We start from the raw sequence: 288,358 nt of genomic DNA, 5'->3' as shown, positions 1-288,358 counted from the left end.
CCTCATAGAGTTATTATGAAGATTACATAAATTAATGACTAACATTTAACCCAGAGTTTGGCTCAGTAAATGTTAGGTTTTATTACCAAAGGACCACAGTGCCTCTTCTCAGTCCCCTTACCTCTGGTTTCACCCTCTGTGGGTTTACTTACCCTCGGTCAGCCTTTGCCTAGAAGCAGATGATCCTCCTGAAATATAATCAGAAGCTCGGTAGTGGTCTAACACTACGTCGCAGGGCCTACATCCTTCCCCTCACTTCATGTATTTGCATGGGCATTTTACCAACTCACGTCATCACCAGAAGAAGGATAAGTACAGCACAATATACTATTGGCAATTTCAGGGATCCGCTGGGCGTCTTGGAATGTACCCCCAGCAGATAAGGGGGGGTGGACCACTGCAATTTCCATCTCTAGTTGCTTTTGCCTTTATAGACATGGCCTGTAAATATTCTAAACATCGCAGAGACGGTCCTAGCAGCGAACAAATGGTCTCTCTGAGTAAAACACAGTTAATGCAACCTGTGATTTTACCACTTGGAAAAGAAGCCAGCTAATGGTTTACCATATTTGTTTCCTAGGGCTGCCAACACAATGCACCACAAAGTGGGAGCCTTGAATGAAACCCCAGAAACTCATTCTCACATAGTGGTGAAGGCCAGAAGTCCAAAATCAAGGTGTCAGTAGAGTGGGTTCCTTGTGGAGGCTCTGAGGGACAATATATTCCATGTCTCTCCCAGCTTTTGACGGTTGCTGGCCATCTTGGCATTCCATGGTCTGTGGACGTCCTTTAGTCTCTGCCTCCATCATTAAATGACCTTTCCCTCTATGTCTCTGTGTCTCAAATTTCACTCTTCTTTTTCTTACAATGACCCCAGTCATTGGATTTGGGAACTACCCTAAATCCAGGATGATCTCATCTTGAGATCCTTAACTTAATTCCATCTGCCCAGACCCCATGTCCCAGTACATTCACATTCATAGGTACTGGGAGGTTAGGATTCAGGCATATGTTTTGGGGAGACACTATTTAGCCCACTACAATTATTTGAAGTTCTTCAAACAAAAGCCTTTTCCACTACTTTGTTGCAGGAGCCAAACGACATCAGAGAAAGTATTGCTCATTTTCTATACATCTTTGGAAGCTGTTACAAAACATTTAAGAAGTGTGGGTTGTATGAGAAGTTTAAGTTTCTTTGAAATCTGGAGTCATGTTAAGTCTTGGAAGAAGATGGTGGCAAACTTAATTTCAAAGTTCCAATGAATGATTCTGCCATGGGCAGAATAAGGCCCCCACCCCACCCAATGCCTATGCCCTAATCTCTGGAACCTCTAAATATGTTTACCTTGCATGAGAAAGGGAATTACAATGGCAGATGGGATTCCTAATCTGCTAACTTTCAAATAGGAAAATTGGGATGCCTGGGTGGCACAGTCAGTTAAGCCACTGCCTTCAGCTCAGGTCATGATCCCAGGGTCCTGGGATCGAGTTCAGCATCGGGCTCCTTGCTCAGTGGGGAGCCTGCTTCTCTCTCTGCCTCTGCCTGCCTCTCTGCCTGCTTGTGTGCTGTCTCTCTCTCTCTCTGACAAATAAATCAATAAATAAAATCTTTTTAAAAAATCAAATAGGAAAATTATTCTGGATTATGTGGGTGGTCTCAGTGTAATCACAAGAGTCCTGAAGGGTGGAAGAGTGGGTCTTCATGATGCCATGTGGAAGAACTTGGCCCACTGTCACTGACTTTGAAGGTGGAGGAAGGGGCCATAATCCAAGGAAAGATGGCAGCTTCAAGAAGATGGAAAAGGCAAGAAAACAGAGTCTCACATTCAAAGGCACCAAAAAGAAATGCAACCCAGACAACATCTTAGCCTAGTAAGACTCAGGTTGGGCTTCTACCCTCCAGAATGATAAGATAATAAATGTGTTCCAAGCCACTAAATGTGTAGTAATTTGTTATGAAGCAATAAGAGAAGAATGCAGAAACACTCTTAAGAAACACAGATGTGCTTCCTACTTAAACTCTACTAAAATGTTGGAAGAAGAAGTGGGCATGAATGCACAAGAACAAGTACAGAGAAGAGGAAAATAGAGTAACATGGTTTTTGAAACTAGAAAGCAAATGGACAGGTGGTACCTGACCTCATTGTCCTGAGAAATCTGCATCATAAGCCATTGTGAAGACCAGAAGCAGCCCAGTTTATCATGCAGAGCTCTCAAAATGCCCAGAAATTGGTGGCATCAGGTATATCCAAAAGCAGGGGGTAAAGCAGAAGTTAAAAACAGAAGAACTGGTGAAAATCTTTTCAAGGAGCAGTTAGAGCCCCAGAGCTTGTCTCCTTCCTTGATCATCAGCATGGCAACTGCTCCTCTCAGTCCCAGCAGAAGACAGGAGGTTCTGTCCCCACAGAGGGAATAACACACAGTCTCTAGAACAGTACACATGGCATCGAGCCATACTCATTGAATGGAATTGAGTTTAATTGAAAATGAATTGAATTAAATTGTACTAGTAGTAGAAAATGTATGTTACATATCATTTACCCATTAAATAACCAAGGTACAAAGATGAATGACTAAGACACAGTGCCTTTCCACAAGGAGCTCTGGTATGGGGCATAGACCATTCCGCAGGCCATTACAATCCAGAGTGGGAAGGGCTATGCTGGGGGTGAACCTGTGACACTCTCAAAGGACTGAGGAAGGTAGCCTCTCTCCTTGTGGCTGGGACAGATGGTGCCTTCCCAGATACTGAGATGCCTAACTCGATCACTAATCAACCTTTTCTATGGGCCAATAGCACAGTATACAAAGAACAATGTTTTGCTATGGGAAAACCATGACATGAAGTAATGAGGGTTCTTTTATGGAATTCATTCTGTGGCCCCAGCCAAAGGTATCACTATAAAGCCATGGATCTCCAAGTTTGATGGAATGAAGGGCCACGTGGGTATAGAACAGAATGGCAAGAACTTTAACTACATTATTTCTAATCCTGCCATATAGGAATTAAAATCCTCATTTAGCAGATTAGAATACTAAGCCTCAGAGTTTGAATGACTTGCCCAAGATAATCTATCCAGGACTTCCAAGTCAGTCTGTTCTCAAAGTCCACACTGCCCTGGGGAGTCAGGTACCGGAGGAGTGGCTCAGGAGCCATGTCCATTCACTGAGCCTGGGCTCGAGTGTGGCCTGAAAGTAAAGCCATCTGCCCTGTGATGTAACCTTAGCACTCTAGATTAATTGTGCTTGAGATGATAGAAGGTGTTAAGTTGTACACCTTAGTTTATGACACACCTACACAGGGGTCTATGCAAAGCCCCTTTCTCTTTATATTTACTTTGTTCCCTTTGCTCATTCATTCGACAACTATTTAGAGTATCTACAATGGGTTAGGCACTGTTTTATCCTACTGGGAATAAAACAGGCCAAGCCTTTGCCCTGACAAGGTTTATGCGAGTCGTGGAAATTGACAAGTAGGTTAACAATAAATATAAGGCAACTGGTGAATAAATGTTATGAAAAGAAAGAATAATTTAAAAAAAGAAAGAAAGAAAACAAGAAGCAGAAGAGTAACATGATCTGACTAATGTTTTAAAAAAGATATTCTGGCTGCTGTGTAGACAGTGTGTTGTAGAGAAACAAGGAGGTAATAAGCCAAGGGACCCATGAGGAGTGGTGGTGGCTTCAGCTAGGCTGCCTGGAGCCCTCTGAGGTGGGAAGAGTCAGTCAATTCTAGAAGAAGGTTGAGTCAACATGATTTCTAGAGATTGGGTGAGAGGTGTGAAAGAAAAAGTAAAGGGCCCTCTCAGAGGCTGAGAAAAATGGGTCCCCTGAGGATAGCCACCTCCGAATCCCTGAAACCTGTGAATGTCACCTCACATGGCAAAGGAGGGCAGGGGGAATGGTATCTGCAGATGAGATTAAGGAGTTTACAATGGAGAGATTAAATCCCAGATCATCTGGCTGGACCCTAACCGTAAACACACGTATCCTTATGAGATGTACGGAGGAGGAGGTACTCGGACCATGGAGCAGAGACACTGGAGGATGCTGGCCTTCAACACTGGCGTGATGCAGCCACAAGCCAAGGAGTGCCAGCAGCCACCAGAAGCTGGAAGAGGCTAAGTGGATTCTCCCCCAGAAGAGCTGGACCCCTGCTTCCAGCACAGTGATACTGATTTTAGATATCTGGCCTCCCAAATGGTGAGAGTATACAGGGATGTTCCCCATACCACCCAGTTTGTATGACTTGGTTCTAGTAGCCACAGGAAACTAACACGGAACCCCCTCTAACTTCCCTCCCCACACCAGACATCTGCTCTAATGTGCTGAACATATGGCCTGATACAAGCATGTATACTTTTAAAGTGTGGATTGTCATGTTGAAGGGTGTGTGTGGTTTGGACTAATGTAATTTATGTTATGCTGTAGGTCTTACTCTTTCTCCTCTTCTGTCCTCAACTCTATATGGAACGTCTTTCTACACTCTTGTGTGCATGCATGCCTGGTTTGTCGTGTCCCTCTGCTGCAGAATGTCTGCAGCTTGCCTCCTCCGGGAAGCCCTCCCCCATTCTCATAGAGATAGACATCTCCGTTGCTCCCAGCTCACTGCTGTCAAACTATGACAGTTTCAAAACTTGCTTCATCAAGAGGCAGATCATTGCTGATGTGATCTTTCTAGGACTAGGTGAAAAGAACAAATCTTGTAGTTGGACCCAAATTGTGAGAGGATAAATAGAACACTCCGTGTTTGAGTGACGTGTATGATTCTTGAGTTCCCTTGGTGCAAGCTTTCCTCACAGGTCCTTCTGCCCTGGCCTTCCCTCTCCCCAAGTGATCTCCAGAAACTGAAAGGCTTAACAATTCCAGCTGCCTTGCTCGACACATTGGAATGGAAGTTGGCAGCTGCTTTCCCTCCAGCCCTCTCTGGGAAATCCACCCCACTACACGTTCCCAGCCTGCCCTGGCTTTCCAAGCCGTAATGTTCAATACCAAGTGACAAGTGCCACGTTCAAGACATTAGTGTGGAGATGCAATGCAAGCCTGGGAGGGGCAGAAACAGCCTCCTGGGAGGAAAAGAAGCCAAAGCTGTTTAGCTAGAAGAAATGTGGATGGGATGGGCTTAGCTGGCTCCAAGTCTATAAACAATAAGGCTATGTAACTGTGCTTCTACTGAGTTGAGGGACAGATGCAGTGTCCTGAGCTGATAAGAAACACCTGGCTCAGGAGGACTCTTTACCGAGTGAGGTTAGAGGCAACAATCACGTGGCCTCAAAACAGTTAGATGTGGACTCAAATGAACTCTGTCAAAGCAAACAGTTGATCTGGAAGGAACCCTAATGATTTATGTTAGTTCTGTCTTGAGTTTGCTTTAGAATCTGAGCTAAGCCCCTTTGCTTTGGTCTCCTCATCTGTCCAGAGAAGGGTCTAAAAGCTGTGGCTGCACAAAATTGACTCAAAATACATGATAGGACAAAATGTAAGAGCAAAAATTACAAAAATCCAAGAAGAAAACCTTTATGACCTCGAATTAGACAAGGATTTCTCAGATATAACACCAAAAGTACGATCCATTAAAAAAAAAAAAAAAAAAAAACCCTGATAGATTGGCCTTCTCCAAAATTTAAAAAAAAAAAAAAACTTCTGCTCTTCAAAAGATACTATTAATAAAATTAAAATAGAAGCTGAAGACTGAAAGAAAATATTTACAAGTCATATAACTAATCATGTGTATAGCCGATAACTGGTGAATGAGCTATCACCGTTCATATCACCACTAAAATGGCCATAACCAAGAAGTCTGACGATACTGGTGGGAATGCAAACCTTGCTTGGTTACCCACCATGGACCCTGGGAAGGAGCCCGCTTTGGGCAGCCTAAAAACCCCGTGCTTTCCTATCCTCAAGTACTGTGTTTTCTGGCACATGATCCCAAGGAGTGTGGTGCTATTTCAGATGACATCAGCAGACAATCGGGAAGGCCAAGGACACAGCCACAGTTACCTGAAGGTTACATGCTTGCCCACCATGCCTACTGAGAACAGGGTGTAGTGGAGCAGAGCCAGGACCAGGGTCAGAGGAGAGGAGCTTAGGGTGTAACATTTAAGGAAGCACTCATTTCCAGTTGTCAACTCTGCACTCACATGGCCCAGAGAACTAGGGCCTCCTTAAGAGCGAGCCCGTGAGGGCACCACCTTTCCAAGGCAGGCCTTCTCCAGATTGTGCAAATGTCAGGGAACCCCTGAAGGGTTGTCTCCTTCGGTGTTTTACCCTAGACCCCTCATTTGTCTAGAGAGCCAAGTCCACTTACTGAAGCTAGAGCACCAGCTCTGTGGTCAATGAGCCCCACAACCTGGGGCAACTCTGCATCCCCACTTTTCTGCCTCTTCTGGTTCTGTGATTCCCCGGGCGACTTTGCTTCTCTCGGCAATAAAGCAAAACAATTATGGCAGTAAGCGTTACCTTGATCTAATAGATGCCTGCTTAAATCCCCTATCTTCACAGAAACATCCCCTGACCTGTAGGCCACTATCATGTTATATTAGCAATTTGTTCCTTTTATTCAGAGCAATTATCACAATTTATAACATTGCTTTATTTTACTGCTTTGTACGAGTCAGGATAGTTTAGATTATGGTGCAATAATACCCGTCCCACACCCCCCCCCCCGCCGCCAAAAATAAATCTCAGGAGCCTAAACCAACAAAGATTTCTTGCTTTTTCATTCCACACATACATTCAGAGACAGCTGGGGGGCTCGGCTCAGGGTTCCCACTGATGGGGCGGCCACCATATGGACACGTTGCCGGTCATCGTGTCAGAGGGCTGAGAGCCCCAGGGAGACTCCCATGAACTGCCCAGCCCAGAAAGGATACACATCACTTCTAATCAGGACTCTGGCCAGAACCAGTCACTGTCCCCAGCCCCCCCACAAGGGGCCCTGCCACAGCACTCACAACATGTGCCCCGAAGGCAGAAAGCTGCAGAGGTTTGATGAGCAGTTCTAATGACGTTTGCATTATTTATTTGGTTTTGTCTGAATCCTCTGACCAGAATGGTCCAGAAGGGCAAGATGGTCTGTCTTATTCATCATTTCATCCCCAGTTGCTGTTGTGTTCACCATCTGTTGATGAACTGAATGGTCCTGATGGTTTAGGTTCTGATGGTGACCAAGACTGCTGGGTAGATGAATGTGAACTCCCAGCAAACTGCTTGGAACCTGGAGAACCATGTTAGCCACACTCCCCTGAAAAGCGAAGATTATTCTAACTGCTGCCTTCCACAATTTTCTCCTTGAGAAAAGGAGAAACTAACCGCAGAGGCAAACCAACAAGAATATCTGGGAGTTTGAGAGCATAGTTCATAGCCATGAACTCTAACCTGACATCTCTTTGTAATTTTATTCTGTATCTTAAAAGCTCGTGTGAATTTTGTATTTTGCTTCATATTATATCCATGGTCATAAAAAAGGTTTTAAAACCTTGAACTGGGGGAACTGAGTGCTTTGCAGACACATGTCATGCTTATTTCATTGTTTCGAGGCCCCCCGACAGCTCACCGTCATCCCCAGATGGTGTGCCCCCCCAGTCAGAGAACACAGCTCTAAGCCTCCTTAGGTGGCTGCTGGGGCCTTGAGGCTTAAGCTTAAAACATTCAGAACATCTTCCACATTTTGTTGCTTTTCTGCAGTGCCTTTTCCTCTTATGGGGATTTGTAATGAATAGTGCATATGGGGATTTGCCTTCGTCTAACAAAATGAGGAAAAGAGTATTAGAGACCTCATTTTCTTTCCCATGGGTTGGTGGACAAAATTCTTTGAAACCAGTGTTTCTCAACCTTTTTTTCCAGTACCCACACTAAGAAATACGTCTTCTCAAACTTCACGAAATGGATTGTGTGAGAAACCCCATGCAGGCTGGTGGCCCTGTTCCCCAGCTGCCCAGGGTATTGCCTTCTTCCCTGAAGAATTACTCTGGGCCGAGCAGGGACTGACTTTCCAGAGGTTACACATCTCTGTTCCTCAGAGGGGTCCACAGTCAATGACTGTCTGATATGGGGGTTCAGGAGGCTCCCTGCTTGTCTCAGGCAGCCCCAACTCCGGTACAATTCAACCGATGAGATCAGGCGTGAGAGCACACCCTTTCTTAGCTCTCTTGCCCTACAGCTCCCTCCCCGCCCACCCACCCCCACCCCCCCTTTTTGAGAGCAGTCTCTAAAGACATCACAGGCATCCATATTGTTTTCTGGAGCTCTGCTTCCAAGGAACCCGAGTTAAGACAATACCCAACACACACACACACGCACACACACACACACACACACCCCACCCCTACATACACAGACCCCTGAAATAAAATTGCAACAACACTAAACTTCTCGTGACCTGCTCTGATACTTGATACACTGTTCTGTTTGATTTGTTTCATTTACTCTTTTGTGATCCTTTCACTGGATTTCCTTTTTTTTTTTTTCCAATTTATTTATTTTCAGAAAAACAGTATTCATTATTTTTTCACCACACCCAGTGCTCCATGCAAGCTGTGCCCTCTATAATACCCACCACCTGGTACCCCAACCTCCCACCCCCCCGCCACTTCAAACCCCTCAGATTATTTTTCAGAGTCCATAGTCTCTCATGGTTCATCTCCCCTTCCAAGTTACCCAAAAGCCCATACCCTCCCCAATGTCCATAACCCTACCCCCCTTCTCCCAACCCCCCTTCCCCCAGCAACCCACAGTTTGTTTCGTGAGATTAAGAGTCACTTATGGTTTGTCTCCCTCCCTATCCCATCTTGTTTCATGGATTCTTCTCCTACCCACTTAAGCCCCCATGTTGCATCACCACTTCCTCATATCAGGGAGATCATATGATAGTTGTCTTTCTCCGCTTGACTTATTTCGCTAAGCATGATACGCTCTAGTTCCATCCATGTTGTCGCAAATGGCAAGATTTCGTTTCTTTTGATGGCTGCATAGTATTCCATTGTGTATATATACCACATCTTCTTGATCCATTCATCTGTTGATGGACATCTAGGTTCTTTCCATAGTTTGGCTATTGTGGACATTGCTGCTATAAACATTCGGGTGCACGTTGAAAATAGAACTGCCCTTCACTGGATTTCCTAATCCACTAATAGGTCACAGCCCTGAAGTCTGAAATACACAACCCTCAGCCTTTCCAAGATAACCTTCCAGAGCCTGGAGTTTAGTACCTGGGCAGGTTAAGGAGAAGGGGAAGCAGAGGGCATCTGTTCCCGTGTGCAGAGCACTGAGAGTTTAGAGGCTCAGGAAGCTGATTCTAATAGGGCTGAGCATCTCAGGGGAGCAGATGTGTCCGCTGCCTTCCAACCATGGACCTACTCCATGCTCTCCAGGCCGGTTTTCCTTCCTGGCAGGAATGCACATACTCAGGGCTTCAGGAGGAAATGTGGGTTCCAAGGAAATAAACCAGATTTTGACCTCACACCAATGCACAGAGATGGACATGTAAGAACATTTATTTTGGCATTGTCTGTGATGGCCAAGATCAAAGCATTGCAAATGGCCATCCCCTAAATGAACTGCACTGTGTTGTGTCCATTAATAATAACGTAGGTATCTAAGCACGAACGTTTTCCACTAAGTGGAAAACTCAACGGTCCCTCAGTTCACCAATTTAATTCCATTTTTGTTTTTTAAAAATTAGTATGTGTATATGTGTAAAAATATAGAAAAATAGACTCAAAACTATCTGCAGGGGCATGATAATGGAAGGCTTTTACTTAGTCATATATTTCCGCAGCATTTGAACATTTTCCCACAAGTATAATTTACTTTTGAAATGGGGGGAAAGCAATCATTTTTCACTTTAAAACAGCAACACACAAAAGGAAGCTATTTATAAGGTGGTAGCCTCTGTCCTTTGAAGTCCCAATAGCAGTCCTTCAGCAGGTGATGTGTGCTTTCAAGAGCCTGTGATAGAATGCGTTTCTAGAAGTTCATGTTCTGAGACAACATCTCAACATAGAGAATGTATGTATAAACCACAGAGAGGCTCGGAAACTGGATCAATGTCCCTGTGCCCCAGAAACAGAAGAGAAATCTCCCATCAGGGAGCAAGACTGAGGCCAGGGCCCCGGGCTCGCTCGGGTTCGGGAAGCAGGTACAGGTGGCGGATTTTGGCTCGGGAGTTGGGAGGAGGTGAGAGTGACCTTAGTGATGGGTGTGGGCACTGGAGGCCCGTTCCCCAGCTGGTGAGAGGACCCTGGAAAAAGCTGTCTTCCTGGGTAAAAAAAAAAAAAAAAAAAAAAAAAAAAAAAAAGCTGTCTTCCTGGAGTTGTTTTTCCATTTTCGCTTTTTAAATCAGGGGTTTTAAAAATCAATCAATCAATCAATCAATCAGGGGTTTGTTACTCTGGCTACATTTTAAAACACCTGGGGATTTAAAAAAAAAATTCCATGGCCCTGGAAATTCTAATTTAATTTTAAAATTCTCTCTCTCTCTTCCTTTCTTAAAGTCTCCTTTGGACATTCTAATCCACACCCAAGATTGAAACCTCACTGAAACTTGGGGCCTAGGTAGGGCTCAGAAGGTCGGACACAACCTCTGTCTGGCCACTCAGCCGAGCAAGCGGCCAGCTTGGAGGTCAGATCTGGGATTTCCCCATTCTGACCTCAGAGGGGGCATTTCTATCCATGGAATAGAGGCCCTGGGAGGAGGCCTTAAATAGCTGGTCAGGGTGGGATGAAGACAGACAGACAGGAAAGAAATGTCTACGCATCATTAAAGGGATGGATCCATGCTATATGTGCTATATTCGCAGAACAGAATCAGACAGAACAGTGAAATTTCATCACCCAGCATTAGCATGGCACCCACATTGCAGTGAGTTATAAAAGCAACTTGCAGTATAGCACGTACATTATGATATCATTTATTTAAATTTTAAATTATAGGAAACAGGGAGTGTATTTCTTATGGCTAAATCCATATACACTAAAACTATAAAAATATTCATAAGAATTAAACACACTGACTTGAGGACTGGGGTTGCCTTTGGAGAGGAATCGAAGCGGGGCACACAGGGGGCAGCAGACTCAAACCTGGAGGACCCCAAAGGCATCACGCTGCATATAAGAAGCCAGTATTAGAAGGTCACATCCTTATGATTCCATTTCTTTGTTTTAAAAAAGAATTTTATTTATTTATTTATTTGAGAGAGAGTGAGAGAGAGCAGTAGCAGGGGGAGAGGGAGAAGCAGGCTCCCTGCTGAGCCAGGAGCCCAATGCAGGACTCAGTCCCAGGACCCTGAGATCATGACCTGAGCTGAAGGCAGACGCTTAACTGACTGAGCCACCCAGGCGCCTCTTACGATTCCACTGACAACTGGAGAAAAGAGTGGTGGAGAACAGATGAGGGGCCACCAGGGGCCCCGGGACGGTGTGGTTATAAAGGGAAGTTTGGGGGGCGGTGGGGCTCTTATGTGTCCTCACCATGGTGACTGTACTGTCACCCTATAATGTAATGAAATGCATAGGGCTGAAATTCACAATGATAGTGGAATAGTGGTTTCCATTCCAGAGGGGCTGGGGGGAGGAGAGAATGGGAATCTCCATGTAATGGGGAGGGAATTTCAGTTTGGGAAGTTGAAGAAATTTCTGTGGTTGGATGGTGGCCATGGTTGCTCAACCATGGGAAAGTATTTAATGCCCCTGAACTGTACACTTCAAAATGGTTAGAATGGCAAATTTTTGTTACGTATACTTTGCTACAATTTTAAAAAAAGAAATTAAAAAAAAAATTCACAGGACTGTGTATCAGATGAAGAAAAAAAGCCTTTTTTATCGACTTTTATTGCATGGTAATTAAAAATACCCTAAAAGTCTGAAGCAAATACTGCAACATGTTAAGATTTATTAAAGCTACTTGATATATACATTCATGTCTGTTACTGAATTTTCTTCACTTTTCTGCATGTTAAATATATCCTTCTAAGTTTGTGATAGTTTCAGGTCAAATCAAATTTTTAGGGCTGCAGGGAGCTTTTAAGTAATTCCCTGCACAGTCCTTCCCTAAACAGAGAGAAACTGAGTTTTCACAACTAAAACTCCTGACTCCCAAGCCACTGTTTCACCCATGCTGATTATTTGGAATTGAAGTTTCTTTCTTTTTTTTTTTTTTAAGATTTTATTTATTTATTTGACAGACAGAGATCACAAGTAGGCAGAGAAGCAGGCAGATAGAGAGGAGGAAGCAGGCCCCCTGCTGAGCAGAGAGCCCAATGCGGGACTCGATCCCAGGACCCTGAGATCATGACCTGAGCCAAAGGCAGCGGCATAACCCACTGAGCCACCCAGGCGCTCGGAATTGAAGATTCTAACTGATAACAAAATTATGCTTCCTGAATTTTGAAGAGCTCAAGAAATGCAAAAACACACAGAGTGGGCTCAGCTTCCCCTATTCCACAGGAAACAATCACTACATAATCAGAACATCGAACTAAGTACTCTCAAGAACAGAACTAAAATTTAATCAGTAGCTTTTCTCAAAAAAAAATTGTTACAATGATTTTAAAACAAAAAAGTTGCAGAAAGTGTGCCAATTTTACACGGAGGTATTCAAACTGATCTCATAAAGCATATGAACTTGTTTTATCTCAGCTTCGCATCTTCCTGTCTTTGTTCTCACCCCGCTTTCCTCCTCTCTAAATACAACTTCATACTGAATAGCTTCTGTGACCACCTCTCACCCACGTATAGAGTCAGAGTGGCTCAAATTAGAACAGACTTTCTTTAGCACGTAGTACTCTGCAAAACTCTCGGCCAGAAAAACAATCCTCGGCCATTGCATCTGCAAGGTTCTCGCTGCAAGCAACCGAATTGACTCCAAAAGCCAGGAAAACCAGACCTGCACAGGGCAGAATGTGAGGGAGGAAGACCAGCCAGGAACTCCCTGTCCCCACAATGGGAAAACTCTGCTTGAAACACCACCTTTGGTACCATTGCCACTAGCAGGATTCTAACGTTGTCAGCACCATCCCCAAGAATTTCCCAGATGATGGGATGTCTTCTATGAATCATTCCATCCAAACTGAAGACTCCAGGTGTGGGCATCCAGTTAGCTGAGCCTGGGTCCCCCCATGCCCCCCAAAACATTCTCTAACTGTGCTCTTTTTCCCAGGACAGAGACCAGATCTGATGCCCTTGAACGGGACAACTGGCAGGTATTAGGTAGCTCTCTTGGACTCAGAAAAATTGGAAAGAAAAACCAGAGAGGCAAAGCAGCAGGAAATGCAACCAGAAAGCCAAACCAAGTTTGTTGGGGTCATTTTAGAAGCTGCCATTAGGCTAGCAAAGATGATCCAGTGAAAAGCCAGTCCTGTCCACCGTGGCTATAATGACCTTACACTACCTACCAAACCTCCAGCAGCAGTGCACTTTTCCAGTCTCGTCCCCCATGACCCTGCAATCTCACTTTCACACATTTTTTTTTTTTTAGGATTTTATTTATTTATTTGACAGACAGAGATCACAAGTAGGCAGAGAGGCAGGCAGAGACAGAGAAGGGGGAAGCAGTCTCCCTGCTGAGCAGAGAGCCCAATCTGGGGCTCAATCCCAGGACCCTGAGATCATGACCTGAGCCGAAGGCAGAGGCTTTAACCCATGGAGTCACCCAGACACCCCTCACTTTCACAAATCTTGATCTGGTGTAGTCCTCATTGATTCCCAGACACACCATGTCCCTCATGCCTCTGAGCCTTCCCCACAACCTAAAATGCCCTTCCCTCCCCTGGTGCCTTTATATCAGCCTGATGAACTCCTACACACACTTCAAAACCCTGTTAGATATCACCTGTGTGAAGCCTTTCCCTATTTTCGAAGTATACAGTGTGCCCATAGCACCCAGGTGATATCACTAGTCTAGCCCTGATAGTGTTATTTTTAAATTATCTGTTTTCCTGTCTGTCTTCTCCAGTGGACTGTTACCTTGCAGAGGGCAAGGTCTGTGTCTAATTAATCTCAGTTAGTTAATTAACTGGGTTACTCTAATTAACCTAAAGGGCAGGGTCTGGTTATTTGCCTCCATGCAAAGTACAACGCCTGGCACATTTGCATGTTTAATAAATGCTGAATAAATAACTTAAGTAATTAATGACGACCCAGAAACCTGGAAAGTATCTCATGGTGCCACTTAAAGGATTCCTCTCTTTTGAGGCAGGGTCTACTGAAATCTGATCAATCTTTTCCTTAAACCTGAGATGCCTTCCGGCAGACATTTCAGTACTACATCTCTTACATAGGGAGAAATGTTTTTTATGCCTAATGTAAAATCCTTTCTAGTGGGGGGCCTGGCTGGCTCAGTGGGTTAAAACCTCTGTCTTCGGCTCAAGTCATGATCTCAGGATCCTGGGATGGAGCCCCACATCGGGCTCTCTGCTCAGTGGGGAGCCTGCTCCCCCCTCTCTCTGCCTGTCTCTGTGCCTACTTGTGATCTCTGACTGTCAAATAAATAAATAAGATCTTTAAACAAAAAAAATCCTTTCTAGTGCATTTTACTAATTCTTGAGTCTTCCAACTCATGGGAAGAGAAAAACTCTTTACCATCACTCATACAACAACATTAATATATACTTTTGTAGAGATACCCACATTGGGCTAGCCCACAAAGCCTTCTTTATTTGTCTGCTAGGGCTGCCATAACCAAATCCCCCAGTCAGGGTGGCTAAAACAACAGAAGTTTATTTCCTCACAGCTCTGGAGGCTGCAAGTTCAAGATCAGGATGTTGTGAGGGTTGGTTTCCTCAGAAGCCTCTCTCCTTGTTTGCAGACGGGCCTATGGCCCCTTCCAGCTGCCTCTTCATGTGGTCTGCACTCATGTGACCCTGGTGTCTCTCTCCGGGTGTCCTAATCTCCACTTCTCATAAGTAGATAAATCAGATTGGATTAGGGACCACTCTAATACTTTTACTTTAACTTAATTACCTCCTGAAAAAACCTATCTCCAAATACAGTCCCATTCTGAGATTCTAGAAATTAAGGCTTTGACATAGGAAATGAAGTAGAAGAGGAGACACAGGTCATCCCAGAACACCTTCACCACAAGCATTTGGTCTCAGACAGTGAAACCAGAGGAAAGCTGGCTGGTGGGGAGCTGCTGTGGTGCCCCTCCCTAATACATTCTTACATCCACTCTCATTCCACAATATTAAATGAGAGCCATTTATATAATGACATCATCTACATAAACCAACAGAGTCATCTTTCCAAAATGCATGTCTGCTTATGTCTCCCTTCACAAAAACTCCTGAAGGTTTCCCATGCCCGTAGGAAAATTCCAGAATCCTAGCGCGGTATTTAAGGCATTTCAAAATCTGGATTCTGTTCACCTCCATAGCTTCAATTCTGTCATATCTGTTTTGTTCCCAAGTCCAGTGGCTGACCCCCAAACAAGTTATGCTGAGTTATTTCTCACTATATGAACCCAGGAGAAAATGTATTTATTCAACAAATACTTAATTATCATCTCCTTTCTGGAGATGTGCTAGACCCTAGGGCAAATAAAAAAATCACACCCTCAAAGATCTCCTAATATGGAGGAAATATCAGACAAATAAACGAAAATCATAATACAACTGATAGGCAACTTAGTCTAGGTATACGCAAAAATGTGCCAGGAGTTCAGAGGAGAAGGAACTTCTTAAATTTATAGAGCATTAATTCCTTCAGTGAAATAACACACCCACCTCCAAAATTAGACATAGGAGAAGGCCAATTTATGGCACAACCTATATGCTGTGCTAATATGCTACTGAAATACATCAGAAATGTGGTTCCAGTTATTAAGAATGAGGTAAGTGACATCTTACATAACCAAAGAATAGAAATTGGTTACACACTCACCAGAGTATGCAGGGACCTCAGGTGGAAATTTGAATCCCTCCTTGATGCCATGAATTCATCTCTGGGGTGTTTTTCAAAACGCACATGTGAAAGTCACATGGGACAACCACTGTATGAGCTAGTCCACCAAGCCTGAGATAGTCTAGTTTATTGCCTGGATTTAGCAGCCACAGTCTGCTGATTTACTCAAATAAATCATGCAATTTGTAGTAAGGGTTATTTTATTTATGTTTAAAACCTTCTAGCTTGGTTGTCAAGAAGCTACCTACTCTAGAATGCTGCAAAAAACAAACAAACAAGCAAAACCCCAAAACTGAAGAGAGAACAAGAACAGGTATTGGTAAGCAACCCAAGTAATACAGATTGAAAACCTCTCCTTTAAGACTACTTAGAGATGCTGGGGGCAACAGAATGCCTCTTTGGTTGCAAGGCATAACTGAGTTCACAATCACAAAAGGGAATTCCCAAGGGATTATAATAAAAAGAGAACATAATAGAAAAGAGGATGCCATGAGCTGACTGAGCAGCTACCCAGTTGGATGAGGTAGTATTGATTACAGTTTCCAGAGTTCCAGTTTTCACGCCCATGAGGAAGCAGGGAATCCTTGAGTCCACCTGTGGGGTGGGGGATGGGGAGTGGTGGGAGGAGGACACCCTCCTCCTCCTCCCATAAAGCCAGGACTCTCAAAGGGTGGCACCTTCAGAGAAAGGTAGAAAAATAATAATGTGCCCACTGGCACATAGATCAATGAAGTATGTCTCTACTCATGTTCTGGGTATGGAAAAATATTAATTCTGATGGGGCATTAATCAATTCATTGCCTCTCAGTTACAAATTCTCTTTTCAGTACCTGGTCCATGTTCATGAACTGGATGCCTTAAACATATCTCTTTGTGGGAGGAGCAAGACGGTGGAGGAGTACGAAACCTAATATCATCGGTTCCCAGGAGTACAGCTACTTACCAAACCATTCTGAACACCTACAAACTCAACAGGGGATCGAAGAGGAGAAGAGCAGCAATTCTAGGAACAGAAAAACGACCACTTTCTGGAAGGTAGGACGTGCAGAGAAGTGAAGATAGACCACAGGGGGAGGGCCCAGCTCCTGGGAGGCAGTACAGCAGCGGAGCACAAAAATCCAAACGTTTAGAAGTCTGCTCCACTGAAGGACATTGCTCCAGAGGCTAAGCAGGGGGTGGAACATTTGCGGGGACAGTGTAGTCTCAGGACCCATGGGGTCACAAAAAGACCAGGGGTGCCTGAGTGCAGCAGAGCTCCCAAGTATCAAGCAGGGAATCCGGCAGAGATGGAGCCAAGCAGTGGGCTCTCGGCATGGGGTTAACTTAAGCCATTAGGCGAGGCACAGCCAGGCCACTACTCTTCAAGCAGGAACCCCACCAGTGGCAGATCCGGGGAGACTCACCTTTTTCCTCTGGGGGGAGTGGCAGAAGAACATGATGCAGGAATCAGCTGGGTTTGGAGACTCCAAATAGGGCTATGCGCCAGAGAAAGAAAGTCACTCTGGGTGACTCAGAGCATGGCCAGAGACAAGGGAGACAGGAGGGATTGACTGCTTTTCTCTGAGGGCATACTGTGGAGTGGGGCCCTGAGCTCTCGGCTCCTTCTGCCAGAGACTGGGAGGCTGCCATTTTCATTCCTGTCCTCCAGAACAGTACAGAAAGCAGTCAGGGAACAAAAGCTCCCAGAGCAAATCTGAGCAGATTACTTAGCCTGGCCCCTGGCAAGGGCGGTGCAATTCCACCTTGGGCAAAGACATTTGAGAATCACAGCAATAGGCCTCTCCTCCAGAAGATTATCAAGAACATCCAGCCCAGACCAAGCTCACTGATCAAGGAGAACAGCGGAATTCCAGAGGAGGGGAAAACAATGCATAGAATTCATGTTTTTTTCCCCATGATCCTTTAGTCTTTCAAGGTTAAACTTTTTTTTTTCAATTTATTTATTTTCAGAAAAACATTATTCATTATTTTTTCACCACAACCAGTGCTCCATGCAAGCCGTGCCCTCTATAATACCCACCACCTTGTACCCCACCCTCCCACCCCCCTGCCACTTCAAACCCCTCAGATTGTTTTTCAGAGTCCATAGTCTCTCATGGTTCACCTCCCCTTCCAATTTACCCAAATTCCCTACTCCTCTCTAACGCCCTTTGTCCTCCATGCTATTTGTTATGCTCCACAAATAAGTGAAACCATATGATAATTGACTCTCTCTGCTTGACTTATTTCACTCAGGTTAAACATTTTTTATTTTATTTTTTTCTTATTCTATTTTTAAAACTTTCCCTCTTTCCTATTTTAACATTTTTTAATTATTTTGTCTTAGCAATACCTTTTTAAAAATATTTTTAGGGGCGCCTGGGTGGCTCAGTGGGTTAAGCCTCTGCCTTCGGCTCAGGTCATGATCCCAGGGTCCTGGGATCGAGCCCCGCGTCGGGCTCTCTGCTTGGCAGGGAGTCTGCTTTCTCCTCTCTCTCTCTCTGCCTGCCTCTCTGCCTGCTTTTTTTTTAAATTTTCATTATTATAGTCATATTCTATCCCTTCTTTTTATGTACCCTTATTTTTATATATATGTAAGTTTTTCTTTCTTTAAAATTTTGGGATACAGTTTCTTCTTCTTCTTCTTTTTTTAAGATTTTATTTATTTGACACAGAGAGTGATCACAAGTAGGCAGAGAGGCAGAGAGAGAGGGAGAAGCAGGCTTCCTGCTGAGTAGAGAGCCTGATGTGGGCCTCAATCCCAGATCATGACCTGAGCTGAAGACAGAGGCTTAGCCCACTGAGCCACCCAGGTGCCCTGGGATACACTTTCTTCTAACAGATCAAAATACACCCCAAACCAAGTGTGTGGCTCTGTTCTATTCACCAGTCATATATATTATACATAGACATAGACATAGGCATATACTTATACATATAGATAGATAGATAGATAGATAGATATAATCTTTTCCTCCCCCTCTTCTTCCTCCCCAACCCCCCCCCCCATTTTGGGTCTCTTCTGGTTTGGTTGGTGTATATTTTTCTGGGGTCATTGCCACCCTTTTAGCATTCTGTTCTTTCATTCATCTATTATTATCTGGATAAAATGACAAGGCAGAAAAACTCACCTCAAAAAAAAAAAAAAAAAAAACAAGAGGCAGTACCGATGGCTAGGGACCTAATCAATACTAACATTAGTAACATGTCAGATCTAGAGTTCAGAATGACAATTATCAAGGCGCTAGCTGGGCTTGAAAAAAGCATGAAAGATATTAGAGCATCCCTTTCTGGAGAAATAAAAGAACTAAAATCTAAGCAATTTGAAATTTAAAAAGCTATTAATGAGGTACAATAAAAAATGGAGTCTCTTACTGCAAGGATAAATGAGGCAGAAGAGAGAATTAGTGATATAGAAGACCAAATGATGGAGAATAAAGAAGCTGAGAAAGAGACAAACAACTACTGGACCACGAGGGGAGAATTAGAGAGATAAGTGATACCATAAGATGAAATGATATTAGAATAATTGGGATCCCAGTAGAAGAACAAAGGGGTGGGAGCAGAAGGTATATTGGAGCAAATTGTAGCAGAGAATTTCCCTAATTTGGTGAAGGGAACAAGCATCAAAATCTAGGAGGCACAGAGAATCCCCCCTCAAAATCAATAAAAATAGGTCAACACCCTGTCATCTAATAGTGAAACTTTAAAGTTTCAGTGACAAAGAGAAAATCCTGAAAACAGCTCAGGACAAGAACTTTGTAACATACGGTGGTAGAAATATTAGATTGGCAGCAGACCTATCCACAGAGACCTGGCAGGCCAGAAAGGACTGGTGTGATATATTCAGAGCACTAAATGAGAAAAACATGCAGACAAGAATACTATATCCAGCTAGGCTGTTATCGAAAATAGAAGGAGAGATAAAAAGCTTCCAGGACAAACAAAAACTAAAATAATTTGCAAACACCAAACCAGCCCTACAGGAAGTATTGAAAGGGTCCTCTAAGACAAGAACAAGCCTAAAAGTAACAGATAAGAAAGGAACAGAGACAATATACAGTAACAGTCACCTTACAGGCAATACAAAGGCTCTAAATTCATATCTTTCAATAGTTACCCTGAATGTAAATGGGCTATATGCCCCAATTAAAAGACAAGGGGTATCAGAATGGATAGAAAAGCAAGACACATCCATACGCTGTCTGTAAGAACCTCTTTTTAGACCCAAAGTCACCTCCAGATGTAAGGGGGTGGAAAACAATTTACCATGCTAATGGACATCAAAAGAAAGTTGGGGTGGTGATCCTTATATCAGATAAATTAGATTTTAAGCCAAAGACTATAATAAGAGATGAGGAAGGACACTATATCATATTTAAAGGGTCTGTCCAATAAGAAGATCTAACAATTTTAAATATCTATGCTCCTAACATGGAAGCAACCAATTACATAAGCCAATTAATAACAAAATCAAAGAAACACATTGACAATAATACAATAATAGTGGGGATAAATAAAAGTAGGGATAAGTAAAAGGGGACTTTAACAGATCTTCTAAGATCATCTAAGCAAAAGATCAACAAGGAAATAAAGGCTTTAAATGACACACTGGACCAGATGGACATCACAGATATATTCAGAACATTCTTCTCAAGTGCACATGGAACATTCTCCAGAATAGATCACGTCCTGAGTCACAAATCAGGTCTCAGATGGACCAAAAGATTGGGATCATTCCCTGCTTATTTTCAGACCACAGTGCTTTGAAACTAGAACTCAAACACAAGAGGAAAATTGGAAAGAATTTATACGTGGAAGCTAAAGAGCATCCTACTAGAGAATGAATGGGTCAATCAGGAAATTAAAGAAGAATTTTAAAAATTCATGGAAACAAATGAAAATGAAAGCACAACTATTCAAAATCCTTGGGACACAGCCACGGTGGTCCTGAGAGGAAAGTATATAGCAATACAAGCCTTTCTCAAGAAAAAAGAAAGGTCTCAAATACACAACCTAACCCTACACCTAAAGGAGCTGTAGAAAGAACAACAAAGAAAGTTTAAATCCAGAGAGAAGACAAATAATAAAGACCAGAGCAGAAATCAATGAAATAGAAATCAAAAGAACAGTAGAACAAATCAACAAAACTAGGAGCTGGCTCTTTGAAAGAAATAATGAGACTGATAAACCCCTGGCCAGACTTATCAAAAAGAAAAGAGAAAGGACCCATATTCATAAAATCATGAATGAAACAGAGATCACAACCAAGAGAAAGAAATACAACAATTATAAGAACATATTATGAGCAACTATACACCAGCAAAATTTTTTTAAAGATTTTTTATTTATTTATTTGACAGGTAGAGATTACAAGTAGGCTGAGAGGCAGGCAGAGAGAGAGGAGGAAGCAGGCTCCCTGCTGAGCAGAGAGCCCGATGCGGGGCTCGATCCCAGGACCCTGGGATCACGACCTGAGCCGAAGGCAGAGGCTTTAACCCACTGAGCCACCCAGGCGACCCTACACCAGCAAATTTGACAATCTATAAGAAATGGATGAATTTCTAAAGACACATAAACTACCAAAATTGAACTTGGAAGAAATAGAAAACCTGAACAGACCCATAACCAGTAAGGAGATTGAAGCAGTCATCACAAATCTCCCAAAAGGCAAGAGCCCAGAGCCAGATGGCTTCTCAGGGGAATTCTATCAAACATTTAAAGAAAAATTAATACCTATTCTCCTGAAACTGTTCAAGAAAAAAAACTGTTCCAAGTTTGGAAAGCTTCCAAACTTATTTGATGAGGCCAGCATTACTTTGATCCGAAAACCAGAGAAAGACCCCATCAAAAAGGAGAATTATAGACCATTATCCTTGATGAACACAGATGCAAAAATTCTCACCAAAATACTAGCCAATAGGACCCAATAGTACATAAAAAGGATTATTCACTGCAACCAAGTGGGATTTATTCCTGGGCTGCAAGGTTGGTTCAACATCCACAAATCAATCATTGTGATACAACACATTAATAAAAGAAAGAACAAGAACCATATGATACTTTCAGTAGATACTGAAAAAGCATTTGACAAAGTACAGTACCCTTTCTTGATCAAAACTCTTCACAGTGTAGGCATAGAGGGTACATAACTCAATATCATCAAAGCCATCTATGAAAAGTCCACAGCAAATATCATTCTCAATGGGGAAAGACTGAGAGCTTTTCCCCTAGGGTCAGGACCACAGCAGGGCTGTCCACTATCACCACTACTATTCAACATAGTATTAGAAGTTCTAGCCTCAGCAATCTGACAACAAAAAGAAATAAAAGGCATCTGAATTGGCAAAGAAGAAGTCAAACTCTCACTCTTTGCAGATGATGTGATACTATATATGGCAAACCCAAAAGACTCCACTCCAGAACTGCTAGAACTCATACAGGAATTCGGTAAAGTGTCAGGATATAAAATCAATGTACAGAAATCAGTTGCATTTCTATACACCAACAGCAAGGCAGAAAAGAGAGAAATTAAGGAGTTGATCCCATTTACAATTGCACCCCAAACGACAAGATAACTAGGAATAAACCTAACCAAAGAGGCAAAGAATCTGCACTCAGAAAACTATAAAGTACTCATGAAAGAAATTGAGGAAGACACAAAGAAATGGAAAAATGTTCCATGCTCATAGATTGTAAGAACAAATATTGTGAAAATATCTATGCTGCCTAAAGCAATCTACACATTTAATGCAATCCCTATCAAAATACCATCAATTTTTTTCAAAGAAATGGAACAAATAATCCTGAAATTTATATGGAACCAGAAAAGACCCCAAAGAGTTGTTGAAAAAGAAAACCAAAGTTGACAACATCACAATTCCAGACTTCATGCTCTATTACAAAGCTGTGATCATCAAGACAGTATGGTACTTGCACAAAAACAGACACATAGATCAATGCAACAAAACAGAGAGCCCAGAAATGAACCCTCAACTCTATGGTCAACTAATCTTCAACAAAGCAGGAAAGAATGTCCAGTGGAAAAAGACAGTCTCTTCAACAAATGGTGCTGGGAAAATTGGACAGCCATATGCAGAAAAATGAAACTGGACCACACACAAAAATAGACTCCAAATGGATGAAAGACCTCAATGTGAGAAAGGAATCTATCAAAATCCTTGAGGAGAACACAGGCAGGAACCTCTCCAACCTCAGCTGCAGCGACTTCTTCCCAGAAACATCACCAAAGGCAAGGGAAGCAAGGGCAAAGATGAACTCCTGGGACTTCATCAAGATCAAAAGCTTTTGCACAGCAAAGGAAACAGTCAACAAAACCAAAGGACAACCAACAGAATGGGAGAAGATATTTGCAAACAACATATCAGATAAAGGGCTAGTATCCAATATCTATCAATAACTTATCAAACTCAACACCCAAAGAACAAATAATCCAATCAAGAAATAGGCAGACGATATGAACAGACATTTCTTCAAAGAAGACATCCAAATGGCCAAGAGACACATGAAAAAGTGTTCAACATCACTTGGCATCAGGGAAATACAAATCAAAACCACAATGAGATACCACCTCCCACCAGTCAGAATGGCTAAAATTAACAAGTCAGAAAACGACAGATATTGGCAAGGATGCAGAGAAAGGGGAACCCTCTTACACTGTTAGTGGGAATGCAAGCTGGTGCAGCCGCTCTGGAAAACAGTATGGAGGTTCCTCAAAAAGTTGAAGATAGAGTCACCTTATGACCCAGCAATCACACTACTGGGTATTAACCCTCAAGGTACAAATTTAGTGATCCAAAGGGGCACATGCACCCCAATGTTTATAGCAGCAATGTCCACAACAGCGAAACTATGGAAAGAGCCTAGATGTCTATCAACAGATGAATGGATAAAGAAGATGTAGTGTACATATATACATAATGGAATACTATGCAGCTATCAAAAAATGAAATCTTGCCATTTGCAATGATGTGGATGGAACTAGAGGGCATTATGTTAAGTGAAATAAGTCAATCAGAGAAAGACAAGTATATGATCTCTCTGATATGAGGAATTTGAGAGGCAGAGCCGGGGGGTGCTGTGGGGTCAAAGGAGGGAAAATATGAAACAAGATGGGACCAGGGAGATAGAAAAACCATAAGAGACTCTTAGTCTCAGGAAACAAATTGAGGGTTGCTGGGGGTTGGAGAGAGGGATAGGGTGTCTGGGTTATGGACATTGGGGAGGGTATGTGCTATGGTGAGTGCTGTGAACTGTGTAAGGCTGATGATCCACAGACCTGTACCCCTAAAGCAAATAATACATTATATGTTAATTAAAAAACAAAACATTTCTCTTTGCAGTAAGTATGATACTGAGCTTTGTCAGTAGAGGGCGCTGGAGGGACATTGTTTGGTGTGTACTGTGACTATGTGGGATATCTAGTGGTGTACTGCACAGTCCCTCAGGACCTCAGTGGCCCAGCCTAGGCCTGGTGACCACTTTTCCTGTCTCTCCTAATACAGATACTATGTGCTCTGGACATCATGCCCACAATGACAACTCGAATCCCTATGTGCACCCACATAACAGTCTTGGCATACCTGTACCCCCAAAGTTGTTTCCTGCCTGCCAAGCAAGTGTGGACCCGCTCAAGTCTGGGCAGCTGAGTAAGCTTCTCTGCCTTCCTGTGAGCTTAATTCAGTGAGTAAAGTCTGAAGCCCAGCCTTGGGAAGGGCCCCCATTCTAAGTTCCTCCTTCTTTTTAGCATTCTCTTATATATTTTCAGTTACACTTCCCTCATAGCTTCATAACCCCTTATGTTAAACTCAATTTTAATTTAAATTATGGCATGGCTTCTGTCTCCTAAACAGATACAGACTACCACAACAGAGAAATCAAATCCCTGGCCTATGCCTTATTAAGGATTCAAGATGACCATACACAAACCTCCAGATGAAATAGTTCCTCAGCCTGGTTTGCATAGCATTCTCATAGAGTACAATGAACATGAATTCACAATCCAAAATTTCAAAAACTCACAAAAATGTAATCTTTCTTGAGGAAGTGTTATCAAATATAATTATTATGGGCTCTAGAACTAAAATAACTTTTGGTAATAAAGCAATCTAAAAAGATTACTTATGTATGCTTAAAAGTAAATTGGCAACTTAGATGAAATTACTTTAAATGTAAATGGACTAAACAATTCAACTGAAAGACAAAGATTGTGAAAACTTTATTTCCTGATTTGGGTGGTGTTACATGGATATGTTTATGCCATAAATATTTTTTTAAGATTTTTTATTTATTTATTCGACAGGCAGAGAGAGAGAGGAGGAAGCAGGCTCCCCGCTCAGCAGAGAGCCTGATGCGGAGCTCAATCCCAGGACCCTGGGATCATGACCTGAGCTGAAGGCAGAGGCTTTAACCCAATGAGCCACCCAGGAGCCCCCATAAATATTTTTTTATACAGCTACACATTCATTATTTTTTAAAAGATTTTATTTATTTACTTGACAGAGAGAGAGAAAGAGAGAGATACGGAACACAAGCAGTCTTCCCACCAAGCAGGGAGCCTGATGAGGCGCTCAATCCCAGGACCCTGGGATCATGACCTGAGCCAAAGGCAACTGTTTAAAGACTGAGCCACCCAGATGCCCCTACACTTTCATGATTATACACTTTTCTAAATGTATCATCCATTTCTTATGTATGTTTATAAAAATATATATACTTCTACATAATTTGTAGGTCAAAGAAATTAGAACTATTTTAAGAAATATAGATTAAATATAGATTAAAAATTTAGGAAATATAGACAAAGCAGTATTTCTAGAAAAGAAATTCATGATTTTAAATAGCTTAATTAATTAAAAAAAAGAGTCAGTAAACTAAGAAATTAGACAAAATAGAACAAATTCAAAGAACACAGAAGGAAGGAGATCATAAGGTCAGGAAAAACATGCCTGAGAAATTGCAAACATTAATTATGTTAGTTTTTCCCTGCCCATCTGTGAAAGTAGGACACCTGAACATTGAAACTGCTTTTGCCCTAAGGGCTTTTGTTGATCTCAACAAACTTGAACTTCAGCTTGGGTAACTTCATGGAGTAAGGAAAAAAAGACGAAGAAAAAGAAATTGCTCAGGGTTTTCTTTGATACTGGAAATCTAATAGGACACCCTCTTCCATATCAAGCTGGTCCCAAAAAACAACACTCTCTGGGTGAAGAAACCAGAAGTCTGTCCCTAACCCAACTCCAGCAGCATGACCATATAAAGGTGACCTGTGTGCTGACTGCAGTGGTGTTCAACTTACCTCTTTGGTTCCTTCTTTTCCTTAAATTCTGGCCTGATAGTTGTTATAATTTTGTCAGTTCTTTAACACTTTTACTAGATTTTAAAATATAGCCTAGAAAGAATCTCTATATATAGTTTAGACAGCATTTAGGTATATTTATCACAAGGAAGGCTTGAATTATTTAGCCCAGCGTTATCAGAAACCAAACCTATATGTGGCATAAGTATAAAAATCTGTGTAGGAGTTATAGACACCAACTTAAGGGTTATAGTTACCTCTGGAGTGGAAAGGAGGAAATGATATGGAGATAGGCCTTTAGTTTTATTTGAGATGTTCTATATCTTTAAAGAGAAAAAGATCTGGGAGCACCTGGGTGGCTCAGTGGGTTAAGCCTCTGCCTTTGGCTCAGGTCATGATCTCGGGGTCCTGGGATTGAGCTCCGCATTAGACTCTCTGCTCAGCGGGGAGCCTGCTTCCCTCTTTCTCTCTCTGCCTGCCTCTCTGCCTACTTGTGATCTCTCTCTCTCTGTGTCAAATAAATAAATAAAATCTATTTAAAAAATTTTAAAAATTAGAAAAAAAGGGAAAAGATCTGAAGCAAATTTGCAAAATATTGACATCTCTTAAATCCTGGCATTAGGAGATGACAGACATTGATGAGTTGTTTGCCCAATATCCATTCTTTCTTTCTTTCTTTCTTTCTTTCTTTCTTTCTTTCTTTCTTATTAATGGAAGCCTAATTCTGATGAGGCTGGCAGTGTCCGTTTTCCAAAGCCACTTGTGGCCTGGAATGGCCATATGACAACAGTTCTGACTAAAGAGAGGTGTGCAGAAGTCCCAGAGAGGGAGTTCCTGAGGCAGCAAAACAAGATCAACAGCACTCTGTGTATGGAGAGGCTCCTTTTCTGTCTTCTTTCTGCCTGAAATAAACCGGGGGTAGCGGCAGCAACTATCTTCACAACGTGAAGGAAGGGTGGAAGCCAAGGGTGGAGAAGGCTGGAAGCCAAGGGTGGAGAAGCAGCAAGAGGGAAGGGTGGTTCTTGAAGGAATCTTTAAGATTCCATATTGGCTTTGACCTACCTCCAAAGTTCTTGTCAGGGTAGAAAGATAAACATGTCTGAGCCACTCTTTTTCATTTTTCTGTTACAAGCTCCTGAACCTAGTCCTATGTAATAAATTTGGTACATGGATTTTTAAATTTCCTTTATACGGAAATGTCTCATAATTTATTTTAAAATTTCAAAATGGTAACAGAAAGGACAGGAAGCTAGAAACAGTTATAGCACATGAGTGTTGGCTCTCTGCTCCGTTTAGACTGGCCGAAGGGAATGAATGCCTGTACCATGCCATCCCTTCTATTTCTGAAAAGTCTCTTATGCAGAATCTTTGTCTATTTCCAAGTTTGCAAAAGAAACCAAGGTGGAGAGGTGTTCAGTTCTGCTGTATCGAATAACGTCTACGGTTCTGAACCCTAGTGGGGATGGAGACTGTCTTCTTGTCCACTTGATACTACAAGTCTAGCCAATGTCGCTGACGTCACTTACTGTAATGTTGCTCAACAGCCTGTAACCCTTGGTCATATTGGGTCATAAGGGCAATCATGTTAGGGTGGTTAGCAAACAGAAAATAACTCAGTGGTCTCTGCAGGAAGAGACTGCCTAGGAAGGAAGTTTCCACAACTCAAGAGCTGGCAGAGGAAACCAAGCAGGGAGGAAGCATATATAGACATCTTCAAAGATGTCAGTGGCAGGCACCGCTCAGAGCCCTTGGCGGATCATCGATTGACTAAGTGACTCCAATCATTTATCTCTTCTTTGTGACATGCCAGTCCAAATTCAAAGGCACGCAAGCGTGTGCGTGTGCGTGTGTATGTGTATGTGTGTGTGTGTATAAGAGAAAGAGACCAGAGATAGAGACGGGGACTTGGAGGGGGGCCTTAATAACTAAGCATAAGCCTTAGGCCTTCTTATCCGCTACCAGGATTGGGACTTGAATCTGACACACAAGCCTTTAGATTCTGCAAGGATCAGCCCCGCTGATGTATCATCTCCCTGTACAGACTGCAGAGAGCTGCTGCTCTGAGGGGACCCGGGGCCGCTGTGAGGAAGGGGTGTGGGGGCCCGGTGGCTAAAGCAATGATGACTGCCTGCTGCCAAGGGACCCGTGCGGAAGGAAGGAACAGTACCCTGTGGCTCCCCTCGCTGCTATGTTCCTACAGTACGGAGGGACACAAATACTGCTGGTGCACAATCCTGTTAGGGCAGATACTGCTGAATGTTCCAAATGTTCCAGCCAAGTGAATACACAGGGATTATTATAAAGGATATTGCTCAAAGCATGGACTTGCTAGATAATATAAACAGAAAGGAACAAAATTTAAACTTACTTTTAAGAAGGCTTTTAAACTATTGTCATGTGGGGGGCCTGGGTGGCTCAGTGAGTTAAGCATCTGCCTTCCGCTCAGGTCATGATCCCAGGGTCCTGGGATAGAATCCAGCACTGGGCTCCCTGCTCAGTGGGGAGCCTGCTTCTCCTTCTCCCCCTCCTTGTGTGCCTTTTCTCTCTCTCACTCTTTCTCTCAAATACATAAATAAGATCTTTTAAAAAATTAAAAAAAAAAAAAACTATTGCCATGTGAGTAGCCCATTGCCTCAGTGAATACAGTGATTAATGTTCCAAAAACTTAAATATCATTCCAACAGGGTGTTCCCTTGTAACATCATTTATTCCAATAAGTAAAATATTTTAAATAAATATGTAGACAATGACCCCTTCCATACAATAAGCTAAACCTACTTTTGAAAATCTTTGGAAATTACTTTCTGAAAGTGTGAAATATATTTTGTCATCTTTTTGAAGTTTATTAACTAAATGGCAGTGGTCATATGACAACTTAGAGCTTATCTTGACATTTCTATTTTGTTTTCATCTGCTTTTTTTGCTAAGCAGCTAAAACCAGTGAACAATAAAACAGAGCATATTTAAATTTTAAGTTTGAAAAACCTGTTCTTGTTTGAGGTTCAGAATAATGCACGAACACACACACGTTTAATCTCCTCTTCCTCCAGAGACTACGTGAAGATGACACTAAAGGAGTAAGAAGGTCAAAGTCAACAACAATGTAGCCTGTCAGGAGGGCCCATGGGTGGAGGTGAGATTTCGGCACATATATGCAGGACGAAAGTGGATAGATTTCTGTTTTGGGAGCACAGTGGGTTGAATATTCTGAAGGGTGCTGCTGCTAAAGACTAAGTTCCACGGGGCGCCTGGGTGGCTCAGTGTCCTGGGATCGAGCCCCGCATCGGGCTCTCTGCTCGGCAGGGAGCCTGCTTCCCCCTCGTTCTCTCTCCCTGCTTCTCTGCCTACTTGTGATCTCTGTCTGTGAAATAGATAAATAAAATCTTAAAAACAAAAAACTAAATTACATAAATGACAACAAATGTGATTTCAAATGCATTGCTCAGATTACAAGTGAAGGAAGTCTCTAAAAGAAGAATAGAGGGAAAAGAGAGAAAGGGGGACAGAAAGAAGCAAAAGAAAAATGATTAAGTAAGCCAGATCCAAGGGAGGAAGCAGCGACCAGAACAACATAACTTCATCCTTCGTGCCCTATATGTGCCTATAAAACCACCTAGATATGGAATTTTCCCTAATAAAAGGAACAGGACATGCAGGAAAGCTAGGATGGGAGAAAACAGTCCACTACTGTACATAAAAAACTTACTGCGACAGAGTAATGAAAGTAAAAAAAAAAATACATACATAAGTGCGACTACCACTTTTGTTTTCTAAAGAAAAAATATTATCATAATCCTAGACAGAGCGTTTCAGCTTGCTTGCTGTGGGGAAAGGTCGCTTCGGAGTCCTGGACAGGAGGTAGAAGGAAGAGCAACGTTCTGAGGCTGAAATGTTGCGACAGCCGAGATGGAGGCTTCCGGCTCATGGTCTGTCTTTCTTTCTTTTGCTCTAGCTTAAAATAGAAACCCTACCTTTGTTGTTTCCCAGTTTTTTTCTTTCGTAAAGAAGCTGCACAGGCATCTCGATGTGACCTTACAGAGTTCCAGCCTTCTGCTCTGAGCGCTGTACCGTCCACTCCAATGCTCGCCAACGCTTCCCACTCCCAGTTAGCACAGATGACAACTGGGACGTGTCCCTCTCTCCTTGCCTTTATTTTTGTCACAGTGCCGTGTCTGAGAGAATGCAACGTGGACTCCTTATTTCTTGGATATCACAGGTTTACTTTTTTTTTTTAATTATAATTCCAAGCTGCCCCTCAGTACTTTCAGGATTTTTTGTTCTTGCTGTTCACTCCTTGGATTCGTAGATCCAGAATGTTTACTTGTGTTTGGAATGGCTGTCTTAAATATTTATATTGAAAAGAATACACAAGCTTTGGAGAACAGTGCAATATATACTTGCAGGTTATATAAATAAATCGAGGAAAGAGAGAGAGCTTGAAGGGTGCGTACGTGCAGGGTGTGTGTGTGTGTGTGTGTGTGTGTGTGCACGCACGCTGAATCACCTTCCACGAGACACTACTTCAGCACTCTTCTGTAGGTTGGATCAAGCCCCTTAAATGACAGTCTCGGGACAGCATTCCAAAAGGTCAAAAGCAGAAGCTGAAAGGCCCATAGAGGCCTGGCCTTAGGCTTTGCAAAATGTCACTTCTGCCTTATGCTACTGGACAAAGGAAGTCCCAGGGCCAACCCAGACTCAAGGGGTGGGGAAATGGATTCTGCCTCTGGACGGAAGGGGCTGTGAAGTCACATTGCAAAGGAGTGACCCTGACAGGATAGGAGGGACTTGTGATCACTCTGCTAGTGTCTGCCCAGAATTATTTACATTTCTCTCACATGAAGAAGAAACAGATACAGAACTTTAAAATTGACTGTCTGTGGGAAGGAGAACAGTGGGTGAGGCAGAGTGGGGACAGGGGCTTTTTCATTCTAGGCCCTTCCAGACTACTCTCTTCAAAGACACGCATGTTCTATAAAAATAAATGTTTCTACTGTTATAGAAGGTTCAAATCCCTTGCTTTGAACAGAAAAACTGGAAAGAAAGTTTCTCCTATCCTCACCTAATAAATGATGAACAGTATTTACTGAGCATGGATTCTAAGAACTGTAAGATTCTTAAACGACTCAGACCCAACTCTTCAGTTTTATTCGACTTCCTAAGGATTCAATTAAAAATCTGACCGTGTGTATGAAAAATGTTCCTTAAACTGTAAATGTTTTATAACGCACTATACATTATCCATTGCGACTGTTTCCGTGTCGTGCCCAGCACTGTATTAAGCTGTGCAGAGGCCACGAGAGGACCAGAAAATAAGGTTCCTGCCAGCATAGAATTAACAGTCTACGTGAGGAGACAAGTTGACACCCACAAACCAATTATAGTACATTTGCGAGACTGTAAGGGCCCGTGCAGACAGGGACAATTACTCTTTGTTCACTGCAGCCTCATCAGGACCCCACATATAATAAGACCTTGATAAATATGCGTTAATGGAGGGATGGATCAATTACCTGGCAGCGCATAATTCAGACCCTGATCACAGGGCCGGCCGTGAGTGCTGGAAGTGTCTGAGAAGCAGGGATCAGAGGAGCTGCTTGTACTCGGTCTAGGTACCGAGGCTGGGCTTTATGTCTGACTCGGATATGACCAAGTCACCACGCCGCAAGAGGGGAAGATAGATATTGAAGCCTGGGGAAGAGCCCCAAAAAGGAAACACTCGGAGAGGAGAAGGAGGTCAAACCAGCCTGGATGGAAGCAGGGAAGTGGGAAGAGGGCTGTAAGGTCTCCCGGAGCAACCCTCTTCTGCCACTGTGACGGCTGGGCAGACAGGAAGCAGGGCTGGGAGGAATGAACAGGATGGGCTAGCAACGGACAGGAAGCACTGGGGGCACCTGAGAGGAAGGGAGGGAACAGACCCCACTGCTGGCAGGCCACAGGAGAGCCCCAGTCATGAACACCTCTGCCTCTCCCCATAGAAGAATCCTGCCTTTTCCTCCATACTGAAATCGACAGGGAAAGGCGAACTGGACATTCTCCCACTCACCAGGACATCAGTGCCCCTTACATGGGGAAAGATCCCAGTTATTTAATTTTTTTAAAGATTTTATTTACTTATTTGAAAGAGAGAGGAGCACAGGGGAGAAGCAGGCTTCCCGCTGAGCAGGGAGTCCAATGCAGGACTCGATCCTAGGATCTTGAGATCATGACCTGAGCCGAAGGAAGCAGCTCTATGACTGAGCTACCCAGGTGTCCCAACACCAGTATTTTAATAGCCAAGAGTCTTGGAGCATCCCGGAATAATGGAAAGTCAGGGCTCTGAGCTCAGGCACACCTGGGTTCCCATCCTGGTTCCAGCGGCCATCAGTCCCTGCCTCACAGGTTGAGAGAAGGAAATAGAAGGTCCTCCTGTAAAGCTCTCAGAGGACTCCACGAGTATTGTCAGAGCCCCGGCTGTGAGACCAGGGAGGCTGGAGGGAGGTGCTGGGGCCTTGAAAATGAGCAGAATTGAGATATGCAGAGACAGCAAGCCAAGGGCATCCAGGTGAGAGCAAGAAGGAAGCCCCAGCTTGACTGGCTGTGGGGGTGCAAGGGAGCTACCTCTGGAAAGGCAGACAGTTGGGAGTCGAGAAGGGTTTGAGCAGGGAAGTGACTGGGTGAGAAGTGGGACGTGGGCCTAGTGCAGGGAGCCCGTGGGGCGCAGGCCCAGCTGCTGGAGAGGGTGGGAGTGGGGGTGCCTTTCAGAAAGATCCACTCTGACACATTCTGGGAAAGACCTAGAGTTGAGATGTAATTCTGATTCTTAGGACCTTATCTCTTTCACAACCAGCTTCAAAGGGGAGAAGGCTGGGTGACCAGAGAGGAGATAAAAAGGCACGTTAATGATTGGAGAGGCAATATGGTTCAGGAAAACATCGATAGGCCTGGTCTAATCATTTACAGAGAAAGCGTCTGCCACAAATGAGCAGCAGGCAGACCTGGTCTGGCTTGGGGTGACATGAAGAATGGATTGCTCCCTCAACCTCCCTCAAATTTCTTTAGGGTCCCGTTGTCCTAGTAGCGCTACCCTTTCCCTCAATGGCCCAGACCAAATGGCCACATCCGAATACACTATGGCTCCATGTACAGCGTGGTATAGACGTTTGAATCCGCACAGGTCTTACATCCCAGCGGAGCCCTATGGGCTGTGACTTACATGGGTCCCTTGAGACCTCTAGGGAAACCGAGATAAGGATGAATCCTTCAGTGGTGGACTTCCTCCAGGGAGCCTCAGTCTCTTCCTTCAGGGCAAAAAAAGGGAAATCAGCCCAAACTCTGACCTCAGCTGACTGCTGAGCACACCCTGAGAAACTCACGTGTTTCCCTTTCAAGTTGACCCTAAAATCCACAGTTGCTTTGGCTCCTAATACGAAGCTATGTTGCAATCTGTGAGAACATCTAAACTTACGATCAACTCAGAGTCAGGTGCTAGGGTGAATGCTCCAGAGACTTGCAGGTGTTTACAGCCCAAACTGTTCTTTTCTGAAAAAAAATGACACGAAGGGTTGACACCGGTGAAGCGTTTCCAAAATGAAACCTGATTCGGTACATTTTTCCTGATGTGAAACGTCAGGGAGACCGAAAGCTATGCAAGAAGGTCCAAATACATAGCCAAGTAAAATGCGACATGATTATTTTTTAAAGATTTTATTTATTTATTTGACAGAGAGAGATCACAGTGGGAGAGAGGAAGGGAAGAGATCACAGAGAGAGAGGAAGGGAAGCAGGCCCCCTGCTGAGCAGAGAGCCCGATGCGGGACTCGATCCCAGGACCCTGAGATCATGACCTGTGCCGAAGGCAGTGGCTTAACCCACTGAACCACCCAGGCGCCCCAAAATGAGACATGATTTTAAGCAACTGACAGACTGAAAGAAAGAAAAACCATCTGACCTTGACATTACTGTGCCTTCTTCCCTTTCCAGGAGCCCTTAGTCCTGACACTGGACCCGCCAGGAGGACAGTGTGATCCCAGTGTACTGTCCCTGCCTGTGGTGGGCAATGATTAATTGATCAAAATAACACATGTGCATTTTCTAACTCTTCCAATCAACCATAGAGAAAGCAGGGAAGCCTTTATTACAACTGCAGAGCCGAACGGAGCATCTGAACGTTGACAACGTAAAAGCAAAGGTGTAGCTGACAAAGGGGTCTAGACTAATTCAGAGGGTTGGCTAGCATCCTCCCTGAAAATGAAATTACTGAGGAGGAATCCAAAGCAATCACATCAACATGAAATGCCCAAATCCTACATTTGGTAAATTTGGCAGATTTGTTATTCATCAAACCGCATTTTAGAGAATTGGGCTGCTTCTTACAGAAGATAAGAGATGAAAGAGAGTGACCTTGTCTTTCATACAGGGACGTAAATTACTGACTGAAGGTGAAGAGAACAAAAAATAGAGGTTCAAGCATAGTATTTAAAGCTAAAAATATCACCAATGAGGAATTTTTAGAAAATAACGGAACTGTCAAGCTTTAGGACAAGAAGAGGTAGGGGAAGTACAGAGTCATGTGACCTAAGTCTGCATCTAGTTTTGCTTTTTTATGATTTTACTTATGTATTTGAGAGAGAGAGAAAGAGCACACAAGCGGGGGAAGGGCCTAGAGATGGAGAAGCGGACTCCCCGCAGAGCTGGGAGCCTGACTTGGGGCTCGAACCCAGGACCCTGAGATCATGACCTGAGCTGAAGGCAGATGCCTTCTGAAGGCAGAAGGCAGGTGCCCCCCAGGCACCCCACACAGCATACGTTCTTAACAAAGAGTCAACAGAATGTTCTAAAGCTGAGGGAATTAAGAAACCGTGATCAAAGCTTATTGTTTTTGGAATATACCACAGGAGAATGGGACTAGGTGTGGGACATGTAGGCAAGGAGAGTGTTGCTTGGCATTTTAAGCTCGCTTTCTATTTTGTTTTTTACCAGGTACTTCAGCGTGTCAATTACATGTTTAGGGGTGGTGTGTGTGTGTTCTTCACAGGCAAGGACCACACCTGATCATCTTTCTCTTCAAGGTTTACCCTTGTGGTTGACACAATAGCAGTATAATGACAACGACAATAGGAAAACTGTCTGTGTGTTCAGTGCCTACCGTACCCCAGAGGCTGAGCCAACTGCTTCACAAAATTGTGGTTATTCCTTACACATCCCTGCAAGGCAAACATTCTGTCCTTCCAATGAAGAAGTAGATGGGAAGGAGTTCAAAAAGAAGAGAGAAAGGATTACCCAAGGACACACGACTGCTTAATGGCAGGGTCTGAACCCATGCCCTAAAATCCAGCAGGATTTAAATTTAAGTCTGTCTCTAAGACCCGGGGATTCTTACTGGATTGTTTTTTAAACTAAACCAGTGTTTGAAGGAATAACTGTGAATAAATGACCGTGAAGAAGTGAATACCTACAACACTTAAAGTGAAGTTAGTTATGTTGTTCGTGCCTCATTTTATCACGTATCACTACCCAGATCCAAAAAAGCTTTAGAATCATAAACTGACTGAACCTGAAATAACTGGAAGAAACTCTTGTAAAGCCATAAATAAGGCCTGGTAGAAGCCAGAGGGAAAATTTAGATTCTTTAAAGTAAGTGGAGAGATTTTGTCCAGTAATGGAACAAATTGAAATAATCCAGGCTGAAAGAACACTGGGTAGTAAATACATATTGAATCAACCTCAACACTTTCAGCTTTCTGTTCTAAAACATCATTTTCATGCAGATTTAAATGACTTGGACATTAGGCCTTAATGCAAAATTAGACTCGGTGGCTGCGACTTTGAACCCAAAGAAAGGTCGTCTGGAGGCAATGCGAGAGTGGGTCTGGCCTCCGGTTCCCCGTGCCTGTTTGATCACTTATTCTATCAGTGAAAAAGGTTGAGGGCACCCCCCCTCATATATGTGTCTACATATTGTATTCTGATACACTAGATTAAGATACACAGGATAGCGGTGCCTGGGTGGCTCAGTGGATTAAAGCCTCTGCCTTCGGCTCAGGTCATGATCCTGGAGTCCTGGGATCGAGCCCCACATCGGGCTCTCTGCTCAGGGGGAGCCTGCTTTCCCTCCCATCTCTTTCTGCCTGCCTTTCTGCCTACTTGTGATCTCTGTCTGTCAGATAAATGAATAAAATCTTTAAAAAAAAAGATACACAGTATAGTACATACACAAAAAATAGGAAACTTAAAAGGAGGAAATAAATATTGCATATTAAACAGAAGTTCTAGGGGCACCTGGGTGGCTCAGTGGGTTAAAGCCTCTGCCTTCTGCTCAGGTCATGATCCCAGGGTTCTGGGATCGAGCCCCACATCAGGCTCTCTGCTCAGTGGGGAGCCTGCTTCCCCCCACCCCCAGCCTGCTTCTCTGCCTACTTGTGATATCTGTCAAGTAAAAAAAAAAAAAACAACAACCAAAAAACAGAAGTTCTATTGTTTCTTCTTACTCTCCAATGGGTAGTCTTGCACAACCCAACTACATCCCACCTAAAACTATCCTGGTCTAGGGGCGCCTGGGTGGCTCTGTCCATTGAGCCCGGGACGTTTTTAGTTTTTGTGTTTTTTTTTTTAAAGATTTTATTTATTTACTTGACAGAGAGATAAAGAGGACAAGGATGGGACTCTTGATCTCGGCTCAGGTCTTGTTCTCACGGTCATGAATTTGAGCCCTGTGTAGGGCTCCCTGCCAGGCAAGGAGCCTACTTAAAAAAAAAATTAAATTAAAAAAAAAATACTGGTCTGTAGGGTAGATTATCACATACTGAGTAAGCAGTCATGGAGAATAAACAGTCTATAGAAAGAAAACAAAAGTATTATTAGAGTTGACATTTATTAAGGACTTACCTTGTGCTAGGCGCTGTTCTAGGCTGTTTGTATTAACTCATTTAATCTTTACAACTGTCCTACGGGCAGGTGTGTTCTTAATCTCCATTCTACAAGAGACAAGATTGAGGCCCTGAAAGATTAAATGATTTACCTGAGGTCACACAGCTGGTAAGGGTTGGAGCTAAATGGCCTTTTAAAAATAAACATTTAATTTTAAGATAATGTTTGTTTTACAGAAAAGTTGCAAAGACAGCCTGGAGAACTCCCCTCCACCAGTCACCCAGCCTCCTGGCGCTGATGTCTCCTCTCTCCATGGTCCACCCGCATAGCCGAGAAGGCAACATCAGCACATTGCTATTAACGAAACCCCAGGCTTACGTGGGGTTCACCAGAGCTCTCACCAATGTCCTCCTTCTGTTCCAGGACCAAATCTAGAGTTTCCCATTGCATCTAATTGTCCTGTCTCTCTAGTCTCCTCCGGTCTTTGACGGTTTCTCAGTCTTTCCTTGTGCTTTTATGACATTAACATCTACAAGAATCACCAGGCAGGCATTTTGTAGAATGTACCTCAATCTGGCTTTGGTTGCTGTGTTCCTTGCCATTGGCCTGGAGTTACGAGTTTTTGGAAAGAAGACCACAAAGATGAGATGTCCTCATCACATCATGTCACGGGCACAGGATATCGACATGACATCCCCACTGATGCTACCCCTCATCATGTGATTAAGGGGGTGTTTTTCAGGTTTCTCCACTGTATAAAGTTACCATTTTTTCCACTATACTCTGTTGTTGGCAGCAAGTCAATAAGCCTGACCCACCCTGGGGAGGGGCAGGAGATTAAGTTCCACATTCTAGAATGAGGAGTAGCTACCTCTACGTATATTATTTAGAATTCTTCTGTAAGGAAAATTTGTCTCTTCACCCACATTATTTATTTAGCCAATCATTTAGTTACATCAATATGGACTCACATATATCTATGTTATAGTTGGGGTTATACCGCAGCACTCTGCTAATTATGCTGTTGTTTAAACTGTTCCAGCGTTAGCTACTGGGTACTCGGCCAGGTTGGCAGCTGTGTCTCTTTGACGTACCCTCCATCCATGCGGTTGGGTTTATTGTTTGTTTTGCCTTAGCTCTTTCTTATTCTCTGGCACTATAAGCCACTTCAAACTCAACTTGTATATTTCTTGCACTAATCCTAGAATTAGCCATTTCTCCAGGGACCCCTGGTTTATTTCATTGGAAAAAAGATATTAGAAACCAAAATCTGGGTGCCTGGTGTGCTCCCTACTACCAGCATGCTTCTGGGTCCTCTTAGTGATCAGAGCAAGGATATACACTTATGTACTCTAACTCATGTACACACACATCTCAACAATTGTTTCTGTGTCTGTCTACCTGTCCGTCTATCTATCTACCTACCAAACGTGAGTTCATCTTGATGGCTTTCCACTCTAATCCAGTACCCCAGAGGTTGTTCTAGCTTCTCTCTCCTGCTTATCTGTAACTTCCTTCTCTAACAATGAGAAACCAGGCTCTCAGGATCTGTCATCAGTTACTTCCATGTTCAGTCCTGGTCTACAGATAAAGCAGTTGGAGAACAGCTACCCTATACCCCTGTGAGAAACAACTTGAGTAAGAGGAGTACAGCATTTTGTGTACTTCTCTTGCCCTTAGTCTGATAACTTTTCCCAGAGTTACTTACGTCAGCTCCTTTGGTCCCCGCCCACTTCAGTGCTACTATATCATCATTTTGCATTCGTCAGGGTTCTGCTGAAGAAATAGAGTCACAGTAGGATATGGAGGTGGATACACACACGGTGTTCCTTTGCTTGTAGATGACTCTCCTATCCCTGAGTCCGCACATCATCATCCCCTATGTGTGTCGTGAGTCTCAATTTTCCCCTTTATAAAGACACAGTCATACTGGATTAGGGCCCACCCTAGACACCTCATCTTAACTTGATCATCTGCAAAGATCCTGTTTCTAAGACAGGGCACGTAACAGCGTCTGTGGTGAAGACCCCAACATCTTTTGGGGAGCACAATTCAACCCATAACTCCAGGCACATCTGAAATCCATAGGGCAGACCATCGGGAAGGGCAAGCTGGAAACTCTCAGGCAGGGCCCGAGATGCTTATCCACAGACAGAATTTCTCTTACTCAGCGAAGCCTTAACTCTGCTCTAAGATGCTACCTCTGATTGAACTAGGCTCATCCAGATTACTTCAGATAATCCTCCTCATTTAAAGTAAACGGATTATGGGGCACTTGGGTGGGTCAGTCGGTTAAGCATCCAATTCTTGATGTCAGCCTAGATCTTGATCTCAGGGTTCTGAAATAGAGCCCCCGCGTGGAGCCTGCTTAAGATGGCCTCTCCCCCTCTCCCTCTGCTCCTCCACACCTCTAAAAATAAATAAATAAAATATACTGATTATGGATTTGAATCCCATCTACAGAATACCTTTACAACCACATCTGGCTTAGTGTTTGATGGAATAAGTAGGGACGATGGCCCAACGAACTTGACAATGGCACACTGTGATGCATTTAGATGCATTTGCCATAGTCTGCATTCCACAGGATGCCCTTTGAGGTTAGAGAAGACCCAAACAAAACCCAGGAACCGCTGTAACTATGAATTCAGGAGGAGTTACATTTTATACTTCTTACTTTATACATGCTGGCACAGAAAGGGACGATATTTATTTGTAAGAAAGGGCTACAAGATCATTTCCTTAAAATAGCAGCAAAGACAAGGAGGAGAGTCTTGCAACAGCAGAAGGAGCTCCAAATGCACAGTTGCTTGCGTGCAGCTCTACTGTGCAGATGCGACGGAGGCTGACATCAAGAAACAGGTAAAAATTTCAGCCAAGAATCAGCAACCGTGTGCTGGAAATCTGTCCTGTCTACTCCAAGTTGCCCACACAACCTACCCCCATACCCACTCTTCCCCTTCCCAACACACAGAGGGGGCCTAATGCTTTACCCTCCATAGGGTCCACAGTTACAGTTCAAAGACCACTGGGAGCAAGGGTGACTCGCATCAACCCCAGACGCCCTTGGGCATCTTTGGGAAATCCTCTCCTGAGGATTTTCTAGCCAGAATCTCAGACCCCTCCACAGGGCGGAATTAAACTTTCCCCTCCCCTGCTGAAGGAGGTAGCCCGGAGTCAAGGATGTTACAATGTGAGGCTAATTACTGTAGCCTTTTAATATTCTCTTCTCTGAGGTCCTCCCGGGAAGGATAAAATAAAACCCTGCATAATAATAGGTGAAATGAACGGCGGACTGGGAACCTTCCCTGGCTGTGCGACCTTGGACAAAGTAGTTGACCCAGACCAGCAATCTCATTAACACAAAGGGAAAGAGAGGGAGAGAAAAGGCCCCTTTCTTCTCCTGGCCAGGGTGAGGAGGATCAGGCTGGAGCTGTGGACTGTCACAAAGGACTTGTCTGGAAAAGAGACCCAGGGAGGCTGCACTGCCTTGTGGGCGACATAGTGCCGCGTTCTCCAGCCTGGGGTCCTCCCTTATATTGCCCCACAATTTTTGTTCAGCTAACAGGCTTGGTTTTATTTGCCCGACAGCTTTTGTTTTGTTTCGTTCTCATCATGAACTACATCACATACACAGGAATGTAGAAAAGCTTCTGTATGGTTTGGAAACCAACAGTAACATGAACACCTGCATATTCGCCCTTCAGGAAGAGAAATAAAACCTTACCAAACCTTCAGATCCCCGAGTGCCTCCTTCAGGGCAACTGCTGGAGCTAACCTTCCGAGCCTGATTTTTGCGCCAAGGGCCTCCCTTGCCTTCTCTTATCACCCATGAATATAACCTCTAAAAATAGATTAATTTTGTTTTTGACATTTATATCAATACAGTCATACTCTTATGAGTTTCAACTGTGATTCGCTCATGCTTGGTTTTATGTTTCTCAGTCTCCTTCACGCTGCTGAGGGCGGCTGTGTGGGGGTTCACTCATTAGCCCCGATGTGTTACCCGTATTGCTTTGTACCCTGAATCACGGACACCACCGTCCACCCATTCCGCTGTGGGTGGACACCCGGGTTGTTTCCAGTTTGGAACCACTAAGAACACCGCAGCTGTGAGGGGTCTTGTTCTGTGCATCCTGTTTCTTCAGGTAGGAGTAGAGATGCTGGGGCATGGAGCGCGTGGATGATGAGCCTTACTGGGTCTTACTCCGTCTCGCCACACTGTTTTCCAAAGTGCCTGTGCCAGGGGCGCCTGGGTGGCTCAGTGGGTTAAGCCTCTCCCTTCCACTCAGGTCACGATCCCAGGGTCCTGGGATCGAGCCCCACATCGGGCTCTCTGCTTGGCGGGGAGCCTGCTTCCCTTCCTCTCTCTCTCTCTGCCTGCTTGTGATCTCTGTCAAATAAATAAATAAAATCTTTAAAAAAAAAAAAAGTGCCTATGCCAGTTTAGACCCCCACTAGCATCTTATATGATTCCCTCACCTCAACCCCCAGCCAGAAATCAGCAACCCTGTATTTGCTAATTTGGAGGTATAAAATGGTTTTGCATTGTAGTTTTAAGGTGTTTAAGGTGTAGTTCACCAGTCGATAAAGAGCTTGGGCATCTCTTCATACAATTATGAGTTATGTGTGGACTCTTTGTCTGTAAAGGGCCCACTGGTGTCTTCCCCACTGCTCTACTGAGCCATTTGCTTCCTCCTTCTTTTTCCTTTTCTTCCTCTCCTCCTCCTCCTCCTACTTCCTCTTCTTAAGATTTATCTATTTTAGAGAGACAGAGAGTGAGAGTGGCAAGGAGAGGGGGAGGGGAAGGGAGAGAGTAGACTCCCCACTGAGCGGGGAGCCGGACGCGGGTCTCCATCCCATGACCCTGCGATCATGACGTGAGCTGAAATCAAGTCAGACACTTCACCAAATGAGCCACCCAGGCGTCCCTGCTTTGTTCTTATTGCTTCAGAGAGTAGATCTAGATTCTGAAAGTCCCTTGTAGTTATATATTGTAAATCTCTCTCTCAATTTGTATCTTCTGTTTACTCTCTTGAAGTTATCTTCTGAATAAAAAAATGTTTTCCGCTGAACATAGCTGAATTTGCAATGATTTCTCAGAAGTGCGGACCCGTAGTAGGGAGAGTCCCGCTACCTTCTGCTGCTCCTTCAGCCTTATTTGGTCAACACTTGGCCTTTTGACCTTCTACACAAATTTAAGAATCTGCTTGTTTTATCCTACCAAACAAAACCAAACTCCTACTGAAATTTCACTATTCTGTAGATCACAAAGGGAAGAATTTACATTGTTATAATATTGTTTTCCTGTTCCAAATGTAAACATGGTATAGGCCATGGTTTTAGGGCTAAAGATTTTCAGGAAAGTTTTAGAGTTTTATCTATACAGACTTACATCTCTCTTATAAAGGTCCTTCTAAACGCTTTCTACTTTTTGTTGCTAATGTAAATAGTACCTTCTGAAATGATATTTTTCTAACTAATTGCCTCTGGTATATAGAAAGGCAACTGATTTTTTATCAATTTTACGTGCGGTCATCTTGCGAAACTATTAACTCTAGTAATGAAGATATAGATTATTTTTGAACTTCTACAACTGAAAACAGTTTTGTTTCTTCCTCTCCAATTCTTACAGTTTTCATTTCTTTTTCTTGTTTTATTGTCCTAACTATGACCTCCAATACATTGTTGAATAGGAATATTGGAAGTGAGCATTTCTATCTTATCCCTTGAATTTAACCTCTTGACTATTAATAATGACGTTTACTGTAGGTTTTTAAGAGGTCCTTTTTCAGATTAACAAATATCTCTTCTAGTTTGCTTTAATTGTATTCCAAAAGTTTTAAAACAGTATTTTCATCATATTCATTTCTATGTATTTTTAAATTTCCATTATGGTACTTCCTTTGATCTATGAGTTGTTAAAGCATGTTTTTCATTTTCAAACGTAAGGTTCTTTTCTCATTATAATTTTTGTTATTGATTTCTAACTTAATTACATTTGAAATTTATTCATAGAAAATTCCATTTATGCTTAAAAAGAAGCAATAATTTCCAACTGCAGAGTACAATGTTCTCTATATACCCCTTTTATCAAGCTTATTAATGTGATCTTTAAATCTTCTATGTCCTTACTGATATTTATCTGCTAAATCTATGAATTACTGACAGAGACGTGTAAAATCTGCTAGCACAATGGATTGGTCTAGCTTCCCTTGTCATCCAGTCATTTATTTGCTTTATGTATTTGGAGCATAAATAACGCCGATAATGATAGATGATAGATAGATAGGGATAAATAGTCTTATGAGTTTGAAGTTGTTTTATGTGTTTGGGAAATAAAGATTTTACTGCCATGTGGTGACCTCCTTATCATTCATAAAGCTGTTTGCCTTAAAGTCTTTTTTTTTGTCTGATACTAATATATTTTTCCAGCTTTCCTTTGATTAGTATTTGCCTATTATATTTTTCTCCCTCCTTTAACTTCCAATACTTCTACATCCTTATGTTTAAAATGTGTCTCGTGGAAGTAGCATATGCTAGATTATTTTTTATCCAGGCTATACATTTTTGTCTTTTTTCCCAAGTTTTCATTTAAATTCCAGTTAGTTAGTTAACATATAGGACTATATTATTTTCAGGAGTAGAATTTAGTGATTCATTACTTACATAGAACACCCAGCGCTCATTACAAGTGCCCTCCTTAATGCCCACCTCCCGTTTAGCCCATTCTTCACCTACCTTTCCTCAGTTTATTCTCTATAATTAAGTGTCTATTCCCTGGTTGACATCCCTCTCTCTTTTTTCCCCCTTCTCCTATGTTCATTGGTTTTGTTTCTTAAATTCCACATATGAGTGAAATCATATTGTATTTGTCTTTCTCTGACTGACTTATTTCACTTAGCATAATACATTCTAGCTCCATCCATGTCATTGCAACTGGCACGATCTCATTTCTTTTTGATGGCTGAGTATTATTCCACCACACACACACCCCGCCCACATCTTCTTATATCCCATTGTGTGTGTGTATACATATATACACACACACACACCACATCTTCTTTATTCATTCATCAGTTGTTGGATACATGGACTGTTTCAATAATTTGGCCATTGTTGACTCAATTTTTGTCTAACTGGGGAATTTAGTCCTGTTGTATATATCATAATTACTAACATATTTGATTTTATTTCTACTATCTTGCTACATGTTTTACATTTGCTTCACTTTTTATGTTTTCCCACACTCCACTTCTTGTGAACTAAGTGAAGTTTTTATTCATTCATTTATATTTTATTGTTGTTTCCCCTTTGACTTCTATTTATTTGGAAGTTACAATCGCCGCATCTTTTCTTTTTGTGGTTACCCTAAAAATTTTAAGATGCATTTTTCATAATTCTAAAATTAATGTCTTTAACCTCCTCCTCAAAAATTAGTGGTCTTTAGGGGTGCCTGGGTGGCTCAGTTGGTTAAGTGACTGCCTTTGGCTCAGGTCATGATCCTGGAGTCCTGGGATCGAGTCCTACATCAGACTCCCTGCTCAGCAGGAAGTCTGCTTCTCCAGCTGACCTCTCTCCTCTCATGCTCTCTCTCTCTCATTCTCTCTCAAATAAATAAAATCTTTTAAAAAATTAATGATCTTTAATTTTTTTTAAGATTTTATTTATTTGACAGACAGAGATCACAAGTAGGCAGAAAGGCAAGTAGAGAGAGAGGGGGAAGAAGACTTCCTGCAGAGCAGAGAGCCCGATGTGGGGCTTGATCCTAGGACCCTGGGGTCATGACCTGAGCCGAAGGCAGAGGCTTTAACCCACTGAGCCACCCAGGTGCTCCTTTAATTTTATTTTTAAATTCCAATTATTCCCACACTTATTCCAGTGTACATGTTGTTTGACAGTTTACTTCTAATATGTTTTTACCCTGGGAATGTTATATTATTATCATCTTATAGAGTTAAGGTTTGTTCATATTTATTCACATACTTAGCATATATTTGTGTACTATTCCTTCTCATATCTCCCATTGTCCCTCTTGGACCATTTTCTCCCACTGGAAGTATATTGTGTAGAGTTTCATTTAGCAGAGACCTTCTGATGCTGTTTTATTTCTCTTATTTTAAACGTTTTTAATTTGCCCTCCATTTTGAAACAACTATTTGGCTGGATATAGAATTTTTTGTGAACAATTATTTTCTGTCAGCACATTATATCTTCTGGCTTCCATTACAGTAGAGAGAAGTCAGCAATAATGCTGATTGCCATGCTGTTTGTCAAAGACCCATCTTTCCTCTCTGGCTGCTTTCAACGTCACCTTTTCCCCTTTATTCTGTAGTTAATGGGTCTAGGAGTGTGGTTCCTTTCATTCATCCTCCTTTGGATCTGTTGAAAATTAGTGCCTTCCAAGACTTCTTAAAAATTCTTAGTCATTATCTGTTAGAGTGAAATTTTCTCCCCACATCTAACTCAAATTACTCGTTTGGTCTCTCCCTCCTTTTCTAATTTTTGCCCTTTTTTTTTTTTTTTGGTATTTCTTAACTTCTCAAACTTGTATTCATGATACTGTCATTGCTCTGTCTTTGTTATTTCTAACTGTATCTAATTTTCTGGTTATGCCATCATTTGAGGTTTCCATTTCAACCAGTATATTTTTCATATTCAGATAGGAGTTGAATGCTCTGGTTTCTCTTCAGATCATATAAATCGTTCGCCTTTTACAGATAGGAGTTGTATTTGGTTGGTTCTTTTTCAAATCCACTTGCTCCCTGCCCACATTTTCAAGACTCATTTACCTCCCAGAGTTCTTGGTTTCAGTTTGTTTGAGAACTGAGAGGATTATCTTGTTTCCATGTTGGCTTAGAGATGCATTTGTTAAGATTTAAAGAAATACTTTATGCAGTATTTCAGTTGTTTTTGGATGGGAAAATTGTCCTGGCTATCCAAGTCACTCCACTGCAGGAACCAGAAATGATCAAGCTGTTTTATTTTTAGCCAAAGCTAATTTCCAGATCGCTCTGCACCTGTAAACCTGAAACAAATTTGCATGAATGCTCCTTCCCTTTGGAGCTAAAAAGAGTTTCCAAAGAGGATGAGCAGTGCACTTCCCTTAGAAGAAAATTGTGCCAGACTTCCTATTCCAGAGGCTCCCACAATGACACTGCTCACTCAGATTTGAAACTGCTCTGTCCAATCTACTTCCACAAGCTAAGGTTCATCAGGCTAAGGCTGTTTGCCCAGCATACGTGTATTCTGTTCCCTCCGTTTTCACCACCACCCTCTGAGCGTATTGTTCCATTTTACAGAGAAGCAAACTGAGGAGAGCAATGGTTATGAAGTTTGCCCAAAGAACATGGTGGAAGTGGGAAGAAGCTGGGCTCCAGAGCATACGCTCTTTTTTTTTTTTTAAAGATTTTATTTATTTATTTGAGAGAGAGACAGTGAGAGAGAGCATGAGCGAGAAGGTCAGAGAGCGAAGCAGACTCCCCATGGAGCTGGGAGCCTGATGTGGGACTCGATCCCGGGACTCTGGGATCATGACCTGAGCCGAAGGCAGTCGTCCAACCAACTGAGCCACCCAGGCATCCCCAGGGCATATACTCTTAACCTCGCTTCTATGCGGTCTCTGTTAGAAGGTGAGCAGTCAGGGCAAAACAAGCAACCTGAGAATTAGGACCCATACTGGATTGTTCAGGGGAAACTGCTCCTTCTGCATCATGGATTTTCACCAGCACAGCCCATCAGAAGCACCCGGGGGTGTTTTCAAAACGTACTCGGCACCTCCCAACTAGAGATTCCAGTTCCATTGGTTGGGGTGGGGTCTTTTGTCAAGTCTCCCCTGCAGTTCTGGTGGACCCCCCCCCCTTGATCAGAACGACTCCTCTGTGGGTTTTCCAAGGCTCCGCTCTCCCTTTGTTCACATTTTAGAACGCTTTACTAGGTTTTAACTTCCCAGGAAAATAGACATTGGGCAAGAAAGAGAGTTGTCATCTTACCAGTCACCATCTGGATGTCCTTGAGCAATGCACTCCCCCAAATTTGAGTGTCAGTTTCTTCCTGTGTAAAACAAGAGTCTGTTTTAGTGCTAACATTGAAGATTCTCGGTCACTGAATAAGCCCAATCTCTTTTGGATCAGCGCTGTGTAGAAGCGGGTCAGGATTCAGAGAAGGGATGTTCTGGCTTCAGTTAGGCCTGAGGATTACTTATGGGCTTCGTGTATCCCGCACTCCATACGTGTGCATATTTGGAAGACAGGGTCACCCCACGCTGCTGCCGCTTAAGTGATCCTGAACGATCTCCAACACAGAGGACCCGTGCCGAAAGCCCATGCTCTCTCCCTGCTAGTTCAGTGCTTAAGAAAAGCAAGAGCCACAATTTAACTGGGGAAGAGTCACTAAGGGACAAAGTCCTAAAAAAGATAGGGAGGCCCAGACTGAGAATGCCACCCACCTCCACTCTCACATCCCCTTCTGTCGAGGCTGCTGAAGCCATCTGGTCAGAAAGAAGCTGCTTTTAAGGAATTTGGCTTTGTTGGGCCTGCATATACAATTCCAACACAGATGTTCCTTGGCAACCATGCGCCTGACTTCTCTGGACCAGCATGGCAACAAGCCTCCCTCCTGGGCTGGTTCTGGCCCCGAGCTGCTCCAGCTTAGTCCTTCCATTCAGTGCTCCCGGCCGGAGCCCTCCTAGCCCTGCTGGCTGTCGCCCTAAAGGTAACCAAACATTTCACCCACTGGGTTGAGTCGTTCTCAATGCTCCCTACTCTGTGCTTTATAGGGCTTCACCGCTCTGCTTTATCCATGCTCCCTCCCAACCCTCAAGCTGGGGAAGAGTCCCTCCACATGTGGTTAGAAATGTGAAGGTGATATGCTGAGGTTTCTGAGGACCCCAACAGCCATGGGCATTGATTCATAAATCAACCTCGAGTGGGACTCCTCTAAGAGATGACCTGGCTTCCCCACCAGCCCCTGGTCCGTCTCTGGATCACAACCTAAGCCTGGGTCTGTCTCCTAGATGCCCTGACCTCCTGTGGTTGCCTCTGTAACTCCCAGGTGAGGCTTCAGACAGGGCATCCCTTCCTGAGGAGGAGGATTAGGCCTTCATTCTGCTCCCCTCACAGAGGTTCCTTAGAAAGGCCGCTGGGCAGGAGATGGACAGAGAGGACAGTAGTGGAAATAGAGGCCTGGAGCGCCTGGTTCTATACCACAGAAGGTAATGGGTCTAGTGCGCTACCTGGAGTACAGAAGGGCTCACCAGAGGTCCACTATTATTCAAGGCCCGGGCAGGTGGCAGACCTTCCAGACACCGTTGGAAACACTCTGCATATATTCTCTTCAACTCCTAATGCATTTCGTTCAGGCTATGATTATTTTCACCATTTCACAGCTGAAGAAGCAGAAGTTCAGAGGGGTTAAATGATTTGTCCACTATCCCACGGCCAGCAGCACTCATTTCAAACGCAATGGAGGTCCGCATTGGTGGGATCATGGTGAGCGTCGCTGCCTCCCAAAAACAAATGAGTCCGACTCCAGACTCTGGACTCTTTCCACTATTCTAGTCTGTCTTATCTGCCCTACGAGATGGCAAGGTTCTCAATGTATTTGTTACTTAAGACAACTGACAAGATACTTTTTTTAAAGATTCATAAGAGCTGTGAGGGGAAAAGGGCAATCACTCTCATCAATGTGGGTATTGTAATAGAGCATAAAACTATGCTCTGACCTCCCGGAAGCCAGAAGAGAGAAACGAAACAGATGAAATTTGTCTTCCTGGGCCCTCCTTTCCTGATAGCTTCTGCTCCCACATCTCCCCCAACCCCCTCACCCCCCCAACATCTATCTCTATCCTTCTACTGGAAGGACTCTGGGATTCTCGTGCCTGATTCTCATGGAGGGCAACACCTCATGCCCTTCCGTGTCTCTCTTCCCTTAGCCTGCCAGCCTGTGCTCAGTGATTACTTTTTCCTGTGTTTGCTGCTTGCATAAAAATCAGACAGGAGTTCTGTGTGCTAAAGGACTAATCTGGACAGCAAGGGTAATTACAGACAGAGCAGAGTATGGTGAAGTTAGGAGTCTGAAGTTTAGGAAAGAAAGAGCAGTAGGCATGTCTCCAGTGGAGGAAGCATCTTCCCTAAGTGGCAGAGGTAAAAGGGAGAATTCAGAATGGGAGTATCTTTGGGGACCCCCCATACTGTAGCAGGGGCCCTCCTGCCTGCTCCCCCATGGGTTTGGCGTGCCAATCCTCTTAAGAGATCAATACATGGTCAAGCAAATTTCACTAAAGAATTCTGGAAGAACAGACTGCTTCCCTGGACGTGGTATGCATCTCCTACTCTTCTGGTGTGCAGGGCACAGGCAGCTAATGAAATCCTATAGCTAAGGCAAGAGCCGGTCCACCTATTCCTGATTTCTGGAGATGGAAGGTATTTTGAGCATCTGAGAATCCAGATGTGCCACCAAGCATTTTCTGTAAACTGGATGACTATGTCTTCCACTACCATGAACTACTATTTCACAAAGATGCCAGACATTGTGGAGTTTATTGTCCTAGGTTCTTCTGATTGTAAGGAAGAGGATAAGGGCTTCTTGGTAGCAATGTCATCGAATGATGAAGGAGGCAGACTCTCTGGTGTATCACTCAAGGTTCTCTAGAGAAAAAGAGCCAGTTAGAGGCAGGAGATGATGCTGCAGGCTTAGGACTGAGTACCTTCTCTACAAAACTTCAGCTTTTGCTTTGAAGGTCTTCCACTGATTGGGTGAGATCCACCCATATTATTGAGAAGAATCCTCTTAATTTAAAGTCAGCTGATTGTAGATCTTAACCACATTTACGCAATGTCTTCATAGCAAAACTCTGATGTGTATTTGATCACATAATGAGTAGTATAGCCTAGCCAAGGTGACATAAAACTAACCAACACACATCCAGGAACAGGAACCGTCATGGCCTTGTGAGGCCAGGAACAAAGAATGGTTCTGGATCCTCTAGTATCCAGACATTAATGTGATTGAGCCGCTTCCTCGCAATCTCTTCTACTTCCAAATGGCCCATTCTTTTTGTTCGTTCAGGTCAGATTTCCCAGAGAGAAAACATATTGATTCAGGTCATTTGTTTCATCCTTGGCCACATTAAGGTCAAACTGAGGATCGGTTTTCCTGGAGGCAGGTGATCTCCCCATGGCCCAACCACTGTTTGCCCCTGTGCAAAGGCCAGCAAGGTCTCTGTGTCAGGGCATGTCGCTGTGGGCCAAGGAGTTTCAGCTAGGTGAGAATGTGGAGCACCGCAGGCCCCTGATGGCACGCCACCACGCCTTTCCATCTGCTGGATCTTAATCACACACACACTGCTGCACACAACTCACCTGTCCCTCCCCTCTCCCAGCGAGGAGACCACCAAAGATGCCTGTCTAATAGGCAGTGTGTGCAGCGGCCTTGGGGGGAAGCCCCTTACAAAACTGTTCCTGAGCATCAAGGCCGCAATCCCTTGATGAGACTCACTCCTTTCATGTTCCCTCTGCAAACTTTCCTAGGGGTCATTCCTGATCCTTCTGCAAACAAAGGGCAAATGGTGAATGTAACCCCCGCCCATGCATCTAGTACATACAAAGGAAGGAAAACAACATTCTGAAGCTAGCAGTAACTAAAGTAATAGCATCTATCTTTCTTTAAATTAAAAAAAGTGGAGGAGAATATGGTACAATTATCCAATTTTCAGATACTTTAACAGGGAGAGGATAATAAACCTTAAAAATTGGAAGTACCTCCCATGCCCTTAATTTGAGAGTTAGTCCCAAGGCTGTACCTAACATTTGTTGCTCCTTTCCTCCCCCTTCCTCCTTGCCTTTGCTTTTCGCTCAGTGGAGCTGAGTTTAACTTTTGCTCTCAGGAAGTCTTTATGCTGCAAATAATAGAAAATCCAACTCACGGTGGCTTAAATAAATAGGGATTTGTTTTTCTCATATACCAAGATGTAGAAAGCAATTTCTGGAGTTGGTCTAGCAATAATGTCAAGAATCTAGGGGACACATCTCCATTCCACTCTCATCCTCTGCCTTCTGATCACAAGATGCCACTGTGGGCGTCCTGGCCGTGTTCAAGGCAGGAGGACTAGAGAGAGATTGACACCGGCTGCATCCTGACTTCTTATCAGCAGAGCCAAAGCTTTTCTAGAAGCATCCAGCAGGCTGCTCTTTCGGTCTCCTTGGCCAGAACCCCGTCACGCCACCACTCCTAGCCGTGTTGGAGGCTGTGAAACCAAATATCCAGCAAAGAGGGAGAGAAATGTCCTAACAGGCTTACACCAAGTGTGGCTCTTGACTGGTCATGGTGGACTGCCTTGCCTTCTAAGATGAGTAAGAAAGAAGTGGGGAAATGTGCACCTCCTTACATGACAGAGTCACAGTTCTCCACTAGCTTTCATAGCTCCCTCCACCCCATTTTATCATAGCGACTTCTCTGGGTAATCAACACCAAGCCCCTCTGCCAGTACCCTGGACCCCCCAGCCATTAGCAAACCGCCAGTGGCAGACATGGTTCAATAGGTTTTTTTTTTCATGATCCTCAAGGGAAGGATCTCTCCACTGGGTAGCGAAACTTCCAGACCAGCAGATTCCAGCTGCAGTGGGAAAAAAACATCATCAAGGATAAGCATGAGTGGGCCCCTACCTCCACCTGGAGACTCTTGGCTTTTTTCTTTTCTTTCTTTTTTTTTTTTTTCTTCTGGCTGTGGGAGGAGACAGAAGCATATAAAAGAACCAACAATTATTCACAAATTCATAGTTGCTTTTTCTCATATCTTTTCTCAACCAGTCGTTACCAAACAAGTGATCCGAGCGTCTGTGAAATCTTTTTGACCATCAAAAGGGTTCCTTATGCCTGAAGGAAGACAGAGGCCCACTGGTCCAGTGGGATGATGTCCAGGAGCTTTGGGGGGCTAAGACTGGCTCTGCAACTACCTAACCAGCCGTGCGTCTTTGGAGAGACCATGTTTCCCAGCAGGACCCTGACAGCGCTCTGTAAGCTCCGCACGATGGACGAGACAATCACAAAGGTCCCTTTCAGCTAGCAACATTTTCTACTAATTTATCAGGTCTATAATTTATTAAGATTATTAATTTATTAGGATAGTCATTAGAATTATAAATTGGGATCTATTAATTTATCTTGCAATCCTGAAATCTTATTATCTTATTACTTTCAGGGTTGGACACTCTTTCTATTCTCAGTTTGCCTTCATTTCAAAAGACAGACATCTTCTCATGTCCCCTAAAGGGAATGGGCTTTCTCTCCAGATTAACTCTCCAGAATATACTGCAGTGGCAAATAAGAAGACTCTCAGTGGTCCTTGGTCATACTGAATTATTCGCAACTTCGATTTTCAACAATAAGGACGAAAAGAAAGGAAGGAAGGCATTCAGTTCAAAAGTCTTAAATCCCCCCTCCCCAAGAAAAATAAAGCAAATTGAAACTGTCTGGATATTATGGGAGCCTTTCACCTTCTAGGCTAATTGGCCATGGATCAAAAGTAACACGAAGTTCTAACAGAATTCATTAATGCCAAAGTTCATTTAGTCACACTGGATGCAAAAATGGTGGTATACTGTGGTGAAATAAATCTTCATTTAAAAAATAAGTTTCAAGGCTGTTTGAGGATTTTCTTAAAAATCGTTTGAGTTTTTTACATCTTTCTCTCTTATGCATAAATGATTACATGGTATACTACAGGGAACCATGGGGCTAGGAATCAATGAGCGAAAATTGTTGGTGGCACTAGATGCATGGTCCTACCCAAGTCCTTTTATTTCCTTTAGCTTCAAAAGAGAAATGATAATCAGTAACACTAAAGGCTTCGATGAGAATATAATCACACCAGAAAAAATACAGTAATATATGACAAAGTTTTTATAAGGTATAAAATGATAAGATTAAAGATACCTTTGAGTTAATGTGGAAATGATTTAAAAAGAATGTAAGTTGTGATTAATAATTTTGTTTGAAGTTCAAAAGATCCTCTCCATCTGATTTTTTTTATATTTATCAAAGTTCAAAGCAACCGAACCCATATAGACACACACACACACACTCTTTAGTAGAATTTTAGAAATTTGTTTTCATTTACTCAGAAATAAAGAAAAACAAAATATTCTCAATACCCTAATTGTGGTTATTGCTTTACAGGTATATATGTGTCAAACCTTAGCAAAATGTACACTTGAAAATATGTATAGTTTTTTAATATACCAATTACATCTTAATAAAGTTGCAAAAATATTAATTTTAAAAGCTTGTTTAACATGGAAAATTATATTCTGGTTGACTCACTCTCTTGGCTTTCTTTGTCCTGTTTTTCCTTCATTCCTGGAAATGTTCTGGGAGAAAGTAGTCAGCATACATTCCTAGCATTGCGCTCTTTGCAGTCAGAACTTCAAGACTTCCTGCCACCTCTGCAGTCATGATGCAGAAAAGACAGGCCGGGACTTTGCAAGAATCTCTGTCCCTGACAGAAGCCCAACTTGAAGCTCGCAGGTGGGGGTAAACCAGCCACGGCCACTTCCCAGAATTCCACACCCAACTGTCTGCCTTATCCTTCTCTGGGAATTCAGCACTGAAAGGCAGGCTCATCAGCTCATTCTGCAGGGAAATAAATGGAAGAGGAGAGAGAAAGAGAGAGAGGAAAACGAAGAGAAAGAAGGAGAAGAGAGAGAGGAAAAGGAAGAATGGGCAGCTCTAAGCTGTCAGTCCAATGCAAAGCCAGCAAGGAGAGTGTAGTAGCCTTGAGACAGCGGACCGCTACCTCCCAGCATCCTTCCTTCCGCTTCCCCTCACGTCTGCCTGCAGAATACATTCAGGCGAGGCCAGACATGAGGACACATTCTACCAGAAGCCTCTTCACCCAACACAGAGATTTCTAAGCAGACAGACCATGTGAGGTTGAATACAGGAATAGAAGAGATAGGACAGGGCCCCTGGGTGGCTCAGTGGGTTAAGCTGCTGCCTTCGGCTCAGGTCATGGTCTCAGAGTCCTGGGATGGGGTCCTGCATTGGGCTCTCTGCTCAGCGGGGAGCCTGCTTCCCCCGCCCCCGCCCCCACCTGCCTGCTTGTGATCTCTCTCTCTGTGAAGTAAATAAATAAAATCTTTAAAAAAAATCTCTTTAGAAGAGATAGGACGTTAGCAAAATGGCAAAGTCTTGACAAAGATGCTAAGACTAACTCTGCCCAAACCGAATCCTCTCCTGTCAGCAGCGGTTCATGATTAATTCCTTTGTTTTAAGGTTTTGACTTTTATACACGGTAAATTCTTCTGGGACTGCACTGTGCAGATAATATTTTTATTCCCAGCTAGCTTTGATAAGGGTCAGAAATCCCAAGCAGAGGTCCTCAGGATCGCCCGCCCATTGAAACGACCTGATGAGATTTTTTGAACTACTGATGCCCCCTCTCACCTCCACAGACTCTGAGCACATTGGTTTGGGCTTGAGCATGGGGATTGTGTTTTAAGTCCTCCAAATGATTTTAGTGGGCAGCCAAGGTTGAGAAGCACCTCTCTTGGGCAGGGGACCTGCACAGCTGGCTGATAAGCGGGTCCTCTGGGAACCTGGTGAGCATACAGACAGGCAGACCCTCCTCAGACCTTCTGCCTGAGAATCTCAGGGGGTCTGTCATAGCTGATCCACTGTCCCTGGTGTTAAGACCTTCAGGCAAGTACCCGCAGCTGCTGCTGTGCATTCTCACTGCCCCCAGAGCACAAGGCCCAGAGCAGTGCCTCTCCAATGCCCAGCCTGATTACCTGAAGATCCTGTCAAAATATAGCTGCTGAGGAAGGGGTCTGAGACCCTGGGTTTCTAACCAGCTCTCACCCGATGCTCAGGCTGCCAGTCTGTGGACCACATGAAGGAGCAAGGGCCTACAGTCATGGTTTTCAACCCTGGCTACACCCCCAAAATACTGATGTCTGGGAAAGTCTGATTCGATTGACCTGGGGGGCAGCATGGGCCCTGGGATTGTTTTTAAAGTGCTCCAGGTGATTCTCAGATGCAAGCAAGGCGGAGAACGGCAAATAAACCAAAACCAAACACTCTGTGAAAGGCATAGCTGCTTGAGGATTTGGTGATGTTTTATGACAGGAGAAAATATGTTAAAATAAAAGTAGATGTAGTTTCTCTGCAGAGAATGATCTTGAGGAAGAGCCTTGTATTTGACGAAGAGTTGGTAGAAATGCAGACGGAGGCTGGGGGTACAAAGAGAACGTTTACTACAGAAAAAAGAGCACGGAGCTCTGAGGAAAAGTGATTCCTGGAGACTGACGGCACACGCTGAGAAGCGCAGGAGAGAGAGAAAGGCTGCTCTGAGGACGGAACTGGGTAAGACGGAGAAATGTCTACAGAGAAATTTAAGACCATTGTACTGTGCCGAGGGCCATGTAAGCTCCTTCCTCAGTGTTCCGAGACCTTCAGCAAGGGCCTAGTCCAAATACTATTTGGACTCCCCTCTGTGGTAGATTTTGTTTGGTTTTGCCTGGGTCACTACACCTAGAGGGGTTCTCATAACGATCCTATTACTGGGTTTAGAGAAAGTAAATAATGTGCCCCAAGTCTCACAGGCAGAAGCAAAGCAGAAACCTGAGCATGGCTGGAGGAATCAACCCCAAAGCCCAGGCTCTGATTCCCAACCCCCCTCTCCCCCCAAAGAAGAGACTGAGGCCTCCAGCTCAATTTGCGTGAGAAGAGACAAGGCCTCAAGGAAAAGAAAATAAGGGGCAGGATGGAGGAACAAGGCTTCTGCTAAAGGCGGGAAGCTGTCAGCTCAGCACCAGTCTGCCACTCAGACCACACAGGAGTCCTGAGCCCCAGGGACAGAGAGGGGTGGAGGAGAGGAGTCATGAGGTGAAAAATGTAAGAGCTTTTTCTTCAGGCTCCTCTCTGCAGACCCCAAGATGGCGCGCCTCGAGAACGAAGGAACAGTGAAACACAAAGGTAAGCCAGGGGCTCTTCCTGTCTTTTCTGCGGGGTGGGCGGGGGACACTTCCTACTTTGGCAGGAAACGAGACTTCAGGAACTCTGTGGAACACAGCACTCATTCCGTGAAACATGGATTGAGCGCCTACTGCATGCCCAGTGTTGAGGCGTGGGCGACCAGCAGTTCTAGCGCTGCAACGAAGACACTCGCTCCTCCAAAGGTGTGCCGCTCACTAGCTTCTTCTGCCCCATTTACCAAGGGCAGAGGTGCCTCTCTGTAGGTCGTTCTGCCTACCCACACATTGTGAACACCACTCATTTCACCAGCGAAAAATTGTTTCCAACTTTCTTATGCTCTAAAGGTGTCTGGAAGTCAACGACAAGAAGTATCTGTAAGACTGAAACAACCACCCAGCGCAGTGGAAGAAGTTTCTTTCATAGCTCCTCCAGGAATGCGCACAGTGTAATGTAATCCACAAATCAACTAGAGTTCCAAGGTTTATTTCTTCAGTGGCTCTTCAATATAAGTTTACGTATCACGCCAAAGAGCAATTGAGCAAAACAATTCCACAGGGGCCCACGTACCGAGGGCCTGCCCAGAGAGGCAGCCTCATTCAGGACAATGCTAATGGAATAACTCTTAAATTGGGGGGTGGGTGAGGGGTTGCGATTCCCTTCACAAGCCTGAAGAAAAGGCCATGGAATGTCTCCCTGGGAGAAAACAGACATTTTGCACAAACACACAGAATACCGCCGATGACTCCTGTTCCTAGATCCCCTGAACTCCAGTAACAGACATGTTAGGGTCTGTGAGACCTGAATCCTGAACTGAGGATGCCTAGCTTGGAGGACAGGGGGTACAACACATCCTTCAGGGCACCCTTCATAAATGTTTTCTTCCACAGGGCTCTAGAAAAAAAACAAGGCAGCCCTGAGTTTGAGGTAATGTTCTCGACAAGAGGCTGAAGAAGCCGCCATTCTCCAGCGACATCATAAACACAGGGACTCATCATGCCTTCTCTGGTTCATCTAATTTCTGCAGCTGAAATCCCGACCCCTCTCCTCAGTTTACTTCACATCATTTGCTTTTAAAGAGGTATCCTCTTTTCCTTTTTTTTTTTTTTAAAGATTTTATTTATTTATTTGTCAGAGAGAGAGGAGCGAGAGTGAACACAGGCAGACAGAGTGGCAGGCAGAGGCAGAGGGAGAAGCAGGCTCCCTGCCAAGCAAGGAGCCCGAAGTGGGACTCGATCCCAGGATGCTGGGATCATGACCTGAGCTAAAGGCAGCTGCTTAACCAACTGAGCCACCCAGGCATCCCAAAGAGGTATCCTCTTAAATAACCCACCCTAAGATATAAATGACTAAGAGCCCCAACCCCGCCTAGGGATCTTTCCATTTCAAAAAAGTGATTGTGTTTATCTCAATAGTGACATTCCAGAACAAGTGACAAAGGAAAACAATGCCAGAGGGACAAAAGAAGGAAAATAAATAGCGAGCACCTATGACCCACCAGGCACTGCACGTGTTCATTTGATTTTCCCAATGTCATTGTCCACTCTTTACGAAGAAGGAAGCCAGTGCCCCAGAGACAAAATAACTTAATGCCATTGAGCTGGATTCTCAACTTGTGTGTAGACTGCAATCACCTGGGGACCTTCAGAACAGAGGTTGTAGCCTTGGCTTTGGCATTCTTAAAAGACAGTCTGAAAATTCTATGCTGTGGACAGTTTAGGAACCACCATCAGAGAGCAGATGGTGGAGATGTTAACTGCCCCAGTTCTTTCTTTCTTCAGGGCAGATATTCTGTGGGACAACTCCATGTGGTCAACCATGCTGCATAAATCTTGCACTAGTTTTGTATCAGTCGGTATGTAGCTGCCAACTCAAGACCCTGTCCTCCAGCATCACTCCCTTCCCTTGCCCTGGCTCCTGGGTCCCCCCATGCCTACATTTGGAAGGCTCTGCCAAAAAAGTAGTCAAGTAACTTGAAGGTCACTCCTGACAGTTTCTGTGCTCATTTGCCCTTTTACAATACCTTAGTACATGTGAGCAAAGTCAGAAAGAAAATTTGGGGTAGTTTTCTGGGCATTAGTTCCTCAAAGCTGAAAACCCCTACCTCACACCTATTCACCATACTAACACTAGCTGGAAACACTGACAGAAAATTGGGACCTTTGCTCAGTTCTTGCAAGAGACAGTTTCAGGACTTTGAAGCCAAAATATGTTTTGTTCTCCAATGTACCAAATCCATTGTCAGGAGGTCTCCTTGAGTTGACCAGAAAATATGAGATACTAAGAAAGAAAAAAGGCCCAGGAAATGATCTCAGACTTCCCAGCTGACTACCGTTTCCTGTAATACAAACAGCAGTTCAGGCAAATCTGAGGTTTGAGCAAGAAATTCCTGTCCCCATTGGGGCAAAAAGCAGAGCTTTCCATCATTAACCAGAGTAAACCACATGAAATGGGGTAATCAGACAAATGCAAAACAACTAGAAGCCTCCGGCATCTACATACCTGGTCAGAGACAGGAAAAACAGAAAATGAAAACAATACATTTCACTATTAATTCCATCTCTTTCATAATTAACTGCAGAAGAATATAAGTAATGATAAAGATCTTTATCTTTCCTAAGGCACCTCATCTCTCCATGCATCCCCTGCGTTAGTGCCTGTAGAAAGTGTGCCCTTCTTCACTCATTTAACAAACATCAGTAGAATGGCTACTATTTGCCAGGACCTCTGCTAGGAGATAGGGTGGAATGTAAGCCTAGGAAAAACATGATGTTGGCTCTTAGGAAGCCACAATCCAGGAGAAAGACACACAAACAAATTGTTATAATGCACGCTGAGAAAACCTGAAACCAGTGCTTGTGCACGGTACCAGGTGCATGGGAGCTCAGAGCGAGGGGTAATTAGTTTGGCTGACGGATTAAGAAAGAACTCTTGGAGAAGCCCTGTCTGCCATGATACTATAAATGGATGGGTCCAGTTGATCCCTGCTATTTATGCCAACCGTGTCTTTAGATTCTATCAAAGAAGAGAGAGGTACTCCCTGGACACAGTCCTGGATCAAGCACGAATAGGCTCGGAACAAAGGTTGGAGATTTCTTAGGCATCATTGAGGACCCCAAAGAGTACCTGTGAGTATCTTCTGGGTCCTGAAAAATGTCAGACTACGGTATGACCTGGAGATTATATCAGGACTTTTAAGAATTGCCCTTCAGTCAGAAAATGGTAGATTCTTTTACTATGAATCATTCATTTCCCAGAAGCCTCTGATTCCCTGAAATTTTCCTTGGGGCTTCTCAGAGGCATAATGAGCGCTTTCCTATGGCTCCATTTTTGATGATGTTTGCCTCGGCCGTCATTGCAGTAAGGAAAACTGGGCTTAGCCCTTCATATTGAAGATTTGGTTGGGCTTCGTTTGTCACTCCCTCTCCTGCTGTTCCTTTCTATAGGCTGGCTTGGAGTGGTGCTTTCAAATAAAATTTGAAAAGCAACCCCTGACATGCCTAAACAGAGGCTTCAGGGAGAAAACTTGACAACCGTTTGGAAATATAAGTAGAGTCACTGAACACTCTTCCCTAAAGAAAAGCTTTCTTTCAAAGCCCACTGCCTGAGAGGTGAAGGCGTGTCAGGGCAAGAGACGAGAGAATTTGTCCAAAAGTAAATCTAAGAGAAAAAGATTTGAGCAAAATGAGCCAAAATGACCCTTCTTCTTCCCATCCAACAATGCAGGTAGGGGCTTTCCCCATAACCTCAGCTGGTGAGTCCATCATTCTATTTACTGAGCATCTAACACCCCAGGAGCTGGAGGGGGGCAGTCAGAATTTGAAGATGAAAAACAGACAGTCTCTCAAAGGATTACATACTTTATTTACAGACATGTACAGTGGTTTTATTTTTTAAAAATCTTGAAGAGATAGGGAACACGGGCTGACTGTGGACGTGGCCAGTCTCAGTCTCCAGACTGGAATCTATCAAAGTTTTCTTCAATTCTTATGGCCTTTCTTTTCTTGCAACGTTTATATAGTTAAGGTCATCTTGAATATACAATTTGAGGGCTTTTTTTTTTAAGTTTATGTGAGAAAACATGTCCCCTACCATGAAAACATCCTAGTCAATATCGTCTTTAAGTAGGCGCCCTGTATCCCATTGTGTGGGTGTACGATAGAATTCATATACTTCCACAGTATTGGGCGTTTGGGTTGCTTTGGCAATAATAAATAACACAGTGATTAGCATCTGTGCCCATACGTCTTTGTCTGCATTTCTGATTATTTCTCAAGAAGATTCCCAGAAAAGGAATTACTGAGTAAAGAGTATGAATATTTTAAGGCTTTTTCAAGCCCATTGCCAAACCTCTTTCCTGAACGTCGGGAGCCATGCTCTTCTCCCCACACCCTCACCAGCCTCGAGCGGTGCCGTAGTCTTAACCTTGCATGATGCAGCAGGGGGCAAATCGTATTTTATTGTTGTGATTTCCATTTCTGTGATTACTGGTAAAGCTGGATGTTTTCCCATATGCTTGTAAGCCGCTTTTATTTCCTTATCTGTGAACTGTCTGTTTACACTATCTACCTACTTTCCTATATTAATGTTTCAATGTTCTTCTTATCAAAGGAGGAACGCTTTAAAGACTGAGGCTATTAACTCCTTCTCTACCACTTTTGTGATAAATATGTAGTTTTAGTTGGCTTTTAATGCGTTATGGTTTTTTGGTTTGTTTTGGTTTTTTTAGAAAGAGAGTGAAAGCTTGCCAATGGCAAAGGGGAGAAAAGAGGAGAGAAAATCTTAAGCAGGCTCCATGCCCAGTACATAGCCTGACCCAGGGCTTGATCTCACAACCCTGAGATCATGACCTGAGCCAAAATCAAGAGTTGCACGCTTAACTGACTCAGCCACACAGGTACCTCTCGTGTGTGTGTGTGTGTGTGTGTGTGTATGTGTGTTCAACTTGCATTTACCCTATATGCCAGTCTGTTTCATTTCCTTCCCATTCTTCATCGATGCTCCTAAGCCTAGTAACTCAGGGTGGTGCATCCTAGAGCGGCCGCTACGTGAGGGATAGCCCAGACTCTGGAGAGAGATGATAAGGCCAGGAAGTGGGGCTGGCAGAACAGGGCTCTGCTGGGGAGCAGGGAGGACATCTGGCTAAATGTGTGAGAAAACAAACAGGCAACATGAACCAAAGGGAAAATGAGGGTGGAAACATAAACAGAGCCAGGAATGAAGCCTGTTCAGAAATGCATGCCAGGAAGTTCTACACTGTGCTGAAGGGCTGGCTCTCAACCTTTTAGCACCCAAGAGTGAAAAGGTGTGAAAGGGCTTTGGTAAGTCAGAGAAAGACCGTGGGAGAGGGCTGAAAGGTGGCTATGGAAGGAACCAGAGAACAAGAGAGAAAAAGAGGCAGAGTGCCCACGCTAGAGATTTACTAAAACTCAACCATCTTCAGACGAGGATGCTGTGGTATTACAGAATCAGCTCATGGCAAACAAAAACTGCGCCAGCTCTAGATGGTGACGTTTTAGGTTGACTGCAGAGAAGTGCCAAGATTGATAACATCTGACATTTATACAGACTCTGGAAAACACATTGCACAGCAAGGCACACACCTCTGCAAATGGTGTGAAGCTCTCCAGGCACCAAGGTGCCAAGATGACTAGGGTGAGAAGCCTGAAGATCACCATGGCCTATGTGTGTGGGCACAAGATGGACTGAGAGCTGTTGGACCCAACCCAGTTGGCACCATAGGACGAAGCTGCTTCTCTCCACAGAGAAAAGCATTGCTTGGGGGCACCTGGGTGGCTCAGTGGGTTAAAGCCTCTGCCTTTCGGCTCAGGTCATGATCCCAGGGTCCTGGGATCAAGCTCCAGGTCTGGCTCTCTGCTCAGTGGGGAGCCTGCTTCCACCTCTCTCTCTTTGCCTGCCTCTCTGCCTACTAGTGATCTCTGCCTGTCAAATAAATAAATAAAATCTTTTTAAAAAAAAGCATTACTTGGATCTTCAGGTTCAAGTAATGGAATGGTAGGTAGTTTAAGCCATCCTTCTATCAAAGATAATGTAACAGAGAACAACAAAATCATCTATGTAACAAATCCAATGGAATCTACAGATGGTTGCAGGATACAAGATCAATATACAAAAATCCATTTTTTTGGTCTCTATAGACCAGCCATAGACAGGAATTGCAACGATCAGACAAGATAGATTTTAAATGAAAGAGTGCCACAAGGGACAAAGAAGGACATTATATAATGATAAAAGGTCAACCTACCAGTAAGATACACTAATTATAAGTACATATGTATCCAAATCTGATCATCTAAATATATAAAACAAACACGGACAGAAGTGAAGGCAAAACTAGAAAACAGTAATAGTAGGTTGCTTCAGTACTCCAATTTCCATAACAGAGAAATCAGCCAGAGTTTCAACAAAGAAACAGTGGACTTAAGGAGCAACATAGACCAAACAGACCAAACAGAAATATACAGAACTTTCAACCCAACTGTAACAGAATATACATTCTTTTCAAGCACACATGGAACATTCTCCAGAAGAGGTAAAAAAGCAACTCTTAGCAAATTTAAGAAGACTGAAGTCATACAAAGTATCTTCTCTGACCATGATAGAAATTGCAATTAAAAACCCATACCAGGTGTGCCTGGGTGGCTCAGTAGGTTAAGACTCTGCCTTCGGCTCAGGTCATGATCTCGGTGTCCTGGGATTGAGCCCCGCATCAGGCTTTCTGCTCAGTGGGGAGTCTGCTTCGCTCTCTCCCTGTGCCTGCTGCTCTGCCTGCTTGTGCTCTCCCTGTGTCAAATAAAAGAGAAAAAAAAAAAAAACCCATACCACTTACAATATCAAAAAATGAAAAATAGATTAAGCTGAAAAAATGACCCATATACTGAAGCTATTAACTATTGCTGAGATAAACTAAAAACCTAAACAAATGGAGAAATATGTCTGGTTCATAGATAGGAAAGTTCAATATTGTAAGAAGCCAGTTGTCCTCAAATTGATCTACCAATTCAAAAGTATCCCAGTAAGAATCCTGGATGGCAATTTTAAAGAAATTAACAAGCTGGTTCTAAAGGACCAAGAATAAGCAAAACAAATCTGAAACAGAACAAGTTAAATGGCTAATGCTATCTGGTTTCAAAAATTATTACAAAGCCGTAGCAATCAAAACAATTTGGTATTTACATAAAGACAGACTGATCACTGAAACAGAGTAAGATTCACAGATACACCCACACATAGATGGACAACTAATTTTTGACAAAGGTTCAGAGGTAACGTGGTGGAGAAACAATAGTTTTCTGACAAGTCACAATGAGATACCATTTTGCACCTATTCAGATGGCTACTATAAAAAAAAAAAAAAAAACAGACCAAAAAACCAGAAAATAATAAGTGCTGGTGAGGATGTCGAGAAAACGAAAACCTTTGTGCATTGTTGAGGCTAACGTAACATGGTGCAGTTGCCATGTGAAACAGCATGCTATTTCCTCAAAAAATTAAAAATAGAACTACCATATGATTCAGCAATTCCACTTGTGGGTCTGTACCCAAAAGAGCTGAAAGCAAGGTCTCAAGGAGTCATTTGGACACCTGTGTTCACAGCAGCATTAATCACAAGAGCCAAGAGGCAGAAGTATTCCATGTGTCCATCAACAGAAGAATGGATAAACAAAATGTGGCATATACATAGAATATTATCTGGCCTTAAAAAGGAAGGAAATCTTGGAGTGCTTGGGTGGTTCAGTGGGTTAAAGCCTCTGTCTTCTGCTCAGGTCATGGGATCGAGCCCCACATCGGGCTCTCTGCTTCGCGGGGAGCCTGCTTCCTCCTCTCTCTCTGCCTGCCTCCCTGCTTACTTGTGATCTCCCTCTGTCAAATAAATAAATAAATAGTCTTTGGAAAAAAAAAAAAGGAAGGAAATCTTGACACATGCTACAACATGGTGGCTCTTGAAGACATTATGGTGAGTGAAATAGGTCAGTCACAAAGAGAAAATATTATAGAATTCCACTTATATGCGGTACCCAGGATAGTCAACAGTGGGTTGGGGAAGCAGGTGAGAGTCCATTGTGGACATGGGAGCTGGAGATGCCTGCAAGACTCAAGTGTGGAAGCTGGATTAGCAGTTGAAAATTGGGATCCAAAGCTAGGAAGAGTCTTTCAAGCTAGAGATACACCGAAGTGTGGATTTTTAAAATAAGAGGCATGACTGGAAAACTGGGGCAGAGGGGTGGGGTGGGGAGACATAATTGTTTTGAGAAGAATACTGAGCACTGAGGGATTCCTGGAAGTTCAAGTCAAGAAGAGACAAGGTTGGCACTACTGTCCCAGTTTATGAATGACAAAGAGCAGGTTCTGGCAGAGTGGGCAACTTGCCCCAAATCATATCAGTCAGTAAGGGACACGGCACGGATCTGAACCTATGATCCACCTACAGCCACTATCCTCTTCCCCTTAAGAAACAAAACAAAAGGGGCACCTGGGTGGCTCAGTGGGTTAAGACCCTGCCTTCGGCTCAGGTCATGGTCTCAGGGTCCTGGGATCGAGCCCCGCATCGGACTTTCTGCTCAGGGGCGGGGGAGCCTGCACCCTTCTCTCTCTCTGCCTGCTTCTCTGCCTACTTGTGGTCTCTGTCTGTCAAATAAATAAATAAAATCTTAAAAAAAAAAAAAAAAAGAAAAGAGGGAAGCTGAGCCCCAGAAGAATGGCCCCTCATCATAGCCATGGAGGGAGAAACCCAAGCCCCAGTGGGCTCTGAATCCTCCAGGCCTGGCACAATTCCAGGCACAGAGGGTGCAGAGTCTGTGATGGATGAATGAATGAGCGAACGAACAAACGGACGAACAAGCTGGTTCTTCCCTCTCTGGATCCGAATGTGTTTTCTGGAGCCACCGTCCCTCCTGATACAGGAGGCCCGGAGAGGAAGTGAGTAGGCAGCCAAGTCTAGAGAGGAAATAGGAGTACCTATGAGATCTATCCAGGAACAGGAGACTAAGAGAGGATGGAAGGAGCACCCATATCGTGAAGCAGCCCTCCAGCTCCTGCCGTCTCCCTACAAAAGCTTGGGTGTCACAGGCTTAGCCACAACCGCCCCGACAGGCCCCGTGTGGAATAAGCCCGGATTGCTTTCATCTTGTTTAATCCTCCCAAACACCTTTGGAAATAAGTACTTTTATTTTCTCCACTTTACAGATGAGAATATAGAGGCAGGAGGTCAGGGAACCTGACCGGGGTCCCACAGTTTATCAAAGTAACCAAGCTGGATTTTTTTGTTTCTTTTTCCTGCAGTGGTGCTGTTTTAACTTTAAAATACCAGCAATTTGCCCGCATGCTCGGCTCTGCTACAATGTGTTATTTTCAGATCTAGCCATGAACTACAGAATGGTAGAAGTGGAAGGCCTTTGAGATGAATTAGTCCAGGCCAGAGTTGGGGAGACTGAGGGAGGGAGACTGAGCATTCAGGCTGCAAATCCTCCCCTCCCTCTTCCTTCTGCTCCTAAAATAAAACCGAACAAAAGACTGGAAAGTTACTGGATCAGAGCATTCAGCATCTCCCTCCGAACTCCCTGTGATTTTATTATTCAAGATAGCAAGCAGGACCTACATCCTGGAGCAAGAAGCAGCTAAGATCTCCCTGCCAGTGGATGGGAATTTGAAAGTGTGAAAAGGCAGGAGCCTCCCTGTCCCTCCCTCCGGCGGAGGCCCCCCCTCCTCGAACCTGGTCTGGGTCTGGGATTCTAGGAAGCTGCAAAGGGCAAAGGCAGGGCCTGAGGCCTTCCCAGGGTCAGCGCCTGGGAAGAAAGCCCTTCCCATCAGCAAGCCCCCACCTCCCCTCTGCATCCCTAATTGGCATCTTCTGGTGACTTCATTTTTCACTCTTGGCTAAAACGGGCCTCTGATGATTTATTCTATCCTGGGTGTTGACAAGCTCAAGAAGTTGTGTGGGGCCCACTGCCAGGCACTCATGGTGACAAAGCATGACTCACTGCTCCCAGGTCAGCTGGTGGGGGCAGGAGGCAGGGGAAGCAGCTGACGGGGCTCACCACTGCGTCGCTGGGCCTTCTGCCCTCTTGGGAGGCAGCTCCACTCCTGGATGGAAAACAGACACCCCGGAACCCTGTGACGGAGACAGGACAGGCAGCCCACAGGTCTGTCACATCTTAAGGCTGCTTCTCTGTTTCGTCTCCCACCCCCAGTGCCAAATGCTAAACTGCTTTTCAGAGAGAGCTCTAAACGGGAAATAGAAGCCAGCCCTCCTTGAATCCCTTCGATCACAGAACATCAGCGGGGCGGGGCGGGGCGGGGCGTGGAGAAAGCCTTAGAGATCATTGAACTCAATTTTTTCATTCTGTGAGAAAGAATGTGAAGCCCAGGGAGGTCCAGCCTTTGACCAAAGTCCCAAAGTGAGTTAGAGGTGGAGCTGGGACTAGACCCCGGGTGCTTGTTCGAGACTTGTGGCGTCTTGCCAACCAAGATACGATGAGAATTTCACTAGTGCTCCTGAGGGAGAGGAGTCCGACTCTCCCCCAGGAATGGGGCAAGAAGCTCTAATGCCCGAGGCCTGGACTTCGGCTTTGCCCTTGGTTCTTCTTGGGCGTGGCTCTGTGTTTTCCTGACTTATGGGGAACCCCAGCGTCCGTGGGGACTCCAGGCTGAGCACCCCCCCCCCAGGAACAATACTTCATTCACAGGAACGTGCCAACGGCGGATGACCCGCAGACTCTTCCTTGGCTTGGTTGAGACCAAGTTGTCCTTAGAAGAGCCTGTCGCATCAGGTGGCTAAATGACCTTACTTCTCTTTTTCTCTCTCCTGATCTTCTGGGTACACAGTGTATTAGCTCAGGGGAGACTTAAGTTCATGAAACCAGGAAATGCAAAGAGCCCACAAAGTTCCTCTGGTCTGTACTTGCTCCACACAATCCAGAGATCCCCTCCATGATGCCCCAGATGGACACCACCCTCAGCTTGAACACTTCCCAGGATGAACCATTGTTCCTCCCTCATTCCCGGCACCTGTGCTGCTGGACAGACCCAAGCGACAGAGACGGTGGGAGTCAGCCACCCGGTAATGCCCCTTACACTGAGACAGACCGAGCAAGTGACTACCCTTCTCCAGACTACAGCCTGTGTCTTCACTCATGACTTACAGGGACGAGCCCAGACAGACATAACTGTTCTTGATCCTACAAAGATTGAGTGTCTGTTCGGTGGGCTAGTCCAATAGGGATCTCACTCAATTTTCTTTTCCCATCTGATTTCCATGAATTTAAAAGGAAAGAAGAAAGGAAAAAGAAAAGGAAAGTTAAGGAAAGGGAAAGGGAATGGGGAAAGGAAAGGAAAAGAAAAGGAAAAAGAAAAGTTTGCCCACCTTCCCTGGAGAACTTGAGTAAGAAAAAAGAGAAGTAAGAAGAAAGATAACTTTATTTGCTTCTTGGAGGAGTTTGGACCTACCCAAGGGGAGCTTCAAGGGCATTGGTGCTCTCTCTTCCTCTTCCCCTTGCCATTGAAGACAACCAGCACATCCTTGAAAAGTAGTATTGTTGTGCTAAATTCCTTATTTGACATTTCATTCATTTGGAAACCACATGTGAGTTTCATCCAGTCAAAAAAAAAAAAAAAAAATCAATTACTCTATGCCAGGCAGCTTTCCAGGGGATATACTGGTGAATGAAACAAAGCTCCTGACTCCTGGAAGCTTCGTACTCCAGAAGACAAGGCAGAAATACAGTAATAGTTAAATATCACAACATGATAAACATTTTAACAGGAGCTGTTGTGCCCAAGAAGACAAAGCAACATAAGGGGTGAGAGGCCATGCGCCTGTCATTTTGCCTTAAGAGGCTGAGGGCGGGCCTGGGAGGGGATGCTGGAGCAGAGGCTGGAGAAGAGTAAGGGACCCCTCCTCGGGGCTACCTGGAGGAAATGTTCTAAGAGGAAAGAACTGTAAGAACCACAAGAACCCCCTGACCAGCATGCACCTGGAATCAACTAGAATGCATTTCAACTAACGTTTCATAGATAGAAACAACTGTCAAGGCACGTTTTGCCCCTAGCTGAAAAATTCAACGTGACATTACCTGCATTTAGAAGCCGTTAACATCATAACCCGGAGGCGATATCCAGGAGGCGAGAACCATCACTATATGAATGAGGTGAGCGGAACACTCTTCCTCTCGGTGGAAAGCTCCTTCACACACCAACTTCTTTAATAATCACCACAAGCCCACCAGGTGGGTCTTAGCGTTCACAACAGTGTTCCAAATGGGAAAACTGAGGCGGGTGAGTGGTGACTCTGGTCCTGACGTAGGCCATCGGTCTGCAGAAGTGTCCCGTTGCTAAAGAACATTGTCCTGTTTCACTGAAACATGCAGCACTGAAAAAAGTCCAAGAACATCTGGGCTTGTAAATTTGACTTCAAATCAACACCCTAACTGATACTGGAGACCAGTATCTCTGTGGTGCTGTGCTCCCCACCTCTCAGCTCTCCCGCCGGAGGACCTGCCAGGGGGGAGCAGAGCTCCTGACTGTACCAGCAAGCAGCCTGTGGACGTGGGGATGTCAGGGTCACCCCTCCCCAGGCTATGGCTTGGCAGCCAGGTTCAGGGCAGGTCCACCCAACCTACCTGACACAGGCCACCTTTGAGCTCTGGGACTGCTGCCCGCCAGCCTGAGACCCTGTCAGAAACGTACCACAGCCTGAGAATCTACCTAATTCTTCCTTCCCTCTTCCCTCTCACGCTGCCAGACGGGCATTACGGCCTGAAGGCTCTCCCTGCCATCTCCCGAGAACCCCCTCTCCTCCCTCACAGACGTTTCTCCCAGCAAACCTACTGCATGTCCAAGCTCGTCACTCAGCATCTGCGTCCCACAGGATCCACACTGACATTTCTAATCTCAGTACCTTTGTTTTACTTCTACCCAGAAGGATGATATCACCAGTTCATTCTATCTTCGTCTTTCTGGACTTAAAAAAGAAGAGAAAAGAGAAAAGTATTTTGTCAGCTACCAATGTCAGACTTTGGGCCTCATTAGTGGTCCATTTTAGCAAAAACATAAGGGAGATTCTGGAATTTTCCTGGTGTTACCTGAGCTGAGGCTGCGGCCCGAGCTATGCCCACAACCTTTTATCTTAGCAGCTTCCGATCTGCTTTCACAGGTCCTGTCGAAGGTGAGCCCCTCACTGTGTTGTGTCCAGGTTGTGAAAGTCAGCTCAGAGCTAATCAGAGCTCGTAATGCATATTCCAGAGTGTCGAGGTGGTTACAGGAGGTCGCTGGGCGGGCTCTGAACTGGTATGGTCCAAGAGAAACAGAATGTGAGCCTCCTCTGTGATTTAAAATTTTCTAGTAGCCACATTTGAAAAGGAAAAAGAAACAAGATGAATTTTAATAATGTTTTGTTTAACCCAAAGTCATCTAAATTATTATCACACATATAATCCTATTTAAACATTACTGATAAATTATTTACATTTTTGTCACATTAAGTATTTTGTTATTTTTTTAAGTAGGCTCCACAGTATGTGTGGAGCCCAACAGAGGGCTTGAACTCACGACCCCAAGATCAAGACCTGAGCTGAGACCAAGAGTCGGAGACTTAACTGACTGAGTTGCCCAGGCACGCGGCACACGAAGTCTTTAGATGAGGCACATTGCAAGTGTTCACTAAACACACATGCCTGGCGGTTCCCACGTTCGATGGTGCAGAACCAGGTACTTTCGAGTCTGAGGAATAGTATTTGAGTACAGAGCACCGACAAGCTGTTTTTCTTACGGCTCCTCTAAACCAGTTATGGCTCCCCACCCGTTGAGGGACTTCAAAATCATCACCCAAGGGGATTCGTATTCAGAACTTTTTTTTGGGGGGGGCGAGGAAATAGAAAGTATTGTTTTGAAATAAAATATACAAAGAAAAATGGACTGAGTTCTTAGGCATCTATAAGATACCAGCTCGCACAATTATTTCATAAGGATTATTATTTTTTTTAATTTGACAGAGAGAGAGATCACAAGCAGGCAGAGAGAGATGGGGAAGCAGGTTCCCTGCTGAGCAGAGAGCCCGATGTGGTACTCGATCCCAGGACCCTAAGATAACGACCTGAGCCAAAGGCGGAGGCTTAACCCACTGCGCCAGCAGGTGCCCCTCTCACATTTTAGGTAAATCTTTGTAGCTGGAGAAGCCAGGCAACAAATCTAAGAAAGAGGCTGCTTCCTTCTCTCAAAGATGTCTGAGTATAGCAGCCCTCCCAGGTCCCATTTCTTTGGCCCTATCCCCAAAGTAGCCCTCTCCCGCCCACCTCCCAGCAACGTACACCCCCAGGGGAGAACATCAGTCATGTCCTTTACTACTGTAAGAAAATAATGATACCCCAATTTTTAAAAACCAGAATCATACATTTAAAAGCTATGCCACATAAGGCAAGTATTCATTTAAGCGTTCACTTTTTTTTTTAACTTTTCAACTTAATATTTTTCTCTCCATTTTACAGTTTCAGAAAGCTAAGTAACTTGCCTAATGCCACATGACTAATCACTCTATACTCTTTAAAGTTGGCATTGGGAGACCGACATCCTGAACCAAAATTTACAGTGCTGACGGCATCATAAATTGGTTCACTCTTTTCTGAGATTAACTTGGCAATGTTTAACAAGTTATAGATGGTCCGTGCCCTTTTATATAATGATTTTGGAATCTGTTTTAAGGTAATAAATAAAATATGTGTTGATGCACTCACACATCAGCTTGTGCAAAGTTATTTACGACTGAAAACCTGTGATAGTTGAAAATTTTTAAATACCCCAAATTCTTCATTCATTTAGCAAACACTTATTGGGTACCTTCCATGTGTCAGTCACAGGTCTAATGCCAAGGATTCAGCAGTGGAGAAAAACCAAAAGGACAGCAATGATCCCTGTTTTATCATGGGAAAGTTTCATAAACAAAGGCCTTAGGGGTACAAAATAAGAATGGATAATAAGAGCCACATATATAATTTTAAGTACTCTAGCAGCCACATTAGGAGGGTAAAAAGAAACAAGAGAAATTATTCTTAATATATTTCATTTAACTCAATATATCCAAAATATTGTTCTGACATGTAATCAACACAAGAAACTAAGATATTTTGTATTCTGGGGTGCCTGGGTGGGTTAAAGCCTCTGTCTTTGGCTCAGGTCGTGATCCTAGGGTTCTGGGATCAAGCCCTGCATCGGGTTCTCTGCTCAGTGGGGAGCCTGCTTCTCCCTCTCTCTCTGCCTGCCTCTCTGCCTACTTGTGATCTCTGTCAAATAAATAAATAAAATCTTAAAAAAAAGATATTTTGTATTCTTTTTTCATACTGTTTTCAAAATTCAGTGTGCATTTTACACCTAGAGCACATCTCAATTGGAACACCAAAGTTTCTTCAGAAATATTAGATCTATATCTAGGTGTCACAAAATTCACTATCAAAAAATTAGATTCATACTACCAAGGTGTTCAAAATTCACCATTAAAAAATTAGATTCATACAACCAAGGTGTTCCAAACACACTTAAAGATTTCCCAATAATTCAGATGAATATCAAAAATAGTTTTCTTCTAATCTTTGTATATACATTGACCAAAAAAGTTCATTTTTTAGAATTTATTTGACTTCCAGCAAAAGCATTATCATTTCAAAACAATTTCTGTCCAAGTTAGGTAAGCTCATTCACTTCTGGGTTAGCTCAGTCTTACTGACACAAATTCAAAGGGATATTACATAAAATGAAAAAGCAACTCTAAATTTATCAAAATCAACAAAGGATCCTTCAAGTTTTTCTTGTTATATTTTCAGCCAATTTGTATAACCCTATACATAACAATTGAAATCCTCTGCAATTGATTAATATTAGAAAGACATAAAATTATCATCTTTGATTTGGATTATGAAAAATTTCAATTTCAACATAAGTTCTTGTGCCTATCTTGCTAGATCACGAGCTTTTTCTTTGGTTGGAACTTCAAATTTACCTCGTCCATATGCAGTGTAATATCAGCAAGAAAACATAAATCATGCCGCCATTTTGTCTTTGATTATTGACCACTTGGCAACTATTCCTTTCGTTTCAAGAAAAAAATTGCACTTTCTAGCATAGTAATCTCTGTAAAATTTTTCCACATTTCAAATAATGAATATTTGCAAACAGCATTAAATATATTAAATCCATTGTCTTATTTTTTTTCAACAGTTCTGAACACGGGATGATTCATAGCCATTTCCACATGTACACTAAACAAGTTTAAGGGTTTTGTCCACGACACCTTTCTGAGGTCTCCTTTAGAAAACTGAGCTCCCAGATCCTAAGTGACTGCCCCAGCATGTCCCTCCCACTCTGCTGTTGCCATCCGTGACAGAGCACCAAGGAGCATTGTTATTGTAGAAGACGCGACACAGACCTAGTGGAGGACGTGTGGTGAGTAGCAAACAGAATGAACCCTGGAGGTGAACTGAGTGGATTTAAATCCCAGGTCTGCCACTCTCCAGCCCTGCGACCTTGGGAAAGTTTCCTTGGGTGATGACGATGAGTCGGTGTATGTTCATCAGTTGTAACAAACGTACCACTCTGTTGGGGAATGCTGATGGTGGGGGAAGCTGTGCATGTTGGCAGGATAGGGAGTACACGAGAAATCTCTCTACCTCCTTAATCTTGCTGTGAACCAAAATCTGCTTTTAAAAAACTGTCTTTTTAATTTTTTAAAAAGCCATTCAAGTGGTCATTTTTGTGATGGACACTAGGTTATGGCCCCAGATGAGAACAGAAGTCTGAAGTGATGTCTACTCTCAATTTCTTGGCTGAAGTCATAAAAATGATGGCAGAAAGGACCCTTGTGCTGGACTGCTACCATTTGGAGGATGAGACGGGACAAGAGGAGGACAAGAGTGCTGTTTTCTCCTTCAGGGAAATGAGCTTTCAGTCCACCAGAGAGTCAGAGTGGAAGAACTTGAATTACACACTCAACAGAGATTTCCTGCACTGGGCTTTGTGCGACCACCTAATGGATTTCCTAGCGGACCAAGGTGTGGATGATACTTTTTCGGATGAGCTCAGCATGGCCCTGAATCACCAAAACTACATACACAGCTTTTCTCAAAGACCTCAAAGGTTTTTTCAGGAGCCAACAGAGTAGACAAAATACCAAATACCTTGACTTTATGGCAGGCTTTGGCCAGTGAACCAAACATACTCTGAAGCCAGACACATGGGCTTTGAAACGGTTTTCACCCTCATATCAGAGAAAATAATTTAAATTTCATCCTCATGTCAGGGAAAATAAATTGATTTCTGTTGCCTTCTTATTTACTATTTCTTTGCTGCTTTCTCTACAAATCCATTATTTTGGGATTTCTGTATAACACCGTGATGGACAATAACATTGATTTATCTCCCCCGCTACCCCTTCCCTTCCCCCTCCAAAAAGAGTAAGGAATGAAGGGCTTCCTCCCTTCCCGGAAGCAGCTTGGGGGCTAGTTCTCAGTGGTCAGCAGCCCAGGAATTGCCTCAGCTGAGAGAGTCACTTCCCCAAGGTCATGTTGCTTTCCTGATGGATACAGGGTTAGAAACACCCAGCTCTCTTGTCTCAATTCGGGACCTTTCTGAAAGGTCATCCACCTGGAGAGTTGCCCTCGGGGCAACTGTTGCAGCGTCTCTTGATGTTCCAGCTGGGTTTCTCCCACTGCCGAATCCACTCCCTTCCCAAGGACATCCCCAGTCAACTTCCCATGTGCCCAGCTCTCTGAGTCTGCCTCCTGGGGAACCCAGAGATGAGCTGTCCATTTCGAAGGAAAGGAAGTCCCACACAGTATTCATTCAGAGTTCCTGGCTTAGAGAATTCTCAACATAGAGTTCTTTTGATTTTGGCTAATTATTCCTATCTGACACTTCCCACAGAGGAAGAGCTCACTCATCAATACCTCCATATTTATAGAGAGGGGCATATATTTATGAGAAGATAATTATACGTTCCCAGGCATGGTGTTGCTCAACATTACTATAAAAGAAAGTTGAAAGAAGTAGGCAATTCACCAGAACTCTTTTTAGTTTTTGTCAGTCCTGAGGTGAAAAACTGGTTATCACTTTGTTCTTTTAACTCGCATTGACCCAACCAGCTGAGAATGTTCGCAGGGGTTATTAGCCAGGTAAATTCCTCTCGTGTAAATGATCTATTCATACACGTTTGCCCATTTTTCTTTTGGTTTTGCCTGTCTTTTTCGTAATAGCTGGTAATAAATGGTTGGACATATGTTGCTTTCTTAGCTTTCTTTAAGGGTGACTTTCATCACTTTTTTTTTAAAGATTTTATTTATTTGCCAGAGAGAGAGAGAGAGCACAGGCAGGCAGAGTGGCAGGCTAGAGGCAGAGGGAGAAACAGGCTCCCTGCCAAGCAAGGAGCCCGATGTGGGACTCGATCCCAGGACACTGGGATCATGACCTGAGCCAAAGGCAGCCGCTTAACCAACTGAGCCACCCAGGCGTTCCCTTTCATCACTTTTTAAGATAACATTTTATGTGATGGTTTGGGGAAGGTTATTTTCATTTTAGTTCTAAAAATCCATATATGCAGAAGCCTATAAGGAAGAAAATAACTGTCTTAGTCCATTCATGCTTCTGTAACAAAAATATAGGATGGGTGGCTTTTAAACCTCAGAAATGTGTTTCTTGCAGTTCTAGAGGCTGAGAAGTCCAAGATCAAGGCACCCAGGTTCAGTGTCTGATGAGGGCCTGATTTCCTGTTTATAAGGTAGCTATCTTTTTGTTCTGTCATCACAGGGCCAAAGAGGCAAGGGCTCTTTCTGGGGTCCCTTTCATAAGGGCACTAATCCCATTCATAAGAGCTTCACCTCATGACCTTAGTACCTCCCAAAGGCCCCATATCCAAATACCATCACATTGGGGAACAGGTTCCAAAACATGAAATTGGGGGAAAGGAATCAGACCTTTAGTCTCTAGCAGCAGTAATCAGTTAAAATTTCTCCACTTCGAGAAATTACTTTGAAATTTTTCATTTTTTCTTATAATTTTTCCATGCCCAGTTTTCCAAATTGAGATAATGTATTAAACCTCCTACCTAGTTTTGAATTCCTGTTTCTTCCTTTAATATTTAAGCATTTCCCTAGATCATCAAAAGCCTCAATAAACATTTAAATGGCTGCCCAACAGTTTGTCAAATAGATATGCCATCCTTTGGTGTAATCGTTTCAGAAATGGTAGACGTGTGGATCATCTCCAATTTCTCACTACAAATAATACCGTGATGAGCCTAGGCAGAAATATCTGTTTGTATTTCACATTACCTCTTTAAATACATTCTCTAGATGAGAAATGAGTTAAAAGTGAAAGCATATAAGGGCTCTTGTTAGGTATCTCAGTTCATTTTTTGAGGAATCATTTGCAAACCAATGTTTTACACCTGAAGAGAAACACGGCGGTGAAAACATCACATCCAACCTTAGCCCAAGCGCTGGAGGGAGGCCCCGGCCTCCCATCGAGTTCCATCAGGCAGACGTGTATTACACCTGCTGCTCACAGGCGACTCTTTTAGGCCCTAGACGGATGCCAATACGTTGAGCAGGATCTTGCCTGCCATCAAAGAGCAAAGGGTATGGGAGAAAAACGAGCAGTAACTGATTAACCATAACACAAGTAAGGATGAAACAAATCAACAAAATGGTAAGTCAGTGTGGAGGGGGGTATGTGGGGAAACAGTGTAGCCGAGAAGGTAAGTTGTTATATGATGGTCTCATGAACACCCCAGAGGGCACTGGAACCTTCGCAGATTCAATACTGGAAGTACATGAAGGCCCAGTCCAGGATTTGGAAGGTGGATTCAGGATTTTACATAATGATGTAGCTAATGATTTTCACAGCTTTGCTTTTATGATCTGCTAGGGGTCAACACTATGGCTTTCTTGATAGGAGGGGTCCCCCGCATGCAGCCTCCACCTTTTTCCTATAAAGTTGCATCTTCAGGAGCCCACTCTGCATCACGGGCTTAGAGACTGCAATGTGTCTTCAAGGCCAAGACCACTTGTACTCTTTCCTGGTTCAGTCTATGTGCTGCTCAACCCCAGCGGGCTCTGGTGGGTGGAGAAAAACCCTCTGAGCGTGCTTCCTCCCCTGGTCTGAAGCTGACAGGACTCCACACAGCACCCCTGAATCATCTAAAGGCAGTATGATAGATAGCCAGGGAGTCAAATTTCTAAATCTGACCTTTGCTTTCCCCACTTCAACCTGGGCAACCTATTTAACCCCCTCACCTTTCTTTCCTCAACCATAAAACAGAGCTGAGAGGGGTCCTGAAAAGACAGAAAGATAATGGATATGAAAGCGCTTAAAAAAAGGAAACTGACTTTGAAATATCAGCATTTATTATGTTGTGGAAAATCTAAACAAAAGATTTTCTATTCCCTGCTCTCTGAACAAACTTTGACGCCCACGGGGGTGGGAGCCAGGGGTGGTAGTGCATTGATTTATTCTTTGTTAATTTTTAAAAAGCATGCCTTAAAGCGATGTGACCGAAGAGCTCTTTTATGGGCTTTGCTGCAACATGAGAGAGGCAGACTCTGGCCAGCTGAGAACGCATTCTTGTGTGTGCCTAGATTTTTGAAAGTGAAGACGGGACTCTTGTAGACGGCTAAGTGAGAAAGTTTCCTTAGGCTTTAGAAGGGGAGTCCAGGCTCTACCCCACAACCATGCACACCCTGAGCCCTCGGGATTTGCCTTCCACTCCATCATGTACTTCTGCTCTTGAGAAGCAGACTCCAACATGACCAGGGAGCTGTAGCCAGGCTCAAAGGATATTCAGAGAATATTTCAGCTCAAAGGGATCATCAGAGAGGCACCTCCACTTTGTGAGCCTATAAGAAAACCTGCAGAACTGCTGTTTAACCCACTTTTGTTGGGTGGAAAACATATATTTCTTTAAGAGCCTACCCACGACGTGAAGGAAGCCATTACCCCAAATGACGTAGTTAGACACATGGCGAGGCCAACTCAGAGGGGCTACACCTTCATTCAGAGATGCTCAGGGAAGAGACAGAAGTGACTGGACCACACTCTCCAATACATCTACCTACCCCCTCACCAGCCAGCCATCAAACAGCCCTGCAGAGCAGAACTGAGGCATCCCTCCCCACTCACACCCCACTTTCCATCCTCAATGGCACCCCAACGTGGAGAGACGGTCCCTATGCCAGGCTCACAAGGAGAGTTGCTTCCCCTGCTGGTCACCCTTCTGCTTTCCCTGCCTGCCTTCAAAGACCCTCCCCTGTCCCTGGCAACATCCCAAGGCACCTGCCTCTCCAGGGGAAGGCCAGCCCCTCACACCCGATGTCTCCCACGGGCCCTCCCCAGCCACCGGGCAGGGGCACCCCCACCTTTGCTCTCCTTCAGTCTTCCATCTCATCACTGTTTCCTGAGGATCCTCTTTCTACCCTCTGCTCTAAGATCCCCACACCTGCCCGTGCTTGAAAGAGGGTCCGGAGAATTCCCAGGACACTCTAAATATAACTCAGTTCCTGCCCTGTAAATTCTCAGCCCCAGTTGGAAACGTGCAGAGCCTTGCCTTGGCTCCCCACCCTGGAGAAGTGGTATTTTTAGAGGCATTGCAGAGTGGGGAGGGTCAGCCCAAGTGAAAGAACGGGTCTGCTGAACGAAAACTTTGCTTAGATGGAAAATAATCATCTTAAGAGTAAGAGCTGTAATTTCCTGAGGCCCTTCCCTGTTCACACGCATGCTCATAGCCATCATCTCCTCGAGTCCTGAGCATCAACCTGTGAAGAAGAGACCCAGGTGTCCTGGTTCTGCTTTACAAGCAGGAGTGTAAGCTTACCAAGAGCCAGTAAGTAAGTGGCTACAGCAAAACCCCAGACTGGGGACTTGTTGATACTTGAGGTCTCTCCAGCTTCTGGTAATGGAGAGCAAGCACCGGGGAGCAGGGAGGCCGGCTCTGTGCCCCCACCCCCGCCACGGTCTCTGGCTCTGCAGCCAGCTGCCCTGCCCGGCCGCACCCCTCCTCTGCCAGCCGGCAGCAGGTGCCTGGCCCTGATCCCTGGGCTGGGCTGGCTCCTCTGTGGAAGCTGGCAGAGCTAGGGAGGGCCCCTTCCACTCCCTACCTCAGGCACAGCAAGCTTCCAGCACCTTCCCCACCCCAACAAACAGCCTCCTGTGGGCACAAAGATATCCTTTCTACCCCACATGAGCCAGAATATAGGAATCCAGTTTTCAGTCATCTTGCTGTTTTCTCTGCTCTTTCTAGCTCCAAAGCTCTATTCCTTCCCTTAAGAACTTGGTGCTCCTACCAGGAAGAAAATGGCGGGCACTCCTAAAGATTGACACAGGGTCCGCATCAAAGAAGAAGGTCCCTGAGATGTTCAGGACGGGAGGACACTACAGGGCTCTCACAAACATTGGCTCATCTAAGAGCCCCGAGGAATAAATGGAAAAGCTAGTAGTAGTATGGGTATTAGTGTTAGTGATGTGGGAAACAAAGGCAGAAGAAAAATTATTAAATTTCTTTACTACCTACAGCCCACTGACAAGTCCTTGAAACTGGCAGAGTGACATTCCTCTAGGGACTCAACTGCCTCAATGTTAATACTTTGCTAAGGGCAAAAGGCAATCTTAGCCAGACCTTCCAGGATCCTGTAAGTCTGCTTCAACATATAAAAATTCCTCTGGGGGTGCCTGGCTGGCTCAGTGGGTTAAGATTCTGTCTTTGGCTCAGGTCATGATCTGAGGGTCCTGGGATCGAGTCCCGCATCATGCTCTCTGCTCAGCAGGGAGCCTGCTTCCCCCTCTCTCTCTGCCTGCCTCTCTGCCTACTTGTGATCTCTCTCTCTCTATCAAATAAATAAATAAAATCTTAAATAAATAACTATTCCTTTGGAAACTTCCTTTATCTCTAACCCCCAAGATACACGTGGACAGTCATCCCCCAAGCATATGGCCCACCGATATACACCTGAAGCATCTCAAGACTAAGGTTTTATTAGACAGTAATAAATGACCTTTTCTCAACAACAGCTTGCCCCCTCAAGGTCCTGGAAACCTCACTTCCAAAATTCCTTAGAGACTTACACTATCCTGAACCCCCTCCCAACGTGAAAGTATATAATGGGCCACTCCTCATGACCCCGGTGCAGCACTTTCTGTCCATGGGTCCTGGCCCTGTGTTTTAATAAAACCACCTTTTTGCACCAAAGCTGTCTCAAGAATTCTTTCTTGGCAATTGGTTTCAAACCCTCATGTCCTTCCTACATCCTTAGTATCTCTATTCATATTCCTGCCGCTACTACTCTTCATATTAGCATCTGTATTTATATTAGAATCTGTACTCACATTCACATTAGTACTTGCATCCATATTTATATTCTTACTATCATTCACGTTCCTAGTGGTGCCCATACTGGTACCAGTATCAGTATCAGTACTTTACGAGGGGGAATGGTGGATACACGAACAGCTGGAAAGCCCAGAGGTGTCACAGGTTGCCTTCTGTTCTCCGTAAACACTAGAGATGACCTCTGGCAGTAATGACAGGTATAAAGGCTCTAGAATTCTCCTTAACTCTGGACAGGAATGGGGTGATGGTGGTCCTCTTGGAGCTCTGAGAGAAATTACACAAGTTTTAAGCATGAGGGCGGAGCTACGGCAAGGCGGTGGGAGATTATGCTGGAATGAGGACAGGAGGGCAAACTCTGACATTATGAATGACTTCATGGGTTATGATAAGGGACTTGGCCTGTTGTAAAGATGAGGCACCACTGAGAGGCAGAAGGCTCTCTCAAGTCCCAGGACCCAGGCTTGGAACTCTTTCCCTCATCCAACACATCACACACAACCCCTACACACACATACACACACACACACACGCAGTGCCCCCCATACCCTACATAGTCACCCCTAAACACACACACCACACCATACACACACACACACACACACGCAGTGCCCCCCATACCCTACATAGTCACCCCTAAACACACACACACACCATACATACACACACACACACACTCATACACATCACATACCCCCACACACATACTCTCTCTCACATACACACACACACACATCACTTAACCCCCACACAGAGGCCCACATACTCACACACACACACACAGACACATTACATGTACCCTCTATACACACTTCACATACTCACCCAGGCAGATACACCACATACAACACACACAGGTATCACACACCACACACACACACACATGCACACATACCATAAACATCACAAATACATATCATACACACACACACACACACACACACACACACACACACACCAGAGAGCTTCTGACAGTTACTCATGCCCATATGTGGCTTGGTTGCTTTGAGAACCCTCACAGGGTAGAGTCAAGCTTGTTACCTTAGCCAGAGTGAGTTTGAGGCTTGTTCCACAGATGTCAGCCCCAGGGTGACTGGTGATAACTTTGTCAGTCACAGAGAGTCTACACCACCTCAGCACTTCTTTGTGCCCGGAAACCAAAGTATCAACAAGCCTGCTCTTTCTGGTAGCATTCAGCCTCTCGTCACACCCTGAGATACATAGGCTTTTGTGGGGAACAGGCCTCAGTCACCTTCTATCTCAAATGTCCTTGCAGCAAAGGCCAACACCCCACGTCCAATCTTTCCTTCATCTCACATCCTGCTGTGGGAGGACACAGTATGAGATGGCACATCTCTGGGACTTTCCACCACAGGAGGCCAATACAAAGCCATGGGTTTCCTCTTATCATGCTATTTCATGACATAAAAGAAAGCACCCACCCGGAGAGCTAGAGTCTGAAAAATATGCACATTCTCTTACACTAGCATCCCTTTGATCTATAAGAACAGCAGAGGGAGGCACACTCAACTAGACCATAGGGGCTGCATCCTTTTCTGTTAATCATCTTCCTTCCTGCTTTGGGGGCAGTGAGTTTCACATGTGCCTGGAAAACAGGTAAATGTCTGGGCTGGTGGATCATACAACTTCCAGAAGCGTACTGACAGTCAAGGTCAGGCACCAGAGTTAAACCTTTAATATCCAAAATGCAAGCTTCTTGTACTTTTATTTCTCACCACTGGAAAGAACTCTAGACCATTCCAACTGAAAGATAATAGAGAGCTCATCTAACTTCATCATTGCACAGATGAGGAAATTTAGGGATCTATCTACCACAGTGTGCTCCTCTGACCAGCTGTGCCAGAATCACCTGGAGGCACATCCCTTAGGTCCTTCCCCAGATTTGCCGAATCAAGATTTCCAGTGAAAAGGCCTAGGAAGCTGCATTTTAAGCAGACTCTTTAGGAAATCATATACCTGAGAATGTTCTAGAAGTAGCTGGTTATTACAGCTCAGACCATCATGACAACAAATAATAGCGATGACAATAATGAGGGGTGACACATCAGGATAGCCTCAGAGACTCATCTCCTCCCCTATCTGGAGCTTAGCAAGAGCTCGCTCAGTAGGTCTGCATAACCCAAGAGAGAACTCTGTCCCCAGCCACAGAGCTCCCAAGGTTGTCTATTTCCTCAACCAGAAAGCCCACTGATCTGCAGGTGTCCCCTACTCTTCTGTCCCTATAGTGAGGCAAGGTCACTCTTCTGGAGCTCTTTCCATGGTATGAACAGTCTCTCCAGGTCCAGCCCAAACATGTCTCTCATTTTATTGATTCCATAAACATCTATTGAAGGAACTCTGTGCCACACACTGAGCTAGGTACCAGCAATGTGATGGTCAAAAATAATAAATCTGACACCCAAATGTGGGGCTCCACAGAGAAGAGGCTGAGTGTTGCTCCTCTATGCTGCAGATTAGAGATTAGGTGGGAAACGCCTTCAGATTTGGGTAGAAGACTTCCTTCCTTCCAGATAGGAGATAGTAAAGGAAAGAGCTTTTCTTCAGGGTGGCTCTGAAGGGGGACACCAGGTGACAGGCCCCCTAAATGTTCCTCTTGACCTTCTGTGTCTCGTCAGCCTCACATCGGAACTCCACAGCTTAACTGTGACCACTTTCCCGAACTTGGCAGTCACTGAGGAGCCAACTTGTTACAATCTCTTATCAGACGTCTTCCCCAGAGTTGAGGGTGGGTCCACCCCGACTGTGGACCAGCATCAAGCCCTAAGCCTTAGGCAACCTCACAGCAACACACACACACACACACACACACACACACACACACACACACCCTGAATGAACCAGAGCCCGCTGTGGCTGTGCTGACCAAGAGCTCCTGCAGAGTCCTCCAGCCCTCCAATCTTCCTCCTCCCCCAGCCCACGTAGGTTAGTTAGGTTTCTCCCCAGAGTGACTGCTCTGATGGTGTGCCTGGTGAGTGGCCTCTGTCAGTGCCCTTCTCTTGGGTCTAGAGTCCTAACCTTAGGCTGCTGATTGGGGCCTGCTGCCGAGATGACTCTGGCCCCAGCAGACTGCCTGGTTCCCACTGAGGCCCTGGCTAGTGGCCTCACCTACAATGCTGAGCCCACCACTTTCTCACTGTGTTACCTTAAGCGATCTTCATAACCTCTCTAAGCCTCAATTTCTGCATCGGTAACATGAGAAAAATAAGACCTCCCTCTCAGGTTGCCCTGTGGACTAAGGATGACCTTGATGAAAACCAAGCACATCTCCATAGCAGGTACCTAGCACAGGTGCCTCTCTGTCACTCTCTGTGTGCCTTTGGACAAATAACCTATGTGCCCCCAAGGACCCAGTCACTCAGCCAAATACTTGTTGAGCCCCTACCCTGTGCCAGACACTGGAAACATACTATGGAAAGGACAAAACCTGTGTCCTCATGGAACTCCGATCCATAATAAAAGAGAGGAAGGGCCTGTGTTTGTTTGTTAGGGCTGCTGGGACAAGGGCCCACCAACTGGGTTCCTAAACAACAGCAATTTATTACTGCACATTTCTGAAGGCTAGAAGTCCAAGATCAAGGTATCAGCAGGGCTGGTTCCTCCTGAGGGCTGCTCCACGCCGCCTCTCCCCCAACTTCTGGCTGTCTGCTGGCAAGGGTTGATCCTCCTTGCCTTGAGGTTGGCCTGATCTCTCCCTCTATCTTCACACAGTGCTATCCCTGTGTGTGCATGTGTGTGTGTGTGTGTGCATACGCGCGCGCGCGTGTGTGTATGTGTGTGTATGTGTTCTGTCTGTCTCCGTGTCCAAATTTCTCCTTTTTATAAGGACGCCAGTCATTTTGGAATAGAGTCGACCCTAATGACGTAATTTTAACTTGATTACTTCTGTAAAGACTCTTGTTTCCAAGTAAGGTCATATTCTGAGGTATTGGGGGTTAGGACTTCAGTGTGTCTTTCAGGGAGGGGGGAGATGCACTCCCACTCATAACAGTGGCCCTTTCCATGTACTCACTCAGTCCATTTGAGGGCTGAGTTGAACTGATTGCGCCCAGGCCTCCTTCCAGTCCAGTTTAATCTGGAATTGGGTGTACCTAGCATGTTCAGTGCTCTCTGAGACCCATCTCTGTCTCCTCTCTGATCTCAAGAAGGTGAAAGACTTGGACATGGACCTTCCTCTGACTTAGAGGAGAGACCAAAGGATGGGATAGCCGGGGCTCAGGTCATAGTGCCAGCTCCCTTCCCCGGGTCTCTGACTCGGGCCACCTGCCCAACAGGCACGGCATCTGACACCAGCACCCTTACTGGAGGCCTTGGTGGAAGGTTAACATGCTGTGCGTAGCACGGATGGTTCTGCTTTTGCATGGAGTCATCTCATATAAATGGAAGAAACATCTCTTTGTGAAACTGTCTATTTCCTGCAGCTTAAGTTGGAAGAATGCTTACTTATTTGGCCCCAGGGAATCATAAACATCTTGCAGCGTTTGCTAATAGTTTATCCGTAATACCGTTCATTTTTAGTATCTGAAATTACAAAGCGTACCCCTTCCCCCAGGATCTACCTCCAGCTGTTAACAGACGGATGGGCTCAGTTCTCCTTGTTTCAAGCCTCAGAGGACGACGGTGTTGGTTCTGGTTTGTCCCCTTTGAAAAAACACCTCTTGATCTGAAAAAACAGGGGTACCAGCCACCGGTAACAAGCCTCCTCGCAAAACTTCCATAAATGCCCACATAGAAGACCAGTCACCAATTATAAAAGATTTTGTGGTTCCTGAATGCCGGTGAGTGAGCCTGAGTGAACTTGAGATTTGAAATACGGACCCCTGGAGCCCACCCCATACCTCCGGCCTATTCAAAATCAGAATTTTAGTAGTACGAGGAGAGAATCTGCATTTTTAACAAACTCAGAGGAGATGGTGAAGAACAGCTGGGTTTGGAAAGACCTTGTTACAGAACAAGACAATACTCCCACACTCCTTCCTCTGCCTCTCGGGGGCCCCTCCCTCATAGCAAGCCCGCTGCTCTCTGTCCAGGCCACAGGGACCCTCTGGTAAGCTACCCCAGGTTGGCCTGTCCCTGGTATCACCACTGCACGGCCCCTTGACCTGCCTCCTGCTCCCCAGCCCTCATCAGGTCAGTCACCTCTCCCCGGGACCCCACCGCCCCCCGTGTGCCCCTCCACGGTAACACTGGCTAGGCTCCCTGTTAACAGCTCTTCACATGTCTGTTTCCCCAGCTTGGCCATGAACACAAGGAGAATGTGCCTTGCTTCCTGCCCCCCCACCCCCCGCCCAGCTCCTGGCTCACGACGCCCCTGCTACCCGCCTGAAGGACAAACTGAACCCCGTCAAGGCCCTGCGTGACCTCAGCCCTGTCTCTGTCTTCCTGTGCGGGCAGGGTCTCTCACTGCGCACCTGAATTCTCAGTACTGGCCCAGAGTGGTTACTAAGAACGCCCTCCTACTGCTCTGTGTGGCTCCTTCTTGCCCCCGTCATCTGGTTGTATCTCCCAAGCATCGAGCACCAAGCGTGGCATCTTGCAGATCCCCGATGCAACCTGTGGATGGCTGACTGGTAGCGACACGGACGGTGCTGAAGAGAGGACCCAGTTATACAGAAGACCTGGGTGCCCGCAGAGACTTCGCTGTGTAAACCCGAGCTCACCCATTAACGACTGCGGTCCTTGGCCTCCTTATTGGTAACTCTTCCGGTGAGGCAGGCAAGTTAGACAGGGTGAGGAACGGTCTCAGAGCCCCCTGAGGCCGCAGGTGCAGACGCGCCGCGAGTCAGCGCACAGCCTAACCACCATGGCGTGGTCCCATGGGGCGGTGTAAGCACCCCCAGACCCTGCAGAAGGGAGAGGCAGGAAGGGAAGAGGCAGGACGCCTCACTTCAGCCAGCAATCTGGCCATAAGGGATGAGATCAAAAAGCCAGTCACCCTCAGGGAGTCTCGGCTATGCTGAGGAGTTACTGTCACCAAATCCGTGACCCATTGGCCCTCTGTCCAGCACGATGTTGCCTGAGGTACCCTCGTCATCCTCCACCCCTCTGCCCAGGTCAACCGACTGCCAGATCCAAAGAAGCAAACGGTACAGCCCTGCCTCCAGGCCTCGGGACCCCAGGGGCGCTGAGGTCTTTCTCCACATCCTACACGGTGGGAAGGAGTCACCTGCTTCCAGGAGAAAAGGCTGCGGCTGGGAGCTCAGCGGAAATCGCTGCCTGACAGACACTAGGAGCAGATGCTCCGAGATGAGCCAGCCCTGCCCAAACTGCACACAGACGGTGACACTCCTCTCTCAGGACGCAGGGCCGTCTGAGGGAAGCTCCCCGACAGGTCCCTACCAGGACCTTGTCGGGATCCCTGGGAGGACAGCCCTGCCCATCCTCCCCAGAATCTAACAGGTGAGCACATGCGGGCTTCACCAAGCATCCAAATGCCACAGCTCTTCGGGATGAGCACGATGCTAAGTGCTGCTGCTCCAGCCATCCTCCCTTCCGATCTGTCTACCCTTCTTGAGGACCGAGGGAGGAGAGCAAACACCAGGACTGGCAGAGGAGGGGGCCGCCTGTTTGCTGTGATTTCATCAAAGGTCCAGCAAACCCCAAGTGCCACGGGTCGTGCCTGCCTCCTTGCCTAGAATGCCCGCAGACCCCGGTCCCAACATGAGGATTTAGGAATTTCACAATGAGTAGAGAGCCCTTGTTATAATGTCAATATTCTATCTGTGGACGAGAAGGCACTGGGGGTGGTTGGCAGGGGGGAGGTCTCTGCTTAACATTTTCACCTCATTTAAATGATCTGTTCTTTTCCAGAGTCCGTTTTCATTTGCAAAGGGAAAGAAAGCAAGAAAACTCTTCCTCACCTTTCAAGACACGGGTCAAGTGTGTCCTCGACAGAGGTTAGTTTTCTCCCAGAAAGAAAACAGCATCTTAACTTCTCATGGCTTGTTTGCACTGTGCAAGCACGGTTCCTTGTGCTGTCCTCTCGACTGTCTTGCAAGTTAAGCAGGAAAAACAAGCCCCATTTCTCCACTTGACAGCTAAAAAGACAAAACAAAACAAAAACCCTTATAGTCTTTATCATGTTTAAAAGAATCTGATACTTTTGATTTTTATTTTTAGCTGGAAAGTATAAGAGAAGTTTAAGTTTATAAATAGTTGTGGCATGTTTTAGAGAACTTCATTTACTATAATTATACGTTTATTGGATATGAGAGTAATTTAAATGCTTAAGAGAGTTTTGCTTATTAATATTGTAAATATACCCTGCCAGACATTCGAAGTGTCTAAAAAGTAAACATATTAAATATATACATGTGGTTGAAGATGTCCAAGGGAACGTAATTAATTAAGTTTGTAAATGGGACTAATTTTAATCTTTACCCATGAGTTACTTGAAAATCAGTGAACAACTCAAAGTTATTTGTTCTCGATTTTTAACAAGAATCATTAGATGTATCAACAAAATTATTTAAGAGTTGGCTTTAACGGGGTGCCTGGGTGACTCAGTGGGTTAAACCTCTGCCTTTGGCTCAGGTCATGATCTCAGGGTCGTGGGATCGAGTCCCGCATCAGGCTCTCTGCTCAGCGGGGAGCCTGCTTCCTCCTCTTTCTCTCTGCCTAGTTGTGATCTCTGTCTGTTAAATAGATAAATGGAATCTTTTTTAAAAAACATTACTGGCTTTAAATGCATAAAGAAAATTAGTCTTTCATTTCTGAACTTGGCTGTCTAACTGGGCATCTCACACATGTTCCAAGGTCAGTGGCTCAGCTCCCCACAGTGTCCCCATCTCTATCAACGCCAACTCCATTCTTCTGGTTGTGCCAGTAACCAACTCTTCTTTGACTCTTCTCTTTCACTCACTTCAATCCAAGGGAAAATCCTAATGTCTTTACCTTCAAAAGGCAGAATACAACCATGTCTTGGGACCCTGTGCTACACCATGGCTCAAGCCATCGTCCTCTCTGTCCCTGGTTACTATGATCACCTCTCACCAGTCACCGAGCCCCCTCTAACCTATTCTCAACTTAGCAGCCAGGGAGATCCTCTCAAAACAAAGTCAAGTCATGTTGGTCCTCCACTCAAAACCTGAAAGTGAGAGCCAGGGTCTTCCCGTTGGTCCACAGGGCCGGCACAAATGTGTTCCCTTTCCCCTGTGACCACACCTCACCAGAGGCTTCTCTTACTCACCCAGCTCCAGCTTGGTCCACTCTGGGCCTGGCCTCTAGCTGTTTCTATGCCCTGAAGACTCTTCCCTGGATGTCACCATGGGCTCCTCTGGGCTAGGCAGACTAACTGCACCCCCCCGCCAACATCTATGTCCTAATTCTCAAAACCTATGGATATGTTGGATACATGGCAAATGGGAAAAGAAGGCAACAGATGGAGTTTGTGCTAGGGATTGAACTGCGTTACCCCAAAATTCCCTATATTGGAGTGCTGACCCCCAGTGCCTCAGAATGTGACTGTATTTGGAGATGGTATCTTTAAAGAGGTAAAATGAGGTAACTGGTGGGTAGGCTGTAACCCCACATTTTACCCCACTTTACTTCTCAGGTAAAGAAAAGACCCTGTGAAGACATAGGAAGAAGACAGCATCTCCAAAAGAAGGAAAGAAGCATTAGAGGAAATCACCCCTCTAACACCTCGATTTCAAATTTCTAGACTTCAGGACTGGGAGAAAACAAAATTCTGCCATTTTAGTCACTCCTTCTGTGGTTCCTTGTTACGGCAGCCTTCGCCAGCTAATAGAGGTTGCTAATCAACTCATCCTGAGGCAAGATTATCCTGGTGTATCCAGGCTTTATGGTCCAGGGTCCTTCCAAGCCAAGTCTCAGGGATAAATGAGAGTATTCCTGCCCTCAAGCTGCTCCATCTAATGGGAGAGATATAAAGAAACAACGGTCAGATGTGAGAAGAGCTCACATCTGAGCTCACACCAATGGTGTGGTGATTAAGAACAAGAATTCCAGTCTGGGCCGCTCAGGTTCAAATCTGCTTCTACCTCGCCCCAGTCACGTAACCTTGCACACACTGATGTGTGCCATGTCCTCCGCTAAGCTGGAGCTAAAGAAGTGCAGAATCTACAGAGCTCTTGTGAGGAAAGAATGAGACAATGCGTGGAAGGCGCTTGAATAGCACTCAGCCCATGCATGGATAGCTCACTGGCTCTTCAGTTCTCTCAGTTATGGGGCAGTGGAAGCACAAAGAAGGAAGTGACCGAAAGGGACTGACGCCACCCAAAGGAGTTTGGGACGGCTTCTCAGAGGAGGGCTGTGAGGTGAATCCTCTTCCAAGAAGGAAAGAGGGGATGGGCATTCCACATAGAGTGAATAGCCAGGTCCCCGGAGGGTGACAGAGAACCAGTGAATGTTTCCAAGTAAAAGGAGGACATGAAGAGATACGTGCTTCAGAAGAGAATGGATGAAAACGGTGAGAGTCTGAAAGCCGGGAGGGGAGTTATGATGCTGTCAGTCGCTCAGGGTGGAAATGACAGAGGCCTGGAAGGAGGCAGAAGGAAGGCAAGGAATTGCTTCAGAGGTAGAATGGCTGACATTCAAGGAGAAGGGACGGGGAGGGCCAGGACAGAAAGGAAATGTTCATCTTTAGAACCTTCAGGTCTCCTTTCAGCCCTTCTTCCCCAAGGCTAACCAGCCCCTCAGCTGGTAAAATGTGACATTAAATCTCCCCTAAGAGAAGGGACTTCCAGAGCAAACGGGCAGATTCACAAGGTCTCTGGAAGTGAGTCCTGGAGCCAAGAGAGAAAACTAAAGCTGCCCAAACACCGGGAGAAGGTGACGGGAGGTTCTGGAAGCAAAGAAGGCACCTTAAGGTGCCCTGACGTAAGATCCAGGGTCTGTCTTTGGACACTTGCTCAGCCTAGTGAGCATTTGTCAGACATGAATGAAACTCAGTCCTGGCCCAGAGAAAGGAAGTAACTAGTAAGTTGTAAGAAAAAAAGGCCGATAACCCCTAGCCCTATCCCTTGACATTTGTTCTTTGCTCCTCAACAGGCAGGACAGCGGAACACAAATAATCAGGGCACCTGGAGTCAGGCTTTACCCACCAGTGCTTCTTCCTAGCCTAAGCCATCCCGCCAACTCTAAAACTGGAAGAGAATTTGCCCATCACTCAGTCGTGTTATGCATGACAGGGCGTTGTTCTTGTTTGTTTTGTAAATCCAGGTAACAACAAAACCCTAAATATTAAACATGAAACCTTCAGATCTATATTCCCCTGTTGTTGTCCCTGCTGCTGCTGTCTGTCATTGCCCAGTACACAAATCCTAAACATCTGAACATTGCTCCTCCAAGTATAACTGCAGAATTCAAACGAGGTTTCCATCTAGAATTTTCTTTTGTTCTGTTTTTGTTTTTCCATCTAGAATTTTCAGACTTGAGATGCCAAGTCTGAGAGTTCTGAGACCAGGAGAAATAAAGATACGGTGTTTTCTGCAAAGACTGTGACTGCCCAGCCACTGTAAAGACTCGGGATGTGACTGGCAGCGGCTGGTCTGGGACTCTCTGGTCGCATTCGGGAGATGGGGGGGGACCCTGGCTGCCCCCACGGAATCAACTGTTCCATTTCCTGCTACAAACCTCAGCAAATGTTCTTTTCTCAAATTTACCATGCCCTATCTTCTGGGTCCTCTCCTTCCTATGAATGTTTTAAAAACAAACTGAAACAAATAACAAAAAACCAAAAACTCTAGAAATGTATACAGTCCAAAGAGGGGATGGGACATCTACTCTCCTAGTCCGAAGCAGAGCCCCACTGAACCATCAGTCCAGCTCGCTGTTGTTTCTCCCTGCTATTCGGTGATGGTTTTGAACAAACGTGGTCCTCGAACTTAAGGACAAGTCGGCAATCCGCCAGAGCTGACCTCAACCGCCTCGATGCTCAGTGACCTCTGCCCCTGCACACCCGTGTTCCAAGGAGCCAGTTTCCCAGCCCACTAGAGCAGATTCTCATTGCTCTCTTGCCTTCACTTTCTGCTTTCTGTGCCCAAGGAATCACACTTCTTTCCAATCTTTCGAAGGGCTTCATCATTTCCTTTCCCCAAAGACGTTTTCCCCCAAAAGAACCACCAGGCCAACTCTTAAACAAGGATTATAACAATAGCGTCAAGGGGTTTGTCTTAGCTTGGGCTGCCATAACAAAATACCATAGACCGGCTGGCGTAAATAACACACGTTCATTGCTCAGAGTTCTGGAAGTTGGACAGTCCAGGACCAAAGTGCTGGCAGAGTCACTTCTAGGTGAGGCCCTGCCTCCTGGCTTGCAGAGAGCCTCCTTCTTGCTGTGTGTTCACATAGAGGGAGGGAGCTCTGTTCTCTCTTCCACTTCTTATAAAGGCACTAACGCCATCATGGGGGCCCCACCTCCATGACCTCCTCTAAACACAATTACCTCCCAACGGCCCCACCTCCAAGTACCACCACAAGCAAGGGTAGGACTTTGACCTATAGACTTTGGTAGAGACACATTCAATCCACAACAGGATCTGAAATCAAGAAAGTGTGGTTGTCTCCTTCGCTTTAGGGAGGGAGCTCCTTCAATGCTAAAAGGAGGTTTGTTTTCCTCCAAAGCTATATGACTGATTTGCAGAGACCTCCTTCTGCGGAATAAATGCATGGGAAACATACATGTAACACAAGTTAAATTTTCAGCTGGATGAGCTGCTGCACATTTTGGGAAGCTGTATAGTGATAAGGCTCATGGGTCTCAGTTTTCCCAACCCCTACACAGATGACTCTCTCCATTCATGTTAGAGTGTATGTAGTGCAGAATCCTGTGAAGAGGGAGATACACATGACCTCTACTAATGTTTTCCTAGTAGAGTGAATCCCAGCATTGGAAATGATTTGAAGGGGGCGCCTGGGTGGCTCAGTCTGTTAAGCGAGTGCCTTCTGCTTAGGTCATGATCTGGGGGATCCTGGGATTGAGTCCCACACTGGGCTCCCTGCTCAGTGGGGAGCTGCTTCTCCCTCTCCCTCTCCCCTCTTCGTGCTCATGCTAACTGTCTCTCCCATTCTCTCTCTCTCAAATAAATACATTTTTTAAGTCTTTAAAAAAAAAAAAAAGGACGGATATCACTCTCTCCAACCCCCACTCCACGTTTTAATTCCCTCTAATGCCTGCACCAGTGATTACCCAGCTGATCAGAGAGACCTCCAGTGTCAGAGAACTCACTGCTCTCTAGGTACCTTCTTGCTTGCTTGCTTGCTTATTTGCTTGCTTGCTTCGGAAAATACGTACAGATTTTTGACAGGTTATAAGTATAGTGTAGCAGACAAAGCCTGGGCTTTGGTGTTAAACAGACCTCAAAATCCCAGCTTTGCCATTTTCTTTCTGGTTTTAGAGAAATGTTTGAACATTTTTGAACTTTAATGCTGTCATCTGCTAAGAAGAGGGAAGGACAATAATGCCTACTTCCTGGATTCTTCCATGAATGTATTAGATAAAAAAGGGCCCAGAAGAGAATAGGTGTCGGTTAGTGTTAGTTCCTCTCCCATTTCCTCATGACCTTCCCTTTTATCCTTCCGTTCATTTCCTACAATACAGATATCTTGACTGATGATTTAGATTAATATGGAAATACTATAGCCAACATACCATTGATAAAAGCATCACAAAAAGCCATAAAGGAACCATTATGTTGAAAAGGTAGACCCTGGCCCAGCAAGTGGACTCATAAATTCATGATGATAATTAATACCCTCATTTGATTATGAATTATTCAAGGGCATGGATCTGTGTAATACCCCCCATAGAATCTGGTGCAGGTCCTTGTGTGTAGTAGACTCTCAGTAAATGTTTCTAAGTTGAACCTTGTTGTATTTTTTATAAATTTTATTTCAGAAGTTTATAGAGATCAATGCAAAACACAAGTAATATTTGGATGTCTGTTATTTAGGGGAATATCTGCTCCTGGGGACTACTGCCTTAATAACTAGGTATTAATTACTAATCAAACTTCTGTAAAATTTAGCTATTTTCATTATATGCTTAACAGAATTACATTTCTTTTTTTTTCTAGCAAACTGAAATATTTGAAAAGTTTATTCCCAATTACTCCTATATTCCTAGTGCCTAGTACAATGCCAGACAATATTTCATGGGTAGACAGACAGATGGACAAATTGGGTTCCTGAGTTTCTACTTTGAGTATAGTTGCTGAAAAACATAAGAAAAGTAGAATTTAGGATTATACTTAAAGGTCCAGTATATGCATTATTTACTTAACTTAAATATTCACATTTTAATTTAACTTAAATATTCACATTGTAATTTAAGTTTTAATTCTGTAGTCTGCCTAGTTCATTGAGTTATTATATAAAATACGGTCTGAACGTAAGTTACTCCAAAATCATAGAGATAAGTCACTCTCAGGGAATGAATTTGGTATAAATCAACAAATAATGAGCATAACCACTGCAGAAATTACTCTTCCCAAGAGATCATTTGTAAAGGTGTTGCTGTTACCAGCTTAAGAATAACCTAAATACACATAAGGTGCTTAAAATGGGACTTTAGAGGAGCACCTGGGTGGCTCCGTCATGAAGTGTCTTGCCTTTGGCTCAGGTCATGATCTCAGGGTCCTGGGATCAAACCCTGCATCCTGCTCCCTGCTCAGCGGGAAGTCTGCTTCTCTCTCTCCTACTCTCCCTGCTGGTGCTCCCTTTCTCACTGTGTGTCTGTCAAATAAATAAATAAAATCTTTTTTAAAAATGTGACTTAAGAGACTTAATTAGAGAGACAGAAAATGTTAGATGAAGAGATGTGGTCAGCAATCCTTTTCTTCTGTAGCTCCCAGCACTGTGTTATCTTCTTTTATCCATGCGCACAGCCTCCCCTGTGAAACTGTAGGCTCCGAGAGCAAGTTCTTTCTTTTTCACTACAAAAACTCCCCAGTTCCTGTCATAGAACCTGGCACAGAATGCATACTGGGATTTCTAGAAAAGCCTACATGTTCCTTTCTAGACTCTAAACCACTTGGGAAAAAGCCTACTCAGTCATCAAGACACCAGCTTTCTTATTAATAAGAGAGCTGGAAAGCCAAAATAGCTCTTACTGCAATGAGATCCTGGAGAAGGGAGAGTGTGGTCTCCAGGACAGACGCTTACCGCACAGATGAGGCAGTAAGGCTGGGAGGATGAAACATACGCTGTTGGCTGCAGGGACTCAAGGCCTCTTACTATCAAAATCGTGGAGAGTCTGGGATTTTATCCTACTTGCAAGCTAACGAGCGGGCCTGTAACTGTTTCAAGGATGCCAGCAAGAAGCTATGAGACGCCTGGGTCTGAGACGAAGGACTTTATTACAGGAAATGTGATAACCAGAGTGCCAGTATGATATTCATATCGGCGTCCCATGCCCTCCCCCAGACTCCAAGGGGACAATGCAGGTGGCCCCGAGATACACCTGCGTGCAGAGTTGTGTTGCAGGAGAGGAACTTGGAGCTTGGGTGATATAGCAAGTGAAGGCAAACCTGTTCCTTGTGTTTTTTGTCAGGGAGAGTGACCGCCTTTCTCAAGGCTGTTCACTGCACACGCAGCCATGAGCAAGGACCCGATTCACGGCATTCACGGCACACACAGGCCGACCATGTGGAGATGGTCAGGGCGCAGAGCCGACTGCCTCTCCCAACACCAAACGAGGTCCCCCTTCCCACAGGAGCAGAGAGGAGGGTGAGGAGAAGAGAGGGGTGTTATTCCAATACCTCTCTCTCCTGAGAAATGGAGATGCAGCCCCCTTATGGGGGCACTTCCTAGCTTTTGCTTAACTAAACTTACTGGGTTTAATAAGGTCAACAGACTTTGTGGCTGCCCCGCTTTGAGGAAGAAAACAGCCGTTTATCAGATATACCGCTCCCACATTTACTAGGATATGTCCACATCTACTACTATAGTTTCGTATTAATCTTTTGGGACAAATTGTGGGTGGTTCAGATGTTGCCACTGTGATGGTTTGCTTTATGTCAACTGGGCTAGGCTATATGACCCAGTTATTTAATCAAACACTATGTAGGTGTTGCTGCAAAGGTATTTACAAATGTGGTTAACATTCTCAATCAGATGAGTTTAAGTGAAGGCAATTGTCCCCCGGACCCCCATAATAATGTGGGTGGGCCTCATCTAATCAGTTGAAAGACCTTGAGAATAAAACTGAAATTTCCCTGAGGAAGAAATTTTCTCTCAAGTCTCCAACATTACCTTTGCCCAGAGTTGCCAGCCTGCTGGTCTGCCTTTCGGACCTGGAGCCCCCACAATTATGTGAGCAAATTCCTTGAAATATATCCTATTTGGTGTGTTTCCCTGGTGAACCCTGACTGATATCCTCGCATCTCAGATATAGGTCAGAAAAGGATAGTAAATAAGTAAACCTATAGCTTTCCCGCATCCTTGCTCACCACGTAGTCATGCCATTGCTTTTTCGGGGCCTCAGTTCTCTTGATACTGGGAAGATACTAGACCTCAAGAGTCCACAATAAATTAGCATCTTTGCCATACTGTTCATATTTTCTAAACCAAAATATCAGAGCCCATGGCCTGACAGATACAAGTGTACTTACAGGGAAAATTGGAGAGACTATTTGAAACCGGGTCTGTTCCCAAAAATCTAGGACATACCATTGATGTATTTACGTATCATACAGGTTTGCCTCACCAGTCCCCCTGTTCAGATAAATGCTAAATACACCCCCCTGTTGGAAGCCATGGCACGGTTGGAGTTGAGGACCAACCAGGCCCTGACTTGTGTCTCCTTCAAAGTGCGGACACCTTGACAAGGTTAAGGACGGGAAAATTGAGTGCACTGAGAAAGGGTCTGTGCTATGTGTCGTGCACTCGCCTACATGACTTCCCACACACTCTCCCTACAGTAGGGAACAATGAGGCCAGGGTCCTGAGTTCTTAGTTAGTCCTTGTAGCTCTGTACCTCCCATAACCCACTCCCTTGTTGATTGTCTTGCTAATGGCTTTAGCCGAGACTACCTGGCATCACGAGGTTTGCTTGTAGTAAATGTAAACTTGTTATAGAAACTTGTGGTCATCTGACTATGTACTGATCTAATGCTCCTCCTATTCTGGTCTGCCTTATAAACGATTGTAAGATGTGGAATAATTAGCACTGTTAGACATCATCTTCAGTGTCCCTCCTGCCCCCATCTCTTTGTCTCTTAATTTCTTTTCACCATCCCCTTAGTCCTCACGGTTTCCCTGGTCCATTCATTGCGCTGGCCGCGACACCCCCCACAGAGACCAACTTCTGGCACTGCAAGACTGAGGAGCTCCAATTATTCAACAAATATCCACCGAGTACATAACAGACCAGACACCGTCTTGGCATTTCATTTTTTTTTTTCCTTTTAAAGATATTATTTATTCATTTGAAAGGCAGAGATCACAAGTAGGCAGAGAGGCAGGCAGAAAGAGAGGAAGAAACAGGTTCCCTGCTGAGCAGAGAGTCTGATGCGGGGCTTGATCCCAGGACCCTGGGACCATGACCCGAGCTGAAGGCAGAGGCCTTAACCCACTGAGCCACCCACGCGACCCTTGGCATTTCAGATAAAAGACAGAAGATGTAAATGCTCACCAGTAGCTCACTGCTGGGACAGATGGACAAGTAAGGAGGCTATTTAAAACAAGAGCCCTGACAAAGCCAAATCCTGGGTATTCCCTCCGCCCGAGGCTGCACCACCCCACCCCAGAGGCCACCATAAGAAAGCCCCCTTCTGTGCCATTTCATCCCTTTTTAAGTCAACAAAGGCTGTCTGCCATGTCCAAGCTAAACTCATCTCTCCGCAGCCCAGGATTATCTCAGGGGCCCAAGTTCATGGCTCTTGATGACTGGAGGAGAGCTCACAGGGACAAGGGCCACCCTGGTGATAGCCTTCCACCATCAGCCAAGCTCAGGCAGTTCTCATGGTCACCACTGGCTGCCCCGGGCCTCTGGGTCCAGAGCCCCCTCCCTCACATGCAGCTCTGATAAAGACCAGACTAAGAAATATTAACTCCTATATCCACCCCCTACCCTACCCCACTTTAGACCGGCCTCCCCCACAGGCTCATAGCTCTGGATATAGGAAACTGCTTTCCAGAGCGTGAAGGCCAGCACCTGGTCCAGACTCACCGCTCAGAGCCTCAGGTTGAAGGGAAGGAGGGAAGAAGGGACAAAGGACTGAGGTATTACATACGAGAAAATCTAGTGGCAAAGTAAATAAAGGGCTAGCCTGCTGGGGGGAGGAGTCCTGGATTTGAACACCACAGCTCTTCACTTTTCGCACGCCTCTGGGCACGTGACTAAACCTTTCTCACTTGTCCTCGTCTATGACAGTGGGATCCTAAGAGCATCTCATAGCGATAGAGTGAGCTGTCTATAGGGCGCTGAGCACACTGTCCAGCAGACAATTAGCACTCCGTGTATGTTCATGTTACTTTGATAACGATTCTAGCATTGCTTCTGACCCGCAGTTTCCCACCGATCAAATGAAGGGTTAAACCACATGACCCCCACCTCTCTTCAACTCTAATAGTCATGTGACTTAGTAGGGCAGAAATCAGCTCTTCTGACACCAATTCCACACATGACAATGGATAAGGAGAGCAGAAGTGCTGGAGGCCAACTCTGAATTCTGCTCCAAGCAGCCAGGTCAGCTCCAGCACCCACGTTCAGGACCAGACTGGCCCTAGACCTGGCGGAAAGCCTGCCCTCCCCAGCCCCAGGGTGACTTGTGTCTTGCTCCTTGTTACAAAGCTGAGCGAATATTAACTCTCACTGTTCAGCACACCCTGCATTGCTCTTGGTTGTCACATTGTGTCTCCGACTGTCTCTCATGCATCATAGATACTCAGTCACGCACGGTTGCTAAAACCAGCACAGGGTCACATCTCCACTCCCCGCAGGCCTTAGAATGTTTTCAGGACTGCAGATTTCTTAGAGAATTGAACAAAATTTTCACTGAACGACTGGCAGCTTTCATTGGACACCGGACACTGAACAACCAAGGAAAAGAACCTCAAAAGCTCTGTCTGCGAAGAATGTAAATTACTAATGATCAATTTCAATGACTCCCAGTGCGTGAGTCATTCCAGTAATAAAACTGTTTGGGCAAAGACGGAAGGGTTGTGCTCTTAACCTTACACTCCCAGGATTCTGTTATTAAATGTGTCCAGGGCAACAATGGGTTATGGATTCATTTGAGGAATCACCTAATTCCTCAAAACTCTCAGGACTCAAGTGGAATTTACAAGTGGAATCGGAAGATTTGTTGCTCTCTAAAGCTAGTCAGTAGAGCTGAGACACAGGGGCAATGTTTCTCTCATTAAGGAATCTTCCAATACTGGAAAAGTGATAACTCGTTAAGAATTGCACTTGTCTGGGACCAACGGTAGAGCACACCGGTTTTTCTTCCTATTCCACATAATTCTCCTTCTCCAGTGAAAGAAATCTTCCACTTTTTCTAAAAGAGGTAGCTTCGATTTCTTTCCTCCTCCTCCCCAAAAAGAAAATCACAAGTTTAGTAAAAAGTTAAATCGCCATTGCACAAGTTAGTAGTCAGTGGTCCCCACATTGGTTCTTGACCGTCAGTGCTGACTCCGCAGTAGATGGAGAGGTCCTTGGAGCAGAAATCCCAGCGGTAGCTTTCCCTGACTTCTCCCACAGTCCTAGAATGGTGGCTCTCAACCAGATCAATTTTGTCCCTCAGAGGACTTTTGGTAGTGTCTGGACACTTTTTGATTATCGCGACTGGGCTGGGGCAGGTGCCACTGGCCTCAAATGGGTAGAGACCAGGATGTCGCCAAACATCCAATGCACAAGACACTGGCACGCAACAAAGAACTGTCCTGCCTGAATTAGTCAGTGTTCTCCAGAGAAGCAGAATCAATAAATATATAATTTATATTTCTTTATACTATAATTTTTATGCATTTATACTTTATTATTTATTATTATATTTTATTATATTATTTATAAATAAATAAAATATAAGTATATATACTTATAAATAAGTATATTATTTGTTTATATTATTTTATTATTATATTACTTTATTTTATTATTATACAATACTTTTATTTACATATCTATAAATATATATCCATATATGTAGATAGATAGATAGATATGAAGAGACTTATCGTATAGAATTGGCTTACTATAAAGGATTGGCTCATGGTCTTACGGAGCATGGCAAGTCTGAAATCTGCAGAGCTGACGTCCCAGTTCAAGTCTAAAAGTGCCAGCAGGCTGCTACACAACTTGGAAAATCTAACTGATGTACCAGTTCAAAGACCATAATGCAGGATAATTCTCTCTTACTCAGGAACGGGTATGATTTTTCTGTTATTCAGTTCTTCAACTGATTGGATGAGGCCCACCCATTTTAGGTACAGTAATCAGCTTTACTCAAAGTTCACCAGTTTAAATGTTCATCTCATCCTAAAAAACCCTCACAGAAACACCCAGAATAATGTCTGACCAAATATCTGGGCATTCCATGGCCCAGTCAGGTTGACACATAAAATGAACCATCACAATACCCAAAATGTCAGTACGGCTATAGTTGAGAAATCCTGATCAGAATCATTCTTGCCACATAATACATGTTCACAGTTGTTAAGTGATGGAATACAACTGGCCCATGTTCACTAGAGACAAAGGAGAGGTCAAAGTGAGGTGAGATGGTCAGGGGGGTCATGGAAGAGATAGGCTAGGTAGAAACCTGGAAGTGTGGGTGGAACTTGGGTGAGCAGGTAGAACAGAAGACATTCCAGAATGGGAGAAGTTGCATAAGCATGGCACATACAGGAGGTCTCAGAGGACGAGACACCACTGTTTAAAACTCTAAACACTTGAGACCATGAGGCTCTTAGCAGAACAGAACCCAATATCAAATCTGAATGAATGATGTGGTTTTGTTTGTTAAACAACTGAAATTAAGTGTTTTGAAGAAGGAGAGAGGGGGGCGCCTGGGTGGCTCAGTGGGTTAAAACCTCTGCCTTCAGCTCAGGTCATGATCCCAGGGTCCTGGGATCGAGCCCCGCATCAGGCTCTCTGCTCAGCAGGGATCCTGCTTCCTCCTCTCTCTCTGCCTGCCTCTCTGCCTACTTGTGATCTCTGTCTGTCAAATAAATAAATAAAATATTTAAAAAAAAAAAAAAAAAGAAGGAGAGAGGGAAAAATTCATCTTCAGCACCATTCACATAAACAGCACCACAAACTTCTCGTGGCACATTTTACAGATGAAGGAACTGAGTCACAGAGCCATCAGCCATGAAGTTTGGGAGTAGCTTTATAATATGGTATGTTTGCTCCCTTCTATCTTTTGACACACGGTGGGTGTTATGGGGGATGGTCTTATTAACACACAGTATCGGTGGTGTTTCTAGCACAGGCTCCGGAGCCCGACCTCGTGGGCTGAGACTGGCTCCACCACTTAGTAGCTCATGACCTTGGGCAAGGGGCCAAAAGTGTGAATATCAGATTAGTTCATAAATGTAAAGCAGGCAGTACAGGCTCAAACGCATAGAAAATGCTCAATCGGGGGGCGCCTGGGTGGCTCAGTGGGTTAAAGTCTCTGCCTTTGGCTCAGGTCATGATCTCAGGGTCCTGGGATCGAGCCCCGCATCGGGCTCTCTGCTCAGCAGGGAGCCTGCTTCCTCCTCTCTCTCTCTGCCTGTCTCTCTGCCTACTTGTGATCCCGCTCTCTACCAAATAAATAAAATCTTAAAAAAAAAAGAAAACGCTCAATTGGGTTGGCTGTTTAGATTATCATCGTTCTTTTCAATGACAGTTCCTTACTCCAGCTTGTGGGGTTCTAGTGGATTCCCACTCCAACGAACAGAATCAGAGCATCTGGTGGTGGCAAAACCGAGGGCATGAGCATGCCCTTTTCAGGACTTTCCCAACCTTTTCCCACAGGATACTCTCATAGAGACCTCGAAACTAAGTGATTCCTGTGGCACTGTTTGCACTGAAAACATTTTCTCCTGGGGCCTCCTTATTAAACCTGTAGTTTGGACAAGCAAACAATAAAACCAGCCTATGCAGCCTGCTGCTTTGAGTAGCCAGCTGAAGAATGATGCCCCCAGGAGGGTGTGGGGGGGCAGAGGAGGGGAAGGGGTGAGAAGGGAAGAAAAAAGGAGCTTGCACTAGGACAAGCGGCGGTTTCTGAGAACACAGCATCAGACTGCAGTGGGGAGGGACCCTTACCTGGGCCCAGTAATCAGCACCTCTGCTTGGAATTTCCACGTCAAACAAACAAACAAACAAACAAAAATTGTGGGAGGACGGAGAATTTCCCATCAACGTTACCTCCCTAGTTTTTAATGGCTCATCAAATTGGGAAGGACTCAGAGCAGAGCCAGCAAGCTGGTGAGGAGGCTGGAGGCTGTGCCAATGAAAAGGACTGGGGGAGGAGATACTAAGGGGGGCTGTGGTGGCTGCCGTTGAGTAGGTGAAGGGCCAACAGTATGGCTGGGAATGAAACAGGTTATGTGTAGGAGTCAGGTTCCAGAACAACATACTGAGTGCCTTTCTACTACTTAGATTTGTCTAAAAATGCAGCTCACTGTTAAGAGGCAGTGAGCTCCCTGTCATTAGAGTTATACGAGCAGAGGCTGAATGCTCATTTTTGTGGGGATGCGGGAATGATTTCATACCTGAAAGTGACTTCCAATGATATAGTTCTCAAATGTAAAACTTGCATTGCCTATTTGGATGTGAGATCTAGATTACCTGTTTCCTTCACCTTCCTCGAGCTTAACCCAGTCCTGGTGATTGAAAAGTGTCCATCCTCCCAAGGCTAGCTCTTGTTAATTGTCCGTGCCTGCTAGAACCACTAGAACACTGCTAAGCAGGTTTCCAAGACTGTGTAACATGATAGATTGTTAATATCTGCTAAAGACAAAGAAAAGGAACAAAAAAAAAGCTCATGTTTGACCACCGTTGTATATTCAGCAGCTATACTATATAATATGGATAATATTTTTAAAATATTGAAAAATCTAACTTCTCTCAATAAGCAAAAGTTTTCTCTTTCCACCATCATGGTGGGTGGAGCATGAGGTTTATTGCCTCAGGGAAGGGGCGGCAGAATGGATCCACCCAGAACAAAGAGTCCATGGGTAGGTAGCAAAGAAGATAGGACAGGACAGAGAGCCATTTCCAAAAGACAGAAGGGAAAGTAGAGCTCTACCCAGGAGGAAGTGGAGTTCTGGACAAGATGAACCTGGGAAGAAGTAGCTGCCTGAGACCCCACCCTGCCAACTCTGAGCCTTAGCTCAGGTCAGGGGGTGCAAGCAGATAGAAACTCTGAGGGGGGAAAGGAAATGCTGAACTCAGAACAAGACCCACTGCATTTCCATTTGGAATTCCAGGAAAGACCATCCACGCTGCACCGGTGCCACCCTAGAGTGGTCACAGAAGGGACAAATGACAATGTGGGATGTTCAGGGAGAGGACTTGGTGCCCCTGAATGGCTCTGCTTACATGTGTGTGCCGCAAGTTCCCACCGGCCCCTGGCAAGGGACAGAGAAGGATGTGGAGTTGAGAGCAAGGGACCCATCTCAGGTGGCCATTGTGAGAGGCCAAGTGACCCGACAGAGTGGGTGACTGATGCTCAGGGCATCTATATGGCCAGTGAGGTCTGACGCAGGGTTGAGTCAATAAAGGAGAATGACCAAGCCCTGAAGGTGCCAAGACAGCAACCCCGGAGTTACACCACTGTGACATGTCAGTGGTGGACACGCACAAGGGCAGACACCAGGCGAGAAAGACTCCAGGTGGAGGTCAGAGGAAGAGATAGAGAAACACAGCACTAAGACCAGGAACCTCTCTCTCCCAGGCACGAGGATGGAGAAACTTCCCTTGCTCAAAGGCACTGGGGAATGGGGAAGGCAGGGGACACCCTCCGAGAACTCTGGCAATGGCCCTAAACTTTAAATTGATTAATGGCTCCGACGGCCCTTTAAACCCAGCAAAGGCTGAGCCGTGGTGTAAGGCATGGCTGAGATGGAGACGCTTTCTCCAAATCTGAATGGGAGCATCTCAGCACCAGCGCCATCTCCCCGACAAGCACACACCATCCACGCATACGCAGGCGACCACAAGAACCCGATAGGAGCAGCTAGTGCAAAAGGTCTGGAACAAGAGGAAAGAAATGTGAAGGATGAGCTGTGCAGACGCGATGACAGTGTGGTAAGAAGGAAAGAGAAGGAGAAATCCATCTGAAGGATGACAATGACTAGCACTATTCAATGTTGCTCGTGGGACAGGCACTCTGCATCCCCACGGCCCCCAGCGTGACCTGCAGACCTGCAGGGCAGGCATTGTCCAGAACTTCTTAGAAAACCAGAATAGGGGGCGCCTGGGTTGGTGGAGCAGCTGCCGTCCCCTTGGGTCATGATCCCAGGGTCCTGGAATCAAGCCCTGTGTTGGGCTCTCTGCTTGTCGGGGAGCCTGCTTCTCCCTCTTCCTCCTGCTCCCCGTTTATCTTCTCTCTCTCTTTCTCTCTTTTAAATAAATAAATAAATAAATAAATAAAGTAAAATTAAAAAGAAGAAATCCAGAATAGCAGTCTACACCCTAGACCTATAGCATTGTTCTTTTGTCTTTTCCTTTTTTCCAGTTTTATTGATATATAATTGATACAATATTGTGGAAGTTTAAGGTCTACAGTGTGATGATTTCATATACGTATGTGTTATTTATCACATACATATACATATGTACGTGTGTCTACGTGTGCACCACAGTAAGTTAGTAAGCATACTTCACTTCCCATAATTGCCATTTTGCTGCTGTTGTTATGATGAGAACATTTAAGATTTGCCCTCCTAGCAACCTTCAAGTATACGATACAGTATTATTAACCACAGTCACCAAGTTGTACATTATGTCCCCAAATTTATCCCTCTTATAACTGGAAATTTTTACCGTTTACCTAATATCTCCCCATCTTCCCTGTCCCTCAGCCGCCGGCAACCAGCATCTCTTTTCTGTGAGCTCAGCTTTTTTAGATTCCACATTTAAGTGAGATCCTGCAATATTTGTCTTTCTCTGCTTCTGCTTCATATGAACTCAGGAGATGTGTGGGCCCATTGCAGTTTGAGACGTATTACGTTACATGATTTAACATAATCAATTCAACACAACAATTCCGGGAATTAAAGAATCTTCTCCCCATTTCACAAATGAGCAAACTGAGACCCAGCCGAGTTCACATATCCAGTAAGTGGTAGAACCAAGATACCGTCACAAGCAGTGTGACTCTGGAGCTCACCCTCTTCACTACACCAAAAGCTTAGACTCCTCCCCTGGTTGGTTTCTGGTCAAATGTGTGTTTACAGTTGCACTGATGCATGCCTAGAATGTTTAGAATGATCTGTGGACATACAGCAGTGACAAGATTTCCTTTTCCAGTATGTTTTCCAAAGGAAAGCAGTAGATATTCATGATTGAATCCATGTCCAGGTTTCTGCGTGACCAAGGGCCCCCAGTATTTTAAGCTTTTGGGCAATTCATAGCTATCATGTCTAAATCGTTCTGCTTGTTCTAAATTTGCCCTGTATGTGTACCTTTCAAGAATAGTTATTTTAGCTGATAAACCCCCATTTTCAAATGCAAATGTGTTTTGGAATATAACCGTTCAATCACTTCTCCCTCAAAATCATACTACAGCTGAATTACTCCAAAGGAATCCGTAGCGAAGCATGGAACATTTCAAGCATAATCCTGCAGCGCTTTTCATCTAAAAAGGTGACTAACAGCTTGCATAAGCTTATAACCAGACTTAAAGCTTCAAATCCCTGTGGAGTTCGCAAAGGGCATCGAGACAGCAAGCCAAACCTGGGAAACACAAAAATGTCTTTGCATGCTCACTTCTCTACCAGTCAGTCACGAAACCAGTCCGAATCAAAACTGCTGTTACTCATTTCAGTTCCACAACCTCTATTTTCCTGACAGTGAGTCGAAGAGGCACTCCCTCCTCTGTTCAGAAAAATAAGAAACAGCTCCCACCTAACAAATGTTAATTAGGTCATGCAATGTGGTGAGAGGAAGCCCATGCTACCTGACATCCCGTGGGTAATTACAAACAGATGTTTGAAGACATGAATGAGATCTAGTCTGGAACTCCCCAGCTCTTTGACCTTAGGGAGTTCGCTCTGCTCTCCAGGTTCATTTTCCCTGGCCTCAGTGATTTCCTAAGATTCCTTCTAGCTCCGCAGTCTCAAATTTTAAGTCAGACCTTAATTATGTGCTAAGTAAAGTATACTGTATTTCATTTGAAGGATGGCATACTGACAAAGACAGTTAAGAAGATGACAAGGCAGCCTGGAAAGTGCTCATTACATAACATGGAGTACAAAATGTTGTTTATACTTTCTAAAGCTATGGAAGATTCTGTGCACATTTGGACAGAAGCTGGAAGGAAAGAGGGGACAAGGAAAAACAGAGTGAGATCATGGGTGGGTGAAGTTTTCTTGTAGTTTGATTTCCATTTATTTGCTGCTTAAAAAAACAATCATACTTTTAAGGAAGCGTATCTTGATGTTCTATGGAAGAACTGTTTGCCTGATGCTTGGCTGTCACGTTTTCTTAGCTTCCAAGTTGATGGTGGCCACACTGAGCCCTAGTCATTGGGCTAGTCATTGGCTGTGTCAGGAGGGCTCGATATTGTTTCCAAAGTGGTCACATGCCTGTGCCCAGCAGCTAGTCCTTCATCCTCCCAGCCCAAACCTGCAGCCGCAAACTCAGCGCTTGTGTTTCCCTCCACTACCGGCTGGGAGGGAACAGGAATGGAACATAAAGTCCAATCTGATTGCCTCGAGTGGGAAGGGAGCTCCGAGTTTGCTCTGTCCTTCCGCGGAGGTCGTCCGCTTGCAGTATCTGCCTGGTTCACGAAGAAGCCTTTCATAGCCCGCCCTTAATCCACAACAGAGGGCCCCAGCAGTCATGCTGGACGAGATGCCTCTGTTCCCTCCCATGGCAACATCCGATTGGACCAGCCAGCCCTTGACCCAAGATGGCCAAGCAGAGCCTCTCTGCCAGAAATCTGACACTGGAACTAAGAAAGAGTCCGTCTGCTGAGATGGTTAAATCTAAAACATGTATGCATGGATGCTATGGGATAGACATTTCTGATCCTGCACGGAGACTCTAAGAGTAGAGAAAGCCCGTATTGGGTGTGGGGGTGGGATGACTGTGCTCCCTGCTGCAGCCCCTCCCTATGGCATGATGCAGGCTGCCCTCGTTCTGTGAAACAGTCTGATACCTTTTTTTTTTTTTTAAGATTTTATTTATTTATTTGAGAGAGAGAGAGAGAGACAGCGAGAGAGGGAACAGAAGCAGGGGGAGAGGGGGAGGGAGGAGCAGGCTCCCCGCTGAGCAGAGAGCCCGATGCGGGGCTCGATCCCAGGACCCTGCGATCATGACCTGATCCAAAGGCAGAGGCTTAACCCACTGAGCCACCCAGGTGCCCCAATAAATCTTTTTTTTTTTTTTTCATTAATTTGCCAATACAGTTTATCTACAGGAGCTTCCCAGCAAGCCATACAAGTGCTTGTGGGACCTGGCCCTGCCCGGAGTCCCACCTGGTCATGCACTAGCATCCCCACCACACCAGGCCTCAGCTGCTAGTGCCACACACTGGGTCTCACCGGGCTCTGCTGCTACTCTGCCTGAAATGTTCACCAGCCTGCTGAGTGCCCTCCCCAGCCCAAAGGCATAGGCAGGTACAAAGCCCAGCTACAGGGGTCTGCTTGCTTCCTCCCTCAACTTCAGCCTTGCATATGATTAAAGCACTCAGACAGAGTGCCGCCTAGGATGCCGCCTAGGATGCCGGGAGCTGCTCTTTCTACTCCCTGCCAGCCAGAACAGACTCTGAGCCTTCCGAGAGCAGGCCCTCCCAGGGAAGCTAAGGGAGACTCACTGCTGCTGCCTGAGATGTGGCTCTTCTCATTTGATTTTGCTGCATTCTTTATTTATAAGGATCCGGGCATCCAGGTTAAAGGCTGGCTGTACCCAGCATCCCAGCACTTAATGAGGAATCAACAGCATGTGAATAAAGTCGGTCTGGGAAGCTTTTTGAGCTACAGTCACCAGTGAAAGAACAGAGCTTCTCCAAACATGCCTGGGGAGAGGGACACCTCGCCTGCCAGAAGATTTTCCAGAAAGCAGCAAATGTGCACAGCTTTTTTCCTACCTTTTGAAAGGAATGATCAGTAATGACTTAACATTATGTTGTGCATAACGCCGAAGCTCACAGATGTCACCGAACCCAGGTGGTGTCGCCATCCCTGGTTAACAGACAAGGAAACTGGGTGAGCAACTTGCTGAGGTTGTCACAGGGACACAGTGGGCCTCCAGGAACAAAGCTAGTGGCCGGGCTCCAGGGGCTGTCTTCAAAGCCAGTGGTCCTCAGGATGTGTCCCAGGAACCAGCAGTGGCAGCCTCACTTAGGAGGAACCGGTTAGAAATGCAAGATCTTGGGCCCCCAGCCAGACTGACTAAATCACATACTTTGGTGTCAGCAATCTGGGTGTTAACAAGCCCTCCCGTGTACTCTGATGCATGTACTAGACCCTCACGACTCAACGGGGGTCTCAGTCCAGCTGCGTCAGCATCCCTTGGGAGCTGATTGGAAATGCAGGCTCTCAGGCCCTGCCCCCGTGAGTCACAATCTGCATTTTAACATCTTCCGGTGATTTGTTCACACATTAGAGTTTAAGAATTACAAAGCACTGCTCTTCCCTATGAGAAGCAAACAGTTGTCCCTTAATATAGGATCAGAGCTCTCAATTCCAGGGCACATGCTGATTGGGCTCAGAGTAAACAAAGCAGGGCTCCATTTTCTTACCAGTGATTGGCTTAAAAATAGACACGTGACTGGAAGAGATTATGCTGAGTGAAATAAGTCAAGCAGAGAGAGTCAATTATCATATGGTTTCACTTATTTGTGGAGCATAACAAATAGCATGGAGGACAAGGGGTGTTAGAGAGTAGTAGGGAATTTGGGTAAATTGGAAGGGGAGGTGAACCATGAGAGACTATGGACTCTGAAAAACAGTCTGAGGGGTTTGAAGTGGCGGGGGGGTGGGAGGTTGGGGTACCAGGTGGTGGGTATTATAGAGGGCACAGCTTGCATGGAGCACTGGGTGTGGTGAAAAAATAATGAATACTGTTTTTCTGAAAATAAATAAATTGGAAAAAAATAGACACGTGAGCATAATTCTAACCAATGAGACAGGAGAAATGAACATAAGGTTTCCTTGGTATTAAAGAGAAACACCTCACAGTCATTAGGATGGGTACTATCAAGAAGGAAGGAAGGGAAGAGGAAGGAAGGGAAACAAATACTGGCAAGGATGTAGAGAAATTGGAACATGTGGCACTGCTGGTGGGAATGCAGCATGGCACCGTGGAAAACAGTCTGGCAGCTCATCAGAAAATGAAAAGTAGAATTACCATATGATCCAGCCATTCCACTTCTGAATGCAGAGACAAAAGAACTAAAGCAAGGTCCCAAAGAGAGAGTTGCACGCCCAGCTCATAGCAGCCTTGTTCACAATGGCTAAAAGGCAGAAGCAGCCCAAGTAGCCAACGGATGAACAGAGAAACGAAATGTGGCGTATATGCAGAATGGGCTCTTATTAAGCCTTGAAAAGGAAGGAGAGTCTAACACACGCTAAAACGTGGGTGAAAGTTTAGGACATTACAGTTAAGTGAAAGAAGCCCAGTCACCAAAAAATAAATACCAGATGATTCCATTTGCATAAGGTACCTACAGGAGCCCAATTCTTAGAGACAGAAAGTGGAAGGATTCGTGCTGGACACTGGGATGAAGGCAGAATGCAGAGTTACTGGTTAACAGACACAGAGTTTCAGTTTTGCAAGACGGAAAGAGTTCAGGAGACCTGTTGCACAACAATGGGAACAGACCTCACCTCCCAAACCGAATGCTTAAAAATGGTCAAGATGACAAACTGTATGTGACGTGATGTACGTTCTACCGAAATCAAAAATACTTTTTTTAAAAATGAAGCACAAAGAAGAAAACATCTCCTTTTCTGCCTCTAGATATTATCTTGTCTTCCTGCAGTGGCTGGAAGAGCTGCCAAAATTTTGGGACCCTCTGGAGAGAGAAAAAAAGAGATGAGAAAAATAAAATCTTTGGTGATGCCTTTAAGTCACCGCATTAACAAGGCCCCAGATCAGCCTTATCTCCAGGATTCCTATAATGTAAAATATTTTTAATTACTGAAGCGACTTTGAGTATTGTCACTTACGGCCAAAAGCATCTTTACAGATACAAGGTTCTAAGTGCCCAACAAGAGGCAAGCCGCCAATACGGCTCAGGAAGAGGAAAAGGCCTGGCTTTGAAGCTTTTAACTCTGCTGCCACCGCAGTGAACTTGCTGGTGGTGATTATACAGAGACAGTACCCATGTCCTACTTGCTCATAATTTTTTCCTTTTTTACTTCCTTGATTTTGCTGTGCAATATATGTTTTTATAAGTAATCACTAAATTACACTAACCGCTTAGATGGCTCTCGTATCACGAAATACAAGGCATCCATTAAAATGATGCCAAAGGGGGTGACTTATTAATATGAAAAGCATCTTACCTGTGCATGAAGTGGGGGTAAATGCAAGTTACAGAGTGGTAGGATTCCATTTCTTCTGTATGAGCTAGAGAGAAGCAGGCAGGCAAATGACTGATGGATGAATGGATATAAATACACAAATACATGTGAAGAGAGAACAAGAAAGCAAACAAAATATTTACACTGTTATATTTTGGAGTTGGAGATTATAACGATGTCTTATTTTATTCCTTAAAAAAAAAGATTTTATTTATTTGTTTGGGGGAGAGAGAGAGAGAGAGAGCACAAGCAGGGGAGAAGAGTAGAGGGAGAAGCAGGCTTCCTGCTGAGCAGAGAGCCCGATACAGGACTCAATCCCAGGACCCTGGGATCATGACCTGAGCTGAAGGCAGAGGCTTAACTGACTGAGACACCAAGGTGCCCCTATTTTATTCTTCTTCATCTGTATTTTTCTAAATTTTCTTCGATGAACCTAATTTCCAATATTGAAAATAAAGTTCTTTTTCAAACTTTGTGTAATAATTCAATTGCCCCTCGCTAAATGCCCCCAGTTTCCTGTGGTTTGAATAGTTTGTATCATTAGGACTTCCTCATTATTTGTCCCAGTGTCTGCCCATTACACACCCTCTACTCGCATCTATTCTGTACCCTACGATATATTGAAACTTTAGAAATCCAAAGAGGGACACCTGAGAGGTTCAGTGGGTTGAGCCTCTGCCTTCGGCTCAGGTCATGGTCCCAGGGTCCCAGGATCAAGCCCCGCATCGGGCTCTCTGATCAGCAAGGAGCCTGCTTCCCCCTCTTTCTCTGCCTGCCTCTCTGCCCATTTGTGATCTCTGTCTGTCAAATAAATAAATAAACTCTTAAAAAGAAAAAAAAAAAAAGAAATCCAAAGAACTTCACAGTTACCACTGAGCGTAAAGTAGGAGTAAATATTTTCTGAGTGAAACTTCAAAAAAGCTTTCTCATGGGAGAGGTCCAAGAGCTTTGGTGGGAGGAAGCCTACGCCATTCGGCCGTACACAGCCTTTGTTGGCCTGCCTCTTGGCACGGGCATGTTTTCTAAATTGGCAAACACGCTGGAGACCAGAGTTGCACATAAACGAAGTGGGAGTGTTTCTAATAACTAAGAGCTGCTTGATGAAGAAATAGCGTGACTCTGAATCTCTGGACATGTCTCCCCTAAAGGAGGCTGCAGATGGTAGGAACAGGGCCAACTGGGGTCCCTTCTACCCCTACCAAAGTGACATTATTTAGGTTCACCACCTGGTTATTAGATTTGCCAGATGGCAAGCCCGAGTAACTGCTCGGAAAGAGAGTCACCAGCCAATCCACGAGCCTCACACAGCCCGTACGTTAATTTAACATGTGATGCACATACTAGTACATAATATGGGTAATGAGGCATCACAGAGCCGTCCTAAAAGCAGACATCTGGGCTCGTGAGGGACAACCCTGTGCACAGGGGCCCTGGGAAAAAACCGACTGTTTCGTGCAGCAGGGACCGGGAAGAGGTGGGGGTGGGGGAGGCAGGAAGTGGGGTGCGTGCCCATGTGCCTGCTGTCCAGAGGATTCAAACATTTTGCTTCCATCCTTAAGACATTGCTGACTCCTTCCTGGTTCTGAGAGTTGCCCGGTTCTCAGCTTTTCTGTGTTGTTCTTTTCCACTTTGATGAAAAAGTGTGATATTTTTACACCAATGCAGGGAAAAACGGAACTGTGACTAGCGGTGGATTTGAATGCTTTGACAGTTCTAGTCCAACTCTGACAGCGACAATGGCTTTCCTTTAGGAAAAGGTGTGTGTGTGTGTGTGTGTGTGTGTGTGTGTCTGGGGGCGGTGGGGAGAGGAGCTGAGGGGAGGGTTCGCACCCACTGGCTCTCCTCTGGAACAGGCTTGTGGAGGAGAAGCTCCAGCTGGTCCCACTGGTTGCAACCAGAGAGGAAGGCCCAGAAAGAAAAGCTGGCGAAGCCGGCCAGGCCCCAACTGGGCCCTGGCAGCCATGTGGAGGTCTCAGCATTCCTTATCATGGCTCCTGTCCCTCGGGGCTCCCCTAGTCCCAAAGAGCCAACCCAGGTGCTGCCTGCATCACCGACCGTCGCTGGCCGTGGGCGTCCATGCACTTACCAGCAGGTGCTTCCTGGCAGCTCGACACTGGTCGACACTGGCTAACAGGCTCCCGGAATCTCTTTGTATGGTGTCTTCCAATAACACATGAATCTCCAATGACCTCAAAAGGAAAAGTGTAATTAAAAATTAAATTAGAAAACCTTGAATATGTCTGACATGGAGCAGATCAGCAGAAACCAGTGACGAGCTCCACGACTGCTGGGAGAGGAAGACCGAGCCGGAGACGAGCCCTGGACAGACCACCAGGAGGAAAAGGGCCTACACGTGTGATGAGGGAACACATGGGATGGGGAAGGGACGTCAGGGCAGAGGCCATGACCTCCCGGGGGAGGAGAAGGAGGAGGCGAGAGAGCAGTGGTGCTGGGCAGGGGAGCTGTGTCCCGGGGCAGGGACCCCCTTTCCTGGCAGGGCTCCAGCAGACCCTGGGTGGCCATCCGGAAGGCCCCTTCTAGGTTTCTTCCCGGCTCTCAGACTGTATGAGATGCTGACCTATTTTCAAAACCAGTTTTCCTCACTGGCTCATTTTGGGTTCCGACCGAATTGTGACTGTAAATAAGGCCATCTGTGTCTCTCCGCCGGCTCTTCAGAAGCCGAGGACGTTCCACCACTGAAACTTGTGAGCGTCGGGTGGGGTGGTGAAATGCTCTTGTGATCCACTCTCAGGAGCTGTCACCATGTCTGCTGCCATCTAAAGGACATCTTCCTGGCCGTGCTCATATCTCCCATGGCAGCAACAGCCTAGGCAAGCCCTCACCAGGTTTTCTGTCGAACACACAGGGGTAAACCTAAATGCCCAGGGAATTCAACATCCATCACATTTTACAGTAGTGTCTACACCATGGGCACATTCATCTCAGAACCTCGAAAATGCACAATAACCCCGTGAGGCCAGAAGTGCCAGCCTCTCACAGAAAGAGTCAAAGTCTGAGACCGAGGAGGTCTCATACCCCCAGCTTCTGATTCCGGGGCACTACTTGACACCCAACCCCGCTGCTCCCAGCCTAGGGTTTTGCCTTCTCTGTGTCAAGATGTACTTCTCTACCTCTTCTGATCTCGGCTTCACTCTCTCACCATGGACCCTCACGCACCCTCATCCCATTTTATCGACGTTACACTGTTGACGTCTTGGTACTTCCAGGCGATGCTCAGCCGCTCTGGGGCTCGCTATGTTGCCCGGACTACAGTGCCGTCCGTCTCACCCTCCTGATGCTCGTTAGCCCCAAGCACCTGCTCTTCTCCTCTGTCTCACTCCAGTCTAACTCCTTTTGGGGAGCAACCTGAAACAAGTCTTTCTTAAATGCCAACCTGTCAGCTCTCAGTGGTGTTTCTGGCCATTTTGCAGCCAGCATGGTACCGGGCACGGCCAGACCGAAACCCAGGATTGCTTAGCCTCCAAGAATCAGCAGCAAGCAGCCGTCGAGCCCAGCTGGAAGGGGCCAGCTGGGAAGTCGATGGGACCCAGGAGTGGATATAGGAGTCAGAACCACAGGTGAGGAGTCGGAAATGCGAATGATGTCATGGTGGCAAAACTGAGGAAGCAAATAGCGTCCTGGTTTGTTTGAAAGAGGGACGCTTTCAGAGGACCAGGTGTGGCTGTCTCCTTTTGTTCCACAATGTCTTGGGCACCACCTGTCACCGGCCGGATGAAGGATTCGGCAGCCTGGGAGTTCACAGGGGGCCCGCCTGCCTTGGACACAACCCTGTTGATTGGAGCCAAAGCACCTCACACAAGAGTGATAGGTCCAAGCCCACAGATATTCACACCCTAAATCACAGAGAAAGTCAGGATGGGAGAAGATTGACAGCATCCCCGATCAAAACAGACACCTCATCACAGCATATTTAGTGGAAAATACGTGGAAAACAAAAGTTGAATTCTCTAGCTCAGCTGCAGAGCCCAATACATCACTGCCAAGAAGAAAGCGTTTAATAAAATTCTTCTTTAAGTTATATCTAAAGTAGGAGCTCTATGGAGCAACTAGGCAGATGACAAGTAGCCCCACCCCCAAGTTCATGGTGCAATGAGAATAACCTTGATATGGACAAAAAGGCCCAGCACATTGATCCCACAGATACTTACTGAGCACACCTACTACATGCCAGGCTAGGCTCTGTCATTGTACCACAGCTGTCCTTTGAAGTTTCCAAAGCAAGTAAAAATATACGGTCAAGTCTGATCCCCATAAAACCAAGTGATAAAGGTGTTGTTATCCCCACTTTGCAGATGAGTTAAACTGAGGCTCACCAAGTTTAGATGAATGGCCCAAGGTCATACGACTAGTACTTAATAGATAGTTTGGATACATGGCCATGTAAACTTCTTTGCATGGGAAAAGAATCTCAGGGAATACTTGTCCTTCAAGCCCCTGGATGCCTATGGACCCTTTCCTACCTGTGCCAAAACCCGGTCCTTAACCTCTACACCCACTGTCCCTCAGATGACTCCACCTGTAAGGCTTCTTCTATAGGAAGGGTAATGTATCAGCTTCAAGTAACAGAAAAACCAACTAAGAGTGCCATTAACAAGAAAAGCAATTTTATGGGGCACCCACGTGGCTCAGTGGGCTAAGCCTCTGCCTTCGGCTCAGGTCATGGTCTCAGGGTCCTGGGATCGAGCCCCACATCGGGCTCTCTGCTCAGCAGAGAGCCTGCTTCCCCCCACCCCTCTGCCTACTTGTGATCTCTGCTAAATAAATAAATAAAATCTCTTTTAAAAAAAAAAACAATTTTACATAACAGGAGATGCAAAAGTAGGCAATTCCAGATTTGGACTTAGCTCACAATTGTCATAAAAGAAAAAAAATAATGCACTGAAAGAACCAAGATCTTTCCTTCATTCTACTCTACCATGTTTAGGCTCGTCTCCTTGCATCCATACAATGGCTGCTTTGACTCTAATTTCATGTTCTCGCAGGATTTTATCCAAAGGCAGATCTAGGTCACATGACTACCCAGCAGCAAGAATCTGGTATTTGTGTCTTTCATAGGGAGGGAAAGGTACAAGAGGGGGAAGTTGGAAACGGCTACTGGATAGCTAATCAACATTCTCCACTGCTGGTAACTTTCTGATTCCTAATTAGGGTCAGAGCTGAAAACTAATTTTTCCTGAGCTGGAATATGGATTTCTTGACACTACCTGTAAGTTGCTTTATTAGTTTTCTATTGCTGTGTTATAGCTTAATGCAGCTTAAGTCCCGGCAGCTTAACACAATATGCATTTATTTTCTCACAGTTCTATAGGTCAGAAGTCCCGGAAGTTGAATAGGTTCTCTGCTTAAGTACTTGCAAAGCTGAAATCAAGATGTTAGCTAATCTGAGCTCTCATCTGGACCTCTAGGGAAGAATTCACTTCCAAACTCATTCAGATCATTAGTAGAATTAAGCTCCTTGCAGCTGTGGGACTGAGGTCCCATGACCTTGCTGGCCATCCACAAGGATCACTCTCAAGTCCAAAGACCATTCTCCATCCCTGAACAAGGCCCCTTCCATCTTTAATGCCAGCAACGGCACACTGACTCCTTCTCATACTTTAATGTCCTTTCTGCCACCAGCTGAAGAAAATGCTCTGCCTTTAAGAGCCTTAAGTATTAGAGTAAGCACACCCAGATCATCTGCCTTTTGCCATAATCACAGGAGTTAACACCAGAGGGTGATGATCATGGGATCTTAAAACTCTTAAAATTCTTACAATTCCATCTACTTCAGTCACCATTAAAAAAGAAAAAAAATCAGGATTTATTCTTCAAGGTCAAGATAGGGTCACCCTTCCCTGATTCACAATAAGGACAGGAGGACTCCCAATCAAAACAGAGACTCTGCAAGCAAAATATTAAAGAAGAGAATGGCTGCTGGGTGGAAAACCAAGGTGGCTGCTGATTCCATCCACCTTTCTTCTGTGAAACTGAGATATTAAGCCTAACTTAGTTACACAGTGGAGTCCCACCTTGCTGGCGGACATCTTTTTTAAATGAGAACATGGTGCCAGTGTCCCACTGATGGGGACATGGATTCCTGTTTCAATTAACTCCCCCCACCACCACCCCCCTCCTCAGCCTGCCATGTGAACACAGACTCATGAAGAATGCTGACCAACAGGGAGTCTGATGGGGTTTTCATATAACATATTTGGTGTGGCTCAATTTCTCATGTTGACTTCTCACTGGTTTGCATCTATCTATTGGGCAAAAGGGAAGGACAAGAGTTTACGGGAAGATGAGGCCCCTCTCAGAGCTCCCACAGAGCAGCCCACACACTGCCCATAGTGTTGAGAATGGGCGGGCTTTTCCATGTTCTTTTCCATGTCCTTCTAAAGAGAAATCCCACGCCCTCACTTCTGCAGAGATGCCTCATGTCCAGCTCTTTGAATGCACTGTTTTGTTTCCCTGCCTTAAACTTGATTCAGACCTCCTGTGTTTTCTCACTTCGTTTTCCCTGCTTTATGACATCTATGTGGACTTCACCTTCGCTGCCGACCAAAAAGTCTAAAATCCCAAGTGAGATGTCTCCAAGGAGCTGACGTGTGTTTGCACAAACACGTGAAGATCCTTCAGAACTACAGATTATAACACCAGGAACAGCTCAATGCCTTTGAGAATTCTCTACGTTCATGGATGTTGTGTTTACCTTTTATTTTAAGAGCTTCTGAGCCCATTCTCTTGAAGCACCTTGCCTTACCAGGAGCCCTGCTCGTTTGTCTTGTTGCCTCCTTCACTCAGAGGCCTCCATCAATCAGTTTCTGAAACAAGGCAGGTTCTGTGCAGAATCAAAAGCCACATCACAGCTGACGGCAAAAGAATGCAGCGAGCATTATTGCTTGTACACAGGCCTTCGTCTCTTTAAGAAGTATGTTTGAAATGAATGAGGCAGACGAGAGTGGTAGCTTCAAAAGCAGCTATCCTCCTCTGGGCTTTTCTTGTTGAAAAGTCCTGAGCAGCACTATTACAAGAAAGTCAAGAGAATAAAAGGAAAATCGGAGGCAGGCTCCAGGTTTCCTAGATGAGAGACTCACACCTGGCCTCAGCCAGGCTGTGCCACTGGACATTTGCCTTTCCTTTGTAGATTTCGGTTTGCAAGGTTAAAGTGAAAGAGGCTGTTTACTTTCTCCCAGGGATTATGGATAAAAAAAAAAAAAATACATAAATTTCCTTCACTAAGAGCCTAGCCCAGAAGTACGACAGGCTCCTCTCTTGCCTGGTGCCTCTTAAGGCCATCACTGTTGGTAGTAGAGCAGCGGGCACCACTGTTGCCATGGTTATGACTTCTGGACCAGGAGATTGGCTGATCCTTAGCCCGGCTCTTCCATCCAGCTGTCATCTCCCCTGCAATGAGAGGCCTCCTTACTCCCTGATCCATCCTGTATTTGGCTGGCAGGTTAGAGAGCACAGTTTTCCATGGCACTTCATGACCCTTCCATAGAGCCTCAATGACCCTAATGTTGATTTGGACCTAAAGTCTTGGGTTAGTGGAAAAGTTGAAACAATATTCAGGTCTCATATAGATGATGATCCTAATAATTGGCTTGAGGATCATCGCCTTCCTCTCTTGATTGCAGAGGCTTTGCCATGACTGCTTGGAAGTTCAGAGCAAATATCTGGCCCACAGCCAGGAAGCAAAAAGAACGGTACAACATGTATTTGACGTGAAACCTCATTCATGAGTTCACCTTATTTTTCCTATCCTTATCTTCCATACCTGAATTTTTCTTTTTAATTAGTCTCACATTATTTGCATCTTTAAAAAGTGCCTTAAATTCTTTTGAAGCAAGGCCATATATATATATATATATGGTGTAAGTCTATTCCTCAAAAATCCAATGAAAGAAAAAAAGAAAGTGCAAAGGTTTTTCTGGCCAGGAAGGGAAGACTGCAGAGTGCAAAGCACCTAGAACATATTCTGTGTAAAAACCAAATGGGATCGTTTAAATGCATATTTTCTATTGAAGAAAAAATCATGGTGCTCGCTTTGGCAGCGCATATGCTAAAACTGGAATGGTACAGAGAACATTAGCATGGTCCCTGCTCAAGGATGGCGTGCAAATTCACAAAGCATTCCATATTTTTAGACATTGGTCAAAGGGTAACAAACTCCCAGCTATAAGATAAGTAAGATCCAGGGACCTAACACACAGGATGGTGACTATAGCTAACAATATTGCTTTATGTACTTGAAAGTAGTTAACAGGGTAGATCTTATATGTTATCAACACACACACACACACACACACACACACACCCATAATTACATGAAGGGTTGGAGATATTAACTAACTGTATTGTGGTCATCCTTTTGCAATATATACGTGTATCTAATCATCATGTTGTTTAAACTCGTATGTGTTGTATGTCAATAATATCTCAGTAAAGCAAAGGAGGGAAAAACTACAACTACAGAGAAAACCACATACACATACACAACTGAGTTTTAAAAAAACTGGAATTTCCAGTACAGAGGAGGCATAAAGACATGACACTCCTAATCTCAGGAAGCTCCCTAAACAATTAAGGAGCTGTTACGTGAAGTCACTCACTGGAGATTTTGGTCCATCCCTTTAGAAGACTGGGACGGGCCGTGTGGACAGGCCACACCAGCAGGGAGGTACGTAGGGGGTTCTGGGAATCCCGGTTCCTTGCTCACAGTAAAAACTTCACAAGTATCTGCTGAATAGATGGAAAAGATAAGTAAAACAAAATGAAGCAAAAAACCCACAACAGGGGCACCTGGGTGGCTCAGTTGGTTAAAGCCTCTGCCTTCGGCTCAGGTCATGATCCCAGGGTCCTGGGATCGAGGCCCGCATCGGGCTCTCTGCTCGCCAGGGAGCCTGCTTCCTCCTCTCTCTCTGCCTGCTTCTCTGCCTACTTGTGGTCTCTGTCTGTCAAATAAATGAATAAAATCTTAAAAAAAATTAAAAAAAATTTTAAAAACCCACAACAGCAAAAGCAGACAAACAACAAAAAACATTATGCCTACGTGCTAAGCTCATAAATAACGTTCAAATGAACTTGGGCAGAAATGGTTTAACAGTACCCAGAAAAGCAGATGCAGCACACGGCCTTAGTCCTTTGAATCTTCCAACAACACTTTGAGGTAGATGTTTTTTATCTCTACGGCTTTTCAATGAGGTTAAGGAAGATTAACTAATTTGTGTAAGACCCCATAACCAGTAGGTAGGATTTAAGCCCAGAGCCATCTGATTCTCAAAACAGACTATTCCCTCCATCTTCCCCATCATTCCCCAAGCTCTTCTTCTGTCCAGAACGCACATCTGAGGTTCCATTCCAGAGGCACTGAATCGGTCTCTGGGGAGGGACTTAGAAGCATATGTTTAACAAGAGACAAGATGATTCTATCATCACAGAAGTTTAAGAAAACAGCCCTGTTGCCTCAGGTGGGAAACGCATCCATCTCCCCCTCTCACCGATCAAATAGAAGCCATGAGAGATTTGAAGCTCACACAACAAAAATCAATTGCATCGTCCTGGAGTTTATCGGATTCTAATATTATAGGATATTTATTCCCCACTTGGGTGCTATAGCATTGTCAAAGGTCATCTGGATCCTGAAGGGCATAGACAATTCTGGAAAGTTAAAAACGGACTCTAGCAGACTCCTCAGATTTTTTAGTTTTCCCCTGTCCCTGTTTGGTCCTTCAGGGCAGAAGTTAAGAATGCAGCTTTAGCGCCCAGTAGCTTGAACGGACACAGAGACTGCCAGCTGTGCAGGGGCTGGAGGGCCGCTGGAAAGAGAGCCCCAGGCTGAGAATCAATCCTCCTGTCCCATTGCCCACCAGATGGCTGTCATTGGACGAGCAAATTCCATGATCCGGGAAGTAGAAAATCCATCACTGCTTGGTTTGCTTTTCTGAGTGTCAGTGTTTCCTCACCCGACGACAAGAGGAGAGGCCAAAGAAGGCTGCAGCTTCAACCCCCACCATGGAAGCGAGCAACATATTTATACCACCTAAATCCTTAATGAATTAGATGGGAAGCAAAACAGTGATTCCTGACAGGGCTGAATTTGAGTCAGGCTGTGAAACTCCACAGCGCAGCCAGAAGTAGAGACGGACGAGTTGAACTGAAACCTGACCACTGCCTCTCAGCAAATTTACTGTAAGTTATTCCCGTTATCTCGGAGAGAAATTTGAGATGGGGTTAGAGAAAAGTCCAGAGCTCATTTCCCCCAAGTTGAGAACAGATCGTTGTTTTAAGAATTTGTTTTATATGCTACTGCCAGAAAACTTGCTTTGAATGAAATTTCCAGGCCTGCTATCTATAATAGCAAAAAATGACAAGTTTTATTTTACAAACAATAGTTTAATATAATATTAATAGTTTAATATGCTTTACTATGCTTCTATTCCAGAATGTTCTCCTTAATCTTCACAACAACTAGATAAAGTTTATACTCTTTATTAACATGACTGTACAGATAAAGAAACTAGTAGCTTCCTTCTCATAGAGTCCTTAAGTAATCTGCAACAAGTCCATAGATCTTAGCTGAAAGCCCATCTCATGTCATTGTACCAACTGCTTTCCAAGGAGCCCATATATAAAGGCTGTTTGTTTCTCCAAAAACAAATTCCTATATGGGGTGAAAACAGGACCCCACAATACCTTTGTTGCTTAAAGATCGATATCTGTAATAAAATGATGCAGAAATGCTAAAAAAAAATTTTTTTTAAAGTTTTATTGAGGAAATTCATGCAACAAGAAAGAAACCGCTGGTAAAGGTGGAATCATATAAAAAAGATTCTGAAACCAAAAAAGTGGAGGGATGGGGAAAGAGGCTCCTGATTATAATTAAAAATACAAAAACAAAAGAAATAATTAAAAAACAAACTACTGTAATGGGAGTTGTGAATTCATGATCAGCCTAAGACAAAAATTAGACAATATTTAAAAATTAGATAAATTTATTTTTTTTAAGATTTTATTTATATATTTGACAGAGAGAGACATGGAGAGAGAGGAAACACAGCGGGGGGGTGGGAGAGGGAGAAGCAGGCTTCCCGCTGAGCAGAGAGCTTGATGTGGGGCTCAGTCCCAGGACCCGGGGATCATGAACTGAGCCAAAGGCAGTCACTTAATGACTGAGTCACTCAGGTACCTCAGAAAGATAAATTTCAACAGACAAAATTTTAGAAGTCATGTGACAAAAGTAGATATAAATTTGAAAAATAAAATATAAGTTATGAGTACTGTACACTTAGAATGGTAGAACCAGTGGACATACATTGAACTCAGAAACAATACGGATGATTCATTTTTCTCAAGGTATAGGGCGTCGGTACATATACGCTTTTAAATAAGAGTCCAAAAATGAATCCAGAGGAAAGTCATAGATGTATTTTCTCACCACAGTGCAATAAAGCTAAATGCTAATGATATAAGTAAAAATACAAGGAAAGGAGCCTTGGGCAAAATAATGATTGAACCTTCAGCCTTGGAAGCAGACAGTCTAGGGTTTAGACTACAACTCCATTCCTTACTGCTGTGTGACTTAGGCACTTTAGTGAACCTCTCTGAACCTTGGATTCTTCATCTAAAAATGTGACTCTAATTTGCAAAGATGTTATGAATTTTATCTATAAAGTACATATAATAGGGGTGCCTGGGTGGTTTCTTCAGTAAAGCAGCCAACTCTTGGTCTCAGTCCAGGTTTCAATCTTAGAGTCATGAGTTTATGCCCTCTGTTGGGCTCCAAGCTGGAAATTAAAAAATGCTTAAAACAAAAAATATTATAGTATTAAGACTTAAAGGAAGGCTAAAACCCATACATCATACAATTATGATCCCATATTTTCAACGTACACATATTTTATTTAACTAGGAAAAGCCCAGAATTTTTGTTGATTGAAATCCAAAGTCCAGGGACACCTTGGTACCTCAGTCAGTTGAGCATCTGCCTTCAGCTTAGGTCATGATCTCAGGTCCTGGGATCGAGACCTGCATTAGGCTCCCTGCTCAGTGGGGAGCCTGCTTCTCCCTCTCCCTCTGCCTTCCTCCCTCTCTCTGCCAAATAAATTTTTAAAATCTTAAAAAAAAAATAAGAAAGCCAAAGTCTAGAAAATATATCTCTAAATACTAACAGTGCTCATAAGTATGCCCTGGGAACTCTGATGATTTTTGTTATTTTGCTTTATTTTTTTACTCTAAATATATAGTTAAAGCACAATAAAATAGTAATATGAAAATAAATATACCTTTCTTTAGAACATAGTATAAGAAGAAAATAAAATATTAATATATTGAGAGTCCTATAGGTGGGGATTGCTGTGAACATACAGTCATTTCAGTTGTTGCCACAGTCATCATCATTATTATAAATTCTAAAATGCTTTCTTTCTCTCTCTCTGTGTGTATATATATATATACACACACATATATATACAATGTATTTATATCATAGAATAAAATAAACATCAATTTAAATTATTTTTAAATTTAAATATAAATTAATTTAAAATTTGGATTATATAAATTTATTTATATAGATATAAATAAACACAGTATAAATATATATTCTCTAATAAATACATATATTCTGTAATATATACCTAGTATTATACATAGCACTAAAGTACTTTAGTGCAACATATAGTATACTATAGTATATAGTATAAAATACATAATATTAAAGTATATAGTATACTGTATATAGTATACAGTATATAATATACATATACATTACTGTGTATAGTATACAATACAATATATTATATAGTATATATATATATATATATATATATACTATAGTATACAGTATACCATGCAGTATAGTAGTATACAGTACATACTAGTATATAGATATAAATATATATTCTATAATATATATTATAGTATTATATATAGTGATAAAGTACTTTAGTGCTACACTACATAACATATAGTATACTATGCAGTAGTATATGTATACTATATGTATATATATACTACATATGTATATATATACATACAGTATATATGGAGTATATATGTATGTATACTATACCATATATGCATATTGTATACAATATGTAGACTGTAATATAGTATATATACTATATATAAACTATACATACTATACATGTGTTTAGTTAGCATATTTATAAGTATATTATATACTATATACATATAGTATATAGCATATACATAGTATATGTATACATATACTATACATATTGTATACAGCCTATGTACTGTAAAGTATATGTATATATAAAACTATATACATACTATATATGTACTATATGTATATAGCATATTACATGTACAGTATACATGTATATAGCACATATATAGTATATATTTAATATACATCATGTGTATATATGTATACATAGTGTATTATATATATATTATATATACACACACGCATATAGTATACAGCATTTATATACCATGTATAATACTAGAGGTCGTATAGTAGTACATATTACTATATTATATACTATATAACATTATATGCTGTACATAGCATTACATATATAAAAACACAATCTTGGGACAAATAACAATTTGAATATGGGCTACAGACTTAGATAATCATATTGTATCAATACAAAACTTGCCAATTTCCTTAAATGTTAAATTCCATAATTTTTAAAAGAGAAAATGTCTGTCATGGGAAATATACACAGAAACATTTAGGTTTGCATCTTATTCTCAAATGATTTGGTGGAAAATTCATATATAGAGAGAAAATGTGTGATAAAAGGATCAGGTTAAATATAAGCAAATAAAATATAAACAAATGGTGAATCTGGGTAAAAGGTACACAGGAGTTCTTCATACTAGTCTTCTAACATTTCTGTAAGTTTAAAATAATATAAAAGTAAAAAACAAATAAATGAGTAACAGTTTCTAAGAACAGCAGCAAAAGCTCTCCTTAACAACAAGGTGACGAAAAAAATTAAGAGCATGATAGTAACATTCAGAGTATTGTAAAATTGAACATACCACCTGCCAAAAGTAAGGGGAGTATGAACAATCAGGGCACAGAAATAAAAACAGAGATACATTTTAGAAATATGAAATATTCATATGAAAGTGGAGTAGGCATCTAATTTAAAATCTTATAAAAAGAAGAGAGTCAACATCAGGGGAAATAGGAAGAAAATAATAAAGATGAAGAACAAGAATAAACAAGTTAAAAAACAAGGAAGTCAGTGGTAATAAGAAGTAAATTTAACTGTTCTTTCTTCGAAAAGATTATAAGATATATTAAGACCCATGGGAAGATAATAAATAAAAGTGTATGAGTCAAGAAAATTAAAAACCCACAATTGATATAAGGATTTTAAAATGCAAATGATCGTAGTACACAATTTATGAGAATTCAAAATGTTCAACCAAATGGACAATACCAAATATAAAATCCACAAAACCAGATGGAGAAAACATGAAAATGACGAAGAAGGAGGAGGAACTTGAGAAACATATTTTTTTTAAGATTTTGATTTATTTATTCAACAGACAGAAATCACAAGTAGGCAGGGAAGCAGGCAGAGAGAGAGAGGAGGAAGCAGGCTCCCCACTGAGCAGAGAGCTCGATACGGGGCTCAATCCAGGACCCTAGGATCATGACCTGAGCCGAAGGCAGAGGCTTAACCCACTGAGCCACCCAGGCACCCCAGAACTTGAGAAGCATATTAAAGTAGTCCCTCACCTAACCAAAGATATATAACTTAAACAAATTTAGTGAACAGTATTTCTATATATTCAAGAAAACAGACCTTCCCGTATGACGTAATCAGTTCTAAATCATGGAGAAACAAGACCCGATACCCACTTCATCCTAAGAGATAAGTATCGTACTCATCCACAAATCTGTGAAAACGACCACACATGCACATACACACACAAACACACTCTTTGGACAGCAAATGTACAGAGACCAGTTTCCAATAAAACTGGTTTGGAAAGATTACAACCAAGTTCAGTCATACAGTAGATTCTCCAAAAATAATTGTTGGCTAAGTGAATCAATAAATATATGAGTATATGAATGAAGAAAGTCATGGCGGTCAATTTAGCAGAGTCCACTGAGGGCACAGAAGGCAGGAGTGCCTTGTGCAGGCCACGCATTCGCTAACTTCCAAATCACCTCATCCACATCAGGCCCAATGAGCACAGGCAGAAAAATCATTTTTCACTGAGCTTTGAGAATGCAGCTGTGACAAGACAGTGTGATAATCAATAAAGGGAAATTCTAGGAATGCCAAGAGAGCACAACAAATCAAGGACAACTTTTATAAAAGAACTATTTTTTTTTCTTTTTTCTGTTTCCTTTTTTTTTTTAATGAGATTTAAAATATGAAGAAATGAAGATACTGAGGACTGAAAAGTTAGCAGAATACACCATCCCCCAACATGCCACGTTGGCATTAAGATCATTTTGAGCCAAAGGCGCTTGGAAAAACAGCAGATTCGAGAAGGACATTCTAATCTTCCCTTTCTTCCTAAAACGGGAGATAAGAATTCCCACGTGAAAGATGCCCTTCCCGTACCAAGGGGAAAGAACTGTACTTCAATAGAGAGTAAGAGCTAAAAGAAATCTGTACCCGCAGACCTAATATACTTCTTATCTTCCTTTAGCTTCCTTGCATAATTCAGTCACTTCTCACGTCGCCTCTCTGTGTTCAGCCCCATAGAAAAGCGTGTGGGCTTCGCCATGTCTTTAGGTCTTCATCTCCTCACGAGGCTCCTGTATCCTGTAAAACTCACACATTTGTATGTTGTTCGTCTGTCGGTCTTACGTGGGTTTAATCATCAGGCCCAGCCAAAACACCCTCAGAGGGTAAAGGTCATTTTCTCTCTGCTACAGAATGTTCCTGAAGGAAAAGTCTACTGTAACTGAGTACATGAATGTTTAAAACTGTGCAACAAAACCCACCAGAGGCAACCTGAAAAGACACAGTGCAGATTGCAAGGAGATATCGGCAATACGTGTAACCACAAAGAAGCCACATCGGTAGGAAAAACATTAATGAACTAATCAAAAGAGGGGCAGAAGATCTGAACAAGCAAATGATAACACAAGAAACCTAAATGACCAATGACACGCGTAAAAGGATGCTCAAGGTGACTTTACCGGTAATCAGAGGGACGCAAATTAAAAGAACAAGGTACTATTTTACATCTGTCAAACAGGTAAAAATGAAATAGTCTGACACTATCAGGTGCTACTGATGATGTGGAAAAATCAGAGAAACGTTCACATTTTGATGACGATGTGTTCAGTGTCGTAACCATTTTGGAAAATAAACGCTCAACGAACGTGCGGCAACACCGAAGAGACCCATATCTTGGAACCCAGACGTTTCACTTCTAGAAATAAACTCTAGGAGCTCCCACCTGTGGACAATGCAAGTCCAGTGCAACATTGCTTGTAACAGCAAAACACCCACAAACAAAACAGTAAATCACAAAAATATCCACCAACAGAACCACCTAATTGTGACGGACTCCTACGATGAGACCACTTCGAGCAGTTCTATCAACAGCAGACAACAGTCTCAAAAATACAATGTTGAATGAAAAACCAAGTTGTAGGTAAATAAGTAGAGTGTAAAAATTTGTAGACATACAAAAGAATGCTATATGTTTTGCGGCTACATATATATATGTTGCAAACATATATGCAGAGGAGAACCACAGGTACCAAACTCAGGGTGTGGTTGCCTCTGAGCAGGGGAAAATGAGATTAGGTTTGGAAAGGGGTACACGGGTATTCAATTCATAACAAAAGTAAAAAGTATAGGAGGCTCCTGGGTGACTCAGTGGGTTAAAGCTTCTGCCTTTGGCTCAGGTCATGGTCTCGGGGTCCTGGGATCGAGCCCCATATCGGGCTCTCTGCTCAGCAGGGAGCCTGCTCCCCTGCCCCTCTCTGTGTGCTTCTCTGCCTACTTGTGATCTGTCTGTCAAATAAATAAATAAAATCTTTTTTTTTTAAAGCATATATGACAAAATGTTAGGATTTGGTGGATCTGAGTAGCAGAGTGGTATTCATATGTATTCATTATACTGTGTTTGAAATCATTTTTTAAATGAGCACCCCAATTTTAAAAAATACATTAAAAATACCAAAATATATAAACTAGTATGTAAAATATATAAAAATCATTAATGGGTAATTCATAAAGAAAGAAAATACCTAATAAAAATGGGAATGGTGGGGGCGCCTGGGTGGCTCAGTGGGTTAAGCCACTGCCTTCGGCTCAGGTCATGATCTCAGGGTCCTGGGATCGAGCCCCGCATCGGGCTCTCTGCTCAGCAGGGAGCCTGCTTCCTCCTCTCTCTCTGCCTGCCTCTCTGCCTGCTTGTCATCTCTCTGTGTCAAATAAATAAATTAAATTAAATTAAAAAAATAATGGGAATGGTGGAGAGCCTGGGTGACTCAGTCATTAAGTGTCTGCCTTCGCAAGTCATGATCCAAGTCATGGGATCAAGTCCTCCATCAGGCTCCCTGCTCTGTGGGGAATCTGCTATTCCCAATGCCTCTGCTGCTCCCCCTGCTTGTGTGTGCTCTCTTTCTGTCTCTCTCTGTCAAATAAACAAACAAACAAACAAATAAATAAATAAATCTTTTAAAAAACATGGGAATGGTAAGAAAGCCAACTTTAACTCACTAGTTTAAAAAAATTAAAATATACATACACCATTTCTGCTTATCAACTGAACATGAAATTGCAAAAATGTGAATGCCTAATGTTAACAAGGGGGAAAGGGCGGGTGGGAGGACAGATCACATCCATTCACTGCTGACAAAAACTTAAAATGATATAAATTTACTAAATTTGGCAGTATAGGTGAAAAAGGAAAAAAAAGTGTGTGTGTGTGTGTGTGTGTGTGTTTATAGCCTTTGCCTCAGAAATTCTCCTTTAAAGAATTTAAGAACAAAGGAAGTGACCAGAAATTATGCCAAGATTTATGCTTAAGTATCTTTATAGCAGCATTATTCATCATAGTGATGCTTAGATACACTAAATTGATTTTAAAAAATAAAATATTAAGGCAATTATTATACATCTATAGAATGTAATGCTCAATAACTATTTCAAATAATATTTTAAAAGAATATTTAATGTAACTGAAATATCTCATTACTATGTTGTTAAGACAAGTTATAAAAGCATTTGCACTGTGTGTTTATTTGCAGCTGTATTTTTAAAAACAAATATATAGGCAGGAAAAATAATCTGGAGGTATCCAAATCAAAATGACAACAGTGGTTTGTTGACTCTGAATGGTGAAATCATGGGTCTTCTTCACCATATTTTTCTTTTTGCCCTTCATTTTTTTTACTTTTCAATAATAAATATTTATTTATTTTATAATAGAAAAGTTATTCAAAATAAAATATTTACCAAAATAAGCTTTGGTTGGTGGAAGATTTAAATATAAAATCTAAATACGGAGGAACTTGCAAAAAATTGATAAAAAAAGTATCACCTCTCTGGGGGAATTTTAACTTTCTCAGCTTGGAAGTAATTTAAATGATTGCACTATAAAAATTAGCATTACTGAAGATTTTTTAAGAGGGAAAATATTTCTATCAAACATTACAAAGAATTAAGATCTAACACAAATAGCTAATTCAAATTTGTAAAATCAATGGCAATTTCTAAAAGATAAATAGGTAAAAGACAGGACCATTCCCATAAGAGAAATACAATTAGTAGACAAACTGGGAAAATGTTAATTCTCCCCAGAAATCAAAGAAATGTAAATGAAAGCCTTCTGAAGATGACAGTTTACATATTCTAAAAGAACCAAAAAAAAAAAAAAAAGGTTGAATGCTAATATCCAGTGCTCGTGAAGCTGCCCAGAAATTGACTCATACATTCATTTACAACCATACCACACCCATCCTTTAGGTAGAAATGCTACCACTAAGAATTTATTCTTAATTATGGACATTGGGGAGGGTATGTGCTTTGGTGAGTGCTGTGAAGTGTGTAAACCTGGCGATTCACAGACCTGTACCCCTGGGGATAAAAATATATGTTTATAAAAAATAAAAAAAATTATTTTAAAAAAAAAAGAATTTATTCTTAAAGAAATACTTTGGCAGAAGCAGACGCTCCCTCCTCAGTTACCTGGCTTCTAGCTGTTGGCACTCCCAGAAACCAGCCTCTGACATCTTCTCTCTTCCATCCATGGGCACAGTCTGGAGGAGCTCATCTATACATACACCCAAACCTCTCTCTTCACAGTGAGAAAGGAAACCAGAGCAAACAAGAGGGACCAGCAAAGAGATACCTAAAGCAAGTTTCATCATAATATTAATCGTTTAGTTTAATAACTTAATGTTCCAGGCTTTATCCACTAAGAAGTACCATTGTGGTCATCAGGAATTCCTTAATTGCAGTAGCTCAGCTCACTGTAGTCCACCAAATCTCAGCTGCCCTTGACCCCCACCTCCAAAGTCTGAGGGAATTATTTTTGTGAGGCAGTCTATAAACCACTTAAAATGGGCAGCTCAACACTCCCTCCAGAGCCCTACCTCACTAGAAGCCAGAACTTTCCCTCTGCTTGAGGCCACCAGGGACCCTGTTGTCAACAAGGTAGACACTGCACACAGGTCAGGAAACAACTGCTTCAACCCCATGTCTCACACAGTCTCTTGATTCCCCAGAAACACTCATCCACTTGGTGTCCCAGACTGGGGTCTCTACCTCACGTGGGTCCTTTCATGGCTTAAGGGTGTTTGGACATATACCATCCTTCATTCTCATGACCTGTGTGGTCACCAGTTCCATTATCCCCATCATTATTTATAAGTCACGACTAACACAAGACAGAGTGCTGAGCTCAAACCCAGATCTTTTGCTGTCGGTCCAGGTCTCTCTCCATGGCACCAAGACTGGGTCTTGCTACTCCCATGAACAGCCTACCACTTCCTTTTTTGTTCATACATTGCCTGGGAAAAATGGGTAAGGAGAGTTACTTTTCTACCAAGAGCTAAAACAAGCCGGTTTGCTCTGGAGATGATATGACAGCAAAAAGAAAGAGTCCCCAGAGGCTGGGAGCGCTGTGTAAATCTGACTGTGTTGTCCTCCCAGCTCCAAGATCCCAATTACACACCGGCTGACCTCTGAGATCTAATCTCAGCTGTTTCCTAAGGCATCAGGGGGACAATTTGCCAGCCCAGGAGTTCTTGGGACCATCAGATTAGGAGTGAAATTGTGGAGTGAAAAATGGCTCTCTCCAGGGTAGTGTTCCAGGCCCATAAATTTAAAGGAAGCCAAAACACAGCCATATTTTCCTCCTCCTATCCTTGAACTTTGCCTAGAGGTAGAGCTCCTTCCCCAGCCCGGCTCCCTCACGGCCAACACTTGCTCTACCCCCTGCAGAGTGCGGGCTGCTAAGGACAGATGTACCCGTGGGATTCCCCTAAATGATCTGTTACCCAAGGCCTAAGAACTGGGGCTGATGGAACCCTGAGACATTCAAGGATTCCCATTTGGGGTTGAAGAGATCACCCCTCCACTAGACCCAAAGGGAAAAAAACAAACTCCCTGGAGGCAGATTTGCACCAACTGGCCTGGGCAGGACCATATGGATAATTCTCTCTGGTGTCCAGTATGAGCTTCCCCGAGGGGTACATGGATTGTCTGACCTGTGGACATGGGCCCCTGAGGTCTGAGAAGTCTGACCAGGGACAGACTCACCACCAAGCTCCTAGACCTGACTCCAGAAAATCACCTCTCCAGGTGAGCTGTGAGATACGATCTGCTACGAGGAGGGCCCTTTCCACTTGAGAGCCTATTTTATCCACCACTAATTTGAGAAAAGGAACCATGCTTTCAAATTTAAATTCTTGTTCAAGACAGGCGATGGGAATTTCTCAAAACCCAAGAAAGTAAATATCAGACAGAGGGGGCCTTATTTTTCTAACTAGAAAAGAATACATCACAACTTACATAGTTAATTTCAAGAACAGGATAGAGACGCCATCTTTACTTTTTTTCAAAAACACCATAACTAGTTTTCCTATTCTTTATTATAGACAGATAGACGGGCAAAAAGAGAAAAGGAAGGAATATGAAAGGGTAAGAGAAATAAAAAACAGTGAAGGGGGTCCTGGGTAGCTCAATCAGTTAAGCATCTGACGCTTGGTTTCAGCGCAGGTCATGATTTCAGGATGGTGAGATCAAGCCCCACGTCAGGCTCCATGTTCAGTGCAAAGTTTGCTTGGGATTCTCTCTCGCCATTCCCCTTTCCCTCCCTCCGCTCACATGCTCTCTCTATCTCTCTCTCTAAAGTAGTAAATAAAATCTTTAAAAAAAAAAAGCACAGTGAGTAATTATAACTAATAAAATTATTAATAAAGATAACTATTATATTAAATAATTATTAATAAAAATAATCATAGTGGACATGTATTGTGCTGGGCATGCTTGAGGTTAATAATAGTAGGGAAACTGAGACACCAAGATTTTAAATAATTTGCCCACTCAATGAGCCAAGAAGGGAGAGGGCAGCATGTAGATTCAGTTCCATTATCACAAAGCCTCTGTTCAAGAGACAAAGATCCGGAGACACAGCCTTTCCTCCCGAAGGAAACTTCTGCTATCTTTAAAATTCTGTAGCTAAGTACTTCCCTTTATCATTTCTTAACAATAGGAATTACAGGGGAGATTCTGTGCTTCAGTGGAAAACGGCGCATTGTCCATGCCCTCTGCGCGGCTGCCTTCCTGGGCCATCTGATTCTGGCATTCTTTGCCCTTGAGGCATTTTACAACTCTGCACACCGCAGATAACTAGGAGCAAAGCAATATGCAAATCCTGCCCTATCCTGTGTGCAAGTTCGATTGACTTTCCTCCCACACTGGGAGAAGCTAGCCCGTGCTTTCATTTGTACATTCTTTTCAACATGCCTTTATCCATATACATTTGCTGGGGCCGGTGTTGGGGGGGGGGTTGCTTCTCCCTTGAACTAGTTATGCCAACACCCTTACCAGCTTCCTCATTAATGAGCTAAATAAAATACATACCATATGTTCATTTTTAATATCTGGGTGAGAGGCATGATCTTATCTTTAAAAAAAGATGTCTTGGGGGCACCTGGGTGGCTCAGTGGGTTAGGCCGCTGCCTTCTGCTCAGGTCATGATCTCAGGGTCCTGGGATCAAGGCCTGCATCGGGCTCTCTGCTCAGCGGGGAGCCTGCTTCCTCCTCTCTCTCTCTGCCTGCCTCTCTGCCTGCTTGTGATCTCTCTCTGTCAAATAAATAAATAAAATCTTTAAAAAAAAAAAAAAAAGATGTCTTGGGACACCTGGGTGGCTCAGTTGTTAAGCACTGCTTTCGACTCAGGGCATGATCCCAAGGTCTTACATGGGGCTCCCTGATCAGTGGGAAGCCTGCTTCTCTCTCTCCCCCTCCCCCTGCTTGTGTTTCCTCTCTCACTGTGTCTCTGTCAAATAAATAAATAAAATCTTAAAAAAAAAAAAAATTATGTCTTGGGGCACCTGGGTGGCTTAGTCGGTTAAGCGTCTGCCTTCAGCTCAGGTCGTGATCCCAGGCCTCAGCAGAATTATCCAAGCCTGTCAAAGCACCCCATGGCTTTCTGGCGGACCCTGGGCATAAGCTAACCCAAATGGTTTCAAAACCATGTGGGTAACTGGTAACGCTGTGTAAACAAGGTCATTCGCAGCGTAGCCTCACCCCAACAATTCCCTGTCAAACACTCTGTTCTGTCCATGACGAAGCTCCGTGAGCAAGAACTCCCTTTATGTTTGCTGGACTTTTCTTACTGCTGATTTGGGAAACCCCTCTGTATGTAAAGTATATAGTTCTATCTCACCATAATGTCTCCATGGCTTCTCTCTTGAGCAAGTCCCGTGGGCTATTTCAGGGCTCTCTGCACGAAACAGCTGACAAAGGGCTTGAGAACATTTCTTTGGAACATAGTAATATAGTAAGTACAGGATCTGTGTCTTTGCTGTTCAAGAGCACACAGCACGGCCTCATTTTCCTTTCACCTGACTTACATGAGGACGGCACGCCTGGCAAACGTGCTTTTTTTGCTGTGCGGGCTTTGGAGTTAGACACCTATCATTCAAACCCCATTCCACCGCTTACTAGAATGTCAGTTTGGGCAAGTCAGTAACTTCCTGAGTCCTCTGCCGTCTTCTCTGTACAAAGGGGAATAATCACCCTGTTCCTAGGATTGTTTCTGAGGCTTCAATGAGTCCCACAGCAGGTCTGGCATCTCTGGGAGCTGGCCCCTGAATTGTTAACCCCTGAGCCTAGCAATCAATGACTAACTGTGTCATCAAGACACCATAGATGCTGGAAGAACGATGAGCCATCGGTAGCACTTGAGGCAGCACCTTGGGAACTGCTCTTGATTTTCCGCAGCCAAGAACTTCACTTGCTAACCCCAGACGCGTGTGTGATGTGCCATAAATACCCCTGCCACAGAGAGGTCTGGGCATTTCCATCCGAGAGGCTGCAGCCCTGCCTGATGCCCCGGATGGGTATCCCAGAGACAGAAACATGGGACCCAGAGAAAGAGATCTCACCCTCCCAAACGGTTTCTTTGCTCTGCTGCAAACAGCCATCCAGTTCATGGCTTAGTTGGTCTCACCGGGTAACCCAGCATCATCACCAAACAGCCCAAGCAGCTGGAGGAAGCAGGCAGTCTCAGCTATATCTCCCCTCTTTTCCACAGAGGAGAAGACCCTTGGCAAATGACAAAAAGACCCATGTCTATCTGGATGTTCTAAATCAGCTTAAATCTTGGCTTATTTTTGCTTCCAAGCATGAGGCAAACAGAAGGAAAAAAAAAAAAAAAGATTTGACATTCTACTGCAACGACATAATAAGATGCATTATTGGCTCCAGAGTATCCAGCCACAGGGGGTAAAAAAACTGCTTTGGTTTGGGGTTTTAGTTTGTTCGTTTTTTTCATTGTTCCACAAACCAGAAGCTGAAATTCTGGTAAGGAGAGTAATTGGCCAGCACAGAGCAGGAAACAAAAGTAAGTTCAGAAAGAGCTCAACTCTTTGCTCGCTAGCTGCTTGGGTCTTCACTTTAGACTGGGTACAAGAGAGCCACGGAGCTTCCAGGGACCTAGAAATCCTCCCACCCGATCTGCATGAGTTAGACACTGACCTTGGACAAGGAATCTGGGAGCCTCCATTTTCTCACCTGTACCATGGGGGGAAATAATTCCTAGCTCATTTGTCATTTAAAAAAACAAATGAGCTCTGACTGTACCAAGAGCTGTTGAAGAGGCCTTTCACATGATAACATTTGCTCTCACCATTCCATTTTACAGATGGGAAAACCGAGCCAGAGGGAGGTAACAGAATCTGCCCAGGGCTTGTAAAACCAGCCAGAGGCAGAGCCAATGCAAAGTTTAATCTGCAAGTCTTATCAGTAAAGGCATAATGATCTCACTGAATAAATACCAGCTCGTACTGCTGGAAACACTTCATTCTTTCAAATAGTCTAAAACATTCCCTGCAAACTTGTTTTCACCTTTCATTTGTTTACTAATCTTAAAAAAAAAAGATAAGGAAAGGTTAAACTCCAGGCCAACCCCTCTCCAAATGAGGACACATTTGGAGCCTTCTTGTTTTCGCCATACTCCTGCATGGTACAAGAATGTCCACACACTGATTGGTGACCCAATGAAAGCTTGGTCATTCTCCTGGTGGCAGCCTGGCCCCCAGCAGCAGTACGAGAAAGTATCATTTCCCAGTGGCATGATCCTAAAAGTGCCATAAATTTCATCTTTGGAAATGGAATGCGGTGAAGGCATAGGAAAGAAAACCCCGTGAAGTCCTGAAGAAAATCCGACACAGAGGGATCAAGGGCTAGTGGCTGTTAAGGAATCTGACCCCGGGCTCAGACGGTCCTGATTTCCTCTCTCTGCCTTTTCCTGGGAAGATACAGTGCGTCCCAGTTCTTAATCTCTTAAATCTCAACCGCACAGTGAGGGAAATAACAGCACCAATCCAGAAGGTGCTGTTTCCGTCACTCTTGTCTGAGAACTCCAACCCAGGGCTGCCACCCTTGCGTATCCCCAGTTTCGAAGATGAAACAAGAATGGCTGATTTTGAATATAAAACTCTGTTGCTTTCATACGTGAAATTCACCATGACCCCCTGGCTTCTCCCCACCAGGGACTTGCTCTCTTTATCTCTGTAAAATATTTATTTCTTTTCTTCTGATTAACTTTCTTATCACCATTTCACTAAAGGAAAAGGTGACAGGCAGGTCATCAAATGCCAGTCTCTTGAAATTTCCATTTCTTCAAGAAGATTTTCAAATTAAAAGAGAGCAAGAATTGGGAAATTCGTAAGAATGTAATTATAAAACCATTACTATTTTAGACCAAGGATTACAGACAGCGCTGATAACTCTGCTGGAGTTTCTAGTCTCCATGGGGCTCAGGCCCTACCCCTTTTCAGCTCATGGGAAATGAAGAGTCCTGCATAAACTGCTGGGCTTTCTTCAGCATGGGAATGACTACAGATAACACTAATGGAACTATTGATTCTTCTAAAGTATTGATGGAATCAACCACATTTCTATTAGGTCAGTAAGACCTGGGAGCCACTCTATCCCTCTACCACAGTCTTCACATCTCTTCAGGCGAGCACCTTTATCAGTTTAAAAAAAAACTTTGGGGCTCTTGGGTGGCTCAGTAGGTGAAGCATCTGACTCTTGATGTCAGCTCAGGTCGTGATATCAGGGTTGTAAGATCGAGCCCCATGTCAGGTTCCATGCTGAGTGTGGAGCCTGCTTGAGATTCTCTCTCTCCTTCTGCCTCTGTTCTTCACCCCTGCATGTATACTCTCTCTCTCTTAAAAATAAACAAAACAAAGCTTTGAGGACAACCCCCTCCAAATATATGGGTATTTATGTGCTTGTAAATTACATATCACCAATATATTCTATATTCTAATTGTATAGTATAAATGTATTATAAACATTATATATATATATATATATACACACACAAAATTTTCTCAGGTGATACCTTAGTCCTTCTGGGCTTCTGTAACAGATTACTGGGTAAATAACAGAAATTTACAAACAACAGAAGGCTGGACATCCAAGATCAAGGGACTGGTAGATGCAGTGTCTGATGAGGTCTTCATAGAGGGCCACATTGTAACCTCGCAGGGGCAGAGCAGCAAGGGATCTGTGTGGGGTCTCTTTTACAGGGATGCTCCCCCAACTCATGAGGGCTTGCCCTTGTGACCTAATCACCTCCTAAAGGCCACACCTCTAATACCATCACCTTGGGAGTTCTGCTTTAACATACAAATTTTAGAGGGGCACCAAAACATCTGAAAGGCGTATCACTTCCTTCTTGTGCCCTGATAGAACAAGCACCAGTTGGAGGCACCTGTTCCAACTGTGAGGGGCAAAGAACAGCCTGGAGAACTTTAGAATGAAGGTTCTCCATACCTCAGTCCCAGAAGCTTAAACTGGATTGTTCTTGGGATGGGCCTCAAACCGGTCCTCTGCCTGAGCTCTCAGGCTGACTCTGATTCCAATGTTCAAACAGATTTTGGAGCCAGTGGTCCAGACCCTTCTGCTTTCTTACCATTTTCATTTCATCACTGTGGTCCTGCTGTTAACCTACCTCCTAGACACCCTCTCGAGCCCCTAAGTAAATTAAAAACAATTCAGCAATAATAATAGCTGTCATTTATTGTTTCCTCCTGGCCAAGTTTGCTTCACCTCTTTCCATGACCCGCTCTAACCTGATCAGGAAGGCATCAGCAGTCCCTAGCCAGACGAAGGAAAACAGTTAGAGCTTTGGCCACTCACGTCTTGCCCTAGGTCACCCAATTAGAAAGTGATAGGGCAGGGATTTGAACCTAGATCCATCTTACTCCAAAGCCTGAACTTTCGACCACAGACTGTGTTACCTCCAAAATAAGTCACTACACTACTGGACCTCTAGTGTGAACCAGGCCCTTGGCTGGCCACTTCACATGCACATCTCATGACGTGCCTGTTTTTGCACAGGGACGGAGCTCTGTCCGAAAATGCTGATGCACAAGAAATGTCTCTATTTTCTGTAAGCCATCAGAATTACTGACTCCAAATTCATATTTTTCAGGCCCCCTGGATTTCTTCTTTCCACCCCCACCCCATTATGCCATAGTTGTGGATCAGACACAAACCCCAGGCCTGGGGGTGGGGGTGGCACCAGGTCCTCTGTCCCCCATCCACACAGGTGGCCACAAGGGGCCTGTGCTCCCTATCTTACGTGAGCTGTCAGCATAGGTGGCTCATTGCTGTTCCTACTTCATGCCAGGCTCAGGGCCATCTTTGACCTATCTGCCAGCACCTCACAGGCCTGTCATCTTCGGGTTCTTACCACCTTCCAGCAGGGTTTCTGGGAAGCCAGGACTGTCTTGCCCGCCCTAGAGACCTAGAGACAAATCTCTCCTCCCCCACCCATATACAAAGCCCAAGAGACTCTCTTTCTAGTGATGAGAAGGTAGGGGTGGGTCCTCCTGCTCCCTTCACATCCCTTTAAAACATGTTCAGCTTTCTGCTTGTCTTTGTTGGTTACAATTCATTTGTCCTAGGTCCTAAGTTTTGGGAAGACAAAAGATTTGCAGAATTATCTCCACTTTGCCCTTCTTAAAAGGGAGAAAGAACAAGGGAGAAAGATGTTCGGAGAAAAATGGTATTAAGCTGGCATTTCCAAACCTTATCTCTGGCTCACGTTATCCCATTTTGGAGGTGAGGAGATGGGGCTCATTAAGGTTAAGTTATATTTTGCTCAACTAGTAGACCCAGCATCCTCGGGCTCTGGAAACCTTATTCTGTGTGAAGTCCTCCTCTCTTCCCTGCCAGGAGTCTCCTCGGCCAGCTTCATGGAAAGACAACAGAGATGGTGCATTAAAACTACCCCAGAAGGGTGATGGGACAGGCAGGCAGACCTTGGACAGATGGGAGCGGGTAGCACCCCTGAAAGGGGACTGATGTCCCTCCTCCTCTCCCGCCCCAGGAGAGCCTCACAAAACAAGCTGGCATTAGATTATACTAGAGAAATTCTTGACTTATGAGAGCTAGAACTCTGAAGACCTCGTCCCATGCAGAAACTGGTAAGAGAATGTACTCTGCAGAAATTTAGCAGGAAAAGGTTTTGGTATTCCGGAGCTGCTTGGATTCACCGGTATCTTGCTGAGTTAATCAGCAGAGCAGAACTCCCAAATTATCTAACTGCCTACTCAACAGTTCCACTTACTGTCCAAGAGGCATCTCAAAGGCCCCAGGGCCAAAGCTGATTGCATCATCTTCCCCCACCAAAACTTCTCCACTCACAGCCTTCCCCACCTCACTGACAGCTCACTGTCCACTTCTTTGAGCCAAAGTCCTTGAAGTCTTCCTCAACGTCTCTCTTTGCCTTGCATCTCACATTCCAGTATTCAGGAAATCCTGTTGTACCCACCTTCCAAATATATCCAACATATCCACCACTCCCCAGTTCCACTATTACCATGCTGAAGCAAGCCCTCACTTCTCACTGGATCATCGCCATGACCTCCTCACATTCTCCCCACTTACACCCTTACTCATTTATAATCTATTCCCATCCTCGAAAACCAGAATGACTTTAAAAAAATAATAATAATACAACTCGTGTCCCTCTCTGGCTCAGAATGCTTCCCCATGTCTCAGATCATAAAAGTCAAAGTCTTTATAAGGGTATCTCCTTGAACATTGGCCTCCTTGTTATTCCTGGAACATACCAGGCGCGCTCTAACCTCAGGGCCTTTGCACTGGCTAGTCTTTCCTAATATGTCCACAGAGGCTACTCATTGAAATAGTCATTTAAAGTTCGACTTCCCAACAAGGCTCTCCCTGAACATTCTATTTAAAATCACTACCTCAGGGCACCACAGTGGCTCTGTTGGTTAGGCATCTGCCTTAGGTTCAGGTCATGATTTCAGAGTTCCAAGATTGATCCCTGTGTCCAACTCCCTGCTCAGCAGGGAGTCTGCTTCTTGCTCTGCCCCTTACCCCACTCATGCTCTCTCTCTCTCTCTCTCTTAAATAAATAATCTTTTAAAAATATTTTAAAAATCACTACCCTCCCACCCCCTTAATTCTGCTATACTTTCCCTTATTTCCGTAGCTTCCATAGCTCTCACTGCATTCTACAATCTTCATAAATCTCTGATTCATTACGTCTATTGTCTATCATCTGAGTCCTCTCACCCCTAATGGTACATAAGTTTCACAAAGACAGGAATGTTCATCTGTTCTGTATGCTTGAATGTCCCTCATGCCTAAAACAGTGGCTGGTAGATAGTAGGTATAAAAAAAATTGAACAAATAAAGTTTAAATAAAACTAGGGACCCAAGGTATATCATAAGAGTCACACACAGTAACATTTCCCCTGCCTGGTTTTGCTGAGTGGCCTGAATTCTCAGTCCTCTCCACAGTAGGAGTGTTAATTAGCACAAAGGAGGAGAGTTTATTATAGGGTCATCTCCCAGTGGGGCTCCCAGCAAAGGCTACCGGTCCTCCATCTTTGCTCCTTCCTACACTGACGTTAGAGGTTTTCTGCCCCTTTCAGCTTATAGAAACATCTCTCCACAACTCTTTAACTTCAGGCACCAGCAATTTTGCTGAACTGAACAGAAAAAGGACCCTCCAGCAGCTCTCCACCTGCCAGAGCCCTTCTCTTTTCCTTTGTGCTTAGCTTGCAATTTGAAACACCCCTGCCATGAGCCAGCATCCCCGTCACAGTGATGACAGAGGGAAAGCTAGGCAACCAGGTGAGAGCCACTGACCCTTGACCTTTGACAGCATTCCCAAACATACTAACTTTAAACTGATTAATTTGGAACTATGACCTTGGTCCAAGAAGGTAAGAATATATAACAAGATATTTGATTTTCAAAATGTATCAGGATTTTTTTTTTAAAAGCTTTTGTACATCATCCTTTGTTGTATTAGATATAGTTAGGCCTGGAATTGGGGGATAGTCAGGGAAGTGAACACTGGATACCCTGGTTAAAAGTTAATTATTAATGAGCAGGCCTCCCTCACACAGTATCAATAGGCAATCTGGTCTCTTTAACTTCAGAAATTAGCAAGAAGACCTCGGACCTCGGGTGACACAGGAGAAATGGAAAGGCCCCCGTGTGTCTCTATTTTCTTGGTTTTGTGCGTCTTTATCCAATCAAGTGCCAATGGACAAAGCCCGGGACTAGGTAAGAGCCTGCCTTTTCTGCGGAGATGGGCATGGATTTTCTTTTTTAAATGTCTGTCGCGATGAATCTAAGTGGTTCTTGATGGTGTGGCACAGAGCTCGGTCGTATTAATGGTGTCATGGTTCACAGGATGAGCTACCATTTGTACGGAATTGAAATTTTAGGAGATCTTTCTGGGGACAAAAGTCTAAAAGCACTCGCCGTTTGCACTGAAGTCTCTGCCATGTCTGATCAGATCTAGTCATCCTAAGACTAGGATGGAGAAGGGTCTGAAGGAGTTCTGGATCTTCCGGAGCGCTACCTTGGCATCTGATTTGTGGCTGGGCAGCACAACTTCCAATGAAACGCTCCGTCTCGCTAAGGTTGTCTGATTGTTGGCTCTCTCGGAGGAGAGAGGGATTTGTAGGGTCCTGTTTCCAGTCAGGTCTGAAGGAGAGAGAGCATTGCGCATTTTCTAGACTTCATTTTTTTTTTCAGCCAAAGCTTTACTCTGAGACTGAGGACTCCAACAGCAGTTATACCTGTTTGATCTGTAAATTCATAAACGAGAGGAATGGCCAAAAACAGATCCAAACGCTTGATCTGACAGGTGGATTCCAGGCTCCTGGCTAAATAGTGCATTGGATCAGTAAGTGACAGATATGAAGAAAACTGAGCAATTTGACCAAATAGACAGGTATTGGAGGCTTTTCTGTATGTGGCTGTTACTGGTCAGGAGCTAGTAGCTCTAGATTTTTAGAAGGTAGAAGCTTTTAGGTAGAAGCTTTAGATTTTTTCTTCCCTCAAAGACTACGCTTCGGAAAGAGCTCCAAAAACCTGGAGAATGAGGAATTTGGTAACCAATATCACTGCAAGTTCCAGACTCTTGTTTCCCCTTTAAAAATAAAGGGTTGTTTATTATTTTATTATTATTTTGTATCCTAGGCCGGTTAATAACTGGTGGGTAGTATTAACTATTCGCCACTTACTGAACATTGTCTGTGCTGAGCATGGGCTCACTATTGTGCATATATCATCTGCTGTATGAAGCCAGGTCCAAAAATGACAATAAGAAGTTAGAGCCAAACAGGCAAAATTGCTGATCATCATTATTCCCTGGGTGGACAGGGATTTTGCTGAAGGGCCTATCCTGACCTTCAGTCCAGAATGTTGTTTTCGTGTGCTTATTTTCTATCAGAGTGTAACATACATCAAGTGCCTGTGTCATAATTGCCCGATGAATTTTCATAGTAGGAACCTGCATTGGAGAAGCTTCCTTTGTGTACCCCTTGAACCTTAACTGACGTTACTTTGCCTTCGGGGGAACTTTCCATTATTGAAAGCACACAGCGTGTGTTCTTTTGCTTCTGGCTTCTTGCACTCAACATTACACCAGGGAGCTTCACCCAGGGCACGCGTCTGTGGTGGTGACTCGTTCATTCTGGTGGCAGAAGCATTCCGTCGTATCACACTACCTCCCTCCTTTTATCTAGGACGCTGTCGATGGCCTGGAGTATTTCATGGAGACGCGGAGGTTGGGAGCCATGAGTACCAAGGAGGAGGCTGAAGGGCAGGACGGCCTCCCCCAGGGCTCCTGGGCATTGTCCAGACTTCCTTCAACAGATCTCGTGTTGGTCAGCTACTGCTGTCCCAGGGCTTGGTTTGTCCAAAAGCCGAGGGAAGCAGCCACGATTAGCAGATGGGTTCTTCAGGGAAAAGGATCAGAGTGGGGAGATCTCTTGTTCTCTTGTGAGCAGAATCTCTTGGCAGAATTCTTCCTCAAGGAGGGACCCAGATCTGTGTGTGTGTGATGCTGGTGGTCATCTCCCAAGGCTGGCTACAAGCAAGCTCCCACAGTGGGGCCCTGTCAGACGGGTATCTAGGCTGGCAGTTCTCAACCAGGGGCAGAACTGCCCCCCCCAGTGGACTTTTGGCAATGTCCAGGGACATGTTTAATTGTCACAGTTGGGAGAGAGTGCTATGGCCTGTGGTGGGCAGAGGCCAGAGATGCTGCCAAACATTCTACAATGCACATGGCAGCCCCCACAATGAGTTATCCAAGGCAAAGTGTCCACAGTGGGTCTAGTGTTGGGAGACACTAGCCATGGGCAGGAAGAACTCCCCCAAGGACCCTTCTTCTTTAACCGCCCCCAGCCTGCCTCTTTCGGTGTTTATGAATGACATGACTCATGGACCCGCTAAAGTATTATGCACCCAGTATCAGCCAGATATTATTCCCTCCTCGCCATGGCAGAGAGTCAGCCAGCATTTAGGTGACCTGCGGGGGTCCCATGGCTGTTCAGAGCAGAGCAGGGAGAAGCTCCGAGAGCTCGATCTGTCCGACTGAGGCTCTGGGCCTCTCTCCACTGGGCTCACTGCCAGTGAGTGAAGGCCAGAGGCCGCTAGAAAACAATTCTGCTCAGTTCCTATCAGGAAAGACAGATTGGGGCGGTTGTTCCAATCTGCCAGCACCAAGGGGAACAGGATATGGGGAGCCTCCTGAAACCCCCAGGACACAGAGCTCCCGTCACCCTCATCCCCAGACCTCACTGCTTGAGACCCAGACCCACCCCCTCACTGGTGTTGCCATGACAGCCAACACTAGAAGCTGCTGTTCTCAGCCCCCAGCAACCCCAGCCTCCAGATGTCCATCACCACAGCCTGGGGTAGTGAGAGGGGAGCCTGCCCACCCTCCCTCCTATCCCAGCTGCCCCTTCCAAATCCTGGGAGCAGCTGACATTCACCCAGTCCCTCATTCAACCACTGTGCACCAGCACGCGCCATGTGTATAAGGCACCACACAAACACAGCACCTCTCACACTTCCTGGTCTCAGGACACCCTTACGTTCTGAAACATTCTTTAGGACCCCAAAGAGCTTTTCTCGTATGGAATACATCTATCAATATTTACCATATTAGAGACCAAAGCTGAGAAAGTTGTGTAAAGGTTAATGCCTTTAAAAATACCAGCAAACCCACTGCGTACCAATACTTATAATACCATGAGAAATGCCTTGTTTTTCCAAACATCAACAATGAAAAGGGAGTCCGAAGAGTGACACTGTTTTACAAAGAAGGGCTGCAAATTTCTTTAATGCCTGACTTCATGGGAGAGGGCTAGATTCTTCCATTTCTGTATTCAGTGGATTGTTGTTTTGCTTTGTTGGGAGAGCATGAAGAAAATAGGTCTCCCATAGAGGCCATCCCCCAAGGCCTCAGCCCACCCACAGAACCATGGCTTTCGAGCGTAGACAGTGTACAACTATGCAGCCAGCCAGCCCCTGGCCCCAACTCCCACCCTGAGCAGTCAAATCAGGGGCGGACCAGGGGCGGGGCGAGGTGGGAGCTATCTACCCCAGAAGTCAATAATAAGGCGGCCAGCTTCCAGAAGGAATGTAAATACCATACAGAATCTACTAAAAGTTGGTCTTTTTTTCATTATCGCAATTCTAAACAATATCAGTGATCAGATAAGCCTCCTACCTCCTCAAAATAATTTTTTGGCCCAAGTGGCAAACAACTGCTAGTAGTTACTGCTAAGTTTCATTAATATATATGTAATCTTCAAATGATCTCATTTTTGTTACTTATCCTTTAATAAATATGATGTTTTCTGTCAATGTTAATTTTGAGAATTCCAAGTTATGTGGCTGGCCCCTGACACTCACCTGCTCGGTGAGGAGCTCACTGCAGGCGTCATGGTTTCAAATCCTCCCAACTGGCTTTGACCATCTCATGTCTCCAACCCCTGTGGTACATACTGCATTCTCCTACATTTAAACAGCAAATTCAGAATCAAAGATGATACCATAGTGATTGTGAAGACAAAGAAGCAAAACCTGAGAATTTCCATTCTGCTATCCAGTGTGACCACTTAAGAGTTTTTAAGTTTGCAGTGTAAAACAGTGAGACAGATATGACAGACCTGGGAGGTGTAATACAGTTGGCCCTTGACCAACATGCGGATGGGGTGCCGACCCCCACAAACAGTTAAACATCCACATATAATTTTTGACTCCCCCTGAACTTAACTACTAACAGCCTACTATTGGCCAGAAGTCATACGATAACATAAACAGTCAATTAACACATATATGTATATGTATTTTATGCTGTATTTTTACAAGAAAGTAAGCTAGAGAAAAGAAAATGTTATTAAGAAAGTCATAAGGAAGAGAAAACTAACTTACAGTACTGTGCTGTATTTATGGGGAGGGGAATCATCCACACATATTTGCACCCACAGAATTCAAATCTGTGTTGTTCCAAGAGTCAACTATATTTTGTTTGGTAAGTAAAAATTTTAGTTCTTACAGGAAATACTTTTAATGCATTTGAATATCTTCAAAGTAGCAGTGTGTTCTTCCTTTCAAATTGTTCATTGCTCTAAGACTAAAGAATAAATTAAGAAAATAGCAATTCCTAATTTTTGCCATATTACTGAAAATAACTTTGTCTTACAGAGCAGGGGCATATTCAAATTATCTGTTCTGGGTGTCCTATACATGAAGCATATCACTGAGTCTAATATAGGATGTGAGATGTGTACATAAAATTTTCTCGACTAGGACGTAGGTGCGATGGGTACCACTAAGAGTACAGTGGGTTGAATGTTTGTGTTTCCTGCAGATTCATACTGAAATGCTAACCTCAACAGGACGGGACCATTAGCTGTGGCCTCTGGGAAATGATTGGGTCATAAGGGTGGGGTCCTCTGAAGGGGATTAGTGGCCTTATGAAAAGGACTCCAGAGAGCTTTCCCTTTTTCCAACCTGTGAGGAAACCAGGAAGCAGACTCTTACCCGAACCTGACCACGCTGGCAGCTGGGTCTCAGACTTCCTGCCTCCAGCAGGGCGAGAGATGAATTTCCGTGGGTTATGAGCTGCCCAGTCTGCGGCACTTTGTGTGGCTGTAGAACAAGGAGCAGGGGGGAAGCAGAAGAGTTGACTTCCAAGTGTGGGGCACAGGGAGGGCTCTGGGGAGGCTGGCGGCATTTGAGAACATCTTCATAGGATGGAATTGGAACAAAAGAGACGGAGGCGTTCCTTGTGCATCTGCAAAGGTACAAAGCCTGTACAGTACACGTTTTCCACGTTCCCCCAAACAGGCCATCCGGGAAGAAGAAAAGCAAAGCAAATCGTAGGTGGGTAGATTGACAGCTGCCCTGGGTCACAAGTGCCCACAACTGGAAACAACTGGAATGCGTAACAATTAACCATCCAGCTAGTACGAAGTTCATCTGTAAACAAGTATTGTTTCAGATGCCTACTCATGTACTAAAAGTTTCAGAAATTTCTGAGGGTGATCAAGACAGAATTCACAAATACAAGGCTTAGTGCTGGCCCTCAGGCGCTCACAGTGTAACACCAGGGATGTTGACCTGCCCCAAAGGTGGGGGTCATCAGAGAGTCCAACTGCCTCCTTGGATGGCACCCAAGGCCGTGCGTCTGTGCACTTTGAGTGGGGGACAGAGGTCATGAGTTTGGCAGATTACCAAAGGGACCTGTGACCTCCAAAAAGTTAAATAACAACTGGCCTTGTAGCTTTTAAAAATAAGTATAAGGAAATTCTACACGCAAAAAAGTGGGGGAAAAAAAACAAAACTAAATAACCCACATATTGAATCATAACTATGAAAAACTAAATACATGCATATGGCTAGGGATTAGAAGTATATTAAAACATATATATAAAGAGTTTTTAAGGTCATAGAGTGTAGGCTTTTTGTAAGAGAAAAAAATTTTAAAAAAACCTGGGGCGCCTGGGTGGCTCAAAGGGTTGAGCCTCTGCCTTCGGCTCAGGTCATGGTCTCAGGGTCCTGGAATTGGGCCCCACATCAGACTCTCTGCTCAGCAGGGATCCTGCTTCCCCTTCTCTGCCTGCCTGTCTAACTACTTGTGTGTTTAGTAAATAAAAATCTTTAAAAAAAAATTCTGATTAGCTGCAGTTAGATTGGTCTTGGATTTGTTGTACCCAGAGGGCCACCGGGAAAGGGTTATACCTAACACTGTGACTTCAGGCCTCCACAATCATAGGCTCAGGCCCAGAATCATCCATCCCATGGGGCCTACGAATTCCTGGTAGGCCTCTACAATTTCAGGGAAGGTCATTTGTGAGTAATGTTGCCGGTGACATCTGGAGATGGAGCTCGCTCATCAGGAATGCATGGGGAACCAGAGTCTAGCATACTAGTGACATGCTATTTTCTCTCTGCTAAAGGCCAGATCCCATCCACTGCCAGACTTCCTGGCCCAACCCCTCGAGCCCTCCTGAGGGTAACATACCCAGAGAGGACAAGCCTGGAGTAAGAGGACAGCAGCCCATCTTCCACCCTGCTTGCCTTGCACAGGGACCTAGGACTTGCACCCGTATTCTTTCATGCTGGGTCAGGTGAATAGTACATTTTTCAAAAAGAAACGGAGTAGCTGATTGAGGAAGGAATTAATTGGGGCTGGGAACTGACCGTAGGCTGTGAATCACCAAGTGAGTAATCCAGCCAAAAGCCAACTGGCCTGTACGGAGATGCCCACGGTCACGTCCTCCCTGCCCTGTTACCCGCACCAGCTGCCACTGTGTCGAAAGGCATGCTGGGTCCTCGTAGGCAAGTCATCAGGGAGGGGAAAGGAGGATGGAGGCTGTCCACAGGCAGGGCTGAGCAGTCCCCACAGGAATGGACCACGCTGACATCAGCCTGATGTCCCTGACATCCACAGATCCACACAGGGCAGAGGGCACAGCCATTCTCACAGCCAGGAGGGTGATTATATGCAGGATCCCAGGAGGGTGTCCATTTGACAGAGTGGCCCTCTCAGCTGGGCGCTGAGGTCCCCCACTAGGGAAAGGGACTGGCCAGGGCCAAGCAGGACATCTGGATCCCTGCCAAGCAGGCCGGGGGTCATGGCTGGACTTCAGGCTCAGTGTGGAAACCAGGACAATGGGAGGGAGCACAGCCAGTCCTGCAGGGAGGGGAGCTCCCATGCAGGCATCAGCCTGGGGCAAGGAGACAAACTCCAACCACCTCCTCCACGGTGCCGGCCATGCTTGTCAAGAGAAGGTGCAATTCACAGACGCAGCCACAAGGTAGCGCAGTGAGGACCCAACTGCTTTAGGGTTTCAAGAGGGGATTTCAGACCTGGGAGAATCCCAGTTTCTGGATGACTCTGGAAAACTCAGGGCTGTTGGCTAACCTCCCTTTCCTCTCTGTTTATGACTCTATTTCCGGGAACACTCATAGTTTTGATTTTTTTCCACAATGGTCTTGGTGGGGAGGGGCAGGACGAAGTGAAGAGAAAATCAAATGCCTCAAAGGGGAGGCCTCCTTGTCTGTCTAAGAGCATTTTCACCTCCACAGACCAAGTTCACCGGAGCCTGGTGAAGTACCCAAGACACAGCTGTTCCGTAAAGTCCTGTGTGGTCATTCAGAATAGTTCTGATGAAAATGTGGAAGCGGCAGCTCTGAATAGTAGTTACAGTATTTGTGTTAAGCAGGAAAAAAGCAGTCTACCTGTTTGTGCATGTCCTGTGATCACAACCCTGTGAAAATATGTGGAGGACAAAAAATACTAGAAGAAAATGTACAAGAATGCTTATACTTTAGTTGAATTTACATCTAAATTTTTGTCTCTTCCAAAATTTTTGTAATGTCATTTTGTGTGTGTGTGTCTGTGTAGCAATATAATTTAATGATCTGAATAATTTTAAACGTAATTTTATCTCAAAATGATAAAATGGCCTTGACCCAATCAGTGATTCTCAGTTTTCAGTGTACATCAGAATCTTATTAAAATAAGGTCATCCTAAACCTTATTCATAACATAAATAATCATTAAACTTATTAAATAAAAAAATCTTATTAAAATAAGATTTCTGGGGGCTCCTGGGTGGCTCAGTGCGTTAAGCTTCTGCCTTTGGCTCAGGTCATGATTTTTGCTTCCCCCTCTTTCTCTGCCTGCCTCTCTGCTTCCTTGTGATCGCTCTCTGTTAAATAAATAATTAATTAATTAAAAATAAATAAATAAATAAAATAATATTTCTGGATGCCCGCTGCAGAGTTTTCTCATTCAGTAGGGCCCAGGAATTTGCATTTCTAGAACGGTTCCAAGTACTGCTGCTGGTCAGGGACAACACATGGAAAACTATTAGAAAAACAAAAGAGCTAGTCAACGGCAAAACAAGACTTGAACCCAGGTGTCCTGACTTCCAGGCTGTGGGCTCTTCCAACAGAAATAACACAGGCCTTTGGGGCAAACCTGGCTTCATTTTTTAGTTTCCTGGTAGGGAAGGGGGTGGAATTAACATTCACTGATACTGCATTTTGACCTCCCTCAGGGATAACCGCAGCCCAAATAATACCAAAAAACCAGGATATTCATGATAATCTATTCCTCCAAAATAAAATATGGGCATGCCAAAAAGAAAGTGATTCTTAAAATGAAGAAAAATCCCCAAGTTGAGACTTACTTGCAATTAGTGGGAAAACACTAGCTGCAACAGCTAATGAACCATACATGAACCCCTCCTTGGCAGGCTTGAAAACAGGATCAAGAAAATTCTTTTCAGATGAGCTGGGCACTTCCAAAAGCTGGGCAGAGCCATGGATTCTCAGTTGACTAGGACTGGCCTTTCTGATTGCGAAAAATTTTCCAGTGACAAATGTTCCCCGCTTCCTTGTCCCAAGAGAATCCCAGTGAAAACAACACACTGCTTGATACTGAAATATAACAAGATCAACAGCAGCAAATTAAAGCATTCATCAACCACCTACTGTGTACCAGACCCCATGGTCAGTACAAAAAAACCCCATCCTTGTAGATACAAAAATGAAAAAGTACATTTCATTCCATCAAGGAGCTTCCCAACTCACGAGGCGGTGGGGGGGGGGGTCTCTGGCTCCCTACAGCTGCGCATGCGTGCGTGAGTGGGTGCGGGCGTGGGTGCGTAGGTGCCTGCGTGCGAGCGTAGACTAGCAATTAGGAGAACCACAATTTCAATTTCAATACGACGTGATAGGTGCACAAGTAACATCACTTACAAAATACCATAAGGCCCTGAGGCAGAAGAGGTCAGCTGAGGAGATACAGGAAGTGATATATGGGCTGAGTTTTGCAGGAAAAGATCTGGAAGGATGTGGCAAGCAGAAGGAAAAGCGGAAACCAGTCTTGGAGAATTGAAAAAGGATCATGAAATTGAGAATCCCTGAGATATTTGCTGTGGCCCAGCGTGGACCCCCTCAAAAGAAATGGCTGGAGGTGAGAGGGCCTCCGAGGCCAGGCTATGGAGTTTGGCCCTCACCCTGGAGCAACAGGGCCAACCACTGAGTGTTTAAAAAAAAAAAAAAAGAAAAAAAGAAAGAAAGGGGAGGGGAGAAGAAGAAGGAGGAGGAGGAATGAGGCTGCTGGCTGCCTTTTTTGTAGGGTGGAGGGCTTTATCTCTCAGCCTTGCTGAAACCGCAACCACTCCCTCGTGGAAGCAATGGTATCAGCAGGAGAAGAAGGGTGGTGCTCAGAAGTCACCCGCTCCTCAACCTCACTGGCCTGCCCAGGAACACTCAGATCTTCCTCGCAGGCAGGCCCCCAAGTGCCTTTGAAGTTTTTGTGTTAATTGCTATTCCTTGCACTAAATTGGAGGAGGGGTTTAGCTGAGGAAGTGAGGCAGGCCCACATAATAGAAACCTGAATAGGAATCTTCCATTTAAAAAGTACTGTATTCTACGTCTGGAAAGAGAACCGTTTGGAAATTCCACATCGCACTAGCTTAGAGACCCAGTGCAACTTCAACTTGAAAAACTCCTTCCTACCCATATGATACCACTTGCTTCTTACAACATCCCTGTAAAGGTTTATTGGGCAGTTATCAGTGTGCCCAACTGACAGATGGAAAAGTTCACCAACCAAAGATCACCAAGAGCACACTCATCCCACTCAAGATCAAGGCTTACTGACCTTACTGCAGCAAGAAAGAATCCACCCCAGAGAAACCCTGGGGCATCACAGTGTGAGATGTTTTGGGGGACTTCTCAGTAGATTGGGTTTTGCGGGCTGAGGCAGAGAAGGGGGGAAAATGGGGGTCGTTCTGACTCAGAGTCTGTCAAGGGGAGGGTGAACAACTCAATGACTGGGTCTTCATAATTTAATAATCAGTTAGTTACTGTTAACTCGTGGTCACATGACTTAGTCAATAAGGATGTAGCAGGCAGGAAGGGGAGGCAGGGCTCCTGCTGGCTTGGTACAGAGGCAGCATTCGGGGTTGTCGGTTGGGAGAGGGGAATGGTTAGTCACCTTCTCGGTTCCTCGTCTGTTGCAAACATAGGCATAGAAAATCTTGGTAGCACACTGTTTCTGGTCTGTGGCCATTGTCTGTGTTCAGTTGGGAACATCCTGGTGCAGCTGCCCACAGGGCTGGTTTTTGGTGCTGCTGTGTTTTGTTTCCATTTTCTCACACCCCAAGCACCTTGTGGAATGTCTTTGAGGGCTCTCAGTTTCTCCGTGCCAGCTGCACAGACTTGCGGGGCTGGGGGTGGGGGGGGTGCCTTCACCTCTGGTACCTGTTAGTGGTATACAGGGTCCCTTCTAGCATTGAGACCCCGGGTGTCAAAGGGACTCATTGCAAGGTCACCACAGTGCCCAGAGACCATCACTGGCTGCCTCATCTGAAGTCAGCTGTTTAAATGTTCACGGGAGAGAAAAATATGAAAGCCAAGTTCTATCCACTTTAAACATGAGACATTGCCCCCTGCCTTAACCCTAGGGTGACTCAATTGCCTTGAGCTATTCAGAGATTCCCAAACACCAGGAGGACAAAGGCACAATTCTATAGGAACAATTCAAGCAGTAAATGACCACAGACCATTTATTTCCCCATGTGGTTTCCTCCAGGGCCAGACATGCACACGGGCTTGCCTGAAGGGCTGGGACGGGGAAAAACCTCCCAACGTCCCCAGGATTCTCACTGATGCATATTTTTGGTGATGCTCAGTATCTTGGCCTTCAGAGTATCCTACTCAGTGTCAGGGTCAGGGGAGCCTGGAACATACTCTGAGCCTCTCTGGGCCTGACCGCTTCTAACCAAAGGCTTACTCTCTCCACACCCACTATGAGTGTGGGACACACCCAGCAGCAAACCTGTGTGTGGACAAAGTTCTGGTCCCTCATATCTCACCTCCCTTCACAGCCCCAGGTTCCCCAAAGTCAAGTTCACAAACCAGGTACACATGCAGACCCAGGCAGCCTGAAGAAAGGAGAGGCCCCATGATGCCAAGACTGAAAATTCTGGGCCAACTGAAGATAATCAAGGATACTTTTAAAAACCTAAAATGTTTTTATTCACTCAAGGATCCTCTAGGGACGGGGTTGCTTTTACAAACAGAGCTGGACTCTCCAAGGCTTCTCTGAGGCTTACTGATGCTAAGAGAACACCTGAGAAATCTCCTCTCGTGAGACTCCCCAGAAGCCAGTAACAGGCATCTTGCTGTGATTCCATGACTGGGTCCCCTTGGCATGTCCGTGTCCATGCCCTGGCCACCACCTTCAGGCCACATAGAGGGAGGGGCTCCCACCCCTGCGATTCATGATAAGGATGGGTGATATCGAATCAGAAAGAGCTGGAGGTGGGGTGCATGGGTGGCCCAGATAGTTAAGCTTCTGCCTTTGGCTTGGTTCTTGATCTCCAGGTCCTGGGATCAAGCCCCATGTCAGGCTCCTGGCTCAGTGAGAAGTCTGCTTCTCCCTCTGCCTCTACCTCTCCCCCTACTTGAGCTCTCTCTCTCTTTAAAGTGAATAAATATAATCTTAAAAAAAAAAAAAAAAAAGAAAAAGAAAAAGAATAAAGTGCTAGAAGAAGACTCAAAGGGAGGGTGGCCATCAGTCTATCGCCTCCTCACCACTGGCCCCAGCAAGACACCCAAATGACTGACTCCAGCAGGGAGGTCTACACTGATGGATGGCTTCTGGGACACAGATTAACTCATGACTTCAGCCACACACCAGCTCTGTGCCAGGCCTGTGCTGGGACTCCAGCAAAGCAAACTCAATACTCCTCCAGCCCACAAGTGGCTGGCGCTGCCCTAACGAAGGGCCTAAACAACAGAAATTTCGTTTCTTACAGTTCTGGAGGTTAGACGTCTGAGATCAAGGTGTTCGTAGAGTTGGTTTCTTCTGAGGCTTCCCTCCTGGATTTGTAGTTGGCCATTGTCTCCTCTTAATCTTCACATGGACTCCCTCAGTGCCTGTCTGTCCTCACGTCCTTTTTTATAAATCACACAGGATTAGGGCCCAGGCTGTTGACCTCATTTAACCCTAATTACCTCTTTGAAGACTCTATCTCCAAAGACAGTCACATAGGTACATTTGGAGGGTTAGGACTTCAACATATGAATGTGAGGAGGGGTGGGGAACACAACTATGAGCCTGAACTGTGAACATCTGGCAAACACTTTCAAGACTTTGCTCTGACCGGGGTCCCGGGCCCGGTACTGGGGACACTGTAGATATATCATTGCTCTGTTTGAGCTTCGGAAAAAAACCCCAGGGGCTTTGGGGTTAGAAAAAAGGTTTATAAATATACATGAGACTGAAAAGTGAGTAGTAAGTCGGCGTGCTCTTAATCAGGCCCAAACAGGGGAGCCTTTGCTGTGGGGGTGCAGGAAGTCATGGCCCAGCTGAGGGGCCCCGGAGCCAGCTGGCAGCTGGTGGGGGGAGGGGGCGCAGCCTCTTTCAACAGCATGATTAAGACTTTCTGGCAGCACGAGCAATAACTGGCAGGAAACCAAGAAGGAGCCATTTATCTGGCTCATATTGCGGGTAAGTGATAAAACTTACCCTCTGGCGGGGTGCCTGAAAGACCAATCATCTTTGCTGGAGTGTGCTCAGTGTGAGCCCATACAATGGCTCTCTCTAGCTTTGAGAGGCCATTTTCCCACACAAGCTGTCTTCAGCCAGGCTGTTTCCTCGACTCGCCTGCGCCTCAGCCAAGGCGAAAGGGCCCAAGGTCAGCTGCCATTTTGTCCGGGGTGCCTGCCTCCCTTGTCTGCATCCCCTGCAGACCCAAAAGAAAAAGAGGATGGTCACCCATCACCGGGACGAGGCAGGCCTGGGAAGGTAAACACTGAGGCCTCCTCCTCACGTCTGGGCACTTGGCCCCTGACACAGGCACAAAATAAACCATCCACTCCTGAGAGAGACTGTGGGTGGCAAAAGAGAACCAGATTTGGACTCTAAAAGCCTGGGTCTCGGCCCCCACCAGCGGGAGGCTTGGGCACATCACTGTGGTCTCCAGGCCTCTGCTCAAGAGCAAGGGTGAGGGTTACAGACCCCACAGTGCTGCTGGGAGGACCGACTGCGATCCCAGAGGGGAAGCGCTTCGCAGCTGCCTACTGCGAGCTATAAACAAACACTTCTGAGCATCTACCCTGGACTAAGTCATCCAACCATGGGGTAATGCTAGCCTCATGTATGCACTATGCCCGGAGTCCTCCCTACTTTTTATTACAAAAATGTTCAAATAAGAAAAAGTTGAAAGGACAGTATAATGAGTTACTGCATTCTGTCCAGATAGATTCGATAATTAACATTTTAGTTTATTTGCTTTATCTCTCTATATATGCATATTTATGTGTGTGTGCACTGCAGAATCACTCAATTCCCTCGCTCCCTCTCTCACATATGAATATATGTATCTCACGCCTCTCTCTTGTTTTCTCATATATATGAGCCCGCTGTCCCATGTTATTTATGGACCTCTCATCCGTGGCCCTTGACTCATGGCTACCTGCCACGACGTCTCTCTTTCCACTAGACTGTGAGCCCGTCAAGGGCAGGAGTGAGTCTTCATCCTCACTGTATCCCCAGGACCCACACAGGCCTTGCATGGAGGAGGCTTAAGGCAAATAACCACTGAGTATATGCCCCCACATCAAAGGCTGGGTGCCACACATTTGTTTTCAGTAAATGAGTTTTAAGTCATTTCATTTAGCAAGTTCCGTACCCCTGCTGGCGATCCTGGAGAACATCCCAGAGGTCCAGGAAACCCACCTCAGGTCCTGCTTCCTTCTCCATCTGAGAACACAGGGACTCTGAAGTCCCTTGGGGCTCTTTGTTAGAGGCTGCCATCTACTTCTGTCTCAGAACTATGGACTGGCAAGGAAGGAATGATCCCCAGTCCACAGCCTGCTCTGGAAAGCACACACACAGGGCCACATGGACGCTGGCTCTGCTCCCATTATGGATCTTACAGAAGTGATTCGACATCCTTTGGATTTCCATGGAACCAAGAAACCACTTCCAGACTAGTGACAGTGGGAAGAGGGCATGCATGGCAGGTGTGTGTGTGTGTGTGTGTGTGTGTGTTCCTGTTGCCTGTGAATTTCCCGCAATGCTCACTTCATAGGAGTTCTTAGGCTTCCCCCAGCTTCAGAGGTTGCTTTCTAACGCAAAGCTTCTCAAACTTTAATGTGCACACGAATCATCTGGGGAGCTTACTAAAATGAATGTTCTGTTTCGGTACATCTGGGATGGACTCCAAGATCTTGCATTTCTAATAAGCGTCCAGGTCATGCCAGTGCAGCTGGTTCCCAAGCCGCGCTTTGAGAAGCCAAGTTTTAAAGAACACAAAATAGCTCCTCCTTTTACGCTGTGATTTCGTATTTAGCACCTACCACGAGGTAAAAGGCAGCGTGCTAGCCCTGGAGGAACGGGAAAATGGGGAGAAATATGAAGATAAAGAAGTCATCATTCTTTGCCTCAGATCAGCCAGATACGCCTAATTACTAGGTCTAACGTTCTGTCTAAGCTGGCTTATTCTTAGAACAACCTACAACCCTATGAAGTGCATATTGTTATTCTCCTTTCACAGGTAAGGAGGCTGGGGCGCATACAGCTAATTGTTTTGTCTAAAGGAGGAAGAGGAGGCAAGGAGATTTGAACTGTGGTCTACTTGACTCCAAGGCCTGTGTCTTTCCCCCATGCACCTCTTTTACACCTGGTCTTGAACATCTCATCAAGTCTTCAATGACCACAAATGGGGCGGTGGCAGGGAAGGGGGAGGGAGCAGATTCGAGAACCTAGCAGCCTGCTCGTGGGGCCTTCTACATATTTCAGGTAATATGCGGTCCCAATGTGGTAGATCAAACACTGCTCTCACTGGCAGACCTCGGCCACGATTATGGCCTGAACTTTGACATCAAACAGCCGTGTGACTTTGGATAAACCACTGCCCTCACCTGGACTCAGAGTTGGGTGCTCTGTACCTTCTCTACTCTCTGACAAAAGGTCTTCCAGGTTCCCTTTTTGTTATGTCCCCACTTGGGGTCCACCAGCCCAAACTTGTTAGCTCAGAACCAGGAGTTTCTGGAACTTTTCTGGAGTTTTTCCTCTTTACCTGCCTAACTTCATGTGTGTCTCTGAGCTCATACCCTGCCCCCATCTTACTGCAAAAATAGTAAGATGCACTCCCTTAGGGTGCCTGGGTGACTCAGTCAGTTAGGTGTCTGCCTTCGACCTAGGTCATGATCCCAGGGTCCTGGGATCGAGCCCCATGCTGGGCTCCCTTCTCAGCAGGGAGTCTGCTTCTTCCTCTCTCTCTCTCTGTCCCTCCCCATCCTCATGCTCTCTCTCAAATAAATAAATAAAATCTTTGGAGGGGGGGGATGCATTCCCTTCCCCAAGGAGAAGACCCAAATGAGACGGTAAGTATAGAGCAGAAGGGCCCCAGCTCAGGCCCCAGGAAGGAGGCACAGAGCACCTAACTCAGCACAGGCAGGGGCAGACAGCTGCCCCCGACACAGGGTTTCCCCAGAATAGTCCACTTTATCCCCCAGCACCCCTATGAGGGGAGTGCTATTATGTCCGCATTTTAAAAATGAGGAAACAGAGGCTTATAGTAGTCAAGAGACCGGCCCAAAGTCACACAGTCAGTAGGGATTAAGTGAGTTAACGTGCACAAAAACACTTAGCAGAGCATCTGGCAAGTAGTAGATGAATGGTAAGTCCAGCACCTTATTTAAATGGCAGAGAGGGAGTGGGAACCAGTTACCCTCATTCTCAGATACAAAAAAAACAGACACGTTATAGGGAAAAGGCTCCCCTTGAGGGCAAAGACCAGGCTTGGGACTGGCCATGCATGAGGACAAGACTGCTGAGGAGAGAAGCAAAAGAATCCTTGAGAAAGGGCATGGTAGGCTCCAAAGCACACACTGTGGAGGAAGAGGGGCTGTTCTGCAGAGGTGGCGACCATTAGTCACGCCGGGGGAGGCAGCCCCAGGGTCCTTTGTCCTTCCTAGATGGCTGCTTTCCCCCAACCGCCCCCCCCCCCCGCCACCCCGGCTCGGCCGCTCATGTTTCGGCCGCCACACTCCCCGTCTGGGTAACGGAGCGTTATGAAGCATGTTGGAGGCCATCAATTAGTGCTTAACTGCGTGTTCACTGAGTTGTGTTTCCAAGGCTGCTCCACTCAGAGCCACGGCAGAGGTAAATCTTGCTCCTTCTCGTTCGACGGCTTGGAATTAAAATGCTGCCCGACATCTTCTCCCAAAGAAATGGAGATTGATGAGTCATTGTCAATATCAACACATGTTGGCCATTATTTGTATGTCTCCTTGCTCCTTGGGACTGATTGCTATTTACTCTGAAAGATAAATGTGGCTTTTTAACCCACGAAGGCTGCTGGGAAGGATAGGCTTGAAAGTACATTTTGTTTCTTCCCTCGGAGAGTTTTTCATTCCACCTCCTTCCTTCGGTGTAAGCCCCACCCTGGCCCCACCCCTTGGGTGGTCTTGATGTATCTGAGGCTCTGGAACAGAGATGCGAGAAACCAGTCTGTCCTCAGCCTAGGCACCAGTGTGACAACACACAGAGACCTTTGTAGCAAGATTGCCTGTCTTATGGGCTGACACCACAAATATGTGATCTGGGGCCAGAGTTGAGACCAACAAGGAGCTTGCTTGAGGAGCCATAGATGGGTCCTTCTTGAACACTGTGGCCTTCTGTGTTGGTGGGTGGCCTGTGGAAACTGAGGCAGGGGCTGACTCACTTGGGTCACTGTCAGCAGTGATTCTCAAACTCAAGTCTGCATCCGAATTGCCAGAAGAGTTTGTTAAAGCAGATTTCTGGGCTTCTTTCCAGACCTCCTGATTCAGTAGGCCTAGGGTGGAGCCTGGGAATTTGCATTTCTAATGAGGTCCCAGGTGATGCTAATCCTGAGGCTGGTCCTGGTTCCCCTGCAGAACCGCCTCAGAACAAGAGTGAGAAGTATTTCAGGCCGTGAGTGGGAGAGAGGAGGCTGCTGGCAGTGTTTGGTGCTCTGGGTAAAGAATAGCAACATCTAAAGGGAATTTTTATCGTTTTCCTGGGCAATGTGTGATTTAAATCCCTTTCTATGAAATCTTCAGTTAAAGGTCAATTTCCATTAATAAGCTGTAAATTTGAGTCTATTCTGGAAATGCACTGAAGTGCTAATGAGTCTGGGATCAGCCAGGCCACCCATGGGTGGTCTGTTCTGCCTAGATTACTAAGAAGGTCATGGTCTGCCTACTGGAATGTTTTGATAACTTTATTGGGTGACATTTGTGAGGCGATCCCTGGTGTTAATAACACGGCCCTCGGTGCCGGTTCCCACAAAACGGTCCCTAAGAGAATCTCCCCGCAATAATCAGGATTTGCTGGTGAAAGTGGGCCCAGGGCAACGAAGGTGCACAGTCTAAAAATTCTGAGAGTTCGGTGTTGAACACTAGAAGGTTGTTGGAGGCACGTGATAGCTTTTGTGCATCAGGGGTCTTACCTTGTAAGTCATAAGGCTGTGAGTGCCCCCAGGAAATGTGCTAAGAAGAGTCATTGTGTACTGAAGCTGGGCTGATCCAAGCCCTCTCCAGCGAAGGCCAGTGGACTGAGGCAGATCATCACTTGGGATTCATTACTTGGAGGTGGGCGTCCCCAGAGCAGCCAGAGACCTAACTCACAGGATTGCGAGGTTGGCACTAAAGCAGAGGGTGCGGTGGGGATGGAAGAAAACCAACATATTTCAAGATGTGGAAAAGGCAGGGAAGAATATCCTATGATTGTATTAGTTGGGACTTTGCACAAGGACAGAAATCCAACTCCAATTAACTTAAGGAGAAAGGAGATTTACTTATTCATAAAACAAGATGTCCAAAATATAGGCTTCCGGTACAGCTGGATCCATGCCTCTGATAAAGTCACCATGTGTCTCAGTGGTCTCTCTTCCTCCTCCTCTTCCCCTGCTCTCTTTTTCTCCCTCTGTTTCCCTCCCTCTCTGATGGCACTTGGGAGTCTCATGTTTCTTTGGTCCTAAAAGCTTAAAATTCCAGAGAGATTATAGTATCTTATCATATAACTCTGGGAAACGTTCCAGAAAGAACTCTCTTGGCCAGGTGTTCACCCTTAAAGAAATGACTACGGCCAGAATGATGGGACTACCAATTGGCCACTCCTTGGGTAAAATCAGCTGTACCCAAACCTGACTGAGCCCAGTCCACAAGGAAAGAGCCCTTCCTCTGAAGGAGAGATTACAGCCAGACCAAACAGGACTGGTCCCTGATTACACACCTTCACTGTGCACATGTTTCCCCTCCCCAAAGGTTTGCTGTAGCAAAGAAACCTGACACAGGGAAACACCTGTGTTTCTTTAACACAGAGAAGCGCCAATGAGAGTTTCAAGCATCATTCCCTCCAGGGAAAGTAGTGAAATAAATAAAATCAATGAATAGGGGTGCCTGGGTGGCTCAGTGGGTTAAAGCCTCTGCCTTCAGCTCAGGACGTGATCCCAGAGTCCTGGGATCAAGCCCCACATCGGGCTCTCTGCTCAGCGGGGAGCCTTCTTCCTCCTCTCTCTCTCTCTCTCTCTCTGCCTGCTTCTGATCTGCGTCAAATAAATAAATAAAATCTTTTAAAAAATCGATCATTAAATTTTTTTTCTCAAGTTTGAGAACCGCCGCTCCATATATATATTTGATTCAATTTAAGTTCAAAGGCACCAGCTACTAGAAAAGCAGAGACTTACAACACAAGGTTATTGATCAGTCTGAGCTTAGGAGGGGATGAGCCTGAAACTGTTTTACAGCTCTCTCAACGTCAGGCCACATACTGTCAAGCCATACTTTCCCATCCCTTAATAGCATCTTAGGCAGATTTCTTAACTTCTGGTCAGTTCTATTGTTCCAATTTAGTCTAATTTGTTATGATTCTAAAGATAATTCTAAAGCTTCAGTCTCACATCCGTTTGACACTCTCGCTTTTCTGCTCATGAGCTAGATTCGGGGAGAAGGTGTGATCTGAAGTGGGGAAGGAGACATTTCTACTCTTTGATTCCTCTTCCCACTGGGGCACTGTGGGATCTGATGGGAGAGCAGGACTGGTTCTGGAATTACTCTCTGGGGGAGCTGTCCATGGAGTACAGGTAGGGGACACAGGTGTGGGGGACACTATTCTAATCGTTTGTGGTCTGTCTGGTCTCCGCTTACTCTAGGCCCATCTGCTGCCGGTGACCTTAGCTTGAGGATGGTCCCACGAGGATGTGCTATCGGAGCAACCTATCAGTGCGAACCCATCCCACCTGTCATGGAGAAGGACAGCTGTGGCTCTCTTTGGCTTCTCCATTGGTCCATGCCCTCCCATTCCGTACTCCTTTACAGAGCCTCAGAACCCACTGGGGTCTTCTTCCCGCTGCCATCTTAGGGCTGAAGGGAACTGACATGAGGGAATACCTTGCCTGGAGTCCCTTCCCCGACCTTGCCTGAGCCTCCTGTCTTCAGAGGGCACAGCCTCCATGTTCCCACAGAGCCCCACAAACTCCTGTAGACACAGGTCAGACTCTCCTCAAAACTCTATCCCCACCACCACCAAGGTCAAGGGTCTCACATCTCAGCAAGCGCCCAGCCTGGAGCAATGAGATGAGTGTTGCCTCCTACAGGCACCCTCACCTGCAGCCTCTGCGGGAAGGGTTTCCGAAAAATGTCCCTGTAATGTGACCTCAAGATGAAGAGTCACAATGGGAGGGGCAGATGTGACTCACTTTCCCACTTTCTCCCACCTCCCTTCCCCTACTTACCCACTCCATGTGGCTGGAGGAGGGTGGGGAATAGTAACTGGGTCTGCTTCCTTGGGAGTCTGGCCCCATTGGCTGACAAGCCTCTTTAGAGAATATGGGTTCTGGAACACCCAGTGTCTCCAGCAGAGGCTCTGCTGCCAGTTCTGCTCACTGTCCACTTACACTTACTATTTGCATCATGTTTTCACATATATTGTCTCAGTTGACCTCACAGGTATCCCATAAGACATCTAACCCACAGGGAAATAGGCTCAAGTCCAAGGTCACATAGTGCAGTGGTGATGGCGGGCTAGGGGCTCAGCGCTGCAGCCCCTGGGCCCCTGTCCTCTCCCTGCTACTCTGTGTAGATGACTCAGCATCACTTGTCTTGTGACTCTAGCAAACTTAAAACAACTAGCCAGGAAAACAGCTTGCTTCCCAGGGCCACGCAGCAGCTGGCAGTGGAAGGTTTGAGACAAGGGGTTACCTTAGAGAAAAGACCAGTTGGTTCAGATCGTGGGTCCTGACTGTTGTGTTCTGAGGCCAAGGCCACATGACTCCGGGGAACCTTGAGCTAGCTTCAGTCAGCCAGTTGCTCCTGCCTTCCTGGGGTGGGAGAGGGGACGAGGAAGGCTTATAAATTGGCATTTCCAAAGCAGAGAACTGGGCATAAGCTGGAAGTGTTGACTGGCCAGACCCTGTGCTCTAGTCCCAGAGAATATCCACCCAGGTCACGCAGGGTCAGGGCACCATCTGTGCCTTCTGGAAGGCTCCGTCTGGAATGACTCATTTCCCACATGGTGGGTAGAAGTTCATGGTTATACTCCCTATAGTGGCCAGAGTACATGGCCACTAATTTTCTAATTAACAGATGGAGTTGGAGCCCCTGCTGTACACAAAGGCTCCTTTCTTCAAGTTTAAGTAAAGACTTATGATGAGCATGAGACCCTCCTAGGCCCTCACTCAGAGCAGAAGTTCCCCCAGGGCTGGAAGGCAGTGAGGCACCTCCCAGATGGGCTGGGATCATATTTCCCCACCAAAGATCAAATCCCTTACCCTTGACAGAGGCAGTGGTTACATTTTCAAGAATCTTGTGAGCTGTTAAGCTCAGCCATTATTTTTAAATTAAACTATAAAAACTTACAATTAAATAAATAATGTTTAGAAACAACAGGGGTGGGATGTCTGGGTGGCTCAGTCAGTTAGGCATCTAACTCTTAATTTCGGCTCAGGCTGTGATCTCGGGGTCATGAGATGGAGCCCTGTGTCAGGCATCTGTCCTTCCTCCTCTCTCAAATAAATACATCTTTAAAAAAAAAAAAAAACTGTATTAAATACTCGCAGCTCCTCTGTTTCCATTTATTTTACTCCATTTTACTATTACCTCTGGTTCTTAAGGTTATTGACATTTATTGACATCTTTGATGGAAATACTATATAAAGATGTGCTCAAGGGCATGTCTTTCCAATTGCTAGTTAGCAACAGCACTAGTAGTAAATGTTTTTCCCTTTGTAGGTCATATCGTCAACGACACAACTTTGCCAATGTAACACAAAAGCTGCTACAGACAGCAGATAAATGAATGGACGTGACCAGTTTCCAATAAAATTGTACTTACAAAACTAGGTGGTAGACCAGACGTGGCAGGCCATAAATTGCCAGCCCCCGGGTTGGACTTAAGAAAACTATGGAGAAAATGTTAGTAATGGAGATTAAACGTAAAAGTATATTGTGTCTCTAGTTATTCCAATTGTAAATAAAACCAAAATGGAGGCAACATTGTTCCAGAATTCAAAAGCAATTACCTGGCACAGCAAAGAAGTAGGTCACGTTACTGCTGAATGATTGAAGTTCCAGTACACATCTTCACTGTCTCATTTTTGTCTTCCCCATGAATGTAAATGAAAATACCAGCCGTGGGTTGGCTAACGATAAAAAGTTCAACAGAAATCACTGAGAGCTTTCTGTGAGAATCAACTGGCTATGTGGAGTTTACAATAAAGTGCATGGGATATTTATCATTATTTATAAATTTAAAATACGCATCCTTGATATCAATCACAGATACACACACACGCACACATATATCTCCCCCAGGGAGCTGGTTGTTAAATATTCACATCACACTATTGCCTGAGGGACATGTACATAGAGACCTAACTGTCCAGAGCAGCCCACATTGAAGACCAAAGGCACAGTCGAGAGCCCAGGGAAGGGGAGTGATATTAGGGATGGAGGGATGATCAGGAGAGCCCTTAAAAGTGGCATGGAAGGCTTCGTGGAGGACCTAGGGCCCTAAAGAACCATAAGACTAAAAACGAATGGTAAGTGCTGCACTTGGAGCCGGTAAATAGTCTGAACGAGGAGTGGAGGTTCTAGAATGCCTTGATTTGAATGAGGCTATCAAAGAGGGGCATCAGCTCTGGGAAGCGGTGGGAATGACGTTGGGGCTGGAGTCATTTCATGATGTGGGAACATGCTATGAGATTGAGTGTAAAATGCCAGTTACAAAATGGGTACCTTCATGTTAAGAATTAAAAAAAAAAAAAAAAAATTAGAAGAAAATACACTTGGGGCCCCTGGGTGGCTCAGTGCGTTAAAGCCTCCCTTTGGCTCAGGTCCTGAGATCAGGCCCTGCATCGGGTTCTCTGCTCAGCAGAGAGCCTGCTTCCTCCTCTCTCTCTGCCTGCCTCTCTGCCTACTTGTGATCTCTGTTTGTCAAATAAATAAATCTTTAAAAAAAAAAAAAGAAGAAGAAGAAGAAGAAAACACACTTAAATGTGAATAGCTCTGGGTGATCAGATTATAACTGAATTTGGTTTTTGTGCTTAATACTTTTTGGTACCTTCCTCTTATTCTGAAGTGGTGTGTATTGCTTTGATAATCATGAAAAAAGAAGTTTTCTCGTAAGGGCGGCAAAAAGCAGGCAGCCCTAGAGCACAAGACCATGCCTGAAGCCACAGTCAGGGACAGACCCCTGAGGGCAGGTGCAGATGAGAGGTGTAGTGGAGACTGGGGCGGGGGAGGGGGGTGCCCCCACCGGGAGGATCACAGGAGCACATGGACAACCACCACTGATGCCCCCACCCCTGTGGGCCCACAGTAGCCCTGTCCAACAGGGCCTCTGCCCCACCCTTAGCCTCCTGGAAATGTCTTCTGCCTCTCTTTTCTCCCCGACTACTAGTTTGCAAAGGTGTCCCCTCCCCATTCACAAAGCAGAACAAATTGGGAACAAGAGATTCTCTGTCTTTTCAGGGCTTTCTCATTGCTTCTACATTTCTCATTGTTTTCCCAACTGAAGAAGTATGTATTTTTTTAAAGTGTACCTGATTCACAGACTTGGAAAATTGGAAGGGCTCCTAGAGAACATCTAATCCAACTCATTTCTTTTGCTAATAAGGAAATAGAAACCAAGAAGGTCAAGTGGCATATCCAAGGGTCCAGAGCAAGGTGGAAACTAGTCTCCAGCAGAGATGACATCCAGGGCCTGGCACCTTTTTTTCCTCATTATCCAAGCACTATCAAATGGGCCTCAGGGGCTCATGGCCAGGTAGTGTGAGCTGAGCAGCCCTGGGCTTCAGAGCATGGAAGATTCTAATTCTTCTTTAAGCTTACCCACGGAAAGCAAGATTGCCCACAAAGCCCCCAGCTTATTAGACGCCACTTGCTTCTCCAGGGTAGGGCCACAGCAGCTGAGCTCTCTCCCGCATTGTAGACCACACACCCAGAATATCTCCCTCAATGCATCAGCCTCCCCACCCATGGTGGATGAGATCCCCAAAGCTGTCTTCTCCCCCAAAGTCTTTCAATGATGAAGGTCATGTCATTTTGGGTTCAGTCCCCTTCATGGTTAATATCTTTATTGGCCAAGCCAGCCAGGTAAACCCATCTGGTAATCCAAAGTGTGAAAAACACTGACTTGGTCATTTTCTCCATATAAAATTGACCAAAGTGGATATAAGGTATGGATTTTCACCTTGTGCTTCTATACCTGGCAGCTTTTACTGTCCACACAGTTCCTTTTCCTCTTCCTCCTGGACCAAAGCCCAATGCCAGCTCCTTGGGTATGTTGCTCACGTACTTCTGTGCTGTGTACGCCATGTTGTTAGTCTGAAATGATATGCTCCTGGACTGCAGGGGACATATCGGTTGATGTGTTTTCTGATCAGGAGCATCAGTAGCTGGAGGATTAAGAAATACATTTTCATGAGCTGGATAATAACAAAAATTAAATGGCAAAAGTCCTTGCTGTCCCCAGTAGCTGGAGAGCTTTAAAAAAAAAAAAAAGTAAGTACTTATTTTAGTTTTTTACTCCTATAGAGACAGGGAAAATTCCAAAGAAAAATTTGTGCCCATCTATCTTGTGCCATGCTTCTTCAAAGGAGAATAAAATTTTAAATAGGGTCATCGGGAAGAGCTTACTAAATGTGAAGCTTACAAACTGACCTTGGGAGTTGGGGCGTAGACTTCCCCCAGCAAGGTTGGCTTCTGCTCTGGCTGGAATCGCTGAGTCTCCCCACCATGACCCTCTACCTCATGCAGTGAAAGCATAACCCTGGCAGATTAAAGCCAACAACATGAACAATTTGGTTTGTTCTTCATACCCATGCGCATGCTCTTGTTGCCATTTCCAACAAGAAGCTCATCTCCATCCCTGGTCTTTCTGCCAAGTTAAAACACCTAGGACAACACCTTCTAAAGACCAGTGACTTTTGAGGCTTTCCCGTCTCCCAGCCCTCTGTCTTGGGTACATTCAGCTCTTAGACCAGCTTTCTGCCAGAGCCAAGTCCTACTACTCTTGGTTCCTTTCCCCATGAGGAAAGCTCAGACACCAAGGAACTCCATTCTGATGCTCTTTCCAGTAGAATCTGGGTCATCCTTATGCTCTGGGAATTACACACCCAGTACCACCAATCTCTGTCGCTTGTCCTTGACTCCCGTTCCAACAGAATGGGGACTATGGGGTTACAGAACCTTCAGGTCCCTTGCCAACTATCTCTCTGGTCTTTAGGAGATGGTTTAGATCTACATTAGATCGACTCCAATAACACCACTGAGGTCCTTACATCCATGGCTTTATTATTATTTTTTTAAGCTTTTAAAAAAGATTTTATATATTTGACAGGGGGGGGGCTCATATGCACATAAGCAGAGGTTGGGGGGAGCAGGCAGAGGCAGAGGGAGAAGCAGACTCCCCACTGAGCAGGGAGCCCGATGAGGGACTCGATTCCAGGATCCTGGGATCACTGCCTGAGCTGAAGGCAGATGTTTAGCTTACAAGAGCCCCTCAGGTGCCCGTATGGCTTTATTATTTTTCTAATGAATATTTAAGAGGAAAATTTACTAGATCGTAGAATGGTCAGAAGGGGCCATAAATCTCCCTTTGGCCATGGATGTAATATGGTCTAGGAGGGAGGGGTGGATGTTTTAGATGACATCAGTATCTTTGAGCTCAGCTGGGACAACACCAGCTTTTAGGCATTGAAAGCCAGCAGTTTAGTAGACATTAGGCAGGGCTGGCCTCTCTCAGCCCAAGAAAACTGCTTTGAATTCTAGTCAGAAATCTAGTGGCCAACTTTGACCTCTCCCAGCAAGCAGGGTGTGCACAGGAAGCTACTCCTTAGAGATCCTGCTTTGGTTAGTGCTCCCTGAGGGGCAAACAGTCGCTGGCGAGGTTGGATTTTAGGCCTTTGAGTTCCGGGACCACCTTTTCACAGCCTTTGAAGAAATGGCTTCATTGTTTTTTTGTTTGTGCTTCTTTTGTTTTTTTCCTTCTGGGATCCCTTTTAGAAAGTTAACAATAAATACCTGTGTACATAAAGCAAAGCCAAAATGACATAACTGGTCCCAGGGTTGGTCCAGGTTTTCGGGAAAGCCACAGTTTCCAGAGGAAGTTGCACCCACTCGTAAAAACAGAGAAAATAAATGAGATGACAGCCCACCATCAAACAGGTGTTTTGTATTCCCTTTAAGGAGATTTTCACATTTATGGGAAAACAAATAAACATCTCCCCGAACTGGGCTTGGCCCATAAGGAAGTAGAAAGCAGCCCTGGGCTCTGCGCCACGTTCTGGCCGCCTTTGCCGCTGCCGCAGGAAGGAACTGGAAGCGCACGCCCCCTTCCCAGCGGCGCCTGAATAGACCAGATAGATACTGGCTCCCTTTACCCTTCAGGGAGGGGCCAAGTTATCTTAGAGCCTCATGGCCCTATGCACGCAGCACGGCTTCCTCCTTGGCACGAAGGCCCCTGGCGGCCCTGGGCAAGGCCCTTGGGTTCCCGTGATAGCAGAGTAGGAGTGAGATGTGAGGACAGCTGGCTGCACTTGACAAGAGGAGCTCGTGGGGCAGGGGGTGGTGCGGAGCTATCGGGGTGACGGGGGCCTGGAAAGAGGAAAGGGAAAAAAGGCTCAGAGTGGAGTCAGCATGTGCGAACAGCCCTGGCGGGCTCTTGGGGCCAGGGACCACCCACTCAGCTGGAGAGAAGGGGCTTGAACGTTCCAGAGCCTTTTATTCACAGTGACTTTCTTTTTTTAAATATTTTATTTATTTGACAGAGAGAAATCACAAGTAGAGAGGCAGGCAGAGAGAGAGAGGGAAGCAGGCTCCCTGCCAAGCAGAGAGCCCGATGCGGGACTCGATCCCAGGACCCTGAGATCATGACCTGAGCCGAAGGCAGTGGCTTAACCCACTGAGCCACCCAGGCGCCCCTCACAGTGACTTTCTTGACATGCCTCCTCTCCTCCCTGGTTAAAATTCCCTTCAAATTCCAGATTTCAGCTCCATCTTAACATTCCCACCCGTCTACACCTGCCTCCCCCTGTTTTCCCTGCTCCTGGAAGTTCTGGACTGGGTTCTGCTCCCTTGTCCCCTCTCCTACCCATCCAGCGTCCACACCCCATCCTCCGAGCCCAAAGCCGAGTGTTATCCCTCCGCTCGTGGAGTTAGGCCCCCTTCCTCTTTGCTTCCATCATTTCCACCTGCTTCTGGCCTGTATCACACTGTAGTCGCATCTCTGGTCTGCGTGATTATATTTCCACCTCCCCTATCAGACTGTGAGCCCTTGGGACTACGGCCCAGCCTATGCATGGAACGTGGCCTATAGTGGGTAGGAGGGAAATGATGAGTGACTTAACACGACTGATGGGTTTACTGGTTTAATTCATTAATTGACTCCGGGTCCAGGACAGGGGTCCTCTGGCTCCGACCCCACCCTATCTCACTAAAAAGGGTGACATTTATTATTTACTATAAAGGCTTTCTGCATCCTCCCTGAAAAGTGGGCACCAGGGGTCTCCTTTTTGCCTTGTCTACGATCCATCAGTTTAGACACACACGCTCTTACAGCTGAATGTGCGCGCACACACACATCCGTACACGTACACACACACCCTTCTTCCCTAACTGCCCCCTGACGAAAAGCCAGAGAAATGAATGCCCCCTCCCTGCCCTGTCCTAGACCTTCAGACAGATGAGTTCTAAGCACGAGAGGCAGGACCCTCCCCAGGCAGGCCAGCACCTGGGAAGTAAGGCTCAGCGGGCAGGCTAACCACCAAGTTGGCTTTCTCTCCAAAGCGGCAGCTCTTGGCTTCCCTGTCCTATGTGGGAGGGGCCCGGCCCTGCCTCTGGGGTGGCTCCAGATCATTCTCCCCCCACCCCCACCCTGCCCCAGGCAGCGCTGAAGGGAAGCTGCGCACTGAGCCCTGGCCTCTGCGGGCTCAGGCAGAGGGAGCAGGCCTGCGGAACCCCCTCGAGGCCACCCCAGCCCTGCTCCCCCACGGGGCCCTGCCTGCCAAGACAGGTCAGTGGAGTTATTCTTGGTCCCCATTAGCACTTGCACAAGTTCTGGAATTAATCCTGTATTGCTAAGTGGCCCCAGAATGCTGCTGCCTCAGCCCTGCTTTTGAAGTCATTGTGCCAGAGTCCAGGGAGGGGGCCCCACTCCTTCCTCCCCGCAGACACCCAGCAGGGCCACAGTGCTATAGACAATGGAAGCCGGGGGCCAGTCCCCAGGGACGAAGACATGCTGCGGCAGGAGCCCCCCTGCCGGACTACCATGCTCGAGTCCCTGTGGACCCATGGGATGAGGAGACGGACCTGCGTCATTTGTCCCAGGGTCCTGACGACAGCCACTGGCTCTGAGCAGAGCGTTGCCAGGGCCCCACAGTGTCTCCAGTCTCTGCACTCCATGACCTCCGGAAAGGGGCTCAGACCCCAACTCTTGTTGCTAGCACCTGTCCGGCCCCCTCAAAGGATAAAAACTGATCACCTAGGGGAGTGGACTCTGATGAATAAAAAAGCATGTCGCCGTGACTCTCTGGGCCACAGAAAACTCTCTGCGATGTCACTACACTCCAGCAGGTAGTTGGAGGGAGGGACAGAAGGCCCTTACCCATCGCAGCTGATAGGTGCAAAGAGCTGTTTCCTCTGCGGCCTGAAGGTTGCTTTAACCATGAAGAGCAAAGGGTGGGCTCGCAGGCTGCACCCGTTCCCCCCAGGCCCTGAGCAGGAGCCACCACCGGCTCATCTCACACAGACGCTGGGGGAACCAAGGGCACGAAAGAGGGCTTCCAGCTGACTTGGGCTAGCACCTCCTCACAAGCAAAACAGGCAGAGCTGGCTGCTGGGGGGCGGGGGACAGCAGTGGCAGCCCTGGAGGCCAGCAACCCGGGACACTCCTTGTCCTTGTACTACATCTGGCCGGGCCCTGTGCCAGGCCGTCCTGTGTGTCTGAGAGACAAGAGGAAAGTCATCCATTTCTCGCCCAATAGAAGCATGGTAGGAACTCACCCAGAAACATCACGCCCTCAGCCCCACCACAACCCTCTCCATCTCCGCTCACTACCACCACACACACACACACACACACACACACAGGCAATGTCCCAGCCCTGACCACCGTCCAACATCCTTTACCTTTTCTCTCCAGGTTGCCTAGAGGCCATGTTGCCTCAAGGCCTGCAGTGGCTCATCCCGGGGTCCACAGGGGGTGGGGGTAGAGGCACTCAGATTCCCCACGCCCACCCTCAGCCTCATTACACTACTTCACCTGAGGATGAGCTTTTTTTTTTTTTTAAAGATTTTATTTATGTATTTGAGGTGGGGGGAGAGAGAGAGAACAAGAGTAGAGGGAGTGAGACGCAGCCTCCCTGCTGATCGAGCTGAGCTCGATCCCAGGACCCCAGGAGCATGACCTGAGTCCGAGGCAGACACTTAAGTGACTGAGCCACCCAGGCGTCCCTTGAGGATGAGTTTAAACCAACAAATAATAACCCCTCTCTGCCTTATTATTCATCTCTCCAACCATCTTCATCTTACTCCTTCACAATACTTGCCTCAAAAGGTGGGCATCCCCACTTCACTCCTCTGGGCTTCCTTGTCTGAGGGTCCATCCGTTGGCTGAGATCTGACTCGGGCCTCCCCTTCCCAATGAGACTTCTGATCGACCCCCTTCTCGGACACTGTTACTCGTGGCTAACCCCTACTGAGCACTACCCAGGCCGGACAGGTGCTAACCCCGTCTGCAAGAACCATTGCCTTTCATCTCAGTGACCCCAGGGCCTGCGCTCATCTGATGAGGAAACTGGACTTTGCAAAGAGGATGGTGAGGTACAGACGGGAGTGGGACTTGGAGCTCCAGCACCGACCGCCTTGGGGAGGCCCGAGCTCTGTGCGTCAGTGTCTGCTTCTAACCACTCCGCTGTGGAGGGGGGATAAGGAGACACCCCCTTAAAGCCCATGCCGCTTTCCTGGTCGGCCCCGCTGTCACTTTACCACCTATCTAGCCCCTTGTCCTGTCCTCGCAGGCAGCTGTCTGTGCCCATGGCGGGGCCAGTACCTTTGAGGGGAGGCTGCCTTCCTGCAACCTGGAGAGCCACTCCCTGGGCAAGTGCCATCAGTCTTCCAACTGGCTGATTGAAGTCTTCAAATGAGACCATCCCCCAAAATGCTTTTGCCGCTCTAGGAGTCCTTGCCCTAGACCAAATCAAGCTTTCGGAATCCGCTTTGCTCTTTCCTTTCTCACTCTCTTGCGGTGGGTTGTCCTTAAGGCAACAACCCAAACAACCCCAACTTCTTGCCCACGGCTCACCTTCAAGCTACGGCACCTGCTACATTTCCCTGCGCAGAGCCCCTACAAGCAACCCAGGGTCAGCCACTCTCCTCCTCTCGTCAGGAGAGCGTCTCTCCCCCTCCTGGAGGCTGACCCACATTCATCTCATGTCCTCCACTCCCTTCTCTCCGAGCCCTCCCCTGCCCTCTCCCTCAGCAACATGGCGCTGGGTACCTACCCTACCCTCCAGCTTCTCCAGCTTCCCATCGCTCTCTCTCGGGGACCCTCACCTGCTTTGCTCCTCTGGGAACAAACATCAAAGAAAGGCACTCACTCATCTCAGAACATTTGATTTCCCAGGACATCGCGCCTGACTCTCAAAATATGAGGTCAATACAAACACAGTCATTTAAATGGCCTGATATTAAACGCTTCTGACCCAAAGAGTAAAAAGCTTTTGGAGCAATTGTTCCATTGACACGAGAGTCACAGCGACAGGTTTCAGAGATGAAAGTAATGGATCAGAAAATAGAACTGTAGAGAAGGCACAGATGAAAGGCAAATAACCCCATTTGAAATCTAAAGCTTTCACGTGAGGGAGAGAAATTGCCAAAAGCATGGTTTTGTGTTAAAGAGATCATGACACAAGAGGCACACACTTGCTGCCTGCTTGAGTTTTCATCCCTGCCCGTATGTGTGTCACTTTCCACCTTGGAGTGGTGTGGCCTTCGTGGTGGCTGTTGTGCAGGCCGGTGACGCCCGTCAGGTCAGTGCCACGGACGCTGCCCGAGTGAACGCACGGCCTCTGAGAGAGCGAGAGAGCCTAGCTCCCCAGCCACATGGTGAACCGAACCAGATCCCAGCCCGCTCTCCCACATCACTAGACGCCCGCAGGACCTCTCACTAAAAGAGCACATAATGACAAACAACTAGTACAAACAAAGCATTTTGTTTAGAGCAAGATTTAAAGACACGTGAGCATTAAGCATCAGAAATGCTGTGTTTTAGCTGTTATTCACCTCAAACTAAGCCCGTCCTTGAGTCCTCTCACATTTCTGCAGAAGGCAACCTTTCTAAGAAGGCAGGCTTCTTGGGGTCAGTCCCTTCCAGGTTCTTGTTTTTCTAGAACTTTCTGTGGCTTCACCAGGCATCAAAACAGGTAGGGTCCTTCTTCTACTTTACCTTTGAAGGCCAAAGAAAAGAATATTATTACTGGTTTGCAGCGGAGTAAAGAAAAACCCCATTATTGAAGGCCTATCACTTGACTTTGGGGCTCCTCCGGCGACCAGAGAAAGAAAAAGATTCTCTGTCACATATACCTTACATTTGCCCGTGTCATCTTGTCCTTCCAATCAGAAGAGGTTGTTTACTGCCTCCCTACCCTCAGCTCTTTGCTCTTTGGAGCAGGATGGTTTATTGATTGATTTTTACTTACAACTGGTACTTAGGATTTGCAACAGTTTTTAAACTTGGTTTCCGACACAGACTGTGCTCTTACATTGTCCTAATGAAGACTTAAGATTTAAAAGATCACATTTAGGGGCGCCTGGGTGGCTCAGTGGGTTAAGCCTCTGCCTTCGGCTCAGGTCATGATCTCAGGGTCCTGGGATCAAGTCCCACATTGGGCTCTCTGCTCAGCAGGGAGCCTGCTTCCCCTTTTCTCTCTGCCTGCCTCTCTGCCTACTTGTGATCTCTCTCTGTCAAATAAATAAATAAAATCTTTAAAAAAAAAAAAAGATCACATTTAGAGAGGTCCATGAAATTCCAAGGGAACAATGGAAAAGATTTTAAATGGGAAATTAAAGTGATCCATTAGGGGTGCCTGGGTGGCTCAGTGGGTTAAGACTCTGCCTTCGGTTTGGGTCATGGTCTCAGGGTCCTAGGATCGAGCCCCACGTTGGGCTCTCTGCTAGGCAGGGAGCCTGCTTTCCCCACTCTCTCTGCCTGCCTCTCTGCCTACTTGTGATCTCTGTCTGTCAGAGGGAGGGAGAGAGCAAAGAACTTAGACCAGGATCCTCACTCCTGGGAAATCAGCTATCATGGGAAGGCTCAGACAAGTCCTGGGGGTCCAGGGACCAGGAGGTTAGTCTGAAGCGTCAGTCATCACAAATAACACATCTGAAGAGTGCTCTCTGTCCTCTGTCATCATTCCTATTTTCTCCGGTGTGTGGTCAATCTAGGTATAGTGCCCAGGAAAGTAGAGAGAGAATCATAGACCCCAGTGTCTATCACTTGTTTTTTTTTAAGATTTTATTTATTTTTTTGACAGTGAGAGGGAGATAGAGTGAGAGCACAAGCAGAGGGAGCGGCAGGCAGAGAGAGAAGCAGGGTCACCACGGAGCAGGAAGCCAAATGTGGAGCTCAATCCCAGGGCCCTGGGTTCATGACCTGAGCCAAAGGCAGACACTTAACAAACTGAGTCCCCCCGGCAACCCCCACCACCACTTCTAATTAACACTGGAACAGAGGAGGGAGATCTTATGATGGAAATCTAAAAATCCTCGGAAGTCCTATCAAGCCCCATCGCTGATGATGAAATTCCAGTTCTAAGATAAGAAGACTTTGTCTCAAAATCAACAGATGCTTGGACTGTCATCATTTTGCTTGTTTTAAATTCATTTGTGATTTCACTGTAAAGTCCCGTCTGTGTGATTAATAGGAATCACTTATATAAGATTATTTGGAAAATCTTCCTAGTCATGAGCTATCTCTCCATCTCAGTGACTTGTCCTGCACAGTAATGCAGTGGGGCATTCTGAAGGAGCACTTGGTGAACGTTTCACCTCATCAATCTAGAGGGTTTTAGAAATCCCCCATGCTCTTCAAGATGTCCTTTATCAGACACCTCAGTTCCATGAAAAGTAGATTAATGGCTTCCATCTTGCGTACAGTGCATTCCCTAATCGCTTATAGGATCTTGGACCAGCTACCTTGCCTAACAAGTCTCAGTTTTCTCACCTACAAAATTAATCAACAGACTACCTTATTTCCACAGCTTCCTTGAGTTCTAAGGATCTAGTGTTAAATACGTTGTTAGTGATCTTGACCAAACTAGCATTACAGGTGAGAAACAGACCACAAAGACAGAAATTCGTCTGGGTTGATACCCATTAGGTCACAGCTGACCAATTTATAGGTTGTCGGGTTACTCATTGCCGAACATGTAGTGACCTTCTCCACACTGAAGGTCATCTATTTTTCTGCCCGTTCACGTGGTCCTATTTCATTATGATCTTCAGCTGAGTATTTTACCTCCTGGGATGCACAGACCTTCTTCTTTCTCTTTCTGTATAATATGAAACTCTTATATGTTATTGCGATTACTAAGTAAAGTCACTTTTTACATCTCTTCATTCAGAAAATTATCCCAATTTTTTATGATGCCTTTATTCTAATGAATAACAATTCCAACTTTCAAAGTGCTTTTCAGACACCACTGACTTACCTGACCCCTCACAACAATCCCGGTTTGTTTGTTTGTTTTTAATAAAAGTATTTGTTTTGCAACATTCCTACCCATGTGTGATAGTTATATCAACTCCATTCCCTGGTAAACTTTGGCATGAAATTTCCTCAGTTTTTTGTGGGTTTTTTTGTTTGTTTGTTTGTTTTCTGACAGTCAAAGTGTTTTTCATTCATTGCACTCTTCCCCAAAGACTTGCTTAGCTGGGAAAGAAATCTGGTAGACCAATGAAATCTGAACCCAACTCACAGAGGGTCATTGGAACGGAGAGTTGGGAGTGGCCTTCAGGGATCATTGGTCTCACCCATCCCTGAACATGGGCTCTCTCTTTGCCAGGGACCAAAAGGTGCTTGCCTCTGGGGCTCCCCTATGTTGGGGTGCAGAACCTTTGCTTACAGGCTCATCTCTGTGAGCACCCTGACTTGCTCCTGAGTCACAATTTCTAATTTGCCCATATCGGGTCCCACTTGGTGGCTTTTCCCGGTCCCCTGTTGCGAGCCTCTTTTCTTGTTGTTGCTTTTCAAAGCCACCCTTCTCCCAAGATGGCTGCTTTGACTTAATGAATCAGCTGCAGCATTTGTGATCCACTGCCAGATTTTCTGGGAGGCAGCTTTCCTGGGCTTCCACCAGGCTTTGAAAGAGCCCTCTGGTCTTCCTGCCGTTGTTTGCTCTGCTCTTTTTTCCTCCTAATTAATGCCTTCGTCTTATCTGAGTGGCCTGTTCTCAAACATTGCAACTGAGTGATTGATGTGTTTTGTTGTGTTTTCTTTTGGAGCCCTCCCTATCTGCCCAGACTTGATTTAATTGGGGTTTGCTCACTGTGATTTAGACTGATTCACCCACTAGATATCCCTTACATCAAATCCTGCTCACCACTTAGAAAAAAGATTGTTTGGCAAGTCTCAGTGTTCACAGGGTTTCCCACCGAGGGTCAGGGTTGGCTCCACGGTTGAGAGCGTGGATTCTGGGGTCAGTTGGAATTGCCTCTGACACAGTGCCCTTGACAAGGTAATGAAGCTTCCTGAACTCCAGTCTCTGAACCTGTAAAATAAGAATAATAGGACCTACTTCATAGAAATGTTGAGAAAGTAAATTGAAATGATGCACGGAGAATGATCAGTACCTGGGAAGGGCCCAGTGAGTTATTCTTGATTATCCCACTCAACCCTGGAGAATAGGCAAAGCAGCTCATCTTAGCCCCAGATTATGGATGAACACATTGGGCCCATAAAGGTTACATGGCTTACCCCATGTCACACAGCAGGCACAGGAACCGTGGCAGTCATGGACCCCCAGGCTCATGCTCTATCCTTCTCCCCAGCAATGCCTCTCAGAACCAAGACCTACGTTCTCCACAACAGTGGTTCCTAAAGTGTGGTCCCCAGACTCCCGGCATCAGCATCTCCTGGGAACTTGTCAGACATGTCTACTTTTGAGTCCCAGACCTAATGAATCAGAGGCCCAGCAATCTGGGTTTCAGCAGGCCCTCTTGGACTCTGATGCAATCTCAAGTTTGAGAACCACTGCTCTACAGAATAATGATTCATCTCTTGATCTAACTCCTGAGATGGAGGAAAGCCCACATATCCTGGTGTGATCCCTAACATGAGTTCACCCTTCCAGCCCTCTGACAGTATCCTCTTTTTGACTGATTCCTGCTGATACCATTGAACTATAGAGTGGTTCTCACCCCTGGACTCACATTAGAATCTTCTAGGGAGTTTTTTAAACACACAAAGGCCTACCCTAGTCATAAAGCGTTCACTCATAAAGGAAACTAGGAACTACCCTCTGCACACCCAATGGAACTCTGCTAATCTGGAAATATGTTTACCTCATTAAGGTTTGTGTGCTTTACAATCCACTTCCAGTAAATTGTTTCTTCCCTTCCTGCACACCTTGGATCCTCTGCCTACTTATTTGCACAGCTGCTAGCATTTGCACAGAGTTATTTACTTATCCTCAGCTTTGCTGCCCTGTCCACACCCAGAGTTGTTCTGCTTTATCTAAGGATAGTGACAAGATATGATAAGCACTCAACACTGACTCACTGTAATTCTTATTTTTCTTCTAGCTTAGAAATTAGAATAAAGGCACATAGTTTTATGAGCATGTTGGACTATTAAGGATCCTAACATCACTCCCTGGTCCTCCAGGGTCACAATCATCATACACAGGGTACTAGGGACCTAACAAAGAACACAGTGTCAACATTTCTCACCCTCACAAGGGACAGGAAGATCTGGCTTGGGACTGAGGCCCAAGTGAGGCCTTCTGCTGCAGCCCTTCTAAAATTGAAGGTCAGCAGCCTCCAAAACAGGGCCTGACCAACTGGCTTAGATAAGGATGCTGAGAATCTTGGGGTTGCCTTACATAGCCCAGGAGGCCTGGCCACTGCGTTCACAGCCAAGAGCAGAGGAAGACCTTGGCCTTTGCAGGACTCCATCCATAGAAATGGATAGTAAAAATGTGGCCTGTGTATTCCCTTTAACAAATACAGCTTCTGGGGAAAAGACAAAAGAAGAAGAGAGACAAAGGCAGGTGCTCCCATGCCAGCACTTCCCCCAAGGCTGTAGGGCTGATGGACACTGAACCCTGGAGAGACCAAGAAAATCATTCCTCTGTACATGGGCACAGCCAGGTTTCATGGGGCCTAAAGCCCCATAGAGCTTTGAATAAGAAGGGAAGGCTCACTTTAAGAAAAAGAATACAAAATTACAAATACAATAGGCATGAAATTTCAAAAGGGCCTTGCACACTAGGGCCTAAGTTCAAATTCCTTTTGTCCCAAAGTACTTTCCCCTCCACCTAGATTCTTTTAAAAACTGTTCTGGATTTTTTTTTTTTTTAAATCGATCACCTCCAGGTGTGTATATCCTTCACAATGCTAGGCGACTTTCCCTCATCCTCATTATCTTCACGGAATATATTCTTTGAATTTCAGAAGACTCTGTAAATGGGAAAATTGTTCATAAAAGAGGGTGTTCACAAGTACAACACAAAGAACAGCATTTAATTTATTGACTTCATTTTTTACGACGTAGTGTATTCACAGGGTCCATTGTTCGAAAGGTATAAAAGGATATAAAGTGGTAAGTTCTGAGCAAGTTTTGTAAACTTCAAACTAAAATGCGTTATAGGGGCGCCTGGGTGGCTCAGTGGGTTAAAGCCTCTGCCTTCAGCTCAGGTCATGATCTCAGGGTCCTGGGATCGAGCCCCGCATCTGGCTCTCTGCTCAGCAGGGAGCCTGCTCCCCGCTCTCTCTCTGCCTACTTGTGATCTCTCTCTCTATGTCAAATAAATAAATAAAATCTTTTAAAAATTTTTTAAAATAATAAAATGCATTATAATAGCACCTGGGTGGTGGCTCAGTAGGTTCAATGTCTGACTATTGATTTTGGCTCAGGTCATGGTCTCATGTGCCATGGAATCAAGCCCCACCTCAGGCTCCCCAGTCAGCAGGGAGTCTGCTTGAGGAGTCTCTTCCTCTGCCCCTCCCCCCACTGTTACTCACATGCACGCACACTCTCTCCTCTCTCTCTCAAATAACTAAAAATAAATCTTTACAAAATTCATTATTATAAAATGCACTTTTTTCTATCAAGAAAGTAGTACTTGGGTGGCTCAGTCAGTTAAGTGTCTGCCATCAGCTGAGGTCATGATCTCTATGTTCTGGAATTGAGTCCCATATTGGGCTCCTTGCTCAGTGGGAAGCTGGCTTCTCCCTCTCCTTGTGCTCTCTCTCTGACAAATAAATCTTTAACAAAAAAAAAAAAAAAAAAAAAGGAAAGAAAAAGAAATACTTGCTTAATACAAAATTTTTAAAAACAAAAATACAGAAAGAATCACATTTTAACCCATTATCCAAAGTCAAAATTTAAGATTTTTCCAGACACCTGCTAAATATGAGTAACTAAAGGTGGAGACTTGGTTCTTTTTTCTGTCTGCCTTTCGTCCTCCTAACAGTTCAGACTTTCCAATCTTTCCAATAATAAGTAAGAAAGAGGCTTCCATAGAGAAAAGTGAAAAGAATTGGAACATAGTAGCATTTTGTGGGGAAAATTATAAGCTATTGAAATGTATGGAGGCATCAGGCCTTATGCAGTGATCTAAGAGTCTATACCAAAGATGGTAAGTGGCTTTCAGCTCAAAGAGCAATTCCATTCCATCAGGGATGACCACCATGATACCAGGCTCAGTGTGAAGAATGCTGTGATCGATTAGCCATGTCTGTCATGCTCATGGAGTGGTGGGGGGCGGGCAGGGGACAATCTGAGTGCCACACACATGTCACAGTGGTCTAGGCGTAAGTGGAGGTTTGGCTCAAATAAACGTCAAGAGTCAGAGCTTCAAAAAAATGAGAATCAACTGAGTAAATTAACTAAAGCAAACAGAAATATATGGCGATCCAATCTTTATTGTATAAAGAGCCCTACAGAGGGCAGGTACCTGAAGGTCCTCCACCCATCTTTCCCCCTCACCCAGTGATAGCTGTCCTTGTGGGCAACACTCCCCCAGCCAGCACAAGCACATGCCCTTTCTCTCCCCTAATGCCCCTTGTGCTCCTCTCCTGCTGGATCTTGCTGTCTCCCCATTGGAGTGCCCAGGGGCAGGGGCTGGTCATGTACTTCCTCCCATTACCTTCCTCCAGGCTCCACACAGAAACACCCCCACCCCAACAGGATCTGCGCTTCCCACACTTGACAGATGTAACGAAGCCCTTTGGCTCCAGAAAGTGTTGGGTCACACTCCTTAGGCCCTCAAACATTTACCAAATATTCACTCTGACCTTTGTATTCAAAGATGAAGATGATTTAGACCCTTCCCTCAAGGTGCTTACAGTCAATGAGGGGAGTAAAGCACAAAAACAAATCAGTATAATTAAATAATAAATTATAGTACTATAAATGTTATCAATTCAAAATGCAATTTTAATTAAATTATGATATTTATTTAAATTAAAAATAAGAGAAACTAAGTGCCAGGTATGGGTGTTAAGCATTTTGCCTATGTACTGTATTTACTATACTCTTCACAATGGCCCTTTTGAGGCTTACTGATATTGTCCCCATTTCCAAATAAAGAAACTGAGGCTTAGAGAATTTAAGTCACTCACCGAAATAGTCCATGGAGAAGCCAAAATTCAAACCCGGGTCTGTTATTAATAAAAGGTGAAGGGAATCATTTCAGTTTGGGTTTGACTAAGAAGGGTGAGTGGTTTGGGGCACATTGAAACCCCCGTCATGACCCCCACCCTCCAGCGTTGTCAGAGGGGAGCTGGATAGCAGCCAAAAGTGCCCACTGCCATCCCACTACCGAGACCCAACGTTTCGACCCAGGCTTGCTCCACCCCTGCTCCCAGCCCCCCACCCCACTCCCTGAACACAGTGTATCAGCTCAGGCTACTGGGAGCAAGTGGTTCCTGCATTTGCGTTGCTCAAGCTGCTGGGGTGGGTTTTATGAGACCAGAGAGAGGAGGGGAAAACTGATGAGAAATCAGAGATCTGCCAGAGTCGGGAGATGAGCCACAGGAAATGCTTTCGTCTAAAAATATGCCATTTCTGAAAGGAAAACAGTCATTAGAGGGTGTGAGAAGCCCCCGTGGCGAGGAAAGCAAAACAGTGAGACTCACTGGGAGGCCAGTGGAACAACAGAGAAGCCCATTACCCACCCACTTCCTGCGCGATTAGTGAGACTTCAAGAGGATGAAAGGCACGCAGACAAAATGACAACCCACAGACAGAGCTCCAGGGGGAATGTCTGGGGACAGCATCCTAAGATGCAGCGGGGAGGTAGGAGGAGAGGAAACCATTCCACTTAATACTGTTCTCGCATCAGCTGGTTCCGCTATAGATTTGGCTAAAATTTCCCATATACTTCCTGTATACCAGGCACAGTGAGGGGCTTTGCAGGCATCATCTTCTGTAATCCTTCAGGCCACACACTAAGGAGGAGAAGCATGTGCCTTAGAGATTAGGTGACCTGTCCAAGGTCAGATAGTTGGCAGGGGACTGAGACGGGTCTTTCTCCCCAGTTCCCTGACCCCAAGTCTCTCCCTCGTTTCCAGTCTGCCAAGCAGCCTCTGATAAGACCAAGGATCCTGACCATCCTCAGCCTACCCAAGTGGGGGCTAGTCACTCCCATTTCCCTGGTGGATTATGGGCTGTTTCACATCCTTTATTTCGTCTTGCGTCATAGCAGATCTTGTTAAAAGGAAATTCGCCATCGTTTGTTCATGCCTTGTTGTCAGCTAAAACACACGGCTGCCACACCAGCTCCTTCTACTCAGTTTCAGAGCCGGATGAGGTAGAAGTTAGAAAATGCTTGTTTTCTGCTTGCTTTAATTTGGGAAATTGCCTGACTGAGCAGTAACTGAATTTCATTTTTAGGATAAAATACTTGATCTCCAGGGGAGCCAGGCCTCAAGCAACTGATTTTTACCAGGTCACTTCTCTGTGACCTCTGAGGACTGGCCTGATTCTTGGAGAAAAATTTAACCATATGCCAGTCTTCAGGGATCTATAAGTCCCTTCATGGTCTGGTCCACCTAATTCTCCATCTTCCTCGGCTCCCGTCAGGGGGACCTCTAACCACCCTGCACACACCTTCCCAGGCTCAAGCTTTCAGCTCCTGCCCCCAAAAGGCCCACCTCCTCCCCACAGTTCGCATCCCCAAGCCTGACCCACACCAAAGCCTCTACCACCCACCTTGCCTCCAAGCCAGTAGTAATGGCTCTCCTCTAAGAATAGTAATTATTATTATTATTATTATAGCTTGCATTTCTTTTCTTTTTTTTTTTTTTAATCAGAGAGAGAGAGAGAGAGATCACACAAGCAAGGGGAGTAGCAGAGGGAGAGGGAGAAACAGGCTCCCTGCTGAGCAAGAAGCCTGATGCGGGACTCGATTCCAGGACCCTGGCATCATGACCTGAGCTGAAGGCAGATGCTTAGCCAACTGAGCCACCCAGGTGCCCCATAGCTTGCATTTCTTGAGCTGAGTGCCTGACACTTTACAAGCTCTCTTTCACTGACTCCTCTCAGAACCCTACCATGTAGGTATTACTGTGATTTCTCCCCATCTCACAGATGAGAAGTCTAGGACTTAGGGAGGTCATTCAAATTGCCCAAGGTCATAGAGTTAGTAAGCATGGGAGCCAAGAATTGAACTTAGAGTCTAGTTCTAAGCCTATAACACCCCACCTCTCCCAGCAGCGTTTGTGCCACAGACCACCTCCCACCTTGCTGTACTAGAAGTTCTGTGAATTTGCTTTGTAACCTTTACAGAGTTGTAATTCAGTGAACAAATATCATTCATAATATTTCATACCTCCAGGAACACTGAGCTCTCAGGAATGAATGAATGAATGAATGAATGATGAGAAAATGTACATTAGACTAGAGTGGCAGGCCAATTTTTATAAGCATTAATGGACTGTAGTGTCCATAAAGATCCATTAAGTACCAACCATGTGGCCCACATTCTGATGGCCCCAGGGTTGAAGTCCATTGGACTCTCAAATGTTCGATGGACATTTTCCAACCTGCAAGACCCAGATATCTCTTGAGCGCTGATTTTCAGTCTCCTGGTAGCTTCTCTGCTCATTATTGCTTGGCAAACAATGTAATTTATGCATGAGGCACACAAATTAAGATGCAACATAGTTATTCCAACTGTCAAAACTACTAAATTGAATTGAATGGCAAAAGACTGATAGTTCAACCTCTGCAGGAAAAAAAAAATCCAATCTGAAAATAGTCCATTCAATAGTACTTTATAGACATTGCTAGAAACAACCGTATAAACAGCAGGAAAGGTGATATCACAACTATCATTCAGTAACACATGGAGTTTTGGTGTTCTGCACCGAGATGCAGGCCACTGAAATGCAAAGTTAATTTGTCCAAACAGAAATTCTAATAAATACCTTTGATTGTTCCTTTGTCTCTATCCTTTACCAAAGACAGGCAATTAGCGGCGTTTGCAATATTACAAGCAAATGAAATTGGGTCTCTTCCCAGCCTGCCTACAAAGGACTTCTATAGCAATAAAAATAATCAATTGGATTCTTCATTTTCTGCTGGGTCCATGTGATTTCCTTAATAATGTCAATGCAGATTGTAATTTGCAGGGAAAAATAAATACCACTTGCATAAGACGTGAAATTTCAGGCCACAGAAATGTCATCTTTTCTTACAGAATTGTTTCGTTACAAGGATATGCAGTTTGGATGGCTTGAATAGACCTCAGGTCTGGTGCCCAATTTGTCTTTCATAGACTGACCTATATTTTGTCTCTCAAACGTGTCTTGTGTATTTCTCCTTTTGTACTTTGGCTCTGCAGCAGTTAGCAAGGGAAAGCACCACAGTGAGGATCAGAACGCTGACATCAAACCCCCAGTTTGCCCACACGCTAGCCCGCCGACTCAGGTCGAGTTACTGCCCAGACCCAGAGCCTCAGTTTGTTTGTCTGTAAAATGAGGCATACAAATAGAAAAGTGCCAGGAATCTCAGTTCTCTAGACTACTAGGACATTGCCGGGCCTACAACAGGCATGCGGTACGTATTGCTTGAGCAAATGAATGACTGTGTGTCTCACACCATATGTGGCATGTGGTCAGCACAAACTAATTACGGCTTAGAAATTAAAAATCCATCCCTCACCTCTAACACCCACCTTCTTCCTCTTGGTCCAGAAAAAATCTTACTTGATCTCCAAAGTTAGCATCAAAATCTGCTCCCTCTGAGAAGTCTTCCCAAGAGCACACCAGCTAGAAGTGGTCTAACTTGCAAGACATTTGTTGTCCACGAGCCTCATGTAGAATGTTGGCTCCTGGCCTTGTGGCATTGCTTCTCCTCTCATAAGGGATCTGTTGGGTACCCAGTTAGATTACAAGCTTCTTGAGGGCACGTCCAAAGTCTTTGATTCCTGATGATCCCTACAGCGCTTGGTAAAGAGCATGGCATATAATTGATTGGGCAAGGAATACATATATACCTCTTAGGTCATATAGGCAGAAACAGCTCATGAAAAAAAGAAGGTCCCTAAGCAGGTGTGTGGAGCCGCTGGGGCCACTGGAGCTCTGGGCACTGCTTCCCTCCTCGCCTGGCCCATCTGCCCCACGCATGCTTCTGGGGACAACAGGAGACCACAAGACCCCTGGAATGTGCCCTCCAGCCCTCCAATGGAGACATCCAATGTTTCTGAGGCAACATTCATGGCAAATGTCTAGAGCAAGTCAAAAAACTTCGTGGTATGACATTATCCCAAAGATCAATACCAGTCCCTCGCCCTGGGTTTGGGGAGTTTTGCAGGAGCTCAGGATTAGAAGTCAGGAAATCTGTGTTTGAGACCTGCCTCTATCACTAACTGGGCTCCCTTGAGCAATTAAATCTCACCCAGAGCCTCACACAGATCACTGGATGATTTCTCAGACCTGGCCAACCTTACAACCTCCCATCAGGGATGCGTTAGGGGAGCCCTTTCTCAGTGAGAGGGTAGCGGTGTGTTTCTGGGTAATAGTATGATTTCCAGCCTAAACTACTATCTCCCTAGTGATGTGGGTATAAAATAAAACGATGTGGGTATAGAACAAGTATTTCCTATATTCTTCAAAGTTAACCAACCAAATCACTAAATTCTTCGAGAAGGCAATTGATAATTTAATTATCTTTAATTCACTTTTATCATTCCTGAAATGAAATGCAAACCACACGAACAATAAAGAGTATCAGACACAATCCTCCCTCTGTCAAATGCCCAGTTACTAAAGATGAAGATGGGACCATTGGTTACAAAAGTTGGACAGACCAGTCAAGTGGCCATGGAGGGGAGCTTTTCTAAGACTCAGTCCCCCTCCAGGAGGCTCCGTTCTGACATTTGGCAAATAAGCAATTGACACCTTGTGCTATGACTTAGAATCACACCCATGATCCTGAAGAGAGAAGGGGGATTTTGCCCCTGGCAGAAGCTTCCAAGGAACATGCACACACGTATCCCTAGAGACCTGAGTGTTGTCAGGATAGAAAGGGATCACCTGTGTCCCTTCACTGGTCAACATACAGACGTCATTCCCAAAAATAAACCACAGATAAAAAGTAGATAGATGGTTCTCCATCTATTTTTTAGGTAAATATGGGGAGTTCAAGAGTCCAGCTGCCTCCAACGATACCATGTCCATTGAGCCTTTCAGCAAGTTGTCCTAAACCATTTTTTTAAATTAGTACTCTTTTTTTTCCTACTAAGTATTGGTAATTTAATAGCTCTGTGAAAAGTGCTGTCGAAGCAAGAAAAGTGAGTGTTTTCTCATTTCTTCTCTGGGAGATTTATCTATTAATCAAATATCTTAATTCTCTCCATACTTAAAAAAGGCATTTTCAAAGTGACTTTCCCAGCCACCCCAGATCATTCCTCAAGTTTTTATTATCTGTTTTTTAAAGGTGTACCCAATGTGGACTCTCTTCTTGAGGCCGAGCTGTTTGAGAACATTTCTGAGGAAATTCTGTAGGAAACCACGAGCGGTGCTGAGTTTACCCGAGACGGCAGGCCCCTGAGAACCTGGGAGAGTCATCCCCTGCGGTCCTGTTTGTGGGCCTGTTGCTCTAGTGGGCACAAGTAGAGTTAAGCATGCAGGTCTGCCTTTGGTATTCTGTTCTGTCCTTGACATCTCAACCCTTCTTCATCACATTATCTCTTTCCAACTCTATCTGTCAAGAATTGCCTGTGCTCAGGGCACTTTTCTGGGCACCAGCATGCAGACAGAGGCCTAGGCCATATTCCCTGCCTTCAAAAGGACTTTATGCTTGGGGCGCCTGGGTGGCTCAGTGGGTTAAAGCCTCTGCCTTTGGCTCAGGTCATGATCCCAGGGTGCTGGGATCGAGCCCCACATCAGGCTCTCTGCTCAGCGGGGAGCCTGCTTCTCCTCTCTCTGTCTCTGCCTGCCTCTCTGCCTTCTTGTGATCTCTACCTGTCAAATAAATAAATAAAAACTTTAAAAAAAAAAGATGTTATGCTTGAGAGGAAGAGGGGATGAGCACGTCTGACTAAACGCAATGTTCTATATGGCACGCCTGGGGTGTGAGTAAAACATTCAGGGGCACTTCTTTTATCTATGTAACAAATGCTGGTAGAGCACTTACTATGGACTGGACATGCAGGCCATTACCAATATTAACTTATTTAATCCTCACAACAACTCACAAGATGGATACTATCACTATCCCTTTGTGCGGTGGGGAAACTGAGGCACCATGTGGGTAAATAGCTTGCCCAGGTCCCACAGCCCATGTCAGCGCCAAGTTCTGAGCCCAGGCACGCTGGCTCCCAAGTTCATGCTTCTATCGGGTATGCGGCCTCTCCAAACCTCTTCTCCCCCAAAATTCAGAGGTGTTTAAACAAAACCAGCCACAGATGCAACATGCTAGCTGAGCGTGCTACAGGACTCGGTGAGGAAGTGGCATTTACCCTGAAACCTAAATGATGACTAGGAGTTAACGAGGCTAATGGAAAAGAAGTGGGCTGCAAGTCAAGGTTCTAGTGGGAAAAAAGTGAGATATGTTCTAGGAACTGAGCAAAGCCACATGGCAGAAGGGGGGAGATGGAGGAGGAAAGTCGCTCAAGGAGCAGCTGTAAAGTGGTCCTAGACCTTAAGATTCAGCACCAAGGAGAGTCTTGTGGCGGGGTTCCCCAAGAACAGTAGGTGTCTAGCAAAGGGTGTCAGGAGGGGGCTGAGAGTGTCAGCTCTGTATTCTCCGGGGATGACCCCGGCCACTGGCACATGGAGTGGGCTGGAAGGAACCAGAACGGAAGAGACCCGTGGGGAGGCAGCAGCCGAGAGAGAGCTGACAGTCCCTTGGAAGTGTGGGGACCGGTAAAAGGGGATTCAAGAGGAGGTAGCTGTGACAGGAGACGGTGACCCGTCATGAGGGTGGGGGGAGGGAGGTGTCTGTGCCAGCTCTAAAAATTCTAGACATCCATGGTGTCAAGGAGCACTGGAGGTGGGGCGGGATGGCAGGGTGCACCCCCACACCGTTCACCGCTCCCCGAGTCACAGGTTCCTTCAGGGCTCCGTGTCTTTGGGCCTCTGAGTATCTCTGCCTCCCTCCTCCCTCTGAGCGGTCCCCCTCAGAGATTCAGCTTAGACGTCGTTCCTCTGTGCACACACGACGTGCTGGGTCCTGGACCAGGCACCCGGGCAGACATGCTCATATTTGGGCCTCACGCCGTCCCTGTGAAGGAGCTATTGCCATCCTTATTGGCAGATGACTGAGATCAGGGAAGGTCCAGAGTGGGCTAGCCTCCCGCGGGGTAGGTGGGAGGGCCCACAGACGCCCAAGGCCTCCTTCCCAGTGACCCTGAGGGAAAGGTGAGCTTGGCCTGGGCCCCTTCTCCTCAGAGGCATTGAGGTCACTCCCCATGCAGAACAGAGATGTGACTCAAGGAGCAGTCCGTCCTGTGGGGGCTTAGGGGGGCCTCAGCAAGAAGTGTGGCTGAGGACTGCCGGACCCAAAGCCGGTGTGCCCCATATAGCACGCTTCTCCTTATGTCTCCAGACTTTGTCCCAGGGAGGACCACCCGAGCATCAGGCAGCCAGGGTGTCTCTGTGCTTCCTAGAAACAGGTTCCGGGAACCAATAGCCCCCAGCTTCCTCTCCAACCGCTCTTTGACACAGACCCTCCACTCTAACCATGCCACTCTTGCGTGCCACTGTTCTTTTGCTTGTGTCTGTCCCCCAGCCTGGCTCCCCCTCTCTCTCTTTAATGTGCCCGGAGAGGTGCTAAACATAGGCTTGGTCTCCCCTGGAGCATCCCTCGCACATCTCCTTAGGCTGGGGGAGGGTGGCCTGCCGTCCCAGTTTACCTGCACTAAGGAATCTCCTGGTTCAGGGGACTTGTGGCACTCAAGCAGGCAGTCCCATGAAAACCAAGACAGCTGGTTGCCCTAGTTAGATACCTGGATTGCCTCCGCCTGCTGCAAGCCCAAGTGTCCAACTGTGTTGTACTCATTTGTTCTCTCCTGTGTGCTCCCCTCCACAGTAGCTACGCCTCCTGGAGATCCCGGACCCTGGAGATCCGGGCATTGCGTGCAGTCAGGGCTGGTGGGATGAGTGGATGAGAGGAGCACGGACCCAGGGTGCCCATGGCAGAGGATGGCTCCCACCGCCCTGCAGGCAGAGGGGGCAGCACAGCGGCCAGAGGGTCCCTCACTAAACAAGGACAGGAGCAAACTGTGTGGCCTGCAGAAAACTGGAGGCTGGCCCCTGAGAGCCAAAGAACTGGTTTTGCTTGGTGTTTGTTTGTTTGTATCATTTGCCAGCTGGAAGCTTGGGGGATAATGGAGAGGAATCCTTTCTAGATGCATTGAACTTGAAAGAATCAACGACAGGTGCTTGGCAAGCAAACAACCAGACAGCGAGCTAGCACAGGAGAGAAAGAACAACAAGAATCATAAGCACAGGGAGGGTTCCCCCCACCAGGCCTCTTGGTGAGCACGAGCCCGCCCTGGGTGTGAGGTGGAAGGTGGGGTGCGCTTTCCTCCCGCGTGTCCGACTTTGTGAGAGCATCCTGTTGCCCGGAGTGTGATTCTAGCGTACAAAGACACTTATTTTTCATTCGACCTGGCCTTCATCGGGTGATCCGCTGGGAAAAACACATACCCTGTTTTATCACACTTACTGTATTGCACTCCGCGGGGATTATGTTTCTGACAAACTAAATGTTTGTGGGAACCCTGCATTGAATGAATCTGTCGGCACTGTCGTTCCGATAGCATTTGTTCACTTTGTGTAATTCTAGCAATATTTCAAATTTTTCATTATTATCCTATTTGTTATGGTGATCTGTGGTCAGGGATTATGACTTCCTGAAGGCTAGCCTTTTTTAGCCATAAAGTATTTTTTAATTAAAGTATATACCTCTTAGACTTAATTCTATCGCGTGCTTAACAGACCACAGTATAATATAAATGTAACTTTTATTTGCTCTGGGAAACAAAAAAATGCATTGGACTCACTTTATTGTGATACTGGTTTTCTTGTGGTGGTCTGGAAACAGCCCACACTATCTCCTGCATGAGATATGCCTGTTTTGGCTGAACTCCATCCTGTCTGAGTGATTATGAGAGTTTCAAGGGCGGTTCTAACCACACATAACATGCTGACTTTAGAACCCTCGTGAGTGAGACTTGGGGCCTTCCAGTCAAATACCCTGGGGTCCAAGTCCCAGCTGGGCTTGCAGAAACTCAGTTTGCTCTCATGCCAATGGGGCTACAGGTGTTGACTCTACTTTCTAGGGTTGTTGTGAGGAGTAAAGATGATGACTGCACAACACTTAACAGAGTGCCTAGGACATAGTAAGTACTCACTGAACACTCGCCATCATTCCTTAGCGGTGGGAACAGCATTGTTTGTTTGTTTTGTTTTGTTTTAAGATTTATTTATTTATTTATTTATTTGAGAAAGAGAGAGAGAACATGAGAGGGGAGAAGGTCAGAGGGAGAAGCAGACTCCCCATGGAGGTAGGAGCCTGATGAGGGACTCGAACCCGGGACTCTTGGATCACAACCTGAACTAAAGGCAGTTGCTCAACCAACTGAGCCATCCAGGTGCCTGAACAGCATTGCTTTTTTGGGCACTTGGAACCTCTAAAAATGAGAAAACTACATAGTATCAATCCGGGCAGTTCGAGATAGTCCCTTAATAAATAGCTTCCAGAAGATCTGTCACTTAAAACTGACTGCATTTTTGTTTCTCGGTTATCTGTCACGTTATTTCCTATCTGATGATTCTTGCTCCAGAAACAATGCAGCCCAAACAGGCTGACTGATCAGTACACATTTCCAGAACACATACGATCATTCAGAAGCAGTTTTCTCGGCAATTAACGGGTTTAACAAGATTTTCTTTCCCCTACATCCCCACACCCCGGTACCTCTCATACCTTAAGTCGATCATAACAGTTATTTTAAGGTAATTCAGCTGATGTGTTTGTGGGGTTTGAGGTAAGCTTGTGTCCACCATGGACATATCATAAAACCCTGCTGTCAGGGATGCTGTGAGCGTGTGGCCAGGAGGCTGGAGGTCAGGAAAACCAAACTCTGCCCCCGAGAAGCTGTGTGGCTCCGGGCAGGCTGCTTTGCAGCTCCAGGCCTCAGTTGCCTCATTAGTAAAGTAAGGAATTGGGCTTACTCAATCCCCAAGTCCCCTTCCAGCTCGGGAATCAGGTGGTTATCTGAGACCAGGGCCTACACGCCAGTTGGCCACTGAATCTACACGGGGCCACCAAAGGCCCCAGTTTCCTTATCCATGCCACTCATCCAACCACTATGAAGTCCTTGTTAGGTGCTGGGCACAGTCCTGGCTGCTTAGAGTAGTCACAGTCGTATCCACTCTGTCTCAGAAACCTGTGGGAATGTCTTGCTTTCAGAGGTAGGCATCTTGGAAAGAAAACAACCCCAAGTTCCATTTCCTTCCCGTCTCTGCCTGGAAGCTTTGGAAGCTGCCTCTCTGACCTGTCCCATCCTCTGAAATATGTCAGAGGAGTAAAGCCCAGGCTTTAGCACAAAGGCACCAGGTCTGGGGAGAGGGTGAGGTTCCAGGACAGAAGAAATCCTAGGATTTTTGACCTCTCATTATCCAGGCTTGTAATAAAATAATTCTGGAGATGAGCAAACTTCTTCCCCTCATTCTTCCTTTTGGCAATACCTGGGACCCTGTCTAATATGGGCCATACCCTGGCATCGTCTGATTACCTAGGGATGAATTCCCTTACTACATCTTGCTGGCAGGAGAAACCAGGATTGGGGAGTCCAGACCTGCAGCTTGGAAAAGGGGCTTAATCTTGACCTCTGGTTTCATCATCTACAAATGCAGCATTGAGCGCTACTTCATAATGTTGAAGGTGCTTCCCAAGGAGCATCATAAACTATAAAAGCAACACCTATGATCCCTCTTGGCCTTCCTCCACTTCATGATAATACAGAGCTGACCCGACAAAGAAGCCAAAGAGATGAACATTGACATTGAATCTGAATGGCACCAGAAAGTTTTACCTGTCCAAAAATATCTGCCCCGTGGCCTGAAATTCAACCCCTGGTGCTCCATTCCAGGCCCCTCTTAAACAGGTGTGCTGCCTGGGACCTCCCTGCTTATATTAGAAAGAAAAATGAGATGCACTGGCACCTTGTCATTTCCCAGGCCTTTGGTAATACTTCACTCTTTTTTTTTTTTTAAACCCCCAATGAATGCGAGATAGGGATTATTATTCAATACATTTTAAAAACTGGGGACCTGGGCCAGAAAAAGTTTAGGGAAACTTGCCAGAGGCCCAAATGAGTGGTGGGGTCGGGACTGACCTATGGGTGGGTCAGGAAGGTGGCAGGCCAGGGGTTGGGCAGCAGGGAACACAGGACCACTGCCAGGGAGAGGGGTCTGGAGGAGATGGGCACAGGTTCCAGTGACACTGAGGCCACCTCACAGGTTCTAGAGCAGTGACCTCACTGTTGGGCCAGCTCCACGAAGACAACAAGAGTTTCTCCCAGGAAAGAAACAGAGCATATTGAGGCTGCTGACTTTCTGAAAGAGCATCCCTCGCTCCAGCTAATCCGGAACTATTACGTACAGGGCTCTCGAATGGCCCTTTGTCACAAAGTGGATGGACAAGCACCACGAGTGTTTGGCCCTGCCGCTCCTCTGTGAGCCAGCGCTGCTCATTGGGATCATTCCCCGCTTGTCTTCTCACCTTGGGGCAGGGGCAAACGCAAGACGCCCTCTTTCCAAATCGGGTCCATCACACTAGAAACACTTGTATTTTTAGAAGCTGTTTTTTCCCTGATAGTTTCACAACCTCTAATCGGCCACTCTCCCAATGAATATAAATTGAAACACCATAGTGAAGTACGGAGACAGAGTTTCTCCCGTCATCATCCCTGGCTCTCGGAACCCACGTCCAGGAGTGGGTGGAGCCCTGATCTGTCTTTCCAAAGCAACCAGGGAGCAGGAACGAGCAAGGAGAGGGGTTCCTGGGTGGCTTCCGGCTCTGATGAATGACAGCCAACCAGTTATTAGGGAGGAGAGAAGTACTGGCAAAACCTTCAGCTCTCAGAGAGCCCGGAGGCAGGGAGCATAGAGGAGTCTAATTACACCCAGGTGGAAACCTGCCCGCAGCTCACCTGCGAAGAAAAGAGGGCCCCATTAAATCAGCTGGATGGAGTGGAGTTCACGGATTTCTAGCCTGTAGCCTCAGAGTCATTCTCAGATTTATTCCTTAAAATCTGCACATGAAGAAACAAAAGCACCCCTTAAGATCAGGTCAAAGGAACCCTGTCGGAAGGGTGGGCCACGCAGTCCTTAGCTCCCGACAGCCACAGCTTCAGGAGGGTACACATCCTGTCTACCCAACCCCGCCCGAGAGCCCAGAAAAGGCCCGAAGCCCGCAGCTCGGAAGCTGGCATTTCAAGAAATGACAGGGCTCCTCACCCCACCCCCAAATGCAGGGGAGAAATAACGGGGGCTCAGTGCAGCAAAGCAATGCCGGAGAGCGGTCAGGGGTGAGGGTCTGAGCCAGGCCCAGGGTCTCTTCCTAACTCTACTGCTTACTAGCTGCATCACCTGGGGCCTGTCACTTTACGCCTCGGTTTCCCGGCCTGTAAAGTGGGAGGAGTTTCACTATCACTTCTGTTGTGAGTTTAAGAGACAACATGAATGTGAAGCGCCCAGCAGGCTATCTGAAACACAAGAGGTGCCGAAATCAGTTTAATCTGTCCCTCTGGTCCACCCCACTGCACCAGAGAGCAAATTCCTGACGGATTCCCAAGCCAGGTCTCTGCGAAATACCAGTTACGGGCTGTAGTCAGCCATCGGTCACCAATAACTCCTTGGTCCGGTCCCGCTGTTCAGCGAGGGGTACCACTCTAGGGACAAGCATCAGGTTCCGGCTCCGGTGAGCACCTGCGATTGCAGGACTAGGGGTGCCCAGCATGGTCCCTCCCCCTCCCCCTAGTACTAACCACAGGCTGTCACGCAGGAGGGCTCTGGCTGCGGGGAGAGGTCCACGGTGTTGGGAGCGCTGCCTGGCTCATAGTCACAGGGGGACCCTCTCCAGGGTGCCAACAGACCTAGAGAGTGGGCAGCCTCTCAGCCTGCACTGTCACACATGCCCTGGAGCTGGGGCCCCACTCGACTGAGCTGCATTTCTGACCCAGATAGATCGCGCAACACAGACGCAGCAAGCCACAGAGCGCCCATTGTTCAGCCTTCCCAGCTAAGAAAGGGACCGTGCCTGCCAAGTACAGCGGTACCACCCAGATTCCATCCGCAGAAAGAGGCTCCCCAGCCCTCCACCCTGAAGCACAACCACTCTCATCACATGACCGGGGGTCCACTTGGCCCCCAGCTCCCGCTAGACCCCAGCTTCGGCTCTGTCTGGTAGGCTGGCTGTGAAGGGCCTGTAGGGGAGGTCAGAAAAGGGGGAGGGACCTAAACCATGTTCTCTGTCTGTGGCCATGGAAGCTTTATAGTGTATCGCTGCAATCGAGTAATAGTCCTGCAATTAACTCATCTTGCTGGGATTAATATTACTTTAATACAGAGGTAGCTAGACTAAAAACATATACTGTAGCTAGAATAACTAAACTTTATCCTTCGTATATACCAGGTCTGTCCTAAGCATTATCTCATTCTAAACCTCCTGCAAGGTGTGAGGTAGGACCTATTGCTCTATTTTTCAGATGAGGACAATCCAGAGAGGCTAAGTTACTTGTCCCAAACCAAACAGTCCCTAGGAGCCCAAAGTCCCACTTGGGGAGTCTGGCCTCAGTCCTATGGCACTTGGCACTATCATTATGGGCATCATTTTGAGCTGCTCAAATTTAATTTCATTAAACTTCTGTCACAAAATTGGGGCAACATGGGGAACTAAGAAAAACAGAAGCAATGAAGACTCCCAAATGCTTGACCTGTATTTCAGTCTTGCCCAATTTGCATACATTAGACCCTAGGGGCCTCCGTTTTTTAAAAATATAGGGCCACATATAAATGACTCTCTATAAAAATAATTTATGTAGATATACCTATATATCTATATATCTATCTATGTGTGTGTGTGTGTGTGTGTGTGTGTATAGAATACTCCTTAAGTAGTGACTTCTCCAAAGGACATTTTTCTGGCAAAAGTCCTATGAAAATGGTCATGGTTAACCCAAAAAGATGAATCAGCTGTGATGGGACTTTGTTCACCGGAACAACCCAGGGAAGAAGAGGTTTTCAGAGTGAGGAAAGGGGCTCTGGCCAAGGTCCTCCTACCTCTCTGTCAGAGGGCATGTTAGTTATCAATTGCCACATAACAAATCACCTCCAAATCTTGCAGCTGAAAACAACAAACATTTACAATGCCACTGTTACTAAAAATCAGACATCTGGGAGCAGCTGGTGTGGAGCTGACTGAGTGGGGTGCTCCTTTATGAGGTTGTACCCGAGCTCAGGACCTCTCACAAGGTTGCAAGTCAACAAGGGCTGCAGTCACCTCTAGACTCGACTGGGGCCGGAGAATCACTTACAAGCTGGTTCCGGGAAAGGGGAGGAGGGAGGTTATTGGCAATGCTCAGTTCCTGGCTGGCTGTTGGGCATAAGTTTCAGTTCCTTGCTGTGGGGGCCTCACCATAGAATTGCCTAGGATGTGTCAGCTGGCTTCTGTCAAAAGCAAGAGATTGGAGGGAAGGAGAGAGACTCTGATACAGAAGGCCCCGTCTTTTACAGTCTAATCCCAGCAGCGACATCCTTCTGCTCTCTAAGCACGATGTGCTGGGTACTGTTCTATTTCTTTAAATCTTCACAGCAGTTGGGGCGCCTGGGTGGCTCAGTCCATTAAGTGTCTGCCTTTGGCTCAGGTCATGATCTCATGGTCCTGGGATTGAGCCCTGCATTGAGCTCCCTGCTCAGAGGAGAGCCTGCTTCTCCCTCTCCCTCCGCCTGCCACTCTGCCTACCTGTGCTCTCTCTCTGCCAAATAAAGAAAAAAGATCTTTTTAAAAAAATCATCACAGTAGCACTGACATCATAACTATCACCATCTCCATTGTAACAGATGAGGAAACAGGCTCAGAGTCTCCAGGGTCTGTGTGAGGCAGAACCAGGATCAAACATAGGCAGGCTGGGCCTAGGGTGGGCTCTCTTGAGACTGACAACTTTTTCCACAGGAATATAAACTTCTTGATCCCAGGCCCTATTTCTTTTGTACACAGTGAGCATCTGTAAGTATTTGCTCATTAGCTTTAATATTAGTGGAAGGATTAGGCTTCTGTCCTTGGCACTGAAGTATATGGTGAAGCATAAGCTTTATCCCTACCTTTCCGGAGCAAGCGATATAATACGTTATAATAGATAAACCCAGACTTCCATAGATTCGTAGGATTTGGAAGGAGTATGTTCCCAACTCTTTTTTTTTTTAATTTCATTTATTTTTTGAGAGAGAGAGAAAGTGAGAGAGAGAAAGGATGAGAGCAGGGGGAGGACCAGAGGGAGAAGCAGAGTCCCCACAAAGCAGGGAGCCCGATCCTGGTACCCTGGGATCATGACAGGAGCTCAAGGCAGAACCAACTGAGCCCCCCAGGTGACCCCTGCCAACTCTCATTTTGCAAGTAAGAAAAGGGAAGCCCAAAGAGAGTTAGCGGGTTGCTTCTGATCACATAGCTCAGCAGAAACAGGAAAGGAGCCCTGTCCTGTTGGGAGTCCGGTCTAGGGCAGTGGTTCTCACTGGTCCTCAACTGGAGTGATTTTCCCCCTCACAGCCCCCACCCCAGGACACATCACATTGTCTGGAGACATTTTTCATTGTCACCATAGGGAAGAGGGTGCTACTGGCACCCAGTGAGTAGACACCTGGGGTGCTGCTCAGCACCCTACAGTACCCAACACAGCCCCCTAGCATAGAGTCACCCGGCCCCCAATGCCAGTAGTGCTGAGATGGAGAAACCCATCCCAACCTATGGGACTTCCCAATTCCCTCTGGGGCGCTCTGTTCCTTCTTGCTTACGTGTAGTTACCTACCGTTGTCTCATTCATCCTTGGTTCCAGTGCCCAGCAAAGTATGGGGCATGGAGTAAAAACCCGTGAATGAGAAGAAGGGAAGGACAGGGAAGGGAAGAAAGGAGAGGGGAAGAAAGGGTGGAACAAAGAAGAGAGAGAATGACAGGAAAAGATATCAGGCTTTTCTGGTGCACAAAGAAAGCCCAACACGACACATCAAGACCTCTGTGCATAAAACAGAAGAATTGACTTCTTCCATGTTGTTCCAGAGAGGAGGCTAACTCTGAACACCTTGATCACGCCTCGGCGTGAGTTAGGCCCATTCTAACAAAGTGAATTAAGGAGAGAACCCAGCTCTGCTACAGAAATTTTCCCCCTATTAAAGTCAGTCCTGATTGATAGGTGTGAAGGAGCTGCTGAGGGACAAATGCACTACCCTTTTTAAAAATAACTAGTTCCTCAGAGGCGTCCGCTGGGAAAATTGCAGTAGTTACAGCTGCCACCGAGGAAGACGTAATAGACAGCTCTGGCTCCCAGGCCGCCGAGCTGCGGAGGAGGGCTGGCCAGTGGGCCGTAAATCCGAATATCCAAGTACAGTTCATGCCTTTGCCCCCGACCGAATGACAAATGGCGGCCCTGTCAGAGCTGGCGGGAGATGCACTCCCCCCACCCCCAACCACGGCGGGACCATCTGTCAGCCACTCCTTCCCAGGAATGGATGAAGAAGGCGGAGAAGTCAGCCTGTGGCTAGTGGGCAACGAGACCGGGGTCTCCGCGCCCAGAGGCCTTCTCGGGAAATGGAGCTGCAGCCCCTTGTGGCAAATAAGGCTCCACTGGCAACTAGAGGAGAACGTGGTTTCTCTGTGTTTTCAGGAGGGCAGGGTGAGCCCCTAGGAAATGCCGTGGAACCATCAGATAGAAACACGCTTGTGCATTCCTCCCCGGCTCCCTCCATCATTCTCCCCAGTGCACTCAACCAGGGAGCCCTCCCCTTCTCTGCTCGTGCGCCTCTCCCAGAAGCCAAACAACGCCTCCCGCAGAGTTCTTCCCAGACCCCACACCACGGTGATGGTGACGCTCTCGGGACTCCATGCCCCGCCTGCCTCTATGCCTCCCTGGCAGGTGCTTGGCACGCCTCACCCCATCACCCCACGGGCTGTGTAGATCAGCCTGCCCTTGGCTGCCATCTGTGTGACCCCCAACACCGCCACCACCCCCTGGCCCTCCCCTGGGCCCACCTGCACGGAGCCCGTGGAGCTTAGGTGTGAAGACCCCTTACATGCCCAAACCCCTCCCTAAGCCCTCTACTCTACCCGGTATTGGTGATTTTGTATTCCTTTTCCTAAACAGGACCCCTAAATTGTATCTACAGCTCAAGCCCTGCAGGATCTGGCTCTTCCCTGCCTGCACTGCCCTGCACACGTTGCACAAAATGTTTTTTATTTTATTTTATTTTATTTATTTATTTGACAGACAGAGACCACAAGTAGGCAGAGAGGCAGGCAGAGAAGAGAGGAGGAAGCAGACTCCCTGCTGAGCAGAGAGCTGGATGTGGGGCTCAATCCCAAGACCCTGAGATCATGACCTGAGCCGAAGGCACAGGCTTTAACCCACTGAGCCACCCAGAAGTCCCGCACAAAATCTTAAAAAGGATTGGAGGATGGAAAAAAATGGATCCTGACCACGATCACAGTTAATTAGGAATCAGTGTTTAACAAGACAGGGAATATTTCCGTTTCCTTTGGGCAGGCTCTATTCATGCTTCCTCTAGTGCTGGACCAAAAAAAAAACAAAAAACAATAACAAAAAACAGCGGTGCCCTCTATCAGCCAGCCCAGTGGTTCTCAAACTCCAGCGTGTGGCAGAATCCTGTGGACGACTTATTAAAACACCATCAGCTGGGCCCACGCCCAGAGTTTCTGGTCAGTTAAGTCCAGGGCAGGCATTTCCAAAAATTCCCAAGAGTTGCTGCTGGCCAGAGGACCACACTCTGAGGACCACTGAAGAGTCTGGGCAATGTTAACAAGGGTGACGCTTCTCAAAGGGGGGTGAAAAGTGGTTCTTAGGGAAGTGGGACACAGAAATTTTATTCTTATTACAAACCAGATATACAGCGCAGTGCACGAATAGATCCAGTGATGTTAAAACTTCATGGATGGGCAATCAGGGAAAAGATGTCTAAAAAGACTCCTTAGGGAGGAATAATGGAAAGAGAGTTAAGAACACTGATCCGGTCCAACTCTCTGCTCGATGCGGAGTCCCCGGCAGCCTGAGCCAGGACCCTTCCCTCCACCCCGCATCTGATACTGTGGACGGAGCACTGGACAGGGAGTCCAAACACCCAGGTTCAAATGCTGTCTCTGCCCAGCAGTCGCTGTGGGTTCCTTCCAGCCAAACCTACGTTCGTTTCTATACTGAAATAGAGAAAGTCGTGCTGACCAAAACTACCCTCAGAGGGAGGGCTATAGTGGTTGGGGGAGATACTTAAGGAAACTGTTGCAAGGAGAGGGGCGAGCCCCCAGAGAGCATGGTGATGAGAGCTGTACGTTAACCGTCTCCTGCTGAGGGTGGGCCTCATGGCCACCTTTCTTTGCTGAGCAACGGGAGTGTGAGAATGCTCCTTTTGAGGGCAGGAGACGATGACTCAGCACAATAGAGGCCAGGCTGGCTCGGGGAAGCACAGAGACCCATGGTGGTGGTGGCAGCCCAGGACAGAGAGAAACGTCACAAACACACACACCCGGTCCCGCTTTGGGCAGTCTGCTGAGTGGCAGCTGTATGAAGTCTTTCTTCCTCGCCCCCTTCGATTTCCACACTGAGTTCTTTGTCTAACTAATGCTCACAGAACCAGGGGGCTCTTTGGGGGGACAGTCAAGAGGGGTTGAGTCTTCATTAATGTGTGGGCTCAAACACAGATTCACACACAGGGACTGTCATGCCCCAGTGTTATACTTCTTATCTCTGTTACGACTGGCCCGATCTTCCAGGCCCCAAGCTGGGGAGCCGCCAAACCCTGGCATTCACCCTGGCAGGCCTCTTTCTGGCTCCCGGTCTCCGACTTCCTGAGACCTGCTCTCCTGAGTCTCCCCAGGGGGTTCTCCTTCTCGTCTGGGCCCCAGCTCTGGGCCAGCGTGGATCCCACCTCAAGATGCCTTCTGTAGACCTTTTCTGCATCTCTGGAGCCACACACCTCCTCGGGGCCTTTCCTATCTCCCCCAGAGCACTGGAGCAGCTTCCCCCTTTACACCTACGTTCTTTCTGGAAAAGATCTGAGGCAGTTCAGCATGAGTATATTCAAATGCCTCCATCCTGTCCCAGAGTAAATAACCACCTGAAGCCCTTCTTACTATTTTTTATGCTTTAAGTTTTTTGTTTCTTTTTTAAAGTCTATGCTCTAGTAATTCTTTGGCGATGACAGATCTTCTTCCAGAATGACAAGGAATTTAGAAACATTTTCAACTTATTTTTAACGTCTGCGTCAATGAACAAAGAAATCATAGTTGGTGACAGGATGGGGAGGAAGGAGGAAGGGAACTTAATTAGCTCAGCTTTTCCTGGGACTTCCATCAGTGCAGGCTGAACTGGAATGTGACATCTGATTGGGTCTAATCCCAAGAAGGAAAGGTACAATAAATTGCCACAAATATACTTACCGGTTTTTACAACGCCATTTTTAAAACTTCTCTGCAGAAGCCAATTTCCTCATGAGGAAATGACTGTGCCAAGATTTTTCAGAATAAGCAAACCCCAGTTTTCTTGCTTAGCAGAAGTCCGTTCATCGGGCTCTAACACGGTGATTCTGAGAACAGACATCAGGGCAATCTTGGGGCCGCTGGCTCTCCCACCTTTCTGGAATTTTCCGCAGCCTGAACTTGGGTAGGGAAACCCGAGGAGGACAAGATTAACCTGGTAGGTTTTATATACCTTGATGTTAGAGGGCGGGAATAAAACCACAGTTCAGCCCCATGCCTGGGTAGGCTAGAATTTAAAGAAATCCTGGAGCTGAGTGGGCCGAGAGGGAGGCATCGCTGCAGGTCTGGACCGAAGGCCTGGCTCCTTAACTGAAGGGCAAGGCCTGTAAGTTGGAGGCTCTCATGGGTCATGGTGACAGTGACATTGTCCGTGACAGCTCGTGGAATGTGGCAAGAAGGAGCTCACTTACCACCATGTCATTCTCATTCTTTTCCTCTGCTGTTACTCTCATGTCCCAGCCCGATTCTGAACCCCCTGGGCCCTTTCCCTCCCCTGAAGTCCCTTAGAACTCTCCACACCTGTCCCGCACATTGCTGTGCCCCACAGCGCTCTTTATGCACAGGACCCGCCTCCCCACCTGGCCTTACACACCTGGACAGCAGGCAGCGACTTAACCCACCCGTATAACCTGAGCACTACCCAGCACGCAGCAGGGGCCAAGTATATATTCTAAGAAAAGAGAGAAGCGAGTGCAGAACAAGAGAGAAACTTTGGGACGGCTCCTATACTTGTGTTTGTAAATGTTGTGCTCACCTCCATGTAAATGTCTCCCTCCTTTGCAAAAGCATTATCATTCAGCTTGCCACCACTCTTGCTTTGGGGTGACAAATGTCAAAGCAGTCAGCTCCAGGTCACTCGTGTGTGGTCATTAGGGTATAACGTCCCAAAAGCAGAAGGAAATTTTCTAAAACTGGACTTTCAGTGCTGAAGAGAAGTACAACCTGAGTGAGGCATGTTTATCTAACCACTTAGATGTGTTCAGTAGGCAAGTCTGGAGCTGTTCCTGTGCACGGACAGCATATCGGATTTGGGGGTGCAGAAAGATGAATAAGACCTAGTTACCACGACCCTGAGCAGCTCTCAGCCTGTAGATCTTTTCTAATCATTCAGCAAAGATTCAATGAGCCCATGACGTAATGCAACTCTTTACTTGGTCTTTCATTTTTTTAGAACAAACACTCCCATCATACGTGCCAGGCAGCACTGAAGATAGTAACAAATGGCAATAATTTATATAGCCACTTTATGAACATCAACTTTTACCTTTATAACAACTCTATGAGGTGAAGACAATTAATCAGCGTTGACTACAGAGAAATAATCGTTTTTAATCCTCACAGTTGAATGAAGACAATGTTGCTAATCCTGGAACAAAAATGAAGGAACTGGGGTGCCTGGGTGGGTGTCTCAGTGGGTTAAGCCGCTGCCTTCAGCTCAGGTCATGATCTCAGACTCCTGGGATCGAGCCCCGCATCGGGCTTTCTGCTCAGCAGGGAGCCTGCTTCCTCCTCTTTCTCTGCCTGCCTCTCTGCCTGCTTGTCATCTCTCTCTGTCAAATAAATAAATAAAATATTAAAAAAAAAAAGAAGGAACTGAGGCTCAGAGAAGTTAACTAATTTGCCCAGAGTCACACAGCCTATTAAGTGGTAGAACCAGGAATTTATTTTCCTTCTGGAATAAGAGAACTCGGTGTGTTCCTTAAATTCAGGTCAGAATCAGTCACGGGATTGGCCTGCTAGTGATTCAGAGGCTGGAGGAGGAGGGCAGAGGGTCAGGAGCGGCCATGGCTTCAGGGGCAGCATAGGCCCTAGGGTAACTGAGACCCTGGGGACACCAACGTATCTTTGGCAGAACCCCAAGAGGGCTCTGTCTGCATGGGAAGGGCCCCAGCTGTGGTCCCAGTGCCCACCTTCCTTACCTGCCATCCAAACTAACACCACCCCTGAGTTTCTTGTCACCAGGAGGTCAGGCTTCCCATTCCAGAGCAGGATAAGGACAGGACTCAGCCATTGCCCACCAAGAGCACAGGGCACTGACGCCTGACTTTGTGAGGCCCAACACCTGCCAGGATCCAAGTGCAGAACAAGATTCTGAGAGCAGAGAGCAGATGCAGAAGCCAAGGAGAGATCACATATCAGGCCCCGCCTGTGACTCTCCTTGGGGGAGACCCACTCTGTGGGGACGCACAGCCCTCAGAACCCAGGGTAGACTTTACACACACACACACACTCCCTAGTCCTGTTTCCTTGGGTGGGCATTTTCCCAAGAAAACCAAAAAGTCCCACTACCAAGCTCATGATCTCTTTGAAGATATGACAGTACATAATTTTCAAGGGGAAAAAAGGAAAAGATTTCTCAGAAAACCCCATTTACCGCAGAACTGCGTACCACCATTTGAAATCCTTGTCTGACAGAGTACGGCCCCCGTGGCATCTTAGAGTAAAATGAGCTCCATGGGGCTTCTCAGGAACCCCAGGCTCCCCGGCTTAAGTGTCTCCTTTATAGTGAAGTTATTCCAGCCCCATCTAGGGCAATAAACTCTCACGGCAGACGAAAATAAATACGCTGTTGTCAGAAACCGCAGGGCTAAAGCGATGACAGCTGCCTCTTCTAACTTTTTCTTTTTTATACCTGTGACCAGCCTTGGACCTCTCAGAAAAGAGACGGTGTCAGAGTTTCAGGCAGGCAAGAATTCAAGCCAAAGCTACAAAGAAATTCCCCTTATCTCCAGTTCTATCTTGGGAGGGCAAGCCCCCACACCCCGTCCCAATGTCAAAGGGGACTTTGGGGAGCAGCCAGGCGAGGTAGAGCAAAGCGGGATCTGGGGACTCCACTGCGATGTCCTCCAACCTTGAGGCCCCGGCTTGGTCTCTCCTCGCTGCTCTCAACAACTCATTTTCTAATTTTTTGGTTGTTAAGGACAGATTTCGGTTGTCTTCCTCTTTTTCTCCTTCTCCTGGTAATTTCAAATGTATCAAAAGAAAGGAAATATCTGTCATTGTCAGAAATAAGACCGAAATAACGTGGCACCATTAAACACCAGTGTCCTCATCACCAGAAATCAGCCCAGCGGGAGGAACAGCTCTCTAAGTACACCAGGTGCCTGTGACCCACATGGCCTCGTTAGCTCAACACCAGGAGAGAGTGGGGCCAGCTGCCCCCGTCTGATAAGGCCTGTCGTGCAGGGTGCCCAGGGGGCTCAGTCAGTGAGGCGTCTGGCTCTTAATTTAGGTTCAGGTCGTGATCTCAGGGTACCTGGGATCCAGCCCCATGTTGAGCTCTGAGCTCAGCAGGCAATCTGCTTGAAGAGTCTCTCCTCTGCCCCTCCCCTACCCCAGAAAATAAATAAATAGATAGATGATAGATAGATATAGATAATAAGGCCTGTCATGCTTCTGGTGGCAAAGAAATGATCTCCCAGTTCTTGAGTGGTACCGGGGACACGAGCCCAGAAGAACAGAGCTCACATGGTCAGACATTTTCACTCACGTGGGACTTCAAAACCTGAACCCCACAGAAGCCGGAGGAACCACTCAGGCAAAGAGAATGGGAATTGCTCAGGCACCAGGCATCAGAGGGTCCCCAGTGTTCGGAAGCACCTGAAGCCTGACGTGCCATGCTGGAAGAGAAGACCAGTCCTCACATGAGAAAGGTCCAAACGGGCAGGGCAGCCACGAGAAGGATGTTGGGGTGCTAGGCCAGGCTGGGGCCGGTGGGGGCAGACACAGACCCACATGCCGATCTGACGGGAGCCTCTGCTCCATGCGCGCCCCTCCCGCCCTGCCCCTGACCAGGCAGGTGGCCTCAGGCGGTTCATCCAATCCCTGAGTCTCAGCATCTTCATCTTTCAAGGTGGGATAATAAAAGCCTGGTCTACTTCATAGGGCTGCCGAGAGGACTAAGTGACGTAATGTACCAAAAAAGGCATTTAGAGCAGGACTCGGCGCACAGGGAGTGCTCAGTAGCCGTTGTAGGGCCGGCAGCCTGGTGGGCCGGGATCTCTCTGAGGTGGCGCAAGCATTCCATGAGTCTAACAGGAGACTGTTTGCATGACCCAATCCACTGCTGTTAGAATGTTCCTCCCCTTATGGTAGCGAAAGTGTTTCCTTCATACTCCACCCAGCCTCATACCAGCCTTTCTCTTCTTTGGCTAAATATCCCTTCATCGGGTCCTCAGGTGACGTGGTTGCCAGTCCCCTCACCCTTACGTCCGTCTTCATGGAACGAGCTCAAGTTGCTAACTCTCCAGCTCTCCAGCCAGTTCCCACCCAAACCAACAGTCCAAGGCCAAAACCATCACCCCCGTCACAGAGCATCCACTTCCATTCCCGGGACTTCAGATCGCATTCCCGGGGCTGCGGGCTACTGGTCAGCTCTGCGGGAGCCAGCATCACACAGCCCCACGAGGGTCCCGTTCGCCGGAGGTGGCTGCTCCTCCCTTGGTCCACCCCCACCCCCACCACCCTGGGCCTCTGAGAGAGGAATCCAACTGCTTGGAGTCTCCTTAGGCAGCCAATCTGGAAGGAATTTCTTAGAGAGGATGGCAGTCACCTTGGCTGCACTCCGTCTCCCTCGACCCTGTCCTCACGGAATGCGCCCTGCCTTGGCTGCGCTTGGCCCCCTCTACAGCCCCCGTCTGCCCTGCTCTGGTCTCACACAAACCCCTGTGTGGGACTCCTTCCCCCACAGCCTGTGCCTTACACCTGGGCCTCCTTAGCCCAGGACAGGAAAGAGCATCTAGCAAAGAGACGGCCGCACCACCCACGGCGTCGCTGGGGACAAGGGCGTTGTTTTATTGCCTTCGTTGATCTTTAAAACCACGGCAATGCCAGAACCCAGAAATAGAAGCCACAGCCGGCCTGCGTGGGGTGGCACACTGGCTCAACTCTGCCACAACTGAAAGGGCACGTTTCCACAAAAGACACCCGGCCAGCTGTTCCAGGATGGCCACTGGTCAGGGGAGGGGCCCTGCGAGCTCAGGAGCTGAGGAGAAGGCCCCCCAAAGGGGCCCCAGGCACCCGCCACTCACCCTTCATTCCCAGTCAACTGCCCACAGTTCCAAATCCAGACCCCTAGCTTCTAAGAAACCCATGCGGGCGGCAATACTCTCTCGCCGGGTGCTACCAGCTGTCAAGAGGTCCCCTCTGATAAAGCAGTAGTGTTCTTCCTGGATACACAGGCTCAAATTGTGCTAGACTCCAAGCTCTGCTGACTTCCCCCACCCCCAACCCCTGCTGAAGGCAGACACCACTGGGTGTGTTGGGCCCACCAAACAAGTACCAACACATTTACCTATATTGATCCACTCAGAAACAACTGGTTTTCATAACAGTGAAACTATTTGGAGTTCCTCCTTTCTCTTACCTTCACAAGTGCCGCCTTTTTTTTTTTTTTTTAAGATTTTTATTTATTTATTTGACAGACAGATCACAAGTAGGCAGAGAGGCAGGCAGAGAGAGAGGAAGGGAAGCAGGCTCCCCATGGGGCAGAGAGCCTGATGCGGGGCTCGATCCCAGGATCCTGGGATCATGACCTGAGCTGAAGGCAGAGGCTTTAACCCACTGAGCCACCCAGGCACCCCTCAAGTACATTCTTAACCGAAAGCAAAAACTATGTTCTCTTTTTTGTCTCTGAAAAAAAAAAAGCCAAACTACCTTGACTTGACTTAACTCACTATTAAACACACAAATGGGATCACCCCTGTTCTTGGAGTGTGATCTGTCATCTGTCTGCAGGTCACATGACATATCTGTGGTTGAATAACTTCTTTGAATTATGCCTTCCCCGTTCTCCCAGGAAAGTACAGGTAGTTGTTCCACTTTGATAACCAAAGAGGATCATCAAAGCGGCCCCTCCTAAAATAAGGAGAAAGTAGTGGTCCCTGGGATGAATTTCGGCTTCTGGAATTCTGGAATGCAGAAAGGGCAGTTTACCAGTAACTTGAAAACCTAGACCTAGACTGCCACCCACACGTCGATGAGACCCGTCATCCCCAGAGCAGTAGTGAGTCCTGCCGGTTCCTTTCATGACAAGTGACCTGAGCACACGTCTCGGGGGTTTTACTAGGGCTCAGTGGTTCCTGTGGGGGTGGAAAGAATCTTAACACTCACACTTTGATAAAACAGAAAATGCCTTTCCTAGCTCCCTGCTTTCCTGTGGGCGCCTCCCCACCCTCTTTATTAGTGTGGAGCTAAGCAAATGTGTTAATATGGGAACGTTTGCATGCATCGCCTTTGCTCTGAAATGAAGCTGTTTTCTTCCCCAAATGCAGTGTCGGCGGCTGAGGGAGCATCTTTAAGACTAAAGTTGTTTCTGTAAAGGTTCTCATCAGTCCTGGCTTCTTCGATGCCTTTTTCTCCCCATTCCTTCTTGCATCCTGTCCAGGGTGAAGAACCAACCAACGTGTCCTACCCTGGTGAAAGGACTGTGAGGTTTTAACCCTTCCCTCTTGCTACTTTTTCTCACCATTCTATGCATCTTCTTTCTTCCTGCCTGGCCTCTCAGCCCCGCTCTCTCTGGGGCACGAGTGATAGCCAGTCCTCCTCCCTTTACAACCCCCCAGAGCACTCGTGTCCCATCCTAAATCAAGGCAGACCACGGGCCGTAACTCCTTTGGTAACTGCCAAGAGGAATAACGAACAAAACCAAGCCAAATGAAGTACGATATAGAGGATAAGTGGGGAATGGGGGCGAGGCGGAGCACATGGTCAGAATCCTCTCTTCGCTATTTACTCAAATCTGTAAGTTCTCGGTGTTGTCTGGAAATACATCAGTCTATAGCCAATGGTTCAGAGAGGATAGAATCCATCGGACTCAACACCTTGACTTCCAGCCAAATGATGAGCCGCACCTGTCATTCTGATTCCGGCCCAAGTCTTCCTGAATGTCCCTAACTCATTGGACATTCCACAAATCCCGGGTTTTCTGAGTCAGCCAACGGTGATTGAGAAAGCCACGACTGGAGAATCAGGAAGACTCAGACTGGAATCCTAGAGGAGCCCCCCACTAGCTACAGGAGGGTGATTTGTTCTGAGTGTCAGTTCCTCCAGCCGCAGAGGGGAGCGATGCCATCCAACACAAGGGCCTGGTTGGGAATCACATGAGCACATGCTAGCCTAGCAGGTTTTCAGTAAATACATATAATCTCCTTCAAAATTCAGGGTGCCTGGGTGGCTCAGTGGGGTAAGCCTCTGCCTTCGGCTCCAGTCATGATCCCAGAGTTCTGGGATCGAGCCCCACATCGAGCTCTCTGCTCAGTGGGGAGCCTGCTTCCTCCTCTCTCTCTCTCTCTCTCTCTGCCTGTCTCTCTGCCTACTTGTGATCAGTCTGTCAAATAAATAAATAAAATATTTAATTCTCCTTCAAAATTCACTTCTTGTCACCACAGGCATAGCCCTAGTTCTTTCATGCCTTTCTAAAGAATAACAGTGAGAATAAAGACCGCCAGCTCTTCAGCAAGCCTGGGCCCTCCATGGGCTCTGCTTTGCCACGTCATTCACAGGGATGCAGCCCTGTCTCCTGGATCTAGTCCCAGCCTGTATGGCCTCGCTATCAGGAATCTCTCCCATCACTACCTGATAGCACATCTGTGTTGGGAAGCTGAAAGGCACTATATACAAGTACTTCCTACTACAATCATGAAAATTCTGTCAATGGGAGTCAACCATATCTTTGCCAGTCAAAATTTAGTCTTGCACTTGGTATGACCAATTACATGAATTCAGAACAGGGGCGTTTTTAAAAACAGCAGAAGCTATTTATATACTATTTTATTTCCATAAGACTTCAATCGATCCCACAGTTAATAAAAATGTACCAATACAGAGATTATATTAATTCCTCCATTCAGGTGACACATTTAATTTGAGTACTTTCCGTATACCAACACTGTGCTGGTGCTGGACAGAGGGACAGACACAATGGAGGAGAACTCAGCTCCCCAGTAGAGGACACAGATACGTTATTTCATCAATTCTAAAGCACGCATTTCTTCCTATTTAAAATGTGTTTGAAATTAGAGGATACCTTACAAATGCTGAGGCTAAGCCACGGCTGTGAGATTGATCAGAAATGCTCATATTATCATCAATTCAACTGAGTTTTGTGTATAGTTGGGACTTCATGGGTCAAGCTTTATTGCCAATTCAAATGCTTTTGAAAAGACTAACCTATGATTTGCATGCAAAAAAGCATGGAGATGGTGGGAAAGCATACATGTGACATTTATTCTTGGAGATATGACAGCTATCCCATAATTTTTTACAAAGTAACAAACAAGTGGTTTATGGGAAGATAATCACAGTATCTGGAACAGTGCTTTACTGATCCATGTGCAAAAGGACTGTCCATTAGGCTCCAACCAAGCAAACTGCCAAACCCCCAAAATAGATGAAAGAAGTCTCAAAGCAATGAGAGGCTACTGTGACCAATCCTTGCATGACACAGGGCTATCATTAAGGCCTCGTGTCAGAGCTTAATTTGTAGCCTTCTTTGTTCCTTTTTTGTAGTATATAAAGCAGTGGTGTATCATACTAACCACGGCATGTTAGGCTCAATGAAATACTATTATAAACGAGTAAGCAAAACAAAATTATTCCAGGTCTTGAAAAATGTTATGAAACAATCGGTGAAATTCTAATAGGGAATAACAGAATAACTTAATTTACACAGAGAGGTCAAGAAAGGCCTCTCTGAGGTGAAGGTGAAGCTGAGGAGAAGCCAGACCTGCAAAGAGCCAACAGAGCATTCCATGCAAAGGATATGGCCAGTGCAAAGGCCCTGAGGTGGGAAAATGTTCTGTGTTCTGGGAGGATTTTATCACTGGTTATAGGTGCTGGTATGCTTAGGAGCTTCGAACAATATCATGAGGCCACAATCAAGTCCTACACATAGCTAACCTGACATATAGTAAGCATCATAATAAAAATAATTTGGAAATTATAGAAATATTTATGAAATATTTTTAGAAAGATTTGTGATAAATTTAAAATTTATAGAAATGTTTATACGAGTAAATTATAGAAAAATTTAGAAATATTATGGAAATAATAAAAATACTTCATCCTGATAAATATGTAGGGTCTAATATAGTCTAATTATTCCAGTAAAGGCAATGCTCATTGGCATCACCACCCACAAAAAAATTCAATAGTAAATAATTACGAAGGGAGGAGAATGAATACCCAATTCAGATAAGACAAATCTCTCTTTTCTGCCCTCTTTACCTTCAGTGTGTTATTCTCTGACATTGTCCTATGCCTCATCTTGGCATTATTCATAACCATATATTTTTCAGAAATGCTACAAATCCCTTCAAACCAATGGATAGTTTGGGTCAAGAGATTTCCAGGAGTTTAGAAGCATGTTAACCTCAAATTCACCAGTCTACCGTTAAGTAAACTAGTTAATTCCCCATTTCCAACATGCCACCATATTAGTTTGCTTACGTTCTAAAACACCTCGATTGCCCCTCCAGGACTTGCTTTCAATAGCTAATCCTTTTATTTGTGATGCTATTCTTTTTACAGCATCTGTGATGCACAAACTAAGCTTCACTGACAGGCAAAGAAAGGAAAGCCTGGGCAGGACAAATGACTTTCTCCAGACCACCCAACTGGTCAGAGCAAAGACTACAGCCCAACTCGGGGCTCTTTCATTTTCTTAAGTAGGTCATGCAACCCCAAAAGTAAAGAAGCCAAGAGAAGTGTTAAATTGGGGTTGCCAGATAAAATATAAGACAGCCAATTAAATGGGAATTTCAGATAAATTGTGAATACATTAGATATAAGTGTGTCCCAAATATTGTACGGGATATACATATATGAAAAAAGTGTGCATTATTTTTCTGCAATTCATATATAGCTGGCTGTCCTGTCTTCCTAGTTAAATGGGCCTGGGCTGTTCTTCCCCACCGTTCTCTACCTTTCTACCAGTCTGTTGGTAGATCTCTCCTTCTCTTTCAGTCCATCATATCTCATCATAAGGTCTTTCCATACCTCTTCTCAGTCTACACACTAGTGTACCCTCCCCAAGTGTTAGCGTGGAGTTGCATGTGGGCTGTTTATACCTCTGCAGAGTTTGTACTCGAAGCCGGCCCTCCACTCTGTGTACTATTCTTAAAGCACATTTTGTGTAAGGGGACTCGGCCTCTGTGGCCGAGAATAGAAGTAGCAAAATGGCCCAAAGAGCATCAGAAGAGAAATAAGGAGCTAGGAGGTTCCCGGCTAACTCGAGCAACTTCCGTGCTCATCCCCATACAGACCGACACAGCGGTCCTCCAAGGTGCAGCACCTACCCCAGCCACAGGGAACCCTGCTGTGAAGGCTCACCATTAGGATTCCCCGGAAGACAGACAGGCCTGATTTCAAACCCATGTTTTCCCACCAGACTGGCTGGGGGACATGAGCAAGTCACTGAGCCTGCGCCCTCCATCCTCTAAAGTGGGGTTCTAAAGCCTCCTGTGAGAGGCTACTGGGAGATTGAAGGAAATCACTTTGCAAAGGGCCTGGCTCTCAGCCTTCCTCACTGCACCTCCTACAGCTTCCTAAGCAGGGTCCTTGCTGGCACCTTTGATTCACCAGTCAGCCGAGCGGCACAGAGATGTGCCCACAGAATGGGAGGATCGAGCCAAGCAGAGAGACAGCAGAGCAAGAGCCGTCCTCTGAACCGTGGTTGTGGACCTTCCGTGGCCCCAGCCCAAGCTCATCTGTGGCAAAGAAGAAAACTTTCGTAGGGAAGACTGTCTCTTTCCCAGCATCACTCCCAGGGAGACAGATGATGTCCCAAAGGTTGCCATGAGTCTCCTCACTGTCCCGACCACAGAAAAACTTACACATGCTTCTTTAATCCATGGGCATGTAGACTAATAGGAAATGGAACCCTCCATGTGCCAGGCGCTCTGCTCGAGAGTTTAGAGAATTCGAGAATTCTTACTTCATATAAAGCACTGTTAGAAAGTCATTAGGCTTAACCTTGTCTATTGTAGTTCCTGTTTCATTCCTAGTGTCTAGCTTAGCACATAACTTCTTAATACATGTATATTCTTTTTGTTCTATTATATATATGAATAGATGAATTCATATTCATATTATATATATTATATATATATATTATATAGATGAATAGAATGAATGCGAGGATATCACTAAAACCCCTGGGACATTATTAGCGCTCAAGAAATAGTAGCTTCGGGGCACCTGGGTAGCTGCCTTCAGCTTAGGTCATGATCTCAGGGTCCTGGGATTGAGCCCCGCATCTGGCTCTCTACTCAGCGGGGAGCCTGCTTCTCTCTCACTCTCCCTCTCTCTGCCTGCCTCTCTGCCTACTTGTGATCTCTCTCTGTCAAAAAAATAAATAAAAATCTTTAAATAAATAAATAAAAACTAGAAAGAAACCATACCACAGTGGTGATCTCTGATGATGGGATTACAGGTCATTTCAGTTACTTTTCTTTTTACTTCTGGTAACTTTTTCTATTTTTTAAGTTTCCTACAGTGAATTCCTTTATGAATTAAAGAATGTCTGGGGGCGCCTAGGTGACTCACTCATTAAGCATTTACCTTCAGCTCAGGTCATGGTCCCAGTGTCCCGGTATCAATCCCCAAAGCGGGCTCCCTGGTTGGTGGGAATCCTGCTTTCCCTCTCCTAGTCCCCCTGATTGTGTTCCCTCTCTCGCTGTGTCTCTCTCTGTCAAATAAATAAAATCTTTTAAAAAATAAATCTTTGGGGGGGGCGCCTGAGTGGCTCAGTGGGTAAAGCCTCTGTCTTCGGCTCAGGTCATGATCTCAGGGTCCTGGGATCGAGCCTCGCATCGGGCTCTCTGCTCAGCGGAGAACCTGCTTCCTCCTCTCTCTCTGCCTACTTCTCTGCCTACTTGTGATCTCTCTCTGTCAAATAAATAAATACGATCTTTAAAAATAAATAAATAAATAAATCTTTTAAAAAATAATTTTTTAAAAAAGAATGCTTGGGTTAGGCTTTTTTGATTACTTTCATTTCGCTTTTTAAGAGCGAAAGGCCATCTAAGGGAGTAGCAGGGAATGATGTGAAAAATGAGGACAGGGCCTTGGAGCCAGGAGAAAAGCCAGGAAGGAAGATGAATGAAGGATCAGGAACCACACAGCCTGGAAAAGCCGCAAGGATCGAAGGCCATGGGGGTGACTTTTCTAGACCCAACAGTCTGTTAAGAAGGCAGATGGAGTCTAGGAGCGGCCTGGTCTTGTTGCAGGAGCTGTAGTAGAGGCACATGTCCCGGCGTAAGTTACCAAACATGGACTGAGGGTCGGCTGTGCAGCGTACTGGGCTCGGGCTAATGGAACATGAAATCGTGGTCCCCATCATCAGAGAGCTTACAGTCAATGTGGGGACGAGACACGTCCGTAAACGAGAGCCCATCCCAATGAGGCTCGGTCCACAAGCAGTGTCCCGACCCCACTGCAAAATTCCATCTTGGACCTCCATCCAACTAAGCAAAGCAAAAAAATACCAACCAAAAGTTCAAAAAAGGAAAAAGGAAAAAAAAAGTCCATAGAAAAGGAAACAGAGAAGCACAGAAAAGCAGAGGGGGGGTGGGGGGACCCCAAACTGATAACTGCTTCATCCCAAAGGACGTCTGACCTTCGCGAGGCATCCTGCCACCGAAGATGTCAATTTTTCACAGCCCGCAGCCCCCAGATTCCACTTGGCACCACCTGGAATCAAGGAGTCCATTTAATGGAAGCACAGCCGATTCCGATTTCTCTAAAATTCCACATTCCATTCTGCCAAGAAGCTGTTTTGAAAGATGACACTCCCTTGATGTGAATTTGCAGCCTGCCCCATTAGCAGGGCTTCACTCAGAAAACATTTTTAGATCGACCCCGTTCCAGACACTTGCTCCCAAGGACAAACTAGGAGAAATTCTGCACCAGCTCAAACCTTTCTGAGCTCTTTGATGATCAGAAACGAGGGAAAATATTAGGATGAATGTGATTAATCCAAATATTCTCAACAACCTTCAAAGCAAACCGCACAGCTCCTGCAGAGTCAGCCCCTGTGGCCCTGATTCCTATTAGCCAAGCCAACCCCTTAAAAATAAACAGATCTCAGAACAATGGGGGGAAGTGTTAAAAAAGAAAATAAATCAAAGGTGAGGAAAAGAAAACGGAAGAGGAAGCAGGTAAATGAATGAGGAGGAAAGAGGATGGCTGCGATGAGCAGTTTCCTAAAAAGAAAAATGTGAGGGGCTCAAACCGTACCGCCTCCTCCAGGAAGGCCCCATGGTTCACTTTGGTGCCACTCCAAACAGTGCATCTGTGCCCTGTCTCCTCAACCGAATGGCTGAGCGCTGTCCTCCCCATATGCAACTGCGTCTCTCTCGGCGTGGTGGGAGTGGCGTCCCCATTTCCAAACCTCAGAGCCATTCTCTCTCAGAGAAACGAACATCTCCCAGGCCTTGGCCAACCTCGCCCAGCCGGAAAGTCGTAAAGCTGAATTAGTAGCCTCTCAATCATGTCTGTGACAAGCCAGTGACAAGCTGGGATAGATGAGCAGAGCAATCAGATGTCATTACAAGAAAGAGGAATGAGGAGAGAAGAGTAACAGAGTGGTTACAGTTATTGTCATCCTCATCAACACGGCCCCCATTTACATAAAATGTATAATCGCCAGGATAGCAACAGGAGCTAGAGCCCTTGTTTGTCTACAGACAGACCGGAGACCACATTCCCACCCACTTTTAGTGGTGTGAGCCTGAGCAGGTTTTCTCGACCTTCCCAGGCCTCGGTTTTCCATCTATTAAAGTGGAGAATGAGCTCTGCTTTCTCTCCTTCCTAAGATTGTTGAGGAGTTTGAAGGAAATGATGTCGGGAAGGCATCTGCACAGTATTAGAAGTAGTATCAGTACCCGTGGGCTTGGCATTATGAGTAGAATTTCTATTATTTCAACTAGTATTGTACAATTTCACTTCTCGCTTGCCTCATGGGGGAGAACTAGTTTTAACCTCATTGGGCTGAAAGGAAAACAGAGGCCCAGAAAGGTTAAATGGCTTTCCAGTAAATATAAGAAGTTCATAGGGAAACAAGGTCTGTGCATTACTTTCCTTTTGCTTCTGTAACCAATCACTACCAATTTAGCGTCTTCAAGTAATACAGGTTATTACCTTCCAGTTCTAGAAGTCGGAAGTCCTAAAATCATGATATTGACAGGACTGTCTATTTCCCTGTCTCCTTCAGTTTCTGGAGGCTGCCTACGTTCCTTCGTTCGTGGCCCCTCATCTTCCAAGTCTGCAGCCTCTCTCTTTTAAGGACCCAGTGTGATAATCCAGGATAATCTCCCCATCTCCAAATCCTTGACTTAATCACTTCAACAAAATCCTTTTTGCCTATAAGATAAGATTCACAGGCTCTGGGGATTAGGACGTGGCCCTATTTGGGGAAGAGTCATCATCCAACCTACCACAAACTGGAAGCCTGTTCTGTACAGTCTTATTATTTGAGTTGGGCTGGGGGTTTGCCTGGTTTTGCTTTCATTTTGCTTTAAACTCTCCTTTATATATTCAGCAAACACTTTGTGCAGGGCACATTTATAACTTACGACTTGCTCCTCTCTAGATCTAATGACATCAGAACCTAGCTTCATTAGTGTGAAATAAAAGAGGTCTCTCTATATGCATGTCCTAAAACATCACTGAAACCCAGACTTTAAAAGTGAAAAAGAGGGGCGCCTGGGTGGCTCAGTGGGTTAAGCCACCTGCCTTTGGCTCAGGTCATGATCTCAGGGTCCTGGGATCGAGCCCCGCATCGGGCTCTCTACTCAGCGGGAAGCCTGCTTCTCTCTCACTCTCTCTCTCTCTGCCTGCCTCTCTGCCTACTTGTGATCTCTCTCTCTGTCAAATAAATAAATAAATAAATAAAATATATTTTTTTAAAAAAGTGAAAAAAGACATCAGGAGGCCATTAGGCAATCTTCTTATCTGGGTCTGGCCACACCCGGACCCAGAGGGAAAGCAGGACATCTCTAATGTCAAAGAGCGAGTTCGTGAGAGGTTCCGAGGGCTGGGATTAGAACTGGAGCAAGAGAAGCAAACTGAGAGGCATTTCCTAGACAAAATCACTGGGATTTCGGAACCGGCTGGATGAGGGGTTCAAGAGACGTAAGAATCAAGGGTGCCTGGAATTCATTCATTCTCTGAGCTGGGGATACAGAGCAAAAGGAATACGTTTTGTAGGGAAAATCATATACTCAATGTGTTCTGGAACTTGGGCCTCTTTTTGTTGGACTAGCTTAGCATCATCGTGAAACTTTCAGTAAACTTTCTCTTCTCCATATGCTCTCAAAAGTGTGGGCCCACGGCTGTCATCTTCATCTGACCGTCAAAGTACTTTTTTTAATTAATAAACTTTTTACTTTATTTTATTTTTTGAAAGAGAGCAGGTACGTGGAGGGAAAGGGAGAGAGAATTTTAAGCAGACTCCACCCCCAAACCAGAGCCAGCTGTGGGGTTCCATCTCACAAACCCTGAGATCACAACCTGAGCCAAAATCAAGAGTCGGATGCCTAACCGACTGAGCTACAGGGGTGCCCCTACAAACATTATGTTTTAGAGCACTTTGAGTGTACAGCAGAGCTGAGAAGGAGAAAGAGAGTTCTCGTATGCCCCCGGCCCTACATATGCATAATGTCTTCCACTAGCAACATCCCCCTCCAGACCGGTATACTTCTTACAATCGATGAACCTACACAAAACAGCAGTGTCACCCAAAGCCCATCGTTTATATCAGGGTCCACTCTTGGCATTGAAAGTTCTCTGGGTTTTGACACAAGTATAACACAGGTATCCACCATGATAGTATCCTGCAGAGTAGTTCACTGCCCTAAAAATCCTGTGTTTCACATCTTCATCTTTCCCCACCCCCACCAGCTCCTGGTGACCACGGCTCCTTTCACTGCCTCCCTAGTTTTGCCTCAGTGCCTTCACTTTCCTACTCATACTGACCTTGGCCTTGGGGAGGAGACTCCCTCCCAGTATCTGTCAATTTACATTTGCCCCAAGGCAGTGGAGTTCCAGGCACACGTCTCTTTGATTTTTAGAGATGTTGCTCCACTGTCTTCTGGCTTCCACAGGAGAGGTCTGTTAAATTCTTGTGTTCCTTTGTATGCAATGTGACTTTTTACTCTGGCAGCTTTTAAGACTTCCTCTTTACCACGGGTTTTAAGCAATCTGATAATGCTGTGCCTTGGGGTCTTTTTTTTTTTTTTTAAGATTATTTATATATTTCTTTGACAGAGAGAGAGAGAGAGAGAGAGAGAGAGAGAGCAGAGGCACGGAGAGCAGCCGGCAGTACAGGCAGAGCAGGCAGAGGGAGAAGCAGGCTCCCTGCTGAGCAAGGGCGTGAGACCCAGCACCCTGGGATCATGACCTTAGCCAAAGGCAGATGCTTAACCCACAGAGCCACCCAGAGGTCCCATCTCTTTATCATATTTCCTGTGCTTGGGTTCATCCAGTTTCTTGGAGCTATTGGATGGAAACGTTTATCGTTTTCATTCAATTTATACATTTTTCTGCCATTATTCCTTCTAACATTTTTTTCTGTCCCCCCTCTCTTTCGTCCCCTTTGGAATCTCTAATTACACAAATAGAAGGCGGCCAAAAATGACCCCACAGCTCCCCAATGTGCTGTTGTTTAATTTCCTGTCTTTCTTCTCTGTTTCATTTTGGATGGTTTCTATTGCTATGCCTTCAAGTCCACTAACCTTTTCTTCTGCAGTGCCCGGCCAATGTATCGTTTGTATCACACATCATTTGTCAACCTGGAAGTTCAATTTTTATTTAATTTTTTTTATATCTCCCATATTTCTCCTCACCATGCTTACATCTCCTTCTACCTTCTGGAACATATGGAATACAGTTAGAACAACTGTTTTAATGTTCTTGTCTACTGATTTTATCATCTCTGTCATATCCTGTTGGTTTCAGTTCATTGATTTTTCTCTTCATTATAGGTTATATTTTCCTGCTTATTTGCATGCCCGGTAATATTCTATTACATACAAGACAGCATGAATCTTACCTTGTTGGTGCTGGGTAGCCTTGCATTCTCCTAAATATTCTTTAGCGTTGTTCTGGGATGCAGCTAAATTATTCGAGAATCATTTGATCCTTTTGAGGCTTGCTTTTAAGCTTTTATAAAATGGAACCAGAGCAACCTCTAGTCTAGGGCTAATTTGCCTGCTCCTGAATTATCACTCTGTTTGTTTGTTTGTTTGTTTGTTTGGTCAGAGAGCATGAAAGAGCAGCAGGCAGAGGGAGAAGATGCAGGACACAACTCCAGGACCCTGGGATGATGACCTGAGCCAAAGGCAGACACTTAACTAACTGAGCCACCCAGGCATCCCCTGAGTGGTAACTTTTTCAGTATGCTAGCCAATGTCCTATGTTAACAAGATTTTTTTCACTCTGCTGGTGGGAACACAAACTCTTCCCAGCCCCATGAGTACCTGGGGATTGTTCCCCTACTCCTTTCTTGTCATCCTTTCCCCAACTTCACATGTCTGTGCTCATCTCCATCAGCTGAAAACTCAAGGCAACCCCTCTGCAGACCTCTGGGGCTTTCTCCTCCCCGCACTCTTCTCTGTAAGCTCAGGCTGCCTGGAGTGAGACGCCCAGCTCGGTCTCCCCCACCCAGAGGAGGGACCTATCTGCTGGAAACGCTCTCCAGGTGGCAAACCGGGACAATGGGAGAGCCCTGTTCTTTTGCTTCCCCTTTCTCAAGTTCACTGTCCTATGCTTATCATTACCAAATGTGTGGTAACTGTTGTTTCACATATTTTGTCCAGTTGTTTAACGTGAGAAGATAAATCTGAATATTCTTTTCCCATCTTGGCTGGAAGCAAAAGTCCTTTGCTACAAACTTCTGAATACTAGAATTTGAGGTGGCTTGCGCCTGGGTGGCTCAGTGGGTTAAGCCGCTGCCTTCGGCTCAGGTCATGATCTCGGTGTCCTGGGATCGAGTCCCGCGTTGGGCTCTCTGCTCGGCAGGGAGCCTCTTCTCTCTCTCTCTCTCTGCCTGCCTCTCCATCTACTTGTGATTTCTCTCTGTCAAATAAATAAATAAAATCTTTAAAAAAAAAAAAAAGATTCAGCCCATCACAACCTTTGTATTGAAGCAGGAGAGCGAGGTCTTTGTGTCACAGAGTTGAAGGATAAATCTCACAGACAAAGGGGAGTGAGGAAAGTGATAGAGTTCTAGTAAACGAAGATACAGAGAAAGCTCTCAGGAGTGAGAGGGATCCCGATGGGGTTGCAAATGTGTGCTTCCACTAGCAGTCTTCTAATTTAGAACTGACCAGGGAGCTTGTGGTCTTATCATTCTTGTGATGTCTTGGCTTGAGTAAGAACTGGTAATAACATCTCTAATGGCTTACTTCTTTTTAGAGTCTGGTTATTCCGTGTTGGTCATAGGTGACTGTCATGAAAAGAGACCTCCCCCCACACATGCCTAGGGCAAGGTTTGTTCCCTTATCTCTGTTTTCCTGGCATCTCAGCATTTTTGGAATTTCTGTGAGCCTGATCCCATAGCCCTTACCCATCTCTCCCTCCCTCCCTACCTGCCTGTCCCTTACTCAGCATCAAGATTCCAAACAACCACTGCTTATATTATTAATAATTACAATATGATGGCCGGCCTGCTACTCACGTTCCACACTATTCTTTACCATACTGAGTCTCCCTTCGACATTGTGTTTGAATAGAATTCTTTCTCTTTAATTTTTTTTTAGATTTTATTTATTTATTGGATGGACAGAGATCACAAGTAGGCAGAGAGGCAGGCAGAGAGAGAAAGAGGGGGAAGCAGGCTCCCTGCTGAGCAGAGAACCTGATGTAGGACTTGATCCCAGGACCCTGAGACCATGACCTGAGCCGAAGGCAGAGGCTTTAACCCACTGAGCCACCCAAGTGCCCCTGAATAGAACTCTTTACTGCCTCACTTCATTTTCTTATTGACTCACAAAATAAAATTCTACAAGGTTCTAAAAAAAGCTAACTTTTTTTGTACAAGCTTTGCACAGCTTGGGACCTCTACCCCTTTCTCACAGGGTGTTGTACCCCTGTCTACTCTCCATGCCATGACGCACAGAAGCCGAACAATACGCCGTCAAACATTGTCATAACACTCCACATCCTCACGTACAATGGCCCGTAGCCCTCCGCCTCTCGTGTGACAACATCGAACCCAAGATCTAGCACTACAGATACCTTGTTTTTCTGAAATGAATCCTTTTGCGGGGGGTCTCACAAGAATTCAAAAAGGTATTTCAGCAAGTAAAATACTAAAAGGGTGCGACAACATGGATGGAACTAGAGCGTATCATGCTTAGCGAAATAAGTCAAGCGGAGAAAGACAACTATCATATGATCTCCCTGATATGAGGGAGTGGTAATGCAACATGGGGGCTTAAGTGGGTAGGAGAAGAATCCATGAAACAAGATGGGATAGGGAGGGAGACAAACCATAAGTGACTCTTAATCTCACAAAACAAACTGAGGGTTGCTGGGGGGAGGGGGGTTGGGAGAGGGAGGTAGGGTTATGAACATTGGGGAGGGTATGTGCTTTTGGGTAAATTGGAAGGGGAGATGAACCATGAGAGACTATGGACTCTGAAAAACAATCTGAGGGGTTTGAAGTGGCTGGGGGGTGGGAGGTTGGGGTACCAGGTGGTGGGTATTATAGAGGGCACAGCTTGCATGGAGCACTGGGAGTGGTGAAAAAATAATGAATACTGTTTTTCTGAAAATAAATAAATTGGGAAAAAAAATTAAAAAAAAAATTAAAAAAAAAATAAAAGTGGTTAATTCTCATAAACATAAAAAAAAAGGTATTTCAGGACTGCACCTGTGCCGAGAACCACCGCCTCAGAGGATTGCAGGGACGTCTGAAGCCCTGCCCACAGCTCCAGGAAGCACCCTTGTAGAGGCGCTCCTTCCCCACACAAGTGTGAGAATGAGGCTATGGCCCTGGAAACTGAACTCAGGGAAACAGGAATCCCGCTGGAAATGTGCTTGCACTGACATTAGACACAAAAACACCCGTAGACGCTTGCTTTGCTGTCACAGTCAAATAAAATAATAACATGTAAGCATTTCAAGGCAATTTCATTGACATTCTCACTTGATCCTGACAAGTCAGTAAGTGGGAGAGGCGGGTGGCACGCTTCCCAGCAAAAGACGAGGGAAGTGAGCCTCGCAGAAGTTAAGTGATTGGAACAAGGTCAAATGGCTAGTTGGTTGGCAGAGGAGGGCCTTGAACTTTTAGGGGTTTTCTATCTCTGAGTCAAGAGCTCTTTCTATTGCACCCTATTTCTTCTCGTCTCATATCAGAAAAGGGAACCACCTCCAGATTCAGTGTTGACCTTAGACCAAGGCTTCTCAACAGTAATTCCATTTACATTTTGAGCTGTATGATTTGGAAGGGGTCGGGGGTGTTGCTGTCCTGAGCATTGTGGGATATTTCGCTGTATCCCTGGCCTCCACCTACTAGATACCAGTAACAGCCTCTGCCCCAGTCTTGGCAAGCAAAAATATCTCTAATTGGCTACCATATTTTCAAACGGCCCCAGTGGGGCAGGGGGTGGGGGACAAGATGGCCCCTCTGTTGAAAACCACTGCCCTAAATGCCAGAGGAGGCTGCTAGCATGTTTGAGGAGGTGGCAGGGATGAAGGTCATTCTGTAAAAAGAGAAACATGAAAGCAAAAGAGAAGCTTGTGCTTCTGCCACTGAGCCTAGGACCAGGGAACTCAACAGTGAGGGACTGCAACTGCTCAACTCAGAGAAACTTCTCTTCTTGACCCTGTCCTGAACCTAACCTTTTCGGGTGAACCCTTCAGGCTCAGCTGACCCTGCATACCCCAAACCACTTTCCAAGGAGACATTTCCAGAAGGCAACACAGTGTCCGTTCACTTGACAAAAGGCAGTACGGCACAGCGGCTAGGATGCAGGCTCTGTACAGGCAACAGCACGAAAGAACCTCACGGACTACTGAGGGAGAGGGGCTGCCCGCAAAAGAGCCCATGCTGCACGAACCCACCTACCGGATGTTCAAGGAGAGCCCCTACTAATAATGTCTGCTGAGGGAAATCAGGAGAGCAATTACGTCTTTGTGGTACTCCCTGGACACAGGTTTGGGGGACACTTCCGGGAACAGACGTGTTCCCTGACTTGCTCTGGGCGGTGCCTGCCCTGGTCATAAGCACACGCAGAACCTCGCAAAGCCATACGTTCAGGGTTTGCACATCTTACCGTGCCTAAGTTACACTTCAGATAAATAAATAAGCTTCATCACTTAAAAAAAAAAAATGTCAACTCTAGAACCAAACTGCCTGTATTTGAGGATGATTCTGGCTGCCTCAGCATCTTGGGAGAGGATCAGTGAATCGAGTGAGGCCCAGGAGGCGCACAATGAGTATTAACATCATAGTAATCAAAAGGACTACAGTCGGTTAAGCCTCTGCCTCTGGCCCAGGTGATGATCCCAGGGTCCTGGGATGGAGTCCCACATCTGGATCTCTCCTCTCTGCAGGGAGCCTGCTTCCCGATTCTCCTTCTCCACTCTCCTTCTCCTTCTGCCTGCCACTCCCCTTGCTTGTGCTCTCTCTGTCAAATAAATAAATAAAATCTTAAAAAAAAAAAAAAAAAAAGGACCACATTCGCAACCAGCCAGGCAAAGCGAAGGATTTGAGATTTGAGAGAGGTGTTTCTGAATACCTCTGTTGTCCCCTTTGTCCCCGCCCACGGCTGCACCGAGTGCAGAATGTTGCATATGGTACATACATGAGAACTCCACCTGGCCCCCTCCTCTGCAGGAACACCCCACACACACCAATGATCAAGACAGGCACGTCTGCCATTATTCCCTGTCTTCTTTAGTTCGTCCCGCATTCTCTCAGGAGGCTTGCTCAGGAGCTGCCCCTGTTTGCAGAGCTCTTCATCAATAGACTGCATATTTACAGAACACAGCAGTTTTGATTAAACAGTTCATTTCGCCGGAGACTGGGGTATTGTACTGTGTCTGCTTATGAGTTATTCTTGGCAGAAGCAGCCCTTGCTCTGAGCATACATTTCTTTACATTTCAAGGCCCAGCCTAAGAAGGACCGCGGTGAGATGGCTGAAACAAGAAGCAGATGGGATTGCTCTGAACCTTCCCCGCAACTGCTTCTCCGTGGAGTTAGCACGGTGTCTTCGCTGCTACCTGCTCCTTGCTGCCTCTCATTCTTCCCTTTGGAAGCTATGCCAGGAGGAAACAAGCAAATGCAAAATGTGTAGAAAGAGGGTCCGGGGGTGTATTGGGAAACCTGAGGTCTAGATCCAGTATCCAGATGTGGAATGGATTTCCACGTGTTTTCTGCCCCCCAGTTTTTGTTTTGTTTTAATCCATTAAGTGACTGGTCTAGATCCATGGGTATTAAGCCTATGTCATCCACGAAAACCCTCCTACAAACAAAATCTCAAGCAGTAAATGCTGAAACCTGGGGTGCCTGGGTGGCTCAGTTGGTTACACCACTGCCTTCGGCTCAGGTCATGATCCCAGAGTCCCAGGATCGAGTCCCCCATCAGGCTCCCAGCTCCACAGGGAGTCTGCTTCTCCCTCTGACCTTCTCCCCTCTCACTCTCTCTCTCTCTCAAATACATAAATAAAATATTTTAAAAAGATAAAATGTTGAAATCTGAAGGCAATGCTCTTTGGATAGAAACAGAGGTTGCTCAGTCAGGAACCTTCCCTCTTGACTTCTGCATTCCCTCCCCACCCCATGCCCTACAACAGCCCCCAGATTCCATGGGCTTAGGATCCCAGGAGAACAATTTGAAAACAATTCAATTTATGTTGTTTTTTTTTTTAAAGATCATTTCCCAGCCAGCTAAAATACTGTTCTAAGGTGGCCCCATTTCTATTCATCCCACAAATTTTAATCAACAGACTCTCTGCACTTCAAGAACACCCATAAATAAAACCCTGCGTGTCATAGATACGCATAGGAAAAGACTGTAAGGAAATACACCAAAAATGTCAAGAGAATGGTCATCTCTGGCTAACAAGGATGTGACAACAATGATCACAGCAGGTTTTGCACATTCCTCACGTTCCTGCGTCACCACCTACAACATCTTGCCTGTCTCTAAGTGCCCAGGCTTGTGTCCCACACATAAAGTCTTGCTTTCATTAGAGCAGCTGGGTCCAGATCAGCCTTCAACACACACACACACACACACACGAGTGTGAATGCAGCTCTTGCCAGAGGGCTGGCAAGAGAACGCAGCTCTACCAGGATGCACACATGATGGGAAAACTCTCTGTCCTCCAACAGGATTTCCTCAAGTGTGCCCCATGGGATATTAGTCCCAGAAACGCAGGGCCACACAAAGGAATGTGAGGGGCAGGGGCCCTCTGCTCCAAAGTAATTGTGTTCGAGAACCACTGCATATCATTTCCTCCTGCTACAGATTAAATGCACAGTAAGGAGTGGCTTAATGTCTCTGTCTGGCCAACAGGAATCCTGATTAATGTTCCTTAATATAATTTCTCAAATTTATTTGACCACAAAATTATTTTTCCCCATCACCCCTATTAATGTCTCAACAAACAGCTTCAGATCACAAAAGCCTGCACAAAAGCAGTTTTTAAGAACTGAATATAAGGCTTGAAAGAAAATGAGGAATTAGAGAAGAAGGGAGGGGGGAGGAAGGAGATGGGATCAGGGTCTGAAGGACATGGAGGTGAGGACAAAGAACCACCCATGATTCCAAAGAATGTCTGAAACTTTCTTCTTATCTATTAGTATCTTTTTCCCAGCTCATTCCTAGAGAGTAGACAGAGGCAGGGATCTTTGTGTTAGTGGTCTACCAGCTCGTAACACAGAAGGGGACTGTGGCTATTAGAAGTGACACAATGCAGGGTCCCTGCCTCTACCCTTCCCTTCCCTCTCCATATGGGCTCATGGTGACAAATCTCTCCCTTGGAAGAGCAGGAAAAAGAAATGACCCTGTTAATTCCATCCAGCCAATAACCCACCTCTGTGCCAGCCTCGTGCTAGGGGCTGGGACCCCATGGGTGCCTAAGACACACCATTGAGCCTAGTTGCAAAGCCAGCAAAGAGACAAAGAATCCCTTTCTCAGGATCTGCACAGGGACCCAGGGAGCACACAGAAGGGGCCCTTTGCCCAACCAGTTGTCGGAAGGTTCCTGAAGGGTGCATTCTTGTTCCTCCAAGCTGAAGGGTGAGGTGTAGGCAGGGGAATGGGAACTGGTGGAGGGAGCCGGAAAAGTGAAGTCACAGAGGCAAGAGAGGGCAGCAGGCGGGGACCTCCCTAGTGGCTCTGGCTGGGGCAGAGTGTCGGAGTGTGAGGATGTGGACCGAGAAGGGCGGAGAGACCAGTGCGGCCCTCAAGTTGAGCTGGTCAGAAAGAAGTCCAAGCCTTGAAAATGACTAAGACAAAGGCGACTGTGACCGCACTCTCCTCTTTCTCTCCTGGCGGTGGGCGGGAGTGGTTGGGGGAAACAGCGAAGGACTTGGTCAGAAAGAGAGGTGTTGTGAGAACACCAGGGGCAGGAAGAGCTAAGGCCAGCTTCTCCATCCAGCCCCGACCCCCTGCCCCCTTCTGTCCTTCTGCGGAATCCTGGCTGGGCTGGGTCCTACCCCGTGGCCTCCGCTGGAGCCCCAGGGCTCCCACCCGGACTTCTGGACTTCTCATGCCTCTCCACCCCTGTCGCAGGCCTGTAGCAGCCTCCTCGCCCTACCCCAGCCCCCCAGGGAGTGTTTCCACCTTCCTTCCTCCAGAGCAGCCACCACTTCAGCCTCCCCTGCCCCCAGCTCCGATGGACCTGGGGTGCACCACCTCCCTGCAGAAGCAGAGAACGAGGGACCCCACGTGCCAAAGAAGGCCACACTGGAAACAGAACACGGAGGCAGCCTCCTCTTAGAATGCATTATCTCCGGGGTAGATGCTGAATTCCACTAACACATTCCCTGGGGTGTTTTCAAATCCAGACACACTGGAGCCTTGTTCCAGCCTCACTCTGGGCCAAGGCCTGGGCTCGCCTCCAGCCGGCAACTGGCTCGGGCTGCAGCCCCCACTATGGCCTGGCCAGCAGCACTTAACCAACCGGCCTCCCAGCCCCGGTGCTGACTCCCGCCCCGGGGTGCTGACTCCCGCCCCGGGCCCCCCAGTGCCCACTCGTGTTTGATAGCCCCCTGCTCCCGAATGAATGCCACTTCCCTGTGCCAAGACCTCGGGCCCTGCCACATCCCGCCACACCTTCCCTGGCCTCGTGGTGCTCTGACCACGTGGAGAGTGCTCCTCACGGCCACCGCCAGCTGGGACGGTGAGCAGGGGTGGCCTTTTTAAAGACTTGCCAGTTTCCTCTGGAGTTCAACTCCTTCCAAAGGGCCTGGCACATCTCAGCTTCCAGTATGAACTGTGAGTTCCCAGTGATGCCGATGGCACTCTCCAACATTCATCACTTTTGACACATCTAAAATATCCTCGCTCCCAGCGCTCCGTGAGCACCAGCCCAGATGGACTGGCTGCCGAGGAAGTGCCAGTCTCCGAGAGGCCCTGGGCAGAAGCTTCCTGACGGAGAACCGTGTGCTCTCCTCTCCCTCCCTCCGCCCCTTCTGAAGCTGATCTGGTGAGTGGGCGCCCCTGGGCCCCGACCCAGCCCTGGCTGCCCGGCTTCCAAGCGTCAAGCCAGCTTCCTTCTATAGAATTCCTCATACCTTGGCTCCCCATGGCTCCTAGCACTTTGCCATCCACCAGACTCCTGGCTACTTGGGAAGTTCCCCATGAGGTCACTTTCATTCTTTTAGCTCACGTGGGAGGGAGCCTGACCTCCCTTCCTATCTATTCAACAGCTAGAGTCAAGGGCCCCTGGGGCCAAGGTCAGCGAAGGTATGGTCAGAGGTCTGAGAGGCACATGCCTAGCCTGGTGGAGAGGTAGGCCAAGGAAGATAGATGAGGCTAGCGGAAACGTTGGGCCACTGTCAGGCAGTGAAAGGTCAGCTTCCAGAACCTTCTGGGGCCTGGGAGGGGTCCAGCGGTACAGGCACAACATCCAGATGAATGTACCTCATACAAGTGCAAATAGAAAACAGGAAGTTATGCTCCTTGTGTGATTTCAAGATGATTTTTGAAGAAGTAAGACATTCATATGGCTCAGATGAGAAGAATATAAAATGGGCAGATTTGCAAAGTCTTGACTCCCTCCTCATGTCTTCATCCATTTCTTCTCCCTGCCTCCCACGATGGGTAACCACCTCTTTATTAATTGCTCCTGGACCTTTCCAGTGTGTCTTTATGCAGATAAAAGCAAATGTGAATTTATCTACTTATCTCCCACTTTCCCACAAAAGATATCATCTCTCTAGATGCCATTCTTTACCTGACTTTTGTCACGTTGCAATCCCTTCTAGATATCTTCTCACTCAGTACACGTATTTCTTCAGGACAGCTGCATGGTAACCCACGGAGGGCCGTGTCCCAGTTTGGTTATCTGGTCTCCAGATGGACACGTGGGATGTTTCTAGCATCTCACAATTACAGACAATACTACAGCAACCTTGTATTAACTTCATTCCATTTGTGGGCTCATACAACCACAGGGTAAATTTCCAGGAAGGAAATGCTGGGTAAAGAGCAAGGGCCTTTTTAACTTTCACGGTTGTTACCAAATCCCCCCTAACCTTACACTGTTTTGCATTCCTGCTAGCCTTGCCATTGAGGGGTGTGATCAAGTTCTTTAACGTTTACCAAGCCAACAGCAAAGACCTGTGCCTCAGTATGATTTTAATTTCTATTTTTCTTCTTCTTACTGAGACTAAGTTCTATTTCTTTTTTTATGAAATGCTCCTTTCTGGCCTCAGCCCATTTTTCTGGTCTTTTTCTTCTTGATTTCCAGGCACTCTATTTATCAGGGAGATAGGCCCTTTGTGTTATGAGTTGCAATTATTTTCTCTTTTCTCAGGTTTTTGTTAGTTTAACACAACACCGTCTAATTTCATAATCTTTTACAGGTTCTGAACTTTGAGTCACAGAGGATCCTTGCTCACAAGGTTATATAATGGCATTTGTCCAAATTTCCTCCTAGCCATTTTATGGTTTCCATCATTTCATTTAAAAATTTGATCCATTTGAGCGCCTGGGTGACTCAGTGGGTTAAGCCTCTGCCTTCGGCTCAGGTCATGATCTCAGGGTCCTGGGATGGAGCCCCACGTCGGGCTCTCTGCTCAGCAGGGAACCTGCTTCCTCCTCTCTCTCTCTCTCTGCCTGCCTCTCTGCCTACTTGTAATCTCTATCTGTCAAATAAATAAATAAAATCTACAGGAAAAAAAATTTTGATCCATTTGGGCACCTGGGTGGCTCAGTTGGTTAAGCGACTGCCTTTGGTTCAGGTCATGATCCCGGAGTCCTGGGATCGAGTCCCGCATCAGGCTCCCAGCTCTGCTTCTCCCTCTGACCTTTTCCCCTCTCATGCTCTCTCACTCTCTCTCTCTCTCAAATGAATAAATAAAATCTTTCTTAAAAAATTTTGATCCATTTGGAGTTTTTCTGGTCTATGGTGTGAGGTATGATTCCAACTTTTCTATCTTTCTATCTTTTGCCAGTTCTCCCAAAACTATTTATTTCAAAGTCCATCTTTACCCCCCTGATTTGAGAGGCAACTGCTACCAAATACTGAATTCCTCTATGTATTTAGGTGTTCTGGATCTCTGCTCTGCTTCTTTGGTCTATCTGTCCATGCACCAGTACACACAGTTGGCATTATTGAATTTTTATGGTAGGTTTTATTATCTAGTAAGGAGAGCCTTCCCTCATAGTTCTTTATTTTTTCTTTCATGGTTTCCTTGGCCATTATTGACAAGCCGCTCTCTGTTTCTGGGGCTCTTCCATTGCTTTATTGTTGTATTGTATTCTCTCTCCTGCAAGGAGGCTGGCCTATAACTACAGGCTTCCAGCCAGAGAAAAAAACCAAGCACAGCTAACTCCCCAAACAAAACAGGGACAGTCTCCTCCTGGGAGAATCTCAGTAGGGCATGTCCATTGCACCTATTTGAGGCAGGTGTGTTAGAGAAAAGCCAAGTGTGAGACCTCTGTCCTCCTAGGGGTTTCCTAGGGGCCGTACCCTGCAGATTCCCAACACTGATCTTTAGGTCCATTCAACCTTTTGAAATGAAAGTGATCCCATATCACTTAGACATGAAGAGTTATCCTATCTGGTATTCTGTGTGTTCATGATGTGTTACCCACAGGGCAGGGAAGGACCCTTCAAAGAGAAAAATGTAACAGCAAACACCAGTTACTACTTCTGTTCAGGACCACAATAACCACCTCTATTCATTGAGAACTTGCCATATTCCAACATGTGGGAGGCTCTTTACACACTTATCTCACTCCGAAAAAGGGGCCTCCTTTTGGCACAAAAGCACGGCATCCTTGCCAACACATGTGACGTGCTGCCTAAAAGATGTAAACAGAACTCACAGAAAGGTGCTAAACAGGCTGGCAAAAAACCTCGCAAAAACATACCAACAAGTTTCTCGAAGGAACTCTGTTGGGTCAAGTCATGAGACAGAAGAGATCTGAGTAAGCTTTGAAAGGAAAGAGAAGCTGTGTATTGAATGTCGATAGTAAACATTTCAGCAAGTCTCATCTGATTCTCACAACAGCCCTAGGACACGGATGTTCAGGGGGGCAATTGAAGAGAAGGAAAGGGAAGCTCCCACAGGTGAAGCGGACTTTTCAAGATGACACAAACTAGTAATTGACAGAGGATCAAATACAGGGCCAACTCCCTCCAAAGACTGTGCCCCTCCCTCTGCGCTACTCGGCTTCCACCCTTGTTTCCCGTGGTGCCCCAGCAATGGCTGGAGTGCATGTCAGTGGTCAGACAGGGTCTGACACGCAGCAGTTACCGGTGCCCCTGAATGCAGACAGTGAAGGGAAGACTGGCGTGCAGAAGAGTATTTTACAGAAAGTGAAACAAGGGTAAAATGGTCAAAATGGTCTTGCAGTCTCAGAACCTAGACATACGGAGGGAGAGGTAGAGAAATGGGATTCTGGGCCTGGTTTGATTTTTTTTAGCCCCTTGGGCCAGCCTCTGAACCACTCCTTATTTCTTCCTCGGGAAGTGAACCCGCAGATGATGGGAACAGCTGTGATGCTGACCCCAGGGCCCGAGGAGTCTCAGAGGAGAGGCAGTCTCAGAAAATCTGAAAGGCCCGGAGTACATGCCACAGCCATGACCTCAAGTTCTATAAGCATAGAGGTAACCACACTGGCCACACAGGGGCCCGTCCTCTTTCCACACTCCCTAGTCCTTCTCTCCCCCATGGAACAAGCTTTTGATCAGAATCCCCAAGATGCGCTGGGGAACGGGTGACACTCCCTACCCGTGGGATTCCTCTGCCTGCCTTCACGCCAGCCACCCTACAGCTGGGCAGAGGCCTCCTCTATTCTTCTACCATCAAAATGTTGACCAAGCCGTACGGCCACTGGCTACTTACATACTTCCACCAGAAGTCCACGAGTTTCTTGAAAACATAGCTGTCTTATTCACAATTGTATCTACACTGTTAAGCCAGCCCTGCGACATAGTAAGTGCTCACTCGATGTGCGGTAAGATGAAAGAATGGTAGTTCATCAGTCTCTAAGATCATAACCAATGACTGGCTCTCTCAGCCCTGAGCCACAACACAGGGAAGCCCCAAGGAGGCTCAGGGTTGGGGTCCGGCTCATTTTGTCATCAGGTAGGTGGCCCCCAAGTGCCTGCACGTTCTTCAGCTCACATTCCCCACCCATGGCTTATTTTTGCCTTAAAGAGTAATCTTGGGGTTGTTTGGCCAAGTTAATGCTTAGTGCTTTCCTTGTGCTCTAACCATTTACCTTCGCAATGCGTCAGCTTCCAGCGCAGGAGAGGGGAGCCTTTCTGGGAGAAACAGAGACAGGAACCCCAGGTTGCACTACTCCGACTCTTACTTCTCCTTCTGAAACCTGGCTTCACAAATACTTCTCTCTCTGCCATCTTTTACTTGTTGCAACTCAGAGATGGGACAGTCTTAGGACTCATACATCCTAGATCCAGAGGGACCCTAGGATCTTCTCCCAATCCCTCAGTTTTTAGATGTGGAAAGGGAGAAAAACCAGGTCTAGAGCCTCAGTCCAACTGACTAAAAGAGCCAAGGACGTCTCACTGTACCACCATGGAGACCTCAGAGCTGGCTGCTCCAAAATCCTCATTTTCCAGATGAGGAAACTGAGGCCCAGAAAGTTCGATGACTCGCTCAAGGTCAACAAGGACAAGTGAACAGGAAACTAGGACCTCGTAGACATCTGCCAACAAGTTACATCCAAGAGCCAAATAGGAGGGACACAATTCTGAGCATCTAACACCACGTTGTCTATCAAAACAGATACCATGGACCCAAACGAGAACCTGTTCAGTTGTTTGCCTAATGTGAAATGCCTCCACTTTGGGCTCTGGACCCTCTTCAAAGTTGACACGTAAATGCAATTCAACACCACCATTCTCTCGAGCACAGAGCACAACTCGAAGGCTGATTCAAACAACCTCATGGCCAGCAACTATCCTGTGGAACTGAAGGCCTCGCAAAGGGGGCTGGTGGGTCTGAGCCGGTGCCGAACTTCCAGAAGCACCAGGGAGATTCTCTCTGCACGAGGCCTCTCTCAGCTACCTCCTGTGTGACCTTAGTCAAGACGCTTACCACTCCAAGACCTACGTTTCCTTTCGGAATAGCACCTACTCATAGGGGTGTCATGAAGCCTGGATGAAATAAGGTGCTCTGAGTTACTAGCAAAAAAAGTTAATGATAGCCACATAAGCAGCCTCTCACCCTGCCTCGCTGATTCCACCCACTCCCCAGTTCCCCCATCATCGCCTTTAATGAGAACATTCCAGGTCTTATGGGGTTCTCTGGGTTGGTAATAATCGCGGCTGACTACTTGTAAAATTGCTTCAACTCTCATGTCAGCAAAATGATCTCACCATTTAAACAAGTGACCCCATGCCAGGTCGTTCATCCTAGTGGAAATAATTCTCTGAAAGGAAAAGCTCGCTGTGTAGAGTTCACTGCAGCTCTGCTTACAAAGGTTAAAAAATTGGAAACATACTGCTTGTCCCAGATAGGGGAATGGATATATAAATTATGAAACATCCCCCCCATGGAATATTACTCAGCCTTTAAAAGTGAGGAGTGTGAACACTGCAGGAATATGGAGAGAGGTTTATTACATAATGTGAAATGAAAGACACAGAAAGCAATCATATCTTGCGGTTGCATGGAAAATGTATTTGCTTCTGGATACAGAATAGAAGCATGGGAAAATAAAAAGTCAATCCACTAGGATGATGCAAATGTGAGTATATTTTTGAAATTTTGTTTTCTGCTCTTACCCTGCTTTTGAGCAACAAATACCTTTTATAAAGAATAGGAAAGAAGGGGCGCCTGGGTGGCTCAGTGGTTTAAGCCCCTGCCTTCGGCTCAGGTCATGATCCCAGGGTCCTGGGATGGAGTCCGGCATCGGGCTCTCTGCTCAGCGGAGAGCCTGCTTCTCCCTCTCTCTCTGTCTGCCTTTCTTGCCTACTTGTGATCTCTCTCTCTCTGTGTCAAATTTAAAAAAAAAGAAAGAAAGAAAGAAAGAATAGGGAAGAACACCTGACACTCCAGCAACAATCGAGCTAAGAGCAACTTTCCTTGGTGGGACAATGCCTGGCCCAGAGTAGGCACTTGGGAAATGATAAAGAGAAGAGTGAATGAATAAACAAGAGTTAACAGGGTACCCCCCCCACCTCAACAGCAGCACCGATGCCGCGCCACTGGGAAGCCAAAGCAGACCAGAAGGATTGGTGTTCTCTTTTTCCATTCAAACTCCTGGCCAGAGGTCTGTTTGGAAAATCCATCATGAGTCTGCCCTTTCCATGGAGCTGAGAAGAAGACGGACCTCAGCAGGCACAAAGTAAGATAAGGTAGTAGAAGGCTTAGCAGAGGATGTGCACAGAGTAAACACAGAAGTAGACCACCTGTATGGCCATTAGTAGTGTACAGAGGCAGAGCCCGACAAAGGGCCCGATGGCCTGAGTCTCCACTGAAGAGATGCGGGATCCCCGCCCACCAACAGTCCCAGTGTGCCTGTCTCCGTGAGGTGGGGGGCTCTGGGCTGGGGTAAGACTCAAGTACTTCTAGAGCCCTTGACTGGGATACCATCCAACAATGCCCTAAGCCCCACAATAAGAGTTAAGGTCCTCTGCCCCTACCCCTCCTTCTGTTCCCATCACTTGGCCATTGTGTAGGTCACGTCAAAGACAGAGGGATAAGGGGAAATGAAGACCAAAGTCAGGAGCTAGGCAGTCATCATCCATCCAAATAAAACTTTGCAACAAGAACATGATTCCGTTAACCTATTAACATAGCACTTGGCAACCTGATTTTAAACCAAGACCCACCATTCCAAGGGCTGTGGAAAGACCTGTGACTATCCAGTTCCTGGGCAGCTTCCCCTGGCCTGACTTTGGTCAGACACCAACATCGCAGCCGCTGGGCTGTGTAAGAATTCCAGTGCTACCTCTGTGGTAGAAGGAAAAGACATCTATATAATCCAGGGGCGCCTGGCCAGCTCAGTTGGAGGACCATGTGACTCTTCTTCTCAGGGTTGTGGTTCAAGTCCCACGCTGGGCATAAAGATTACTTTAAAAAAAAAAAAAGAACAACAACAGAAAAACCCAAAGACCTCTAGTCTGAAGATGAGACTGGCAAACAACAGCTATAACAGGTGTTTGTTGGCGGGGTGAGGTGGGGGGTCATGGGACTTATAGTTTTCTTACTCTGGTCCCCTCAGTTGTTTGGGACCACTTCCCATAGGCAAGAGGACGCCGCAGCAACCCTTTTCCCTGACTCAAGCCACATGCCCTCCTTGACATCCAGGGGCCTTACCTGGAGGGATCAGCCTTTGTGAGAAACAGGACGTGAGCCCTCTGAGCTTTACACCAGGGACAGGAACAGAATTCCCAAAACCTAGCAGGGATGCGGGTTGGGACTCCTCTCCTGCAGTAGAGTAGGAAGACACTGGCTTAAATGTTGGGGGAGCTGAGTTTTTCTGATTCTGCCAGTAACTAGATACTGGTTTGGTGTATGTCAGTTGGTCTGTCTGGGTCCCAGTTTCACTTGTAAAATAAGGAAGATAGACTTGATTATTATTACCAATAAGAGGTTCCTGGTCATGGTTGGGGGGGGGTGGGCAAAGGGCATCCCTGAGCTATATTCAGTCAACTTGTAAAGGAAGATTGTATCACACAACACAACTAAAGGTCAAGTTTCTATGCTTTTCGCTGGAATTCTATCTGCTTGGTGTGGTAGTACTGATTCTCTCCAAGGGCTAAGAAGAGTAGACTGCTGGTGTTATCCGGATCCTTACTTAATAAGAGCAGGAAAATGAATTATTCCTCACTAAATGCAGGTTGTTGATGATGCATAGAAAGAGAATGAAAAGCAGGCAGTCACCAGGCTGGATGCCAGGACGCTGCACAGTCTCTGCGTCCCTTTCATCCCTAACCCTCTGGAGAGATTATTTGCTTTCCCAAGGATGGCCTCCCCAGGCACCACTGCTCATGCCTGGCCTGGAGGATCTTGGAAGGGCCTTCCAGGTATACCAAGAGGGGAAGCAGGCTCCCTGCTGAGCAGAGAGTCTGATGATGCAGGGCTCCATCCTAGGACCCTGGGATCATGACCTGAGCTGAAGGCAGAGGCTTTAACCCTCTGAGCCACCCAGGCGCCCCTGGGATGCAACCTTCTAAGTTGGGCTCCTTGCACTTAGTATAATGCATTTTAGATGCACGCCTGCTCCGTGTTTGCATGTATTGGAAATTTGTTCCCTTTTACTGTGAAGTGGCATTCCACGGCCTATCTCCTGTATGTCTTTACTCATTTACCAGTTGATGGGTATTTGGGTTGTTAATAGTTTGTGGCTACTGTGAATAAAGCTGCTGTGAACAGTTGCATCATTGTGTGGACATATGTTTGAATTCCTCTTGGGTAAGCTCCGAGGCATGGACCTGCTGAGCCTATGGAACATTAACCTCTGTAAGAAATTGCCAGATCATTCTGCAAAGTGGTTGCAGCGTTTTGCAATCCCGCCAGCCGTGCATGGAAAGTTCTAGCTCTTCCACACCCTCACCTGCACTGGGTGCTGGCAGTCTTTTTCATTTTAGACATTTCAGAGGGGGGAGGTGGTATCTCGTTGAGGTTTAAATTTGCATTTCCCTCCTGAATAATGATGTTGAGCATCTTTTCATGTTCTTATGTTCTATTTGTATATCTTTTTATACGATGTCGCTGTTTAAATCTCTTGCCTATTTTATAATTGGGTTGTCTTTTTATAGTTGAGGTGTAAGTGTTCTTTATATATTCTGGATAAAAGTCCTTTGTCGGTTATACGTATTTTGAATATTTTCTCCTAGTCTGGCTTGGCTTTTCGTTTACTCAGTAGAATCTTTCAAAGATCAGATGCATTTAATTTTTCTAATTTCTCTTTCAGGATTGGCGCTCTTGGTGCCCTAAAAGAAAAAAAAAACCTTTGCTATCCTTGATGTCATTAAGATTTTTCTCCTGTTTTCTTCTAGACCTTTTTATGACTTTTGTTTCTAAATTTAGGGCGGCGATCCACTTCAGGATAATGTTCATCCCTCCATCAAATTTTATATCGGAAACTGTCATGATAGTGAGCATTTACATAGCACACACTACATGCCTGGCACTATTACAGAATTTATCAATACTAACGCATCAAACCTTCACGATAATTCTCTAAGGTAGTAAGTACTTTTACTATCTCCATCTTACAGATGATACGGTAGAAAATTCAGACACAGAGGTTAATTTGCCCAAGATCGCATGAGTAGTTAGTGCTAGAAATGAACCTGGAACGCCAGCCACATGGCTCCTGGTCTGGATACCTGACCAGCACACTCCACAGCCCCCTGCTGTACTGACTGAAGTTTTAATAAATGCAAAACCAGACCTAGGTTCTGCATGTGTGGAGCTTACCACCAAATAGGGGAGCTAGATATTTATGTCATGTCTATTCAAATAGAAAATTACAACAGTGAAATCACCTAGGAGAACAAATAATAGGGAGATGTGACCAAGTGAGGAAACTGGGAGCAATTTCCACTGAGGAAATGAAGATTGAATTTAGATTTGGAGAAAGAGTGATGGTAGCCAGGCAGATAAAACACAACAGTCGAGCATGTCAGGCCAGGGAAAGACCAGGCAGGAAGGTATATTGTACACTGGGTGTTGGATTAAAAACTCTCAGCATAATCACCAACAGGGATGGCAATATTTATCATCTTATCTCTCTTCACTTACTTACCCCATTGCCCTTGAACCAGAGGGGCCAACTCATCTTGGTGTGACAAGACAGTTGGTCACCCTGTCTTGAACCTGTTCAGGGCAGAATGTGTGCATGAGCTTGGAACCACTTTAGGGAAGCAAGCACCATTATCCCCAGAGGATTCCAGTACACATGGAAAACTTTTCTGAATGGCACACTCTTTCATAATCAGATTTTCTGAAAGACAAAAAAAAAAAAAAAATCACTCTGATTCTTATCAGAGCTGCAGGGGAGCACAGCCTAAGAAGAAAGTTTGGGGTGGAGGGTGCCTGGGTTGTTCAGTTGGTTAAGTGTCTGCCTCTTGATCTCAGCTCAGATCTTGATCTCAGGGTCATGAGTTCAGGCCCCACACTGGGGCAAAGACAGAAAGAAAGAAAGCAAGCAAGCAAGCAAGCTTGGAAGAAAAAAAACTCTCCAACAAGAGAATATAGCCTCTTATTACTTCCCTGAATCTCCAAGGAGAAAACGATTGTAGTTTCAGGCTATAAGATGGCTAGCAAAATCAGGCCAAAATAGACAAAGAAAACAAAATAAATACGACTTGTGAAAATAGCTGTCCTTCTAACTCTTACCTCATCATCTTATTTCACAACAAAATGGTGACAGGCAAAATTCAAGATTCATTCAAGATTCAAGATTCAAGAGAAGCATTGTTCACCACAGCCTTGGACAGAATCTGCTTATCACCCAAGATCAGCAAGAGCTAAGAGCTGAATTTCTAAAGGCCCAGCAATGACTACATTCTTATTTAAGTTTTTCCATCCTGCCATCACCCTAGAAATTCTGAAGTCAGTGCTGTGCATGTACAAATTGCAGGCCTGACCACAAGAGCCAGGGGAGAGCTGTGGCTACGTTTATTTCATAGGTTCCTTCCATCACATGGCTGAGGACTGGGGGGCTGTTCAGAGTAATCATGACATTACGATCTTCCAGAAGACTCCTCTCAGCTGTCTCAGGTCTGGGACTATTTTCAGGAGGGCCTGTTAGCGACGTTCCAAAGTTAACAAATCACACACACACACTCACACACAGGTTAGCAATTTAAACAATGAATATGAAGATATCTCACAAACCACTATGTGAGGGGCATATTAATAGCTGTGGCTTCCATATTACACACTCGTGTCCTCAGCACCGGCCTCGGGAAGGGCTCAACAAACAGGAACCGAGCAGAAGCACCCAGCCCAGGCATTACGGGCAGAAGACAGAATGACTGACTCCCATCGAGGCCTTCTGCATCAGAATCCCTGGTTCCCTCCTGTGCCGGCTAAGCTCCTGCAGTCACCACCTAATGAAGTCCTTACCCAAAAGAAAATGAAATAATTTGTTCCTGTATGAAACATTGGGAGTCCTCAAACCTGGGGGCTGACTTAGGAATGGAGAAATCACTTGACACAAGGAATCTCATATCAGAAATGCAGTGCCTGCACCCAACCTCTGCTTCCAACTGATTTCGAGGAAGTTTCATTGCTCCAGGAACTTGCTGTCGTGCAGAGGGCAACCTCAAGCCTCAAACATCAAGCTGCTTTCCAGGTTACGGGGGGTGTCTCCCTCCAAGGAACCGACCTTTTACCTTACTAGTCTCCCTTTCAAAACCACAGCCTCATCCCCAGATGGTGGGTCCTTATCTCTTCTAAAGACTTGAGAAATTAACAATTGTAGAAGACACCCCTAGAGAAGGAACTACTCCTCGGGAATACAATTGGAAAACATCCCACCCCCCACCCCTACCCCCACGCCCGCACCGCTCACAACAGAATCATTGGGTTTTCTCACAACTTGCTTACAGAGTTGCTGTGAGGTTTCAATGAGTCAGTAAAAAGAAGACTGTTGGAAAGTGCCTGGCACAGAGAAAATGCTCAATAAATATTCGCTTTAAAAGTGCAGAAAATCAATTTGGACATATATGCATACATAAAGAAATACACACAAGATCACACCTACGGAGCTAATGTTTCTACTTTCAAAAATATGTACTAAGAAAATGCTCATAGATTTTCCAGATGAAGATTTATGTATAAAGATGGTCATCAGGGCGTTGTTGTAATAGAAAAAAAAGAAACCAGAAACAACACACACGTCCAACAATAACGGAGTAAGTACAAAAACGATGCCACTTTTCAAAAGCATGCTTTTGAAGAATTTGTAATGCTGTAAGAAAATTATCATGACAGGTAAAGAGGGATATGAAACCATTCACATAATATGATTTCAATTTTAGATATTCCAAATAAATATCTATGGAATGTCATAATAAGAGATTAGAAGGAAATACTCCAAATATTACTTGTGTTTCTGTCCCAGTGGTGAGATTCTTTATTCATTTCCAGCATTTTTCAAATTCTAGATACATATACAATGAGTGTATTAATTCTGCAAGTAAAATATAAAACAGTTAAGAAGCTATTTCAATTTCACAATGAAAAAAAAAAAAGTTGCATGAGATTCTAGACCAGGCCAATGGCAAGGAACAGAAAAGATAATCCTGAGGTTGAGCCCTCAGTATGTGGGGACTCTTGAAGGTCACCAAGGGGACAGAGAGACTATCCCAGAACTACTGGAAACTTTCTAGCTTGAGCAACATCATGGACAGGCCCAGCAAATGATGGTGTTTTGCATCACAATTGGAAATGTAGAGAGAAAGGAAGAAAAATGGGTTGGGAGAAAAGAAAATCCATTCCATTTGGCCTCGCTGGGTTTGCAGTACCAAAAGGATCCCCTGGTAGAGGGGCTCAGAGAGTTGGCTACTTGTGGGGCTAAAGCCTGGGAAAGAAAGATTTTGGTATACATGCGGGTATGGGCAACAGCCATGTGTCCCTGGTGCCATGGCTTGGCTGAGAATGCTCCATTCTCTGGGTTCTTTGAAGGGCAACCAGACTCTGCTCCCATAGAGGCTCTGACACTTGGGCTCTGGAGCCCAATTCCTTCCTGCCACCCAACATGGGACCTGAAGTGACCCCTGCCTCCCTTGGTCTGTCACAGAGACCACTGCTAGATGTTAGTCAAGAGTCTCACAGACACTCACCGTGACTTACATGCTGTTTGGCACTGTGGCTGCCGCTTCCATGAGCACTCACAGTCAACATAAAACTTGCGACCACATACTTTGTAGGAATAGTGTTCAAGACCCGGCTTCACCCAGTGGCCTCTTTTCACAATAACGCATAGGGAAACCGTCTCAAGCTTCAGGATCAGGAAAGTGTGAGCAACCGGACACCATGAACCCTACAACAGCTCCTGTTTCCCTCTCTGGCTTGGCCGATAAGGAGCTCAGAATAAAAGCTGTGGCCCATCTTCAGCAACACTGGAGGATCACATCGTGAGGACTCTGAGGCGCTCATCTGTTAGCATTTCAGTCTTTGTTTTACGGCCCTTATTTTCTCTTTGTCCCAATTTCTTCAACTATGAATCTATGTGAACTTCTTAAAGTCTAAGATTTTCTCCCATGTCACACTCACCCATTGATTCCATCTCTAGCTCCTGGAGTTGCACAAGAGAATTCTAAGGCCTCTTCCCCATAGCATCCCCTTTGAAGCCCATGTCCTCCACTAAATCTGATTCTTTTTAGGTACCAGAGCCTCACTTTCTTCAAAAGTTTGTCCTAGACATGAACTCCTCAAGAATCTTTCATCCTTCTAGACCCAGTTGATGCCCCATCTTCCCTTGGTGTCTTCTTTAGGCCCTATTTAGGCGTTCCCTCCACAGCAGAACCCACAAGCAACCACACGGGGATGACTGGTTCTCATACCTGCCTCTCCCACTGGACCATGGTTGTGCTCTGCACCTCCAAACAGTACCTAGCCGGCTGGAGACACAATATGATAATATATGCTTCATAAGTTTCTGTGGAGGAAATGAATGAATGAATGAATGTGCATAGATACATAACTTCCTCTCTCCTCTACATGCTAAAAGAAGCCCCCAGGGAGAACAGGGAGAGCCCAGTTCCTTTCAGCTCTCTGTGGGCCTTTCTACATGACAACTGCTTTTCCACAGCACTCTCCCTAACAGCCCTGAGGCCCTAGGCGCCAGTGTGAGAACTTACTCTCCCAGCTAAATCCAGAGTAAATACACATAAGACAGAATTGGTCCTGTGAGGGCAACTGGGATAAATTTTCGCAGAAAGAAAGGATTTCACAGATCAAAAATGCAAAATGCCACATGCTCCAACTAGCACTTATTTTAACAACAGAGCCTTACATAGGTGCTAATTACGTGTCGGGAATTGTTCTGAGCTCTTTACAAATATCTTATTTAATCTTTGTAACAACTTCATGAGACAGGTACTATTTCTATCCCCATTTCATTTTCATATACAGTCTTCTCAACACTGGCGTCAGCTATCCTACAACGAAGGAAGATGGAGCTAATTCCGTCACTAAGTAAAAGAAAATTAGTTCTATTTAGTTCACGCCAGTGCATGAATGGTTGACAAATCAAATCTTTGCCTTTGATGTGAGACCTGGATGCCACAAAATACATCACTGACTAAGCATTTATTGACCACCTCCCACCCCCCCACCCCGCCATCAGCACTGCCCCCCACGAGCTCACAGTCTGGAGAAAACAGTGCACACCTAAACAAATTAATTACCAGGCCCCATGACAAGCACATTAGAAGCAAGGACCCAATACAGCACTGGCGGCAAAAGGGAGTAATGATCTCTGGCTAGATAAGAAGGCTTCCTCCAGGGTGTAATGTCTGAGCTCAATTTTAATGGATGGCCCAGGGCTCACCAGGAAGCCACAGAGACAGAAGAGGGGGAAAGAGAAGGCCAAGATAGGGGAACCATTGACCGTGGGGAGCAAGAGGGGAAGAGCTGGGGAATAAGGGGTTATCACTGGGGTGGTGGCTTTGGCTGCGACATCACGAAGCTCAAAGTCACTAAAGGATCCGATGGTCATTCCCATTCTAGGAAGCTTCTTTGAGCTGCAGCATAAGGGAGGATGTCAAGACCAGACAGAGAGAGAGAGACATTTTAGGGGGCTGTTGCAATCAACCAAGCAAGAAACAATGTGCACCTGAGCAATATTCTAGGATAATCAGGAACCCGAATCTTCAGACGGATGGGAAGGCTGGTGCAGGACAGCAAGGTGACACCCCAGCTTTTACTTAGAAGACCAGGAGGCTAGTGCAACCAGCAAAATGGGGAGCGTAAGCTGGGAGCCCCATGCCAGGGATGAGGACAATCTCGGGCAGCCTCTAAGCTTGGGAAAGCCAAACTAGGCAGAAGACATTTTCTTAATAATCACAGAGCAGTTATTCAGATCCTCATTCACATCTCCTTTTAATAAAATATGATGCATTTCATTCTGTCATCATAGTGAAAAATCATTGCCCTTCGCTGGAAATTAATAACCTTTCAAATTAATAACCTTTGGGTAGGAAAATTGGTTTCATTAATACCTCCCCTTACACTTTGTAGGTTCGTCATCTCTCTATCCTGCTGTCCCCTGAAGCCAAAAGCCCAAGACTTATTGTTTGAGAAGCCTGAGTGACTTTATGCTCAGAAGGAATGATTGGGATCCTTAGTAATTAGGCTCACTTGAGTTCACTGCCCAAAAATGCTGGTATGCCCCCTCTGCCCCCAGAGAGCCCACCTCTGGGCTGGAGGGGAGGATGAGGGCATCGTCCCAGCTCTTGGCCTGAGCCCCCCTGCCTCTGTGCTGGGTTCTCATAGGTCAGTCTTCATCATCTCCCAGGGGAGAAATGGCCATTCTGCTGCACATGCCCTCTGAGGTTGCCCAAAGCTACCGTTCGTGCCTGCCTCCAGCACCTCCCAGTAACCTCGCTAGCTGGAGCTTGGGCTATGCCAGAGCTGCCAGAGGTGGAACAGATGCCAGGCTAAGCATTGTCTCCAATCTTACATTCCAGAGCCTGTTGGAAGAAGATCGAGAGTGGTTGAAACAAAGGAAGCACTGCAGGAGACAGAGACCAGATTCCTGCTTTTTAAAGAAGAAAGAGATAAGGGCTGTCAGATTCGGCTGAATCACCCGGACACATTAGAGCAGTGTGGCTTCAACTCCTCTCTGCCCCTGGTGATGATAATCCACGGGTGGTCGGTAGGAAATGCTGACATGCCTTTTTTCTCTCTGCATTTACATTTTCTGCTTTTCTCCCTCATGTGTCCAATTTTAATAAAAAGATAGAGAGCCGGTGATAACAACTTCATGCATAATATTTGTAAAGCACATTCTAATTTTCCAAGTACTTCCCCACACAGGATCTCATTGATTATCTCAATCCCATGAATAAGCAGGATAGGGAAAGCATAATTATCTCCACTATTCAGATAATAAAATGTGGCTCAAGAAGGTCACACATCACATGAGGGCCCAAAAGTGACTTCAGTCCATGCAAGTAAATCTGCCTGTTTCACAAGAGGAGATAGGAAGCCAGAAGACATAGTCTCCCAATGAAATATGGTAACTATAAGGTTTAAATGCAGCTCCAAATAACAGAAACCTAATTGGCAATAGTTCAAATGAAACAAATTTGTTTCCATTTCACACAATAGCCTAGAGATGTGTAATCCAAAACTGGATAAATGACTTTGGTCAATGATGTCCTCAGGGACCCAGCTCATTTCCCACTACTCTGCCATTCTTAGAGTACTGCCTTTGTCCTTATAGTCCAAGATGGCAGCCAGAGCACCAGCCATCATATCTTTATTCCAGGTAGCACAATGAATAAAAGGTATACACAACAGAGTCAAAGAGCATGTTTTTTTTAAAAACAGCTATATTGACATGTAATTCACATACCATTTAAACTCATCCATCCATTTAAAGTGTACAGTTCAACGGCTTTTGGTATAAAAGATAGTTTTTTTAGGTTAGCCACCCAGAAATATCTGTAAAATGCTTCCAGTTTTATCCATGAGCCATACCTAGATAGAAAGATGACTGAGATATGTAGCCTCTTGGAGAAAGTGTAGCATTTTAGGGATGCTAAAAAACCCTGGACGAAGGGGAGAAAGAATATTGTGGGCAATGATTGAAATGAAACTAAGCAAGGACTTTTCTCCAAGAGGAAATTCTGCCACCCTGGCTCCCAACCAACGCACAAATTGAAGCCTGGTTCACGACTTGAAACTTCCAGAGATTTGGTGATCTATTTCGTGACTTGGAAACCTTTCCCTGCCATCTACTTGAAAAACACTCTGGAAACCCTCATCTATCCTACTGTAGAAAGCAAAATAAGTCCATCTACCCACCTGCCACTCTTTCAACATTGATTCACTGAAAGCCTGCTATGTGCAGGCTCATAGCCTTCCCATGTACAATACAGACCCTGCACCTGGTCTTATGTTGTAATGGGGAGCCACATGATGTCACAGGGGTAAAGCCATGAGATGGGGTGCTTGCCACTGCTGGGGGGAAAACAGAGACACCTGTAGCCTGCTAGCAGCTTCCACCTAGGACTTAAAGGGCTCCCACCCTAGGGAAGTTGGGGATTCCACACACCCCAGGGTCAGCAGTGAAGGTGGTGGTGTTTTTCCTACCCCTAAAGAAGGGACCTAACATAGACTGACACCCTGCTACAGGTTAGGCCCTTTTCATTATACGTCAACCTGTTTAATCCCCACACCTTCCTCCAAGGTGGATTAGTATCTCTTAGAAGAAGAAAGTGCGCTTAGAAAGGTCGAGCAACTACCATAGTCACACAGCCAAAAGTGGACAAAGATTCAAACCCAGAGCCCTCATGCTCCAAGCTCACACTCTCGAAGACTCCCTTTGTCAGAGGGGTCCAATCGGGCCCCGTTCCTAGCAGGCTTCAGCCTGCAATCCTCTCTGCGGCTCTCTCCCGCTGGCCTAGGAGCTCAATCCATGATTCTCTAAGACAAACAGAATAGGACACAGAGGGCAGAACGCTAAGAAGATGAAACCTGTTTTAAAGGAAACTAAAGATCAGTCGTGGAAAGCTCTCCTGTGGGAACCCTGGGGGAGGATAGGGGTTAGAAGGAGGCCAGTCACGGTAGAGAAGAGTATCCCATTTCTTCAACTGCTTTAGCCAAATGGACTTTCCTTACAAGAAAAAAGAAAGAAGGCGGGAAGGAGGGAATGTATGGAGAGGACAGGTTTGGGGACGGGCAGAGTTAGAAGCCAGAGGCACCAAGTCCGGATGTCTGCACACAGAGGAGTTAGCTCTCCCCACCCTCCCCCCCACCTACCCCCCCCCCGCCCCGTCATGCTCTCCCCTCAGACCCTGCCCCCTTCACCCTCCCTGTCTCCATTGACACCCCTTGCCTCTACTCGCACCTTGTACTCCCTCACCTTTCCCTGTCTCCTCACCCTCCCTGCCCCTCCTCACCCTCCCTACCTTCCTCCACTCCCCCCTTCTTTCCCTGCTTTGTCCTCACCTTCCCTGCCTCCTCTGACTCTCCCTGTCTCCCCCTTACCTCTCCCTGCCCCCCACTTCGACTCCAGCAACCCCCAGCTGTTGGTAGCTCCTTGCACTCCCCTGTGCTTTCTCTCCTCTTGGCCTTGGCTCAGCCTGTGCCTTCTGCCTGGAGTGTTCTTCTCCCTCTTCTGCTGAACAGTAGCCATTATACAGTAGGTGCTCCAAAAGTATTTGTGAGCTGAATTCATGACTAAATCAGTATCTTGTTCACAAACGGACCATAAAGACAGGACCGTTACCAGGGTCCTTTTCCAGAATGAACGCTTCATTCTTAAAACGCAGAAGGGCTTAGAACTACTCTTGCCAGTGAGAGGAACAGCAGCAGCTGCCTCACTGGGTCACTAACTCTGAAGGTAACTGCACATCACTGACATTTACTGAGTGCTTGCTGCATGCCGGGCGCTGTTCTAAATGCTTCCTAGCGACTGACTGATCTCCTCTTCACGGCAGTCCTGGAGAAAGGCCACTACGGCTAGCCCCATTTTCCAGATGGGGAAAGTGGTGCACAGAAAGGTTAATGAAAGCTAACTAATTGGGAGAGTCGAGACTTGAACCCGAGGGGCTCTATCCACCTGGAAGGCACTGGGTGCATGTTCATAAGTGGTCAGTGGTCAGTGGCCAGTGCCTCTGAACCCAAGTGACCTGCGTGTCATCAGCATTGATCTCCAGCCTGGAGAGCAGTCTTGAGGCACCCCAGACTCCTCTCCCCCCGGAGAGGGGATGCCTCGGGGCCCTCTCCTGACTGTGCGCCTCTGCGCATGCTCTTCCTTCTGCCTGGACCCCCCTAGACTCCCTGCCCCACAGTCACAGCCCGCCCATATTTCCGTAAGTGAGCTCCTAATCATCTTTGCAGACACCAGTGTCACTGCTCCATGAATCGGGCGTGCCCTGCAAGTTGGTTCTCGAACAAAGGACATACACAGAAAGATTCTCCATACACATGGATTGAGCTCCTGCCACGTTCCAACTCATGGGGCCTTGTTCCCTCAAAAGCGAGCAGATGCAGTGGGCAGGAGGAGAGCAAAGGAGCTGGGATCCGGAGCTGTGGCCTCGCCGGCCTCCTAGAACGGGGAAAGAGTTAGAGCTGAGCCTCAGAGGATAGGTCAGCTTTCAGCTCCTCATTACATAGACTTTTCCATTATTTTAAGGCTCAGAAACTCTTAAAATAGGGGCATGTTAAGAGAATGGTTCTCGGTTGGAGGCCAGGGGTAGCCCCCAGGGGACATGTGGCAAAGCGCAGAGACATTTTTGGTTTTCACAACTTGTGGGGGATAGCGCTCCTGACACGTGCTTCATGGAGACCAGACATGCTGCTGGATAGCCTACGGCGCACAAACAGCCCCGCGACAGAAAGTATCTGGCCTAAAGTGTCCGTAGTGCCAAGGTCGAGAAACCCCACATTAAGCCCTTTCTTTTGGAAAGATGGATCCAGCCTTCATTAGCCAAGAACTGGGAAAGAAAAAAAAAAGACAAACGGAAAGATGAGACTAGTACAGTGCCCCCCACCCTGGGTCCCCTTCTGGTTAAGCTGACGGCTTTGTGCCTCACTCCCACAGGTGGACGGCTTCCTGGAAAACTGGATCTGGCAGATGGTCGCCGCCCTGAAGTCTCAGCTGGCCCAGACTGTGAACGTGGGGCTGGCCGACTGGCTCACCCTGGCCTACCACCACTACACCATGGCTGTCCGCAACACCCGCCTCGTGGGCCAGGAGGTGGCAGCTCTCATCCAGTGGCTGGAGGCAAGGCCTGCCCTGCCCTCCCTTCCCCTCCCCACTCTTTCCTCCCCTCCCCTCCCCTCCTCACCTTTCTCCCCGCAGGGACTGAGAGAATTAAGCCGGTCTCGGTCTTGTAAGCATCCCAGACAAGAGAGCCACTCCACGAAGCTTGGAGGAATGGGATGGCACAGGTGGAGATGGGACATTGGGGCTCCCTCAGACGTCATGCCTGAACCCCTATTTTGCAGGACTGTCTTCCCTCCCCTTCCTCCATCCACCACCTCTTTTATGCTCTCTCCCTTGGATGTGCTAGCGGATCTGAACACACCCATGGCCCATCAAACCCTAAGAAATCAACAGGAGCACCATGTAGGGCATTCATATCCTAGTAAAGACAGGCAGGGTGGGGACGGGGACCAACATCACCAGGCGGGGCCCCAGGTAGCTGAGTCTGAAAGGTGGGTGCCAGCAAGGTGAGAAACCAGTCTGGCTCAGGAGGCTAAATTCTCAAGCATCCCCTCTGCCACCTGGGGCCAAGAACAAGGGGGAACCTGAGAACGAGCGGGACCCATACAAGGTTTCTGTCCAGCAGCTCTCCCACTAACCATCTTGCCTCTGTCTTCCAGGAATCTGCTCAGTTTTCTCGGAGCAAAGTTCATCTAATTGGGTACAGCCTGGGTGCTCATGTCTCAGGATTCGCTGGCAGTTACATGGGCGGAAAACACAAGATTGGGAGAATTACAGGTAACCATGTCCATAATCAATGATGGCATGGGGGTGTGGGGCAGGACCTGCTTCCCTAACAGTCCCGGAATTTCCATGCACCCAGCCTCCTTCACACTGCTGCAAGCAGGACCGCTGTCCTAGCCTGCTGTCCCTCAAGAATTCAGAGTAAATCACAGCCCCAACCCCTACTGCCTTTCCTCCAAGGGGTGCCTCTCATAGTCATGCCAAAGAGGACCTCAAAAGTAGACTTTCTAAACACTTTTTACCAGGAAAGAGTTTATTTTCAACTTATAGTTTAAAAAGCCCAATATGAGCAAGTTAAAGGATCACGTCCGAAATTTGCACTAACATCAGCCATGTCTGTGCCTCAGTTTCCACATTTGTGGAACACATGGGTCTTACTCTGGGACCCATTTGGTTTGAAGGAGGGGGCGCCACACTGACTTGGAAAGGGCTCCAGATACCCGGTAAGAGCTGGGGATGTGCCAGAAGGCCTTTCCTCCCACGCTCCCTTGACACCAACCTCATCCCCGGATGCTACCTCACAGTTGTGTTTGGAAGATCACACCTGAGGAGGCTATTCCCCAGCCCAGTCCCCAAGGTGCACAGATAGCCACAGTGTAAAACTCAGAAAGCCCAGGGACACCTGGGTGGTGCAGTTGGTTAAGCATCCATCTCTTGGTTTTGGCTCAGGTTGTGATCTCAGGGTCATGGGATCAAGCCCCACATCAGGCTCTGTGCTCACTGCAGAGTCTGCTTAAGATTTTCTCTCCTTTTCCCTTTGCCCCTCCCCCTGGGACTTGCTGACACATGCTCTCTCTCTCACTCTAAAAATAAATAAATATATTTTTAAGAGAGAAAGAAAAGAAGGAAGGAAGAAAGGAATAGGGAGGGAGGGAGGGAACCAGCCAGCCAGCCAAAGCCCTTCTCAGTGTAGTGTTCCAGAGTTCTGGGACTCTCCTCTCCAGGCTGTCTTCCTGTAGTCTCAAGCTTCCATGAACTAGGTCTTTCTCTACTTCATGAATACACCATGGCCTCCTGTGCTTCTGGGCCTTACATGTCCTTTTCCCTTTAGCTGAAATATCTTCTTTTTTTTTTTTTTTAAAGACTTTATCCATCTATTTGAAACAGAAAGAGAGGACAAGACGGGGGAGAAGGAGAGGCAGGCTCCTTGTTGAGTGGGGAACCTAAGGCAAAGCTCAATCCCAGGACCCCGAGATCATTACCTAAACCAAAGGTGGATGCTCAACAACTGAGCCACCCCAATGCCCCTTGCCTGGAATATCTCAGCACAACTTACACCCCCCGCCCCAGCCTACCTAACAAACTCCTACTCCCCCTTCAAGATGAGTTAAACATCACTTCACCAGCTAAAACAATACTTCACAGGCTAAAACAATTCAAAGGAAATTGAAGATGAATAACGTTGTTGTGACTTCTCATTTTATAAAGAAGATTTATTTATTTATTTATTTTAGAGATAGAGAGAGGGGAGAGGGGCAGAGAGACAGAGAGAATCTCAAGCAGATTCCCTGCTGAACATGGAGCCCAACTCGGGGCTCGATCCCACAACCCATGAAATCATGACCTGAGGCAAAACCAAGAGTAGGTGTTTCAACCACCTGAAACACCCAGGTGTCCCATGACCCCCATTTTATCAAGTAAGAACACTTTGGGCAGTTAATATCTACGATTACCATTACTTCACCAAAAAAGAGGTTGGTTTTAATGTTTAAAAAAAAGATAAATAATGGAAGACATTTATACGAGACAAATAAATTCGTCATTATGAGAAATCACTTCATCACTTCCTCATTTTTTTTTTTTTTTTTTACCTTGCCGGGAACTGGGAAGACTTGGTTCATGGGCCAGTATGTGCACCCCCCAGGAATGGTTATCCAGTTATGGTTATATGGTTATCACTATGGTTATAATGGTGATCACTCTGTGATTTAACCCTCAATAGGCTGGGGGTAAACAGACCTTCACAGAAGGCCCATCCCCGAGGAACTTCCTAGAAGGCTGAGTCAGAATCCCAGAGGGGCGGCACCAGACCCAGCGCCCTCTCCGCTCTGTCTTGTGTCATGGGCTACATCAGGCATTATTAGCCAGGCCCACTCATGACAGAAGCAGCGGGACAGCTAATTACTCTGTCATCTCCTCCTCAGCCCCATGAAGAACGGAATATAAATCACACCAAGACATCTTTCATTTGTAACTACAGACGAGAGCTGGAGACAGGCACTCGCTGCCCCTGTCAATTCCTTCACCCCCATCAGGGATGGAAGCCAGGGCTGATGTGGGACATCAAAGAGTCTTCCAGAGAGGGTGAAGGAAGAAAGACAGAGGAAAACCCTTGAGAGCAGAAATATTCCTTCTATTTGTAGACGCCAACCAGCCAGGAGCTGCCTCTAGTCTCGCACACTACACATCTGTCACTCGACCAGAGTTCGGAGCAGTCCTATTCACTCAGAGAACAGTCATGTCCCAAGGCTGTTTTGGACATTCCAATGAGATGACATTGGTGTGGGAGAAGAGCCAGCTTGTTTAGGGAACTCACGGACAACATACAGGCAAATAAATTTTTTCTCTGATGGGTAGGTTAGAACTACTTAGAATAAGCACAGTGGCTTTTTGTATGCAAACAGATGCTCTTGAAAGTAGCTTGAGAGGTACTTAAAATTGATTTGCTTAAATAAATCAAGCATTCCCTCATAACCTTATTTCTACCACTGGATAGTTCCTGCAGACCTCTTTCCCCATAGATAATGTGCAGCCCGTGTCTAATTTTCGGCACCATGAATTACTGTGGTTTTACTGTGAAAAGGTTATAGCAAGATTTTCTAGAGAAAGATTATCCCTGAGGATTTTTTCCTTCCTGCTAGCGCATGAATGTGTAATAACATCAGAAAGCTAAAAGGAGCTTTCTGCTTTCTTCCCCTTGCTCCCACTAACCCTTATCCTTGCTTTCCCTGTTAGGACTGGACGCCGCGGGCCCTTTGTTTGAGGGATCTTCGCCCAGCGACCGTCTTTCACCAGATGATGCCAATTTCGTGGACGCCATTCACACCTTCACCCGGGAGCACATGGGCCTGAGTGTGGGCATCAAACAGCCCATCGCACACTATGACTTCTACCCCAATGGGGGCTACTTCCAGCCTGGATGTCACTTCCTAGAGCTCTACAAACATATTACCAAGCATGGCTTATATGGTGAGTATGATGGCCCAGGGGACAGAGCCAGCCTGCACTGGCTCCCATCCCCCATACGTACATATGGCCCCCAAGACCCAGTGAACCTTCAACTCTGTAGGGCTCTGGGGAGGGTTCAGGAATCCGGGGTGTATGCTCACCAAGCCCACTCAGAGGGAGAGCTTGTGAGAGAGTGGGTAAGGGCTGGGGTCCCTGCAGCAGGCCCTCCTTTAACTGGCAGTGGTCCTCGGAGCTCACGCTCTGACAAGGAGCTGGGGGCACCACCAGGAATCCCTACTTCTTAGCCCCTCCCAACAAAGTCTGTCCAGGGGTACTGGCCCTTCTGAAAGTGGAGTCCTGATGCCTGCGGTTATTTCTCCTTCTCCAGAAGCTTCCTCACCCAGGAGGCTTCCTCTGTTCTGGGCCACACAAGGATGCACTTAACAGATCCTTGATCTTTAGCTTCTTATCCTTCGTTTGACCAGAGCGTGAGTAGCTCTTCCACTCCTGGGAGATTTAATCAGCTGGTCCTGCAGGACCTTACTGGAATTCCTCCAATTCAAAGTTCAGTTCTAAACATGTCTTTGTTGTTTCCTTTATCTTGGGGCAGAAACTGGATTCTGGCATTATCTGGGCTGTGATCCCACTTCTCTCCCACATCCTAAAATATTGACCCGCACGTTGACCACATGCACAAGATTAAAGGACAAGCCTTTCAGCAAAAAATCACATGTTCCATGGGTGTTCTAAATCTCTCATTATTACAAAATATCATACTGATGAAAACATGTCAACTCACGCTAAGCCAACCGGAGACCCTGCCCCCCACCCTGCCCCACCCCACGTACCTCCTCCTCACCTCCATCATCCAAAACCGAGCTGAGAATACGCTCTCCTGTGATTACATCACCGCCTTCACCTCTCCAGTATCAGAACGACCTTCAAACTCAACATCATCTCATTTTGGCTGGACTCCCAGCCTTTCACCACCCACGCCTGAGAGAACCTTCTGCGAACTTCCTCTCCTCATTCCTCACATGCCCCTCACGTCATTGCCCCTCCAGTCATCCACGGGGGTCTGTTCCATCCCAGCTAACCAACCAGCCCTCCTCCCAGATCCACTCCCTCCCAGAGCTCCACACAGGCCTGGTATTGAGTAACCAGTTGCCTGACAAACCCATCTCTGTTAGTGCCATTTGCTTTTTTGTGCTAACCTTCCAAGTGGTGGAACTGAGTACGTTTATTTTGCTCGCCCAGTTCTAGTGTGGTTTTTCTCACTTTTCTTCACCTTTAGGTTTAAAGAGCGATCCCGGGGGTGCCTGGGTGGCTCAATGGGTTAAGCCTCTGCCTTCAGCTCAGGTCGTGGTCTCAGGGTCCTGGGATTGAGCCCCGCATCGGGCTCTCTGTTCAGCGGGGAGCCTGCTTCCTTCTCTCTCTCTGCCTGCCTCTCTGCCTACCTGTGATTTCTCTCTCCATCAAATAAATAAATAAATAAATAAATAAAATCTTTAAAAAAAAATAAAAGCAATCCCATTCTGGGGTGGTACTCGCAAAGCATCTGCCCAGAATGTAATCTGGTGACTGTTTTGCCAACCCAACCCCTCCTAGGTGAGCTGGAATGAGTTAGTGAACGCTTCTGAAGCTCAGCTTTCTCACCTACAACAGCTGCCTGAGGGGGCCGTGGTGAGATTCAGGAAGTGTGTGCATGAAAGCACTCGGCATAGGACCTGCCTTATACTCGGTGCTCAACAAGCGCAGCCCTAGACCAAGAGCAAGCTGTTGTATCTCGGCATTTAGGCTTCAGACTCTGGGAGAAATAGCTTTTGGCAAAGTTACCTGTGCTGTACCTTTACATTAGGTAATTTACATACCTTGTGGTGGTTCTTCAATGTTCTTGAGAATAATTTATTAAAGATTAGATTAAGATGTGAAGAGTTTAAAAAAAAAAAAAAAAAGGTTAAAAATTCACAGTAGGTAAACTTCCTAACCCTGCTCTTTGGGGTTAGGCCCAGATAGACCTGGTCACTAGAATTATCCTCCTAGAAGCCAATCCCCTTGCTGGTTTTACAGGCCAGTTACCCGAGGGAGGCAATGGCAGCTTTAGGACAAAGGGCAGATGTTGTAGGAGAGGACTGAGCTTTCACTAGACCATTAACTGAGCCCCAAGAGTACCTTGGCTCTCATTTACCTGGTGTGGTTAAGCAAAGAGGCATCCCACACAAGCCTGTTCCAGCTAATTCAACGCAAGACATCAGCACTTGCACATTTTTAGCCATTTAAGACATAAATATTTTTAAATAAATCACACTACCCCGTGTTCTTAAATAATTCAGTATTTTCTTAGGAACTTAGGCTTCCAGTTAAAACACCCACGGTGTGGGCGCCTGGGTGGCTCAGTGGGTTAAGCCGCTGCCTTCGGCTCAGGTCATGATCTCAGGGTCCTGGGATCGAGTCCCGCATGGGGCTCTCTGCTCAGCGGGGAGCCTCTCAATCTCTCTCTCTCTCTCTCTCTCTCTCTCTCTCTGCCTGCCTCTCCATCTACTTGTGATCTCTGTCAAAAAAATAAATAAAATCTTTAAAAAAAAAAAAACACCCACGGTGCCTGGGGAGATGCCTCTATACCACGAGACTGAGAGGGGTCTACTAGAGTTTCCACTCTCGAATTCCTTCCCACTGGGGCCGGGGGGTCAGCCTCAGCAATCCCATTCCTCCTTCCCAACGTGCCGCTCATCTGCCCTGCACACAGGATGATCCTTGGAGCGGAGGGGTCTCTGGAAAACGGAGGGGTGATAACGTCCTTCTTGCCCTGTGTTCCAGCCATCACTCAGACCATAAAATGCTCCCACGAGCGGTCGGTGCATCTCTTCATCGACTCCCTGCTGCACCCCAGCCGGCAGAGCACAGCCTACCAGTGCGGCGACATGGGCAGCTTCAGCCAGGGCCTGTGCATGAGCTGCCAGAAGGGTCGCTGCAACACCATGGGCTACCACATCCGCCAGGAGAGGCAGGGCAAGAAGCACAAAAGGCTCTTCCTCGTCACACGCCCCCAGTCCCCCTTCAAAGGTGAGTGCGGGTGGGCCCCAGGGCAGCCGCTCGGCCCAAGCTTCCCTCTGCTTTCTCAGGGGTCCTGAAACCACAGATTCTGGACGGCGACGTCGGCGCAGCGTTTCTCTCCGTTCATTCCCAACACCTGGCTGCCAAGCACCAGGTGGGAGGAAACCTTGATACTTTCTGGAATGATCCTTGCGAGAGCCTCTCTTCATCCAGTTCACGGTCCCCTAGCATGTTAGATCCGGAAGGCCCTGAGCAGCAGGTCCCTCGATCACCCAAGTCTCATTGAGCAGGGACCTGGAGGCGTCTTCAAACCCCAGCTGGAACCCACGGCTTTCCAGCTCTGCCCACAGCCTGCATGAAAAAAGGAGCCTCTGGGCTATGTTTGGGGTTCCTCGTTTCCTCTAAAATCTGGATCCACTGCTCTTACAGGGTATCCCTGTCTTACTGAGAACCTCCAAAGATGAAGTTTGGCTTCTAACTTTCCTCATCAGATCCTTAACCTCGGGGCAGACACCGAGCCCCGGATGCTCTCTGGGTTGAACCAGAGGTCGGAGCTGTGCCTCTTCCGGGGCTGAAGCCAGAGGAGGATTTCTCCCCCAAACCCCGAGTCCTCCAGGAGCAAACAAGCTGGCATCTGCTGCAGTTAACGTTGTGTCTAATCCTGCCAGCGGCCCCAGCGATTAGCGGCTCTGTCTCACGGCGCATGCTCACGGCGCCGGGAGGAGCTGCGCTGTTTGATTCTTACCGCCCAGAATATTTGTAGCCGCAGAAGGTGATCATGTCGTCACCCCCACTTTGCATTTGCACAGCGTTTTATACAAAACATCAGACTCAGCCATCACCTTTTTGCGGCCCCCACAACAGGCAAGCAAGTCGGCAGGGGGTAATGATCTCATGTTCAAGAGGAGGGAAGGGCAGCGTGGTAGAGTGACGCGCCCACCGCCACACAGTCTGGAAGGAGGCCAGCAACCAGGTGCATCCGACTCCCGGTCTGTGCTCCTTTTATTATCACACTCACAAGTTCAAGTTCCCAGGCGACTCGTTTTTTAAGCACAGGATTCCTGTTTATTTGAACTTGCACTCCCTGGCCAGATTTTCCTTCCCTGAAGCCCAGGAATGACAGAAATCTGCTGTGGCCGGCTGATCGCTTCTGAGAGCATCACAGTGAAGGTGGATCTTTCCTGCCTGAGGGGCCAGTGGGTCCCCTCTGCCGTCGGCCCCTTTGGGGTGGAGGAGAAGGTACCATCCGAAATCAGCTGAGGGAATTTGGAAGGACTCCCGCCTCAGAGAGCTCCCCCACGGCAGCCTGCCAATTAGACACTCATTTGGGTTAACCAGCTCCTCTTTTAAATGGCAAAGCTGCCTGGAGTGATTAAGCCCCTCCGATAAGCACATTTCACTGGCTCTGCTTTAAATCGTGGAATGTTAGCATTTCTAGACGCTGTTCTACCCTGCCATTTCACAGACGCAGACACCCAGGCCCAGCTGGGGAAAATCATTTGCCCAGGGACACAGAGTGAATTCTTGGCAGAGTCAGCATTTAGACCCAGACCTCCAAACTAGTTGAGGGATTGATTTCCTCCCCACTTCAGGAACCTGCCCCTTGTCTATTGGTGGAGGTGAGGGAGGGAGAAAAGAAGAAGGGGAGGTTTTGAGATCAGCTGGGAAGAAAGAAGACTGCTTTTCACCTTCCACAGCTTGGGGGTATTCTGAACTGAGGAGCTTGGTAGAGCTGGAGGACATCTGCTGGGGGCTTGGAGATGGGGAGAAAGGGCAGACAAGCATGTCGGGAAGGAAGAGGGCGAAAAAAAAGACCAACAGGTACACTCAGTCTGAGTTCCTCCCTTTTGCCAAGGACCCAGATGCCGGACTACCACAAGCCTTAGTGTGAACTCACAGGGGTCTCTTTCCTATGAAGGAGGACCGGAGAGCTGCATTTGGCCAGTGCTATCCACCCCAGCAGCTACAAAAGATCAATGTGTTCATCCAGTCATGTATTTTTCAAACATAAATTGAGCCAGAGTAGTCAGAATCCCTACTTCATGGGGCTCACTGAAGACCAGCCCCCGCCCCCCCCCCGCCGTAAATGTTCAGTGCCATCCCAGGAAGACAGGCAGGGAGACCCTTGGAGACAACACTCAGGTGTCTTTATTGTCAATGACTATCTCACTCCAGATACTTCTGATGAGCAGGGCCCTATGAGTCAGGACCGCCTGAAACCGGTCAGAACCCATCTTCAGCCCCTAACCGAGGTTCCCGGGCTGAGCTGTGGCCCACATTGCCCCCTCCTCTTCTCTGGGCCTTCCAAATTCTCCCCCATTCTGCTTCAGTCCTTCCAGTGAGCAAAACCCTAATCTGTTCACCAGTGGGGAGTAGCATCCCAGGAGTCACGTCAAGCTGCCCTGGGTATGGCCGGAAATGATCCCTGGGTGAGACTCTGCCCATTTGGGAACAGCTGCTCGGGGGTTGCTACGATCTGGATAACACTGCGTCACCCAGTATGGTGGCTGCGGCTAGTTACATTACTGGGAATTACATGCAATCAAACATTGGCTTCCCCAGTCAACTAGCCACCTTTCAAGTGCTCAGATATGTGGCTGCCATCTTGGAGAGCACAGAAATGGATCTCTTCTATCATCACAGAAAGTTCTGTTGACGGTACTGGCACAAGGCCTTTAATCTAGGTCCCCATAACTACACCTTTCTCCACCCATCACTATCATGATCATCTCTGACTTGGGCCCTCCAAGCCCATTTCACTGGCATTTGATGAATACTTGCAGATTCTTAAAAGAACAGACTTGCCCAGCCCTCGTTTCAGAGAACCTATAATTCATATTTTTTAAGAACATCTAATTGTATGATATATTTTAGTGCCGGGTCTGGCTGGGCCAGCTAAACATGGCCTCCCGATTGTAACTCCACAAAGGGTGACTAACTTAGCCCTCATTCCTCTGGCTCCAAATATATTTCAACGAAACCATCAAAGAGTCTGTACCCACTGGGCTGGTAGCACAAGGCAGTTATTGCCCACTTCTATTTTCACTGTCCTAGGAAGAGCCTTCACCAGTCTGGGAGCCTGTTTTTTAAAAGAGAAGAGAGGGAACGTATCCATCCTGAGGGAGACCTGCTTAGTGAACACCTTATCTAATTAATCCTCCAGCAGTGGGATGAGGCCACTCAGAGCGGAAGGAAGTGGCACTTATGGGGACCTATTCTGTCCAGGCTCCCTACTGAGTATATTGTTACAAACTAGCTCCTTTATCCTATAATCCTCACAACAAGAGACAGAGGGACAGAGACTGAGATGAGTCAGGGTGGGGACTGATGCTGGTGGATTTTCCAATAAATAAATTGAGACTTGGAGAGTTTACGACTCCCCCAAGTCGCTCAGTCTGTGAGCAGCACATGTAATGTTTGACCCCAGGTTGCTCTGGCTCACGGCCCTTGTTCTTCCACTCCACGCAGTCTCCCGACTGTAGCACCAACACCAGGTCCTCCCCACCTCTTTCCCTCGCCCTCTGTCTCCCTTTGCACTCCGGGCCTCATCCCATCTAGGGGAACTTGCTTGAGTACTCTTTCCTTTTGGTTGGTAGGCAACCAACCAAACTGTGACTTGGGGGAATCTGTTCGTCTTTGGCTTTTCTCCACTACTTCTTTAGGAAAGGTTTCCCTAATTTCCAGGGAGAGGTCCAGAAAAAGTACTGGGTGTAGTAGAGACAACACAGGCTTGAGATTGGGAATAGGGCGTGTCCAGAATTTGGCCTTGCTGCCAACCTCATATTTGACCTTGACCTAATGACAAAACCCATGCGGGTCTCCGTTTCTTCAGCCACAGAGTGATGGTGTGTGGATGACTATGGGCGCGAACCGCTAAAACCGGCCCCTGGGGGTGCAGCTCAGAACCGTGCCTGGTCAGTTCAGCACATAGGAAGGGAAAAGGTGTCCCTGGGTTAACACCTTCTAGAAGCTGGGCACTTTAATATACACTGTCCCATCACATCACATTCTCACGACCCCCCTGTTAGAGTCCTCTTGATGCCCATTTTATACATGAGGAAATGGAGCTTCAAAGAGGCTGTGAGGGCTCACGACCATACGGTGGTAGGCGGTAGAGAAAGGACTCCAGGCCCTCAGCTGAGGGCTCCTGTTGTCCTCCCACATGAAGCACCTATGGGCACAAACAGCAGGCAGCGTGATGCCAGTCAGCACAACACTCCTTACCACACACACACACACACACACACACACACACACTCTCCCCCAATCTCACCCCCAGCAGAAAAGGCAACTGCCCACAGAAGCGGCAAGAATCCAATCCCCTGACATCAGGGTATAGGGGAGGAAAATTTTTCCTCTACCCTTTCTTTTGGCTGGCCTCTTAATTAAGTTGACATAAAACCGCTCAACAGGAGAAAATGTTAATTCCACGTGTATTAGAGCCTCACAGAGCCGTGAGAGCTTCAAAGAAGTCAGGCAGTTGAAGCCTACCTGCCATCTGAGCTAAAGAGAAGGGGGTGGGGCTGTGGGGCTTCAGAGAGAAAGAAGTTAATTCACAGGAAGATGAGAAGAGCCAAGGTTTGGGAAACAAATGTTCATCGCACCATGCAGAGACAATGCGACACAGAACAGAATCAACACACCGGCCTGAACCCCCCCCACTCCCAAGCCCCCCCCCTTATCACCCCCCCACTTACCACCCTCATCACGCAGACTCTGCAGCTCTCTGTGGCAGGAGCTGTCTCCCTGGACCAGGCCCCTATCTAAAAACTGTTAGCGGCAGGTAAGTGGGAAGCAAAAAACTCTTCCCGAGTCTTCGAGGCCTTGACTGTCTTCCACTGAAAATACCCCACGTGCATTTGGAAGATGCTCACTCTGAAGCACTTTATGGGGTGTCTCATGGTACTGTGAAACCCAACTGCAGCCCCCAACATGAGCCCAGAGCTGCACAGTACACCTGCTTCCAATACACCTGCGCCCGCCCGCCCTCCTCCAGCCTCCCTGGGTGCTGGCCCCCTGGTGGGGTGAGCCCTCACGGTGCCATCTTCAGGCTCAGTGTCAGGTCCGAAGCCTCCCTCTCGAGTTAGAGGCATCTCATGTCTAGGAACCAGCCCTCGGTGTGGCAAGACAACACAAGAGATCTCATTCCTCCCATCTTCATGAAAGAAAATCGATACACTGAAAGAAAAAGGCCTCTTTGATGTTTGCAAAGAAAATCATAATATCTCCCAGAGCCAATATCTAATGATCTGGAATCATTTTTTCTCCCCATGAAACAAAAAGGAGGAGGAGGAAGAGGAGAAGAAAAAGAAGGAGAAACAAAATTTCTCTTTTCATACATTCCACTAAGCCAATGTCTACTGTGGCTGCCTTATAAAAAGAACTTAAGTGGCACCAGTGGGGGTTTACACGAGATCAGAATCCGGGGCTTTTAGGGAACTGAACCTCAGGAAGACTCTATTTGAGGAGAATCTCCAGAGGCTTCCCATCTCTGCTCTAGGTGGCATTTGCCTGATCTCATTCAGGGTTAATGGACTGTTTCATGCTCTTTATCTTTAAGACCTAAAATAATTTCTCCTGCCCAAACCGAGGAATGCACTGGGCTGTCCCCTCCACAGTCACAGGATCAAAAGCATTTTTCCTAAATCATTTTTTTAAATCCTTACTAAACATGTCATGAGGGAAAGTGAGCAAAATGACTCCTGCTTTTTTCCTTAATCTTTGTAACAGCATCATTGTCTGGGGGGAAGGGGAGGGGCCAGGGAGTGGGGGATGACAGGCAAATTGTCTCTTTTTCTTTTAAAGAAAAACACAAAAATCCAAAATAGGATCATCTAGTTAGTTCTCCATATGAAAGCCTCTTTTATATTTATAAAAATAATGTGATTTCAAGATTTCTCCCCCAAAAAAGTGACTTCCCTAGTGCAGGTCATTTGGGACCACCAGTGCCATCAACCTGCCGAGTTCTACAGCTGGGCTCTTGCAGACACAAGGGTGCCCTCATCCCCTCACCCCTGTGCCCCTCCACAGCCCACATATCCTTCAGGAGTGCTTGGGAGGCCAGTGGACTCGGACTCCTGGCCATTCCTTCACCTTTGGGGTTCCAAATTCCTGCACAGACTCCACCCTGAGAAGATACCACAGGAGGTCAGGTAATTCTCACTCAAAGGATGGAAGTTAAAGGGTCCTGGCAAGCCAACCCTTGGATTTTACACCCTCCCCCAGATTTGTGCAACCATGGCATCTCGGACCTGGGAATCCATCTCCTACTCAACGAGTGAAGAACAAAGGAAGACAAAAACCCATCTCTGGCGCAGGGACCTAAGCCATTTATCCCCATTGGGGAGCGAGGCCTTCAGGGGACAGGCAGGAAGAATCTGCAGCAGCCATAGCCCAGGATGGATGTCAGCGGGTGAGACCCTCGAGGCACTTTGTCTCAGTGGCTTCCTTCCAGGAAGGTTTTGACGGCTGCCTTTCCCTCAGGGACTGGGGGTTTGCCATTTGCTTTCAAAGAGGAGATGGGGCTTGCAGAACCAGGACCTCAGGAGACAGTGGAAAGGGGATTTTAGAATCAGACAGACACCTGGGTTCAGATTTGGCTCTGCCTGTAACACTCTGGGTGACCTTGGATCTGTGTCCAAATCTCTGCTTCCTTGTCTGACGTCCAGCAGAGTAACTGACAGCCTAGGTCTCTGGAGAAAACAGGACTCTGCTGGCCAGGGCCAGCTCAAGAGCGTGGGTGGGACTCCTTCCAGTGGGTGGGCCGTACTAAGGAAACTAAGGAAACCGACAGGGCCTGCACCTTATCTAGCCTCCTTACAAGGACGAAAAATGATGGAGGCAGAACACTTCGTGTATAGGCTGGTGTCTCCCAGGATCTCCGCAAGTGCAGACCCCCATTCACAGTTAGGTTCTTTAATGCAGCACGTGTCCTGCCTTATCTTCACACAAAAGAACCGCTAAAGACCCCTTAGGTGCCCGCTGCATGCTGGGACTTGTGCCGACAGGAGCACTCACGTGACACCGAGACTGCCCTGGGGAGAGAAGACATGGACGTGGATGCCCAGCCCATGAGACAAGAAGACAGAAGGGGACAAGAGTCACAGACGTGACTTAGCTTCCCAGCTACAAGCTCCTCTAAGTGGAGCACCGTGGCTTTTGGCCCTCTTGTTTTCTATTCTAATACTTTTAAAAGCTTTTTCTTTTTCCAGCAAGAGTCAATTAGAATACGGGCATATTGTAGAAAACCCAGAACTTGCAGGAAAGCATGAAGAAACATAAAAATCACCCCTCTCTCCTCTCCAGAGATAACCCTGTTACATTTTATAAATCCCTTCCTGTGTATTCTGTTTTATAAAGTTGGTCTCATGTTAGCGATGCAATTTTGTATCCTGGTTGTTGTTTGGGGATTTTTCCCCCCCACTTCTTTCAGAAGGATTGAAATTGCTCCAAAAATATCTTTTAATGACTTCATAAGAGTAAATCACATGGTTGGGAATATGAACTCGGAATCAGCAGTCTCAAGTCTAATTGCAGCTTCCCCCGTTCTGAGCCGCACGACAATGGACAAGTTACTTAACTTTCCCCAAGCATCAGCTTCTGCATTTGTAAAATGATGCGAAGGGAAGATAAAGCGGGCATCTTATGCAGTTGTTGTAAAGAGAAAAGAGGTAATTATGTGATGTGACTGGCTCAGTGTTGGGGACACGATAAAAAGCTAAGTGGTAGTTCTCATGGTTGTCCTGATTAGTCAGTCCATAGTCATTCTTCAACAGGTGAGTATCTCAGGTGTTGCTGATTTATTTTTAGTTATACAGTTAAACAGTTCTGTTATGACACTCTTGAACTTAAATCTCTGTCCATATTTCCACCTTTTCCTTAGGGTATATAAAGCTATGGTCCCAGGTACAAACACTTAAAAGTTCAAGTTCTAGAGCCTGGTGGCCCGGACTTATATCCCAGCTACACTATTTCCAAGCTGTGTGATACTGGGAAAGTCACCTAACTTCTCTGTGCTTCAGATTCCTCCTCTCTAAATGGAGGTGATGATTGTATCACCTGTTGTGAGGATTAAATGAGATAATAGGTGCAAAGTGCCTGGCACAGGTAAACTAAATAAGTATTAGCCAGTGTTGGTATCATGCGTACTGCTAATAATCCTCTTTAACTCCTCTGTCCCCAACAGCTCTTAGCACTGGCCTGAGCACAGTAGACTTCCACTTCATACATACGAAATTGGATTAAAATTGGTTGCTGTGGGGGATCCTTGAGTGCTCTGCAAGATGCCTGCCTCCTTGTTAGGAGGCTACCCGAGCCAGTCCTCCCGCCCCCTCCTGTCCACATCTGACCCCCACCCCACACACCTATGACCTTGTCTTCAGAAGGACCTTTCCTTTTGCCTCTGTTCAACTTAAACTCTGTCTGCCTGCGACAGGGTTCTCTTGATACACCCCCAAAGCGTATACAGCCTCTCAGACGCTTCTGGGATGTTAGGCCAGAGTCCCTGTCTACATCACTGCCAGTCAGGGTGGAGGGACCCTTTCTGGAATCTGGGCACACTGCATTTCTCTTGTTTCTCACCCTCAGCCTCACAGTCCTGAGCATCTCAAACTGCTTTATTCCATTTATAAGGACCTGAGCACCTGTTGGGCACAGGGCACTGTGCTCAGGGCCAGGTGAGGCCCAAGCTAGCTTCCACCTAAAGCAGAAAACTCCTGGCCTATAAAAGTCCTCAGTTGGTGTTTGGCTCTTGCCATGAACATAAATATACAAAAAGAAACTCTGGTGCTTCAGAGTCAACCCAAGAGATAACCCTAGGCTCATAAGCAAGGCCACCACAAAACCCAAATGAGAAGGTCAGTTTATGCCAAAGGGGAGGGTTGTGCAAACAACCTAGAATCCCAGAGAACCAGGCAGCCTGGGACCCTGCAGCTGGGGTGTTGGCAGCACGCCACCACGGCAGCTGTTGCCAGGTCCGTGTGAGGCTCCCAACCTCCCATGGCCGTGCGGCATTTGGAAGGTAGGAGACTGACTCACAAAGATGATGAATTTCCACGTGCCGGGGGTTTGGGATAGATGAACAAGTGGCTAGTGTCATGATCTGTGCTTTCTGGTGGGAATTCTCCTGCAACACAGCTTGAAACTCAGGTCTTGGGGACTCAGAGGTGGCTTCCATCTTGCTACATGGTAATAAACATCATGTTACTCCCAAGCCAACTGTCGGTTCATTCATCCCACCAAGCTGGTTAGACATGGTGGAAGTCACTGTATCAGAATTAGTGGATGAACTGGATGAATCATTACCTAGAGCAGGAAAGGCAAATCCACAGCAAGCAGTCCCAAAATCCCTCTGTTCTGCCCAAGGCAGACACCAATCTCCCCAAGAGCCTGGATGTAGCCTCAGTACCCATCTGCACATGGGGCTCTTGGGCAGTCCGGTCAATCGGGTGGAACTGGCATGCCATATGAAGCTTGTTGGCCATCTTGGAGCTAAAACAGTACAAGCATGTAGAGAATATGGAGACAGCAAGAGACAGAAGTCCAAGCAGTCCATTCATTTTGGAATGAAGTGGGGTAACTGCCAAGAACAGCTCCATAGGCAGTTGGTGCAACAACACAAGGTTAGTCAAGGCCGTCTTAAGAATCTTAGCAACAGGCCCAGGCTAAGAGACAGACTCTGCTATGTGACCTTGAACGAGTCCCTTCTGTTCTAGGGCCCCAATTTTCTTATTCATAAAATGGGGATGATGACAACAATACCCACCTCCTCGGGTTCTTCTGATGAGTGAATGAGATGAGGTAGTACGAAGTGTTTAACCATACCTGTGTGATAGTAAGCAATTTGCTTTTATTAATTAAATATAGACTGTATTTAGGTAAAGAAGAGTAAAATACGTTACCGTCTCCTATGCAACCCAGTGGAAGGACATTCTGAACATTTGATAAGACAGAAACATTTTAGATCCAAGTGCCAGAACTAGAGTTGTCTTATTTCCACCAGAAAATGTCCTTGTGGAACCCCACGGAGCTAGTGCCCAGCAACTGCCCCAGAATATAGAGATGTGGTCACTAGAGCATACGCTTCTTAACTAGAGCTCTGTCTATCCCAAAATGGACCCCATTAAACAGAGGCAAACATTGAAAATGGCAGTGCATCCTCTTGCCTGGGTCAGGTGCCTCAAAGCGATAATATCCTTCAATTTATGAAAAGGGACGCTTGCCAAACAGTCCAACAGGATTGCACCCAGAAACGGGTGAGAATGTTAGGTATACCATATTCCCACTCCGCCTGCTTCTGTTAGATAATACTTACTATTACATTATACACACACCATATGTCCTCTGTAAATGTTTAATAAATACAGAGAAGGAAAAAGAAAAAATTTTTAAAGAATTCATAATCCCTCCACCTTGGGGGGGGTTGGAAGTTGGTGTCTATCCATCCAGACTTCTCCCTCTGCATTCTTAAATTTTAAAAATATGATATTTTTAATTTTTAAAAATTCCTGTTTTTCCTATTTAAATTCTCTTTCCCTCTCCCTCGCCCCCTCCACCTTCTCTCTTTAGTGTATCATTACCAGTTCAAGATCCAGTTCATCAACCAACTTAAGAAACCCGCTGAACCAACTTTTACTATGACACTCCTTGGAACAAAAGAGGAAAACCAGAAAATCACCATCACTCTGTGAGTATGAGGTGCAGCGCCGTCTATGCTGATGGCGTGCTACTTTTTCTCACAAGGTCTAGGCGGACCCCATAATTTTCAAGGGCCAGGCCAGACACAGCCCACGTGACTGCCCCAAACACCTGTCCAATGGGATGACCGACCCCCCCATCATCCCTCCTCAGCCTCAACTCATCCCGAAGACTGCATTACAGTGAAATGACCTGTGTTTACAATGGGTTCGTTGTGAGATGAGCTGAGCAGAGAGGGAAGCCAGAGGTGGCAAAGTCCATCATCTACTGTGCGGGAAGAAGAACCAGGCAGGAGGAACAGGGAGGGCGGGAGCAGGTGTCCACAGGACAGCCCTGAGCTCCTTTCCAGTGAGTTCTGAAAGCCATAACCCAGAAACCAAATGGGTTTTAACTTGGCACAAATTTCCCTTCTCAGTCAGCCTGCACTGCCAGCCCTGCCCATCTGTCCTCTGCCCTGTTACACACCTGCTCACAATGTGAACAGTGGCCTCATGCCTCCCTCAGAGGCTCCCCAGCCTCAACGACCAGAAATAAGGCTTTTTCTCCACATCTTGACCCTCACTGTGGCCCCTTCCTTGGAAGAGACACTAGCCTTCCGCCTGCTCCAGGGACAGTTCTCAGCTTCCAGAAGATCTCCTCCAGCCTTGGGTCTCTGGTCATCACATTGATTCCGTCGTTGAGCAAGTATTAGTCCGGGCTCGGCCCCAAAGGCAGAGGGGACCCTAACCCTAGGATGCTCACAGCCTAGCGGGGTGGAGGGATTCCTAAGCAATTCCTTACAACACTCTACAGGAAGAGCTATGACAAGCTGTGTGGAGGAACCCTCCATCCACCTGTCTCTCCCCAAATCCACCGTTACCTCTGCCACTGTCCCAGTTCTCCCCTGGGATATTCAATAGTTCCAAGGTGGGAAGGGTATCTCCTGCTCAGTCAGTGCTGGGACATGCTAATGTCCTACAGACTAGTTAAAGCTGCTAATGATAACTAAGGATTTGCATTTAAATTTTGCTCCAAATTGGTGCATCCCTTTACCATGTGGTTTTCTATTACTGTTAAACTTCGTTGTTTCTATTTTTATGGGGAGGAAAAAAAGCATGAGCGGGGAGATAAGAGTGTGGGGTGGCTCTACAGCATTAATCAAACCTCAAGGGAGCTGAACTACCCAGAGGTCATTGCCAAAGCCCCACTGTCTTCTCAGGAGCAGTTTTCCCGATTTGTTAAAGCAGAAGCTCGGAAGCCTGAGCTCAAGAGAGTTACCAGATTCATTACGGCAGAACTCTCAGAGCCTCTTAATTACACTAACCTAAAAAATACATGGTTTTCCCAGTATTAATGGTCTGGCCCACCCACTACTGTTCCTACTAATAGTCTGTCCCATAGCAGTTTGGAAAATGCAGCCGAAAAGACCTTCCCAAGTCACTCGGGCAAACCCTACACAGCCTGAACGTGCCCAACATGACTTTGCTGTTCCAAATAAACTAGGTCTGATTTCCTTTGTATCTTCAAGGGATGAAGAAATTACTAGTAATAAAACCTATTCCTTTCTCATCACGTTGGATGTGGACATCGGTGAGCTCATCATGATCAAGTTCAAGTGGGAAAATGGCGCAGTATGGACCAATGTCTGGAACACGGTCCAAACCATCATCCCTTGGAGCCAAGCACCTCTCTACTCAGGCCTCGTTGTCAAGACCATCAAAGTCAAAGCGGGAGAAACCCAGCAACGGTGAGTACTGACGCAGCCTCCCCTGACATCTAGCAGGCATCTCCTCGTCTCAGCACCTCCACAGTTAACACTTACATTGATATCATAAAGTAGCCACGATCAAGTCCCATGATGGCACGTGGATGCTCAGAAAGGTGAGATGGCCATCCCGAGTTCACACAGCCACAGGGAGAAGGACCGGGTTTTGCACCCAGGTCTTCTGACTCCCGGTCTAGCCTCCTTCCACTGCCTGTGGTCCAGAGCTCCCTACCTTGGAGTTCGAGAATGGCCTCACTGGCCCAGTCTTCTTCAGACTTCAGCTGAATCATCAGGAGTTGTCTGTGGGTGCCGCAGTCCAAGGACTGTGTTTTGAGTGGCAAGGACCAAGATGGACATTTCCATTTTGTTGCTCACCCAGAGAAATGCTTTCAACAGATCACAGTCTCGAAACCCCATTCTGTGAGGGCGCCTTTCAAATCTTTGAGTGCCAAAGAGCCCCTGGGGAGCTTATTCAATATGTGGGTTTCCCAAAGACACCTGCAGACCGTCTGATGCACCATGGCTTGTGAAAAAACCCAGGACACACATTTGCTAATAAAAGCTGTAAGACTTCTGACATGGACCAAGGATTAGCCTTAAGAAGCTCTGCTTTGTGCGATTTAATGATTTAACGGTCTCCCTTGGCCCCAAAGTTCCCCAGGACAATAAGGGGTTGGGGACAGAGTAAGACACAAAAGAAAGAAAGGGTGGGTCCAGCTGCCCCTTCAGTCCTGTCAGCAAAGGGATGCCCACACATTTTGCCGTGGCAGCTCTGCTTCTCTAGAGTTCTGCACTTCTCCATGAGAGGAGAATTCTGCCCTTCCCCAGACCCTCCCCTGCCCCACTTCCCGCCTCCCTGCATGTCCAGGGAACTCGTTTCTTCTCTCCCACCTTCCTCTGTTGGGAAGCCCATTTCTCTCTGGGGCTTGTCCCCAGTAGAGATGGAAAACAGCAGGCCTCTCACCTCTGAACTACGCTCCCCAGCTCACCCCACGGGCCTCACGGCCAGGAGCGGCCCATGGCAGATTTAGGCCCCCAACTCCCTTATACAACAGTGCTCTGAGTTTTTATCTCCCTGGGATACAAAATCCTGGCAATCACTAAGAGCACACTCTGCCGCTTGCCAACAGATTTCTCCACACGATCAATTTGAGAAAATTAAACTGCTTCTCTCCTCTTAGACACTTAGCTATTCTTGCATGACTTTCTGGCCCATTCGAAGAGCTCTGATTCTGACAGCCAGCCCTCCCCGCACTCCCTCAGCTGGAGGGTCATTCCTCAGGCCTAGCGGCTGTTCCTGGTGACAGTTCTCTGTGAGTTGATCTGAAAGGCTGTATAAAATACACCAAAGCCTTCTCATGGGTGCTTACCCACATGGTTCTGAGGACGGAAAGAGCAGAGGGAAGGGAATGAATGATGCTTCCAGAATTCCCACCACGGGGAGGCCACCAAGGCAGGTCGAGAGGGTTAGTCTCATGGAACCTTCCCAGTGACGCCCGGAAACAGGTATTATTAGCGGTGCAGATCAGGAAGCTGGGGCTCATGGACCTGACACAGCTTGGGAGCATTGCTGGTAACTGTCCGAGCCCAGATCTGACTCGGGGTTTGTCTGATGCCTTGCCTCTTTGCTGCCCGGGCACTGTTATCAACAGTCCCTTCCTCCATTCATCTTGGCCCCGAGAATCTGACTTTCCTTGGCCCAAAGCACCAGAGTTGCAGACCTGGGTATTTGTATATCTGCACATCGGACCCTTCCTTGGATCTGTAGGGGGTACAGGCTGAAAAAGGAGGAGGGGTGGTGGGACCTATAGCTTTTTAAGTTGTAAGTGCTCAATGGCTCCTGTGTGCCTTCACAGCACGAGGGACCATTGGGGGATACCAAACAAACAAACAAACAAACTGAGTGTGGCCCTTGGCAGAAAGAAATTCCAGGACCTAATAATTGGGAAAATAAGATGCATTAATTTTACTAATAACATGCTCCCTCCCAGCGCTTCTCAAACCTTCATGTACCCAGGAATCATCCGGGAATGGTGTTTAAATGCAATTAAAACGCAGGTGGGTGGGGCCTGACATCGTACGTCTCTAACAGGCTCCCAAGTGCGGCTGCTGCTAGCACATGGACCACGCTTCGCATAAGTGAAGAACTAGCATTTCACAGTCTAGGAAGCTTAGAAGGAAGACAGCAGTTCAGGGGTGTTGCACCACAACAGGCGAGGGGGAGGCCAGCCGGCATGCCCAGAGAGGAGGCAGCGAGCAAAGCAATATGGCAGGCAGAATCCAATGGCCTGCCTCTGCCGGCCCTAAGCTCAAATTCCACTTTCTGCTCACCACCTGTGAAGCCTTGGACACTAACGGCACCTCGCAGAGAACCGATTCTGTAGCAACAAATGTAATTTATAATATGTATCTTATGAGACCAATAGCAAACTACCAATTTTGGAGTCCCACTACAAACCTCAATCCCAGAGCCAGGATGCAAATATCCAACCTCACGGTCTTAATCTCTTCGCTAACTCCAGGGCACAAAAATGGTTATAAGTAACTCACTCTGTGCCTCCACCGAAGGAATTTGATGAGAGGTGCTGTTCTCTTCCAGGGGCACAAGGTCAGGGATGAGAGGACCTATTGTGCTGGAAGAGACAGGACAGAAAACATTGGTTCGACGGCAGGACATCAAAAGTGATCCATTACACATATTAAGAAAATGTTCAATGTCCCTAGTAATCATAGAAATACAAGACAAAAACCAATGAGATTATCGCTGGTCACCCACTAGGTTGGCAGGAATTTAAAAACAGACAAGATCCAGAGTTGTGAAAGGTGTGGGGAAGCAGGCATTCTCATACACTATTTGTGGGAATGCAAATTATGGAGCTTCTGCAGGAGAATTTCATTCAACAACTAGTATTTCGTAAGCACTTACCTTATACCAGGCACTGTTGTAGGTCCCAGGTATACAGCAGGGAACAGCTCGTGAGCTTACACTATCAAAATTTTAAATATACATAATACCCAGAATTTTAACTCTACGTGTCTATTCTGGAGAAATACTCAAAATATCCACACGGGATATACATACAGGTACAAAAATGTTTGTTGCGGTACTGTCTATAAATAGCAAACCATTAGGGGAAACCTCAATGTCCATCAGTAGGAAAATGGCCCTAATGCATTGAGATACACCCACACAATGGAATGTGATGCAGGAGGTAAAAAAGAATGAGACAAATTCATAGGAAGTGAGACAAACAGGTCTCCAATTCCATTTCTTGATGACAATGAAAAATGTCAGAAAAAGACATACATTATAACCCCACTTTTGTTGAAAATTCTGTTTACATATGAACAGTGATGTATGTGTAAATGCACAGAAATAGGTCTGGAGTGGGGTGCCTGGGTGGCTCAGTCAGTTCAGTGTCTGACTCTTGATCTCGGCTCAGGTCATGATCTCAGGTTGTGAGATCAAGCCCCGTGTGGAGCTCTTAAGATTGAGTCTGCTTGAGATTCTCTCACTCTTTTCTCCCTCTGCCCCTCCCTACCTCAAATAAATAATAAATCTTTAAAAAAAAAAGGGGGGGGGAAACGGAGAGAAGGAAGGAGGGAGGCAGGGAGGAAGGAGAGAGAGAGAGGAAGGAAGGGAGGTAGGGAGGGAGGGAAGGAGGGAGGAAAAAAGAAAGAAAGGAAAGGAAAGGAATAAAGAAATAGGTTTGCAGAGACATAAACTAAACCAGGAAAGTGGAGAGGAATGATACTAGTAAAGGGTGAGGGCAGAGAGGATCTTTAATATTTGACTTCATTTATATCTTTACCATTTGAATTTTTCAAAATTGCATTCACAAATTATTTGTTAACACTTTTTTAAATTTTAACTTTACTGAGGTATAAGTGAGAAATAAGATTAAGATATTTAAAGTGTACAATTGTCGTGATTTGATATCCGTACACACGTGAATGGATCCCACCACCCGGTTAGCTAACCCATCCATCTTTCTCTGATATGTAATACAGTGTTGTCAACTGTAGTCTCCCTGTTTCACATTAGATCTTCAGACCTTATTCATCTTATAGCTGAAAGGTCATATCCTTTTACCAACGTCTCCCTATCTTCCCCTCCCCTGGTTCCTAGGAACCACTTTTCTACTCTGTTCCTGTGAATTTTACTTTGGTGGCGGGGCGCGGAGGGGCAGATTCCACGTGTAAGTGATACCCTGCAGTATTTGTCTTTCTCCATCTGGCTTATACACTATTTTAGTTTAAAAAGTCTGATTTTTTTTTAAGTCTGATTTCATGAAGACTTGACCCTAGATGTAATACCAGAAGGTAAAAGAAGAAGAAGAAGCCATTAACTAGAATTCTTCATGACTTTTGATAATTTTTCTCCAAGAAGATGCAAGTTTACAACACAAACCAGCATCTCAGGCCAAGCTAACGAACCATCAAAGCAGTCTAAGGCTTGGTCTCCAAGAGAGACCAGAATACAGAGCGAGGCCCCCTTTGGCTGGACAGTGCCTGCACCAATAAGAGGAAAGGGCTGGGCTTGCAGGGCTGAGACCAGCAGAGGCTGGTGACAGTGGCCTTGTGCCCAGAGACCTTTAAGAGCAGCACTGACAAACTGGAACGTGTCCAAAGAAGGAAGGCTGGGGAGAGAGGCCTGCCTTGTGAGGAACAGTTGAAGGAACTGGGAATGTTTACCCTGGAATGGGGGCAATGCTGTGAAAGGAACAATAGTTACCCTCAAATCTTTGATGAGCTGTGGTTGGGGAGAAAAAAAAAGGGGGAATTGCCCCGAGGACTTTCTGTTCTTATTAGAGCTGAAATCACCCCAGTGCAGAGCTCCGGGAAGCAGCCTTTCCCTGATTGCTTTCACTGACTTAGGTTTTATTTTTCTCTGAAGTTATGAAAATATTTGTGCACATAAGAATCCAATTTCTTTAAAAATAGCATGCATTACATAAATTGAGTTTTTATTTACAAAGGATGAAACACTTCAGTAAGCTCCATCTTAAAGTTAATGCTGTGTTTGCTCTGTTTTCTATTCAGAATGACATTTTGTTCAGAAAACACGGATGGCCTACAGCTCCACCCAAGCCAGGAGAAAACCTTTGTGAGATGCGACGTAAACTCTACAAAGTTGAAAAGAAAGATCAGATGAGCTTTAACGAAGACCCAGTGTGAAGAATAAATGATCTTACTCCTCATCTGGAATGGTTACTTTATTTGGAAACCCAAGTTATATAAACAATCTTGCATAAAGTTTAAACAAAGCTTAGGTTTAAAAGGGGAGTGTGTTTCACTATGCTAAACTCAGCTTTTAGAAACTATATTATGTAACTGTATTCAAATATTTGTGTAACTAAAATTTTCCCCAGTGTATCTCTGATTAAATGGTAATGTATGCAAATATAAGTACAAATAAGAGCCATTTTAGATCCATTGTTCTAATTTACCATGTCTTTTACTGTTAAGTCAAATTCCTAGTTTATTCTGAGCCGTTTTTTGAACCATGCTGGAAAGGTACTTCTTTATGACAGAACTCGTGCTTCAATAAAATGAAATTCCAATTACACACTGGTCGTATGTCCCCACATACACGTGCTTTAAGACAGTTCAGCTCGCTAAAAGAAGAAAAATTCTAATTAAGCTAATAGCTGCCATCATACAGATTATACAATTATTTTCAAACCAATAAAAGTAGAATCCTCCTAAAACTACTAATAGCGGGCACCTGGGTGGCTCAGTTGGTTGAGCAACTGCCTTCAGCTCAGGTCCTAATTCCAGAGTCCTCGGATCAGGTCCCACATCAGGCTCCCAGCTCTGCAGGGAGTCTGCTTCTCCCTCTGACCTTCTCCCCTCTCAGGTTGTCTCAAATAAAAAAAAATAAAGAGGTGCCTGGGTGGCTCAGTGGATTGAAGCCTCTGCCTTTGGCTATGCGGGGCTCAATCCCAGGACCCGAGCCCACGACCTGAGCCCTGCATGGGGGGTGAGGGTGTTGGGCACAGGCACAGGTGTTCATTTCTATAACTGTTTCTTAAACTGTACACACGAATGCTATACATTCATTTGGGGTATGAACGTCACATTTTGCAATAGGAAAGAAAAAAAAAAACACCAAGAAGATAAAGGGCAGAGTTAAAACCAACATTTCTCTACTATAGTGTGATGCATTTCCGTATTAATGTCATTTCACACAAAATACAACTAGAAATTATTTCAGCTCCGGTCCCCTGGGTGGCTCAGTGGGTTGAGCATCTCCCTTTGGCTCAGCTCAGGTCATGACTTCAGGGTCCTGGGATCAAGCCCCACATCGGGCTCCCTGCTTCACCCTCCCCCTCTGCTGCTCCCCCTGCTTATACTCTGTGTGTGTGTGTGTGTGAAATAAATAAACAAACGAAATCTTAAAAAATAATTATTTCATCTCTAGGAGGAAAGCTTGAAGTGACACAGTGCGTCATAACATTTTGGGCCGAGAACTCAATAAGCAACCACATGACAAACGGTTAACTGGAACATTTGAAACTCCTCTTGGCATAGGTTATTTTCACTCGGGAAGATGTGTTCATCGACATCCCATTTTCTGAAGTACATCTTGGGAGGGAAGTCAAATAGGGAAACTGAATAATGCAGCCACATCTGTTCATTGCACATGCAAAATGCTGGCTCGTGCACTGATTGTACGCACCTCTCTCCAAAGAATCCGTATTTATGAGCCCACTCAGGAAAGATAATACTGGCATCCTGCCTTTCAGGCAAAAGCCTGTTTGTGCTTTTACTTCTAAGAGAGCACAAGGAGAGAGACAGAGGAGCCCCGATTACACTGCAGCTGGGCTCTTTGAGGTGCCTGAAGTCAGGGAGAAGGAAACAATCTCTCCATTCATCCGAAATGAATGCACTCTCCTCCACAGCAAAGCTGACTGACCTCAGTGTTCACCTTGATCATGCTGCTGCAAATATTATGAAGGCTTTGACCGAAGTTGTGCATAGGGAGTGGAGGGGGGCAAAGCAAGCAGCCAAGCTGCCCTGGGGCAATGCCACTCCCCCCGTCACCCTCCCCAACAAACACCCACACACAGAGCCTGATTGGAGGAAACTCAGATGGAGGGGAGACAGAGAAAGGCAAGAGTGGGAAACAAGAGGGCAATCCCAAGAGTCACCATCTACCTTCCAACCTTATAGGATACTACAGACTTCTGCTCCAATCCCACAGTGTGAGGAATGGTCCCCAGATACCCCAGCCTTTCCCCATCTCTGCCTTTTCTTATACCTCCTCCCTCTTCCCCTCTCTGCTCAATTCCTCCTCCCTGCTGAACTGCATCTCATTTCTCTATCCAGGCCATTATTCTCACCACTTATTTCCAGCTCGGACCAGCCCTCAGGGATCAGCAGCCCTCCGCTGCTGCCTTGGTCGTCAGTCATTCCCACTCCCTCCTCTCTGCCTTCCTCAGTCTCCTTATCCCCTTCTCCACGCTTTCCGGTCGGCTCTCCAGAGGGCTGGGCCTCCTCTGCTCCCTCACTCCTCTCTCCCTAGGCGACCCCAGCTGGCTTTCTCGTTGACTCTGCATGTCAGCTTCAGTGTGGAGCTCTCCCCTGTGACACAACTGTGCAGTTGCCCCACGTCTCATAAGCCCAGAATGTTCCACACTGAACCTCCCTCCCGCCCTCCCAAACCCATGGCTCTCCATGCCCTCTGCTCGTGGTTCCTGAATGTCCTCACCACCCCTCAACCGCTGATGCTGGACTCTGAGGGGTGGGATTGTCCGTAATGTGTCCTCTCCCCTGGGTGCCACGATCAAAAAGTCACTAGATCCTTCAGCATGTCCTCATTTCTGCACCAAGGCTGCCATCAGTCCAGCCCCTGCCGCTGCTCTCCCCACTGGACGTTTATAACAACTTCCCTACTCTTCCTATTGCATCCACTCTTCTCATCACAGCAGCAGGGTGAGCTTTAAAAAATGTGGGGAGCAGAGGTCAGATCCTATCAGTGTCCTGCATAAATGCCTTCAAAGGAAAAGGTCTCAAATTATTCCCTTGACCTCCAAGGCCTCCAGTCAAGCCCTGTGTTCTTCCCTCCAGTCAGTTTCCTCTGGCCCCGGATCCCCCATCACCATCCTCCAGGTCTCAACCCAGCCTACACATAGGAACTGCTTTGGAAACTTCAAAAGCCAACCATGTGTCTGCCCTAGAGATTTTTTATTTTCTTGGTATGAGCAAGACCTAGGCATGGAGACTTAAAAGCTTTCCAGATGGGGCGCCTGGGTGGCTCAGTGGATTAAAGCCTCTGCCTTCGGCTCAGGTCATGATCCCAGGGTTCTGGGATCGGCCCCGCATCGGGCTCTCTGCTCAGCAGGGAGCCTGCTTCCTCCTCTCTCTCTGCCTGCTTCTCTGCCTACTAGTGATCTCTGTCAAATAAATAAATAAAATCTTAAAAAATATATAGTTTTCCAGATGATTCTAACATATAGTGAGTCTGAGAACCAAAGTTTGAGAATGGTCAGTCTAGACACGGGTCGCCTTTCAGTTCCCTCAAAAGTGCAAAGCTCTCCCACCTCTGGGCCTTCTCCTGTCTTTCTGTGGTTCACACCCCCTGCACCTCTCCCAACTTCCTCACAGGCTTCCCTCCCAGTCCTGGTGTGACTGCCTCGGGGATAATTTAAAGAAGATGATCCCACCTTCCACAAGCTTCTATCAGCTCACCCTAGTCTCCATAACTCTTCACCTCTTTTCATTCTTCTGGTAGGATTGTCCGTGGCCAGGCCCTGTGGAGCCATGAACAAAAGGAGAGATCAGTAACACTGAACCCGTCTTTATATAAAATGGTTTTTCCATTAATTTTGGTCTTTTAAAAATAGGACCTTAAAATATTATTTATTTTGATAACTGTGTTTCAGAAGCCCCTCTTCTACCGGGCACCCAAGGCGAGTGCTTCTCCCACCTCAGCCTCTTCCCGGCGACTTGTGGGACCAGTTTATCCCATGTCTGTCTCCCACAGTGGATGTGAAGCTCTGTGAAGTCAGGGAGAGACTCTGGCTGTTGGCTGCTTTATTCTGAATGGCCAGCCCGCTGTGACACAGCACTGCCGTCTTGCAAATACGTGTTGAACCAACAAGTGTTGGTCATCTTTTCTAGAGGTATGTCTAGTCTTTCTGAATACGTTGTAAACTCCAGCTACCATACCCATTCACTACAGAGTTCACCGCTTCCTCGTCCGGTTCAAAAGCACAGTCAGGTTGGGGTTGAGGTGGCTTCCCTTCCTATCTCAAGGACACCACCCTCTCTTCTCACCCGCTAGCCTCCTCCCAGCCAGGCTCAGCCTCTGCCTCAGTCAGTTCATTATGTGTTACATGAGTACATTTTTACTTTCCATATAGGTCTGTCACAAAAAGGATTTTCTAGACACCAAGAGCTCTCTTCATGATAAATAAGTTAGTGTTGGGAGTGACCCTACAGGTCATCTAGCACAATGGTTCTCAAACTGTCCTGTGCCTGAGGACCTTGTCCAGGCCAGTTCTGACTCAGTCCGCCACAGAGCCTGAGATCTGGCATTTCTGGCAAGCTCCCAAGTGATGCCATTGCAGGTGCCACGGCCACTGGTCCCCAGGCCACCCTAGGACTAGCGTGAATGCAGGCCAGGGTGTCCCTCCCTGCTCTGATGATAGGCAGCGCCTGCGCACTAATGAAAACACAACTTCCCAGACCCCTCCTGGGGAGATTTTAATTCAGCGGAGTGAGGAGGGATCCCAGAGATGCTTATTTTTACAAGTTTTCTGGGTAATTCTTCTCCTCCAAACATTTGGACAACAATGACCTCATCCAAAACCTTCCCCTGGGGAGATCATCAGCCCTGGGGCTGAGCGCCTGTGGTGAAGGGGGAGGGCCCTACCTTCGCAGAGATGAAATCGGGCTGCCGGTAACTTCCCCTCCTCCGTTTCTTTTTTCTTTTTCTTTTCCTTTTTTTTTTTTTTTTTTAAGATTTTATTTATTTATTCATCAGAGAGCACAAGTAGGCAGAGTGGCAGGCAGAGTCAGAGGGAGAGGGAGAAGCAGGTTTCCCACTGCCCAGAGAGCCCAATGCAGGGCTCGATCCCAGAATACTGGAATCATGACCTGAGTCCAAGGCAGCCGCTTAACTGACTGAGCCATCCAGGGGTCTCCTCTCCCTCCTCGGTTTCTTTCCTGGAAACCACAGAGGCCAAATTCATGCCTCCGATAGCTGAGGACAGGCTGTAGGACACTGGGAGCACTTCAGGGCAGAAGTCTTCATGTGTTCTTGGGTTTTATTTATGTGCTTGTTTTAAATTTCTCATTTTTAAGATGTTTTACAGAAGCATGAAAGCAACAGGCGAAACAAGGCAGAGTATACAATCCCATCCCTGCGTCCCCCTCCTGCACTACCCCAGTGAGCTGGGGTACAGAGGAGGAATATCCAGAAGCATTTATACACCCCCAGGGATTTTGACCATTTGTTGTTTTCACCAAAATAGAATCATAGTCTATTGGTCATTCTGCAACTTGCTTTTATCTTTTAGGTAATTATATATCATGAGTATCCCTATAAGGCAGGAGATTCAGATCTTCTCCTCATTGCCATATAAGTAGAATTATACATCCTAGAGAAATTAGCTCCATATTTTCTGACTCTTCTTGATTGTGCCAGTGCCTTGTCCCTTGACCCATGCTGACAGCTAGAGGTGAACTGAAATTTGCCTGTAGTCATATACCCAAACATATATACAGATTCTCATGCAGAAGAGAGATGTCCCTGTTTTACAAGGATGCGATATTATCCATTCTTTTCAACAAAGTGATTTTCAGACTCAACAGTACCTCCTGAAATCTTCCTAGGTCAGTTGATACAGCTTTCATTATTTTGACCACTGCATACTATTTCTACAGCGTAGAGCTGTCTTAATGCATTCAATTAATCTTACACCAAAGCGTCTTCACTTTGTTTTCAACTTTTGCCCTCCCTGAAAAATGCTGCATTTAACATCATATCCTATTTAAGGGAAATATTTCTAGCAATAGAATTGCTAGATCAAATGATTTTTTTTTTAATTGAATAGATGTTTCCCTGTTGCTTTCCCAAAACGCTGAAATAATTTGCAGCTCCACCGGCAATGCAGGATTTCTCTCCCCACCTCTTTCCAGGCAGACATCTATCAGCTTGTTTTCATTTTTGCCAGTCTGGTGAGTACAAGGGATGACCTCATTGTTACTTTACTCTACATTTCCCTACCTACTACTGAGTTTGCGAATCCTTCCAGATGTTTACTGGATTTGCTTTTCTGTTAATGTTCAAATATCATTTACTGTTAGAATGCTGGTCTTCTTATCAGTTTGTCAAAGCTCCATGTTTTATGCAGTATGTTAACCCCTTATCTTTCTGCTTCCTTGCAAACATTTCTCCAAACCTAATCCTCTATTGATTTGAATAACTGTATTCTTCGCTATACAGTCATTGAATTGTTTAGGTAAAAAAAAAAAAAAAAAAAAAAAGTCTAACATTTCTTTTTTTTTTTTTTTTAAGATTTTATTTCTTTATTTGACGGATGGATTACAAGTAGACAGAGAGGCAGGCAGAGAGAGAGAAGGAAGCAGGCTTCCCACTGAGCAGAGAGCCTGATGTGGGGCTCGATCCCAGGACCCTGGGATCATGACCTGAGCTGAAGGCAGAGGCTTTAACCCACTGAGCTCCCCAGGAGCCCCTAACATTTCTTTTTATAACACGGATTTCATGGTAATTTTATCCAGTTCCCCCCAAATCACTGGTAATATTCTGAGAATCATATGAAATACAGAAATTAACACAAGGAAAATTGAACTGTTATATCAGGTCTTCTTGTTCAGGAACATTGTGTGTTTTCCATTTGTTCATGTCTTCTTTTTTTTTAAAGATCTATTTATTTATTTATTTGAGGGGGGTGGTGGGCAGAGGAGGCAGAAGAGAGAATCCCAAGCAGACTCCATGCTTAGTAGGGAGCCTGATGCGGGGCTTGGTCCCACACTCTTGAGATCACAACCTGAGCCAAAACGAAGAGTCAGTCGCTCAGCTGACTGTGTCACACAGGCTCCCCTCAAATCTTATTTTGTGTCCTTCAATAAGCTTTTACAACTTTTATTTACTCCTAAGAATTTTAATTTTTTGTCATTGAGAATAGAATTATACATTCCATTTCTATTTAATGGTGGTTATTACTATACAGAAGGCCTTTTGGGGTTTGTTTATATATTCTGTATGTGTCCACGTTATCAAACTATCTTACTAACTCCTTCCGTTTTTTCAATACCAGAATTTCATGGTATAATTGTGGAGTTACTTCTAGAAAGTACATTGTAAGCCTAAGGGGCCCCGGAGGAGCAGGAGCCCACCATCCCCAGGGTCAGAGCAACAGCGGGGAGCCCAGAAAGAATGTAACCCTCAGTCTCCCCTTTCGGCACCTGGCAACTGCCAGCCCAAACATCCTGCCCCTCCCTTATCCCATGACTGACTCCCTGCGTGCCTACATGTAGGGCAACTTGCAAGCCTGCTTCAAGATACTTGCCATCCCTTTGTACTCCTTTCCCACAAAGTGGAAGGCATGTGTCATTGCTTTTCTGATGGGAAAAAAAACAAAAACAAAAACACAACAACCCTAACTAACAACTCTGTGCAGGATTCAGAGGCTGCTTCTCTCCTTCGCACAGGGAGCCCTGCCCGGCCACTCAGATTGGTGTCTGAGAACTTTATTTCGGTGCGCCATGACTTACAATCCCTTCCTCCCCCAAAACACAATACATAGCGAGTGAGTGTTTTATCTTTTCTCACTTTACCGGGTTTGCCAGAAGTTCCAAGACAGTGTTAACTGAAAATGCTAGTAGCAGACACCGCTGTTTCATTATCGGTATTAATTAACAGGTTTGATGTTCTGCCTTTATAATACATCTTTTGTTTTGTTTTGGCAAGTAAATTTTATTATATTTAGGTGGTTTTCTTCTATTTTTATTAGAAATTTAGGAAATCCCTTAATAATATAGAGATTTTCTTCTTTAGTTTATTTGTAAAATAAATTATGCTCCCAAATTTCCTGACACCAGCCCACACGTGCATTCTTGGCTTCAACCCTCCTTGGTTACAATGCATTTTTTGTAACACTGCTGGGCCTGACTTGCTACAATTTTATTTAGAATTTTGTCTTTGTTGGGACACCTGGGTGGCATAGTCGGCTAGACATCCAACTCTGGGTCTTAGCTCAGGTCATGATTGCAGGGTCCAGGGATTAAGCCCCCTGTCAGGCTCTGTGTTCAGCATGGAGTCTGCTTAACGGTGTCTCTCCCTCTGCCCCAATGCTCCCATCTCTCTCTCTAAAATAAAAAAGTAAAAATCTTTTTTAAAAAAAGAATTTTGCCTTTGTTTCCATGAGTGAGATTGATCTACATTTTTTTTTTTGGTGTTATCATTTTCATGCTTTATATTCAGCATCTTTAATATATGGCCTTGAATGGTTTAGATAAGATTGTGATGATCTTTTTATTTTTTTAATTAGAGAAAAACTCAGCTGTCAAACCATCTGGTCCTTGTGCTTTTGCATGTAATATTCTTAGGTTTTCAGTTTTTACTTGTTTACTGCATATAACATTTATTAAAATTATTTTTGTGAAATGCCTTCAAGCAAGAGAAGTACAAAGTTATATATGATCACAATCAGAGTAAATGAAAGCGTAACATTAAAGCAAAGGAAAATATCCCAAACTAAACTCTGAAATTCAAATAATTCTGCCTGAGGTTAAGTGAGCAAATGCACACATTTTTCATGGAAAATAAGATTAAGTCACAGGAACACTATGTAGTGCTCTGTCCAACATTAAATTTAGATATAATCCACCAAAGGAAAGAAAAAAGGGAAACCAATAGACTATAAAGTTAAATTAGTTTACTATAAAGAGAAACGGTACTGGACAATGATAATATTTCTCCCAAGATCTAGAGGTACTCTTCTGAAGAACTATGTTTAAATACTGTCTTTTTAGGAAGATAATTTGGAGTAATTCTATGTTCTTGCAATTCCTGGGTGATTGGCAGGTTCATTCATTCCATGGCTGATGCTCTCTGAACAGCCTTCTTGTTTGTTTTCTACCTTATATCCTGAAATTCTCATGGAGAAAGAGGTATAATGAGTCTTACTTTTTTAGCAATGACATACAGTGCCACGGGTAGGCCCATTAAACAGGCCCATCAATGTAGGAATATAAAGTAAAGTAAGACACCTAATGGACTACAAAAAAAAAAGTTTCTAGGGGGAAAAAAAACATCTAAAGGACTGAATAAGTTATGACTGTAAGATCTCTTCTGACTCAGTCAGTTAAGCCTCCAACTCTTGGTTTCGGCTCAGGTCATGATCATGGGGTAGTGGGATGGAGCCACGCCTCCTCCCTCCCCGTTTTCCACCTTCAGCTCAGAGTCTGCTCAGATCTTCTCCCTCCACCTCTCAGCCTGCTCTCACCAGCAAGCGCATATGCATTCTCTCTCTCTCTCAAATAAATTTTTTAAATTTCGAAAAAAAAAAAAAAAAAAAGATCTCTCTGACTCTACTCTCTTCCAAGCTGGAATAAAATCAGTAAACTTAAAAGGTGACAACAACAAATACAAATTATATGTGGGTTACTATGAGTTTAGTTAACTTAAACAAGAAAGGAGAAGAAATACAGGACAGTGCTTTTTTTTTCCCCCCGAAGAAGGAAGATGTATTTACCTTCATGGTCAGGGCCAGGCCGGGAGTGAGGCAGGAAAGGCATCTGCAACACGAAATCCTAAGAGGCTGGACTTCAGGTGCTAGCCCCCCTCACTCTGTGACCTTGAGAGGTGCTTCCTTCCAAGTGAGTTGCCTCCAGTGCCTGGCTTAGCCCTTGCACGACCTTGTCTTCTGGACTTTTGTGCCCTAGGCACCTTACTTATGGCTGCAAGTCCCAACTCTGTTTGTAATCATCCTTCTTCATATTTTCTTTTGCTTAATCTTGTTCTTTCTTTCTTTCTTTTTTTTTTTTTTTTTTTTTTTAAATCATTTTATTTTATTTATTTGACAGACTGAGATCACAAGTAGGCAGAGAGGCAGGCAGAGAGAGGGGGAAGCAGGCTCCCAGCTGAGCAAAGAGCCGGATGCGGGGCTCGATCCCAGGACCCTGAGATCATGACCTGAGCCGAAGGCAGAGGCCTAACCCACTGAGCCACCCAGGCGCCCCAATCTTGTTCTTTCCATGAACTTGTTGTGTAGAGAAACAAGGACTTTTATTCTTCTTTAATAGTAATGGTATGTAAGTTTATAAATTTTTCTCTGAGTACAGATTTTGCTAGAAAGCATTCCCCTTTCCAAATGCTTTCTTAGTTTGCTGTTTTAGCTCCATTTCCCTCTCTCCAAAAGTTAGCCAGAAAGTATGTCTTCATTTATAAATAGGCTATTCTGGACACCTAAATTATTTATTTCTAATTTTATTAAATGTGGCTACAAAAATTTCTCACTTCTAAATTTGGTAAGGTTTTCTTTATGATCAAGCACACAAGCAATTTTTATAATGTTCTATGAATATATAAAAATTTGGGTTTTTTAATTTAAGGGACATAAGGTTATCTGTATATTTTTATGTATATTGTATTAGGCAGTTCTTCTATATCCTTATTTTTTGTGTATTCTGATTCTGAATTTGCATATTCTGATTCTGAATTTTGTGTGTTCATTCTGAAAAACATGTTTTGAAATCTACAAAACTTTCATCAAGCTGTCTTTGCCTCTACATTGTTTAGTATACACAGGTTTTCTAATGTTAATTCTGCATATGTGCCTTATATTGTTACATAATATTCCTCTTAGAGTGCCTTTTGCTTTACATTCTTCCTTGTCTGCTATTAATTTCCCCATTCCTATTTTCTTTGTCATTATGTTTGTGTGGTATCTTTGTCCATCCTTTCATTTTCAACTTCTCTTTACATTTTATTTCTTTAAAATTTTGTTTCGGATATTTTCCTTCCAGATAGTGTACAGCAGACTTATTTATATTTTTAGCTCAATCAGTGTCTCTGACTTCTAACAGGGAAATCCAGTCCATTCACATTTAGCGTAATGATTAGACGACATCTGGTGTCTTGTTTATTTGGTGTCTGATTTTACTTATTATTTCCTCCTTTTACTTATATTTATTTTTGCAGGTTGATCAAATTGATCTTATTTTCCCCTTTTCATCGTGTTAGCATACTTTTCCTGTGAATTTCCATTCTCTTTCCAGCTACTCTATCCTTCCTATTGCTCATAATCAGATATGTATTTTTTAACCACAATATGAAAACCAGACATATATCTCCCTCCCCAAAATACTCTATTCCCCCACTACTTCCACTCCAAACTTTAGAATACCTTCACATCCCCACCAGTTCCACAGCCACTCCCCAGATAAGACCTTTGGAACACTTCCCTCCTTTCCACCCACCCCCGATGCCCAGATTTGCTGAGATTCACTTATTATTTTTAGTTCCAGACTGTTTTTAGAGGAGTTGTCAAGGCAGATGGTGATGTGATCAATCCGGAAAAAGAATATACTCTTAGAGAGTGGAGAGCCCAGCCACACTCTCAACAGTCTGAGGAAGGAGCTTCTCTGTGCCCTGAGTACTCAGGTGTCAATGATACACCCAGATCTGGGTGATGATCCCTTTTACCACTGTATATTCTCCTTGCCCTTCCCCAGTCTTCTGGAGACTTTGACTCTGGATTTATTTGCTAGATAGAAGCAAGTGGTACGTATTCTCGGGTTAATCTGCAGGACTGAGTGAACTGAAGGTACAGAGGTTTCTCTTGGTGGATTTCCACACAATCCCCTTGGTTGCTCAGTGGTTTTCCGCCCTGTAGCTTCCATGTTGTCTAAGCGGTCCGGTGCTAGGATGATTCTTTCCCCTTTAGGGCTAACTTCTCTGTAGAAATGTCTAAGACTGTTCTCTTTCTTGTAGCTCAAAGATAGAATGTGCTTAGGCGTATTTTCATCATCAGTCCTTCCTGGAATTCTGTGAGACACAAGCTTCTCTTCAGCTAAGAAACTTCTCTTATATTATCGATCACCTCTTCTATTGCATCCCGCACCCTCCTTCTGGATTTCTATCCATCTTTTTTGATTACTATCTGTGTATTTTTGCTCTGTGCCTTTAGCTGTATCTTTCTCTTATCTTCCAGGAGTCTAATTCAGACATCAACAGTGACCTTTCTCCTTCAGTTCATCTCTTGAAATTTTTACATCAGAATCATTTTTGGCCTTAGAAAATCAGTGTGTGTGTGTGTGTGTGTGTGAGAGAGAGAAAGAGAGAGAGTGTGTGTGTGTGTGTGTGTGTGTCTCACTTAAATCTCCTCAACTTTTCTTATTCTTTTGGTTCAAGTTATCTATGCCAGCAGCTATTTCTGTACTGAGGATTCTGCCTGTAATTCTTCTCCCTGAGGCTGCTGGGCCACATTAGGAATCTTTCCCTTTGTTTGCTCCCCGGGGCTCTGCACCGTGTCCTGGGATATCTTAAACGGCAGCACTCCCACAGCAGTAGAAGGATCCAGAAGGAGTCTCAGCCTCCCTGGTCCAAGCTTAGCGGCAGATGGGCTGCCAGTCATCTGGTGAGGTATTAGGAGGAAGCCCTTCCTCCTCACCTATCCAGCTCAGGGGTGGAAACAACTCAGTCCATCTGTTCAGCTCTTCAGGAACCAGGGAGACCCGGTACACTCAGAAGGACCTTCCTCCTGCTCCCCTCCTTGTGGCTCCCTGTTCCGGTCCTCTCTCTCTGTCAGGATTCTGCCAGAGCCTAGAGCCTCACCCACACTCGGGGCCTTGTCTGCCTCCTGGAGGCCCCAGCAGCTGCTCTTCTCAGGAGAGCCAGATGGGTTGGATTGCAAGTAGAAGAGAGGCAGGATGTGTTCAAGCTGCTATCTTCCCAGAGCCCCCATTCCTTGTGCTTGAAACTTCTTCTTTTCTTGTTTATTTTTGCATTCCAAGGTACTCAATAAATATGACTGAGCAAATGCCACCACTCTAACCTCACATCTCCTTTGGTGCAGCTTCTATTAATTAGGATGCTTTAGGAAGCTAACTGGAACAAGTTTAAATTTAAAAAAAATTTTTTTTTTTTTTTAGTCTTACAAAAAAGTTCAGTCCCAAGGTAGAGTGGGCTTCAGGGAGGGCTGATTCAGCAGCTCAGTAATGTCATTAAGATGAAGTCATTTTTTTCTTTTTCTTCTCCTCTACCATCCTTGATGTTGGCTTTATCCCCATCATTGGCTTCATGCTCAGGCTGATAGCAGGTTGGCTACTCCAGTTCCAGGCAGCACACGTAGACAAGACAACTTCCAGAGAAAGAAAAGTGGAAATTCCCTCCTATCTCACTGGCCAGATTGGGTTACACGCCCATTCCTAAACTTGGCAAAGGTAATGGGATTAACCAAAGACCAATCAGCCTAACCACATGGCTGTTTGAGAAGATACTTAAAATCAGGGAACACCTGCTTGCAAGCTAAATGTTCTCAGTCCAATAAGCACTTTTTCACATGACAGCAAGAATAGTTGGCATTTGAGTACTCACCATATGCAAGGTGCCTTAGAAACATGCTCATTTAATCCTCATCAAGTACCCTGAGGTGGCTAGTGTTATCATCCTCGTTTCACAGATGAGGTACCTAGAGCTTAACTAACTTTTACAAGGTCACGCAGTTAATGAACCATCATTTCCCTCCTTACGGATTCTATAGGTCTATGAATGCGACCTACCATGGCAGTAAGCAACACAGATTGTCTTTTACATATTAATTCCCTTGAGCCCCATGGGAGAGCTATAATTAGGTACTCTACTTATAGCTACTGTCTTTCATATCCTGGAGGCTGGTAACTAGCTCACAGTGCTATTCATTCATGGCAGACCACTAGCTGTGCTTTCCGTGATGCTGCTGGGACTGTGCAGGCGTGTTTGGCTGTGCTTTGGAGTTTCCCCTTTGTATTATTACGTAACAAGCTCAAGAATTAGAAATTGGATTATAAAACAAGCCTCAGGATCTTAACGTGGAACAGCTGAGCCCTATACGTTGAACACTCTTGGCTTGCACATTCATTGTGCCTTTTCCCTTAGAAACTAGCAAGTGTCTGGGAAGTCAAACAAGTATCTTCAACTCCTGTCTACACCCGAAACTCTTCCCATTGGGGGCTCTGAAGTGTGTGTGTGTGTGTATGTGTGTGTCTTTAATTATGTGTTTTCCCATTATAAAAGCAATACATACTTATAGAATGTATCCGGGGAAATACACCTGAAGCTCTACTCCCCAAATCTCTTTCCCACCCCCAAGATAATCCTGTTAACTATGTGGTTTATTGCCATAGACTTTCTTTTTGCAATGCATTTTCTTTTCTTTCTTTTTTTTTTTTTTTAAGATTTTATTTATTTATTTGACAGACAGAGATCACAAGCAGGCAGAGAGAGGAAGGAAAGCAGGCTCCCCGCTGAGCAGACAGCCCAATGCGGGGCTCGATCCCAGGACTCTGGGACCATGACCTGAGCCAAAGGCAGGGGCTTTAACCCACTGAGCCACCCAGGTGCCCCTGCAATGCATTTTCAATGTTTTTCATTTCTTTTTAATTTTCTATTATGGAAATATTCAAATATACATACAATTAAAATTGTATAATAAAGCCCAATGTTCCCACCACTCAACTTCAACAAGCAACATTAACAATGCATTGGGGGTGCCTGGCTGGCTCAGTCGGAAGAGCTAGCAACTTTGACCTCAGGGTCATGAGTTTGAGCCCCATGGAGGGTGTAGAAATGACTTATATAATAAAACTTAAAAAAAAAAAAAAACACCAATGTCTTGTAACATACTCGACATCACAATGGATTTAGTGGCTTTAAAAATTATTTATTATAAAAAGAATCCAAGTTCATAAAAAATTCAAACAATATGGAAAGATATCTTTCTTTCCCAAGACCCTTCATTCCAGTGCTCAGAAATAACCATTTTTAATTTATCAATTTAAACATTTTTTATACATAAATTATACATTTTTACAAACTTAAAAATGTTTACATACAAGAAATCAGGCCACACATATTTATTAATACTCGTTTTTTCCACTTACTCTTAGACATCTTTACGAGTAAATATGGAGAGATGGCCGGCATTCTTCAACAGCTACAGTGTTCCACTGGCTAGCATACTTAACCCAGGAATGCAGGGAGGGTAACAGACAGGTAATTTGAAAGATATGTAGATTCTGTCTCTAAAGCCAGAGGTTTACAAAGTGGGTTGTTCACACACCCAGGTCTGTGCAAAATGACTCATCGGAATGTGGAAAAACGTCCATTAACTTTTAACCTTGTCCTTTAAAGTTCTGCATATTTTCCAACATACATAATAGTGCAACAATACATTTATATGTCCTTATCAGGAGTACACACTCAAGACCTTTAAGTATGGGGTATAAAATTAACAAAGCTGGAGACCACGGTCCCAGGCAGCTGTTGTAATGAATGCTGCGGAAAGCCAGAGGGGCTTCTAGGGCAAAGGAGGGGGTAGGTCTTCTGAGTCTCTGCAACCTGTCGTCCCCCCAGCGGCCCTTGGCATTGTGCTTTGTAGCATTCATGAAACTCCAGCCCAGTGAGAACTCCTTATGTGAGAGGAACATGTCCCTGGCTGAAGACCCTATAAAGGCAGCCATCCCCAAAATGCTTCTGCGGTGTACAGACTCTTCAAGGGGAGAAAAAGGAGAAGAGTTGACTAGTTGGGAGCACTCATGCTCTAAGACCCTTTTAGTGATCAGAGAAGGCTCTAAAAGGTACTTCATTTAAAATAAATCAATAAATGAAAATAAAAACAAACAAAAACGTAGTTGATTTTAACTCAGTATTTTCATTTGACCCTGGGATCCATACCCCCTCCCAACTTTTTTTTTTCCTGAATATTTGTCTAAAAACCCACATAACTAGAATTTTGTGGGAAAACTTTACAGAAAAATGTTGATCAGGAGGTTTGTGGCAGGAAAATACCACCTACAGAATGTTTAGCTTTCACTTTTCGTTATGAAATAGTCAAATAAAAAATGCCATGATTCAGCTAAAGAAAACACTTGTTCACACATGAAGAAGCGAGGGCCTCCCCATTTAATTTCTAATTCGAGCTTTTCTGAATCCAGCTCTCCCTCTGCCAGGAGCTACAATTTGTTGCTTACATACTCCAAAGCTAAGCTGTGTTTTTCCCATTTGCACAAAACGTGGCGGGTAGATTATATTCTCCATAAATACAAATGCATGTTAGATTTTGAAAGAAAGTTTTTCCCTGGGTGTAAAGGGAGGAGGTCATGCAGCCAGGGGATTTTAGATGTTAAAAGTTAGAAGTATGGCTATCTGTAATATGTTGTAATGAGACTAACATTTGTGCGTATCTTGTGAAATTAGCTTCATTGCCTATTTACAAAGCACACACCCTTTATCAAAATATAAGTGTTTATGGAACACTTACTAGATCAAGTTCAAGGACACAGAGACTAATAAAGTAGAACCAAGAGTCAAGGGGCAATCCGGGCAGAGGGAAAAACATACCCACAGGCATGAAAGTATGACAGGGCAGGAAAAGAGTCAAGGAACCACCCTGAAATTACATCATTGCTCAAAGCTTGTGACAAGAAGTTTGGACAAGCTGGAGGCTGGAGCCCACTTTTACTAAAATTCGGAAACTCAGCTCAAGCCTATCTCCTCTGGGGAGTCTCAGCAGTTCACATGTGCATGTCATCTGAGCCTCGAGGCACCCTGTATCTGTACATTTTATAGCACAAATCGCTCAGCATTGTCATTGCTGGGTTCTTCTTTCCTACTAGACTGTGAGCTCCCTGAGAGGACAGAGAGGGGCCTGGGAGGACAGCATACAGGAGGGTGGGAAGTGGATGGGAATTTGAGGCAGCCACTGAGGATGGATGATCCTTTCCAGGGCTTGGCTTAGATGAAGCAGGGTTAGCACCACAGTGCGGTCTGAGCTATGACAGAAGCATGTACAGAGTGCCAGAGAGCACATCAGAGGGTCACCTCACCAAGCACGCTATGAGCTTAGATGTCCTGATCCTGAGTTGATGGGCAGCCACGGTTCAGAGGAAACGGTCTGAAAAGCCAAGAGCCTTTCACAACCTCCAAACTGTTAGGCCAGCCAACATCCTCAAGAACCACCACCAAGTAGGACACATCTGCCAAAGGGAAAGCCAGCTCTTCAGTAAATGAATACAGTGCTAAACCAAAATGAAAACCATCCTTAAAAACTACACAGGGGAATCTGAATGGCTAGGTTTACATATAATAAAATCAAGAGCAAAAAATATTACCTTTCCCCGAAGAAAAATCAGCTATCCGTACCCAGTATAGAACCATTCAACATTATTAAAAACCCTATTTGAGCCACTTACCCCTTCCTTCAGCCTTCAGATTTGGGCTCAAGCCTCACTTTCTTGGGGAAGTCTTCCTGACCTTCCTGACCAGGTCCCACCCCTGCCTGATCAGCTGCCTGATCACCAGCAGTGTCTGCTTCCCAGCAGTTATCAGGCTTGAAATGGTACATATACCCACATGATTATTTGATTAACATCTGTCTAACATCAGATCATAAGCTTCTCGAGGGCAGGGACATTGTGACGTTCACCACGATATTTCTATTCATCCAGCAGATGTGCTGGCACAACCAAGTGCTTAATGATCCGTCCAATGAGTAACTGAGGTTACCGAGGTGTGCAAGCCTTAGTCTACGCATACCATCCGAGCCAAAGAATTCCAAGCATCCTCTGATAAGACTTCAGGAAAGCCGGGACAAGGCGGACAGGAAGAATGGTTAAAAGGTCAATTCACTTAGTCACTTATTCAGAGATGCTAATAGAGACTTACAGAAAATAGGAATTAACTACAATCACAAAACCAAAGTGAAAATTAATCACAACATATAGACACCTCTATTTATAAAGATTGGGCTTTTTTGGTAGAGATACAAAGCCTAAAACTCCCATGCCCAAAAGACAAAAGGAAAAAAATAAAATATACATTTAGAATGAATGATGAGTTGCTTAATTTGTTCAGTATTTGCTTTCCCAAAATTATTTCAAAAACTTATGTACCACAATCACTTTTTATATAAGACAACCTACACTCAAATTATTCTAATTTCTTCACACTGAGAACAAACAACTCCAGGGTGTCTTTTTAAAGATATATTTCTACCTCTGGAGATCATTATCATTTCAACAAGAAAGAGCAGAGTCTAGTTATTTATTCTATTTCTTCTGCTACAGGACACACAGGTTAAATGTGAATAAATAAGACCAACAAGAACTAGTGAACAAAGAGGGATGGAATGGCCCGCTTGCTGACTGCTGAATGACTGACAGCTTCAAGCATTTACCCTAGCAGTTGAAATCAATTAATCATTCATTGCAACTGGAGCAGAATATAATTAATTATGTTAGCTTGACTGATTCAAGTTGAATTCCAGTAAAAAAAAACTCATTATAAAAAAATCATTGTAAATATAGGCTATTATAATGAATGGTTATTAAAATAAAAACAAGGAGTGAGTTTCTATATGAATTTGATTCATACTTTTAAAAAATTTATGGGAGATTTCTAATATAAACACAAAGAAAAATAGTACCTGTATAATGAATTCCCAAGTACCCATCACCCAGATTCGGTAACCATCAGCTCATGGTCAACCTTGTTTCATCTGTATTCCCACACACTACCCAGCTCCAGTCCCTCCATTATTTTTAAGCAGATCCTAAATGCTGCATTATTTCATTTTTAAGTATTTCAATTTGTATCTAGTAGGGGTCCTTGTAAAAATGTAACCACAACACCATTATCACACCTAAAAATAATCGATAAACTCCTTGAAGTCATCAAATATCCAGTTATTTCTAGATTTCCTCAATGGTCTCATTTATTCTTAAGTTTATTCAAATGAAGATCCAAATAAGCCCATAAATAGTATTGGTAGATACAACTCATCAGTCTCTTTTAGTCCAATTTTTTTTCTTGCAATTCAGTTATTGAACAAACAGGGCTATTGGTCCTATAGTTTTCCAGAGTCTGGATTTTGCTGACTGAATCTCTTGTGGTGTCAATTAATGTGTTCCTTTCTTTTCTGTATTTCTAGTAAAGAGGCGATCAGTTATGGAAGCTCAATCAGCATCAGCTTCAGCTTTTGGCCGAATTGCTTCATAAGCAGAATATGTATTTCCTTTAAGGGCACAAAATGTTTGCTGTTTCTTTGTGGGGTCAGCAGATACTGGTGGTCTTTGCCTAGATCCATTGATCATTGTGGGCTAAAATGGTGATATCTTGTCCTTCCTCTTTAACATCTTAGCTGGTATATATATTTCTTTAAGAGCATATTCCAAAGGTAACTATAATTTTGTAAACTTGTGGAGTAAAACAAAACACGAGTTTCAATTTCTTGCAGATATTAACCTTACTGATGCTAAAATTATCTCAGCTTTGGTCAGTAGGAACTTCTTCAAGGTGCCTCCTCAATCTTTTTTTGATGGACTTCTAATGGCTTATTTGCTTTCTGGTATGACAGAGCGGTTTTTAGGCTCTTCTTGTATACTTCTCTTTCTGGATCTGGAATCAGCCATTTAAATCAAGGAAGTCTGGTTTCTTTCAAGAAAATGGCATTTAGAGACCACAACTGGGGCACTACGTTTGACTTTCACTTGACTTATGTTCAAAGCTAATAAAGTCAATTAAGCAAAAGTTTTCTACTGTATCTAATAAATTCATATGACTGCATATATGTGAATTTTTAAGCATGGGGCTCTCAGCTTTAAAAATATATACATATATGTAACACACTGGGGTGCCTGGCTGGCTCAGTCAGTAAAGAATTCAATTCTTGATCTCAGAGGCCTGTGCTGGCTATAGAGACTCCTTTGAAAAAAGCACAAATATGCTAATGGTGGAAGTATTCTTATATGATAATGGTAGGAGTATAATTTGGTACAATCTCTCTGAAAGACAGTATCATAATTTTTATCCATGACTTCTAAAAAACCTTTAGCCCAACAATTCCACTTCTAGGTATTTATTTTATTAGGCTTAGGAATTTTTCTTGTAGGGCTGTTTAATAAATGATCTAAAAACCTAAGGGAATGGGTTAATTTTAAGAAAATTTTAAGAATGTACAGTAAGTATACCCATAGAATGAAATATTTGTAGTCATTAAAATGATGTAGATACTGTATCAATACATTATTAAATAAGAAGGGTGGGGACGGAAGTGTTCCTATCATGCCTTTCACTACATGCACAGAAAAATGTCTTGTGGAGGCTATATCCCAAAATCTGAACAGGGTACACTGGGTCATTCTCATGTTTCTACGGCTGGCTTAGGACTTGGCTTCCCTGGGCCTGCCAAGTCAGATACTACTCCACCTGCTTTCCAGCTTCAAATACCATGTTCCTGTTGTCTTTGCTTCAGTATTCCTTATCCTTGCTGGATTAGGTTCTTTGCTTTCCCCAGTCGCTGTGACTGTAGTGGAGCTTTTAGGAAAGAGCAGAGACTATAAATATTTTGTTCAACCCTCCATTTTGCCTCATCCCATTGTTTTTTATGGGAGAAAACACACACTCTGAAGAGCTTATCAAATATAAAATACATGAATATTTACTGAAAATAGTGCACATAGGTATACTTCTTAAACATACAAATAACATAGCAGTATAGGACACAAGGGCTCATTTAGTATCCTAACAATATGAAGGGCT

The 288,358-nt window shown here is 45.7% G+C and overlaps 1 protein-coding gene and 1 non-coding gene across 2 annotated transcripts; both read left to right on the top strand.

The window, feature by feature from the left end:
- The first annotated feature begins 117,093 nt into the window (after positions 1–117,093).
- LOC122894880 lies at positions 117,094–117,200 on the top strand. The gene has a single exon (XR_006381886.1). It is a non-coding gene; the product is annotated as a U6 spliceosomal RNA (small nuclear RNA).
- A 1,831-nt stretch (positions 117,201–119,031) lies between these two features.
- On the top strand, positions 119,032–268,158 carry LIPC (lipase C, hepatic type). The gene is made up of 10 exons (XM_044229767.1): positions 119,032–119,246; positions 139,198–139,324; positions 238,930–239,117; positions 243,015–243,197; positions 243,800–243,917; positions 246,879–247,112; positions 249,909–250,154; positions 260,712–260,829; positions 262,348–262,566; positions 267,628–268,158. Exons 2-10 carry the CDS (start codon positions 139,240–139,242, stop codon positions 267,737–267,739), a joined length of 1,503 nt encoding a protein of 500 aa, XP_044085702.1. The 5' UTR covers positions 119,032–119,246; positions 139,198–139,239; the 3' UTR covers positions 267,740–268,158.
- Positions 268,159–288,358: the final 20,200 nt, after the last annotated feature.

The sequence above is a fragment of the Neovison vison genome, chromosome 13, assembly GCF_020171115.1.
Source record: "Neovison vison isolate M4711 chromosome 13, ASM_NN_V1, whole genome shotgun sequence".
In the NCBI taxonomy this organism is placed as follows: Eukaryota; Metazoa; Chordata; class Mammalia; order Carnivora; family Mustelidae; genus Neogale; species Neogale vison.
Note: the sequence above shows the minus strand (reverse complement) of the source record. Positions and strands in the feature narration are given on the sequence as shown.

Excerpts from the sequence above, each read along its gene's own strand:
- LIPC (XM_044229767.1), top strand. The coding sequence starts at position 139,240 with ATGGAAAGGCCCCCGTGTGTCTCTATTTTCTTGGTTTTGTGCGTCTTT. Across the intron at positions 239,118-243,014 it reads TGATAATCCACGGGTGGTCG|GTGGACGGCTTCCTGGAAAA; the intron begins GTAGGAAATGCT and ends TCACTCCCACAG. Across the intron at positions 247,113-249,908 it reads TACCAAGCATGGCTTATATG|CCATCACTCAGACCATAAAA; the intron begins GTGAGTATGATG and ends CCTGTGTTCCAG.